This window comes from Ceratotherium simum, chromosome 10 (assembly GCF_057802395.1).
Source record: "Ceratotherium simum simum isolate JZ-2026a chromosome 10, ASM5780239v1, whole genome shotgun sequence".
Classification (NCBI taxonomy): domain Eukaryota; kingdom Metazoa; phylum Chordata; class Mammalia; order Perissodactyla; family Rhinocerotidae; genus Ceratotherium; species Ceratotherium simum.
The window spans coordinates 62,506,794-62,737,039 of NC_141909.1; the positions used below are offsets into that span (position 1 = coordinate 62,506,794).

A 230,246-nucleotide genomic window follows, 5' to 3' on the forward strand; every position below is an offset into this window, starting at 1 on the left:
AGTCTGACAACCTACTGACTTTTATTGTTTCTTTCTATGCATAGTAAAGGGACACCCTCCTCCAACACCAAAGCTGTGAAACAAGAAAAGAGAAGGAAAAAAGTCTAGAAGACACGTAATAAAGCACTTAAAGCACACTGTCATCAGACTATCTCAGAAGTGACAGAGATACTGAGATGAAAAAAGGAGTCTAGGTTCAAAGCATCACTGTCGACATCTTTTCCACAAAAACAATTACAATAAAAATCTCCAAGCAACAAAAAACAATCAACCCCAGCCAGCAGTCCATTCCTGTCAAGCAGTTTTAAATGCAATCAAGTTCAGGTGCAACCAAGACTACAAACCATCCCTGGGAGTTTGCTATGACAGCCCTTGACCCCGAACTCTATTACACTTCACTGTTGCACACTCATTTTCTAGGACTCCACAAAGGCAGCTGCCTTGGGAGACTCACTGAAGCCAGCTCACCCCTCATGTTGTCTGACTACACAGGGCCTAATTGCCGGAGGGTCTGGCCTCCTCAGCCTTCCACATGGGGATTGCTGAGACCCTGCCAGGCCCTCAATTTCTATGTTTGAGTGTTGTCCAACTCAATGTCTCTCACACTCTACCCTGAGACCCCTGAACCCTCTTCCCAGGCCTGCTTTGGCCTTTGAGTCATACTTAAGAGTTTGTATCAGCAGTTCCAAGCCACAATTATTCAGTTCAGCCAGAATGTCATCTTGGCTCATTAGACTGTACCATTATTTGACATGTACATTCTGCCTTTCATGTGCATTCTGCCTTTATCTTATACACATTACTGGAAAGTAAGAATTTAAATATTGATATTAGTGCCATAAGAATGACATTCACCAATATCGATGTCAAGGGCTTTTTCTTTAGCATCACTGCCTCCGCCCACCTAGTCATCCAGGATCCTATCTTCTGTTTAGGAGCCCTGACAAGTGTCCTGGGCCATTAGAAAAGGGCTTCCATATGTGGAAGGATCTGGATCTCAGGGCCAGAGCAGGCATCGCATCCACCACACCCCAAATATTGATGGGAAGCACATCTGTTACCTCTCCCTCAGCACAAGGGACATGCAGGGCTCCCTCAAAAGTCAGTGGAGGCTGTGCGTGTGTGGGGATGGGATATATGTGAACTCTCTGTCCTTTCTGCTCAATTTTGCTGTTAACCTAAGATGCTCTAAAGAAATAAAGTTTATTAACTTTTTAAAAAGTCAGTGGTGGGTCTACAGGCATTGGCATGGCTCCACAGGTGGCTTCCTGGTGTGCACAATGCACCAGGGCTCAGCCATCCCCCAATACTGGCCACATCCTCTCCTCTTCACATGCTTCCCTCAAGTTTGGTCCCCTCCATTCAGACACAACAGACCCTCCCTAAATTTATGCCACCTGTGGTAGGCATAAAAATGACCCCCAAAGATGTCTTAATCCCTGGGCCTTCTGAATATCTTAGGTTACATGCATAGGGGAATTAAGGTTTCAGGTGGAATTAAGGTTGCAAACCAACGAACTTAATATTTAGGTCGGCCCAATGGAGTCACAATGGTCCTTAAGAGTGGAAGGAGGAGGTAGAAGAAGAAAATCAGAGAAAAAATGGACAACGGAAGCAGGGTCAGGGATATGCTGTGTCACTGGCTTTGAAGATTGAGAAAGGGGGCCATGAGTCAAGAAATGGGGAAAGTATCTAAAAGCTGGAAAGGCAAGAAGAAAGAATCTCCCCTAGAGCCTCCAGAAAGGAATGCAGCCCTATCAACACCTTGATTTTAGCCCAGTGAGACCCATTTCAGACTTCTGAATTACAGAACTATAAGATAATAAATTTGTGCTGTTTCAAGCGTGCTAAATTTGTGGTTATTTGTTACTGCAGCAATAGGAAACTAATACACCATCATTTAACCATTTCTTTCCCTTTGTTCTCCTTTAATGGTAATCCTTCTGAGCAATGTGCATGCTTCTCATCAACTGGGTGGGAGAGGCAGTCGGGGCATAATGAGCAATACTTCAGGGGATTCTCTTGGTTCTCTAGTGATCAAGGTACAGGCATCGTAAGTTTTATACACTTGGAAGATTTGCCATCTCAAAACTGGCGAATGAAGATTCACTTCAAATCAGATGCTCAATCAAATGCTTACTCAATCACAGCTAGGCTGTGTATTTCCTCAATGCTTATTATTGATATAAAATCTTAATTACTTAAAGAAATAGATGTATACTTAATAAAATAACTCTCTCTCTCAGCCCAAAAGCCAGTTTAATGAGGAAATACTATAGGCATTCTCATGAAAGTCAGAAACAAGATGACAAGATCATCCACTACCACCTTAATTATTTATTTAACACTGTTCTGGGGTACTAGTCAGTGCAATCAACCAGTAGAAAAAAAATGGAGGTATAAAAATTGGAATGGAAATGATAAAATTATAACTATTTTCAGATTATAAAATTGTTCACATGAAAAAACTAAGAGAACTAAAACTATTATAAACAAAAAGAATTCAGAGGTTCCAGTCCCAGATGGCAACATAGGAGGCTCCCGGACTCACCTCCTCCCATGGACACCCCAAATCGATAGCTACACATTGAACAATTCCCTCTGAAAAAAATCCAGAGACTAGCTGAGTGACTCCTAGACATTAGGTGAATGAGAAAAAACCCACACTGACACGGATAGGAAGGGCTCAGACACACTCTTGTCATAAACCCGACCTCTGGCACAGTCACATACAATTGGGAGGGAACTTAAAACTCCCAGCTTCAACCCGAGTAAAGGGTTTGGACCCAACATCTAGCAACCCAACTTTTAAAACTTGTACCTGAAGGACAAGCTCCCAAAACATGTAGCTGTGAAAGCCAGCACAGCTTGCATCTACAAGACCCATAAGACTACAGCAAAGAAAGAAAGAGTTCTTAACAGGCTGTGAGGACTTGCCATGGCTACCTCCCAGGGCTCAGTGCAGAGACAGCAAACAGAAACACTCATCTCCCAGTCTTTCCCAGAAAGAGGTCTATTTGCGTACTTTAAAAACTGCTGCCTGAGGGTTAGGCACACATCCAGGCACAGACTACAATCCTTGCTGAGACTGGGAAGGCCAGCAGACACCATCTTTGTGCTCTCCCTCTGCCCTCTTCTAGGTCACCAGTGTCTTCCTGAAAGAAACTTGTAAATATATCTGCCATCCCAGCTCTTTCGGCTACTGCCCAGAAGACACACCCCTTTATAGTGTGGCTTTGGTGGCCAGCAGGACCTGAGTTCCAGGTCCAACAGAAATGTAGCAAACAAAGAAATACTTCTTAAGCAGCTATCCCTCAGTGCTCAGCTCAGAGGGAGAAGAGAGAAATGCCTAGTCTCAGTCTTTCTCTGAAAGAAGTTTATTTGCATACTTTAAAAGTTGCTGCTTGGGAGTCCAGCTTCCAATAAACCTGCATATAGGTGCTGAGATCCTCCCCTTTGGAACACTGACAAGTCTTGGCATACCCTCAACAACTGGGAGCCACTATGAACAAATATGGCAGCTTGGACAATCACAAAGATTTGAGAGAAATCTAAGAGCTAGGGCCAAGCAGAATGATAAGGTTCATCTCCTACACAAGACCACTCCATCAAGACTGGGGAAGGTGGCTGTTTTATCTAATGCATAGAAACCAACAGAGAGAATCAAGAAAAATGAAGAAACAGAGGAATACGTTATAAACAAAACAAGATAAAACTCAAGAATCAGACCTTAATGAAATAGAGATAAGTGATTTACCTGATATAGAGTTCATAATTATGGCCATAAAGATGCTCAATGAGGTCAGGAGAATAATGAATGAACAAAGTGAGAATTTCAACAAAGAGGTAGAAAAAGTAAGCAAGTACCAAACAGAAAATAAAGAGGTGAAAATACAATAACTGAACTAAAAAATTCAATAGAGAGGTTCAACATCATACTAGATCAAGTGAAAGAAAGGATTGGCAAAGTTGATGTCAGGGCGGTGGAGTCCATCCAGATGAGAAAAAAAACAAGAGTGAAGACAGGTTAAGGGACTTTCGAGACTCCATCAAAGTGGACCAATATTCTCATTATAGGGGTCCTAGAAGGAGGAGAGAAAAAGAAAGGGGAAGAAAACATTTGAAGAAATAATGGCTGAAAACATCTCTAACCTGGGGATAGAAACAGACATCCAGATCCAGGAAGGCCAGAAAGTTCTAAATAAGATGAATCCAAAGAGACTCACACAAGACACATTAAATTAAGCTGTCAAAAATTAAAGACAAGAAAAGAATCTTAAAAGCAGCAAGAGAAAAACAACTTGTTATGTACAAGGGAACCCCCACAAAACTATCAGCAGACTTTTTAGCAGAAACTTTACAGGCCAGGAGGGAGTGGCATGATATATTCAAAGTGCTGAAAGAAAAAAAACTGAAACCAAGAATATTCCACCCAGCAAAGCTGTCCATCAGAATTGAAGGAGAGAGAGAGTTTTTGAGACAAGCATAAACTGATGGAGTTCATCACCACTAGACCAGCCTTACAAGAAAAGTTAAAGGAATTTCTTAAAGCTAAATTGAAAAAATGCTGATTAGTAACAGGAAAACGTATGACAATATAAATCTTACCGGTAAAGGTAAATATATAGTTAAATTCAGAATACACTAATGTTGTAATGGTGGTGAGTAAATCACTTATAAATCTAGTATGGAGGTTAAAAGACAAGAATAGTTAAAATAAGTATAACTACAATAATTAGTTAAAGGATACAGAAGCTAAAAAGATGTAAATTGTGACATCAAAAACATAAAACATGGGGGAGGAGAGTAAATATATAGGTTTTGGTATGCATTTGAACTTAAAGTGTTATCAGCTTAAAATAGACAATTATAAATATAAGATGTTTTATATAAGCCTCATGGTAACCACAAAGCAAAAACCTATAACAGATACACAAAAGGGAAAGAGAAAGGAAGCTAAGCATACCACTACAAAAAAATCATCAAATCACAAAGGAAGAGACAAAGAGAGTAGAAAAGGAACCAAGGAATTACAAAACAGCCAGAAAACATCAACAAAAAGGCAAAAGTAAGGCCACATCTATCAATAATTACTTTAAATGTAAATATACTAAATTCTCCAGCCAAAAGACATAGAGTGGCTGACTAGATAAAATAAAAAAGAAAAGAAAAAACACAAGAACCAAATATATATGTTGCCTACAAGACACTCACTTCAGCTTTAAGGACACAGACAGACTGAAAGTGAAGGGATGCAAAAAGATATTTCATGCACGTGGAAACCAAAAGAAAGCAGAAGTGGGCACACATATCAGACAAAATAGACTTTAAGACAAAGACTGTAATAAGAGACAAAAAGTCATTATATAGTGATAAAGAGGTCAATGCAACAAGAGAATAACATTTGTAAATATTTATGCACCCAACAGAGGAGCACCTAAATACATAAAGCAAATAGTAACCGACCAGAAGGGAGAAAAAGACAACAATACAATAATAGTAGGAGACTTGATTATCCCACTTTCAACAATGGATAGATCATCCAAGCAGAAAACCAATAAGAAAACATTGGCCTTAAACAACATGTTAGACCAGATGGAATTAACAGGTATATACAGAGCATCCATCCAACAGCAACAGAATACACATTCTTTTCAAGTGCACATGGAACATTCTCCAGGATAGATCATATGTTAGGCCACAAAACAAGTCTTAACAAATTTAAGAAGATTGAAATGATATCAAGCATCTTTTCCAACCACAATGGTATGAAATTTGGAAAATTTAATATAGGGAGATCAAACAACATGCTACTGAGCAACCAATGAGTCAAAGAAGAAATCAAACAGGAAATCAAAAAATACCTTGAGACAAATGAAAATGGAAATACAACATACCAAAACCTATGGGAGACAACAAAAAACATACTGAAACTTACAGGAGGCAGCAAAAGCAGTTGTAAGAGAGAAGTTCATAGCAATAAACACCTATATTAAGGAAAAAAGGAAGAACTCAAATAAACAACCTAACTTTACACCTCAAGGAATGAGAAAAACAAGAACAAACTAACATCAAAGTTAGTAGAAGGAAGGAAACAACAAAAATCAGAGCAGAGATAAATGAAATAGAGACTAAAAAGACAACAGAAAAAAATCAATGAAACTAAGAGCTGGTTCTTAGAAAAGATAAACAAAATTGACAAACACTTTGCTAGACTCACTAAGGAAAAAAGAGAGAACTCAAATAAATAAAATCAGAAATGAAAGAGGAGACATTAAAACAGATACAATAGAAATACAAAGGATCATAAGAGACTACTAGGAAAAATTATACACCAACAAATTGGACAACCTATAGGAAATGGACAAATTCCTAGAAATGTACAACCTACCAAGAAATGTAAAACCTGAATCAGGAGGAAATAGAAAATCTGAACAGACTGATTACTAGAAAGGAGATTGAATGAGTAATCAAAAACCTCCCAACAATCAAAAGTCCAGGAACAAATGGCTTCACTGGTTAATTCTACCAAAATTTAAAGAGGAATTAATACCAATCCTTCTCAAACTCTTCCAAAAAATAGAAGAGGAGGAAACACTCCCAAACTCATTTTATGAGGTCAGAATTACCCTTATACCAAAACCAGACAAGGACAATACAAGGAAAGAAAATTACAAGCCGATATCCATGATGAACAAACATCCTCAAAAAATATTAGCAAACCAAATAAAACAATACATTAAAAGGATCATACACCATGATAAGTGGGATTTATTCCAGGGATGCAAAGATGGTTCAACACCCACAAATCAATCAATGTGATACATCACATTGTACACATACATCTTAATAGAATGAAAGATAAAAATCATATAATAATCTCAATAGATTCAGAAAAGCATTCAACAAAAGTCAACATCCATTCATGATAAAAACCCTTAACAAACTGAGTATAGAGGGAATGTACCTCAATATAATAAAGACAACATATGGCAAGCCCACAGCTAACATCATACTCAATGGTGAGAAGTGAAAAGCTTTTCCTCTAAGATCAGGGACAAGACAAGGATGCCTGCTCTCACCACTTTTATTTAACGTAGTGCTGGAAGTCTTAGCCAGAGCAACTAGGCAAGAAAAAAAAATAAAAGGCATCAGAATTGGAAAGGAAGAAATAAATTTGTCTTTATTTGCAGATGACATGATTTTATGTATAGAAAACCCTAAAAACTCCACCAAAAAACTGTTGGATCTAATCAACAAATTCAGTAAAGTTGCAGGGTACAAAATTAGCATACAAAAATTAGTAGCATTTCTATACACTAACAATGAATTATCTGAAAAAGAAACAAAGAAAATGACCCCATTTACAATAACATCAAAAACAATAAAATATTTAGGAATAAATTTAACCAAGGAAGTGAAAGATCACTGCACTAAAAACTACAAGACACTAATGACAGAAATTGAAGAAGACACAAACAAATGAAAAGATATCCCATAATAATGGATTGGAAAATTAACATTGTTGAAATGTCAATACTACCAAAAGCCATTTATAAATTCAATGTAATCTGTACCCATTTTTCAATGGAATTTTTTATAGAATTAGAAAAAATGATCCTAATATATGTATGGAACCCCAAAATACCTCGAATAGCAAAAGCAATCCTGAGAAAGAAGAACAAAGTGGGAGGCATCAGACTACCTGATTTCAAGGTATACTATTAAGCTATAGTAATCAAAACAGTATGGTACTGGCATAAAAAGACACACATAGACCAACGGAAGAAAAGTGAGAGCCCAGAAATTAATCCAAGAATATATGGTCAACTAATATTTGACAAGGGAGCCAAGAATACTAAATGGAGAGAAGATAGTCTCTTCAATAAATACTGCTGGGGAAATTGGATATCCACACATAAAAGAATAAAAATAGACCCAAATCTTACACGTCTCACAAAAATTAACTCAAAATGGATTAGAGTCTTGAATGTTAAGACCTGAAACCATAAAACTTGAGAAGAAAATAGGAAAAAAGCTCCTTGACATGGGTCTTGGCAATGAGTTTTCAGATATGACACCTAAAGAACAAGCAACAAAATAAAAAATAAAGTGGGACTATATCAAACTACAAAGCTTCTGCACAGCAAAAGAAACAATCAACAAATTGAAAAGACAACCTATGGAATGGGGAGAAATATTTGCAAACCATTTGTCTGATAAGGGGCTAATATCTAAAATATACAGGGAACTCAGACAACTCAATAGCAAAAGAACGAAAGATGCAATTAAAAAAATTGGGCCAAGGGCCTGAATAGACATTTGTCCAAAGAAGATACACAAATAGCCAATAGGTATATGAAAAGATGCTCATCATCACTAATCATCAGGGAAACGCAAATCAAAACCACAATGAGATATCACCTCACGCCTGTTAGAAAGGCTATGATCAAAAAGACAAGAGATAACAACAGCTGGTGAGGATGTGGAAAAAAAGGAACACTTGTTCACCATTAGTGGGATTGTAAATTGGTTCAGACCCTATGGAAAACAGTATGGAGCTTCCTCAAAACATTAAAAATAGAACTACCAGGGGCCGGCACAGTGGTGTGGTGGTTAAGTTCATGGGCTCCACTTCGGTGGCCCAGGTTTAGCAGGTTCGGATCCTGGGTGCGGACCTATGCACCGCTCATCAAGCCATGCTGTGGCAGTCCCACATAAAATAGAGAAATACGGTGTAGATGTTAGCTTAGGGCCAATCTTCCTCAGCAAAAAGAGGAGGATTGGCAACAGATGTTAGCTCGGGGTTAATCTTCCTCACACACACAAAAAAATAGAACTACCATAAGATACAGCAATTCCACTTATAGGAATATATCTGAAGGAAATGAAAACACTATGTCAAAGAGATATCTGTGCTTCCATGTTCATAGCAGCATTATTTACAATAGCCAAGACATGGAAACAACATAAGTCGTTGGGATCCAACTTTATCCATTGATGGATAAAGAAGTTGTGTACACACATACACATATACATATACACACACATATGTATACACACATACACAATGGAATATTATTCTGCCATAAACAAAATGAGGAAATCCTGCCATTTGCAATAACATGGATGGAACTTGAGGGCATTATGCTAAGTGAAATAAGCCAGACAAAGACAAATACTGTATGATCTCACTTATATGCAGAATATAAAATTTTTAAAAAACCAAACTCATAGACAAAGAGATCAGATTTGTGGTTCCCAGAGGCAGAGGATGTGGGGAGGGGGAATTGGAGGAAGGAGGTCAAAAGATACAAACTTCCGGTTATAAGATAAATAAGTACTAGGGATGTAAGGTACAACATGATGACTATAGTTAGCACTGCTCTATGATATATATAAAAGTTAAGAGCAAATCTTAACAGTTCTCATCAGAAGGGAAAAAAATTTTTTTCTTTTTCTTTAATTTGTATCTCTATAAGATTATGGATGTTAACTAAAATTATCGTGGTAATTGTTTCAAGATATATGTAAGTCAAATCATTATGCCGTACACTTTAAACTTATAGAGTGCTGTATGTTACTTATCTCAATAAAACTGGAAAAAACGTAATGAGATATCACCTCACACCTATTAGAATGGCTATTATCAAAAAAACAAGAGCTAAGAGGTGCTGGCGAGGATGTGAGACAAGGGGAACCCTTGTGCACTGGGTGGGAATGTAAATTGGTGTAGCCACTATGAAAACAATTTGGTGCTGCCTCAAAAAATTAAGAATAGAATTATTATATGATCCAGGAATTCCACTTTTGGGTATATATCCAAAGGAAATGGAATCACTATCTCACAGAGGTCTGTACCTTCATGTTCATTATAGCATTATTTAGACAAGACATAGAAAACAACCTCGGTTGTGTGTATACACACACACACACACACACAATGTAATATTATTCAGCTATGAGAAAAAAGGAAATCTTTCCATTTATGACAGCATGGATGGACCTTGAGGTCATTAAATGAAATAAGTCAATCAGAGAAAACAAATACTATAGTATCTCATTTATATCTGGAATCTAAAAAAAAACAAACTCATAGAAACAGAGATTAGACTGGTGGCTGCCAGAAAGGGGGGTTGCGGGGGAACTAAATGAGAGTGGTTAAAAGATACAAACATACAGTTATAAGATAAATAAGTTCTGGGGATGTAATGTACAGCATGGTGAGTAAAGTTAATAATACTGTATCGCATATTTGAAAGTTGCCAAGAGAGTAGATCTTAAAAGTTCTCATAACAAGAAAAAAAATTTGTAACTTTGAGGGGATGAATGTTAATTAAACTTATTATGGTAATCATTTTGCATCATATACATATATCAAGTCATTATGTTGTACACCTTAAAGTAATACAATGTTTTATGTCAATTATATCTCAATAAAACTGGAAAAAAATAAGTAAAGTGGCTGGCTACAATATTTATATATAGAAATCAATAGCCTTCGTGTATACAATCATTAGAAGGAAAAATGGAAGAAAGATCCTATTTCTAATAGCAACAATAAAAATTCCCTAGCAATAAGCTTAACAAAAAAATTACAAGATACATATAAAGAAAACTTTAAATCACTCCTTAGGGTCAGAAAGGAAGACTTGGAGAGATGGAAAAGCCTACCATGTTCTTGGGTAGGAAGTCCCTATATCGTGAAGATATCATCAGCTCTCCCTATGTTAGTCCATACATTTAAACATGATCCCAATTAAATAGAAATAGGACTTTTGAAATGGACAAGTTGATTCTAAAGTTCATGTGGAAAAACAAATAGACAAGAGTAACCAGGAAAATAATGAAGGGGAACCATCCCCATCAGATATTTATACATAAAGCTACCCGACATTGTGGTCCTAGTGCATAAATAACCAGACAGATCAAAGACACTGAACTGAAAGGAACCCAGATACATAGAGGAAATTATTATATAATAATAAAAAAGGAATTTCAAATCCATTTGGAAAAGATAATGGTGAATTAACTGGGTGGTCATCTGGAAAAAAAAAAGTTGGAGCCATATATTATATCTTACACCAAAATAAATTCCAGGTGGTTAAAATATTTAAATGTAAAAAATAAAATCATAAAAGCAGAAGAAATCATAGGAGAATTCTTTTATAACCTCGAGCAAGAAGGGCCCAAGTATGGCACAAAAACCCAAAGCCAGAAAGAAAAAGCAAATAAATTCGATTATACAAAATTTAAGATTTTCAAAACAAAAAACATCATAAGTAAAGTCAAATCCAAGTGACAAATTGCGGGGAGGGCCAGGAACCATGTGCAATTCATACCTAAAACAAAGGGCTAATTTTCCTAATATACAAAGAACTCCTACATAACAATAACAGAAATCACCAGAGCAAAAGAATACAATGAAACAGATGAAAAGGTGTCCAAATGCAGGTGGAATTAATGTTGCTAATCAGCTGACCTTAACCAACTAACCACAAGGGTCCTTAGAAGTGGAAGAAGGAGGCAGAAGAGAGTCAGAGAAAAAGATGTGACAACGGAAACAGGGTCAGAAAGGTGCATTCATAATAAGACATGCACACGAAAACCACACTTAGATACCATTTTTTATCTATCAGATTGAAAAAGATCAAAAGGTTTTAAGACGAACATCATTGGCAAGGATGTGAGGGAAGAGGCATCATCATATCCTGCAGGCAAGAGGGTACCATACAACCTCTATGGATGACAGTTTGGGAACATCTAATAAAAGTCACTTGTGTTTAATGCTATTAAGTAGCAATTCTAATTCAAAGAATTTATCCTATAGACTTTCCTGCACATATGAGAGAGAACGTATGCACTGAAGCATTGTTTATATTAGGAAAAATCACAAATTAACCAAATTTCTTTTAATAGGGTACAGGGTAAATGAATTCTGACAGTGGAATAGTATGCAGCTGAAAAAAGCATAAGGAATATCTTTACTGATATGGAACATTTTCTGAGATATATTATTAAATGAGAAAAGCAAGGAGGAGAATAGTGCCTGTAGTATGCTTGCATATATTTTTTAATAAGGGAAAAAAGACTATAACACATACATATATAGTAAAAAATTTAAATACAAATATGAATATGATTATATATATACATAATTGTTGGCGTGAATAGAACTGAAACAGAAGAGACCAGTACTATTGGCTGCCTCAAGAGAGCAGACCTGGGTGTTGGGGACACAGGAATAGACAGAATATTTTCAGCGTATGCTCTTTCGTGCCTCTTTAATTTTGGAACCTTATGAATATAATATCTTTTCTAAAAATACAATATAAATTAAAAATTTTGCCTAAAAAGAGAATGCATGACTTGAGATTTTACTGTTTTTGAGCCCTCTAAAATCAGAATGCCTCCTCTGCCCACAGATCTCATACATTTACTACTTAGTTTTCTCACACTCAACTTTTTAGCAAGTTTTCAGGAACACTTGTTTTTTGGCTGAGTCAGACTCGCCCTGAGATAACATCTGTGGCAATCTTCCTCTACTTTGTATGTGGGTCATCGCCACAGGGTGGCTGGTGAGTGATGTAAGTCCACACGCGGGATCCGAACCCAGGAACCCAGGCCGCCAAAGCAGAGCGCGTGGAACCCTAACCACTCGGCAACTGGGCCAGCCCAGGAACATTTTTTACGAAGAGGAAACAGCCTGCACATTAGTGTCTGAGATTTTAGTCTCACTTCAACATACAGGCATTTTCCCCTTTATAGAGAAATTTCCCCTCAGCCTTCCCAGAGAGGCGGGTTTACTGCGAAGGGCCCCTCATTTGCGCAGGCTCTGTCCTGGCAACATGTTCACGTGACGGTCATGTACTCGGGTACATTTGCAAAAGTAAGCTATTTTAACAAGTTGTTAACAAGGATGTCTCTTTCAACTGCAATTTCCCCTCCGTTCATTCCCCTCATTGGGCAACTGTAAGAAGAAGAGGCTGTAAGCATTTGGGGGATACATTTCATTGGAGTCCAACGGGATATACTTACACGTTGTTTTGCAGCCTCTTCCATGTATAGTTAAGTCAAGGCTGCTGTCACAGTGGTAAGATGGCTTCCAGGAAGGCCCCTATCAGCCCACCGGGCCAGGGGTCACATTGGCATCAGAATGCGTCCTCTTCGGCACCTGGCGCTGCAAATGCTTGCGTGGTAGGGGAGAAACAGGTTTGAAACGTCCCAGGCCAGAAGCTTGTCTGGGGAAAATCCTGCCAATGCCCGACATCTAAAATGTGAGCAGAGAATTCAGATCTCACAGACGCCTAGTCAACAGAAAAGTTCTCTTTTATCAGGAATATACTCAATAATACGATATATACAATTATAAACACGCCACACGCTTTTTTCCTCTGTGGGAATGACATGAAACAGAATTTCTTAGAATTCCTGTGTCTATAACACACAAACCTATAGCAATAACACAAGTACTTTGTACTTCAGTATATGAAGCCACATGTTTAATGCATCCCAACTATCAATTAAAATTTGTTTGATCTTATATGTCAATTATATCTAGAGAAAAATGGGAAAAAATTTTGATATTTCTAGTTTCTGTATAGAAAGATAGTATGATTTAGTATAATATTATACAAAATCATTATTACAAGAAGAGGTGGACAAACAGTATGCCACCAAAAAATGTAGAGAAAAAGTATTATACAGGTGTGTCAGGGACTTAGTACATTAAAATGTTAGGTTATTTTTCTGGATTTTGTGATTTGTGCTATTTGTCAGATATTTTCAATTTGTAATTTGTTGTGTTTCTTCCCTCATTCTAAGGAAGTATTCCTTTTCTTACCTAATTTGTTTTAAATATTTTCTATCCTTTTTCTAAAAGGGATCCCCACACATTATGTAAGCTTCAGGCCCCAGAAAACTTGGGCTCATTTCTGGTGTTTATGATCAATTTAAATTTGAATTTGCCAACGTCCCAAGGGGAGATCAGAACTGGCAGCACAGGGCAACTCCATTTTTATGCTAAAGACTCTGACACCCAGATCAACCAAGTGACTTGAACCAGCAAAAATGCTGGAATTAAGGCCCAGGTCTCTAAATCCTTCATTAACTCTCTTCTAAACCTTTGTCTCTTCGGGGCATGGAAAACAAAAATAGGTTTCCCCCCAACTCTGCTTCTGACTCAGTCTGCCCCTCCTCAAGTGCCATTGCTCTCCCAGCACACTCAAGGCCTCAGCGCATGTTTCATTTCATATATTAAAAGCAAGGAATTAATTATAAGACTTAATTCTCTCAGTGATAGAACCTCCGCCGAGTGACACACTTTGCAGTCTCATCTGTAGGACTTGACATTAACCCAGTTTGTGCCAGGCAGCCCCGAATTCCCAGGCTGCTGTACTGCTTTAAATTTTATTACACAAGAGGCTTTTTCCCCCTGCAGCTATTACATGAGATCCAATCTTTCCTAGCAGGATATTTCCCCAGTTTGTTCTGTTCAGCTAGTGAAGGTTTGGTTTTAGCTATACCACGAAATCTACAAGAAACCCTCAATAGAGGTTTTTTGGTTGGATTTTTTTTCTGTGCATTTGGGGGATCAAGTTTCCTCTGTATGGCTGACAATTATGGGAATGCACCTTGAATTCTCCCTTCCAGAGAGAAGCTGCTGTGGGCAGTGTAGTTGGCTGTCAGCTGCTGCACCTTCAGGATGCAGAGCAGCTCACAGGAAGTCATGCTCCCCCTGGGCTGCTCCCGACAGAGCCTGGGCACAGTGGGAGCACTAGAGCCAGGCCGTTCCTTCCCATTGCAGGATCCTCTACTGGGCAGTCTTTGCTCTGGGGCTCCCTGTTGCCTGGCCAAGACTTTCTTAGAGCTACACCAAACTCACAAGCTCTTCCTGCCCAACCTTCCCTCCTTCTCCCTCTCCTATCCCAGGTGTCAGACCAGCATCACAGTCGAAGCACCCCCCTCCCCACCTCCTGCTTTCTCCCTCCTTTATTCTTCACAGGTACTTCCCCCAATGAATCTCCTGCACATCTAATCTCATCTTAGCATCTGCTTCTCAAGGACTCAGACTGATACACTACCCTAGAACATTTGAATCATGTGAGTAAAAGGAAAAAAAATTAATGCCAGTTTTGTTTTCACAAAGAAAGAAGGAAAATAAGATTTACAGGGCATCTACTAAGTATCAGGTATTGCTAGATATTTTAAAATACATTGTCTCATCTAATTCATAAAGGTAAGCACGATTATTGCCAGATTTTAAAATATCTAAGTGAAATTCTGGTTAGCAAAGTGACGGCTGCTGCCCTCAGTATTTACAGAGCTTCCAGCTCTGCTTAGCTCTCTAGAGAAACTCTAGATTTGGAGTCAAGATGAAGTTCATCTTGACTAGCTTTCATGAGCCTAGGGTAAGGGATGATAAACACACTATGTTGTAGGTTGAATGGAAGACTATTACCTTCAGTGTCTCATATCCATCCTCCACCCCAGTCCCCCTCACACAATAAATCTGCCAGCAGGCCTTTCTGTCAAGGATATATCCACCCCTCTTATTCTAAGAATTCTCTACCAAAGTCTGGACTGGGCCTGAATCTACATGGGGGAGTTTCAGTCTTCAAATCTGACAGCAGAAGTCGTATCAAAGGGTAACTATAGAACATCATGGAATGATAAGAAAAGAAATTATGATACAACTCCCTACACTTTTCATTTTAAAAAGTCCAATAAAAATGGTAAAAAATATAGCTTAAAAAGTTGGAGAGCTATATTAATTATAGTAGCACCAATTGCTGGAACCTTAACACCTCACTGTCTTAACCCCAATAGAAGCTTGTTTCTTACTTGCATAAAGCCCCATGACAGTGGTGGTAAGGAGGATGGTGGGGGTCCTTGGCCACATGCAATCAAGCACTAACCCAGCTCAATAGTAGCTCTGCCATCTTCAAAGCACAGCATTTCCAAGGTTGCCCTGGGTGTCAATATCCAGGTAACATGGGAGGAGAAGTTAGAGAAGCATCTGCTTCTGCATCACTTCTGCTCACATTGAGAGAAGCAATCACATGGCCATACCTGGATGCAACGGAGGCTGGGAAAGGTGCCTCTGGCTGGGAAAAGTGTGACACTATGAAAGGAAAATGTTAATGTTTGGGGGACAGCTAACCATCTCTGCTTTAGCAGACACTGCTATCTAGGGTCACTAGCATCTCAGTTTGCCTGGGACTCTCCTAGTTTTAGCACTGAAAATCCCAGGCAAACTGGGACAACTGTCACCCTATTAACTGAAAGTGAATTAACAATTTTAAATAATAACAACTTAGAAAATGGACAAAATTGCTTTTACATGCATTCAAGAGTTTTATAGAGGTAGAAAAACCTGAGCAGTTAATTAGAAACGTTAGTTTTAAACTAATTTTTTTCCAGATGAAGACTTCACTAACAGCTAAATGCAAATTTTTAAGAATTCATGAAAACATTGACTAGCAATTAACAGTCACTAATGCCTGAAAGTAAATTGGAAATAAAATATTATAAGAACAATAAAATCCAACACTATTAAAATTCTTCAATATTCTACTCACTTCAGATGTAACAACACACACAGACTGAAAGTCAAGGGATGGAAAAAGATGTTCCATGTAAATGGAAACCAAAAGAAAGCTGTGGTAGCTACACTTATGCCAAACAAGATATACTTTAAAACAAAGACTATAATAAGAGACAAAGAAGGGCATTACATGTGATAAATGGGGTCAATTCAACAAAAGGATATAACATTTGTAAATACTTATGCACCCAGCATAGGAGCACCTAAATATATAAGCAAATATTAACATACCTAAAGGGAGAAATAGACAGCAATACAATAATCATAGAGGACTTTAATACCCCACTTTCATTGACGGATAGATCATCCAGACAGAAAATCAATAAGAAAACATTGGCCTTAAACCACACCTTAGATCAGGTGGAATTAACAGATATATACAAAACATTACATCCAACAGCAACAGAATACACATCCTTCTCAAGTGACTTGGAGCATTCTTCAGGATAGATCATATGTTAGACCACAAAACAAGTCTTAATAAATTTAAGAAGATTGAAATCATATCAAACATCTTTTCCAAAGACAATGGTATAAACCTAGAAATCAATTACAAGAAGAAAATTGGAAAATTCACAAATATGTGGAGATTACACATCATGCTACTGAACAACCAATGGGTCAATGAAGAAATCAAAATAGAAATCAAAAAAATACCTTGAGACAAATGAAAAAGGAAATACAACATACCAAAATTTATGGGATGCAGCTAAGAGGACCCTTCATAGCAAGAAAAGACTACCTCAAGAAACAAGAAAAATCTCAAATAAACAACCTAACTTTACACCTCAAGAAAGTAAAAAAATAAGAACAAATGAAACCCAGAGTTAGTAGAAGGAAGGAAATGACAAAGATCAGAGCAGAAATAAATGAAATAGAGACTAAAAAGACATTAGAAAAAAATCAATGAAACTAAGAGTTGGTTTTCTGAAAAGATAAACAAAATTGACAAACCTTTAGCTAGACCCACCAAGAAAAAAAGACAAAGGGCTCAAATAAATAAAATCAGAAATGAAAGAAGAGACATTACAACTGATACCAAAGAAATACAAAGGATCATAAGAGACTACTAGGAAAAACTATACACCAACAAATTGGACAAACTAGAGAAATCGATGAGTTCCTATAAAAATACAATCTACCAAGCCTGAATCATGAATAAATAGAAAATATGAATAGAGCAATTACTAGTAAGGAGATTGAATCAGTAATCAAAAACCTCTCAACAAACAAAAATCCAGGACTGGATGGCTTCACTGGTGAATTCTACCAAACATTCAAAGAACTATTTCCAATCCTTCTCAAACTCTTCCAAAAAATAGAAGAGGAGGGAACACTCCCAAACTCATTTTATGAGGCTGGAATTACCCTGATACCAAAACCAAACAAGGACATCACAGGAAAAGAAAATTACAGGCCAATATCCCTGATGAACATAGATGCAAAAATCCTCAACAAAATATTAGCAAGCTGAATTCAACAATACATTAAAAGGATCGTACACCACAATCAAGTGAGATTTATTCCAGGGATACAAGGATGGTTCAACATCAGCAAATCAATCAAGGTGACATACTACATTAACAAAATAAAGGATAAAAATCATATGATCATCTCAATAGACTCAGAAAAGCATTTGACAAAATTCAACATCCATTCATGATAAAAACTCTCAACATACTAGGCATAGAGAGAATGTACCTCAACATAATAAAGGCCATATATGACAAGCTCACAGGTAACATCATACTCAGCGATGAAAAGCGGAAAACGTTTCCTCTAAGCTCAGGAACAAGACAAGGATGCCCATTCTCCCCACTTTTATTCAACATAGTATTAGAAGTCCTAGCCTGAGCAATTGGGCAAGAAAAAGAAATAAAAGCCATCCAAATTGGAATAAAACTGGCACTATTTGCAGATGACATGATATTATATAGAGAAAATCCTAAAGACTCTACCAAAAAACTGTTAGAACTAATAAAGAAATTTAGTAAAGTTGCAGGATACAAAATCAATATACAAAAATCTGTTGCATTTCTACACACTAATAAAGAACTATCAGAAAGAAAAATCAAGAAAACAATCCCATTTACAATCACATCAAAAAGAATAAAATACCTATGGAATAAATTTAACAAACGAAGTGAAAGACCTGTACACTGAAAACTATAAGACATTGATGAAAGAAATCGAAGATACAAATAAATGGAAAGATCTTTCAATCTCATGGATTGGATGAATTAATATTGTTAAAACATCATAGTACCCAAGTTAATCTACAGATTCAATGCAATCCTTATCAAAATTCCAATGTCTTTTTCACATAAATAGAATAAACAATCCTAAAATTTGTATGGAATCAAAAAGACCTCGAATAGCCATAGCAATCTTGAGAAAGAAAAACAAAGCTGGAGGCATCATGTTCCCTGATTTCAAACCGTATTGCAAAGCTATAGTAATCAAAACAGTATGGTATCCACATAAAAGCAGACACAAAGGTCAATGGAACAGAATAGAGAGCCCAGGGGGAAAAAAAATGCATATATTATCAATTAATTTATGACAAAGGAGCCAAGAATATACAATGGGGAAAGGAGAGTCTCTTCAATAAACGGTGTTGAGAAAACTGGACAGCCACATACAAGAGAGTGAAACTAGACTACTGTCTTACACTATACACAAAAATTAACTCAAAATAGATTGAAGACTTCAATGCAAGACTTGAAACCATAAAACTCCTAGAAGAAAACATAGGCAGTAAGCTTCTTGACATTGGTCTTGACGATGATTTTTTTGAACCTGATTCTAAAAACAAACGCAACAAAAGCAAAAATCAACAAGTAGGACTACATCAAACTAAAAAGTTTCCTGCATAGCAAAGAAAATAATCAACAAGCAGAAAAGGCAATCCACTGAATTGGAGAAAATATTTGTAAATCGTATATATCATAAGGAGTTAATATTCAAAATATATAAAGAACTCATACAACTCAATAGCAAAAGAACAAACAATCCAATTTAAAAATGAGCAAAGGATCTGAATAGACATTTTTCCAAAGAAGACATACAGATGGCCAACAGGTACATGAAAAGATGTTCAACATAATTAATCATCAGAGAAATGCAAATCAAAACCACAATGAGGTATCACCTCACATCTGTTGGAATGGCTATTACCAAAAAGACAAGAAATAACAGGTGTTGGCGAGGATTTGGAGAAAAGGGAACCCATGTGCATTGTTGCTGGGAATGTAAATTGGTGTAGCCCCTATGAAAACAGTGTAGAGATTGTTCAAACAAAAAAAATAGATCTACCACCTGATCCAGCAGTTCCACTTTTGGTTATTTATCTGAAGAAAACGAGAACACTAATTCAAAAAGATATATGCACCCCCATGTTCACTATTTTCAATAGCCAAAATATGGAAACAACGTAAGTGTCCATTAATGGATGAATGGATAAAGAAAAGTGGTATATATATACAATGGAATACTATTCATCCATAAAAAAGAATGAAATGTTGCCATTTGTGACAACATGGATGGACCTTGAGGACATTATGCTAAGTGAAATAAGTCAGACAGAGGAGGACAAATATCATATGCTCTCACTTATATCACTAACATGTTAAAAAAAAAAACAAGCTCAAAGACACAGAGAACAGATTGGTAGTTGCCAGCGGCAGGGAGTTGGGGGCATGGGAGAAATGGTTGAAGGAGGTCAAAAGGTACAAACTTCCATTTATAAAATAATGAAGTCATAGGGATATAATGTACAGCATGGGGACTATAGTTAATAAAACTATATTGCATATTTGAAAGTTGTTGAGAGAGTAGATCTTTAAAGTCCTCATCACAAGAAAAAAAATTTTTTTTGTAACTATGTATGGTGATTACTAACTAGACCTACTGTGGTGATTATTTCACAATATAGACGAATATCGAATCATTATGTTGCATACCTGAAACTAATATAATGGTATATGTCAATTATACCTCAATAAAAAAAATCGTCAATATTCTAGAAAATGATCAGAAATGCTTAAAAACACATAAAATATTGCTTAACTGCCCCTCTGGCAAAATAAAATCAATATCTGGAAAAAAAAAAGGTGATACTCATTTTTACCAATTCACCACTTTAACCAATGTGTTATTTTAAACCATGAGTTTCGGCCAGTGTTTCCACGCATATGTCTTATACCACGTCACGATTCTCCGTAGAGAAGCCCTCCCAAACCAACCCAACCACAGGTGGTCCCTGCCTTGTCTCGTCCCCAGCTCCTTTTTGTTTTATCGTCTTTATGTAGCTTCCCCTGACTAGGTTTTGTTCTTGCCTACATTACCAGTTCTCTCAAGTACACCAGCAAAGCGTTTCCTTTTGCTGTTCTCTCCTTTCCTACCCTCCATAATCTCTCTGTCCAAAGGGCTACTCAAAGTAATGGAAGAAATAAGGTCTGAGAAGGCCCAGTTCCCTATTCTCTCAGGAAGGAAATGATGCTGCATTTATCACTCCACACACATATCAGAATTAATCTCTCCCTCCCACATGCTGACATCACACTTCATTCAGCGGCTTCTCTGCGTGCCTTTCACAGGCTGCTGGGAACATGTGGCTTCTCCTTTGTTACTCTCTGCTTTCCTTAAGGAATTCCTTAGGGATTTCACATTGCACTTTACTGCTCTTAGGAGCTCAAAAGTGCATAGCATTGAAGTTTGATTTGAAAATGTTGGATGAGAAATAGATCCACAAACTCTGTCTCACGATAAAGTGAAATTCCCTAGGGAGACTGAAATACTATAACATTTGCATTTAAACAATTTTCAATAGCAATTTCTGTGAGAAATTTGAGTTCTAGAGGGCTTCACGGATAAATCAACAAGTTCTGGCTTTCAGCTTTGGCTTTTGAGAACCACAAACTTTTCATTTTTGTCCACTGCCTTCCAGTTTTCAGAGCACTGACTCCAGCTAAATTTCCCAAGCACTGGGGTGAGTTTGCTTAGGTCATGGCTGATTTAAGGAAAGTGAGTGGGGCTGAACCAGCTTTTCACAGCTGTGAATCACAGCTGTGAATCCCCAGGGTGCTGAAATAACAGTACCGTGTGCTAATCCAATCTGTGCTCTTCCTGGGGGCTGTCATTACTGCAAAATGAGGTGAACTTGGTAGATGAAAAGCTCCAAGGCGGCTACAAGGCTACAAGGAGTTAGCAGTGATGCAAAATCATGTCTAGGGCATAATGAGGGATTGTGATCCGAGAAGAAGGTAGCCACAGAGAGCCAGTGGCCATACTGCTATAGCCACTATATATACTACTATATAAATAACAAATGTATATGTATATGTGTATATATACACACACATATAATTATATACTATAGCCACTATATGCACTGCTATATATATATATATACACTATATACAGGGTATATATGTGTGTGTATATATGTGATATTTATATACTACAGCCACTACATATAAACTACTATATATATCCTATATATAGGATATATGTGTATACAGACACACATACACTATGGCCACTGTAGGCACTACTATAGCTACTCCCTGCTCTATTGCCCATCTGTCCAATGTTCAGCCCCCCTGCTCCCACCATACACTGGCCTCTTTCTGGACTTGAGTGTGTCACGCTGTTGCCCACTGCACAGCCTTAGTACATGCCCTTCCCACGTCTGAATCTCTCTCTCATCCCACAATCATCCCTCACCTACTAACTCGTGCTAATCCTTAAGGTCTCACCTTAACCGTCACTTCCTTGGAGAAGGCTGTCCTCTCAGATTAGGTCAGGTCCCCCAACAGAAGCTATTCTTTTCCTGCACAGCAGGTGTCACTGCTTATTACATATTAGGCTATTATTTTGAAATAATATCTGTCCTCCCCAATAGGCTATGAGTTCCAGGAGGACAAGGACCTTGTCTGATTTGCTCACTTTTGTTCCGGAGCCTAGAATAATTGCTAGCCATAGTTGAGGCCCAGTTAATAATGGTTTCATGGATGAATTTGGGTCTGATAATGAACCCAGTCAAGACCCAGTATGGGTGGAGGAGGGAAGTGGACACCACAGCACAGACTTCCTCCAGGTGCCACGGAAGTGCCGTTTGTCCTAAAGTGGTGGTTCTCAAACTTGAGTGTGCATTAGAATCACCTGGAGGACTTGTTAAACCACAGATTGCTGGGTGCCATCCCCAGAGATCCTGCTTCAGTAGGTCTGGACTGGGGCTGGAAATCTGCATTTCCAACAGGTTTCCAGGTAATACTGAGGATCCTGGTCCTGGGACCCCATTTTAAGAACCACTGTTCTAAGGCCTCAGGTCATTTCCACATCCACAGCCTGCTAGAAGTGAGCCAACCACACAAGCTTTTCAATGAGGTTCCTAGAGTAACCAACACCAGGTCTTGGCAACCTCACTCTTATTTATATCACTGGTTCTCAGCCTTCAGTAGGCTGCAGAATTACCTGTAGAGATGCCAAAACCCCAGAGATTACGTTTCCATTGATTTTCGTGGGTACCCAACATCTATAGTTATAAATCCTTCTCAGGTGATTTTAAAGTACAGCCAAGATTGAGAACCATTGATTGAGATCATGGCTGGTAAATTCAACCAAAATTTACAATTGATGCAGATATCTAACCTGCAATAACTGAGCAGGTTTTTCCAAGAACCATGTCATGCCCCTTTACTGGACAAAAGTCTAGTACCATGTAGCAGCACTATGGGCGAAAGGGAAGCCTATCTCTTACTCCAAATAACCATGCTAAAGGAGACTGTGCTTAGAGTCAGAACTGGAGACCAGGGAGTAGGAGAGCATTCATTCCTTCAATTCTTTACTGGGGGACGACTCTAAGTCAGGTACTGTGTTAGGTGCTGGGGACATGATGGATGGGACACAATTTATGTATGGATGCAACTTACAGTGTCAGGCTAAGTTGCTGAAAATTTTCCAGGTGAGGATCCAGAAGGCAGAGGCTGGGGACTGTGAACATCAGAAGGACACAGAGAAGAAGGGGAACAAACCCCATTTGGTCCAGAGAAGCAGTCAGAGCTGAGAGGATCTGCCTGGAGTCCTCCAGGGCTCGGGGTATCCACTGTGGTCCCAGCAAAGCTGAGATGCCGAATGCAGGAGCAGACACATCCAAAGGCCTGTATACAGGCCTGGGAAAGGAAGAAAGCTTGATTGGGTGTGCCTGTGCAGACTGGGTGTGGAAGTCTGACATACTGCGTGTCAGGGGTTAAAGGTGAAGTTGTGATATGTTACCATTGAACTGCATCTTGGCAGGGAATCAGCTATGCCCGGAATCCCACCCTGCTGCTCCTCCTCAACTGGGGGATTCTAGACATTAGAGAAAAGGCACACACATGCACACACATTATGTTAGCAAAATTGGAACAAAAATCTCACTAATGTCTGGACAAATCCCCATACCTTCGAAATGCAGGGCCCACTAGAGGTAGCTGGTTTGGGGACCTAAGGCCAAATTGGAGACTCCTACTTCCCTGTCAAATTATATCTTTGGGCAGATCTAGACCCTGGACACTCAAAGAGTGGTGTGAGAGCCGGCCTTATTCCGTGGGAGCTCAGTCTAAATGCAGAATTATGGCCCCACCCGCATTGCTGAGTCAGAATCTGCTGTCTGACTAGTGACCCAGGGGATTCGCAAGCATGTTGAAGTTTGATCTCTGCCAATACTTCTCAAGCCTGGCCTCATCTGAGAATCACCAGAGGAACTGTTTTTACCACTAGTTTACGCCCAGGCCCCACCCCAGACCTATTAACCTTGAACCTCGGGAGTGGGGCCAGACATTGGTCTTTTTTTTGAGGCCTCAAGCCTGGGAGACCACTTTCCCAGGCCGTGTGCCTCACTCCCTGGTGGTCCACAGGGAGCCATTGCCTGGGAGTGGGGGTGCAGGAGGGTTGCCCCTTCCACAGCCGTCCTTCCCTCTAGGAAAAAGGTATGTCCTGGGCTCTCAAAATCAGCTTACTCATTTCTACTCCCATGGAGTGGAGAAAGACCAGAGTGTTCCATCCCCTATCCTTGCCTTGGGACACACAACGTCCCCTCCTCTCCTCTCGGGTAAATGCTGCCCCTTCATTTATTCATTCAGCAAACATTTGTGGAAGAAGAATTCTAACAGTTACCCAGCAGTTACCTGGGTCAGGCGGTGTTCTGGGGCTAAGGACACAGCAGGGAATAAGCAGGTGCACTCATAGAAAACTCATTCTAGAGCGAGAAACAGACACGAAAGTGTAAACAAATAGATGAACAACATTTCAGATAAGTGCTGCAGTTGCAAGAACACGGGGTGTGTTATAGTGACTGGAGTCATTTGCGGGCACGGTGTCTGTGGATTGAGTGGTCAGAAAACGCCTCTTTTCTGAGAATGGACATTTGAGAAGAAACCTGAATTATACGCAAAAACTGGCCACCGTGGGGGCACAGAGTCCCAGACAGGGGGCCAGCAACACGCGCAAAGGCACTAAGGTGGGAACAGCTGATGTCCATGGAACACAAAGGGGACAAGGTCAGGGAGCAGGCAGGTCAGGGAGCAGGCAGGGCCAGCTCATCCACGTGTAGTGAGAAGCCACAGGAGAGATGAGATACAATTTATACTTTTTAAAGATCACTCTGGCTGCTGTGCAGAGAATGGAATGTAAAGGAGCAAGGGAGGAAGGAGAGTGGCCAGCACAATTGTCCAGGCCAGAGGCAGGGTCCAGCGTCCAGCATGTGCCGGATCAATAGCACAGGCTGCCGTGCGCACCCAGTGAGGCCTTCACCGGACAGTTCTGTGGAGGGATTGGGGGCGTTGCTCCTGGCTCTGTACCCCAGCCTGGTTCTCTGGCCCTCCCAGAGATTTTGTGAGCCGTCAATATCATTTACATACACTCTATTTCTGCTCAAAGCAGCTGGAATTGGTTTCTGTTGCTTGCAACTAAGAACTCCAATAAGGCTATGCATATCTTAAGGTCAGTAACAAACAAACCAGAAGTCCTTGTGCGTTCAATGCAAGTGATGCACTGACATAACTCAATGTGGGATTTTGGAGAGCAGAGAAGTGTGGTAACATGATTTATTAATAAGAAAATCAAGTAGTCCAGTTTGCCAGACAATCTTAGTCTATATCTGTGGACCCCATATAATTATTAATAGCTCTATCTTTCACTCTCAAAAGCTTTCTGACGTGGAGGATAAGAGTCATCCTACTTATTGAGTCCTGGGGCATAACTTTGATTCTAAGTCCAAGTTTATTGAGAGGCCTCTATCTTACATCCACCCAGCCACATTGAGAAACAAGCTCCTTCTACAATACCGAATGTCTTGGGGACTGCTGGGCGTACATTTATGATAAGCCTTTTTTGGTATCCATACCAATGATCTCACTATTATGGGCTGAATCGTGCCCCTCCAAAATGCAAATGCTGAAGCCCCACCCCCAGTACCTTAGAATATGACTGTATTTGGAGATGGGGTCTTTGAAGAGGTGATGAAGTTAAAATGAGGCCATTAGGGTGGGCCCTAATCCAATGTGACTGGTGTCCTTATAAGAGGAGATTAGGACACAGACACGTTTAGAGGAAAAACCATTTGAAGACACAGGAAGAAGACAGCCATCTGCAAACCAAAGAGAGAGGCCTGAGGAGAAATCAACCCTGCCAACACCTTCATCTCAGACTTGCAGCCTCCAGAGCTGTGAGAAAAATAAATGTCTATTGTTTAAGCCACCCAGGCTGTGGTACTTTGTAATGGCATCCCGAGCAGACTAATACGCTCACATAACACAACATAGAACAGAATTGTCTCAAGACCTCTGCCTTGCACAGAATAATTCCATTCCATTGACCTACAGTTAGCTCCACTCAGCCGAGGGACACTCAGCTGCTCCAACTTGGGCCAGCTAATCTGCCCAAGATAATCCAGACCAGTTAATCTTCAGTACCTGGCAGCCCACTTCTGTGCAATGACCAACTATGAAGAGTTAGGGGTTAACTGGGGCTCCTTTAATCCATGCTGACTGCCTGTCTCTGTGCATACAGGGCATGGAAGGTTAGAAAGTATTAAGAACCTTACCCGTGAACTTGACTCATGCTCAGTTACTGGTAAAGCAGGTTTCCAGGGTTACAGACTCGATGCCCAGCCCTGTCCTCACACATAATACTTGCTTTCATCTCTGTGTCCTGGAGCCAACTCGTGGATGTGAAGTTTCTCAAAGAGAAAGGCTTGTCATAAGACTGGTCAGCTGTCTGATATCAAGGCCGTTCATGGGATCAATCAGCAATTATTTATCAGTTACTCCTGGCACTGTGGGAATTTCAAAGAAATATTACACTTGGTTCCTGCCCTCAAAACAGTGACTGTATAGCTGGGATTGATGTGGTTTAAGAGCTTCAAAAGTTTAATAAAAATAAAAGATCTGAGTAACTAAGCAAACGCCAGAACTGATTCCCGATGCTGTCTCCAGTTTGCTGAGTGACCAAAGCAAATTCTTCCACCTCTGAGTCTTGGGGGCTTCCTTCAAATGAGTGTAAGAGTACCTTCCTCACGGATTCCTGTGAGAATGAAACTGAACAGTGTATGCAAAAAGTGTTCAGCTAAGTACCCAGCACCTCTTTCTAAAAAGAAGAAATCAACAAGTCTAGGCCACATGTGCAACAGCAGCAAGTAAGGGGGTGCTCACAGGAAGCTAACGTGGTAGGACCTTGTTCTTAAATTTGTCCAGTACTTACTGAGCACCCACTATGTGCCAGAAACCCAGCTACTTGTTGGCAATGCAAGACCAGGTCACAAGATGTTCCCAGTCGGCTGGCAGCAGACAGGTGAACAAGCCATAACCAGACAGGTGCGAGGCAGGTGCGGGAGGGCACTCTCACCTGGGGGGCGCTGAGGCTGAGCTGCTGTAACACTGACTCATCAGGCCGTTCACTGATGATGTCTATCAGGCCAGGTGTCACTTCAACAGACACACAAAAGGGTTTATTGAAGTTCTCACTTTGCTTTGCAATTCAATGTTTTGCCTATAACCGCAGCAAGAGACCCACGTAGATTTGTATCCACATTCAGGTTTCTGTAATGTGATGGGTTTTTGCTTTCTATTTCCTCTTCTACAGAAAATGAGAAGATGGATGTCTACGATAATTCAAAATATAAAATAGTTACAGACATGTAGTCCATTGTTCCCCAAAGTCCTGATGTTTATTATATGCCAATGTCCTGAGCCAGGCAGTTTCGTGACATGGTCTGTTGAGGCCTCGGCAGCTGACCTGGGGGATGAGGAAGATAGGTGTGAACAAGGCTGGGCTGGAGTCTGAGCAGACACCTGCCTGCAATAACCAAAGCGGGTGGAGAATTGGGTTCCATTTGCCACTGTCATTTTTCTGGAGGGTCCAATCTGAGCAGAGGAAATACCTGAAGTGGAGGTAACATAGTTCTTGGTGGTCCACCTGAGTTCAAGGAGGAACCCAAGCAGATACAGGGTAAGGGGTCATCACTCAGACCAGGCAGAGGCGAGGCTCAGAGATGGGCACTGGTCTCCCAGGGCATGGAGCAGAAGCTGTAGGCACAGGGGGCACAAAACAGGAACAGGTAAAGGTGTTAAAGGTCACAGAAGCCACTGTTAGTCCAAGACTTACTCTGTGCCACGTGCTGTCTGTGTAGCATCTCACGTGAGCCTCACAACAACTGTAAGGGGTGGTTCTTCATTACCCTCATCCGCAGGTGAGGAATCGGAGGCCAGGAGAGCTTAAGAAGCAGCCCGAGATCTCACAGCCGGTAAGCAGAGACCAGCAACCCAGCTTACGTCTGACTCCAAGGTTCCTATCTTTAACTCTAGATCCCACTGCCTATGGGTAAAGCCCCTGGGCTTTCAGTAAATCAGGGTTCCTGCCGGCCACACCATCAGGCTCTTAGTAGCAAGATGAACTCCAGGCCTCGTCCACTCAGGAAGAGTCTCTTCCTGTATTCACCGGCCTGGTCAGCATTGGCTTAAGAGCTAGGTGGGGCTGAGTTCACAGGTGCTTGGCCTCAGTTACTCCAGTTGAGGCGGGTTTGTGGAGGCAGGGGTTAAGAGGTAACAGCAAAAACAGATAAGAAGTGAAAAATTCAGGGCCTATGTTTCTTCTATCCCAAATATATAACACAAATGTTTGGATGGCAAACTGAGTTTTCTACTGTCTACTTGGATGTTTTGACAGATTACAGATTATCTTATTTTTCTCATATTCAGGAATTTTCTAAAATGATATTCTGGTGCTTCATAGTTATTCTGGTCATTCTTAAAGAATATGGTAAGCCCTGAGTAGAAATGGCTTATGTTTCATCCAGCATGTCATCCATATAGATTTCATGAAGAGTTTTACCTGGAAAAAGTAACCAGAGGATGCACCTTGCAGTACCAGTCACTAGAAATGTTTATTTCATAAGGAAGAAGATTGTTATGTTCACATATATGAAATAAATTGAAATGGACTTTCCACCAGGGGACAGCAGGCAACACCAACAAGGCGGATTTGAGGATGTTCCGGATACCAGACCCCATCCCTACCTTTGCTACCAAAGGGAGAGCCCCAGGCATTTGCGGGGCCTGCCCAACCTCCAGCCCTTGGGAAATGAGGGCTCAACCCCTGCTGGGGTTTTAGGAACAGGCGAAGGGTGTGGGTGTAGGGTGTAGGACCAGCCCAAAGGGTTGCCTCAGTCAGAGCAGGGGGCATGGACAGACTCAAAGCCTAACTTCCTAAGGAGTGGGTGAAGGCTAAATTCAGAGGAAAACAGAAGATTGGCAGCAGAGAATGGGCAGGACTGAGTGAGCCATGTGTGCCTGAAACGATGGACAGAGGAGACATGATGCACAGATGGGCCTCTTATAGCATGCCCTCCATGCCCTCTGACGAGGCCCTGGGCTAGGGGGGTGAGGGGTCGTGAGGGATGCCACCTGGTTCAGACACATCCAAATGTGATTCTAAAGCAACTCCATGGGACTCTCAGCAGGGTTGGGCACCTCCAAACACAAGGTGATGATCCCTTGTGTTAGATTCCTGGGACTGTTGTTACAAAGTACTACAAACTGGGTGGCTTAGAACAACAGAAATTTATTGTCTCATGGTTCTAGAGGCCAGAAGTCTGAGATAAGGTGTCAGCAGGGTTGCTTCCTTTTGAGGGCTGTGAGGGAGAATCTGTTCCGTGCCTCTCTCTCAGCTTCTAGTGGTTTGCCAGCAATCCTTAGCGTTCCTTGGCTTGTAGAAGCATCACCCTGACCACTGCCTTCATCTTCACATGGCGTTCTCCTTGTGTGTGCTGTCCCTAGATTTCTCCTTTTTATAAGGACACCAGTCATATTGGATTAGGGCCCACCCTAATGACCTCACCTTTACTTGACTACATCTGCAAAGACTCTGTCTCCAAATAAGGTCACACTCTAAAGTACAAGGGGCTAGGACTTCAACATTTCTTTTTTGGGGGGACACAATTCAAACCATGTCACCCCTTTATACCAGGCCTTCGAGCAGTCAATGCTTCTCAAACCCAGCTGCCCATTAGGTATTTAAAAAATACCAACATCTGGACCCCACCCCCAGAGATTCTGATTCCCGTGGGCTGGGATGGGGCCCGGGCATCTGTATTTTCTACAAGTTCCCCATGTGGTCCAAAAGTATGGCCGGGTTTGAACACTTCTGTCCTGGGAGTAAAACAAGGCAAGGAGCCAGAGACAGTAGGGCCCTCCTGTGCAGGGGTGGGCCCCGTGGCAACCTCGCCAGCAGGAGCAGCGTGCCCACTGCTGTCATGTTGCAGAGTGGCTGAGCAGCGGAGGCGAGCACTTGGATTGAAAGCATCAGCTCTCTGGAGCAGCATTAAACGATGGCCTCCGGCCTCTTAGGATGAAGGAGTCCAGGGGTTTTCGTGCTTTTCAACAACTAAATAAAAAAGGCATAACTAATCTTTCTCTTCATGAAGATACATTTGCCTAGGCCTACCCTGAGGAGATCCTGACAATTTTTAGAGCATGTGATTGCCTGGCAGGCCAAAGAGCCAAGGGTTTTAAGTGAAACTGAATATTATAGAGAAAATTGAGGCTGACTCACCTTGCTGCAAGGGAAAGCAAGAGATCACAGCCACATCTTCATCCCAGGAAGGAGAAAAGCAATGAAAATCTAAACTACTGTGACAAACTCCTTAAACACCTACTGGCCTGATTGTATGCTAGTCAAAATAATTTTGCTCTATTTTTAAACACTGTTGAAATCAAAACTAAATTAATATGGACTCAGATTTGAAGGGAAAAAAAGGCGCCATCATCCGTAATGAACTGACAAGCTAATTAATGTATCTGAACAGAGGAAGGAAACCATAGAAACAGATTGGAAATCATGTGGATTTCATTCATATGAAGGAGAAAGCAATTGAAATATTCTCGGCCAAATTAATTAAATTTATAATGCACCCAGAATGCGTGTTGTTCCAGCTTCCTGCTGACTTCCATGATAGAGGCTTACATTGCCTTCTGACCAATATGAATTTCCAAAATGCATTCTGAAAATGTGTTTTAGAAGCAAAGCAGGAAAGACAAGCATGCAATTGGATCTTTGTTACTGGGCCTGAGCGTACAGGACATTCAAATTCAGGTCTTGGTGGCAGAGTCAGGCCACACTCGCTGAGGGATGGTCACCCTGCGGAGGATCAAGCCTATCCCTGGCTTCTTCTTTTTCCTTTATGCCCTCTGCCCACCCACTGGCTGAGCAGGCTCATATCACGCTCTGGGAATAACCAGGCCCCACTGATGCTGAAGCCAGGATGCCAGGCCCTGTCAGAGCAGGTGGGGGGCAGAGGCCTCTTTGCTCTCCTGCCATCATGTCCCAGAGGCAGCTGCCAGCCTGGCCCATGCCGAGAGATAGCCCCACGTCCAAGTGGAGGTTAGCAGGCAATCTTGTAAGAAGTGCAAATTTTATAAGACCAGGAATTTAGACATAATTTGGCTAATCCAACTCTTAGATGAAGGTATCTGAAATTGGCTTTGAAAAGTATATGTATTATTTTTGCTTTGCAAATTCACCTGGCCAGTAAGTATTAGTTAATATTATTTTGGTTGTAAATAACAAAAACTCATTTTAGAAAAAAAAGGATCATCGCAGAGAATTCTAAGGAGAGTTGAATGACTGGGGTTGAGAAAAGAGAACCATGATAGCCCAAGGCCCACAGCAGGAGGTTTGGGAACTTCACTCTGATGTCCTGCCCTAAATGGGGCTCAGCTCCCACCCCAGCCTCCAAGTCTCTCAGTCCTAATCTCAAGAGAGAGAAGCCAGTAGGCCAGCATGGTCCAGGTGTCCACCCTGCACCAGGGTTACCGTGTCACATGGTCAAGACCTGGCTACCACGGTCCCACCCATGGAGCTGGTCAGGCCATGGAGGGGTCTCTGCAGCTACCCCAATAGCTGTCTGCTGGCCAGCAGGGGTGTGGGAAGTCAAAGCTGAGTGTGCCGTATGTGTTTATGCACTTGGTCATACGTGAGCTCCCCTCTGCCTGGTGTGTGCCCGCACCTCAGACCCCCAGTCCTTCCCAACAACTCCTGAGTGAAAACTGACCCCATACCTCCAAGTCAGAACCAAGCATTCCTCCTCTGGCTCCCAGAGCGCCTCTCGCTCCTGCCCCCATTTAGCACTAAGTACAGCCCCGGATCAGCCTCCGAGGTGGTCTCCTGCAGACTCTCTTGTCCCCACAAGCCCATCCTCCACCGAGCTTCCACAGCACCCATTTCTCCTGCAGGTCGGACCAGGCCACTCTGCTGCCCAGCCACTTCAGGGACAGCATACGCTTTCACTGCAAGGAAACAGGACCCAAAGAGCACCCAGCCTTGTCTAACATTGCCTCTCCTCCCGGAACCTGCCCTGCCTGACGCTCTGCACCCCGCTCTGCGCTCCTGCAGGCCCGGGCACAGCTCCGTCAGTGCACCCACCACAGGGTGGAAATAGAACCTATGTGCCGTCTCCCTCACCTCAGACTCGAAGGGACAGACCATACCTTCATTCCTTTTTCTCTCTCCTGCACCTAGCCTAGTGTCTTAGCCCAAAGTCAAGGCTCAAGACTCAAAGGGCTGGCCCCGTGTGGTAGCGGTTAAGTACACGGGCTCTGCTGCTGGTGGCCCAGGTTCGGATCCGGCACGCACCCACGCACCGCTTCTCCGGCCATGCTGAGGCCGCGTCCCACATAAAGTGGAAGAAGATGGGCACAGATGTTAGACCAGGGCCAGTCTTCCTCAGCAAAAAGAGGAGGATTGGCATGGATGTTAGCTCAGAGCTGATTTTCCTCACAAAAAAAAGTCAAGGCTCAAAAGACAATATTTTTGGATTAATATATGAATGAGTGAGTTTTTGTTGTAATTAACTAATTGCAGGTCTCTCGTCTCCACAAAAACTCTACGTTTTTGAGATCAGAGATGGTATGCTGGTCAAGTTCATCTTCAGCTCACAGGTGCTGAGGGAGCTCCGCGCCCGTCCCTGGGCTGGCGTCTCTGCACATCCATCCCCTTGTCGTGCCCGCAGCCCTGGAGCACTCGATCACATTAGGTGGAAGGACACTTGTGCGAGCGCTGCGACGTGGCTCACGTCCTCGAGAACTGCGTCTGGGCTTGGAGCCCCACGGCTAACGCCAGTTAGAAGCAGCCTACGCTCTAGTATTAAAATTCCGCCGCTGTTCAGCTGGGGATTTTTCCTCCTCAGTCATAGGTCCAGGAAATTGTTGTCTGCCAGTGCTGATCACAACTACCCAGGAGGTGTTTAAATATCCCCTTCCTTACTGCATAGGGGGCAAGACCCAAGACTCAAGTCAGGTAACAGGGCCTTGATGCTTGCCAGCTGTGTGACCTTGGTCAACACCGCAGACTAGGGGAGAGCCCCCCAGTTAACGCTCCCAGTGTGCCCTTTCCTCTCCCTACCCTAATAGGGATTAGATTGCTCTGGTACTCTTTGTGTGCTGACTATGCCCCTGCTGCACTTATGAGGATCCCTATGCGGATGGGACTGTGTGCATGTCACTGCTCACCCCCGGCACACAGCACTTGCTTGACATAGGGGAGGTGCTCAGAAAATATTTAATGAAAGAAATCAAAAAGGGAGGAAAGAAAGAAAGGTGCAATGGGGAGGGGGGAGGAGAGAGAGACAGAGGCCGAGACAGAGACAGAGAGAAGGCAGGCAAGAAGGAAGGAAGGAAATTCCTCTGACTTCAGTTTCCTCATCTGCGAAAATGGGCCAATAATCCCTATCTCCCAAGGCTGTAGTGATGATTAAATAAAATAACTATGTGCTGCATTTGTCTTCCGGAGGGCTTTGTATACAACACTATTGCAGGACTTACCATGGATGTGTATCTGCACATCTGTCTCCCATGAACTGTGTGCTTCTCTAAGGCAGGGGCTGTTCCTTTCTTTCACTGTGTAATCCCTGCCCCCAGCCTGCCGGCCTCTGGCACACAGTGAACGTTTAACACCTGCCCATGTGCGTCCTGCCTCTCCAGGTGAGCTGAGGCACACTTACCAGAGGGGAGCCTGGCAGAGGCGGCCAGCCCAGACGTCCACCCCTGGCCGGTTCTGTGCAGTCCCAGCTGCCTTCCTTAACGAGACTGAATGAATACTCCACCCAGGGTTGCAGGCCGGAGCTCACACGGAGAAACAAACCCAAGAGACCAGTGAAGAGTCAGAACAATGCCGTTCTTGCGGTAGGAAAAAAATGCCAGGACTCATGGGCCCACGTGCTATTTTGCATAAACGTACATCCCAGACTAAGAAGGTCCTCCGTCTCAAGTGCCTTGTGTGGTCAAAGCTCCCCTATTTGGTGGGCTTGGCTGGCCTTACTCTCCTCCATGCCTTTCAGACCAGAGCTCCTGGCCACCACCTCCAGAGCTCAGCTCACTCAGCCTGGACCCCCAGAGCTGCGGCAGCGGCTGTCCCTACTGGGTGCAGAGCTTCCCAGTACCGGCACTGAGATGTTTTTCTCCAGTAGACTTACTTTCCTACTGATGGCAGATTTTGCCCTCGTTCAAAGTAGGTTGCACTCCCAGCTCTTACAATAACTAACAGCAGAGTCGTTTGGTCCCCTAGGCCTCACGGGCATGGGGAAGGATCTGGAAGTTTCAGAAATTAATATTCACCATCGGTACTATATCCTGCTGTGATGTTGTTAATTTTATGTATCAGTTTGGGCCGTGGGGTACCCAGATATTTAGTCAAACTTTATTCCGGGTGTGTCTTTGAGGGTGTTTCGGATGAGAGTAGCATTTGAATTGGTAGACTGAGTAAAACAGATTGCTCTACCTAATGTGGGTGTGCCTCACCCAATCAGTTGAAGGCCTGAATAGAACAAAAGGACTGAGTAAGAGGGAACTCCTCCTGCTTGACTGCTTGAGTTGGTACATTGGTCTTTTCTGGCCTTTAGACTAAAACTGAAACATTGGCTCTTCTTGGGTCTCGAGCCTGCTGGCCTTCGGGCTGGAACTTACCCCATCAGCTCTCCTGGTTCTCAGGCCTTCAGACTCAGAGGGAAACTACACATTGGGTCTCCTGGGTTGTGTGAGCCAATTCCTTATAATAAATCATACATATGTATTTATCCTATTGGTTCTGTTTCTCTGGGAACCCTGACTAATGGACCTGCCAAGGACAACATAGTGTGGATTGTGGACAACAGACTCAGGCCCTCCATCCCGCCTTTCTGCACCCACTCATCTCCCAGGGGCTGGCTGCCTACACCCTCCCGAATCCCGGTGTCCACATCCCCATACTTCTCCCCACGTCTGCTTTCTGGAGAGGGTCTTCTACTCTCAACATTTGCTGCCTTCCTCCTGCTGCTTCTCCCCCTCTGCCCTCCATTCCAGACGTGCACAACATCTTGCTGTTCTCTGCCATGCTGGGCACCCTGCCAGGAATGTCTTTCTCTGTTTCTGTGAGCCCTGCAGGAGTGGCCTCTCCTCAGGCCACCCTTCACTGCCCCAGCAGGGTGTGTTCCTCCCTTGGGGACCTTTGGCCTCTCTGGTCTCCTGGCTCCCTGCACAGGCCCTGCAGTATCACAATATTTAAAATCTGGTTCTTTACCTGTCTCTCTGCCACCAGGCCCAGCTGCTTGAGAGCAGGAATAGTGTCTTATTTGACTCTGTATCCCAGGACCTACCACAGTGTCTTGCACAAGTAGGACCTCAGCATTCACTTGTTGAATCAAAGACTGAACTGTTTAACACTGAAGTGAAAACCATGGATAAGACAGTGAACTCTTTCTACCTGGAACATTTCTATCTCAACTAAAGACCTGGCAGTTCAGCCAAAGAGATGAACTCCCCTGAGCTTCTGGGAGAATTAAACAACTAATTCTTAGAGGATAATGGCAAAAAAGAATAAACTGAAAATTGCAGACTTTCTAGCAAAAGTGAAGTAAGTGGGTGTCGTGGGTTGAACTGTGTCTCCCAAAAAGATACATTGAAGTTGTAATCTCCAGTACCTCTGAGTACTCCCTTATTTGGAAATAGGATCTTTGCAGATGTAATCAAGTTAAGATGAGGTCCTATTCATTTAGAGTGGGCCCTAAGTCCAATATGACTGGTGTCTTTATAAGAAGGCCATTTGATGACAGAGGCAGAGATTGGTGTGATGTATCTACAAGCTAAGGAATGCCAAGGATTGCCGCCAACCACCAGAGCTAGAGAGAGGCATGGAACAGATTCTCCTCAGAGCCTTTAGAAGGAACCAAACCTGCCAACTGCTTGATTTCTGACTTCCAGCCTCCAGGACTGTGAGACAATGAATTTCTGTTGTTCTAACACAACAAGACAGAACCACTCAATTTGTAGTACTTTGTTACACCAGTTCTAGGAAACTAATACAATATGGGTGGTAACTTTTTGTGTGTATACATGGGTGGCAGGTGAGTTGATGATTTGTCTATATCTCAAAATAATAGTAATTATTTTAACTAATCTTTTACTTTTTATTTTTATTTATTTATTTTTTGTGAGGAAGATCAGCCCTGAGCTAACATTCAATGCCAATCCTCCTCTTTTTTGCTGAGGAAGATTGGCCCTGGGCTAACATCCATGCCCATCTTCCTCTACTTTATATGGGATGCCGCCACAGCATGGCTTGACAAGCGGTGTGTCGGTGTGCGCCGGGATCCTAACCTGCGAACCCTGGGCCGCCGCAGAGGAGCACGCACACTTAACTGCTGCGCCACTGGGCCGGCCCCTATTATAACTAATCTTTATTAAGCACATTCTACGTGCTAAGCACTGGATGTACATGACCTCATATAGTCCTCCATTTAGTCTTCCTACCCCTCAGGGAGATAGATAACATTATCATCATCCCCATTTTACAGATTGAAGAAACTAAGGCTTTGCAAGGTGAGTAGTTTGTCCAAGATTGGAGTTCAGGTTTGCTGACTCCATTACCTATACCCCACACCCCCTGTCCCAAATTTCCAACATATTCATGCAGCTGTTGACTGCCTTCCCTAGCAGCCAGCCCTGGAAGGCACCCTGTGGGATTGTCTGCACTTTTTGGCTTGTGGCTTTTGGAATGAGATGGAAGGAAGAGCCACAGAGGCCGCTGGCTGCTACTGGCCACATAGCCCAGGTCCTGTGCCTGCCCTGGGGGGTTCATTCAGCCCTCAAAGAAGCTGACTTCAAAAATTCACCCCCTTGTGGACAAAAGCACCTGAAACCACACAACCCAACCAATGGCACTGCCTGGACGGGCACAGGAGGCAGATAAGCAAATGTACATTATTTATCATTTGTGTGTTCAGTGCCTCTAATTAGCTGCCCAGAGAATAGCAACCTACCAGTGGTGTTAGAGACATCTTCTTTCCTTATGTATGGGGACAATCCCCTCAACACTGGGACCTCTTTTGGAGAGGAGAAATCCCAGCAGACTGGCGGCAAAAACAGACGCTCAATGGGCCCCACTCTTCCTGGAAGACAGAGGGGCTTCAAGGGCCTGGAGCTAGTCCATCTAGGTTCAAATCTGGGCACTGATACTTCCTAGAAGTGTCTCTCTACGCCTCCACCTCTGATCTATAAAATGGGAACCCTAGCTTACATCTGCCTTCCAGGTATTGTGCAGTTTAATGTGACATGGTAAGGCTCTTAGCTCAGTGCCTGAAACACAGTGACTGCTCAATAAATGGGAATCACTGGGGTTTTTTTATACCCTCTCTACCAGGCTTGGAGGATGCCAAGTCTTTCTCGACCCTTTTCCTGTTTTGATTGCCAGGAAGCCGGCCTGACAAACCTCAGAGTAGATGGCATGATGGCTACTAGCCCCTGCCACCCCACCCCAACTGCCATGAGAGTCAGTGGCCGGGGCGCAGACTCGGGCACACCCACGCACACGCATCCCTTTCCCCAATCTCTCTTCCTCACCTTACCCAACATCAGCATTCCAGAGCTATCAAAGAAATTTGAAATAACCAACTAGGATCACTGGATCAGTGGAATCATAGGTATTTTTGGTTTTCTTCTTTATTTTTCTATTTCATTAAAATATTTCTGCCATGACCAAGAGGAGCATTTACCTAACTGACAGGATGGTTATGATGATTAAATGAGATAATGCTCATAAAAGGCTTCACACAGCACCTGTCAGTAAAAGTCTAACTAAAAGCAATAATATATTTATATAGATCTATTATTCCTGCCTTACAGATTAGGGAACTGAGGCTCAAAGCCATTAAAAAGACCAGACCCAGGCGAAATAGTGAGTGGCAGCCTGGCTGAGCCAGGATTAAGCTGTGGGACCATGATAGTTTTCCTGCTCGGGGACTCACCATGAGGGGCCGCAGTGCAAAACTCCTGCTCACAGGGCCTTGGCTCCTGTCCCTTTGGTGGCACTGTGGCTCACAGATGGCTCCCTGCTTCTCTCTGGGAACGAAGTCCAGCACCGCCTGGCCCTTATTCCTGACCCTGGGCTCCCTGTTAAATCCTGACTCTAGAAACCAGGCATCAGTTCCTGACCCCCTCAAGCCTCTCTCCCTCTGTGGAAACAGGATAAGCCACCGGCCTGACAGGTGCAGGAGGGAGGCTGGTTTCCCCCATGTGATTGGCAGGATGCAGAGCCCCAGGGCTGACGTGGGACGAGAGGCTACCTCTAGCAGGCAGTCTTCCCCACCTGGCTGCATGGACCAGCCCCCTGAAGCCTGGGATGAGGAGCCAGGAGACCCTACCTTACCATGGATCCACCTGGGAAACCAAAGGCAAAGCTTTTAAAGTATTTCTTTTTTCTTATTTGTACAATGGCTAAAATACTTGCTCTTCTTATCTCACAGGGAAGAAGTTTTTGAGTAAAAAGTCCTATGTAGTATTTTGAACTCCTTGGCATTGGTGTGCTGGGGGGGGCGGGGTTGGTGATAAGGTGTCCTTTAAGAGTCATTCTTCCTTTCATTGATTCATTCATTCTCTTTTCTCAGAATTGGGAATATAGTTGTGAAGAAGAAAAATCTTCCCCCATCGCCGTGGAGTATAGTGTCCAGAAAATCCAAACCCAAACTGCAGTATGCAGTACAATCAGATCACCATTATTCTCCTAAGAATTTTTGGTAACCTTTTTTTCAATGAAATGATCCCAAATGAAAGTGGCACTACCCTGCTTCTAGGATGAGAAGGCAAGTGTACCGGAAAATGCAAGTGAACCTAAATACATATGGAGGCAAACAATCGTTGGTAAGGGTAACCCACGGTCCAGTCTGTGATATGTGAAATGAATTTCTGTAAAGGATGCCTCATCCTACATTTTAACAGGCATGAATAAAAACCTGCTTGCTGTGCTTAAAACTGATAAACAAGATTTTCCACCAAAAATGTTCCTTTGCTTATAAACATGTTTTTCTCAAAGTAGTTAGAGTTATAAACACGTTTACTCCATTACCAATTAGCTTATGGCTACCTCCTTCAAAGAAGATACACATCTGCTGTACCTCAAAGTCCCAAACATGTTTTGGATGGTACAGAAAAATTATGGAGTATATTGGTAAGTTGAGGCAACTTACAAAGAACTTATACAGCCAATGATGTAATGGCTTATGCAATTTGGGGTACAACCAATATGGCAGATGTAACTGCAAAGCCGTAGAGCGTGAGGTGAACCCACAGTGCCCAGGATCCCCAGATGGCATATAGTCCCAGCTGCCAGACCACATGAGCACAGACAACTCCCTACATCTTCCGCATCTCCTGAGAAGATCAAGGTCCACCACATGCTAACCATAAGGGACTCCTGCCTCGGGGGAAGATGGAGACCAAGACCTCCGCCAGCAGAGACCACTGGATGAGGCGGCTAAGACTAAGTAGTGGCCAAAGCACTTAGTGAGTGAGGGCGACTGGCCAGCACCAGACAGGTGGGCATGGCCTCCAGCCTCACCCCCTGTTGCTGGCCCACAGGAAAGAAATAAAGGCATGAACACTGTTTAGGCTAAGTGGTGTTTATGCGCGATGGTTCCACTCCTTCACATCCTGAACCTAGGATCGTGTTTTGACTTGAGGTGTAATTCCTCAGAATATATCATCATCATATGCATTGCCAAGCCCAAGAAAGAGGCTGAGGAGAGGCCCCCATGCGTGAAATTCTACCATTTCTTCACAAACAATCACGTTTGTGCACTGTTGGAAGGAGGAAGCTCCAAGGGGAGATGCAGTGGGCCTCTATGGTGTGACATCTACCCCAAGGGGCATAACCTTGTAATAGGCCCTGACCTGTCCACCCAGACCTCCTCCCTCACACCCTCAGCTAAGGGGCTGGCCGATAGGCCTCCACCATCCAAGAGGCCAGCCTACCTGCCTCCCTCGGAGGCCTCCTCAGGGTCTGCCTCTGTCTGCAGCTCAGCACCCACACCCCACTTCCCAGTTGGCTTGCCTGGTTCAGAGCACTGGGGGGCTGAATTGGTGCTTTTTTGTCATTGCAATTCACACAGACATTATGTCTCTGGCTTGTGCACCCGGAAACACTCCAGAACAGTGCCAGCATTTGAGGTTTCTTTGTGCTGCCCGCTCCCCAGCACTCACAGACTCTTCCCTCCTCCACTCCACTGCCAACCAACCGTATCACTATCTCCACCACTATCACTACTGTGTTGAAAATAGAAATAATCAAGTTTCAAAATCTCGCTCCCACACACACCCACCTCCTCTCACCTCCTGATCTCCTGTAGGGGCGCGTTCACAGAATGAGTGTGCTGGGAACTCGGTCTCTGCTTTTAAAATATCCTCCTCACAATGTCACTTCGGGGCCTTGCCGCCAGGTCACTGCAGCAGGCTGGAAGATGGAGGTTCAGCCTCCTGGTACCCAGTCGGGGCTGCTCTGAGAGCTGGGCGCCTGAGTGCAGGACATGAACCCCACAAACCACAGGGCCGCTTCCAATGTTAGAGCTTTCACAAAATGCTTTAAACTTGTCTTAATTGTTGCTCTCTCCATATCCCAGCCCTTACCTCTTCTCCCTCCTCTCCCCACCAAAAAATGGTAATAATTTGCTTTAATATACAATTTGAACACAGAATGAGAATCAATTGTATTGAGGTATCCACGTGGCATCCCGCTCACAGGCTCCTCCCTGGAGTCCTCAAGGTCTGCCCAGGAACACACACCCCTCTCCCCACGCGCCAATCCCTCCCTTCAGCAGAACTCGCCTGGAGCCACCACTTAAAGATTTACCAGCATCTCCTGCACTTGCTCCCACTCACAAACTTCTGCACAGCTTCTTAGTGGCTCCTGGCTTTTTCTCAGATTGTGACCTCCATGTGACCAGCACCAGACATTTCTGATGTGGTTGGCTCAGGACACAGCTGTGCAGCCTCCACAGGAATCATGGCCAGGGCAGCAGCCAGCCTCAGCCCAGTGGCATCACCTGGGAGCTCCCTCTCCAGGCCTCAGCTCTCAAGGCCACCTTGGTGCGTGTGTGATCTGTCAGTCTCCTCAGTGTGCATTAGTTGATTCAGGCACCTTGCCCACACAGCTGTCCAGCCGTATCATCCAGCAGCCAGCAGAGTCCTGCGCTTGGTGGGCTCATCAGAGGCCATTGGAGTTTTCAGAGCTGAGCCAGAAGGTCCTTTGAGACAGTTCAAGCTACTTCAGAGACGGCAGATACACTTCATCTTACAGTCTACTGTGGACTGAATGTTTATCCCTCTCCCCAGATTCATATATTCATATATTCAAGCCTAAATCCCCACTGTGATAATATTAGGAGATGGGGCCTTTGGGAGGTAATTAGGCCATGAAGGTGGAGCCCTAATGAAAGGTATTAGTGCCCTTATAAGAAGAGACACCAGAGAGATGATCTCTCTCTCTCTGCCATGTGAGGATACAAGGAGAAGGCAGCCATCTGCAAACCAGGAAGCGGGCTCTCACCAGACACCAGATCTGCTGGTGCCTTGATCTTGGACTTCCAGCCTCGAGGACCATGAGAAATAAATTTCTGTGGTTTGAACCCCCTAGTCTGTGGTATTCTGTTATAGCAGCTTGAACTGACCGAGACATGGACTAACTATGATAAATTAGAAGTGGCTCCCTCAAGTCCTACTCTGAGAGGCCTTGTAAGTCAAGGCCAAGCTCCAGAAAAGACGTTGTAATAAGTCAGTGATGCCCACAGCTCCGTGGGTGAGGGAAAAAGGCAGGTGTCCCGGGCTTGCAGCCCCTGGGTTGATTTTTCCTACTAATTACACCTGCCAGTTCCCACAGTGATGCTGACTTAGTGAGGAACAGCCTCACCTGTCTAGTTTTCCCAGCCTGAGTGCCAGAGAGGAAAACACGGGCTAGTACTAGCTCTCCTGTTGGTTTTTCATTTGTTTAATCCAATTGTATAAAAATGGCCAAAATGACAATTATACAGAAATATATGAGAAAGTAACAACGAAAGCAACATATAAAGAATCAGAACATCCAAATAAACTTTGGTGCATTTTTTTCTATTTTCAATCTTGGTTACTCTCTGCTTAATTTGCTCTGTTTTCAGCATTATTCTCCAAGCTAAGTAGTAATTGCTTTTAGCTTATCCCAAAGCCTTATTTGGAGCTGGCTTCAAGGCAGAATTACTATTCACACTGATTCTGGTACCAAACTGGACTACAGAGCAGCTGGGCTGAGCATTAGAGCTCATCAGTGTGAGCAAACCCACGAAGTGCCCTGAGCATATGGCCCAGCCTTTGTATTGTCCCCAAGCCCTTTCCACCTCTTTGCCTTATCACTTAGTCTCTTACTTCTAATTCATGGCACGTGGCTGCTCGCACCATATCTACACTTTAAACTTCTCCCAGCCACAAATATCACTCTTCCAAATCAGAACCAAAATATGAGGGGAAAAAAATCACCATGAATCCCTCTAACATCTGCCCAACACCCTCCATTAGAACCTTCAGGACCGTGTCAACCATGTATGGGTCACATCGCCTACTTCCCTTTGACTCTTGCAAACATTTACCCATTGTGCCTTCTATAAATTTGTCATAGAAAGAAAGAAGTGAGAGTCAAAAAGACAAGTCACAAACTGGGAGAAAATATTTGAAAAACATACCTGATAAAAGACGTATACCCAAAATATATAAAGAGTGCTTTAAATTCAACAATAAGAAAACAAACAGACACAATGACAACACCAAATGCTGGTGAGGATGTGGAGCAACAGGAACTCTCATTCATTGCTGGTGGGAATCCAAAATGGTACAGCCACTGTGGAAGACAGTTTGGCAGTTTTCTTACAAAACTAAATATACTCTTACCATACGATCCAGCATTCATGCTCCTAAATATTTACTTAGTTGAGTTGAAAACTTATGTCCACACAGGAACCCGCACACAAATTCATAAGCAACTTTATTCATAATTGCCCAAAACTGGGAGCAATTAAGATGTCCTCCAATAGGTGAATGGAAAAATAAACTACGGTACATCCATACAATGGAATATTGTTCAGCAATAAGAAGAAATGAACTATCAAGCCACAAAAACACAAGGGGGAATCTTAAATGCATTTTACTAAGTGAAAGGAGCCAGTCTGAAAAGATTGTTTGATTTCAACTATATGACATTCTGGAAAAGGCAAAACTATGGAGACAGTAAAAAGGTCAGTGGCCAGGGGTTGGAGGTGGGGGTTGGGGAGGGATGAATAGGTGAAGCACAGAGGATTTTTAAGGCAATGAAACTATTCTGTATGTTACTGTAATGGTTGCTACACAACATTATACATTTGACAAAAGCCATAGAACTGTACAACACATAGCGTGAACCTTAATGTAAACCATGGACTTCAGTTAATAATAATAATGTATCAGTTGTAACAAATGTATCACACCAATGCAACATATTAATAATTGGGGAACTTGGCGGAGGGGCCATTTGATGAAGGCTTTTACGAGAACCTCTCTGTACTATCCTCTCAATTTTCCTGGAAACCTAAACCTACTCTAAAAAATAGTCTTAAAAAATGGCAATAAAATATACAACACAGGAATTTAATCCATAATACATACAAGTTCTCTATTTTTAAAACTTTAACGTTTTATTAAAATGGTCTATTATAAAGGATGATTTTAATAAATGGAAAGACATTCCATAGTCTTTGATGGGATGATTTAGTATTATTAAGATATTAATTCTTTCCAGATTAAACTATAGATTCAATGCCATCATAATGAAATTTTAGTTGGCTTTTTTGAGGTACTTAATAAACTTACTTTAATATTGACTTGAAGGAATAAAAGTCTATGGAAAGCTGAATCAATCTTTAAAAAGAATAGTAAAGAGAAGGAACTTGCCCTATCACATAATAAGATATTTTAAAGCCATAGTAATGAAAACAGTTGGATAAAGACAAATCAACCAATGGAATGGTGTAGAGAGCTCAGAGACATACTCATGTGTATACGGGGATTTAATATGAGGCACTACAAATCAATGGGAAAGGATGATTTAAATACATCAGAATTGAGGATTTCCTATCAACAAAACACATCATGATGATAGTCAATAGATAACAGACAGACAGGGAGAAGATATTTGCAATATCTACAATTGACAAAGGATTTATACTATATAGGGACTGCAAATCAACAAGAAAAAAAACCCAACCACAATATTGAAAAATGGACAAAGGATGTGAATAGATAATTTCAGAAGAGGGAACAAAAATAAAAAGCATACAATGAGATGCTCAGAATCATTACTGATCATCCACATGAAAACTAACACAATGCTATACAGTTTTACACCTATTACTGGGAAAATAAGAGAGCTGGGAAGTACCAAGTATTGGCAGGGATGGGGGTGTTGTTAAGGTATAGATGGATGTTGATATTCCAGAGCTTAGTCTGGAGCCAAGTAGCCAAATAAAGATGCGTATATCCTATGATTCCGAAATTCTCTTCCTGGGGATGTTACCCAAGAAATTCCCACACAGTCCACAACAGAGCATGTACAAGGATGTCTAAGGGCTGTTCGTTTTGGCAAGGAATTGGAAGTAACCTGGATGTTCATCGCTGGGAGAAAGGATAAAGAAAACATGGTAGCTGCACCCCATGGAGTACTACCCAGCAGTTGGAAGGGAGGAACAGGTGTATACATATTACCACATGGATGGATCTTAAAAACACAGCATTCATTGAAAAACATCAGGGTACATGAAATATAGAATATAAAACCATATATGTAAATCTAAAACGCATGTACACAAAACAACAATACACATTTTTCAAGAGCACATTCCTAAAGGAAACAAAATAACAAACAAGAGGGCATCCTTGCGTGGACCAGAGTGATGCCACAGCACGAACTGAGAAAGATTAGCTCAACCCTCTGCACCTGAGGTCACAACACTGAATGACTTACTTTTTACAAGTCTGATAAAAATTAGCTCTGAATTCAAGTCCATTGTCTCTTGTTAAAGTTTCCAACCTTTTGGTGGCCAGCCCGGTGGTGTAGTGGTTAAGTTCGCATGCTCTGCTTCGGTGGCCAGGAGTTCACGGGTTTGGATCCTGGGCGCGGACCCACACACTGCTTATCAAGCCATGCTGTGGCAGGCATCCCACATATAAAATAGAGGAAGATGGGCACAGATGTAAGCTCAGGGCCCATCTTCCTCACCAAAAAAAAAAAATTTTTCCAAGCTTTTTCTTACAAGACATCAAAAAAGATACTTTTGGATGAAACAGCACAGATTCACATCCTGGCCATTTACATGGTGATTCTCAGAGCCCCTTCCTATGTGAGCATGAAAGTGACCTCAATGGTCCTTTCTTAAGATAAAATGGGTGGGGTAGAGGCATAATCCAAAGAACAAGACGTTTTTAGCCTTTCCTACTTATCAGGTACCCCACTAGGTGCTTTATAGGAGCTGTCTCATTTAATCTTCCCAGTGAGAGGTAGATATTCTAATGCCCATTTTGCAGAAGTGGTCACTAAAGCTCAGTGCAGTTCCGTGACTTGCCCAAGGTCTGTGGTTAGTAAGAAGCAGTGATTTGAGGCCAGGCCTCCCTGCTGTCTCTACTACGTCATACTGAAAGGTGCTGAAAGGCAAGGTCTAGCTCCTCCTTTTGAGTCTGTGCACTGGGTAACTATGAAGACTTGAGGGCCAGGTTGCAGGCGTGAGCTGTGACGGCAGAAAGCCCAGAGGCAGCCCTCTCCATCTTCTCCCTCCTGGGAGGACGGGTGGGAGCCCACCTGCACGGTTTCCCCTGAAGGACTTGCCATTTTGTCGGATTCCGCAGCATCGCGTGCTGGGTTCCCTGCGCTGCTTTCCGACTTATTCTAGCAGCGCCCTGTGGCTTCTTTCTCTGGCCTCCATGTCTCTAGGGGTCAGTGTGCTCTCTTTCCATGGCCAACTCCTCAAGGGCAGAGACAGTGGACTCTCTCCACACAACCCCAGACAAGCAGCCCACACAACAAAGAGGAGATGTCTGTGTCCTAATTATGTTCCAGCTGAATTAAAATGCAATGCTTCTGTCCTTCACATCAGTTTGGTAGTCCTCTGGGTTTGAAAGCGATTTGCTTATGCCTGTAAGAAATTAGGTTGTGAAAAATTAAAAATCGTGATTAAAAAGGTGCTGTACCTCATAGCAGTCTGTCTGCAGGAGAGTCACCACAGCGTCCCTGGTGAATGTGGGCAGAGTGGACACACACTCTGAGCCAACAGAGTCTAGGCTGGCCACCAAATGTCTTAGAATGCCACAGCCAAGAAGGATTTCAAGAGCCCTGGGGCTCCTGACAGACATCACCAAGACTGTGGCAAAGAGCATGAGCCTGGGAGTCAAGGTGGCCCTAGGTTCAAATCCAGAACCTGGGCAAGTACCTTAAGCTCATCAAGCATTAGTTTTGTTCTCTGCAAAATGGGGATAATAATGCATTCCTTGTAGGATTGTTGTGAGGATTCATTGCAATTGTGAATGGAAAGTATATAACAGAGTACCTGGAACGCAGTAAGTGGTCAGTAATGTTCCCTATGTTTTTGTTATAATTATGAATAAATACCTCGAAGAATGGAGGCTCCCTTAGCAGCATAATCAATATCCCAGCAAGATAGAAACAAGCATGTTAATCTCTGTCTACATGGTCAGAGAACGCAGTGACTTACCCAGGTCCACAGCTGAGCACACAAAAGAAAAATCAGTTGCAGTTCATCTTTCACTCATTCACTCTTTGAAATGTTTAACCTATACAGGAATTTTTTTTTCCATGTTAAGTTTCTCTAGCATATTTTATCTTGAGTATGTCTTTCAAAAGCAATTTAGAATGATAAATTCTTAGAGTTAGGAAGGAATATTCATAGAAGTCACACAGCCTGAAGTTTTTCCAATTTGGGAATCTTTTTACAAGCATCTCCCCAACCCCACCACTGGCAAATAGTGAATCAGCTTCTGCTCAAATAATTGCAGCCACAGGGAACTCACAATATTGGGAGACAACTCCTGTAAGTTACCATGGTTCTTCTCAGGGTCGGCTCTTTCTTCTTAAAACCATCAGCATCAACATCAAAAGTCGGCTCTCAGTGGACAAGACTCTAGATCCCATGAGAGCTGAGCCCAGGTTGCTGGTTCATTGCCACATCCACAGGACCCAGCACAGCACCTTGGAACCTAGCAGGCAAGCAAGAGGTATTTGTTGGATGGATGGATGGATGGATGGATGGATGGATGGATGGATGGAAGGAATGTCCTCTCTAGGTGCTATAAAATAAGTTGTACATATTTATTCCCTCATCATACTGAGTCCAAGACATGCAATACTGCACTTAGATCTAAATTAAAGATTTGAGGAGATTTCATGTGAAACAGTTATAGAACTGCAACTATCCTAAGACCTATAAACTATCCCAGGCTTGAGTGTCAGCAATAAAACTCTGCTTTAAAGTGATTAAAGGGTATGAGTAGTGGTCAGGTGAAAAACATTCTCACTCATTTTTAACACTAAAAGGTGCCTGAGAGATAATTACTAAGAATTGCATTCATTCCCAAATGTCTTCTTATTCTTTTTTTAATCTTTAGCAATATATAACCTTTCATCTATTTTGAACTTAATACAATGCCTAAGACATTAATAGACATGTATGTAATTCTGAATTGGTCACAAGGACAGACCTTTGACAGAATCTGTTTATACTTTCCCAAAACATGCATTTACTCCTGAACAACATGCTCTCTTTCTCAAATTAAGTCATTGAATTTATTAACTGTTGTATCTGAGAAGAACCAGATTGTTAATAGTGCTTATATTACAAATAAATGAGTACATTCACTTTTATTAATAATAAATAAGGCAAGTCACCCTGTCCCAATCTGATTGTGCCACATCTTGCGTTGTTTTCTTTCTCTTTTGCAGAATTTCATTTGCTAAAAGTTTCAAGGGCCCAATGACTGATTTATTGTTTTCTTCACAGGAGGAGGGGAGAAGCATTAGGTACCTGGTACCCAGCAAAAGCCCTGAGGGCAGAGTTATCAGTGGAATTCCTCACAGTGACAAAGAGCTAGAAGAGGGGTTCCTTGCTGGTACAACCAGGTCACAAGCCTAAGAAGGCTTGACGGGTGTGGCTGGCTCCCTCCCCACGGCCCGCTCTGTTTCCGATCTGGGCTTTGCTGTGCCCCTTTCCTGGCTCTCTGCAGGACCTCAGGCTCCAGGAATCTGGACCGAGTGGTAGAGACATCGCCGACAGAGACGGCAATTGCCAGCTTCCTCCCTGTGCTGTCTTGTGATTCAAAGCAGATTCTGCTCCACGTTTTTAAAAGGGGAGCATGTTAATGCTGGAGACCCACAAGAACAGACAAGCAAGGAAACGCAACAGTGCCCTACGAGAGTCCGTGAGTAAGCAGCTCATCCGTGGTGAACCATGGCGAGGACGTGGTCACGGGGAGCCCAGGGTCAGGAAGATCTGATTGTTGAGGGTCCTTGTGGGAGGTTATAGTTGCTGCAAGAGCACTGGGACTTGGTCATTTCACAAATGACCCTGGGCTGGGACCTGCTACCTCCAAACACACACACAGAAAGACACCGACACACATGCACATCCCCACCCCTACGATGCCAAGTCATCCAAGCCCTGCATCTTTGCTTGGCTGCAGGAAGGAAGAGGTGAGAAAGAGAGGACGCTTTTCCATCGTGGGCCTGTATCTGAAGTAAACACTGTTGAGTCCAGTGGCTTCACTTGTAAACGTCTCATAGGCAGTGATTTTGGACTGGGCCTCTCCCACACCAATCCTGTCTGATACCAAAGTTAGAACACTTAGCAAACACTGCTGTAGGCTGCATGTGTGGCATAGTCACTGAAAACACTTTGTGCTTTGCCTTTCTCTTCTTTGCTTGAATTTCCAGCTAATGATCTCTCTTCCTTGGAGGGGTACGTTTCTGTGGCAGGAGCTATATTTGTATAATTCTGCTCCCTGTCAAAGTGTTCTTTTTTATGAGAATAATTCACATCACAAGAATGTACAATTAGCTCATGCGTCAATATTTTAATGTACATTTATATCTCGATATTTTATATACCACTCATAGAAGACCAGGACTTGAGTCACGGGCCTGTTTCTTTCCCCATGAGTTTTCTTAAATGATTCACTGAGCTCTCTAAACCTCATCATCTCTATATTTGAAATATAATAGCAGCTACCCATTAAGATTGTTGTAATATTGAGAAAATACAAAGTCCTTTTAATATATCATATAGTTTATTATTATTATTATTATTAATGACAGACATGGCATAGCTGTAAGCTGGCTAAATACCAAGAAAAATGAGTAGGACGTACTTCTTACATTTCTTTTCCAACATAATGGTTTGCTTCTGGTCGACCAGGGCCCTGCCCAAGGTCAGACATCTAATAAGTGACAGAAGCAGGCCTAAAATCCAGGTCTTCCAACTTACAGTTTGGTTTCACAGTGAGTATTTCCAATGCAGACTCAGCAGGATGCAGCAGAGCAGGCGGGTGCAGGGTGGGACTGGGGGTGGGTAACTAAGGCTGCTAACTGAACATCTTCCTCGGCCATTCCCAGCCCCTGAACACAGAGCAGGGATGGCCCAGTTCTCCGTAGGATGTGACCGTCTCTCCCCTCACCTGCATCTCTTCCCTCTGAACTGCAGGAACACTCCCTGCCTCCATGGGGCCTCTCCTGTTCGCTCTCTTGCTCCTTCACTCCTGCCTCCCTGGAGGAAACGGCGACCTCCGGGAGGACCTGATGCTGCTGAAGACCGAGCTCGCACTTCGCCTCTACCGGAGCGTGGCAGCAGCGAGAAGTGGAGCAAACGTCGTCATTTCTCCAGCTGGCGTGTCCATCCCTCTGGAGATCCTGCAATTTGGAGCCCAAGGGAACACCGGCCGGCAGCTGGTAGAGGCTCTGGGTTACACTGTCCGTGGTAAGAGGGCTGCTCACTCTCCTGCTCTCTCTGCTGCTCATGCTCATGCTCAACTCTCTCCTGCTCACTCTCTCTCTCACTCATCTGCTCACACTCATGCTCACTCTCAGGCTGCCTCAGGAGGCAGGGAGCTTCCAGCTACCAGGGCAGGCACATAGAGAAGAATGACCACTTGGCAGGAATGTAGCAGAATGCACTTGAACTTTGGATCGTGGTTACCCTTGATGATTTTTAAGGTTCCCTTTCTAAGCTCAAGTTCCACGGCAGTTTTTCCATTTTATTTCACAAGCCCTTTTATAGTGCTTACTAGGTGCCAGGCAGTGTTCAGAGCATCTTGCAAATATTGACTTAATTATTTGTCATAACAACCCTATTGAGGTAGGTAATCATATTATCTCTATTTTAGAGAACAGCATATAGGCACAGAGAGTTTAAGCAACGTGCCCAAGGTCACACAGCTAGTAAGTGGCCGAGCTGGGACTCAAGCCCAGGCTGTCTGGCTACAGAGCCTGTACTCTTAACCAACCTGCTTTCATAAATCTGTGACTTCTAGCCAGTGCCATATCTAACAACATAATTTAATGATTCTGTATTTTGGAGCAGCTCTGCCAGCAGCGCCAAGAGTCTCATGAACACCAGGTCAGCCACAGCTGGCCTAGACTCAGGGTCTCTGGCTCAATGCCCCACCTCCTACCAACCCACCAACTCCATCCTAACACAGACACTCATGCTTCCTTTCCACATAAGTTTTTCTTTTCCGTCTTAGAGTAAGACGCCAATAAAAAAGGATGGGAGTCACAACTGTGTAAATTAATATTTTTTAGAAAGTACAGGAACTAATACCAACATAGTCTTGGAGAGAGCTTCCTTTGGGCCAGAATCTTGAGTTGGCAAGTAAAGGTTACCACTCAAGATGTCAGGCCACAAGGCACCAGCTGTGCTTCCCATCTCCCTCTGTCCATATCCTGTCCCCTGCCAAGACAATTCTCCTGGTCCTGCTGGCCAACAGACAAATGTGTTTTCTCTCTGGGGATAATTGAATACAAACATAAGTTATCAAGCTTAATTTTTCTCAGCAAGTGTATCATGGAAATGCACATGTCCATGAAGTTATTCTTCAGCCACATTAGAGTCAGCGCAATGCAATTCATCAAGTGCTTTTGAGCTCCTGCTGCGAGGGCTGGTGCTGTGCCAGGAACTCAGCCTCCAGATATATAAGGAAGCAGCTCAGTCTCATAGGAATGATGTGCATGGCAATACACTCGAACGCAGTGCGGGAAGTGTATTTATTTGAAATAAGTTGGTACAGAGGAGGGAATGATTTATTCCACTGGCAGATCAGGAAGGCTCCCCAGAAGACATGACATCTGAGATGGGTTATGAAGAATAAGTAGGAATATGAAAGAGGGGCAGACGTTTCAGCCTTAAAACAGAGTCTCACAGAAGTCAGGATTAGGGGGCAATGGGAAACGCAAGTGTCGCTATCCTGCAGAGAAAGGGAACTGACCACAGTCAGTTCTCTGCTGTCAGATATAGTCATGGCACCTGGATAACCAAACATGATTGGCAGGGTTTCCACAGAGCTCATTCAAGAATCACCAACTGCCAAGAATGCTTAATGGTCTAACTCCATGGAACATTATCCCACCTTTTGTTTTCTTACTCATAAACTGCCTCATTATCTCCTGGAGCCACAGTTAATTATTATGAACAGGAATGTGGCACTTACCGAGTTCTAGTTAATAGAATATCCTGTACTTTGGTTTGCCCCAGGATAGCTCAGAGAATCATGTATGTGCTGCTTAAACCAACCTGCCAGTGCCAACCACCCGCCCTGGCCCAGTCTTTCTTTTAAAAATCAATACTAACCAAGACACATGTGTAAAAAGCAGTAGCAGCACATCCCAGGGTCTGGGGGGCATTGTTCCTGTTCACTCAACAGAAAGATCTATCCAAGTTTGCAGTGGGCACATCAGCATGGTCTTCTTCTCACTGCACATATCCAGCCAGTACATGACAACCAGGAGCTGTGCCAGGATGCGCCCCTGCTGGTCGTATGAGCACAGTGAGACTCAGAACAGACACCAGTGATGTCCCCAAAGACATCAAGGACCCTTGTTTTCACCACATGAAATGCACGGTTTCCCAATGTTCCAAGTTCTAGGGATTTCCGTTGTTTTTCCAGGTAAATGAATAGAGCTTTCTCTTAAGCACAAGATCGATGCCAGGAACAGAGGCCTCAGAGATGGAGGTGGCCTGGCCCCTGGGAAAGAATTCTCTTTGATGTTGCATGTGGATTTCACTTCTATAGTCATTATGTCATTTGATCCTCACAGAAACCGCATACAATTGCTAGGCCTCTATTAATAACCCCCATTTTACAAATGAGACAAGAGGGTAACACTTTGGCAAGACTCAGCTCACCCAACAGGCAAGTAGTGGAGCCAGGATTCGAGTTCCAGATTTTCTGACTCCAAATCCCATGTTCTTTCACAATTCCTTAGCTCCACTCTAAGCCACTGAGTAGTTGCACAAATACACAAGGACCTTGCCTTCTGTATTTTTCACCAGGGACGTTCTCATTACTGTCTCAGCACAATCAAACCTTTTGGACATCATCCTAAACTTAACCCTCTTTTAATTCTCTGGCAATTAAAACATCAGGGTCACAAAGATGTTTCTCGTAGTTTGAGGATTTTTTATATATTAACCTTGCAAAGTCAGGACCCGCCAGATTCAGCGTCACAGTCAAGAAGTTCAGTTCAGCAAATGCATTAAAAAGGAAAGTGCTCTTCACGCTGGTCTTGCAAATGAGTTAAAGGGCTGGTCTGTCTGCAGCACAACTTATGAAAACACCATTTCTCCTTCTAGCACTTTCCTCCCACTCTCCACCCATCCAGGGACCCTCTCCTCAAACCCTACACGCCTCCCCCACTATGCTCTGATCTCCTGCTGCCCCCATGGTTTTCCTTCCTTCTGTCCTCCTTCCCTGCTCAGCATTCTATTAGAGCCACCTAGCCCCTCTCCTGCAAGAAAGACGGCTTCCTAGGAAGGGGAGGCGGAGAGGAATTAAGCCAGCAGTGACAGGATGCTCTTTCATGGGCTGTGGGGGAGGCCAGTTTGTCATCACTCACATCCGTCCCTTTTGCCCCATCACGAACAGGGACCTAGGAAACTCGTAACATGACATACGGCAGAACAGCAGGCTTTGTGCTCCAAGAGGAAAAGGCTTTCCCGAGCAGAGTGCTCCCAGCCCGCCTGTCCTTCACCTGTGGGCGGGAGGGCAATGAAGCACCACCTCCCACAACCCCATGGCACTGAACAAGTTTATTAATTTGTCTGAGCCCCAGCTCCCTCATCTAGAAATGGGGATCATAATAGCACTTAACTCACATGGTTGCTGAAAGAATTAAATGTGATCATGAATATAGAGTGTTTAGCACAGAGTCTATGAACACCATCAACCTTCAGTATTTTAATGCTGGTGATGTATATTCCAGCAGCGCCTAGAACAGCTCTTCCTGTGTGCAAATGGGCAGGGACATTTCTCTGGTGGAGAAAAGATTTCTCAAGCCAATTTACTTTGTTATTTTAATGTGTGTGTCTGGCTGAAGGAATACTGGTCCCAGATCGTGTGACAGGACAGAGGGGAGAGCTCTCTGACAATACTCTAAGGTCACACTACACTGTGGACCAGAGAAATGTCTCACTTCGCCCCTGCAGACAGTCAACATTCTACAGGCACATGGTTCTATAAACACATACAACTTTCCTCAGTAGAGGAAAATCTGATCATAAGTATTTTTTTCATGTATTTCTTTTCTCGTTAAAATAAAAGGCAAGCGCTCAAGTTAGGCTGTAATTCATGAGCTATATATTCTGAGTCCTTTTTGTACAGTTGCAGATTCTAAGCAGCAGCTTTGGTAGCGAAAGTTTTGTGGTCAAGTGAAATCTGTCTGCAACTATGGTCTGCAGCCTGGTGGCTGGGGGCCCTGGCTGGGGAGTATTCTGGGTGCCCGTGCCCCACGCACCCACCCCAGAGGACTTTGGCTGGGGAAGTCAGAGGTCTGCTGCTGCCTCCTGGCCTGGCCTCTGCGACATGAAGGGTGTCAGAGTGGATGGACCCCAACCAAGTGAGAGAGTCATCTCAACAGGTGCCCTGGAAGAGCTGGATGGGGCAGGGTGGTGCAGGCAGAGGGCACAAAGCATGTGTCTCACAGGGGAGATTTGTGGAGAGCCATGGGGATGTGCCCAAGAGGAAGGAGAGGCAAGGAGGACAAGGGGAAGGCCACGTTCCACAGCAGCCTGCACAGGAAGGGCACCTGACCGCTGGAATAGCCCAGCTTGCAGGTGTCAGGAGTGGGAAGCTGGGGATACTCAGCTGTGTCCTGACTTGCTAGTGTGCGAGAGGCCTCACTGCAGCTACAGATGCCTAGAGGAGGATAAGAGCCGCAGCTTCTGAATAACAGAGTAAGAAAGAAATCCACTACTGATTATGGAGAAAAGGAAGCAATCTCCTGTGTAAGCAGTAAATAAATAGAAGTCTAGCTGCCAACCAAGAAGGGGGAAACTATTGACTCTCTCAATTGCTTATTATTTCCTCAACATTCTTGCAGGTTCTTGTTGACATTAATAACCTGAGCTGTCTGCTAGGTCTTAGGGAGATGGGGAATGGGAGGCGTTCTTACCTGTCCTCTGTGTTTCTCAAATTGAAGGCATAGTTCTAAAAGAGGCTGCATCTGAATGTCACTCAGGCTTATGACATGCAGTCATGGGGACGGATTGAAGGCCCTGCACAAGATATACTGACAATTCAACACCCCGGCCACCATCCATCATTGTTACTTGTGAGGTTGCCCAAAATCGATTGACTTTGTGAATATCTGAAGCCCCATCACTCTGCACATGAGACCTGTGGTTTTCCCAGCTCTCTCTATTCTAGCACCAGTCAACATCTCTGACTCCAAAAGTTAGGAAAGACTAGCCTCTGGAATGTTCATAGTGCTTTTCTATTTGACTTAATCACAGCCTGATTTCTTCCAGATCTAGCGTGGGTTTTTTTCCCTAACTTCTTATCTGCAGGTCCAGGCTAATTCCTGAGCGATTTAGCTATGACATTCCCAGATTGACTGTACATGGTGGGTGAACCCTATTAAACAAGAGTGGAGGTGCTGGGGCCCCATTTCAAGGCACTGTGCAAATGGAGTTGTGCTAACTCCTTACTCATACTCACCAGTGTCAATTTATCCCAACACCTTTTTCACAGACCAAAGGGTAAAAGACTTCCTGCAAGCCGTTTATGCCACACTACCCAACTCCAGCCAAGGCACCAAGATGGAGCTGGCCTGCACCCTTTTTGTGCAGGTGGGAACACCGCTCTCCCCCTGCTTTGTGGAGCAGGTCTCCCGATGGGCCAACAGCAGCCTGGAGCCAGCCAACCTCAGCAAGCCCATCAGCACCATCCAGGACAATGAAGGGGCCTCCAGGCAGACCACAGGTAAAAGAAAACCGTCCGCCTCAATGAGGCTAATGTCAGAGGGCTCTAAGGAAAGATTCCACTCATTACTTGTTAGAAGCCATGAGGATGGGTACTCAGGCCACTCTCAATTGCAGCAGAAGTTTGTCCTCTTGGGGGACCCTACATTGAATGATGTCCTCTATGAAGCAAGCAAAGCTGACTTTTGGCCCCCTACTACCTCTCTCTCCCTTACATACACACAAACCGAAGGGGCTCTTCAGAGCCTCCCACCTCCAGGGAGCCCTGCAGGCTTTGTCCCATGCAGCTGTCCCCCAGTGAGTCCCCCTGAGCCCTGCTCTCATCTACAATTAACCCCCTGTGATAGCAAAATGCAGTAGGAGCCAAAAAAGTGGTTTCTTGGGAATTTAGCTTAAGGAAATAATTCAAGAGAAGAAAAAGTTATATGTGATAAGATGCTCAGCCCAGTGTTATCAAAGAAAAAGACTTACAAACAACCTAACTGTCCAGCAAGTAGGGATGATTCAGTGAATTATAGCACCTGCATATCATGCAGCTATAATTATTATTAAAGATGATGAAAATTACTAACACTTACTGAGTGCTCAGTTTATTTATTTAGCACTCTTCTAAGTCCTCCATGTTTATTATCTCAGTTCACCCTCACAGTCATCCTAGGAGGGAAGTGCTATTATGGCCCCCATTTTAAAGATTTTATTTATTCATTTTTTTCCCCCCAAAGCCGCAGTAGATAGTTGTATGTCATAGGTTCACATCCTTCTAGTTGCTGTACGTGAGACTCGGCCTCGCGTTGGACGGAGAAGTGGTGCCTCGGGGCGCGCCCGGGATCCGAACCCGGGCCGCCAGCATCAGAGCGCGCGCACTTAACCGCTAAGCCACAGAGCCGGCCCTATGGCCCCCATTTTACAAATGGAGAAACTGAGGCACAGAGTGTTGGGTCTCCCATCCAGGTCCCACAGAGCCAGGATTCTAACCCAGGTAGTCTAGTTCCAGCACCTTTGATGATTACAGAGGTTACCAGAAATAGGGTGAACATTCAAAACCCACTGTTGTTTAAAACGCAGACTAGAAGGTGATGTGCACTTTAAGACTGAACTGAGAACAATATATGCATGGATGAGGAGGGCAGAGTTAAAATGCAAACACAAAGATTTCTATTGATGAGAAGCTACCCTCCTCTTTCTCTCTTTCACAATATCTTTTCAATTTATTTAAAAATGTTTAATTCCCCATCTCAGCTCGTTGTGCTGCCAGGGGCCCAAGGCCACAGTAGCTGCTCTCAATCCCCAGGGTGGATTGTCCTCTAAGAAAGAGAGGCAATTGGTGCGGCCGTGAAGAGCCTGGAGTCCAGGGCCAGGCTGCGTGGGTCCAAATCCAAGGTTTCTGTCTTGGGCAACTGGGCTGATAGTGGCTTTGCCACTCACAAGTGCGTGACCTTGGACAACCTCTCTGAGCCTTCGTGCCCCCATCTGTAGAACTGGGGACAACAAAAGAATTGTTGGGAGGAGTCAGTGAGGGTTTGTTAAAGCATTTAAACAGAGCCTAGCACAAAGCATGTGTTTATCAAATAAATAAAGGGCTGGGGCAAAAACTGCCCCTTGAGGGGCGATCAGCCTGCTCCTCTCTCTGGTAACTGGTGGGATCATAATGACCACGCCCTGAGAGTTGTCTAAGCAGAGGCTCTGCCAGGAATGAAGCTCTGCTGTTGGGGCGATGGGGTGAGGCGGCGACATTGTGCAGCATCTCCTATCACAGCACCTAGGCCCTCCCAGGGGTCTGCCTGAGCAGTGCTCCCTAATGCCTCCTGGACAACGGCCCCAGCCGGAACCAGCCGGAGCATCCCAACCTGTTCAGAAAAGAACAAAAGCATGGTCTTCAGCAACAGCTAGTTATAAACACTACAATTCCACAACTAATAGACACTAACAAGCAGGCTACAAACCCCACTTCAGGGATGCCTCAGCACCCCCCAGAGTGTGCACGGGTGTCAGCAACACGGTCGCTCTCCCCCTTGCAGGTGAGGGCCCAGGTGGCTTGACATGGGAGCGCAGCGACACAGCACTTGCTCAGCTGGCGCTTGTGAGCACCATGTCCTTCCAAAGCACTTGGCGACAGAGATTCTCCTCCATGGACACTCAGCTCCTGCCTTTCACCTGTGCCCAGGGCCTCATCCTCCAGGTCCCCATGATGTACCAAATGGCCGAGGTCAACTACGGTGAGCTCCTTCCCCATGGCCGGGCTGTCTAATGAAAGGAACACGAGGGTGAGAGGAGTGTGGGCAGGAGAGGAGGCCAGGTCTCTGCTCTTAAAGGATCGGGCTGAGTTTCTCTGTGGTCCCCTCTGCTGTCTGCTGGGTGTGGAGTAAGGCAAGACCAGTGAGCCAGGAGACTCAGAGAAGACAGTAAGAAGCCAGATGGGGAAGAGAAACCCAGTTTCATGCTTCACATTTCCCTCTGCACTTAGTAGATGGAGGAGTCTGTGTAAAACCAAAAATGTTTGGGCCAAACCCCTCCCTTGGCAGGCACCACCATAAAATGAAGACTCGCTTCACTGCTTGATGCTGAGAACAGATGGAAGATTGAGCGTCCAGTCTAAAAGGCTCTCAAGAGCATGCCCACACTGAAAGTGCCACTGGTCCTAAAATACTGTCATTCTTCCTGCCCACCCTGCCTAATGGTCACTCACCCCGGTCAGAGTGGGGGTACACAATGCCTGGCAGCCCCATCTCAGCAGACCGGTGTGTGATGTGGATGCTTCAGTGGGACGCCAGCATGGCAAGGGAGGAAGGGACCCTGCCAGCCTGCCCATATACACCTTCTCTCCGGTCACACCTGGCAACCCTCATTTGCAGGCTCAGCCCCCTCCAGCTGTGGGACTAACTATGTTCCTCTTCAGGGAAAAGCCAGTGAGACTGAAATCAGTGTTTTAGGAACTTTGGCATTTGGAAAACTTGCTAGTCATCCTGCTCTGATTCCATGCAGGACACATAGTGAGTGCTCAGTGAATTTATTCATTTGTTTATTCAACCAATAATTATTAATTGAGGTCAAGCAAGACGAGAACAGAAGAACATCTACTGGATAAGTAAACATCCCTTTAAGATGTATTACAGTTCTTGTTCCTAACACTTTCCTGTTGCCTCCGTGACCCGTGCTGGTTGACCTGACTGTCAGCTGCGCTATCGCAGGCAGGCTCCACGACACTCTTGTTCTTCCCTTGACACCCAGCATGCAGTGCACAGGGCTGGCACATAATGGACGCTGAACAACTATTTATTGAACAGATAAAGTAAGGAGTATGAAGCAGGCACCCGTCTTTCCCCATTGAGCCTAAGATTTTGCCTTAGTGGCCAGCCAGCTCTGCTGCCCCACAACACTAGGGCCCAGGCCTCACCGTCCTCCCCAGGAAGGGATCCGCCTGGAGCTCCGCCTGAGGCTGGGGCTGCCAGGTCTCCCCGGCACCCCTGGATTGCTCCATATTCCTTACCCTCCTTCCCCATCACTGGGTGGCGCCACTGCCTCTGCATTCACCAGCAAGCCTCGCTGGGGCTCCCTGTCTCTGGCCATCTGTGTCTGCTGCTTCTGAAATCATGCTCTGCCCAATGGGCTAGACTTGTTCTTGGCCAGCCATTGCCACTGCCCACAAGCTCCCAGCTGCCCATCCTGAGACCTAGTTGTTTAGGTCACAGGTTACAAATCATCAGTCCCCAGATCAAATCCAGCCTGGACTCCTGTTTTGTCAGGACTATGCAGTGTTTTAAAAATTGGGAAATTTCATATGACATCTGGGTTTAGAGCTTTCGTGGAAAGATAGGAAGATCTAGCACAAAGAGCCTGGGTCCCCACATGACCACAGTAAGACAGGATTGGAGTGACTGGCCCTTTAAGACAGGGTGTATGGTTCTCCCACGTGCCATTGTACCCACTGTGCCCAGCCACAACAGGCCCTGAGCCCTGTGAGGGTATCTTAGAGATTCTAGGTCTTAGGATCAGAAAAGATGACCAGAGCACCCAACAGTCTTGGCCTCAAACTGCTTCCTGAGGGTGAGGTGGACACCTTGTTAACAAAGTGCATCGTTTCCAGTTCTGTGAGCAGGCCCATCCCAGGGCCTGGCACTGTTTGGTTCCCCTGGCTCCTGGGACAGAACTAATCCTCCAACCACTGAACCCCCAGGCCAGTTCCAGGACCCTGCGGGCCATCAGGTGGGGGTGCTGGAGCTGCCCTACCTGGGAAGTGCAGCGAGTCTGCTCCTGGTGCTGCCTCGTGACAAAGGTACCCCACTGGCCCGCATTGAGCCACACCTCACAGCCAGCATCATCCACCTCTGGACCTCCAGCCTGAGGAGAGCCAGGATGGATGTGTTCCTGCCCAGGTGAGTAGCTGTGTCCTCCTTGTGGGGTGCCCTGCAGCCTAACCCAGCCGACCGGGCCTGGATTAGAACCCAGGCAGTCTGATGCGGGTCTGTTTGTGACCACCGGGCTGACTTGTCTAAGGCATCCCTAGAGGTTAGGCCAAGGCGGAGTTAGCCTAGAGTTCAGGTCCATTTCAGAGTCACTGCTGACTAGCTCATGACACAGACTGAAAGGAGCTAATTTCCTGGGGTCTATCTCAAGAGGAGACATCCTGTCTTCACTGGGCCAGACCGGAGCCCCCAGACCTCCACTCCAGCATCACGCCACGGCCAGTTCTCTGGGCAGGGAAAGAAGAGCAGTCAGTTCCTTTGGAGGAATGTTCCCTGAGTCTTATTACATCCTCAGAGTATACAACTGTCATTTTTCAAGAACCAAAGAGGCAAGATAGCTAATATAATTGAGCAAATACAGATATAATTCTGAACAGAATTAAGGCATAAGAATTGAAGACTTTAAGTCTCTGTGCTGAAAGGTCTCATTATTTCTAAACAGAGGTAAGTCCTTCTTTAAGAAAACCCAATAGGTACAAATACAAATTGCCAAAAAGTTAAATGATGATGCTAGATTTTGTTTTTCCAAAGGAAAACCTATTTGCAAAACTCATTACACTACAAAAAGATTCCTCATTGAACTTCCTTAAATGCTAAGCTTTTTGGTACATTTGAAATCAGAGTAAATTTATAATTAATTTGTAGACCAACACTGAGCTAGGAATGTTGTCCAAGCGCTCATTTTCAGCATGCTGCTTCTTCCTTCTCTTCCCTTCTGGCCACCGTGGCCTTCTCCACCCACCAGGCTCTCAGCAGTGCTGAGCCAGAGGCCTTGGCAATGCTCCTGTCAAGGAGTTAAAAATAAGTTCAGGCACTGTAATAAAAACACACAAAGAGAGCCCCAGGGAGTTAAGGGCCAAGGTCTAAAGCGGGATCTGGCATAGCAAGGGCAGAAAGCGAACTTAACTCTAAGATAAAGCCTATCTCTCCAAACCAAATATTTGGACCCCAAATCAAAGCACCAAGACTGGATATTTCAACAGATCTCTCTAGCAAAGAGGAGAAGTAACCCTAATCTTTCTGTTACATTTGAAAGAAGCTCAGAGAGGGAAGAGGAGCTTTCAATGTTAAAAGTAGAGAGAAAATGCAACCTGGTGCAGGAATTTGCCACAGTCTTTTTGGGTTTAGGAGACAGATGCTGGCCTCCTCCTGGAGCAGCCGATGTGAGGCAGAGGCCCCAGGGAGGTGCCTGCTCCACTGAGAACCCTCCATGGTCTCTGCTTCTGCCTTTAGAACTCACAACCCCCTGAGGAATGATCCTGAAAAACATTGGAGAACAGGGAAGGGACGGGAAGGCAGAGATGATAGTAAGCTAGGTATTAGTTAACACTTGACCTCATCCTGATAAATTTTTTTTATCTCCCTAAGACTATTAAACCTGCTCTCCAAGGAAAGAAGTGTTCAGGGAAATAGGGTTATTTCACAAGCCAAACTAACCAAGCAAAAAAACAAAAATGAAAAACTAGCTTTAAACCCTTTAGGGAATAAATAGAGAAAGAAGTAAAAACTATTTTAGGTCTAGATTTGGGTACAAAACTTTGGACCATAGTAGACACAAGTCAGCTTTTGGGTAAGAACTTACCTCTAGTTCCTCAAATCATTCATTCACCATTTAGTATGACCTGTTCTGTAGTCAGCTTGCATTTTTCATTTAGCAAGAGCAAAAACTTTGCATACCATGGGTAGCAATGCAAAAATTGTGTGGCAAAACATCACCAAGCAAGTAAATTCTGGATGAATTATGACATCTAGCTTCCAAAGTAAACTTTTATTTATTTACAAAGAAATAAAATAAAATGTATAAGGACTATTAGTCTTCATTACGGACATTAGCATCCCAAAAGAATAATCAAGAAAATCAACAATGAGTGGTAACAGGGGTCATTTATATCTGTAATGATGTAATGCCCTACAAGAAAGACTAATAATGTCAAATATATACTTGTTTAATGAATAAAACAGTTTTTAGGTCAACACAGTAGGAAGCAAAGCATGAGCATTTTTTTCTAATATCAGAAGTGATTAGATATATTTTTAAAGTCCACCAGGTCTCATATATCCAAAATGAGTTTTGCCGTTCCTTCAAGGAGCTGCTGATCATCATCGTGTGTGATTTATGCTTTTCTAAGGGTATTTTCTTTCCTTTTTTTTGAAATTGAGATATAATATACATACCATAAATCCATTCTTTTAAAGTGTACAATTCAGAGGTTTTTATTATATTTGCAAAGTTGTACAAACATCATCCTATCTAATTCCAGAACATTTTCATCATCTCAAAAATAAACTCCATACCCATCAGCAGTCACTGGCATTCCCCCTCCCAGCCCTAGACAACCACTTATTCTCTCTCTATGGATTTGTCTATTATGGACATTTCATATAAATTAAATCATACAATATATGGCCTTTTGTGTCTGACTTCTTTCACTTAGCATAATATTTTCAAGGTTCATCCTTGTCATAGCACATGTCATTACTTCCTATGGCTGAATAATATTCCGTTAGGTGCATTTACTACATTTAGGTGCCAAAACACTTTTTGGCTTGTTTCCACTTTTTGGCTACCACAAACATTTACATGCACATTTTTGTGTGGATATATATTTTCAATTATCTTGGATATATACCTAGGAATAGAATTATTGGGTCATGTGTTAACTCTATATTTTATATTTTGAGGAACTACCACACAGTTTTCCAAGTGGCTGCACCATTTCACATTCCCACTAGAAATGTATGAGAGTTCCAATTTCTCCATATCCTCATCAACACTTGCTATTGTCTTTTTTTTTTTTTTTTTAAGTTCCTCCTCATGTTTAATGGGTACAGAGTTTCAGTTTGGGATGATGAAAAAGTTCTGGAGTGGATAATGCTGATGGTTGGACAACAATGTGAATGTACTTAATGCCACTGAATTATACACTTAACGTGGTTAAAATGGTAAATTTTATGTTGTGTACATTTTACCACAGTTTTTTAAAAAAGCCCCTCTTCATGGAGGAAGGGAGGTTGGGAGAGGATAAAGACTGCCTTCCCAAAATATGGATTAAAAAGTAGGGATGTTACAAAGTTCGCATTCAGGAACTATATAGTTATTCTTAGTTATATTAGTTAGAATGCATTCACCTTCTCTGCCCCCCCAGCAATGTCCTCTTCTCTGCTTTGACTTCCTTCCCTGGCTGGAGGCAAGATGGCTGCAGCCTGTCTGACCTCACATTTATGTGTAACAACAACTGTAGGAGAAAGCCCCCATCCTTTTGATTATAGCCATTATAGGCAGTGCAAAGCGGTATCTCATTGTGACTTTCATTTACATTTCCCTAAAGACTAATGATGTCAAGCATCTTTGCATGTGCTTCTTGGCCATTTATCTATCTTTTTTTGGAGAAATATCTACTTGAATTCTTTGTCCATTTTTAAATTAGTTGTCTTTTTATTGTTGAGTTGTAATAGTTCTTTATATATTCTGGATACTAGTCATTTATCAGGCATATGATTTGTCAATATTTTCTCCCATTTTGTGGGTTGTCTTTTCATTTTCTTAACAGTGTCCTTTGAAGCACAAACATTTTTAATTTTGATGAAATTCAATTAATCTTTTTTTCTTTTGTTTCTTGTACTTTTTTTTTTATTTGAGGTCATATCTAAGAAACCATTGCTTAACCAAGGTCACAAAGATCTACATCTACGTTTCTTCTAAGAGTTTTATAGTTTTAGCTCTTATATTTAGGTCTTTGATCCATTTTGAATTAGTTTTGGTATATGGTGTGAGGTAGAGGTTCAACTTCATTCTTTGCATGTGGCTATTCAGTTGTTTCAGCACCATTTATTGAAGAGACTATTCTTTCTCCCATTGAATTTTCTTGGCACCCTTGTCTAAATCAATTGACCATAAATGTATGGGTTTATTTCTGGACTTTCACTTCCATTCTATAGGCATAAATGTCTATACTTTTCCCAGTATGACACAGTTTTGATTACTGTACTTTTTAGTTTGTTTAGAAATCAGGAAGTGTGAGTCTTTCAACTTCGTTCTTTTTCAAGATTGTTTTGGGTATTCTGGGTCCCATGCATTTCCATGTGAATTTTAGGATCAGCTTCTCAGTTTTTGCCAAAAAGGCAGCTGGGATTTTGATAAGGATCGTGCCGAATCTGTAGATTAATTTGGGGAATGTTTCTTTCTAACAATATTAAGTGTTCCAATCCACAAACACGAGATATCTTTCATTTTATTTAGGTTTTCTTTAGTTTCTTTCAATGATGTTTTGTAGTTTTCAGTGTACAAGTTTTACATTTCTTTTGTTAAATTTATTTCTAAGTATTTCTAAATATTTTATTCCTTCTGATACTATTGTAGATGGGATTTTATTTTCATATTGTTCATTGCTAGTATAAAGAAACACAGATGATTTTTGTATCTTGATCTTGTATCTTGCCACCTCCACGAACTCATTTATTAGCTCTAAGACTTTGTGTGTGTGTGTCTAGATTCCTTAGCATTTTCTATTTACAAAACCAAATCAGGGCCGGCCCCATGGCTTAGCGGTTAAGTGCGTGCACTCTGCTACTGGTGGCCCGGGTTCGGATCCCAGGGGCACACCGACACACTGCTTCTCCGGCCATGCTGAGGCCACGTCCCACGTACAGCAACTAGAAGGATGTGCAACTATGACATACAACTATCTACTGGGACTTTGGGGAAAAAAAGGAGGAGGATTGGCAATAGATGTTAGCTCAGAGCTGGTCTTTCTCAGCAAAAAGAGGAGGATTAGCACGGATGTTAGCTCAGGGCTGATATTCCTCACAAAAAAAAAACCAAATCATCTATGAATAGAGATAGACTTACTTCTTCTTTTCTAATCTGGATGCATTTTATTTCTTTCTCCTGCATAATTGCCCTGCACATCCTTCAGTACAATGTTAAATAAAAGTGGTGGACATCCTTGTCTTGTTCCTGATCTTAGGGGGAGAGCATTCAGTCTTGCACAGCATCATGCTAGCTGTGGGTTTTTGTAGTTGCCTTTTTTCAGGTTGAAGAAGATCCTTTCTATCCTAAGTTTGTTGAGTGGTTTTGTTTTGTTTTTATGAAAGGGTATCAAATTTTGTCAAACGCTCTTTCTGCATCTATTGAGATGATCATGTGGCCTTTGTCCTTTATTCTATTTGTATGGTGTTTTACATTGATTGATTTTCACGTGTTGCACCCACCTTGCATTCCTGGGATAAATCTTGCTTGGTCATGGTGGGATTTATTTGTTGCTGGATTCAATTTTCTAGTATTTTGTGAGGATTTTTGCATCTATATTCATAAGAGATATTGATCTGTAGTTTTCCTTTTTTAATATCTTTGTCTGGTTTTGGTAAAGGGTGCTTTTTTTACTCAAGATATTTTAGTAGCATTTCTTCTGGTCTGGCCTTCGTTGCCATACCAAAAAAATCACTCTCATCTTTTATAGTCACACCCCACTTTTACTACTGTTTTTAATTTACTAAAAATGATACTACCCTATTTTATCCCTCACCATAATCACCATACTTGGCTTCAAACATCCCTTAGCTCTTTCTCAATATCATTGAGAAACAATAAAACCACAATGGTAACAATAAAGTGCATGAGCTATGCTGGGCATTGTTTTGAGCAATTTACAAGGATTATTTTACTTAATCTTCACAACACTAAGAACCAAGCACTACTATTATGCTCATTTTACAAATGAAGAAACTGAGGCAAAGAGAGGTAAAGTAACTTGCCCCACATCCCTCAGCTAGGAAGAGGCTGGGCCAGGATTCAAACCCCGGCACTGGATTCCCAAGTTCACACTCTTCACCACTATGTTTCAGCATTAAGAGTTTTCAGGGGCTGGCCCCATGGCATAGCAGTTAAGTGCTTGCACTCTGCTGCTGGCAGCCCAGGTTTGGATCCCGGGCACACACCGATGCACCACTTGTCAGGCCATGCTGTGGCTGCCTCCCATATAAAGTGGAGGAAGATGGGCACAGATGTTAGCCCAGGGCCAGTCTTCCTCAGCAAAAAGAGGAGGATTGGCATGGATGTTAGCTTAGGGCTGATCTTCCTCACAAAAAACAAAAAACAAAACAAAAAAAAAGAGTTTTCATAATATGTGTTTTAGGTATTTAAGATCATTTCAGAAGAGGTAGTCCAAAATTTTTTGAGAAATGTCAGAATACTTGGAGAAAGCACATACCTTTTTTTGAAACTATTCTGAAGATCTACAACATACATTTAGGAGAAAATCGGATACTTTTGGTTAAAATATTGGTCACATTGTCTTGTACAGCAACAGAGACCTTTGATATTAAATGGTTTTGTCCAGTATTTTTACTCTCCTACAAGTTTTGCATGGTTTATAGAAAAAGACCACCTAAATTCCACTTTGAACTTCTTTATTTTCAAAGAAAAATAATGTCAGTAGTCCTTTTAAAGGATGCTTCCACAGTAAAATTTAAATACCTTGCCCTTGGGGAAATATTACAAAGTTGGTGTGCTGATTCTTCCTGCCCTCTGGACTTACTAGGAAAACCAAAGTTTTCACCTGCGTTTTTCCCCTGCTGGGCGTCAAAGGCACACACTGCACACAGCAGTCATGAAAATAAGTCTTATCAAATGAGACTGTCTATTAATTGTTAGTTAGTCAACAGCTTCTTTTCTGCACCTACTATGTGTGAGATGCCACACGAGATGGGAGGTAGCATAGTGTAGACAACAAGAGCGAAGGCTCTGCACTCAGCCTCGATTTGAGTTGAGCTCCACCACGCACTCATTATGTCATCTTGGGCAAGTTTCTTAAACTCTTTAAGCCTCAGTTTTCTCATCTGTAAAACATGAGATTAATAATAACAGTTATGTGAACATGAAATGAAATAATCCACATAAAATACTTATCAGAGTGCCTTATGGTAAGCACTCAGTAAATATTCATTATTATTAAGCAATAAAAAATTGACCAGGATAGCCTCTCTTCTCAAGAAGTTTCAACCTCATAAATAACAGTAATAGGAAGAAGAATGTTCTATACATCAAAAGAGTAGAACAAAGTGTTAATGGGGCTTTAAGAACCAAAGGTCACAAAAGAGCTGGAGATAAGAGGAGGAGATAAAAATTGAATTGGGCTTAGAGGAAAGGATAATAATTCAAAGGCAATCAAGGGAGATGGGGGAGACCTGGAAAGAACAGCAGGAGCAAAGGTACAGAGGTGGGAGAGAGCCTTGTGTGGTCAAATGAGTCAGTGGGTAGGGTTTATGGGAAGGCGCAATGGAAGATAAAGCTGGAAATGAGCCTGGAGATCCCTGACTTCCAAGTGAGGGAGTTTGGACGGCATGTGGTATGTATGAAAGTATATTGAGTGACAATTTTAAATGAAAGTTGATGGTTTGTTTTTGTCTTTTAGATTTAGGATCCAAAATCATTTCAACTTAAAAAGCATTTTAAATTCTTGGGGAGTCACTGATCTTTTTGATCCACTCAAAGCTAACTTGAAAGGAATTTCAGGTAACAACAGTTCTTCTTCCAAGCTTTTTGGCATTGTGTCTGGGGGAGTTTTATCATACTTTGATTAAGGAATTCTCATTGTTTCTACAGAGCCTTCAGTGGTAAACAGCCAGAGTTAACATTATTTAAAAGAATAAAGAAAGTGCTTTGCTTTGGACTTTGTAGAGGAGGGGTATTTCTTGAGACCTCTAAGCACCATTTTCAGAGACCACCTTTAGAGTGAGGTCAATGGCCATAGAACACAATACAACTCACCCTCTGTCTGCCTATCGTGATTAGGAGCACACCAGAGACATTGGGGCAATAACAGGGCACTTTTTTCTGACCTCCTGCTGTCATGCGAGCCTCACAGTCACCCTTTGCTTCTACCTCCTCTCCCTGCCCACTCCCAGTACCTCTTCTGCCTCTTCTAATGAGCTAATCTTGAAACTTTCCCTCATCCATCTAACTTACTTTCTTCAAATTACCCATGCACCTGTAACTTTGCCCTAAAATGTTCTCCTTCCCAGAGTCCATGTTAAATTTCTCTGCCCATAGCAGACTACTACCAATCAATAAGAGCTGTGTTTGCCTATGATCTGACAGGGAACTTACATCAAATATTAAAAGAGAGTGGAATGCCAGAACCTTATTTCCCAGAATCCTCTCAGGAGACCATTGGCTAAACTTTTGCCAACTCCTAAGGCTCAGGTTTGGCTTTGCTCTGGATAGTAGTAAATTATCTGTATGCAGATGTCACTGTAGCAGGCATTTTCATTGACCTTGACATTTTCCTTGCCTATGAACTTGAGAATCTCTATTTTGAATGCTAGAACCTCATAGCACAGAGAAGTTTTCTAAAGCTCTGCTCAGATTCTTCTTTCTTAGGCAATCACAGAAAAAAATGGGAGTTTGGTTCACAACAGAAGTCTTGGCTTGGGCTTTAGATGTGACCAGACAGACTAATTGGGAGGGTTAGTTATCAAATAAAACACAGGAGGAAGGATCTATTCTAGAGAATTTAAAATTCACCAACTCTGCACGCCTAAACATGCAAAGAGATAAGCAAAGTAATAGGCAAGTTTGGATGCAGTGCCCCCAACAATGCCTGGGTACCCAATAAATATTGTTGACTTGGTTGAATGACTCAACTATAAATTTTCCCTAGTGGCACAGGTATAATCTGATACTGTAGGGAAAAGAGGAAGACTAAAGTGAAAGAAACACAGGGCAAGTAAACAGAAGGGATGAAGAACTTGAGTGCACTCTATCTTTAATAATGTACAAAATCCAATCCGTGTCTTCTTGTGACACTGGAGCTCAGCCATGGCATCTCTGTGTTGATGGTGATATTATTCTTCTTTTGATCATCCTAGTTCCAAACTTTGAGGCCATTCTTAACCTTTTCTTCCTCACCACTGCATTCAATTAATCACTATGACTTACTGATTGCTGCTTTGTAGCTCTTAAATCTCTCTCCCTTTATGTCCTAGAAGTATATCTTAAAATGCCATCAATCCAGTGTCTTCAAACAGGACTGAGCTTAACCCACATCACACAGCTCCCCTATTGGTAAAGACTTCCAAGGCCCATAAACTCCTCTGACAAGATCTAACAAGCAACCTAGTTTAAAAAGTACCTTTTTGACACCTAACATCTTTTTTTATAATGCAATTCAAGTCTAGTTATATTTGTTCAAATCAGCAGAACTATAGGCTCATGGATCTGGGTTGTTAAATAATTATCAAGCAATTACCATGTGCCAAGTGTGAACCTTGCATTCACGTTTCCTACTGATAAAACATACCAGGCTTATAATCTTCTCCCATAAAGTTTTGTTCCTCTAACATGGGGGTCTCCAAACGATGGCCCACCACTTGTTTTTATAAATAAAGTTTTATTGAAAACAGCCACTCCCATTCATTTACAAATCATCTATGGCTGCTTTCCTGTTACAACAGCAGAACCGAGTAGTTGCAACTGATACCATATGGCCCACAATGCCTAAAATATTTAATATCTGGCCTTTTACAGATATGTTTGCCAACTAAAGCCCAGAATCATTTTACTCCTTCCCCATTTAAAAGTTACTCATCTCTTCCCTCATGGCATCAAATTATATTTTGCTGCCTGAAGAACTTGCTCAATATCATTTCAAGGCCCAACTTAGTGCAGTGACTGCACTGAAGAATTTAACAGAGAGCCTCAACAGCAGACTCAACCAGGAAGAGGAAAGAATCAGTGAACTAGAAGATAGGTCACTTGAAATTATCCAGTCAGAGGAGCGAAAAGAAAAAAGACTGAAAAAAAAGTGAAGAAAGCCTATGGCAGTTGGTAACATTCACCAAGAGAAACAATATATACACTATGGGAATTCCAGAAGGAGAAGAGAAAGAGAATGAGACAGAAAGTCTATTTAAAGCAATAACAGCTGAAAACTTCCCCAAATTGGGGAGAGAAATGGGCATCCAGACTCATGAGGCCCAAAGGACTCCAAATAGTCAGACAGGACTACACTGATACACATTATAATTAAATTATAAAAAGTCAAACACAAAGAGAGAATTTTGAAAGCAGCAAGAGAAAAGTGACTTGTCACATTCAAGGGAGCCACCACAAGATTATCAGCAGATTTCTCAACAGAAACCCTGCAGGCCTGGAGACGGGGGGATATATTCAAAATATTGAAAGAAAAAACCCGTCAACCAAGAATACTACAACAAGCAAAGCTGTCCTTCAGAAATGAAGGAGAGATAAAGACTTTCCTAAACAAACTGAAGGAGTTCATCACCACTAGACCTGCCTCACAAGATATGCTAAAGGACATTCTTCAAGCTGAAATAAAAGGATTCTAATTAACATTGTAAAAACATATAAATGTGTAAAAGTCACTGGTAATGGTAAATATATAGTTAAAATGAGATTTTCTAATATTATAACAGGGGTGCATAGTTAGAACTAATCAACAAATTCAGTAAAGTTGCAGGATACAAAATCAACATGCAAAACTCAGTTCTGTTTCCATACATTTATAACAAACTACCTGATAAAGTAATAAAGAAAATAATCCCATTTAAAATAGCATCAAAAACAATAAAATACTTAGGAACAAATTTAACCAAGGAGATGAAAGATCTGCACACTGAAAACTACAAGACATTGATGAAAGAAATTGAAGAAGTCACAAATAAATGGAAACATATCCTGTGTTCATGGATTAGAATAGTAAATATTGTTAAAATGTCCATGCTACCCAAGCCATCCATATATTCAATGCAATCCCTAGCAAGATTCCAATGGCATTTTTCACAGAAATGGAAAAAACAATCCTAAAATTTGTATGGAACCACAAAAGACCCCAAATAGCCAAAGTAATCCTGAGAAAGAAGAACAAACCCAGAAGCATCACACTTCCTTATTTCAAACTATATTACATGGGCCGGCCCCGTGGCTTAGCGGTTAAGTGCATGCACTCTGCTACTGGCGGCCCGGGTTCGGATCCTGGGCGCGCACCAACACAATGCTTCTCCGGCCATGCTGAGGCCGCGTCTCACATACAGCAACTAGAAGGATGTACAACTATGACATACAACTACCTACTGGGGCTTTGGGGGATAAAAAAAGGAGGAGGATTGGCAATAGATGTTAGCTCAGAGCCGGTCTTCCTCAGCAAAAAGAGGAGGATTAGTATGGATGTTAGCTCAGGGCTGATCTTCCTCACACACACAAAAAAAGACATTTCAGTACTTAATAAAGCTAAAAAAAAAAAAACTATATTACAAAGCTATAGTAATCAAAACAATATGGTACCAGCATAAAAACAGACATGTAGACCAATGGAACAGAATCGAGACCCCAGAAATAAATCCATGTATATACAGTCAACTAATATTGGACAAGAGAGCCAAGAATACTCAATGAGGAAAAGATGGTCTCTTCAATAAATGGTGTTGGGCAAACTGGATATTCACATGCAAAAGAATGAAACTGGACCCCTATCTTACACCATCCACAAAAACTAGCTTGAAATGGATTAAAGACTTAAATATAAGACCTGAAATCATAAAACTCCTGGAAGAAAACATAAGGAAAAAACTCCTTGACATTGGTTTTGACGTGAATTTTTGGATCTGACAACAAAAGCACAAGCAACAAAAGCAAAAATAAACAAGTGGAACTACATCAAACTAAAATCTTCTTCACAGCAAAAGAAACAACCAACAAAATGAAAGACAACCTATGGAATGGGAGAAAATATTTGCAAACCACATATCTGTTAAGTGGTTAATATCCAAAATATATAAGGAACTCATACAACTCAAGAGAAAATAATAATAATCCAATTAAAAAACGAGGAGAGGATCTGAACAGACATTTTTCCAAAGGAGATATTTAAATAGCCAACAGGTACATGAAAAGGTGCTCAACATCTCTAATTATCAGGGAAATGCAAATCAAAACCACAATGAGCTATCACCTCACACCTGTTAGAATGGCTGTTATCAAAAAGACAGGTGATAACAAATGCTAGTGAGGATGTGGAGAAAAGGGAACCCTTGTGCACTGTGGGAATGTAAATTGGTACAGTCACTATGGAAAACAGTATGGAGGTTCCTCAAAAAATTTAATGTGGAACTATCATATTTTCCAGCAAGTCCACTCCTGGTACATATCCAAAGGAAACGAAATCACTATCTCAAAGAGATATCTGCACCCCCATGTGCATTGCAGCACTATTTACAATAACCAAGACATGGAAAAAACCACAATATTTCATTGTGGTATATATATATATACCACAATGAAATATTATTCAGCCATAGAAAAGAAGGAAATCCTGCCATTTACAACAACACGGAAAAACCTTGAGAGTATTATGCTAAGTGAAATAAGTCAGACAGAGAAAGACATAGTGATCTCATTTATAAGCGGAATCTAAAAAAACCAAACTCATAGAAACAGAGAGTAGATTGGTGGTTGCAAGGGGTCGGGTTGCAGGGGAGGCGGGAGGAAATGAGTGAAGGTGGTCCAAGGTTACAAACTTCCAGTTACAAGTTCCGGGGATGTAATGTGCAGCACGGTGACTATAGTTAATAGTATTGTATATTTGAAAGTCACTAAGAGAGTAAATCTTAAAAGTTCTCAATACACAAAAAATTTGTAACTATGTGAAGTGATGGGTGTGTTAACTAATCTTATTGTGGTAATCATTTTGCAATATACAGTCATGAGCCGCATAACAATGTTTCAGTCAACGACGAACTGCATATATGACTGTGGTCCCATAAGGTTAGTACCATATAGCCTAGGTGCATAGTAGGCTATACCATCCAGGTTTGTGTAAGTACACTTTACGATGTTTGCACAATGATGAAATCGCCTAACAATGCATTTCTCAGAATGTAGCCCTGCCAATTAGTGACGCATGGCTGTATAGATATATCATCACATTGTACACCTTAAACTAGTACAATGTTATATGTCAACTATACCTCAATAAATCTAGGAGGGCAGGAAAAGAAAGGTGTGAGGAGTGGACTAGAGAAGAATGGAGAAAGCAACCAACCACAGCCTAGTTTCAGAGGCCATTTCAGATTCTTTTTAGCACTCTCTATATCCTGGGCTGAGTGCTATGTGACGCACACTTTCTATCTTTTAAGTGATAAGATGAGAAAGATAAACTAGAAGCAAATTCTGGCAATGAGTTTTTAAAAGCCAATAGTAAGTAATAATAATCAGAAAGACAAAAGACACAGCAAATGATGTGTTTATCCTGCCTTATGAGAAGCTGCGGATCAAATGGAGGGACATTGATTCACATTTTGCAAATCTTGTGTTACACCATGTCATGTAACTCTTAATCCTTTTGAGAGTATGACCAACCACACATAAAAAATGATGGTCTCCACTAACAAAGGGGAAGGGAGCACTGAAACTATCATTTGGATGAGACTTGCCAAAGACCCATTCTGTGCTGTGCTCCTATGATTCTACAGACACCAACCAACATTTCCTTACAAGGCAAATCAAATTAAAGAACATTAAAGCAGCTGTTTTAATGGGGAAAAGAAACAGATGTAAAGTGTGAGGAGTGTCTATTATTCATTAATCCAACATTGAATGAACACATATATGTACCGAGCATTATTAAGCTAGTTAAACAAAGTAAAAAATATTTAAAATGAATAAGACAGCTTTTGCCTTCTAGGAGCTAACAATCTAAAAAGGAAGGTTGATATGTAAACACTTGAGGAAGATGTTATGGAAAAAGAGTGGAGACTATGCCAGGAGGGAGGGTAAGAAGAATCTTACCCCTTTGCTTTGGATATTAAAATGCAATATAAAAGCAAATGGGCTTATGGGGGGCTACAGTTTCCCAAGGTATGTTCCCCAGAATGCTAGTCTGGTAAATTTGGAGACAGATGGTGCGGATAGTTCCCTGGTTAAAAACTACATGTTATAGTCCTCCTGTAGAGATTCACTACAAACATTAGCAAAATAGCAGCTCTAAGAAGTCCACTACTAAAAACAAAAGCACAAAACTGTTCAATCTGCATTTCCCATTTTAATTAATCATGGAACCCTTTATGCCGAATAGCACCTATAAACAATCTTAGGAACAAATTTTGGGAAAACAGGTTGTATGATCCTCAATGGCACTAAGCAACTACCAAGACTGCAGGAGAGGATGAGCCCAAAGCCAGGACAATCCCTTTGTGCTTGACCTCTTCTAGGTTGATTTCATTAGTTGCATAACATTTCAATAGCTTCTTTAAAAAAGCAAGTAAATGGGGATCTGTAATGCAAGATCAAGTAAGAAGAAAAACACAAACTCACAGATGACTCCTGAATTCTTATTTTGATCACAAATGTTGGTCTTCTGAAATGTTAACTCTTACCAGAGATAAAATTTAAGGGATGTGAATGCTGGGACATGACAGGCCATGGGTCTTGGCTCATGGCTGTGCAAACGAGTAAATGTCAATTATTGGACAACTCCCGCAGTCTGATGGAGAAAAATTATTTAAATGAAACTCTTCAGTTGCAGTTTCAAGAAATTGAAATAGCCAAGCCCATCTAATCAAAGACTCATTCATACCAATTGGTCCCATTTCTCACATTGTGCCAAGATGCCTAGACTCTAATACAAACACATTTACTATATTTTAGCTGATAAAGGGTTTCTTAGCGAACTTCTGCTCATTTCATCAACATTTATATAAAATGTTCAGATACCACACTAGACAGTAGTCATAGATTAGCAAAACCTTCTCAAGACCATCAAAGAACCTTTCTTTATCCACAAAATTCTTTCTAATTTTGGCACTGTACTCAATCAGCTAGTGAGCGGGGGTAATTATTAGAGAATTTTGTTTCTTTTCTACAAGATCCTGCAGAAAAGGACCAACTGCTAAAATAAATCAGATTCTTCACTGGTTTTAGGACAAGTGACACCAGGTGAATGTTTCCATTGATTTTTCCCTTCCTTTGGCCCTTGTCTGGTCCCCTTCACTGATGCTGGAAAATAACTCTTCCTTACAGTGAATACAGCCAACTCACAAGTTTCTGTGTATATGTATTTGCAAGATGGATGAAATGCTACATATTCTATACTGTGGGCTGGTTTTCTTCTCTCACGACATTCATTTGCCATCTCCCTGAATGTGCATGAAAAATGCAAAACAATTTAAACATTAGTCTAAGATGAAACAAAGAAGCTCCCTCAAAATACAAGATGTACATCAAAATGATTAAGACATGCCACGGATCCCTTTCCAGTAGCATGCTTGAGTTGACTAAAATACACTTTCTAAAAGGTGGTAGTGTTTGTGTGGAGGAGTGGGGTGGAAATTGGCACTGCACTGTCAGAAAACCTGCATATTCCTAACTCTCTTCTTATCAAATGTGTGGCCTCAGATGACTTACCAGCTCACTCTAAAATGAAAGGGTTGGACTGAATGATTTCTAAAGATTCTCTAGTTCTAAAGACTCTTACTTCCACTCTTTATTGTATTATCAAGTACCATTTCATTGTGGAGAGTTGTTTAAAAATGATTAATGGTTAAATTACAAAGATCTGTCAATTCCTCTAATTTATCACTCATATTCCTCTTTGAAACTGTTAGCACAGAACAATTATAGTTCTAACCTCTCATTTTCTTTGCAGATTCTAGTCCATGGAGCAAGTCAATTGCATAACTGATATACCACAGAATGCAGTCATGCAGCCTTGGACACATTTTTGATATTCAATTATGCCTTTTAAAGCCCAGAGTACAAACCTCTGACTTTGTCCTTTAAAAGTAGCTCTTAAAATGCAGTTCAAGAAGGCATTCAAGGGAAATCATCTCATAAGCTTGCTGAGAAAGCAGGTTCCTGGGCTCCAGAATCTAGATTTTAACACATACTCTGGCAATTCTTATGACCACTGAAGTTTTAGAAATAATATTGGCTGAAGGAAAGATTTAAATATTAACTGGAAATTATCTTTGAAAATTAACTACTGAAAAAGTGGGCGCAGCTCCGAATATTAATTTGGTAGGAACTATTTATTAGATAATTTATCAAATTTAAGGTTTTAAAAGTTGCAAGAAATATGGAACCTTAAGATTTTTCCAAACAAATCTCTCCCTAGCTACACAGTAAGCAGCATGAGACTGAAACTAAGTACATTCTTTAAAAATGTACTCAAATTCTTAAACTAAATGCATCAAAAATGCAAATAAGCAATTCACATTTTTATTTCCTGGGGTTAGGCCAAGATGGCTTTTATGTTTCTGAAGCGATCCACACAGCCAAGATTGAGGTTTCAGAGGAAGGCACCAGGACATCTGCAGCCACAGGTACGTTCACAAGGGGAAGTCAGCGATACTTGGTCACACTGCCTCCCCACATCTACCTTTGTTAGATTTATCCAGTTCAACATCCCTACTTCTAAACCTTCCCACTAAAAACCCTCAAGTCCAGATGTAGCGTACATCATTTTTCAAAAATAAATCTTAACAGAGAGCCAAGTTTTTGAAAAATGATGGGAGAAAAGAGGTATCCATTTTGAAAAGGATTTGTACCATCATCCCCATAAACAAGGAAGAGAGTCATTCTGAAAATTAGCTTCAGTAAGGAGTTTATTTCATGGAATATTTTGAAAATAGGACACAGGGTTGGCTAAGTAGTATCTTTTTAATTTTCCCATTTGCACCCCCTCATAACACTAAACAATGAAATATCATTAGGCTGCTTTTATTTCTTCAAAAATGAACAGATGTAACTGACTTCGTATCCAATTTTAATAGTGACTTTCATCAAATGAATAGAAAATGCAACGGGATTCTTCTATTCTTTCTCACTCCTGCAGCTCTGCTGTTACTGAAAAGGTCTCGGATTCCTATTTTTAAAGGAGATCGACCATTCATCTTTTTCCTGAGAGAATCCAACACAGGTATTAAGGTATTTTTTGATAGAATTCATATAAATTAAATATTTATCAGTGTCTCTCTAGCAACAAGGACTCATTTGTCCACTGGAGCCTAAAACAAGCATTCCTTCTAGCTAGTTTCTATGGTGCTTCAGAAGCTTCCCAGTTGCTGTGTCAGGAATCCTGAAAAGGGGGAATATTTCATAACTACAAAGGAAACTAATATTCTCTGTGGGTTTTTTGCCTTCTCTTTCTCTCAGCTCATTTATAGTTGATGTAGATTTCTTTTTTCAAATGTAGGTTTCTACATCTGGGGAGACTTAGAAAAATCATGAAAGTAAAATGATAATTCTTGACTTTTTTCCCAGCTGTTGCTTAGCTTTCTCATCATTGTAGGATAGAAGATGGTTCCTTCAGGCCACTAGAGTATCCAAGTAGTCCTTTCTCAGCAACCCTAGTATTCTAGTGAATGCACCTGGATTTCTACAGCTTTTCTGTTGATGTTTCTCAAGCTTTTCTCAAGCTGAAATTACACAAAAATAATATTTGCCCTAGCACTTTTAAGCCCCGCTATACAACCTCATCTTAATCCAACGATGGTATTGTACAGGCAAAGCCTTAGCACATCAGAAGGACAAGCAGAAGTCCTTTAAGCGTCAACAATATTGAACAAAGTATTCAAATTATTTCTCTTAATGTCCCCCACCCCCAACAATTATCAGCCTAGGAAGGAAAAGAGATTCTCAGTAAAGAGTTGTTGGCAAGTCTAAACAATGTGTTAAAAAGAAATAGGATGGAACAAGACTAACAAAATCAAGCAAAAGTGGATCTACTTTAACTAAACATCAGGCATTATTTTTATTTATGGAGAGAAAGTCAAAAGTCAGAATAATGAAAATTACGCATAGGTTTTACACAAATTGTTAAGAAAATACTGTCAACATCATTTTATCTGAGAATCATTTGCATACTGCTGACACTTGTGCTAGAAATCAAAGGAACACTTTTGTGACAAAAAGGATGAAGATAATCATTCACTAGGAAATAATTGATTTTGGGATTATTTGGGAAGAAAAAGTCCATCAACAGAATATATCCTTCTACTGTTTCACCATGGTCATCCCAGCTCCATATTTATTAGATGAAAATGTCACTTATCACTCAGAACAAGCAAGAGAAAACCCTCTCTTAGAAAGGATACACGTCAAAAAATGAAAGATGAAAAAAATGACAGGTTTCTACTCCTTCAAGAAACAGACAGACAGGACTAAACTTGAACAGAAAGGTCATTGCCAAAAGCTGATAGCCAATCAAGGTTGCTGACAGTTAAACGAGAATGATTTCTCTTTGGGAATTCAACTGCATAAAACATGAAATCTCTGAACTAGTAAAGGACACACCACTATTTCAATGATATGAGTTTTCAGAACTGCCTTAGAAAACAGAGTGAAAATATAAGGCTAATCCAAAGCCAGTTCCATAACCCGCCGCATGTCTAAATATAGTCCTTGTGAATTCACTGACCTGTCTTTCTGGGAGGTACCTGCCTGTACCACACAAGGCAAAGGGGCTACTCTTCTGGTGACAGGGGTATTGAAGAGATAGAAGAAGTAAGTCTCAGCCTTTTGTATACCAAATTGATAAATCTTACTGACAAGGGCAAATAATGACTCAAGTGACAAATGGGACACATACGGGAACAGAAAGACAATCGATCTTAACCTCAAGATTAACCTGTTGGAGAATATCATTTGTCCAGCCTAAAGTCATCCAGTGATCTGAAGGGCCTAAAAACATGATACTTCCCTCATATATACACCCCTCCCCTTTGCTTACAAGAAGACTTCTACATAAAAACCTGCAAGAGATGGGATATTAAGCTTGAGTTTCGATAGGTTTCAAACCTAATAACCAGGTTTGGGGATGAGGGTGTAGAGTACAGTGGCAGAGAGATTAAGGACAAAAAGAGGAGCCTGAACAAAGTGCTTCTTCCCAACTCCCTCTAGGGTTCATCCCAGAAAATGTATTCAAGTTCAAGGGTCTAAAGGACTACTACCTCACGAGCAAACTGTGGAACGGAAATAAGAACTTGCTGATAAGGAAAGCTGCTAAATATTGGAATAGGCTGAATCCTTTTCCTAAATATTCTTATTAAGTATGAACTTTTATCTAGATGACTTGTAATCCCTTCTATTAATCTCAGAATCTAAATATATATAATTTAAGACCAGACAATATATTCTCGATTTTGTGTAGCTCTTGTTGAATTTAGCAATGTGACTGCAGGTAATTACCTAAACAATTCCATCTATTAAATGGTATCCTGCTTTACTTAAAGGTATTTTGTAGAGGTAAAAAAGGTTTAAAGAATTGCATATGAAAATACTAGATAACATTACATTAATGCTTCTTTTTCTTGACAGGGTTTGTCTTCAGTATTGGGAGAGTGTCAAATCCCCTAGACTAAATTAACAGATCTCAAAAGCATGTTCTCCACTTTCATCTATGCTTTTCTTCATAAAAACTTACAATTTCATTTTGCTATACCCTTGAAATTTAAAAAATGTTCTGCTAAAGTGTAAAAAGGGTATGTGATTTTCAAATATTATGAACCTAAAAATACTTCAATTTTACTATAATTTTATAAATTTATTTTGCCCTCTCTTAATCTAAATGTATTTTAACCTTCTTTTCTATTGGTTACCCCAAAAGCACTACAAGGCACAGGAGTGATCTATGAATGGTGAGTGAGTCAGGTCATAGGGTCACTTCCTCAATAAGGACATGCAAGGCCCTTTTGGACTGAGGGTGGACCATGAGTAACGTGGGTTTTTCCTTATTCTGGGTAACTCAGAGAGAATGCGAAATGAGCAAAGCCATCTTAAATGTGTTTCCTTTCCATTTAGTTTCTAAATAAAACGGAGAGTTTAAGGGTGAGACTAGCAGAGCAGAACAAAGAGATCCCCTTTGAAGCCCCAATCTGTTGTGGGCCTTTTGTAAGCATGGCATTAAGCTGCTAAAGGCTAGACATTTCAGAGTTATGCGGTGTACTCCAAACTTACCACTCCCTAACTAAGCTTCAACTTAGCGCCATCCACAATCCTAGTGAGAAAGACAAAGGGGTTGAAGGGAAGTAAAAAAACCAATAACGTCCAAAGGTGTCTGCTTTTTAAACAGCTTTTGAAGAGTCTGCCTATCTGCCACCAGTATCGCTGTTTGCATTATCTAGGCAGAAATGAGTATGTTGGTGTGGCCAATAAAAACTAAGAACATAGAGTAAAAAGACAATGCAGATTATGTAACATGTAATTACAGTTAGGTTTAACAAATACGAACTTCAAGTGGTGTATTTTTCCAATGCTAAAAAGCAAGGCCTTTAAAATTCCATTATCTTAAGATGGTTTTAAATGATTACTTTAAATGTGATTATTTCCTAAACCACACAAGAGTAAAATAGAGCATTTATTGATGGAATAACAAAAGTGCTTTTCTTAAATATTCTTCAAAATACATTTGTACAACTTACAATAATATATCCAAAATAACTGTATATACAAAACATTACCTAGTTTTAATGTATGTGCTTTTTTCCCCAAAAATTACAAAGTAACTTCTTCTTTTTTATTTTTTTGGCAAAGTTCAACCTTAACAGAGGTGACAATTTTAAAGGTTGGTTTAAGAAAATAGAACCTGAGGGAAATTGACACGCAAGAGTCAATAACAAGCAGAAGATTTGGAGGAATATTTTTAGTTTGCTAAATAAAAATGTTTTTTAGAGTGATACTTTTCACATTACAAAAATAAACCAAAATGAAGAAAAGGTCACTGTAAAATGATGGAAAAAGGATCTGTAGACTTGCTCTTAGTATTTCAAATAGCCAACAATGCATGTCAAAAAATGAATGCAAGATCACAACAGTCTTGTATTTACTTTGTATTTGGAGAAGATAGTGAAATAAGTGGCCACATTCTGTTTTCTTTTAATTGCTATTAATATGGTTGATCTGATTGGCTCTTCGATGAATTTCATCCAAGAAGTTCTCCAGTTGTTCTATTAGCATTCGTTTTTTAAACCTGTATAAAAAAATAAGTAATAGCACTCTCAATTTCCTTTTAACAGATAGTTATATATCAGTATAATGTTCTTTTAAAAAGAGAGAAACTGCGTTGGGAAGATTTTTCAAAGAGAAATGAAAATGAAAAACGAACAACTTTATGATATATAAAATCTGTTGGGAGATTAGCAAATTATTTTATCAGTACACTATTACAGTTTGTTCCTAAAACAAACAATCCAGGCATAGGTACAATGGGAAAGAGGTTATTCCTCCCACAATCAAACAGAAAAAGAAAAAAAACCCCTATATACACACAAGGGTTACAAATATTCCAGCAAAATTTGGGATCCCAAAACAATGACTCCAACAGCTTCTCCTTATGCTCCTTGAAAGCTGAATGTTGAAAGGAATGTGAACAAAGTATGAATATAATCCCCCACAAAATGGAAGAAGAAATGAAAGTTGAGCAGTAGCATGAAACCATGGTGTTCTACTATCACAATTTGAAAGCTAGCAAATCAAGGATAATTAGACATCTGTAATACAGGATATAGCAAACAGTTCAAGTTCAAGGGGCAATTTTTGAAAATTTTCCAGTAATAAATATAGCAGACTAAAATTGCATTCGTCTACATAAGTATTCATACTCCTGATGCTTTTTACAATATCCAAAACACTGCCCAATCTATACCTACTTCCTCTCTGCCTGTAAACTAATATGAATAGCCACCATAGTATTACACAACTCTCTAAAAGGTGGCAGAAGTAGAGTGCAGGCACCAGGAATATAGCTAAATCCATAAAGAAGTTTGAGCTGACAGAATGTTACATAAAGAGCATAAATACTCAAAATAAATAATATGAAAAGTACGGCCTTATCTTGAACCTTCAAAGTGGCCAATGCACTAGTCACTTAAAAAAAAAAAAAAAAAAGAATTAACTGCGTTATCTAAAAACACTTTTATGTGTAGCATGGAAGAAACTGGGAGACTAATTAAAGGGTGGGTATATTAAACCCTAAGTTTTCTTACAATATTAAAATTCTAAAGGCCTTAAAGAAAAAATAAAATAATGCTTTCCGTACTCACTAAACTCATACAACTATGCTTTTCCAGTTCATCGCACTTCGTAGTTACCATTTATAATCTTGATCCACATTTCTTATACTAAAGTACATAATCCTAGGCTACTGAAGCAATCAGAATAAGGCCCATTTGTCCAACTCTGGTCCCCTTAATTACATGTTTTCCCATGTACAAACGAACTGCATTCAAATATTGCCTTTCAAGGTTATTTCTAATCACTGATCAATATTAACTGTAGTCCAAATATACAAGGGAGAAAAATTAAAGGCTATAAAATATAAAGACACCAAAAAGCCACAGAGCAGGATAAATGAGAATTATGCAAGTATCTAGTAATTTGTAGGGAGAAAAGATCCATAATTTCTGAAGAATTTGTGTACGGCTATTTTTTAAGTGAACTTCTTTCAATAAACTAAAAAAAAAAGAGAAGTACTTATATACACGTGTGTGTCATATACATGCATAACAACAGAAGTACAAAATAAATACTGTTAAAATACTGACTATATAAACTGGGGACTCATTTTATTATCATTTCATAATGTGAAATAGATTATTTACCTTGATGCTTCTTTAATGACATTTTGTAAAAATATTAGTCTTGTTTGTAAACTGCCTTGCACATGCTTCAGTAAAGTGAAGATTCTTTCATATTCTTAAAACAAGAGAAGCAAAAAGAAAAATTAAGTGGCTTTCCTTTGCATTCTTATTCAATATTTTTCTATTGTAGTTTACTACATGAAGATATACTAAGACAAAAATAAAAATATTCTATATAAAATTTTCACTGCTCATTAGAGATTTTATAATACATATATTCCATCATATATCAACAGAGATAAAATAACTTGTCAAACACTGCTTTTTTGGTAAAAGTTCCCATTAAGGTATCAAACACAAAGCTTAGAAGGATGAATAAATAGCTTTTTGGTAGTGCCACTGAAAAATAAGAAGTAAGTGGCCTTCATAAAAACCCATCCTTATAATTTAAGTTCTAAACTATAGCTAACATGGGGCGGGGGGAGTGGAGGAAAAAATAATAAAACAGGTTAAGAGTGTTATTCCAGTTTCAAGTTTTCACATAAAATTCTGCCAAGGACTATAAGCTCCTAAATGGCAAGGACTGAGTCTTAGCCACTTCTGGACCACCCATGGGTCACTGTACCATCACAGCAGGTGATCTGTCAACATCTTCTGAAGGAATGCCAGTAATATTGAAATTTTATCCCACAAAGTTCTTTTGTATTCATACAATAGATAGCTTTCATAACTTTAGTTTTTTGGCCTAAACATACCCCTGGTCACTATCATGGTTTAAATCTTAAACACATTGGTAGGCACTATGCCGAGAACTTTACAGACATGAAGTCATTAATATTCACTACATCTTTTGGGGGTTTGCTGCTACATTAAAATTCTAGTTGCTAGTTGGAAGAACACTCAAGACTATGGGTTCCTGTCATGGTAGGAACTATGCATAATCTATCTGTGTCTTCTTCCTCTGCTCACCATACCTAGCACAGTACTTTGGATACAGCAGATATTCAGTAAGTGTCTGTCAGCTGAATAAAGTATCAAATCTTATATAGCTCATATGTTGTTCAAGACTGATCTAGAATCAGATCTACACTTTTAGTTAATTTGACTTTTTTTTTTTTTCCTGAGCACACACACAAATCAAATCTGAGATTTGTCTCTAGTTATACATACTTCTTCCTGGCTTTCGGATCTCTTTCATTATTTGTGCTTTTAGTTCAGTGTTGACCTCTTCGTGGCTTCTACAATGCATCAATTTCTTTCCTTTGTTGAGTGAGGATGCTGGTATATTCTCTTCAGGACATTGTTCTTTATCTCTTGGCTCCTCATGATTTTCTAAATATCCACCTACAGTTAGGTCATTAGTTCCTAAATGATCATGACCAAGAGCTTCTGTATGATTGGTTGGTCGTTCCAGTAAATTGGATGGAGAAGATGTTGAAAATTCAGTATCCATAGCATTTGGTGTAATATCTGATGAAAGTTGGTCTGCAACATGATTTTCTACCACATCATCTATTGTCGAATCATTAGTGGCTTCTGAAACTAAAAAAAAAGATAAGGAAAAAAAAAATGATGAGAGCCAATTTCAAAGCACATAGTAAAGAAAGCTACAAAGAAACATCAGATAGCAAATCACAGTTGATCTCGTTGACTGAGGCAAATTAGCAAATAACGTGATATGTTTCTTAAGCTTTGCCAAAGATATGGTGGATTTCAATGTGCAACATCCACAATATTTACAAAATCTGTACAATTTTTGCCCCTGGGGGAAAGAAAAATAAAAGCCAACTTCAACAAGCTTGTAGTTCTCTGCTTTATTCTATGGCAATTTTATTGAACAAGTAGGTTTTTAATGCTTTAGAGAAATATATATGATCAAGATTATCATGGTCATCCTTTCCTTAGAGAGCCCTAGCTCATTCTAACCTACCTCTGCCTTATACATCTATTATCATTTAGGCAAAAGTAAACATAAGTAGTTTAAACTGTTCAATATTCCGCTGGGAACGTACCACCAAACAGGTCGTTTCACAGTACACCCTTTTCTTATAATCATCCATCTAGTCTTCATTACTTGAGCAATGCAGAACGATCTGTGCCCACTTCAGCTCATTAGACTACTAGACTTAAAAGCCTGCAAGCTTGCCATTTAACATTAGATTATTACACTTGCTCCCCACAGAAAGCAGCTGAATTCTAAGTTCTCTGATTGCTCACCAAACCTCTAGGACACCAGCTGAATTCATCTCTAATTCTCTCATTTACTGTCCAAAATGTAAACTCCTCCCCACAAAAATCCCTCAAACTTCTGACATCCTCCTAAATCCTATTTCATGATTTGAAAACTTTATGGAATATTCTCTACAACAACTCCTGCTCTAACTGAAACCCAGCTCTCTTGCAAAAAAACTGCTCTTTTTCAGACCTGAAGTATAAATTGCTTTCTCTCAAACACTTTCCACGGACTTAAAATAAAGCTGTGGAGTCACTGATTCCTTCACTTCCCAATGCTGCTTCAAGATCATTTCTCCAGACACTCTTTTAAAACTCGTGCTCTTTTGAGCTCAACTATGCCTCTCCACTCATCCTTTTTCTCCTCATCACTATCTTTATTGATCTCCACGGCACACCTCTGTGGTCACGGATGTCTCTGGTACCTGGCTCACAGACTTCCTCCCACCCCCACGTCCCTCAGGACATCCTTACTACTCAAAGTGTGGTCTGTGGACAAGCAGCATTAGCATCATCAGAGAGCTTGCTAAAAATGTCATCTTAAGCCCTATCCCAAACAATGAATTAGAATCTGCAGTTTAACTAGACCCTCAGGTGGTCCATATACACATTAAAGTTTGAGAAGTGCTGCAGAATGTGACTTCCATGTCTAAGCAGATCACCTGCCAAGAACCTGGACTCCTGATTCGTCGAACTTTTCCACCTACATGTTTGCCTCTCAAGTCAAATACAAATACAGGGATGGAGAATAGAGTATACTCTTATCTTTGTGTTACTCCTGCTATTATTGCTCTTTAACTCATCCCAACTTTTTACTCCAGTAACTCCTTCACTGTCTCCCTCCTATCAATCAGATCCCTTCTAGATATCCACTTTCTTATCTATCTAACTAACATCCCATAATGTATCACTTTTTACCACTGGAGAAATATGGCCCAGCTCTGCAGAGTGGTCATAATCACCATCTGCACTTGGACCTTATCACTGCCTACCAATCTTATTACAACCTTTCTCACTCTCCCACAAAACACCATTCAAACCACTCTCTTCACGTCTCTGATTTTACCAAACTCTCCTTCCCTCTTCAGCAGTATACATCACCCCCTATTTCAGAGGAAAGAAAGCAAAGACGAAAGCAAAGCCGTGGGACGAGAACTTCCTCTACTTCCCACCATTAAACTTGTACCCACATCTATTCTGCTTCACTGGAAGAAGTATTCTTTCATCTGAGCTCTGGACCATGCCCCTCTGCCCTCCCAGTGATTTTGTGCTAATTATGCTTTCCCTCATCATCATTTTCAATCTCTCCCTCTTGGCTGGCTCCATCACACCAGCAGGCACAGGTAAACATGCTTAATTCTCTGTCATCTTAAAAACAAAGCAAAATCACCATTTTTAACCCCATGCCTTCTTCCAGTTACCACTCTCTTTTCCCACCTACCCTTCACAGCTAAACTTCTTAAACTGGTTGTTTATACTCATTATCTACATTTTCTCATCTCTCATTCCTCAACCTTCTTCTTTAGTCTTCTGTCCTCTTCACTCTACCAAAATTGCTCTTGCTAAGACAGCCAAAGACTAACAGAACCTTTCCAATCCTCTCAACTGATCTGTTTAAGAAGTATTTGAGACCACCAACCACTCAATTCTCTTTCCCTTTAGCTTTCATGACACTAAATGCTGTCCTATTTTCTCCTATTTCTTGGATTCTTCCTTCTCAATCTCCTTTTCTGAACATTATTTCTCCTCTTAACTTTGGCACTTCCAAGGTCCTGTTCTAGGCTCTTTCTTTTTCCTTCTCACTGTTTCCCTTGGTGAGATTTTATTCACTCCAATGGGGGTGAATACCTACCTCTCTAGCCCAATCATCTTCTCCTGAGTTCTAAACTCAAATATCCATCTTCTAACTTAGGATGTCTACTTGGCTATCTAATAGGCACTTCTAAACTAAATTCACTCATCGTCTCTTTTCCACTCCACCCCTGACACCATCGTCTACCCAGTGTCTCTCAAGACAGTAGCCTGACTCCTCTGTTGCCTGGGTTCCAACATCTAATCAGTCATCACCAAGTCCTTTGCTGATATATCCGAGGATTTCTCAATACATAATTCTTCTCGCAACCCCACTGCCAGGTCTCCATTAGCTCTTTCCTCAGTTTCCTAACTGGTTCCTGAGCATCCATAATAATTATTTAACGACATCAAATTTATTTATTTATTTATTTATTTTTGTGTGGGGGGGTGTGTGAGGAAGATCAGCCCTGAGCTAACATCCATGCCAATCCTCCTCTTTTTGCTGAGGAAGACCAGCCCTGAGCTAACATCTATTGCCAATCCTCCTCCTTTGTTTTCCTTTTTCTCCCCAAAGCCCCAGTAGATAGTTGTATGTCATAGTTGCACATCCTTCTAGTTGCTGTATGTGGGACACCGCCTCAGCATGGCCGGACAAGCAGTGCATCTGTGCGCACCCAGGATCCTAACCCGAGCTGCCAGTAGCGGAGCGCATGCACTCAACCGCCAAGCCATGGGGCCGGCCCCCCAACGACATCAAATATAAAGTCAGTGTCCACAATCTCCAATTACCTTATATATTTTCTGTTTGTGGAACAGTTTGATCTTGTGTGATTCAGGGTCCAAATCAGGCCTGTACATTGCAATTGGTTTATATGTCTCATAACTACCTTTTAATCTATAATATCCTCCTGTACCTCTCTTTTTTCTATGCACTTTTTTTTCTGGAAACACACACCCCCTCCCCCAGATTCTTTGTCCTATAGAGTTTCCCAAAATCTGGATTTTGCTAATTTTATCCCTGTTTTGTCATTTAACATGTTTCTCTGTCCCTTATATTTCCTATAAATTGGTAGTTAGATCTAGAGGCTTAATCAGATTGATGTTCAATGTTTTTCCTTTTTTTCTTTTTCCTGCAAGACTACTTCAGAGGTACTATTGTATAATTTTATCAGGAGGTATATAATATGTGATTTCTCTCCAGGAAAGATGTTGTAAGCCATGAATGATCACTACCTACAATTAAATCCATTAATTCATTCAGGGTTCCCTACATCCATTCTTATTCTTCCCTGATAATATTTCACACACTACAGTCAGCCTGGTCTTTATAAAATGCTAATCAGATCAGGTCACTACCTCTTTAAACCTTTCAATGGATTCTCATTGTCCTTAGAATACAGTCTAGAATCTTTATAATGACTTCCAAGGCCCTCCATGATCTGGCCTCTGCCTATCTTTCAGTTGTTACCTTATCTCATTCCCAACACCTTTGTCATACTAGAATTCTTTCAGTTCCCTTAATCCCCTTCTCTTTACTGTATGCTTTTGCACATACTCTTCTTAGACTACTACTGTAGCATAGGCAAATGCACAGCCTTAGTTACTAATTCCCATTCATCTTTCAAGTGTTCGCTTAAACATAACTTCGGGAGTCAAGTCCCTTAGTCTAAGTTAAATCCTCTTATCAAATGCTTCCACAACATACTTGACTTGCCTTCTGTAACACTCAGCACACTTCTAATGAAATGTTCAATGATGTTTTTCCTCACTCATTATAAATGAAGGCAGAGATCACTATTGTCTTGTTCACTGCTATACCTCAATGCCTAACACTGTCTAAAATAGCATATGTATTTAATAACTAGTTGCTGAATTAAACCGAAATTGAAAACCAGCCTTCTGTGGGTATTGATAACACCCCTTTAAAAATTGTTATTTTCAAATACTTAAGATTTGCAAATGATATTTTAGATCATGATAGCTAATAAAGCACAATGAATATATGAAATGTTCGACAAAAGTTCATTAAAAAGACATACAAAAATGATTACATGCTAATTCAGAATAAACAGAAATCTTCTCTAGACATCCTTGGTATTTATCAATTTTTTTCTACAATCTATTATAAAAATCTCTTCCCTGAAGACGAACCAAAAAGCAGCAAATAACATTTAAAAATATCTCTTACTTTTATGAAGAGGAAGGGGTTTAATAAGATCTGGCTGTGCTTGAGTCATAGGTACAGGTGGCCCTTTTCCTCCAATATGATTGTTCACAACTGGATTCGGTTGTCTGCCTCTTAGTAGTGGAGACATACAGCGACGTCTTTTAGGGATCCCTTGCATATTTGGTTCTCCAGGTCGTTTATGTTTATTTTGAGGTCCAGCCACAAATTCATCTGCTTCATCTATCATCATACCCTATAACAAAAAGAATGCAATTTCCCTGAATTTACATACAGTTTTTAATGGCACAACTAATTCCAATTCCCATTAAAACAGCTATATTATAACTATGTTGACATTCATTAGATAGTCTACCAAGAAAATAGCTTCAGTTTACTTTAGTTAAATTAAGAACTGTTAAAGCCACAGTGCCTAGCACAAATGAATTATATAATGGAACATTTCAAATTTACCTTTTTATCCAGCTTAAAGGGGTTGCCAAATGTATGCAACCTTCGAGGCTGATCAGGATCAAGTTCTCTTAGTGGAGAAGGTACTTGCTTGAGGTATTCCTGGTAATTCCCCATTTGTGCTATAGGAACACTGTGCACTTGATCTTTTCAAACAGAATAGAGCAACAACAAAAGTTAACTTCATTAAAATGACACTCTATCTAGTTATCAAATAACATCTTCTTATATATGAATGCTATCTGGCGTTATTCTCGGCAGTCTTCCCTTACCACATATTCTAAATTAGTTTGTTGCCATTATAAATATTGTGACATAAAGTCTTTGAGATTTCTTAAATAGAATTTAAAATAATTGATTTTATCTTCTAAACAAAACAAAAATATTGCAGTTAATTTCAGTGTACAGAATAAGCAATACATATGTATAACCTTACCATGAGAAGGAATGTCTCTTCTACTCTATTCCACATAAGCAGAATTTAATTATAGCGAAATTTACAGAAAAGAGATATCACACAGATAACCCTTTTTATATAAAGCTATATAGTTGGAATGCTTACATCAGAGATGGCAAAGGGTTAAATTCTCATCTGACTTGATTTGTAGTAGGTGCCATGGATATAGCTGAAGGAAATACCAGAATATAAAATATATTGACCATCCAGAGTTAAACCATCAGATACTAGTATATCACAAGAAAAGACTGTGTGTGTGTGTGTGTCTGTGTATGTGAATGTATGAAGAAAGCCAAAAAAGGAAACTAAGCTGTTAACAAAGGTTGTTACCTCTGGGGAATAGAATTTGCAACAACAGAGATGGTAGGAAGAAATATAGACCATCAGGGATGACTCACTTTTTACTTCATTTGTTTGAATTTAAAATGAGAATGTAATACTACTGTAATAATTCTTTAAAAGTTACATTACCATACTATGTTTTTTCAATATAAAGAAAGAAATTTACAAAAGAAATACCAGCATTAAAACCATGATCTAACCTTCATCCTGTCCTTTAAGAAATCTACGAGTGCTCTTCAAAAGATTAGATCTCATTCTTGTTAAGTGATCCAAAAGATTCCGTCTTGGTATGTCATACGCATTTCTAAATGTCTGTGGCTTCAAATCCTATTGAAAAACATTCAAAGACAAAATTTGTTTTCAAACATAGAATTAGACTAAAATCTCTAGCCTGCAGCATAGGTTTGCAAATAAGTTATACAAGTTAACTAATTAGCTTAAAAAATAAAAAGTGATGATGCAATCTTAATGTACTGTTTTGGGAATCAAAAGATAAAAAACTGTTAGTGAGCTCAAGCAAATAATCTCAAATTCACATCTCTCAAGATTTTATTATATATTCTGGCTAAGAGAAGTAAATATCTTATAAAATGAATTTCCAAATTTTAAAGACTTTGATGGTTTAAAAAAAAAAAAAACAGCTTTGATGTTTAATTTATATACCATAAAATCACCCATTTAGATATACAGTTTGATGAGTGTCAGTAAATTTATAGTTGTGAAACCATCATCACAATCCAGTTTTAGCACATTTCCATCATCCTAGAAAGGTCCTTGTGCCCATTTGTAGTCGATCTCTATTCGTATCCCCAGGCAACCACTGATCTGCTTTCTGTCTCTCTATATTCCATTTTATCAATGGAATCTTGCAATATCTAATCTTTTCTATCTGGCTTTTTTCATTTAGCATGATGTTTTTGAGATTCACCCATGCTGTTCATGTATCAGTAGCCTGTTCCTTTTTACTGCGGAGTAGTATTCCATTATATGGATATACCATTTTTTTATCCATTCACCAGTTGATGAACTCTGGGATTGTTTTCAGTTTTTGGCTATTATCAATAATGCTACTATGAACATTTGCATACAAAGCCTTTAAATGGACATCTATTTTCATTTCTCTCGGTTGATACCTACTGGTAGAACTGCTGGTTATATAGCAAGTATATATTTACCTTCTTAAGAAACTGCAAACCATTTTCCATCAACAACATATGAGACTTTCAGTTGCTCTACATCATCGTCAACACCTTTTTCAGTCTTGTAAATTTTACCCATTCTAGTGGGTGTTAAGTGGGATCTCATTATGGTTTTAATTTGCATTTCCCTAATGGCCAATAAGGCTGAACATCTTTTCATGTGCCTGTTCGAGTCTGTATATCTTATTTGGTGAAATGTCTATTCAAATATTTTGCCCATTTTTTATTGGATGTTTGTTTTTTTATTATTGAGTTGTATGAGTTCTTTTTCTGTTTTGATACAAGTTCTTTATTTGATATATGCTTTTCTCCCAGACTGTAGCTTGCCTGTCATTTTTTAAAGTTTACTTTGAAGACAAAAATCTTAACTTTACTGAAATTCAATTTATCAAGTTTTGTGTGTGTGTGCTTTTAGTGTTATATTTTAGAAGTCTTCAATGACCCATAACCCAACATCATGAAGATTTTCTCCTGTTTTCTTCTAGAAGTTTATAGTTTTAGTTCTTACATTAAAGACCATGATCACTTCCATTAATAGGAGATAAAGATCAAGTTCATTATTTTGAATATGGATATCCAATTGTTCCAATACTAATTGTTGAAAAGACTGTCTTCTTACCCACTGGATTATTTTGGCACCTTTGTTAAAAATTGACTCTATGTGTGAGGGCCGACTCTAGACTCTATTCTGTTCCACTGCTCTAGGTTCATCCCTATGCCAACAACACAACATGTTGATCACTATAGCTTTACAGTAACTTTTTAAATAAGATAGTGCAAGTTTCTTCTTTTCCAAAATCGTTTTAGCTATTATAGGAACTTTTAAATATAAATTTTAGAATCAGCTTGTCTGTTTCTACAAAAAGGCTACTGAGATGAAGATCTTTTTAATAAGGAGTATTCACAAAGCATTTTAGGATCATGCTGTGTGCCCAAGGTCATTAGTATAAGTACCAAACTATAGTGAACTCTACTATTAGCTATGCAACGTTAGGCAATCTATAAGCCTCTGTTTTCTCATCTATAAAATAAATAAGTTAGTTACTCTTCATCAGTTCATCCATTCATCCACTAACCACATACAATGTTTGTTTTAATTCTAAAATTCTGATTCAATGATAGTATAGATGATCACTATTCTGCAGAGGTACAAAAGTACTTCTTAAAGTTCGAACAGACTGAATGTCAGATAATAGAAAATTTAATTTATTCAACAATACAAAAGAAAATAACTAGAGCAGTACTAAATTCATATAACTATTACCTTATTGAGCAAAGCAACTTGGAACCCAGTGTATTCTTTCATATTAAGGTCTAGCAGTCTGTGAGGAACGTCCTCTGAAATTCCTTGAAGCAGTTGTTGAAAATCTTTCCTATAAGCCATTGATAAACCATGTGATCGGCTTCGGACTTTAATTCCAGTTTCCTGTACTACTTTTTTGCCTACAGATCCAATGACTCGATCAGATTCTATTTTGGCCTAAAGCAAAAATAAACAACAGTTGTCTTACATAATCTAAATTGATAAATACTAATAGTTTTGGTCTTCTTTAAATTAAATATTTATTATACTAAAAAAGTATATAAGAAATTAAAAACTCAAGTAGTATAGTTTATGTCAAGTACTTGGTAAACTAAACATAGTTTAAACAATAACGTCTTATGATTTTAAATCATTACAATTCTAACCTTTTGGAGCAGGGCAAACAAATACAACTTCAATTTATTTTATTTGTTAATACCCACTACACACTTAAACCATTAAACGTAAATGCACCCTATATGAAAATATATTATTTCCAATTCAGAGGTGATATAAAATTAGAAAAAATAATTTCATCAATATTTACTTAAAGACCCTGTTATCAGCACATAACTCAGTGTTCATAGATATGGCATATAGTGATACAGTTTTTCACTAGAAAGCAAACAGCAGTATTCTGAGTCTTTCCTACACACATTTCAATTAGCAGTTAAAGTAGAGATGGCAGAAATACTGGAAAAATAATGTATTTTATACAATATTAATAACTTGGCAGTCAAACTGTATACTGCTGCACTACCATAGCATTTAGTAATGTGATTTATGCCCAAATGACAAAATTCAGTGTTTTTACAAACATTTCAAAAGAAATTCCCATTTTGAAAGAAAAAACTACAGGTTTTAAAACATAAAGCAAAGAAACTGATTTTTTGTCTAGGAAAAACAACTTTCTAACATAAATTTCTCAAAAGAAAACAAAGAATGTTCATATACAGGAAATCTAGGACCACATTAATGAAGCCATTTTCATAAACTGGGAATTATTTGAAATTAACATTTCAAAATATAGCATACCATGTACTTGAAATAGAATTATGTTAATGTATGATATATGTGGTTTTAAAATGTAATATTACTATAATTAATTCCATAAGGACCATCAAAAACTAACATCTGGCCTGTTAACCATCTTAGCCAAAACCATTCAAAATACTTAACGGCTCTCTCTATTTCTTAACATTACCTGTTGACTCAATTTTTTGAGGTATGAAATGACACTGTAACTAAGTCCATATTCCATACTGTCTGCTATTAGGTTGGGCGCTCCCATCATTCTTACAGCTTTCTTCAAAGGCTATGGGAAAAAAGAAAACATCACTCAATCCTCAGCTTGTCAAAAATTTATGGCTACACATATTGTCAGTTTTGAAAATTTCTCTAAAAAAAATTTCTCCTTCTTTTCTTCAATAAGAGAGTAACAGAATCATATTTATATTTCAGTAAAATGTTTGTCAGTGGTATGAAAGGCAGTTTGAAATACTTTAAAAAGATTAGAGGCTATAATAATAACACCCAGGTAGGGCCGGCCCCATGGCTTAGCGGTTAAGTGCGCGCGCTCCACTGGCGGCCCGGGTTCAGATCCCGGGCGCGCACCGATGCACCACTTCTCCGGCCATGCTGAGGCCGCGTCCCACATACAGCAACTAGAAGGATGTGCAACTACGACATACAACTATCTACTGGGGCTTTGGGGAACAAAAAGGAGGAGGATTGGCAATAGATGTTAGCTCAGAGCCAGTCTTCCTCAGGAAAAAAAGAGGAGGATTAGCACGGATGTTAGCTCAGGGCTGATCTTCCTCACACACACATACAAAAAAATAATAATAATAATAACACCCAGGGCACAAGAGGGTGAAGTCCTGGACTACTTAGTATCACTGGAGATACTAACTTTGGAATAAATGCGCAGGAGACATATTGCAGAGGTCAATTTGATAGAACTTGGGGAGTAAGTGAAAAAGAGTTAAGGAAAAGAGAAGATTTCTACCTGGGTAACTGAATGGGCTGTGGCTTGACCACTCACTAGCTTTATGACCCTGGACCAGATTATATAACCTCTCTGTGCCTTAAGTTTCTCATTTGTAAAATGATAATAGTAGTGTCTACCTCATAGGGTTGTCATGAGATTAAATGAATTAATACATGTAAAGCATGTATAAAAGCATCTGGCACACAGCAAGCATTCATCGAGTGTTTATCATTATGACTATTATCATTAGCTGAGCTGAAAAAAATAGAAACAAGCTCTGAAGGAAAACCAAGGAGGAAAAAAGTCTAACACTTACAAAGGATGTAATATAGTGAAATAATTTTCAATTGTAAGGAGAGACCAACTGAGAACCACTTTGTGCAATGAAAAATATCACTAGCAGGACTGTCTAGGATATATAAATGGGATAGAGTCAGAAAAAAGATAACTATTCATTAACATATTAGAAACTGTATAAGCACTGGTGTCAAAATGCAATCAAATACCAGCTCTGATATTTAATATCCATGTAGCTTTGGCTAAGTTCTCTGGGTTGCTATGAAACATAAATGAGTCAACATATGTAACAGTTCATATTCTAAGTATTTCTTCCTTTTCACTCTCTTACATGGCAGGCACTATGTGCTAGACACTCACACAACTTACCTTTCACAACTACAAAATATGATTTTCAAAGCCCAAGAAATTAACGTTCTTATTAGGGATCATTTAGAAAGATCAGTTACAGTCAAATGCTATAATATTCCTGTATTAAAAGCAGAAGTAATGTTTAAAAGTGCTTTTAGTGTAGATGTTTTTGTTAAGTTCCTTTTCATAAAATAAATAATGTATTTAATAGTATATACATTATTGGTCTTATCTACTATGATACACTAGATTTTAAGTAATCAGAAAACTCATGGTTCTAAACGTACATGGTTCTATGAGAATATATACTTATCTATCTAAAAACATGTTGCTGGAGATTTAGGGAATAATGCAACAAAAACCATTTTGTACCCTTAAAGAGAAATAATTATAAAACTGCAATTTAAAAAGGTAGTATAACAATTAAGGTTAAAAGTGTAAATTCTAAAGCCAGGTTGCCTGGGACTGAATTCCAGTCTCCTATATATTAGCTATGTAGCCTTGGACAAATTTCTAAATCTTTTAGTTCCTTAGTTTGCTCGTCTGTGAAATAGGAACAATGATTTCTATTTTATAGGGTTACTATATAAATGAAATGAGGTGAATACATGTAAAGTGCTTAGGATAGTACCAGGCCTAGAGAAAGCATTGATATATATATGTTCTCATAATCATCATCATCATCATTATTCTGCAAATCACTGAAACACTTCTTTCCCATTATATCTATATTGGTCATTTGTACACTCAATTTTCACGACGTTTAATCTATAACAGCAATAAATAAGAGTTTTAACACCTACAGTAAACTATAAGCATTAATAGGAAATTTTACAGCAAAATCTATTTTTAACAATAATATTCTTACCCCAAGATAGTAGGGAGGCATTGTCTTCAAATAACTTTCGAACGACTGTCTCCATTTCAATGTTGGTTTTGCTTTATGTACTTTGAACAAGTCATCTATAAATGTATAATGTGAATGAATTATCATCACTCATTGTTTTCACACATGAAAATCAAGTCAAATAAGTTTCATTTCTTATTTGTCTGAGAGAGAGTAACATCAGACATAACTTTTTAACAAAATTGAAAGCGGTAAAATTTTTGGTTCTAGTATTTTTGAGTAGTAATACCATTTCAGAAATGAACAGGTGCTAATTATGGTCGAATAATACATGTAATAATAAAGGTAGAATCAGAAAATACACAAGGAAAACCTATATCCTCTCTAGACCTAGACATGAACCAGATTTGAGGACCGAAACAAAGTATACACAATGTTTTCTATAAAATATACATACTAATATTTTAACTATAACTTTTAAATCACAATCCCATGGAGGGAAAGAAGTCTTCTCCAACAGTACTCCTCAAAACATTATAGCCAGGACCTGCCTAATGGTGCAAGCGGTTAAGTGCGCGCAGTCAGCTGCACCTGCCCGGTGTTCGCCAGTTCGGATCCCGGGCATGCACCGACGCACCGCTTGGCAAGCCATGCTGTGGCAGCATCCCATATAAAGTGGAGGAAGATGGGCATGGATGTTAGCCCACGGCCAGTCTTCCTCAGCAAAAAGAGGAGGACTGGCAGATGTTAGCTCAGGGCCGATCTTCCTCACAAAAATAAATAAATAAAACACATTATAGCAGATGGTCCCCAGAAACTAACTTTAGGCTTTTACCACAATTATTTTGGAACAAATTCATTCTTTAAAAAAATATTTGCCAAATGAAAATTAAAGTATAAATAAATTCTTAGAAAAAAATACACTTAGATCTTATAAATATAATATACTCCTACAAAATGTCTTATTTACCAAATACAAAGCCTGCACTACCAATTCTAACTATGTAAGAAACCTAACCTGCAGAAAACTTAGAATATTTAATTTAAAAACTTTAAATATAATATCTTCAGTAGTTTGTAGAATCAAAGGTGTTTTGACAGTGACTTTCAATTTACCACAAATATGCACAGGTTGCTATAAAACAACCTAAGATAGGTTCAATATTTTAGAGTATTAAAAACACTTTCATTAATTTCCAGAAGACAGAAAACTTACAAAGAGATGTTCCCAAAGTTTTTAGGAAAATTCCTATGTATGCTGAGCTACAGAGAATGTGACAAGAATGACTTACCTAAAAGGGGGAGGAGGACTGGGTAATTGTAAGGCATCACAAATAAGTTGACACAGTTCAATGCTGTACTGGCTTTTAAATAACCAAAGGGATGACCAAGTTCACTATATTTTGCACTATTGCTCACATATACCTGTTAAAAAGGAGTGATTAAAACTTCATATTTAATAACCTTTACAGAATGTTATATAAACCATTGATTCAACTTAACTTTTTAGGAAACATCTAACTTAAATTTTTAAATCACTGTAGTTGTTCAGCTCACCTGCCAACATGTTTGAGGAGATTTCCTTTCCAGGATAAATTGAGTCAGTGGTGAAGGTTCTAACTCGTACTTGTCAAAAGGCAATTTGTCAATAACCATTGGTTCACAGTCTGTACAGGAAAACTTCACTACAGGATGAGATGTACGAGGTGGCTACAGGAGAAAATCTTATTATTACTATTTACACAAAGTATCAGAAACAAACTCATTTTCAGTAGCACTCACTAGCAAAATTTACTCAGTTCCTCAGTTTTGCTAGTGAGTTTAATTTACTACTGAAAACACCATTACGCTGAAAGAAAATACTTAAAAATGTAATGCTTAAATTATGTAACATTCACAAGAAAAAGACAAAACACTTCAAAATCTATACAGAATAAAAATCCCTTTAGGTCTTAAAATGAAATAGATATGTTAAATGCAAAATTTTGGAATTTAATGAGTACTAATTAATTTTTACATCCAAGAAACAACTAACATATAGAAACCTTCATTAAGTTCTCAACTGTAGCAATTTAATTACTTGTATGGAGTAGTGGCTTCCAAACTGATCATACACCTTGATCAGTAAAAATTTTAGAATGTACAATTATTTGTAAATTATTAATTTATAGGTACATAATAAAATACATATCAAAATAATGTTAAAAGTAGGAGAAAAAAATAAACATAAATAGAAGCTCCAATGTTTTCCTTCCCTATTCCAGTAGACTTTTTTGGTTATCCCTGTGGTATACAGACCCTACTCTGGAGACCCTGTTCTAGAGGTACGCAAAACAAAACAAAACAAAAGGCATGTTACTCTATTTCCCCCCTTAACAGTCTCCTTCCTAAAAATCTCACCAACTGAAGATCACTGAAGAAAATAAGAGCTATAAGGAAATAATTCGAAATTTCATAGCTATACCTATTAGCCTCGGTTACTACCTAAGCACTGGTGGCTCCAAAATCTACTGTGTTGGGACCAGATCTCTCTTATTTCTCCTATATATCCAACTACCTACTAGACATAACTTAACTTAAATCTTCTATAGGTCCCTCAGATACATTACCCAATTCGTTATTTCTCCCCCAAACCACAAAACCTGTTCTAAAAACCTAGATGTTATCCTTAATAGCTCCCCTTTATCCTCCATGTTCGTCAAAAAGGCTGAGATAAAACGACACCACAAATTTTAAGCCAATTAGCCGAAAACATAAACATGGTAGGTGCTCAGTATTTAGTTAGTGCCCTCTGTCAATACTTAATTCTCATCTCTCTAGAAATTTATCTTCTATTTCTTACCACTCTAAATCATGCCCTCATCATTTCTCAGACTAGACTAGTACAACTGCTTATTTTTAATTAGTCTCCCTAATTAGTCAGCCCCCTCCAATCAATCACATGACCATTAAATATAAATATGATCATGTAATTTCCCTATCTGAAATTATTTGGTAAAAGTAGCAGCCAATCACCTAAAAATAGGGCCCAGACTCTTTTCTTTTAATATCCTATACAAAGATCCTTGATGGTCTCGTCCCTCTCTGCCTTTCAACCACCACACCACATACACCCTGTGCTCCAGTCACACCAAATTACTTGCAGTTGCCCAAACAGATCATCATCTTTCTTGCCCCTATATTTCATATGTTATCCCTGGCTGCTTTAGTATTTTCTCCCTTGCATATTGCAAACAAACTAAGTTTTGAAGTCTGAACTGGCAAGTACCAGCCTCTAAGAGACTTCTTCCCTGATACTTTTTCTCACACTGTACCCCAAACACATGCCAGGCAGTTAGGCAGCACCTCGTCTGGGCTCTGCTCTGCCCCTCTATTACAATTAGCACACTGGACTCCATTATGTTTACACGTCTGACCTTCCTACGGATGGTAAGGTTCCAGAGAGTAAGCACTATGTTTTACTCATCTTGTGCTCCTGTGCCTAGCATGCACCTGACACATAGCTTATTGAATCAGTCTGTGAAACACACCAATTTTTTTTTTTGTATAAAAACGTTAAGATCCCAGAGGAAAAAATGGGGGTGGGGGGGATCCTCTAGAACTTGGTAAAGAAAATTTTGCATTCATTATTTCATTTAATCCTCAAAACAATCCTATGAGATAGGAGCTATTATCTCCATTTAACAGATAGGAAGCTGCGGCTTAGAGAAGATAATTAACCAAAGATACATAGCTAATAACCGGTAGAGCCATGATTCAAATTCAGAACCAGTCTCTAATGAATCACATTTAATTTCAGTATCAATACTTCTTATTTGAAATACTATTACTTACAAAAATTTCATTTCCCTTCTAATATCCTTCAGTTACTAAATTTTGCCAGTTCTTTCCAATATTATCTCTTATGATTCTCCTTTCCATCATCTTAATTCAAACTGTTAATATCTCTTACATGAACCATAACAATAGCCCTCTAGGTAACCTGCTTACCTTCCAACTCATCTCCTTCTAATTTCGCTGCATATAACAACCACTAGATTAATTTCCCTAAAGCAGCACTCTGTTAAAAATGTCTTCAGTTGTTCTATGAACCCCACTGAAAAAAGTTCAAATTTCTTAACCTTGCATTAAAGTCATGAGCAATTGGTTTATTTAACAGTACTCTGAATGTCCTACACACATGTTATGACCCACCTTTACTCAGCTACTTTCATTCCTCTAAAGACATTTTGTTCTTTTTTACTTCAATACTTTTTTCTCATACAGTTTCCTCCTCCAACTGAAATCCTACCCACACTTCAAAACTCTCTGGCTTGTAACAATTTGCAATAGACCACTACAGCAATATTAATAGGCGATCCTTGTGATATTGGTTTTGAATTTCTTTCTATTAGTACTTAGCAAGTACCATACGTACTACTGTAGGTGTTAAATAAATACAACAGAATGAATAACAAGACAGTATTTCGTACAAATATAATATCTGTTCTGTAAGAGGTGAAAGAGCTTCAGAAGAGAAAGTAAAATGACCACAGAAATTGAGAGCTTCTCTATCAGGCCAGACTAAAAAACTATGATGGCTCAATCAGAAAAAAAGAAAAGGAATAAAGAAAATACTTCACTGAAATTTATAAAATCTTAATTTCATGTACTACTTCATTGAATCTCTAATGAATAAAAGAAGTATTACTTTATAGACTTTATCCTGAAGAGCTGATATAGGTTTTAAAGTAAAAAAGGTTTCAAAAAAGGTTCAGTTTAATTCATAAATGATAGCTGCATGAACATTATTAAAGACTGCTTAATGATCTTTGAAATACAATTCTTATCTTCTAAGGGTAATATTAAAAGAACCACTGTCATGCTCTCCCACAAAATATCCCGTGATGTCCTCAGATACTAGAAACAATACTAATCTGAAAAAAATAGTGTATTAACAAGATTGAATAGATATTAATTTGTGTAACTTTACCCTATTATTATAAGAACCATATAGTGAATACTGATAATTCACCATGATTATTCAACAAGCCTCACTGTTTCTAAAAAAATTCACGTAAACAAGACCAGAAAATGTTTTTTACCTTAACCCTCCAGACTGAAAACACTGAATATAACTAAAATCATGCAAGTCAACATGAATTTCTAAGACTAAGTCCTAAAAGACTGCAGGAAAACAATCAGAGTTGTTTTCAAGCCTTCATTTAAATTCTAAATTGTGTCTCAGAGACAAATACTCATGTTACATGATGTTTAGAGTCCAAAGAGAAACTCATTACATCTATGATTCCGCACCCAGATGCCAACGATAAAAACATAAGCATAGTATTAGATTCTAAAAGAAACAGACGGCTTTTTTTATTGCTTCATAATAAACAATACAGTATACTAAAGCAAGTAATAGCTGATCATAGAACTTTGAACATCTCACTCCTATAAATTAGTCATCCCTTTAACTGAGAGTAGAACTTTACAACTAGTATGAAAAGCAGTTAAATGGTACTATTACCAAGTCACAGTCTCTCTAGTACTTACTAGTGTTGGAGAATTCTGATCTGGCCAAAAAGATTCTGGAACAGGCCAATGACCTATAGGAACCCCCGTTTTAGGATTTGGTCTGACATAAATGAGTTTGTGACAGCTATGCCAAGGCTGAGATCCAAAAGGCCTTGATATATCTGGCTGCCCATCTATAGCAAAGAAATTAAGACAAAGAAAGCATATATCATTAAGGGAAAAGAACATAAAAAATTAAATTATATCCATTATTACTTAATAAAAATGTCCTCATACTTGTTCAATTCTGGATTTTCCTATTTTTCTCAAATGGTAGAATACTATCATGACTTCTTAACATTTAGATTAGATTAAAATTCACTAGAGAGTGAAGTCTGCAAATTCCCACTATGAGTTCAACAGTTGAAAGGAGGTCCCACAGCATGTTTGGTTGCCCAATCAGAATATGTAAAACATACTTCATGGTAAATACTTGTCTAATGAATGATATGTTTTCCCCACCAGATCATAAGAGCAAATAACCAATTTTTTGTCGTTGTGCTTAGCTTAGTAAATACTAGGTAAATATTGCCAAATGAATATTTCTTTAAAATAATTTTAACAAGAGCCAGCCCCGCTGGCCTAGTGGTTAAGTTCAGCACGTTTTGCTTTGGTGGCCCAGGTTCGGTTCCCCAGGCGCAGACCTATACTGCTCTGTTACTGGCCAAGCTGTGCTGGCAGCCCACATACTGAAAAATAGAGGAAGATGGGCACGGATGTTAGCTCAGGGCGAATCTTCCTCAGCAAAAAAAAAAAATAAATAAAAAAAATAAAAATATCATTTTAACTAAAGCCTAATAACTAAAACTTAATATGCAAATCCAGATTCAAAGCATCTGCTTTTAATCTAAAAGAATTCTAGCAAAACAGCAACTCTCTTCAACAGTTCAGTAAACGTACTTAGTGCCTAACTCTAAGCCAAGTACAAAAATAATTTTGAAATAAATACATTCCATGTCTAACAATTCAATTAAAAGAAAAAGTTTGTTTTTTTAAACCAGACACAGTGATACAATTTATATAATCTTACCATCTTCTGCTTTTTCCCTGTAATCCCCTCTGAGGGTACCCATTTTTTCATCTCTATGACCTTTCTCTCTTCCCAATTACCCACTCTAGTGGAACACCTTTGCCAAGTGTCATTATGACTTTCTAATTGTTGTTATAAGCTACGTCATACAATGCAGAGGGTCCCAGATGTAAGCTGTCCATCAGTTCTAGTTTAACTCCTATACCCTCTGGCTAATATAAATAGTTCCTGATCACAGCACATTAGAATAAAGCAAGGTGGGGCTTAGCTAGAGTTAAAAGAATCAAGCTTAATGGCAAGGACTGGTTCCTCATTGTGTAACCACACAAACTATTTGGTTCTGACCAGTTTGATCCTTAGAAAAAATATAGCTAAAGAATTAAATAAACACCTATGGTTGAACAGTCTTTTGAATTAAGGGACACAGGAGAAGAACATATACTGCAGAGAGGCATTACAATACTAGAAAGGAAACATGAGGTTGCTAATCTGTAAATGCTTAAAAAGGTTTTTGGCTCTTATAAAATTTCAGGCTATGAACAATCAATATAAAAAAATGACGCTCCTGAACCACTACCAGTTTACCTTGACTTTCCTATTTAATCTTCCCTCTCTACCAATAGTCATTTTGTCATCTTAATAATTTGGCCTAGTCCATCTTAAGGCCAAATTATAGTAATTTTCATTTCTAGTTGAATAATTGATAAAGCAAGTTTAGGACGTCTATAAGAAAAGTGCAATAATACCTTCTACAGGGGAAGGATCTGGTCCTGCTTTTTCAAAGTTTATCACCACCCCACTTTGCACTTTCTGCACCAAGGACTCCAGACACTGATTCAGCATTCTTGGAGAACATACAGAGTATGAACGGCCTGAGATAAAAAGAATAAAGAGAACTAGTTAGTTGCAGGGAGTCCTACCTTTAGCAAGAAAGAACCATAGTGGGGTTTCTGACAGTATTGATTAACGAAAGTTCAATGGTAAAATTTGACTTATTTCATTATCATATGGAAGAATGAACAAATATAGTTATTTTCAATCAATCAACAATTCTATTTGTGAGAGTATGTAAATGTTTTCTTCTAATTATAGGTATATGGAAAATAGAAATCTTGGTGTGAACAAACCACAATGAAAAAAAAATCACATTATATTATCTTATATATATACATTACATGTGATTTAAAACAGTACAATTTATCTTTAATACACATACACAACATCTAGTAACTAACTCCCCAAAATCTTACTGCTGCTACCAAAAGTATTATCACTAAGACTAATGCTAACACATAGCAGACACTCAATAATTATTTAATTGGTCTGCTGACAGTTACTGCATATTTTAAATATCTGCACTTTAATATTTAGATGGTAGCATGTGCTTTTCTCAATTTCATTTAGCTTACATACTTGGGAATTACCTATCTTAAACGAATTTCCCTTTTGTATATTTGACCTATAGGATTTTTAGTTTAGAAGCATTAAAATGCTAGTAATTAAGTGAAAAGATCTCTTAGATAGAGATTTTTAATAAATATTCTAATCTGTGTTGTCCCATACTGTAGTCAACGGCCACATATGGCTATTGAGAACTTGAAATACGGCTAGTCCAAATTGAGATGTACAGTAAATATAAAATATACACCTGATTTTATAGACTTAATATAAAAAAAATTAAAATATCTCAATAATTTTTAAATCTCAATTTCATGTTGAAATAATATTTTGTATATATTGATTTAAATAAAAGATATTATTGAAATTAATTTCACCATTTCTTTTTAATGTGACTACTATAAAATTTATAATTACATACATAACTTGTATCATGTTTCTATTACATGTGCCGATCTAGACCAATGCTGAAAACCTTGACAACTAAAACTCAATCTTTAATCAAACATCTTACAATGTTATTTGCAATAAGCTCAATATGGAAAAGTCCTACTCTTATAAATTTAACCAGTGATTTCTGAACAAGGCTATAATCATTATATTTGACATATCAAATTACTCACATCAATTTATACTTAACATGATTTGCTAAAGGCTACTCAGAAAAGAGAACATTAGGCAGTAAGTAGTGTGATTCGAATCCTCAGTCAGCTTTACTTAGAAAAACAAGTATCATATATATAACAAACAACTTACCTGTATATGATAATGATAGTCATAATCATAAAACACTGATCAACTACTGAGTGTCTATGTGCCTGGCACTATTCTTATCGCTTTATCATACTAATTTATTTAATCCTAGCAACAATCGTATGGGTTACTTTCTCCATTTTACAAATGAGAAAACTAAAGCATGTAGAGGTTAACTAGTTTATCCAAGTTAGTAAAGTAGTGCAGCCAAGAGTCAAACCCTTACAGGGTATTAGAAACTTTAACCTGAGCTTATTTTGTTAACATCATGATGTTAATTTGAAATCAATACTTAGAATGTCTATATGGAGTCAAACTTATTTGAAAGAATTGGTAAATTAAAATATTTTTTCCAACTCAATTTAAACCTATACATAAAACGGCTGACCATCTTAACACACAAAGTATTTAGAAGACTATACAAAGGTTGAATATCTTATTTCACAAAATTTAAGCATATTCCAAAGATGTCATTAAAAAACAAAATTTTAAGTGTAAAATTATGGCAATTCTCTCTACTCTCCTAACCTGTATCACCATCAATTAATTGACTAGGAAAATATAAGTAAATGAGTTATGATCTTAGTATGAAATAAAATAACAAAGATGCTTTAGGAAAATTAGAGAAAAAGTGAATAAACTTGAGTCACTTGGAAAATAATAAAAATCTATTAATTCTTTTGAAAGCTAAAGCACAAATAGCAGATTTTGCCATCTTTACAAAGTGAGCCTATATCCTATGTAATGTTTCTCTTAACCTTTATGTCAAAACTCACCCCTTGGAATGTATGATACTTTGCACTGAACCATAAAGTTTCTAGGATCACTAATTATATTTGTGAGAAAAGCACACACCTTCAAGTCAAGAAGCTGGCTCACTTGTAGTTATATCAAGTCCACAAAAAAAATCAAACTAAATATAGTGAGTCTGAAGGCAGTAAAGTGAAAAAGAAAAACTTTCCCACAGAAGTCTACTAGATTAGCATTTTAATAAAATGGAAAAGAGACAAAAAGAACATTTCTAAGTTGGACAACAGTCCTCATAGAAGCTAAGAAAGTTAAATTTATTTAATCTGGAAAACTCATATAACTTTTATAAAATGCTTTTTATCTCAATACTTCCACCATGAAACATGTCTATCGGACATTTTTTGATTTGATATCATCCCTGCACCTCCCCGAAACTTGCTTTTCCCCAGTGTAGCCATCTTGGTCCATGGACAGTCCTTCACCTCCAGTCGTTCAGGCCAATTGAATCATTTAGGAATCATCCTTGATTCTTTCTTCCCTCATTGCCCTCGTCCTTTGTTCTCCTTTGCATCAGACCACCTCTCACCACCTCCAAACCTAGCACTTTAGACCAAACTACTATCATCTCTTACTAGTCTCTCTGCTTCCATTCTTACCACTTTACAGTATATTCTTATCTAGCAGCTGAAGTGACCTTTCAGAAATAGAAATCAGACGTCACTTCCTATAAAAAAGCCCTCCCGTGTCTTCTCATCACACTTGGAAACTAAAAAATATCTGTTATGGCCTAAAAGGCTATTGCCTACCTTTCTAAACCCACCTGTTACTTTCTACTCGTCCCTCTGTAAGCTCCAGCCATGTCAGCCTTCCTGTTGCTCCCAAAAATATACAGTGTGTTCCTTCCCTTACTATTTCCTCTGCCTATATCTTCATATGGTTTACTCCATTATTCAGATTTCTGCTCAAATGTTAACTAGACTTATTGTGGTGATCATTTCATAATTTATACAAATATTGAATCATTATGTTGTATACCTGAAACTAACAAAACGTTATATGTCAACTACACCTTAATTAAAAACCAAAAAAGAGCGTCGATGAACATACTGTAACAATAATTTTAGAGGGATTAATATTTTTAAGACACAACCAGGGCTGATTTAATCCCTATTCAAACAAGGGGCTTAAACTTCAAGGGTACAGGTATGCAAATGTAATTTATAAAAGAACAATTGCTGTTTTATTTACTTCTTTAGACAACAAGTATAATAACCTCCAAGGATAAGCAATATTTTAAATTGATTCACACTGGGGTAAGCGTATCCTGTAGGTTAATGATAAAAAAAAAATGTCACCTCCTCAGACGATTTCCCAAGAATATTCATTCTCTGCCTCAAGTTACTCTCTACACCTTTACCATATTTTTTTCTTCACAGTAAGTAGCACTCCCTAAAATATTATTTATTCATTTTAACTGATTTTTGTCACAGTCCAAAAATGTAAGCTTTCTGTCTAATGTTCCTGCTGTATTCTCAGCATCAAGAACAGTTATTTGGCGTAGAGTGGGTACTCATTAATTACCTGACAATAAAAGAAAAATGCTCACAATGACAATTATACAATTTTTTTAAAAAAATACATAAGAAATGTAACAAAATATTAATCAATTATTTCGGCAACACAGGGAAATTTCTTTCTAATTTTTCCCTAGTGAACATGAATTATTCTATAATGAGGAAAATAAATGTACACATACTCCTCTTATCATTAAGTTAAAAAAATGCACAGGAATTGTTAGCAGGGATTACATATTTGGATAGTGCAATACCAGTGGATCTTAGCTTTTCTCTTCTTTCTACTTTTCTAGTGTTTTATCCTCAAAACTTTTTCAGTGAACATTCTTTTAAAATAAAGAAAACATTGTTCAGATATATGAAAAGGTGAGTGGCATTTGAGGAGCTTCCCATTATTGCTGGCAAGAGCATGAAGAGAGGCAAGCAAACCACTACATCAGGGGAGATTCGGGATGTATATTTGGGGAAAGCTTCCTAATTTCTTGACCAACTAAGGTTTCCGGGTCATTGAAAGATATTACCAAAGGTGACTTCAGAGTCTTTTCCTCTGGAGATGTTCCTTTCAAAGAATAAACAAAATAACTTTAGTATATTACTGCCCAAAGGCAAGCATATTAACTACTACATGATGTCTCAGGTTCTTTTTAGACTCTCTGTTATTATACTACTTACTTCATTTCACACTCTGAATATTTTTGATCCTAGAAGACAAACATTATAGTACATATAGTCCCATAACTTTATCATAATTCTAAGGTCAAAGTAAGTAATTCATAGTAAGTAATTTCCAATGGGAGAATGTTAACATTACAGCCTCAAAGCCCTTCTTCAATTTGTTAAATAAAAACCCTTGAGTTAAAAAAAAAAAAAAATCAGGATTTTAGCAATTGGGTTAGTTCAAGGCTGAACACTAAAACTTCCTGAATACAAATGTGCACCTACCCACAGAAACAATTAGGACTGTCACTGAAAAATATATCCATGCAGAGGGAATTGTTAGCAGTGAATTTTCAAATTTAGACAACAGGTTTTCCCTTAAAAAATTTATTCATATACCTTTTTTCTCTTATAAATTAAATTGTGAAGGTATTACAAGAGTTCGCCAAAAAGTACGTCTACAAAATGGAAACATTTAATAATGTGAATAAATAATTCCTAACTTATCTACTTCACATACCTGTGTAGGATACTCTTTTTGTTTGTGAGTTTTGTCAATTTCTAAACCGCACAGAATTTTAGAAGAAAGGCACCTAAAATATTAATTAGACCTTATATTTTCCTTTAACGTATGTAGCTGACTATGATGGAATCTCAATAGATCACTGACTGTGTCTGGAGACTATGTCACAGGCCCCGACACAAGGGAAATAGTGGTGTGTAAGACTTGGACATTTTAGTATCAAATTTCTTAGGTGAGAACTAAAATGCTCCATGAAAGCAAGAATACCATGTCTGTCATATTCACTACTGAAGTCCTAAAGCATGGGACAGTGCTTGGTACACAGTAGGCACTCAATACATATGCATACGAATTTAACCCACCTGTTAACAAATTCCACATTATAGAAGTTCTGGGTCTATTACATATTTTGTTTCAAGAGTGTCATTAATTTTCACTTAGCATAGTGACTACCTGGACAAGCTGGCTAAGACCGCACTACCTGTTTCCTTGAACCTCTAATCTAGCTTCCTGTTTGCCTCTGGGGAAAGCTCCACTTAACCAGACATTAATCATTACATGGATAATGAGATGATTCTCAAAACATTTTTCACAGAAAATAATTCTACGGTATTTGTAAATCATTGGCAGTCTTTGTAGATAAGAAAATAAATTTAACAACTTCAAATACCAGCATTTTCTATATGGGTAGAAAAAAATTACCATTCATTATCAGATCCAATAGTATTCACATCCTATTCAAATCAGACCACAGATCTTCATTAATGTAGTTTTAAAACCATACGTCTACTAATTCCTAATAGTAACTTGCTAAACAAAAACAAACATGGAGTTTTTGAAATGTACATTTTAAAACATTCAGATAACTCTATTTTAAGTCACTGAATTACTGCCAGCAAAAGAACTTACCGCCTGTCACTTCACACATTGGTGTGATTGCAGAGTCATCTAAAGGCACACCTGTCAACTGTTCTGATTCTACTGACATGGTGCCAGGCAATCGCAACACTAATGCAAAGAGTCTCTGATCCCAACGAAAAGGTTCCTTGGTCAATTCACTTCCAGGCAAAGGAGAATTAAGAGGTAAATGGAGCTGAAAGTAAGAGGGAAAAAAAAAACAATAAGATTTCTACAAGCTATTTTTCCCAAAAGGATGCATTAATCATGAGTCTCCTATCACTTAAAAAACAAGCTCAAAAACAAAAGCTTACACATATATATCTAAAATAATACATGAGATATCGTTACCTTAGTTTTCTTAACCTTTACTCTGAAGACCTCAACTGAAAAAAATCTATTGCTGTAATGCTTTTCAGATTTCAATTCAACTAACCACCAGGTGATGGACTGCTTCAAAATAAATTTCATTTAATCATTAAAACAACCCTATGATAAATATCTGATTATTCCCATTTTCTAGATTTAAAAAAATGGGTCTCAGAGAATAAATGATTTGGCCTCCTGGGTCCAAGTCAGTACTTTTTCTATTATACCAGAGCAGTCTCAAACATTTCCACAGTTAATAATTTCAACTATGCTTCATTTTATACAAAACATACATTCCCAAAGCATTTGCATAAAAGTAATTTTGTCACTCTAATTACATATTAAATATATTAAAGGTAATGATTCTTACCACATATGAGTAAAGGTAGAGGGTTCTGGGGTTTTTTCAAGTGTTTCTTAATAGATGTCTCTCCCCATCCCCATCAGACCTGCTAAATCAGAATCTAAGATTCTTAAGAATATTAAATAGCTTAAAAGTGATGCTTCTAAGGGGTACCTCTGTACCAACAGAGTAACAGAGTATACAAACAGAATCCACACATCAATCTTAGCATAACTAAATGGGGACAACCAGACAGTATGTGTCTTATGATGTGATGCAATAGAAGTACATAACATTGAAAGGAAAGAAAAAGGGAAAGAGAAAGAAAGGTTGAATCTGAATCTAATCAAGCCTTTAGTTCTAATTACCAGTTTACAGGGACTACTGGGGATACAGAATCAAGTTAAACACCACCACAAGGGACAAATCAGTCAAATCCAGAATGTGGGACGCTCTACACAACAGATGACCTAGTGTCTCCAATAAATCAATGGCATGAAAAAGCAAAGAGTGGAGAGTAGGGAGGGTTGGTGGAACTATTATAGAATAAGAGACAGAACAATCAAAAGTGAAGACTTTTGAGACAATGTGGGAAAATTTGAAATATATGTTACTAGAATTATTAATATTTTAAGTGTGATAATGACATGGTGCTCAGAAAAACAAAAATCCTTATCACTTATAAAATTTAAAAAAATAAAAAGCCCAGGATCAGCATACTCAGGGACTTATTTACACAAATATTAGAGTTTTCTTTAAAATATAAAACACACTTTAAAATTATCACTTCCAAATTTATTGCCAGTTTATACTACTCTAGTCATAAAGCAAGACATAATTGTATTGCTTACAGCCTTTCTATTTCTCACCTCAAGAAGATTTATCAACTTGATAAATCTACAGATTGAAGACATTCTACACTGACTTAAGACTCAAGTTTCTTCATTGACTACATGAAACCATTAAAAAAAAAACAGATTCTATTCTAAGAAGAGAGTTCCTATTGCAGCTCTGCTAAACTGGCACCTCTCTCCAAAAGATTCACGCCAAGAGAATGTGCTGCAAGACTCCTTTATCAAGATCAGCCAAGATTTTGTGGCCACGGCCAGGAGTCATGAGCTCTTCCTCTGGCACTAATCCTACTTAAGGCAGAAGTCAGAGGCAATAAGGAAGGAATGCTGAAGAAATCTGGGCCAGGATGTTCTCTGAGGAAGGTTCTCTAACTGCAAAGGCTCTGTGACACTTGCAAAACAGGTCAGGAACTCCAAGCCCTTGCTGCTATTACCACACCCTGTTAGAAAATAAGAAAGCACTGTTTCCATCACCTCCTTTTAGTCCAGACCAACCACCTCTGTACGGGTGCTTGGTCATTTTCTCTCTAAGATCGTAGAAACACCAAAGCACCAGTGGCACTGGTGGAAGAGGGTTTCAACGGTTAATGCAGTTGCTCTGGGAAGTAATGGATACATGGAACTGTCTCAACAATCCAGTGGATACAGCACTGCCTAGACCTCATATATATGCAGTGGATAGGACAATGATGGACCCCAAACTATATACACATATACACACAACTAATCAGATAATAATCACATACACACACAAAAATAATCAGATAACAACAAGCAACTACAAGGGAGACAATACACAATTAAATAATTGGCCTTTGGCTGTAAAATGCTAGATCTAGAATGTATTTCAAGTAAAACAAAAAAAACAAGAAGGGTCACAAGCATATCTTACACATAGCTATTATCAGTTTCATAAACTTGTCAAATTTTTATCGATTTTTCATTTTCTGATTATTTCCCCTTCCCCATATCACTACCACCTGGTCGGCATCCCCAAAGATGAGGGGAAAAAATCCCCTATAGCTGAAATGTGCTAGTAAAATAGGAAGGAGTGATGGCAGGCAAAGGGGGACAGGAAAAAGATAAAAAGCCTGAAGGAAAAAGATTCTTCCGAGAGCTGAATTATTCCAAATCTAAAGTCTATAGCTGAAATTCTAGTAATGTCTTAAAATCACAAAAGGAGGTCCTTCTGAATATATGGACTTTAAGCATCAAGGCAAATTGCACATAAATCAAGAAGAAAAATATAAAATTAACCATTAAAAATGTGAATAAATATGAATAGATAATTCCCCAAAGTGGAAAACATGCAAAAAAAATAACCCAGGAAATTCATATGGCCTATAAATAGGCAGAAAGATGCTCAAATATACTAATCATCAGATAATACAAATTAAAATATCAATGAGATACCATTTCACATCCACCACATTAGCAACATTTAAAAGTTTGACAATACCAAATGATGACAACTATATATAGCTATGGGAACTTCCCATCACTCCTACATAATAAAACCATTTTGGAGAACAATTTGATAATATCTGGTAAGCTGAAGATGAGCATACCCTAGGACCAGCAATGCCACCTCTAGTTATCCATCTTAGAGAAACTCTCATATATTTTCACAAGAAACCATGTAAAAGAATGCTGTCCACAACATTATTTGAAACAGAGGAAAACTGGAAACCACCTAGAAATCCAATAAGGGAATCAATAAACTGTGATCTGTTCATAAACCAGAGTTGAAATGAATAAACTAGATTTCTAAGATCCAACATGGACAGATCTCAAAACAATATTTTTTAGATAGCATAACATACATATATTCATGCATGCATACATAAAAGAACATAAATCATGAATGTACAGCTTAATGAATTTTCACAAGTTGAATGCCCTTGTGTAACTAATGCTCACATCAAGAACAGAACCTTTTAAATATATGTCCCCTCCAGGCACTACTCCTCTCAAATGTATTAGTTTTGCCTGATTTTGAACTTTACAGAAATGGAATTATGGAGTACGTTCTCTTTGGTCTATGGCTTCTTTCATTCAATATTATGGGGGTGAGATTCATCCATACTGTTGCATATAACTGTAGATCATTTATTCCCATTGCCATATACCGCACACATGTGTGTGAGTGTGAGAGAGAGAGAGAAAGTGAGAGAGTGAGAGAGACAGACAGACAGAGACAGAGAGAGTGAGAGAATATACTATAATTTATTTATCCATGTTTTTTGTTGATAGGCATTTGGGTTGTTTCTAGTTTGGGCATATAATGAATATGCACAACTATAAAATTACAGTACATGTCTCTATGGCAAACATATGTACGCATTTCTGTTGGGTATCCAACTAGGAGCAGAACTGCTGGGTTACAGGGTATGAACATATTTATTTTTATCAGATACTGCCAGTTTTCCCAAGTGGTTGGACCAATTTATACTCCAACCAGCAGTGCATGAGAGAACGCAGTTGCTCCATATCTCCTTCACCAACACTTAGTATTGGCTGTCTTTTTCATTTGGGTGTGTAGTAGTGTCTCAGTGGGGTTTTAATTTCCCTGATGTCTATGGAAGTTGAACACCCTTCATACATCTCTTGGCCATTTTGCTGTGCTCTTTTGTGAAGTGCCTGTTTTCTTCCCACTTTTTAAAAACTTGAGTTACTTGTCTTTTTCTTATTGATTTGAAGGATTATTAATATATTCCAGATGAGTCCCCTGTTGGATATAGGTATTACAAATATCTTCTCCCACTTTGTGATCTCCTTCATTGCTTTAGTGGCATGTTTTAATAAATAGAATTTGTTATCTTAATATATTTTTTCTTTTCATAGTTAGTACTTTTTCTGTACTCAAAAATCATGAAAATGTTCTATGTTTTCTTCTAAAAGCTTTATTATTTTACCGCTTAAACCTGAAATACATCTAGAATTGAGTTTGTTTTATGATATAAGGTGGAGAGAAGGCAGATTTTTTCCTCAAATGGATATCTAATTGACAAAGCACCATTTAATGAAAAGACCATCCTTTCTCTGCTGCTCTGGAATGTCACCCTTTTCTTATATTGGGTGACTGTACAAGCATTAGTCTACTTTTGAATCAACAACAATATTAGACGAAAAAGAAGGCAAAATGCAAAAGGATGCACTATTAAAGAATTACTTAGTGTAGTTTTACATACGTGTAACATATACATGTAGTAAAAGTAAGACAATGTGAACTGGAAGGCTTCACACCAAATTCTTGATAATTGTTGCTTCCGGGTTGGGGAAGAGGGAGGAGTAACACTGAGTAGGGGAACAAAGGAAACTACACCTTAACTATCTGCAATGTTCTGTTTCATTTACTAAATTTTTAAAAATCCACAACAAAAAAGAACAAAACTAGGCAAATATGGCAGTAGTTTTTGTATAACTTACTCTTATCCAGAAATTAGAATATATTAATAAGGAGATAACTGCCAAAAGCCAGTAAATTATTCATTCAAGTAGTGATTTATACCTCTTTTTCTAAGTGTCATTATTTTATACAAAATTGAAGACAAGAAAACTTCATACATTCATCAACTTAATAAAAGGTAGATTAAATATAATCACTAACCTCAAAGCTCAGACATTTATAAAGACTCTAACAAAGAGTTCTACTTGATCAGCTATTAAAATACACTGCAAGAGGGCAGAATACTTCCTGAAGATTATGCATGCTTTCACTTATCATTTCTTATGCACCTACCAAATATTATGCATGTTTAGATCCTGGAGATTTAAAGATGCATTATAAAATATAGTCCCACTACTCAAAGAGTTCTGAGGAAAGGGATCATATTCCTAAAGGAATCTGTTTTAGAAATGTGTTTAAGGATAAGCTAACATACAGAAAGAAGAAAATGAAAATCACAGTACTGGCTATCAATATATTTATTAGGATTTTCATTTCTGAACACTTGACAGGACTGAGACTTAACTGCAGGAAACTTTGGTATGAAAGTACTCAACTTTAAGTGTCTAAACTGATGATGCTAAAAAAAGTTAGTCATTAACAACAACAACAATATAGTAATTACTATTACATGGTAGATATTGTTCTAAACCTTTTATATATATTAATTTCATTTAATCCATAAATAAACAAATGAGACAGACACTGTTATAATTCCTGTTTACAAATGATAAAAACTGAGGCACAGAGAGCTTTAGTAACTTGCCAGAAGGTACACAGTAAATGATGAGGAGACAGAATTCAAATCCAGGTAGTCTGGCCCCTGATTCTGTGCTCTTGAACACTGCATTATACTGCCTGACCATTACTGAAACCATAATTTGCATTTTAAAAAATCAAGTGCTGAGATATTAATATAAAAAAGAAATTAATTCAATTCTATTAAATGGAAAAAAGAAAACTTTGATTATAAAAATAACCACTTTTAGAAAAAAATTTAAATCATCCATTTCTCAATCTATCTAGTGATTTTAAGCCACTAATTAGTAGTGTATCTTATAAACATTTCAGATTATTTGTTTTTATAAAGCACAGTCCTATGCTTCCCCCCAGTCACTCTTTTATCCAATGGAAAGAGGCAGCAATACACTTTTCTCCCTCTTGCTGTTTTCTTCCAATTCTCAAGTCCATGGGTAATAACAACAATAATAGCTAGTACTGAGTACTTACTATGTGCCAAGCAGCATTCCATGAGCTTTTCCTATAAAACTTATAACAAACCAACGGGGTAGGTACTATTATTATCCCTATTTTAGGGATGAGTTGTAATATAAGATTGTATGTCAGGAGACATCTGTTTGGAGAACACATACTCAAAGAACCCCTGCTATATAATCAAGTTTAGAGCCTCTAAGGAAGACTGCAAATTTTAAGAATTTGATAAATCATGTGTAATTCAACAATACAATAATATTCCAATAAGCGTGACATTATTGGTCTTTATTAGGGTCTTCATAAGATTACAGGCAAAGTTTCAGTCTAATGGACTAATAGGCAAAGAAAATTATTTATACTAACAAAGTTTTATTTTTACTTGAATACAATTGAGGTTTTATGTACTATCATTTTAAATGATTAATTTTATTAATATCACTATTCCAGATATCTTATGTAATTCTCTTGGTAGCTGACAGAAAAGTAAATGTAACTCCAACTTAAATTTAGGAAGACTGTCCTATTTTTCCTTCTTTCCTTTGGAGATCTATCTTACTGCCCTTTTACCTTTGAGTCTTTCCTGAACTTCTTATAAAAAAAGAATAGAAGTTATTTCTCCATAGGTATAAAAAACAAAGGGCAGATTAGGTAGGTGATAGTCTATCACTAGGCATGCTCAAACTTTATGGACTTATAAAAGTGCGATTTCCCCTTTATTTGATTGTTTTATGTTTGATTATGGTTCAGACCCTAATTATTTGTGACTTAGCTAACACCAGACTAAAGCTCAACTTAAATTTTAATTATTTATTTATTCTCTGAACGCCTACCATAAGCATGGCATTATTTCAAGATTTTTTAATTTTTTTTTTGTGAGGAAGATTGGCCCTGAGCTAACATCTGCCAATGTTCCTCTTTTTGCTGAGGAAGACCGGCCCTGGGCTAACATCCATGCCCATCCTCCTCCACTCTAGATGTGAGGCCTGCCACAGCATGGCCTCACAAGCGGTGCATCGGTGCGCACCCGGGATCCGAACCGGCGAACCCCGGGCCGCCGCAGCGGAGGGTGTGCACCCAACCACTTGCACCACCGGGCCGGCCCCTATTTCAAGATTTAATAAGATTATACCAAGCCAAATAAAAAAGATCTGAGATAATGTTTTAGCTAGCTCACTTTAAGAGAAACTATTTAAAACCTCAGATAACTGAGATTTTCATACACTTATTTTTTTAAAGTTGCAGAATGTAAAAATAAATAAATAAAAGTCAGCAAACAGTGAAAGAAGATAAAAGAAATTTATTTTTAAAACGTCTTTAATTCAGGAACCAAACAGATTTCCCCTGGCATACAACCTAACTGGCTCCCAGATGACGATCATGCCAGAGTCCACCATGAGAGCCAGGGTTGACTCATCTGTAGCAACACTTAGGAGGTTTCCCCTTGCACTTGATGTTCTGCCAACTGGTTCTATTACTAAAGTAATTCAAATTATATGTCCTTTAATAATCATACTTCCCACCTTAAGCTTTAATGACCTATTTACCTGGCTGCCATTAACCCACCAGTTTGAGAGAGGGCAGGGAGAGGGATCTGATTCTTTTCTGTGTTCCCCTACAGTATTTGTCAAAGGAAAGAATAAACAAGATCCCTCTTACTTCCACAGCCTAAGGAAAGTACAAGAGCAAGAGGGGCAGAGTGAGGGCTGCAATCGGAGCACAAGCACCTCTCAGTGTCCTGCCAACAAGACTTGTGCTCTCCCCACCCCAATACACATACAGCTGTGGATGCACACACACAAGCACGGCTTCCATGGTAATGTTTGCAGTGGGTCACAGACCAAGCCACAGTCTTATATCCAAGAGCCGGGAGTGTTCTCCTCTCCTTATGTGTGTAACTAGCTAATCTCTATGGCTCTTGTATGTGCCCATACATAGAGGATACAAAGACATGAGCTGAAAAACCTGCCTGACACCTAGAGCAGGGATCAAGAAACGACGATTCCATGTGTTGAAGCCATAACAACTACTCCATCTAGATCAGTGTATAATACTCATGAGAATTTACATATGGACATACTTCCACTGAGGCCCACACAGAATATAACCTCATAAACTCTTGGCTTATTCAGAGATACAAAGAACATGACCATATATTATTTCTTGCAAAAATTTTTTACCTCACACACCAAACCATGACTTTTCTTTATATTTTAATGCACTGGCTTAGTACCAATGAACCTAGCACAGTATCAAAGAAGTAATTAGGTCATTATTAATATATAATTTTTAATTGTTATCATGTGAGGCATTTTTAAAAAAAATAAGAATGGGGGGCCGGCCTGGTGGCATAGCAGTTGGGTTTGTGCATTCTGCTTCAATGGTCCAGGTCTGCCAGTCCGGATCCTGGGCGCAGACCTACACCACTCATCAAGTCATGCTGAGGCGGCATCCCATATAGAAGAGCTACAACTCTACAAGTATGATAGACAACTAGGTACTGGGGCTTTAGGGAGAAAAAAGAAGAAGAGGAAGACTGGCAACAGATGTTAGCGTAGGGCCAATCTTCCTCAAAAAATAAATAAATAAATAAGAATAGGGATCAAAAATCAAGCCATAACTCAGTAAATTATTTACTGAAAGGCAAAACATTAGACACTGTCATTTCCTACCTTCAAATAAATGTAAATAAATAACTGTAATATGTTATGATATGTACAATAGTAAAAGTACGCATGAGGTACAGAGGAATAAGTGATTATCTGGGGGATGAACAAGGGAAGGCTCACAGAGGAAACAGCATCTGAGTAAGCTTGAAGAATGAAAAGTTTACTGAGAATCTAGAACCTTCTAGATTGCAAGTTGGAGGGCATATGCAAAAACCATGATCAAAAACATAGGAGGCAAGGGCCGGCCCCATGGCTTAGCGGTTAAGTGCGCGCGCTCTGTTACTGGCGGCCCCGGTTCGGATTCCAGGCGCGCACAAACGCACCGCTTGTCCGGCCATGCTGAGGCCACATCCCACATACAGCAACTAGAAGGATGTGCAACTACGACATACAGCTATCTACTGGGGCTTTGGGGAAAAAAAGGAGGAGGATTGGCAACAGATGTTAGCTCAGAGCTGGTCTTCATCACAAAAAAAAAAAAATTTTTTTCAAAAAAAAAAACATAGGAGGCAAGAAATAACAATAAAAAAAATACTGAGATAAAAAACTAAATTAAAAGTCAGAACTGCTGGAGAGTAAAGTACAAAGAAAGAAAAAAACTGAAGATTTTAAGAAAGCCTTCAAGAATGGGTAAGATTTTAATACAGGGGAGAAAAAGGAATAATATTCAGGGAAAGGCAGCAAGCAAGGAAAGAACAAGAAGCATTCAAGAAATTAGTAGCCTATTTTGGATCAAGTTTAGAGAAAATATAGAGAAATGATAAGGAATTTTTCTTCATCTGCTAGTCATTTCCTAGTCTTTTCACTCTACTAAAACAACTCCCACACTAAGTCATCAGTGATCTTTTTTTGGTCACTGTGGTAGATGACAGTGTGGTGAAAGTGTTCCAGGCCTAAGTCTTAACAGGCCTCATAGCTTCATTGTCACCCCCTTGGGAGCCAGCAGCCATGTAAAGAAGCTTGAACTAGACTACTGATTGATGAGAGATCACACGGAGAGACAGAAGCCACAGGGACAAGAAGCAAGCTGCCCAGGCAATAGTGCACCAAAGCCCCAGACATATAAATGAGGCCAACTCGGATGTTCCAGCCCCAGCTAAGCCCCCAGTTGAATGAAGCCAACCCACAGAATCTTAAGAAATAATCAACTGTTGTTGTTTTAAGCCACTAAGGTTTAGGATGATTTGGTACACAGAAATAGATAACTAAAGGAGTCATTAAATCTAATCTAGCAGAGATTTTTCAGATTTGGCTTCCCAGCAGCATTCACTCTTTAGAAAGACACTCTTCATGTTTTTCCTCCTCTTCTCTGGCTGCTCCTCTGTCTTCCACCCCAGATTCAACTTCCAATAACCTAGCCATTAAATGCTGTAGATCCTCAAGGATCAGTCTTAAGCGTTGGCCAATTTATACTCTAAACCCTCAACCCACCTACCCAGAGCTTCAATTATTATTTATACTCAGATAATATTAAAAAATTGTATACATCTGGCCTAGATCTTTCTTCTGAGCACAAAATATTCTTTTGCTTTCTTGACACTCCCTCTTGACTGGCTCAAAAGTATCTCAAACTCAACATGTTCAAAACTGAACGCATGATTTTTCTCCACTCAAAATGGTACTCTTTCAACATTTCCTAGCTCAGTGAATAGCACCATAATTTATCCAGTTTTGCAAGAAACCATCTCCCTCTTCCTTATACCCCCAGATGCAATATATGTCAGCAAATTTGGTTGATTTAACCTTCTAATTATCTCTTGATACTGTTGCTTCTTTCTGTCTCTTCTACCATCACCAATTTCCCTGGCCAAGCTCTTGTCAGGACTAATGCAACAATGCCTAACTGCTCTTCCAAAATCCACTTGTCTTCCTCTCCCCAAACACCTACTTCCAAAGAAAACTCTTGGATGGTTTCCTATTGCTTTTACATAAATAACATTACTTAGGATGGCCTCAAAGCCCCTTGTGTGGTCAAGCCCAACTTTTTTCTCCATTTTGTTCACTGATCCCTCTTCTTTTATGCTCCAAGTCACATTAGCCTTCTTCCAGTCCCTCATTTTTAAAACACACTCCCTTTGGGAAAAGAACCTTTTACAGTCCCCTTCTGCCTGATATGATCATCTTTCCCACTTTTTGTATAGTAAATCCTACTCATCTCTTCAGATCTTAGCTTTCCATGACGACCTTGACTAGATCTAGTGTGCCCTTATTGTAGGCTCTCATAGCACATACTCCTCCCTTTCTTATTATTATATATAATAATTGCAGTTTCACTTTTATCTATGTGATATTTTTATTAATGTTTGTCTTCTCATCTAGACCCATGGGGGCAGAGTTCCTGCTTGTTTTTGCTCACCATTTGATTCTTAGAGCCTAGCAAAGTGTCTGGTTCACAGAAGAAATGCAATAAATATGGCTGAATGAATAAATGGATAGATGAATAAATAAGGTGACTGACAACTTAGTGAAGGGTACACAACTTAGTGAAGGGTACTGAGGCATCTAGTGGACAATGGAAAGCAACAAAACATTTTGAACTGTAGAATAATACACTCAAGTGGTGTGCTTTAGAATAATTATTGCCATAGTACAACAGATTAAAGGGAACCAAGAGAAGTTAGGGAGCTAACGTAACAGTTTAAGGAAAGCACTAGGGTGATTGATAGCAACAGGAATAGGAATCAAAGGAAGAAATAGATTAATGAAAGCAAAAAGCAAGGGACTGATACCAAAGACAATTACAGAGGTAAAAATATACAATGTGATATGTCCTAAGGCCCTGACGCTTTCTCTACCTCTACTATTATTGTGATGATTCATGTTCAAATATTTGAACATGTTCAAAACAGTAACAATGATTGATACTGTAATATATGAAGCATAACTTTTTTAAAAAACTACAAAACTCAGTTCCAAATACATACACACACACCAGAAATGAGTATTTTTCTCAAAAGATGTACAATAATGTTATCAACTCTAACGTATAACTACACATAATTACTACATAATATCTCAAATTATTCAGCATTTAACATAAAACATTTAAACTGGAATAAATTATAAATAGATCAGCAGGTTAATTTAAAGCACATTGATAGGGCCGGCGCCATGGCTTAGCGGTTAAGTGCGCGCACTCCACTGCTGGCGGCCCGGGTTCGGATCCTGGGCGCGCACCAATGCACCACTTCTCCAGCCATGCTGAGGCCGCGTCCCACATACAGCAACTAGAAGGATGTGCAGCTATGACGTACAACTATCTACTGGGGCTTTGGGGGAAAAAATAAATAAATAAATAAAATTATTAAAAAAAATAAAATAAAATAAAGCACATTGATAAAGAAACTTAAAATCTAATAATATAGTAAAAGCTCTGTGAATCATTTGAGGGCCATTATTTTGTAGATAACTGAAAGCACTTAATGCTTCAAGCATAAAAACTTATCAACAAACTTTCCACAGTACATTATATATGTCCCTATCTTCTGGAAACAAATTATATCTCCTAAAAATAACAATAATAACCTTTTCTTGACAATTCAAAGAAGTAGGGAGAAAAAAAACTTAAAGACCACTTGTTCACACCAAATATTGCCCCAAATCACACAGCAAGTTAACAGGCTGGCAATTCCATCACTGACTGAACTCTGTGGCAGGGTTTCAATTAGATATCCTGCTTGAATCATCTCCTTTAATCCTCTAACACACCTATTGCCTATAACTTAGATTCTAAGGTGTATCATCAATTTAATACATTTCTTTGCTTCCCCAAAATTTAACATTAAATATACATAAAAATTTTTCCAACAATAGCACATAATTATCCATACAAGAGCATATCCCTTTCTTCTTCCATATAATAGAGTTTCACCGAGTTTGAGCATCACAGAGTTTGAGTCTAAGTCTCCACACTGGGTCTAGAGGTTCTTCTGAATCCCTTTTGGCCATTAGAAGTTAAGCAGAACATCAGAGTCATATTTTATAGCCTGTGCTTATGATCTTGTACGTTAGGTGATCTATTGTATGTATCATATTTTTTTTGTCTCAATACTAACTCACCATAAGGTAATAATTTCCTTAAAAAATTTTTAAGGAACAATTAGGGATCCAAATTTAAGTTAAACCTCTACAAGACTTCTGTTTAAAAACACATAACAATCAGATATTGTATATGTGAACCATGTTTGGATTCTGATTCAAACAAAACAATTGTTGATGTTTCTGAGACAAGGAGGAAAACTGGGATATAGATTGGATATTTTATTATTTATTGGACCTCTTAAAATTTTTGTTAAGCTATAAAGATAAATTTAAATTAATTTAATTTAATTTAAATTGATTATATTTAAATTTAGTAAAATTCTGTTAGGCTATAGAACATTGCAGATATAGACACACACACACACACACACACACACACACACATATATATATATTTAGATGTCCCTATATGTTAAAGATGCATACAGAAGTATTTATGGATGAAATGATAGAATGTCTAGAATTTGCTTGAAAATATTTCCCAAAAAAGTGTGTATGGGGGTAGGGGCAGAACAGACGAAACAAGACCAGCAAAATGTGGATCATTATTGACGTTGGATAAGAGTTTTTGAGGTTTATTATTTTATTTTCCCTACTTTTGTGTATGCTTCAAAGTTCCACAGTAAAAGTTTTTAAAAACTGGACATATGTGAGTAACCAACACAACAATCAAATACACAAGCAAATAAAAGCCTCTGTGGAAAGAAATGAGAATAGGAAGGGAAGTCTTGCTTTTATTACTAGCTCTCCTGTAAATGTAATTATTAACCAAGTGTTCATGTTACTTAAACTGAAACATTTCAACTCTTTTAAATAGAATATAAAAATTTCACTCGACATGAGGTGCTAGCAAAGCAAATCATTCAGCCCCAGTGAGAGCTAAATGACCCACACCTATGCCTAAATATGCACCAACACAAGCAGTACCAGAAAAAAGTCCATCACAGGTAACTTCCCAGCTGAAAGCTAACAAATTCTCCTAATTTCAGAAATGCTTAAGAGGGTAGGGAACGGGTGGATAATATTTCTTAGCATCAAAGAAATACAGAATTATCATTTGGGGGTGGGAGAAGGATAAGGAAACCCTAACACAAAGAAACTGATAAATTTGTCCAAGTTACTGCAGGTTCTGGAAAAACCAAGATTTAAACCCACCTTCTCCCACTTTGCTACATCCTTGTTATGTATTTGGATTCCCAACTAACATTTACACTGTGCCATATACAGTCATCCTACTAAAATCTCTTTTTCTGTTGGACCTTATAGTAAATAATTTCAGATTGCTGCTGTCTGGGTTCCTATGTATGCTTACTTATATCACCACTTTTGTGTATCAGTTTCCTCATCTATAAAATATATAACAGGGAGATATACACACACACATACAAGGTTGGTTTAACATTAAAAATCAGTGTAATTCACTATATTAATGAGATTAAAAAAGAAAAATCATCTCAACATATGCATAAAAAACATTTGACAAAATTCAACACCCATTCATGATTTAACAAATAACACTCAGCAAACTGGGAACAAAGAACTTCCACAACCTGATAAAAAGAATATACAAAAACCTTACAGTTAACATCACACTTATACGGTAAAAGGTTTCACTCCCCACCCCATCCCCTGAGATCAGGAACAAGGCAAAGATGTCCATTGTCACCACTTCTACCAGTATATTAAGGCAAGAAAAAGAAACAAAAGTCAGAGAGATATTGGAAACAAAGACATGAAACTATCTATATTCACAAACAACATGATTTTGTATGCAAAAAACTCCAATCTAGAAAAAGCTACTAGATAAGAGAATTTAGGAAGGCCAAAGAATACGAAGTCAAAATACAAAAATCAACTGTATTTCTATGTACTAGTAACAAACAATCAGAAACTGAAAGTAAAAAAAAAATTTACAATAATAGCATTAAAATATATGTGCAAAACTTTTACAATGAAAACTACAAACTGCTGAGAAAAATTAAACTTAAAAAATCTGAGAGATATACCATGCTCATGGATCAGAATAACCAATAATATAAAATGTTGATTTTCCCCAAATTAAAGATTCAATTTATTTCAATCAAAATTGCAGTAGGCTTTCATGTAAAAATTAACAAGCTGATTCTAAACTTATACAGAAATTCAAAGGACCTAGATGAGACAAAGCAATTTTGAAAAAGAAAGTTGGAGACTTAAACTGACTGACTTAAGACTTATAAAGCTATAGTAGTCGAGGGTTGTATTGGCAAAAGACAGACATAGAGATCAACACAACAGAACAGAAAGCCCAGAAACAGACAAACAAATATGTGGCCAATTGATTTTCAACAAAATGCCACAGCAACTCAATGGGGAAAGGATTATCTTTTCAACAAATGGTACTGATACAATTAGTAAATGATGTGTCAAAAAAAAAAGGAACCTCAACATTTCCCTCCCATCACATATAAAAATTCTAAATGAATCATGACCCTAAAAGTAAAAATTCACACTATAAAACTCCTTGAAGAAAATACAGGGCAAAAAGCTTAGTAACACTGGGTAGGCAAAGATTTCTGAAATAGAACACAGAAAGCACAAACTATAAAATAAAAAATAAATTTAAAGCATTTGCTCTTCAAAACACACTATAAAAAATGAAAAGGAAAGCCAGACTGAGAGAAAATATTTGAAAAACATGTATCCAATAAAGGACTTGTATCCAGAAAATGTAAAAGATTCTCATAACTCAATAATAGCAAGACAAACAACCAGTAAAAAATGGGCAAGAAATCAGAACACTCACTTCATCAAAAAAGACGTAAGACGTATAGATGGTACATAAGCACATGAAAAGATGTTCGATATTCATTAGTCATTAGGGAATGCAAACTAAAACCAAAATGAGATAGCACTACACACCCACTATATCGTCTAAAATTTAAAAGACTGAAAAAAGTGTTGGAAGAGTGTAGAGCAACTAGAACTCTCATACATTCCTGGTGGAAATGCAAAAGAGTACAGCAACCTTAGTAAACAGTTTGACAGTTTCTTATCAAGTTACTTATACACTTACCATATGACCCACCAATTGTACTCTCAGGTATATACCCAAGAGAAATGAAAACACACGTCTACGAAAGGACTTGTATGCCAAGGTACACAACTGCTTTATTTATAATGGTCAAAAAATGGAAAAAACACAAATGTTCTATTTAGTGAATGGATAAACAAATTGTAGTATAGTCCAGTAATGGAATACTACTCAGCAATAAAAAGGAACAAACTACTAATATACGCAACAATGTGGATGAATTTCAAAAGCATTATGCTAAGTGAAAAAAACCAGACACAACGGGCTACATACTGTATGATTCCACTTACATGAAATTCTAGAAAAGGCAAAACTATACATATATAGTGACAGAAAGCAGATCAGTGGTTTCCAGGGGACGGTGATAGAAAGTAACTGCAAAGGGCATAAGATAACTTTTTTGGAGTGATGGATGTATTTAATATCGTTATTGTGCTATTAATAACACAATGTTTACAACTGTCAAAACGCATCAAGTTTTATACTTGAAATTGCTGTATTTTATTGTATATAAATTATAGCTAAACAGGAGACAATAACAATAACAAAGGAAATATAAGCAAATGCAAATTTTGAGTACCATATATTTAGTGGCAAAAAAAAAAAAAAGGCTCTAGAACACATATACCATTTAATTTGGAGTCTGGTATCTTTATTATACCATGCTGCCTTCTTTCTTAAGAGCACCTCTCTCAAGATCCAGGTGAGAATACTCATTCTCAGTCTTTTCCATGGACACCAAAGATATGCGTGCACATGTGCATGCACGCACACACACACTTCCATGGGAGTACTAGACTTAACTCTTGGGAGGAAAATCTAACTATGTACACTGCTCTTTTCCACCTAAGGCAACACAACAAAATGGAAGCATCAGAGTGGCTGCATTATAAAGGATACATGAAGTACTTTAAAATCTTATTAACAGTAAATTACTTGGCACACATTTCACAACATGGCTGAGAACTGAATCGAAACAGCGTAGAGCACCAGCAAATTCATTCATTAATTCACTTTTTCAATAAAAATTTGCAAAGAACTAACACTGCCAGTTAATGGATAAATGGCAAAAATCTGCGGAGTATTAAAAGTTATTGATTTTAAAGAAGTTAGGTCAATTAGTAGAGCTGGGAATAAGGTAACACTTAGGAAATAACTGCAGAATAATATATATATAATCAAATGCTAAATTTTGTGATATTTATAGATTCTGTGAAAGTTCATTCCGGGTATGCATATCAACTGAGTGACTACTCTTTGCCAGGCACTGGAGTTAAAATGGTAAGCAAAAGGAAGAGAGGGTAGTCCTTACCCTTGTGGCGCAGGAAGGCAGGCTGACATTAACCAAATAAGCACACAGATTACTATGTAATTATTTATACACTATGCTAAACGCTATAAGGGAAAAAGGTTTTTTTTTTTCTTTTTAAAGGTCAAAATAGAAACCTATGACCCAGTCTTGACTAATGATCATACCCCCCAGTGAGTCTCTTGCCCTGATATCTTTCTCACTAAACCTCTACATCCCATTACGACCCAATCTTTCCTGATAGCACCAGTGTTAACTTCATGGGCAAGTCTTCTCTGACCCCTACAAGAAGAATTAGGAGTCTCTCCTTTTTGTACTGTAATAGAGAATAATAAAAACAGTAAAATTTCTCGAGCACTTATTATCTCATTTAATCATTACAATAACCATGAGATATAGTTATTATTATCCCCATTTTAAAGATGAGGAAACTGAAGCTTATAACAAAAGAAAATTAGGTTACATCTCTAATTAGCTGCAAAGCCAAGAAGCAAACCTAGGTCTTTATGACATAAATACATTCTTTTTTTTTTTTTATTGCGGTCACATTGATTTATAGCCATTGTATAAATTTCAGGTGTACATCATTATACTTTGATTTCTGCATAGATTACATCATGTTCACCACCCAAAGACTAATTATAATCCATCACCACACACATGTAACTAATCATCCCTTTCGCCCTCCTCCCTCCCCCCTTCCCATCTGGTAACCACCAATCAATCCAATCTCTGTCTCCATGTGTTTGTTTGTTGTTGTTTTTATCTTCTACTTATGAGTGAGACACTACGGTATTTGACCTTCTCCCTCTGACTTATTTCGCTTAGCATGATACCCTCAATGTCCATCCACGTTGTCACAAATAGCTGAATTTCATTGTTTCTTATGGCTGAGTAGTATTCCATTGTGTATACATACCACATCTTCTTCATCCATTCGTCCCTTGATGGGTACTTAGGTTGCTTCCATGTCTTGGCTATTGTGAATAATGCCACAACGAACACAGGGGTACACATATCTTTACCCATTGGTGTTTTCATGTTCTTTGGATAAATACCCAGCAGTGGAATAGCTGGATTGTATGGTCGTTCTATCCTCAATTTTTTGAGAAATCTCCATACTATTTTCCATAGCAGCTGCACCAGTTTGCACTCCCACCAGCAGTGTATGAGAGTTCTCCTCTCTCTACATCCTCTCCAACATTTGTTGCTTCCTGTCTTGTTAATTACAGCCATTCTGACAGGAGTGAGGTGATATCTCACTATAGTTTTGATTTGCATTTCCCTGATAGTTAACGATGTTAAACATCTTTTCATGTGCCTGTTGGCCATCTGTATACCTTCTTTGGAGAAATGTCTGTTCAGGTCTTTTGCCCATTTTTTAACTGGGTTGTTAGTTTTTTTGTTGAGATGTATGAGTTCTTTATATATTTTGGAGATTAACACCTTATCAGATATATGGTTTGCAAATATCTTCTCCCAATTGTTAGGTTGTCTTTTTGTTTTGTTGATGGTTTCCTTTGCTGTGCAGAAGCTTTTCAGTTTGATGTAGTCCCATTTGTTTATTTTTTCTATTGTTTCTCTTGCCCAGTCAGACATGGTACTTGAAAATATGTTGCTAAGAACAACGTCAAAGAGCGTACTTCCTATGTTTTCTTCTAGAAATTTCACGGTTTCAGGTCTTACATTCAAGTCTTTAATCTATTATGAGTTGATTTTTGTATATGGTGTAAGATAACGGTCTACTTTCATTTTTTTGCAAGTGGCTGTCCAGTCTCCCCAACACCATTTGTTGAAGAGACTTTCCTGTCTCCAGTCTATGTTCTTGGCTCCTTTGTAGAAAATTAGCTGTCCATAGATGTGTGGGTTTATTTCTGGGCTCTCGATTCTATTCCATTGATCTGTGTGTCTGTTTTTGTGCCAGTACCATGCTGTTTTGGCTACTATAGCTTCGTAGTATATTTTGAAATCAGGGAGTGTGATACCTCCAGCTTTATTCTTTTTTCTCAGGATTCCTTTGGCTATTTGGGGTCTTTTGTTGTTCCATATAAATTTTAGGATTCTTTGTTCTATTTCTGTGAAAAATGTTGTTGGAACTTTGATAGGGATTGCATCGAATCGAAAGATTGCTCCAGGAAGTATGGACATCTTAACTATGTTAATTCTTCCAATCCAAGAGCACAGAATATCTTTCCACTTCTTCGTGTCTTCTTCAATTTCTTTCAACAATGTTTTACAGTTTTCAGTGTACAGATCTTTCACCTCTTTGGTTAAGTTTATTCCTAGATATTTTATTCTTTTTGTTGCAATTGTAAATGGGATTGTATTCTTAATTACTCTTTGTGCTGCATCGTTGTTAGTGTAAGACATAAACATATTCTTTAGCCAGTACATTTTAAATACCTACCTTAAATTTCAATTGGAAGTACTCGTATGAATTTATGACCTATTTTCTCTTTCAGAAAAAAAAAAATTATTTCCTAATTCTTTCCACTAAAAAGGCCTGAAAACAATGACCAACTCAGCAGCAATGATCACCACTAAAATCCAGGTTACGGTCTCCATATACCATTTCCTAAAACACAGAACCTGATATGATTCCAGGTCTGGGGCAAAAATGTACAAGATAAACTTAGAACAAGCTGTCATACTAGAAAGTAAAGAAGTTTCCAAAGCTTTTAATGCATAATTAATTTCTTTACCATCCATTTTGTTTCAGAAACTGATAAATACCCCTCAAAATCTAATTTCTCTTTCCTCTTTCTAATCAAAACTCCTAAATCTTAGGTGGACACATGGCCACCCAAAGAGAAATTACATTTTCCACTCTGCCTTGCAGTAAGTGTGGCCAAGTTCTGGTTGATGGACTCTAAGTGCAATTGCCATATACAAGTTTTAGGTCATGCTCATATCAGGAAGCTGCCTGCCCTCCACATTCTTTACTTCTTCCCACAGGCTGAAATTCAGTTATAGTGCTGAACTAGGATGTGTTGGAAAACTAGTATCAACCATTCAGACAGAAGCAAAGACAGAGCAACAAAGGTAGAAGGAATTTGGGGGCCTAGACAATAGCATGGAGCAGAACCACCCTACCTCCCAGACCACTAACCAGTTCTGTCTTTGATGTGAGAGAAAAAGAAGCTTTCTGGGCCGGCCCTGTGGCTTGGTGGTTAAGTGAGCGTGCTCCGCTGCTGGCGACCTGGGTTCGGATCCCGGGCTCGCACTGACGCGCTGCTTCTCCGGCCATGCTGAGGCCGCGTCCCACATACAGCAACTAGAGGGATGTGCAGCTATGACACACAACTATCTACTGGGGCTTTGCGGGGAAAAATAAATAAATAAAATCTTTAAAAAAAAAAAAAAAAAAAAAGAAGCTTTCTATCTTTTTAAGCCACTGTTACTTGTGTCCCTGTTACAGCAGCTGAACCAATATCCTAAAAAATATACCTTGCCACAGGTTTTTCAGAATCTTTGAAGGTTCAACTAGATGTTTGTCAGTTTGTTTTGCTTTGTTGCAGAAAGTACGCATTCAAAGAGCACTCTATGTGCATTAAAGGCAGGGAAGCACACATTCTAATCAAACTAATGCTAAATGCCTTTGTGATTTAATAAATAGAAAGCTGGCACCTCCAGGAACAAGTCCCACTCTAGTCCCAATTACTCAGATTTGCTTGGATAATGTAGATGGAAAAAAGCCTCAAATAAAATTTTAACATTTTTGGTGATACTGAGTATTTCTTAAACTCCTTCCTCAAATATAATACAGCCTTAGGTCTTACTCATAACAAATAATAACAACAACAAAAAACACCCATATAAAGGCCCTTATAGATTCATTTCATTTTCCTCCTTTCCAACAGACGTAGAAATAGTTGTGAGACTCAAGATTTAATCCTTCAACTTCCCTTCTCTCCCTAAGGTTTTTACCCTTCAACAATCATAATCTTCAGTTATTTTTCTGATTATTTCCAAGAACAACAGTTTAAAATCCAAGGAGAGGGCCGGCTCCGTGGCTTAGCGGTTAAGTGCGCGCGCTCTGATGCTGGCGGCCCGGGTTCGGATCCCGGGAGCGCCCCGAGGCACCACTTCTCTGTCCAACGCGAGGCTGGGTCCCACGTACAGCAACTAGAAGGATGTGAACCTATGACATACAACTATCTACTGGGGCTTTGGGGGGAAAAAACTGAATAAATAAAATCTTTAAAAAAAAATAAATAAATAAATAAATAAAAATAAAATCCAAGGAGACCCAAAGTGAAATTATCTGGTTGAGAAAAGGCATATGAAAGAAATTTGCCTATCCTAGAATTTGCAGCTTGGGATTAGAGAAGAACCAATGCACTCTGTTATAGCACCTTTATATTTCTGCCTAGTATTAGGAGTTTTATTAAAAAGGAAGGGATGGGGCCGGCCCGATGGCGTAGTGGTAAAGTTTGAGCTCTCCACTTCAGCAGCCCAGGGTTCGGGGGTTTGGATCCCGGGCACGGACCTACGCACCGCTCATCAAGCCATGCTGTGGCAGGCGTCCCACATATAAAATAGAAGATGGGCACAGATGTTAGCTCAGAGCCAATCTTCCTCAGCAAACAGAGAAAGATTAGCAACAGATGTTAGCTCAGGGCCAATCTTCTTCACCAAAAATAAATAGAAAGATAAAGGCAGGTGGGAGTGGGCAAATTGAGCGAAAGTGGTCAAAAGGTACAAACTTCCAGTTATAAAATAAATAAGCCACGGGGATGTCACGTATAGCATGGTGAGTATAGTTAATAATACTGTATAGTATATTTGAAATTTGCTGAGAGAACAGATCTTAAAAGCTCTCATCACAGGAAAAATATTTTTTTATGTGTGGTGATCGACGTTAACCAGACTTACTGTGGTAATCATTTTGTAATATATACAAATATCAAATCATTATGTAGTACACCCAAAACCAATATAATGTTATACGTCAATTATACCTCAATAAAAATATATATATATATATATATATAACCAAGAGCAGCATTGCTCAGTTTATACTTGGACAGTATTTGCATGCTTAAAAGTTATTGTGGACCCTAAAGAGTTTTTGTTTAAGCAGGCTTATATCTAGTGATGTTTATCATATCAAAAATAAAGAAGTTAAAAAGAAAACAGAGATAAAGCCTAGCAAAACAAATCTTGGGAATCTGTTTATAGGTGGAAATCCACATATACTGATGGATGAAGCCATGGGAATGAATGAAATTGCCCCAGAGGAGTATGCCAAATAAAAAGGAAAAAAAAATCTAAGATTAAATCAGTAACAAGTGTTAAAGGATAGGCAAATAAACTAAGATCAAGGATTAAAACAGAACAGAAAGCCAAAGAAAGGTAAAGCCAGGAGAGTGTACTCCCAGAAGCCAAGAGAAACTTTAAGAAAAGTGTTCAATAGTGCTAGCAACACATCAGGAAAGAGAAAAATTAAAAACCAATGATTGGATTTGGAAGATGACAAAGTCATTAGTGACCTTATTAAGTAAGAATGGTAGAATCAGAAGCCAGATTGTAATAGATTAAGGAGTAAAAAGGAGGTAGGGAAGTCAAGGAGATATCAAAAATGATTTCTAATTTTGCTGCCAAAGAAAATAAGGAAATTAAGAAAGTCACTAGAGAGGGAAATAGGGTGTGGTGGAGCAAAGATACGAGTTTTTCCATTTGTTTTATTTCATTTCTTTAGAATAGCTGAACCAAGGAGGCAGAGCTGTACAATCATCACCACTATCTAATTTCAGAACATTTGCATCACCCAAAAAAGAAACCCCGTACCAGTACATCAGCATCTCCTCTTACCCATAACCCCTAGCAGTCACTATTTCTGTTTCTATGGAATTTCCTATTCTGGACATTTCATATAAATGGAATCATGCAGTAAGCGGCCTTCAGTGTTTGGCTTCTTTCATTTAGCATGTTTTCAAGGTTCATCCCATAGTAGTGTCAGAATTTCATTCCTTTTTAAGGCTGAATATTCCATTGTATGGATATACCACATTTTGTTTATCTATTCATTGGTTGATGGACACTGGGTTATTTCTACTTTTTGGCTACTATAAATAATGCTGATATGACATTTTAAGTGGACATGTTTTCATTTCTCTTGGGTACATAATGAGGAGTGGAATTTGGGGGTCATATGATAACTCTGTGTTGAACTTCTTGAGGAACTGCCAAACTGTTTTCTACAGCAGATGCATCATTTTACATTACCACCGGCAATGTATGAGGGTTCCAGTTTAGCTACATTCCTGCTAACGTTTGTTATTATCCATCTTTCTTATGATAGCCATTATAGTAGGTGTGAAGTGGTATCTCATTATGGTTTTGATTTGCATTTCCCTAATGACTAACGATGTTGAACATCTTTTCACCTGCTTATTGGCCATTTGTATATCCTATTTGGGGAAATATCTTTTCAAATCTTTCGCCCATTTTATAATTGGGCTGTCTTTTCATTTTTGTGTTGTAATAGTTCTTTTTATAGTCTGCATAGTAAGCCTTTACCAGATATATGATTTGCACATATTTTCTCCTATTCTGTTACTATCTTTTCTTGATAGTACCCTTTGAAGCACGAATGTTTTTAATTTGATGAACTCAAATTTATCTAATTTTTCTATGGTTGTGCCTCTGGTGTCACATCTAAGAAACTGCTGCCTAATCCAAGATCATGAAGATTTACCTCTATGTTTTTTTCTTTCAAGAGTTTTTAGCTCTCACATTTAGGTTGCCGATCCATTTTGATTTCATTTTTGTATATGGTGTCAGGTAGGGACCCAACCTCACTCTCTTACATGTGGATATTCAGTTATCCAGTACCATTTGTTAAAAAAATTATTCTTTCCCCATTAAGCTGTCTTGGCTCTCTTGTTGAAAATCAATTGACCATAAATGTATGGGTTTGTTTCTGAACTCTCAATTTTATCCATTGATCTATGTCTATCCTTATGCAGTACTGTACTGTTTTTTGCTGTTGTTGTTTTAATCCCACACTAGAATGTAAAGAGCAATAGACATGAAGTAAAAAGAAAAAACGAATGGTCAAGTCCCAGCTCTGCCTCTAACTTGGGAATCAACTACACTAAGACTCATTTTCCTCACTCTCACAGAATTGGGAATTAAGTAAGATGTGAAGTTACCCGGTAAACAATAAAAAGTAACATGATTAAGTATTATATATATTTTCTTAATGATTATGCTCAATCTCATAAATTACTTTGGCAACCAAGAACAAAAGGAAATAACACAGTAAGAATCTTTCACAATCTGTTTCTAAGAAACAGTGCCTACCACATAGTAGGCCTTCAAATAAATATTTATTGAGTGAAATTAACCATTTTCCAATTGTTCTGTATTCTTTTTATTCGTTTTCTATGACTATTAAGTTTATAAGGAAACAATTTATAAACTTAAAATCATCATACTTCAGGTTCTTTCTTTAGCAATTATTTCCTTGAAAAAAAAAAAAAATCAAATAGATTTCCCTTAGGCTATTTCTAGCTTTTTATTAATATTATCCAATATAAGAATTTAAGATAATTTTCCTCATATTGTATTTAATAAAGAAAGGAAAACTAAAAAATTATTAAAGCCCAAGTGAATTCTATAAAATTTAGTAACAATCTGATTTATTTAGTTGGTAGTTCCTACAGTTACACTTTCTAGTTACAATGTATACCCTTTAAGTTAAAAAAAAAAACACTTTTTTTTTGGTTCTAGTAGTTGAAGATCAATTATTTGTTCAGAGGAAAGAGCAATTATTTGGCAATCAGCAATATGGAAATAACTTCTTTAACAAAGTTTTACTGCAACAAACTTCAAAGGTGAGGTCTAATTTTTTTAACAACTTCATTAAGGTATAATTATCTACCATAAAATTCACCCATCTTAAGTGTCCAATTCAATTATTTAAATTTACAGAACTGTAATAACCATCACCACAATCCAATTTTAGAACATTTCCAACACCCAAAAAGATCCCTCATACCCATTTGCAGTCAGTCCCCAGTCTACTCCAAGGCCACCACTAATCTACTTTCTGGGCACTCCACAAAAAGGGAATCTTACAATATGTGGTGTTCTGCAGCTAGCATAAAGTTTTGAAGGTTCATCCATGTAGCATGTTAGTAGTTCATTCCTTTTTATTGCTAAATAGTATTCCAAGTTTCTTAATAAATATTGTCTGGTATAAAACAACCCAAAAACAATTGTGTCCTCTTTTACACGGAGGTAAAAAAACAAAAAAAAATGAGTTACCAACAATATCTACTCCTCTATATTCCACACTACTGCCACTATCTTTCTAAAATCCAAATTTGATCACTTTCTTCTATTAAAATCTCTTCAGTGGTTACCATCAACCTATAAGGCAAAGTCCAAGTTCCCTCACAGAGCATATACGAAGGGCAATGCCAATCTGTCCAGTCTCATTTCCTGATGCTTCTTTCTTGAATACTCAGCTAACCATCAGTACTGAGGCATATATAGTTCCCCCATACTCTCTCCCATGACCTTTATGTCTCTGCATCTACTAACTTTGAAAACTTGAATTAATCTTTATAAGTCCAACTTGAGACATCATTTCCCAGCACCAGCCTCACTTTCTCAGCAGCTTGTGCTGTAATCATTTTATTTCTTATGCCATGCCATAAGAGTTTACCTATCTCTCTTACCAAACTCATGATCCCAGCACCTACACTTGTGTCTGAACACCACTGGTGTTCAATAAGTATTTGTTCAATTAAACTGAATACATTCTAACTACTAGTATTCTCCTGCTCACTTCATTAAGGAAAATCAACTGCACTCTAAAACTGATGGTGAAAAGTACCTAACAGAAGTAGTATAACACAATTTCAAGGCCTAAGGCAGTGGTCTACAAAACAGGGTATACTCCAGGGATCAGCAAACTATGGCCCACCAGCCAAATCCAGTCCACAACTTGTTTTGGTAAATAAAATTTTATTGAAGACAGCCACACTCATTCATTTAACATATTGTCAATGGCTGCTTTTGCCCTACAATAGCAAAACTGAGTAGTTCCAACACGGATCACATGGGCTAAAAAGCCTAAAATATTTACTTTCTGGCCCTTTAAAAAAAGTCGGCCAGGCTGGCCTGGCAGCGTAGTGGTTAAGCTCGCATGCTCCGCTTCAGCAGCCTGGGGTTTGCAGGTTTGGATCTTGGGTGTGGACCTATGCACTGCTTATCAAGCCATGCTGTGGCAGGCGTCTTGTATATAAAGTAGACGAAGATGGGCATGGACGTTAGCCCAAGGCCAATGTTCCTCAGCAAAAAGAGGATTGGCAACAGATGTTAGCTCAGGACTAATATTCCTCACCACAAAAAAAAATTTAAAAAAAGTTTGCCAACTCCTGGCATATATCATGATGCATGGTATGGGGAAGAAAATATCAGAACTTCCTTTGTATTAAGTTTTTTCATCTCATCTTTTTAAATTTCTATTTCTATTCTGTATATGTTTTCTAATATTAATACAGCAGTGATATATATAATTTCTAAACATAAAAATATACATACATTGGGGATGGCACATGCCCATATTATTTTTATATAATATATATTTTTAAAAATTAATAATATATTTTTTAAAATATTATAAAAATATAATATGTATATAAAATACAGGTGACTTTATAAAAAAAAATCCTAGTAAGTCTTAGGACAAGTTTTAGAATTTACTTCAAAATTCAGCAATCATGGTTATTATCAAGTTATTATATGAATATTGCTTCAAAGCATAGAAAAAGAGGCCTAGAATTAAACTTTTTCCAAACCAAAATGCTCAAAATATCTCTCAAGAATCTTTTTACGAGGCTAAAAATGTTATTCGAATGATGCAGACAATATTCTCCAAGTTGAATGCAATAAAATATGATCATAAATCCAAACTGCTTCAAAGGTGACTATATTTTTAAAAAATTATTATAACAGACAAATCAAACGAAAATTTGTCCTTCCAAATTCTGAAGCCCAATTGCCTGAAATATAATCAATATATGATAAATATATAAACTAAGAGAATACCTCACTAAATGTTTTTTAATCCATAATTAACAACATAATGCAACTTTGTAACCAAGGTGTTTCTTAGCTGTGATAGTAGGCTGTTTCCATTTAAAATAACAGACTAACCTAAGGTTCTGAAAGGCCAGAAAATACCAAATTCCTCCCTTTATAGATCTTAAACTTAGGAGGGTAATTTCTAATAACTCAAAGTTGGGGTCTGATCATCATCATCAACAAATTTATAAACTAAAGTTAATTTACCAATTGAATCTGGATTTGTCAGGTTAGGGTTGTTATTCTATGTTGAATCATATTCTCCAACAAATAGTCACAGCCCCCAGAGAGAACTACACTCTACTCTGCTCACCTTTAAGGCTTTTTCTGAGGCCTTCCAGGATGACTAGCATCAGACTTTTGAGGAAGGCTAGCCATTAGACAAGGCTTTTCCCCACGATCTGACTGCTTGAAGTGACATCCAGGATCAGGTCGATCCTGTATCCAGGAATCATGACCCTCCCTGAGGCACCAGTCATCATGAGACAGTCAGTGCACTTTGGCACTTCTTGAAAACCACTGGGCTGCTCCTTTAGCTGAAAGGAAAAAAAACATCAAAACCACAACAAACAAAACAAAGGGGGGAAAAATCAGTAATTCAACCTGAAAAGACAGAGCGTGGGGAAAAATATACCGAAATAGCCTTGTCTAGATCAAAACATAGCCTTGCCTTGATGTAAAGATCATAGTTTCAATACCATTCCAGTCACTGCACAGTGTATTCCTAATATACAAATCTAAAAAATTTAAAATATATTGTATTACATCTGAAAAGAACAATTGAAAGTAGAAGTTACATAAAATAACTATTTATAAGTATAATGAAGGTATTTATAAACAACTAGCAGCCTAATGCTTACCTAGTGTGCCTTATCAGGAGACCAAGTACTCAACTTTTTCAGGCTCTCAAATTGTAATCTGACTTGAAGAGGCATGAGATACACCTAACAGACTGACTTAACTTGAGTTTAACTAGCAGAAAACTGCCAATGCGGTTAAAGCCAATCTACTACTATTCTTAAATTACATACTAATGAACAGAAAAGAAATTAGGCTTGCATCCTCTTTAACTGACTCGACTCTAGTACAAGGTGTACACCACACACACAGCACTCTTGTCCTAGCAGTCTGAATTTCAATGTTCACACGTTTGAAATAAGCAATTTTAGATGTTCGCATCACTGTGGCCTTAAATTAAAAAACTTAAAGATCTGATAAATAAATAATAAAATGACTTAGGACTTATTTAATCTGCTTCAAAATAAAAATTGTAACTATTGGAATCCAGAGATAAAATTCTGCTTATTTCTGTTTTTAAATATAAAATACTGGGCCGGCCCTGTGGCTTGGTGGTTAAGTGCGCGCGCTGCGATGCTGGTGGCCCGGGTTCGGATCCCGGGTGCGCATCGAGGCACCACTTCTCCGTTCATCCTGAGGCCGAGTCCCACATACAGCAACTAGAAGGATGTGCAGCTATGACATACAACTATCCACTGTGGCTTTGGGGGGAAAAAATAAAATAAATAAAATCTTTAAAAAAAAATAAATAAATAAATATAAAATACTTTTCCTAAGACATAATGTTAAAAGGCAAGAAAAAAGTCCTTGAGGTTATTGTTTTAAAAGTTGGCTCATAACTCCTTTAAAACATTCATACCCTAAAGATAATACTTTATCAAACAATTATTTTATATTACTTTCTACTACTTATCCAATATCCCCATTTCAGTTAACACTACCAGCATCCACATAGATTCCCAAGTTGGAAACCTCGAAATACTACTAGTGTTTTTTTTCACTTGTTTGAGAATATAATTAAAGCTATAGACCTCTCTCCCCTAGAAAAATGTACATACACACAGATAGACAACATCTGGTTAAGATTTCAGAGAATTCACAGAACTCTGAAGCCCAAGCCTGGACCCTGAGTTCAGAACCCCTGTCAAACACTTTGCTTTGTTCTCCTACCTTACCGAAGACCTACCTAGCACACCTATCGAATCTTTCGGATTTCTGCCCTCCTATCCAGCACTGGCTTAGTTTTAGCACACTCCATCTTTTTCCTGGGTTGTTGCCTGTAGTTTGCTAATTCTTCCCAGTTTACCATCCTTCAATCAATCAATTTTCTTTCACCTTGCTGGCAGAGCAAGCTTATTAAAATGCAAATCCTGTGACTCACTTGCTTAACCTCTTCAGTACCTCCTCTGCAAATGTTAACCAATGATGTTCAATCTCCACAGGGTGGTATCATCTGGTCTCTACCTACATTTCAAGCACCCACTCCTCCTACCTACACTTTTCATACTCTACTCATATAATTTATAGTCTCCCAACACAATGTTTTCATGCCTTCATACTTCTGCACACTGCTCCCTCTTCCTGAAATGTCATGGCTCAATTCCTTACTCATCCCTCAAAACTTAGTTCCTCTCTTTATGCTCTCTCAGAACCTTCTGTTTATTTCTGCCAACAGATTTATCTCAGTGTATTACAAATGCTTATTTACTTGCCTATCTTCAAAGACAATACGTTTTCTAGGGGCAAGAGCCTTGCTTAATTCCATCTTGTGTCCCCAGTAAGTATAAGTGTATGGTGAGGCACTATTCTTATATAGAACAAAAGTTACTATGCATCACAAGAAAACTTATTGCTGAATTAATCTAAAATATACTTTAAGAATTCAAAATTGGAACAATTCATAATTGTAGGGTATTTTAGCAGCAATTCTCTAGAAAGCAAAAATTAAGTGTAACTATCACCAATTCTTTATAAATTGCCCTCATCTGGGCCAAGTATACATACATACATACAGACATACATATTTTTTTTTTTTTTTTTTAAATAATGCTACTTACAGACATCCAAACCAGGAATTAAAGCATAGTAAGGATAACAGAATACTATGTAGTCCTTTGGATAAAAAACCCTAAGCCAGGGATAGCAAGCACATGACAGATAATACGAAATAATTACTCTTCTTTTCTAATCCTCTCTTCCTCTACCCCATCTCATACTCAGGGTCTAAGCATTCTCTTCTATACAGCACAGCAAAAGCAGTAACTACAAATTGACTGTAGTCACTGTAGAAGTTAATATTTCAGGGCTATCCAACAATCAATTCTCAACTATATCAACCATTATAAAAAAGATGCACAGAAGACCTATTCCATATCCTTTGGAAACCCCTTCCCAAGTTTAACAATTCTAAAGGTCAAAAATTAATTTTTATCTTAAACAAAATATTTTGCTGGCCTTGTAAGTCAAAAAGTTTTAACTTATTTTGTTGAAGTTGTTCATTTTCACATGTATGTTGTGAAGATTTTTAAAAAATATATTTGTAGTTATATTGTGTTCTAAAACTATAGTTTCCAAATCTGATTGTGCATCAGAATCAACTAGGATGCTTTCAAAAAATACAGATTCTCAGGTCCCTGCCCAGATCAACTGAATCAAAATTTCCAGAATTAGAGCTGAGGCACGTATAGTTTATACAACAGCCTAGGTGATTTTGATACAGCCATTTGAAAACTAATGTTCTAAATATCACAAGAGTTTATATATGGAAGAGTTAGAATCAGAAGACTAATAAAAACATCTCTAAATGAAATATTCCTTACATATGTATTATCTCTTATTGCTTATTGGTTCTGACAGGCTAAGAAATGCAGAGTGAAGTTGCTTCACCCTCTGAATAAAAGTTATTTTGATATATTCTACCACAGAATTCTAGATGAGTTATTGTAGCTATATAACGTCATTAAAGAATGATCAGCCAGCATTTCTTTTTTTTTTTTTTTGTGAGGAAGATCAGCTCTGAGCTAACAGCTATTGCCAATCCTCCTCTTTTCCCCCTTTTTCTCCCCAAAGCCCCAGTAGATAGTTGTATGTCATAGGTGCACATCCTTCTAGTTGCTGTATGTGGGACGCCGCCTCAGCATGGCCAGACAAGCGGTGCGACAGTGCGCACCCGGGATCCAAACCCGGGCCACCAGTGGTGGAGCGTGTACACCTAACCACTAAGCCATGGGGCCGGCCCCAGTCAGCATTTCTTTTTCATTATTCTACTGTAGTGTTTGTCTAGAGGCAATCCTTAAGAGTTTTTCTTTCCACATGAACTTGAAAAAACGTATGAGTATTGCAAATGTGAATTGCTAAAAATTCACTTAGGTATTAAATTCACATAGGTATTTAATTGAAATATTTCATCAACTTCTTTTAATTATGCATTTTTATTATAATTACATTATTTTAAATATACTGATAATTGCAGATGTATATATTTCCATAGCACACCAGAAGTAATAAATCCAGAGGTTGAGAGAACAAGGCCAAAAAATATGGATTAAAAAAATATAAATGATCTCCATCCAAAATTCTTTTAAATGTTCTTAGAAAGTTGAATTGACAGAGACTAACAGATATAATAATGTTGTACATATGTTTAGAACATTTGAATCACAAATCAGTAAGACAGGAGCTAATCCTGATATTGCTACTGAGCCCCTAATAATATCAATATGAAGAGGTACCACTACTAAAGGACAAACATGAAAACTCAAACGCATTTACACATAGATCTATTTGATACATTCTATCATACTGCAATGACATCCCTCAAGATTCTTTTAGCAGTCTTTTTAAAAAAGAAAAAGTTCCCCAAAATTCTAAGTGTACTAGGAAAAAACTATGTTAAATACATGTTCAAAAATCTTTACTGACACAATTAAAATAGTTTTGACAGCTTTTGGCACATATTTTTAATGATTTTAGTGAAATGAAAACATTTTATGGGGGGAAGAGAGATGTAGTTTCTGAATTATTTCAGATACTAGAAACAGATTTCAAAAAGTCTGGATTGTCTTTTAATCAGTACAGATCATGAAGAATTAAATATAAACTACTATAGATCCTAATTATAGATTATCCTTGTAAAAGGTAAAACTATCTACATTGCCCAGAATGATCCAGCAAAGTCACTAATACCAGTTCACATCTCAAAGATTGATGGGATTTTTGCAACAACCTTTGAGAACTGACAAGTTGAAAGATAAGACCTCAATCTATAGCCACTTGAACACATAGCTGAGATTACTCATACATTCTCTTTCTACAAACACATGCCCTTTCTGAACATCTGCCAAGAAGTTATAAAAGTAGTTGTCCTAGTTTGTCTTCAAAAGCTGGGAAAGCTCATAAGGCAAAACTTTTAATGTCAAAAGTGAACAGGTTTTTTGACTACAAATACCTTCTCTAAAATGTTAGCCTCCAGGACAATCACAACATTGATAAAGAGAAGTAGAAAGATTCTTCAGCATACAGAAATCTCAATATTTGAAAGATAATACTACTATTAGCACTTTCAAGGAAGAGAAAAATAACTGCTACACTACCCTGGAATGTCATTCATCACCAAGAAAGTACTGGCAAGATTTCTTCTTGTTACTTTATTGAGCAATATAGTTAGCCATGTGTTCCTGGAATCACAGTACAGAATAGTTTTCCATTGCAAAACAGTACTAGAGAGGATCTTCGCAGCGAATAAAAAACAGAAAAAAATTTTTTCTATAACTCTAATCATAATTTGGTGATTCTACAAAAACATTTGATATATCAGTAATACCATATGATGAATGACACCTATGAGTATTTGGCCACAAGTGTGCTTATCAACATCAAAGATTACTACTATGGGGGTAAGCAATATAGTTTTCTTGTCTATCAGAATTCAAAGTCCCATCTAACTCACTCCTCATAACTTAAAATATTGCAAACAACCAGTTTTATCAAATAGCTACACTTAGAAAAAAAGAGGCAACAAATACACACATACTCTTCCAACACAACACTTTTGGTCATCAAAAGTCCTTGCAAGCTATCCAAAAATACAACACAAGAAACACGCTCATGACACCTCAGACAATGGCATGGACTTCTATTAAATGAGGCCAAAGAAGACAATTAAAGTCATGAATTAAGGTAAAATGATCATATATAGCTCAAGATTTTTGTCCGTAATATAAAGCTATTACTCTTCTAACTCCTAACACAATGCTAAGTGATGACCCGTCACAGAGAAAATGATATCCCTATATTATTTCGACAAATAAGTTATAAGAAATTGGGTCATTCTGGCCTGCCACACTTAGCCAGGTCAAGAGACAATATGGCACTAAGTTTTTCAATTAACTATTTTCTAGGTTCAAAACAACTTTATACCAAGCTTCTTTATAAATTTCACAGATATAAGATATGAGCAACATCCTATACCAAATCATCCACAAGATCCTTGAATTTAATCAAAATTAAAATGACTATAAAAATTCATTTTTATGAATTTTATGAGTCCAATTTTATGAATCCATTTTATGAATCCAATCACACAGGATTTGACACATGTACAAGATAGGTAATATTAACCCTCCCTCGTCCCTCTTAGTGCTCCCATACACTAAGTATGTACCTCTATTTTATCATTCATAAAACCATTTAATAGGCCATCTCCCCCATAAGACTATGAATCTAAGAACCAGAAAACTACCCTATTCATCTTTGTTATCCTCACTGCCTAGAAATGCCCTGGTCACAATAGTCATCAAGGAACACTGAGTGAATAAGAACATAATATCTACGTCACAATTGTATAGAAAGCTGAAGTAGACAAACAGGAAATCAGGTAAATAAAAGGTAAATTTTAAAAACACACAAAAACAGAAGAACAGAGAGGCAGTAGGTACATCAGGAAAAAAAGCACTGGTCTGGAGGGGCTGGGATGTCTTTGGAATTTAGATCAATTCTAATCCAGATTATGGCAATAACGAATGTTAGAACCTTCAGCTAATCACTCTGCCTCCCTGGATCTCAATTTCCTCATTTGTAAAACAAAGAGCAAGACTAGATGAGCTCTGTATTTCCCTATATGCCATAAGGATGATTTTAAAACAGCAGGAACACTTATTCCTGAAAAATAGCACGAACAAAACAGATATAATAAAGATACCAGGTGAGATAACATAATTCTTGAGTAAAGGATATTGTACACGTAGGACGCAGAACTCCATAAACAGTAACACATCGCATCAATACGGTCACAGCCAATCAAGAATTATATACACACATACCTAATGTGGAAATTTTACTGGCACATTCACTTATTCAATAAATCTAAAAAAGAATCAAGTTCTGCCAAAGGCAAAGGTTAAGAGATCTGAAGAAAAAGAGACATAAAAGCAAAATTCTGTTTGTTATTCCCTACTAGAAATTACGAAAATACACATCATATGTAGCACATATGTGCACACAGACATACAGACAAGAGCAAAACAAAACGCATCTGTATGCTTTTTATGAATTGAAAGGCTCCTTAAAATGAATCACAATTTAATTTTTCGGGCTAGAATAGATCAATATTTCACAACATTTTAGCAAAAGTTAAGCTTCAACAATACGCACATCTGGGGTACATTCACTAAGAACCAAACATGCAAAGGATCAAAGACATTCTTAAACTTGAAAACCAAAACAACTCACAGACTTATGTTCCAACTACGTAACCAAAATAAACCTTTGCCGTAAAACAAATCAATCTTGCATCTCAGATAAGAAGTAGTAGTAGTAATCAATTTTGATCTTGATGACTACCAGACTCAATACAACAACGTCTGTAGTCAATATTTTTTTAATGTAAGCTCTGTTCTCAGTACTATGCTAAATATTGTAGAAGATAGAAGAGACCTAAAGGTAAGACCCTTGCCCACAGGTTAATCTTTCCAACCTTACTAGTAAGGCAGTTTTAGGTTATTGTAAACACATAGTCCCATTTCTCCCATATCCTTCCTAAAGACGTAGGAAGAAAAGTGAGCAATTCTAATATCCACATATATTTCAAATTATTTTTAAAAGCTAGAAAAGGTCCTCCAAAACAAATATTACAAACAAAACAGATCCAGATATACGAGAATAGAATATATTGTACCCTAACAGGCATTTCTATAAAGCAGGAAGACAGAGCACCCTCAATAGATAATCTCACAAGTACGAATATTTCACAATAAAAAAACAGAAATACCTTTCCAGTCATCACAACTACAAATCAAAATCATTAAGGATCAAAACAAAACAAAACCATCAAAAGAATTCTAATTTATACAAAATAAAATTGAATAAAGAAGTAAATTATTATGGGTTCTATTAATAGTATTTCTGACCTGATTATTGATACCTCAATCTTTCTCTCACTCAAATTTTTCAAAAGAAAATAAAGTGAGAAAAATCAATTTGAGAGTTTCAAATCTGTTGCTTTCAAAGTTAAGCCACATTTCCACTGCTTGTTCATGTATATAATCAATTTCTATCTGTTCCTGATAGTGGCAGGACCTAATTGGCTATCCATGTCAACTAAATTCAAGAAAGCCCAAAAACGAATTAAATTCAGCTATGGGGCATTCCAAGGCTACTAATTATGTATAGACTATAAATTATCTAATTATGAATTTTAATCTACCTAAATTTTTCAGTTCTATCTCCATAAATTATATCCTAAACACCCTTTAATATCAATTGCTCAAACAAAATAATTCTGGCTCTCTTCCCCCTAAATTAGGGTCAGGCAATCACAATTCTTTACTGGTTCCAACTTCATGATAGAAGAATACCATGTTCTTCTCTTTACAGCCTACCAAGCACTTTCACATACATTACTTCATTTCAGTCTTCCTATGAGGTAAGGCAAGAATTAGCATCTTTTTTCATGGATAAGGATAGAGATTTAAGAAAGTTAGGTAACTGGGTCAAAGTTCACCGCTAGAAAGTAGTTGAACGAAGACTAGAATCCACATGTCCTGACTCCATGTCCAATTTGCATTCCATAATATCACACAAATGAAAGTATTTCTAAAAATTACCGAACTTAAAAATTACACTTTTGGGGCCGGCCTGGTGGTGCAAGCGGTTAAGTGCGCGTGCTCCGCTGCGGTGGCCAGGGGTTCGCCAGTTCGGATCCCCGGCGCACACCGACGCACCGCCTGGCAAGCCGCGCTGTGGTGGCATCCCATATAAAGTGGAGGAAGATGGGCACAGATGTTAGCCCAGGGCCAGTCTTCCTCAGCAAAAAAAAGAGGAGGATTGGCAGATGTTGGCACAGGGGTGATCTTCCTCACAAAAAAAAAACTACACTTTTCCTACTTAATCAAACATTTTGTAAATAATATGAGAATTAAATTAAGATTCTAAAGCAAATGCAAATAGTAAAGAGAACAGTCTAAACTATCTCCTTTCTTTATCAACATATTTTTAAAAATAAACATAATGTTCAAGAGCAGTTCAAATACTACAGTAAAAACAGCTTAAACTTAAATCTACTGTATTCACCCTATCACCCTACACACAACCAACTCTGCATAATGCATGCTAATAGAGAATAGGTGAGGTTAGCTATAAATTATTTATACTATATCTGACTTAGATAGAATAAAAATGTCCAAAACCTTCACTTTTCCTAGTCTTAACCTCCTCTTGGCTTTGCTGTACTCTAGTCTAGGAGTCTCCACCGTGGAGTACACATGACAATCTACTGAAATATGGGAAGAAATTATAGAATGCTGTCCCCATTTTTTTTTAACCTGAAAATAAGAATTTAGGTTACTAATTTTACTATATGAACTGACACTGTCACCTTCACATAAATTCAAAAATACACATATAATTTGGATAGGGGGTAGGCTCAAAAATTTTTCACAGATGGGATTTCTATTCAAAAGAATTTGGAGACCATTGCTACAAACAGAGAAGGTAGACGAGTTCTAGGAGACAGCCGACTCTAGACTGCATCAAATAATCAAAGAGAAAACCTATTTAAAGGTGTTCATATCTGACAGTGCATATACAAGTAAAGATTTTCCAACTGTATTTGCATAATCCATGCTGATATAAACATAACTTACCTCATCCTGGACTCCACTGGTAGTAGTCAACTTGCTCCCATCAGTAATTGTAATAATTATTGCTGGCTCCAAGAAAAAAGGGTTTCTTCCCTAAAGTCAAAAAACACATTGATCATATTAAGGTCTAGACACTAGCTTAATTTTTCTGAGTAAAAAGTCAATTCTCAGAATAGTGTATAAATCCCCTTTTCTTGATGTTAAATTTTATGTATAGTATATTAACTTCTGCACATTAAAAAAAGGTTTAGAAGGAAACATAACTGAATAGAGGTCAGCCTTGAAGAAGTGCGATTAGGTAGAAAAAAAGGTGGATTTTTCACTTCTTTCTACATTTTTGTATTGTTTTCATTCTTACAGTGAGCATTTATATTTACGTAACTGTAAGTATTTAATTTCTTAAAAATGATCTTAGAGTTCAATTCTAATAATCTGACATAGTTAGACATTACAAATTAAAGTAATAGAAAGACAATTATTTTCTGAGAAACTTCTTAAAGAGGAAGGCAAAATAATAGGTGAACATTACCATGTAATGTAATCTACGCCTGAAATCAAAGTGTCTAACCAAGTGACTAGGTATACGGATGGAAAGGCTCTAAGAGCTGGTTCCATGGAAACACTACGGCTCCTCAGAGCTTACCAAAATGTAACTGTAGTCCAATATGAAAAAGTAAGATTAAGAATGCTTACTTAAAGAAATTGCCCGGCGAGAAGAATACAAATCAACAGTAGAAAAGGCAATGGATCACAGTGGCACAGAGCTCTCAAATATTCTATACATACAGTGAAATAACTTCAGTAACTTCCATTCAAATCTCTGGCCAAGTCACTCTATGAGTACTATGATCAATTCCAGGTGACACATTTTGTGAGGGACTCAGATAAACATAAGCTTATCTTTTAGATATAAATGGCTCTCATTTGAGATATTAAGCACATTCTGTATAACTCTTTAAGACAAAACTATGACCAAAGCGTAGAAGTTCCAAGAGGGGAAACCTTGTATTTGAAATCAAAGGTATGAAATTCTCTGCTACTAACGGTGTTCAAGAAAGGACAAAATGAAGTTTTGTTGGATATGATGTAGAACACTATATGACAAATTTTAATGTGCATATGAATCACTGGAGATCTTGAGAAAACATAGGTTCTGATTCAGTAGGTCTGGGATGAAGACTAAGGTTCCGCATTTCTAACCAGATTGCATGCTGGGAGATGCTAATGTCCACAGACCATACTTAGAATAGCAAGGATGTAGAAAGGTTATATTCATGTAATATTCCACAATTCTAACCTTTCCCTTACATTTATATAACTCAATCACTAGCATATTACAGTACAGACTCAATATTTGTTGAATGACTTTATAAACACTTTTTACATACAGTAATTGTGATTATAACCTGTTCATCATAAAGTGGGGGGCAGGGGGGTCTGGTAGATTAAATTTCTTGATCAAGTCACATAACTTATAAGTGACATATACAAATTTTTCAAACTGGTGTCCAAGAAACAATGGTTCTGGAAGGAGAAAGCTTCCTCTGGTCAAATAAAATTAAAATATGTTGGATATAACCTCCAGAAGATGTCTAATGCACAGTAGCATTCAAACATTACTGGAGACTTGAAGGAAGAAAACATGAAATTACCTTCCCTTCCCCCTCTACAACAATCATGATAAACGGAATGCATTTTGGGAAACATTACATTACACTATATTGTCTCTCACAACATTCACTCCCAACATAAATAATAAATTCTAATAATGCAGGTCTTCTCATGGATCTAGAAACAGACAGTGTTCATTCCCACCTCCGAACTTTGATTGGTTCCCCCAAGTAGAATACTTCTCCTTTTCCCTGCCCACAACTGATCCAATCCCTAATCATTAAGTCCCAGTTTAAGTCTCCCTCTTCTTCCATGAAATCTTCCCTGATTACGCTGGTCTTGAAAAATTACCCTTCTCCCTCTACAAATTATAATAGCAGTAGTTTTCAAATTTAAATTAAATAAATAAAAATATAGATAAATAAAATAAAATTGGATTTGGAGTAGTTTCATGAAATACATTTTGAATACTACTTCCCTATAGAATATATCCTCTCCTTCTCAAATTATTTTTAATTTAAATATATAACATCTTGCACAACATGAACATACTTAACACTACTGAACTCTACATCTAAAAATAGTTAAGATGGTAAATTTTGTTACGTGTCTATACTACAATATTTTTAAAATACACTATCTTGTATTGTTTGCTATTATCTCATGTGTTCGAATACAACGAAGGCAAGGATCATGTCATATTTCTTCCTCAGCACTGAGCACAAAATATTTAAGCACTGGGCACTTAAATACTCACTGATTCACCAATTACAGCCTAATACAAAGCTGCCCAAGTTCACAGAACTATTTAGAATTATCCAAACTTCAACAAGCTTCAAAAAATACAGATATGTTACTTTTACCTCAATATAAATGAGTGCTTCCCAAACTTAACACATAACTCATGAATTTGCTAGGCCACAAGGGTATAATATCTCCCTCCTATATCTGTCCCACCGTCCACTGTCTATTCATTCATGTTTGTCATTCAAACATTTACTAAATACATTAGGCATTGTTAGGTACATGATACATAATCTCTACTCTCATAAATAATAAATGTATGTACCTATGTACATATAACAAAAACTCTCCTCTCCTTGTCTCTACAAATACCATTCATTTTAGCTCAAAAATTAGCAAAGGAAGATAAAGAAAACCAAATGTCCTAATTATCTTCAAAACTATTGTATTTTGCTTCCACCCTTAAACTGAAACTACTTTGCCTGATTTGTTGCCTTTCAAAAACAAATCAGCAAATGTCTTAAAGCCACCACGGCATGGACCAAATACCTGCAGTAGTATCTCTATATCACCTCTACATTTTAACCTAAGTCAAAGTCATATTTTCTGATCAAAAGTTTTACATCCATGCATTATCATTCCTGTAAATGTATTCTGAGAACTACCCTCCAGAGGCCAGAGAACTGGTCATAACTAAAGAACAATGATCTATGGTGTATTAAGAACCTTATGATGATGTCCATCCAAAAACTAATACATACTTTCTTAAGGACCATAATGTCTAAAAATCAGGCTAAAATGTATTAAAATTTAGCAAAAAGTTTTTGAGTCACTAAAATTTAAGCTAAATTCAAACACTAAAATCAAAGTTACTTTTTCCTTGACAACAAAACAAAGCTTTTAGTTGAAACTTTACCAGCGTAATACTACTACTAAGTACTAAGTAGTACTAACCTAATACTCTCCACAGAGGCTATGCTTGAAATTGCTATAATAACCACATACTTGATAATAACAATAAAGCACTTATATTATCTCATTTGACCCTAAAAATTTGGTGAGGTAAAATGTTCAGGGAGATTAAATGATATAACCCAAAGTCACTCAGCTGGTAAGTGGAAAAGCTAGAACCTTATTCCAACTCTAAATCACATGGTCTTTCTGCAGCATTTGAAGGTCCTGTTGGTAGCAGCTAAATTCTCTTAGATATAATTCTACACCAACCTGGATTATGCCATATTCACCCAACAATGAATGGTGTTACAATCAGTTTGGTTTTATTTAATATATTCTTTATGCACTGAAATTAACTACAATAGGACTATTCCTTTAACTTGGTTTCCTGTTGCTCTGTGATTTCTTATCCACCAATTTTTCTATCTATAAATCAATGTACCTCCTCCCAACAAAAACACACTGAAACAAAAAAACAATATATAACAATGTTTACTTTTGAAGACTATATAACTTCAACCAACTTTCAGAGACTATGTATACGAATACAAAGTAATATTAAGTTCTGTAATGGCTTTAAATTTTGGAAAATTCAGATAAAGATCAAAGGTAGAAAAACGTAAAGAAAAACATGACCATCCTCATTTCACCTATTTAATTATTTAACCCCACCGTGCCTAAGATCCCTTCCTCTCTAAGATGAAAGAGTTTTGCCAAGAATCACACTAAAAAATAGCAATAGTATTAGTTATGACAAAAATTAGAATAATGTAATGAATATAATTTATACATAAAAGGCTTTATTTCTTCAGGAAAAAATTATCCCTATCTCTATATGTAAACGTTTGAATTAACAAATTTAAGCATAAATTTCTAAATCACCTGCAGAAAGTGACCAGACCGTGTTGCTCCAATAAAGTTTTCTTATACACAGTTTTACACTGTTCCTCCCTTGCCTTTTGTAGTACATTTATTCTTGGCAGAAGCATAATAAATAACTGCCATCTTTCTTTGAGAACGCTATCTTTTATTCAAGAAATTAAAACACGGTTTGGGTTGTGTGTCACTATTACAAGTTTTTTTTTCAGGTTTTCCAAAAAATAATTGAACATTTCAAAGTCTAAATTATAAAGTCATGATTTAATCACTGCAATATCATGTTATTTGGTGCCACGCCTCTGCAGTTTAATAATCTCAAATCTATATATTTAAGAGTAACTATTTTACATTTTTATTCTCAGTAAGTATGTTTATGAAGTTACTCAATTTGGGGACAGTTCATATTAGAATTTCCCTCAAAATATATGTTGATCATAAAGTTTTAAATAGCCTTTATCTTAGTTATAATATCTCCAAAAAATATATATTAAGCTTTGCTACATCAAAGGCAGCCAGTAGAGGGACTAAAAGTTTCCTTTTGCCATTAGCAGAATTAAACTCGGATATTTTACTCTCAAAGCATGGTTCTTGGCATGAAGAAATCTAGACATGTCACTAGAAAATACAATGCAAAGTATAATATTCTACCTCTAGAGCTATTTACTAATGGAAATCCTGTCATTTAGAAAATTTGATTTTAATATTGGGCAAAAGCCTCAGGTAAGAGAGTTTTGCTAAAGATTAAAAGTAAAAATTTTCACTTAAGTTCTCTCAAAAATGTAACAGTATCATGGTTAATTAAATTAAGGCATAAAATCTCAATAAGAAAATTGAAAGAACATAATAAAGAAAGTAGATCGGGGGCCAGCCCAGTGGCGTAGTGGTTAAGTTCATGCACTCCACTTCAGCGGCCCAGGGTTCGCAGGTTTGGATCCCAGGCAGAGAGCTACACACCACTCATCAAGCCATGCTGTGGTGGCGTCCCAAGTACAAAGTGGAGGAAGATTGGCCCAGATGTTAGCTCAGCGACAATCTTCCTCAAGCAAAAAGAGGAAGACTGGCAACGGATGTTAGCTCAGGGCCAATCTCTCTCACCAAAAAAAAAAGTAAGTAGATCTTATCCACTAGAATCTATTTCCTTTTTGCAAAGAAAATGCTTTTGAAAATGTTAAAACAAGTTATTTGGCAAAGAAAATAGTTTTGAAAATATAAAAATAAGGCTAATTTCCCCCCAAATACAAACTAACTTGGTTCTCAGAATCATAATTTTTAGTTTGACCCAAGAAATTTAAAATGTAGTGGGGGAGGGGCACAGGAATTTTACTGCACCCTTAAACAGGCCTTATCTATTATCATCTGAAGCAAAAAGAAGGCAGCCCTGAGCGTTCAGTAAAACTCTTAGTGGCTACCTTTGTTGAAGGACAAAGGGCTCAAGTTTTCTTTTGGTGTCACCATGCTCCACCACGTTACCAGTCCTTTGAACAATCCTATAAGGATAGCCAAGTGCCTGTCTATGCAACACTTTTCCCATGACTTAAGGCTACTATTGAAGTGGAAATGTGTACCAAAGCTCAGCTCTGGCTCTCCTGTGACAGCATCTTCAGCTAACCTACATCTATTACTGTCTAGCTATTTTGCTATACGCCAGGAAAGCTATGGCCAATAGAAATCAACAAAAGGATGTTAAGGTATATAACATCTTACACATCTAGGCTAAAAGCATATCACCTAGTAAGAAAATCAAGAACTCCCAGAAATAGCCTGTGCTAAAACTTCCTTTTCAAGTAAATAACAGCGACAACAAGCAAAAATGTTAAAAGATGGAAAGGGCTGCCTTGAGAAATAAGTACTACGTCACTAAAGGGTCTCACGCCTATACTGGACAAGTACTAAGTAGGATTGCTGTTAAAAATTTTCTAATGGTTAAGTAGGCTGACTACATCTTTAGGTTCCCTTTATTTACAACTTTGTAGAATCTATATAAATAGTAAAAATATGAAATGAATCCTGCATTATCTATCCTACTAGTTTCCTCTATTACCATAGACAATAAAGAGGTAACAATATATGTTCCTCTAAAATACGACAAATCACCTCATAATCATTTAGAAACTTTTTCTGACACTTCCCTATATAATTTGTCAAAATTTTGATTCCATAAAGAAAATATAAAATATAGAAACATTAATATTAAACATCATAATCTTCTACTTTAAGCTTATTTCTAAAAGTATTTTAAGATGCAGTTCACATCCAAAGACTTATTAGTCATAATACTGATAGTAATAAACACTATTACAACTATACAGAACTAAGAGAAAAAGCTTTTAATACATACTTTGCGACACAAATTAACTAGAATAAAGATAACATTTTTTAATTCAGTATTGCTCAAACTTCAGACATTTGTACGCCACAACAAGAATTGCTTCAATATCTGCTTATTACCTGTGCTAATATTTATATACTTAATATTTTTCTTTAAATCAGTTCCATTTTTTTATTTTAGCCTCAAACTACAGCAATAAGATCTATGAAATCATAGTTTTGATATGCTCATTATATTTTATAATCAATAATTCATGCCATTAACACTGTTTAGCTATTTTTTTAAAGGGTGGGAAAGTTCATTATATTACAGGGATGAATATACAACTGGTTAATTACACATTCCAAATAAAATATAATAATTATTTAAGTAAACAAAAGCCTGACAGGCTTACATTTAAATCAATATTCCAAGGCCAGAATTATACGTTTTATGTTTTAGAATTCGGCAAGACTATTACTTTTATAATCTCAAGTTGTGTGGCATAAATGAGGTCTTTTGATGTAAAAACTCTAAAATATTCATCTTAAGAAATTAGTGCTTTTAAAATAATACCTTTGACTATATACAAAAGATCTCTGAAGGATACATTACAAACTGATTAACCATGGCTGCCTCTGAAGAATAGAAGTGAGCAACTGTATAACTTTCTATAATGCTTGAACTTTTTAACCATGTGCATTTATTACATATATTCAAAACAAGTACTCTTCAAAATTAAAATGTGCTTAGTATCCAAAAATAAAACTTTCACGCTAGTGAATAAAAACCTAGCATCTTAGAATACATTAAGGAATATAACTATAGAGAAACATGTTAAAATTCCACACTAAAATATATTTTTAGTTTCAAGTAATTCCATTATAGAATTGTGTACTAATGCAGTTCCATTATCTAACCATATAAGCCTTATGTTAAAAATATAACAGCATTAAAAACAGATGGAGGGCTGGCCCTGTGGCTTGGTGGTTAAGTGCGCGCGCTGCGATGCTGGCGGCCCGGGTTCGGATCCCGGGTGCGCGAGGCACCACTTCTCTGTCCAGCCTGAGGCCAAGTCCCACATACAGCAACTAGAAGGGTGTGCAGCTGTGACATACAACTATCTACTGGGGCTTTGGGGGCAAAAAATAAATAAAATCTTTAAAAAAAAAAAAAAAAAAAAAAAAACAGATGGAAGAATCCCATATATTTATTTTATTATGACTAAGGAGCAATATCTTGAAATTTGATTTAAGTAATAAACCAAATAATAATAATGTGAGAAATATTCACTATTAAGAACTAAAGACTTACTAGCTTGTCTTTGTGAAAAAAAAAAATTAATGTCAAGGAAACTCAGTAACTGACAGGGCTAAGCATTACTGCATCAAAGGACACTAAAATAAATTCAATATATCTGAAATATTAAATATTTAATATTAAATATTTAATAATTTCACAGAATTTGAGTTTTCCATTTGAACTGGAGTCTAAATTTTGAATAAGATTACTCTAACAAATAAATAACTGGTTTTGGCAATATTTAAAAAGTAGGCAAACTGTTTATACTGGCATAAAAAGAGTAATGAAGGTATCAGAAATATAACTTTACTTAAGAAATACTAACATTCTGGATAAAGAACCTAATAAATCCATTATATTAAATAGACTGCAAGATATTAATTTGGGAGAAAATTATTCCAGCAAAGCATGTTAATAATAAACATGCTAGAAACATGGCAGAAAAAGTTAAAAAATAAAAGCCAAGATGAAAACATATTTTCAAAGACAGGTAAAGTGGTGAAGTTATATAGCAATAATGCTGAAGATTAACTGGACCTCAATAAATCATAAAGATCTGCCTATTCCATCAAGATTAATCATCTCCTTGGGTTGCTGATCACCACCAAATCTACAGATACTACCCTTGCAGAAGTCTGGTTAAATCACATTATCGCTACTTCCTTCTTTTTTTTTTTTTTTTGTTTGAGGAAGATTAGCCCTGAGCTAACATCTGTACCCATCTTCCTCTATTTTTCATGTGGGATGCCTGCCACAGCATGGCTTGATGAGCGGTGCACAGGTTCGTGCCCTGGACCCAAACCTGTGAACCCCGGGCCACCGAAGTGGAGCACGCAAACTTAACCACTACACCACCAGGCCAACCCCTGGCTACTTCCTTCTAAACAGCCACAGTACAAATATGCTCTCAAAAGAATCATTCACACACACAATAGCTGTCCTACAAAAAAGATGGAATTTGACCATAGCATTCTACATAAGTATCTTCAAGACTACAATTGAAAATGAAGAGGAACTGCCTAGCAAATGTTGCGTATCAGTAGTTAGCAATGAAGCATTAAATTTAATAACGGGAAACAAATCAGGATAACCACTTGGAAAAACTGACAGTCTATTGTTTCCCATATGCTATGGCTAAAGGCCTTTAATTGGATAAATCATAATATGAGATCAGTTTTAAGGGGCCCTGCTTTGTAAAAAATACGGATTTTTCTTTTTCTATGAAAGAACTGGTGATACCCCAATTTCAGTAAGATTTTTTAGGACAAAACATTTAAATTTCTGCAAATCCATTACACAGGTCTATGTATTTGAGTAAATAGTTTCTAGAAATTCATTCTTGCTAGATTCTGATTCAAACATTTACTAATGCTGTGCTAAATACCTTCCCAAGTGTTTACAGATTTTAAATTTTCAAAATAGATGACATTTGGGGAAACAAAAGACTAACCACATAATATTCGGGTCTACTGTTTAAAAAAAATTTCTTTATAAACCTCCCTAACTATATATACAAATCCACCACGGTTTTACCTTAGAAATGAACCTCATGAAAAAGCAGATGTCACATATGGATGACTGCACAGACTGTTACATGTTTTAGATTGTTGCTATAGCTCACTACAATGGAAGCTCTAAGAATACAACAAGATAACTCTTTTTTTACATTAGGATTTACATTCAATATAATCTCGTTTGGGATTAGACATCACCCATTCTGGATTAACAATAAAATTTAGATATAAAGACCTTTTACTCTTCCTATTACCTGATTTAGGCCCAACTTTCTAGAGGCAATTTCTTGGTTTTTCTAACTAGTTTCAGAAATGGGATTGACAACTGAAATTGCACAACAAAAATTCAAAATTTTATATTAGTTATTACCTGCCAAAGCACATAAATGATCAGGAACCATCACAACTCAGGCATTACCAGAGGCCCCAAGGACATCGTTTTGCTTATTCCTGACAATCCAAAAGTACCATACCCTGTCATTTATCTTGTGGATGGAGCCTCTGTACAATCACCACTGTGGTTTGCAGCCTAACCTCTCACAGAACATTGCATACTCAATCATCTTCAATTCCCATATTATTTTTAATCCTTTCAGAATAATTGTTTGGATGCTTCCAGTGTTTAAACTCTAGAATAACCTGAAGATTTTGTTGATGTTTTCTAATATCTAACCAGGCTCACCAGCTTTAACACAAAGGGAAAGTTTTCCTTTAACATGCTAGCACCAATCGTGTCATACACTAGTTACAAATTACATCACCTAATAGCTAATGCTACAATTACTTTTTCTCACACACTCAGAAGTGTTTTCATTTCTATAACGAAGCTTTTTAGGTGATATAATTCTTCCAAGACCTTCGCCATGAGTTCCCCAGCTTATCTGGGCAAAACTAATAGATGGAAAATGTTAAAATGTCATAGTCTTTTAAGTACAGATTAAAAAAAGGCAAGAGTATGTACAGTCTGGAATAAATTTTGAGGAGCCATCACTAGGCTGATATAAATTTGTCCTTTGGTTTTAACTAATCCTCTTAATTATAAGATTTTTAAGTTAAAATACTTCTTATGTGCAACTATCTCTCAATATACCAATAATCAAATTTCAAGTCACATTTGCCCTAAAACAGAAATACCATCACATAAAAAAATCTTCCTAGGCTTATCCTATTATGTTTTTTTCCCACATAAATCTACATTACAAACAATAAAAGGGATCATACATTTTACATTTGACCTTTCTTCTGGACAATAACATCCTCCCTCCACCCCTATCCCAACCATCACCAACTTGAATTCTAAAATAAACTGTTACAAAGCCCTAGAAGAGGACTCAGACCTAAATTTCCTCAAAGAAGCTTAAAACGTTTCTTGCTTTGAAAATCAAAACTATGTTTGTTTGTTTTTTTAAGTACTCGTTGTCAAACTGTTTTTGAACAAGAAAGAGAGATTTTTGGGGAAAAGACTTTTGTAACACCAAGGGGAAAGTATTTTTGGAGCAATCTATAGAACTTTAATTCAAAGCCAAAAACCATTTATGTTCACTATGGCAAGAAATTTTACTTTAGCTGGAACTACGGGAGAGCTAATTCTAGCTTCTTGTGATGGACGTATGTTGGGTTATGGAACAATTTTTATTCTGTTTCTTCTCAAAGCTTTCAGATTAGCAAGGTTTTATCCTGTTACATGTTTACCATAATATTGGGGATGATAATAGTCATCATCATCTGAGTACCTACCATGTACCAAGCAGGCACTTTGCTAGATGATTAACAAATATTATTTCTAATCCTTACAAAAATTTTTAAGATTGGTATTATCACCATTTTGTGGATGAGAAACTTAGAGCTCAGTGACATGAAGGGACTTGTCAATACAACATAAGCTAGTAAGCAGCAGAGCCAGGCACAGCCAGTTCTAATGAAGCAGTTCTTTCCATATCACCACACTGCTTGTTCTGAAAAAAGCTGGATAAAATACTCTACGTATCCACAATTCCAATTTTTAAAATTCAAATAAAAGGAAATTCACAAAAATGGTAATAGGTGTGTTACAATAATAAATTATGTTGTATATCACTTAACGGTCACCACTATCCTCAAGATAGATCCTTTCGTCTCATTTCCCTAATAGGGCAACTGAGGCTGAGCGATTACATGACTTGCCAGCAACTCATGGGTGGAGCAGGAATTCATAGAGCCTGATTTTTCTGAATCTTTAAACACAACGCTTAGAGATATTCGAAATTATCTTACATCAAAGTAAACATGATAGTTAACTAATCACAAAACTGTCCAAGTAAAAAGTTATAATTATAGCTCTAATACTGCCTGGCATACTACATTGGAAAAGTCGACTAATTAACTGACTAGGTTAATAGCTCTATGTTAACTAAATACATCAAAAATTTAAAAAACTATGAAATAAAAACTCAAAAAGTGCCATTAAATATATACATATATTAGCATCTAGGTCTTACAATAATGGTATAAAATCCTGCCAACTATCCTCCACATTCATATTCTTATTTTTTTCCAAACAAGGGAGTGGGAAGGAAATCCAACTGAATGTAACAAACAGTATTTTAATAGGGTGTTACAAGAAAGGCTAAACCATTAACACACTAACAAAATGAAATGCCTGGTTTTCTCAGAGGAACTGAAAGAATGCATATTGCATTAGAGAACTACAGACATACCTCCCAAAAAGAGGACTCACATCTACCAGTTATACCTTTAAATAAAATTTGTTCTTAAATAATATACAAATCACTAATAAAATTTGCATAACTGTTCTATAACCGATTGCAATCTTTTAAAATATTTCATAAATGTAAGGAAATTAAACATTTTAACTTTTCTGGGCCTTACTTTCTTCACCTATAACATGAGGAAGATGGAGTAAACTTCTAACATCACTGTCAATTCTAAAGCCCATGAAACAATAACCATAATAAAATACTTATAGAAAGTCCAATGAAAAGTTCTGTCAGTAGATGCAAAAGTTGTATTCTTTTTTTCAAGAGCGTATATAAAAATTCACTAAGCTTCACGCTTAGGATCTGTGTATTTAAGTTATATCTCAGTAAAAAGGTTGGGGGCAAGAGGGATCAGGAAATAAAGACAAACTAAAACAAAACGAAAAACACTTCAGTATTCTGTTTATGGTCTGGCGCAACCATGCTTAAACAGACTAATAATAAGGCTAAAAAAAATTAAGTTTATATAAGGAAATTACTTTTTTAAAATGGAAGAAAACAGGGCTGGTGTATGTGAGCATTGATCAGTCAAAGAAAGAAAGCTAACCAAGATCATTTTATTCGTAGATTATAAATTTGAGTGAAGGATTATGATGGCTAAAAATAATTTTAAATATTTAAGAAAATTTCAAGTTATAAAATATTGCACAATCTTTCTGGAGAAATCCATGATAAGAACATGGCTAAACAATCCTTTTAGTTAATTCTGACCACAAATGATCTTAAATCAATTCAAAATACTTGAATAAGTGGAATTCTTTCATTCAAATATTAGATTTGTTCCTGGCCTTTTAATTTTCAGTTATACATAGCTTAATACATAAGTATTGACATTTTCTTTCATGAGGGGAAAATAAAATTCTCTGAAGAAGCAGAACCTATTATTTTTGCCTTTTGTACTTATAATTTCTTTTCAATAATTTCTAATTAAGAATGCAATAATGTCCTTAGGATATTCTTTTTCATTTTCTTTTGAAAGATCATGACAGGGTAGTTTTTTGATCCTTCAGAAAACAGAAATTTAGAGTGTAAAATTACAAAGAAAAATTACAGCAAGTGTTTTCAAAGAAAATAAAACCTGGGTCTTAAAATTTTGCATTGAAATTACCACATTTAAAATTAATGCAAACAGAAAATAAATCATATCCATTTTATGCTACTTTGAGCTCAAATCTAATTATCCCCTGATTCACCCAACAGATGTGCTCCTAAAAGGTTCCTTGCAAATCAAACTTGTGTAAATCTCATCTTAAACGCACTAGGGGGAGCTCCCTATTTGAAAGAATCCTAAAGCATGTGCTTTTGTCTCGCAAAGATTCCTTTTCTAACATATTCCTGCAAAAGAATGACTTGCTGACTTATCTGCTGAACTATGTATATCCAGTTTTCATTTAACATGTTTTTTTTAAACACCATCCCTGTACTTGAACCCAAGCTTATCAACTGCCATTAACACAGCTTTGGCCAAGTTACAGTATTTACTTTTCACAGTTTCACCAGGAGGCAATACAAAGCCCAAGGAAAAATAGACACTTAATATGCTACTCATATATTTCAAAGCATGTAATAAAAATCAGCTTTAAATATCACTAGATTTTTATAATTGTAATTTCAAATTTAAAACCGAAAAATAATTGATAAAAACTAGAGGTAAAAAAAACTCATCTACTGAGGAAAAATAGTATGCTTTGTGTCTAATGAGCACTTCATAATTTTTAAAGTACATTTTAATATATCATCGCATTTAAACCTCTCATCAATTCTATAATAAGGGTACAACGGCTTCATTTTTGGCAACTTAAAATATGAAGAAGCAGAGGCAAAGGGCAGTAAAGTGACTGCCCAATGTTACATAGTAATTCAATGTCAAGGTCAGGACTGGGATTCCAGTTTTCACATTCCTGGCCATTGTTGTTCTTTTACACAAAAAAGATGTAGAAGAAACATTTAAGCAAGTTTGACTGTAGAGTCCTCTATCTGCTAATAATATTTATTGAAAATAATTTTAGGAGGCTTAAAAGTTCAGGGACCTGACAGAACCTTTCAATGGGGAAAGGACAGTTTCTTCAACAAATGGTGTTGGGAACAGTGCATATCCATGCAAAAGATGAAGTTAGACCCTTACCCTACACCATATACAAAAATTAACTCAAAATGGATTAACAACTTTACAGTAAGTAAGACCTAAAACTAAAACTCCTAAAAGAAAATATAGGAGGAAACTTTCAATGTTGGATTTGGCAATGATTTCTTGGGAAGATAAACTGGAATACATCAAAAATTAAAACTTTAGTGCATCACTAAGGACACAATCAAGAGTGAAAAGGCAACCCATGGAATGGGAGAAAATATTTGCAAATCACATATCTGATAAGGGGTTAATATCCAGAATATATTTCAGCAACGCAAAAAAACATCAACTCAATTAAAAAAGAACAAAGGACCTGAATAGACATTTCTCCAAAGTCAATATACAAATGGGCAACCAGCATACGAAGAGAGGGTCAACATAAATAATAATTAGGTAAATGTAAATAAACCAATGAGATATCACCTCATACCCATAAGGATGGCTAATATCAGAAAAATAGAAAATAAGTGTTGGTGAGGATGTGGAGAAATTGGAATGCTTGTGCACTGTTAGTGGAAATGTAAAATAGTGCAACCATTATGGAAAATATGGCGTTCCTCAAAAATTTTTAAATAGAATTACCACATGATCCAGCAAATCCAGCAATTCCACTTCAGGGTGTATATCCAAAAGAAATGAACGCAGGATCTCAAAGAGACATTTGCACACCATATTCATAGCAGCATGATTCACAATAGCCAAGAGGCAGAAGCAACCCAAGTATCCAGACAGATGAATGCATAAGCAAAATGTAGTATATACATACAATGAAATATTATTCGGCCTTAAAAACGAATGAAATCCTGCTACAACCTGAATCTTGAGGACATTATGCTAAGTGAAATAAGCCAGTCACAAAAAGACAAATACTGTATGATTCCACTTATAGGAGTTATCTCCAGAGTGGTCAAATTCATAGATAGAGAAAGTAGAATGGTGGTTGCCAGGGGCTAGGGGGAGGGAAAAATGAGTTACTGTTTAATGGGTATAGAGTTTCAGTTTTGCCTGATGAAAAAGTTCTGGAAATTGGTTACGCAACCATGTGAATATACTGAACACTACTAAACTGCACACTTAAAAATGGTTTAGATGGTAAATTTGATGTTAGGTGTTTTTTACCATGAATTAAAAATTAGGAAAAAAAAACTTCAGGGACTTAAAAAAATTTACAAAATACCATTCGCCATTGCGTTTCCAGTTCATATTCAGCACAGTAGTATGTTCAAATATAATAATCTGCCTTTTTTGAAAAGATGTCTATAGGTCAATGAATACCAAACTATTGTTAATATATTTGTTGATAGTCTAAGGGAAACCAAAAACCCAAATGGGAATCAAGTTTTCAATACTTCATCTACCAACATTAAAAGAGAAGCCTGTATTTTGTACAAGCTGAGTACTAAATGGGTACTACTTGGGTAAAGGGAAAAAAGTACTATTATTAGAAGACTACCTGAATCATCTGCTAAGTGCAGTCGCTCTTTGTGCTGAAGAATAAAATTGGTTAAAATTATTCCCCCTAAGATTCATTCAATTTGATCTTGTCTAAAAGCCACCATTTTTTAATCAAGTAAACACTTGGCACTGAAAAGCCTCAAAAAATTAAACACCTATTATATCTTCTTTTAGGGTATTGGTCAAAGATTGTCTTGGTCAAGGAGGGCACAGAGCAGTAGGTCAGGTACCATCCTAAGTCCTGAAACAATCTAATCAGTACTACTACGTTGGCTAGGAGTGTGGAATTAGTCCAGTGACAAAAATGATGAATTGCAGGCCAGAATAATATTTAGCAGCTAAACCTAACTGGAATCTAACAACAACAAAAAAAGACAATGTTGAAAACACTGACAGAAAACAGAATGATTTGGAACACTATGAAAAATAAACTGATCTACATATAAAACTTGAATCAGACTTCTAAAACTTTATACATGTCCTAACTTTAGATATTAAGGCTGGTTCAGATTTTCAGTGGTTCTCAAAAGATCAGCATTATTTGAAACTCTGGTGAACACACATGAAAAAATTTATACCAAATTTAGCTGCAATGATAAGCAATGTAATAAGGTGCTGCTATAATCAAGACTGCTTAGAAGCTACATATTGTTCCATGAAATATCAGCAAATGGTACTGATTATTAAAATAAAATATTTATAAGGACTTCTATATGCAAGGAATCTTTTAGTGGCTATTCACAGTGGGAGTTTTTTAGTGGGATATTCAAAGTGCTTGAGGAAAATATTCGCCAAGAATCATTTCTTTTTCTCAGCTACTTTAACCTTACTGATGCCCTGCAAATTCTGTTACTATCCTAGCTAAGATCTCAAAGATAATTTATTTGTAGGTATGCTAAGTAAATCAACAGATATAATATAGATAATAAAAATACTCTTGGAATTGGTTATGAAAAATCACATATGTTCATGTATGTAGGGGGAACAGGTGTGGGAATATCTATACAAATATATACATATCTACATTTAGATATTTAATAAAATTATTCAGAAACCTATATGGAGGTTTTTAGATGCTCTATGAAATCAATATGCTTTGTCTTTCATCTAGCTCATCTTTTCTCATTTCCTTCAACTATGTACTGAGATTACATACAAGTATTTAGTACTGTGGGCTCCACAGATCCTAGTATAGAGCATCATAGGGGAAGTATTCATGCAAAAACACTGAGGTTACAGAATAAAGGTATTCCACAGAAAATAGGCAGATACAAAGTACTTTTACAAAGAAGAAAGTACATGAACCGTATTTAGTATTCAGTATTTGAAACAACCAAAACTCTTGATAAATTATCCTTTGTTTGAAGAGAAAATGTATATTTAAATCAGCAAGAGAAAGTCTTATGATGAAAAATATCTTCTGGAAAGATGTTTTCTTCTAATTAAACACTTAACCATTTCCATTTTCATCTGGAAATTATGACTTGCTAAATTATTTTAATGCTAGTGTCATTTTTATGTGCCAATTCAGGACACAAGCATTAATATTACCCCTTGCATCCTTGCTTATTCATCAAAATAACTGAGAATTATTATCCCTCTCCCTTGTTGAATTAATAAATCCTAACATGCACAAACATCTAATCTCCAGGCTCTTCTCTCTGTCAAAGTGGTAACAGCAGAGCAGGACTACCTTCAACCTCAAACTTTTTGTAAGCCTTATAGACAAAAACTTAAGTGTTCTCCGGTGGAAGATGGCAACTGGGAAAATGAAGATACAGGTTTAAATTACAAATGTCATCAGCCTCTCCATGACAATAAGTTTTTCTAAAGAAGCACTCTAAGAAATATTTTTAATAGGTGGTAGGATGTAAATGCATCTAAATGCCTGTCCCACTTACAAAATGTGATGCAGAAAAACAGGAAATTAATAGTTCTACTATACACTAACAACCTGACAACCAAAAAAGGATAACCAAATAACGGCAAGTTTCAAATTTGTCTTTGAACTCAAAGAAGTTTAGATCAAAATCTTAAGCACTAGAAAGACTATACAGCACTACATATAACAAAGGAATATGAAAGGGAAAGAAATACATTATTTTACAGAAACAAATTGAAAAAGTTCACAGCAAATCTGCCTAAAATTACTAAGAGTTGCAAAATAAAGCAGCACAGAGAGAGGAAACATAAAAAGGTTAATGTAGTAAGAAAATACACATTTACTTAATTAAACAATGGAAGTGCAATTTGGTAAAAATAGAAACAAAGTGACTGAATTGCAACATATACTTTAAACGCTATAGGACTATACTCAACCATTTCCAAAGATGTTTAGGTGCTGAACTGTTACCCCTAAGAAGTAAAACATAAACATTTCTAAAACAAGGGAACAATTCTGTTTCTGTCCATATAAAGCAACCAAAAGTTGTAGTCATGGGAAGAATTTCCCTGAAACTTGTGAAAGTCATGAAAATTGTGCCTCGTGCAACTTGGGAAAAGAACAAAATGTATACCTAAATGCATCATTGTGGTCATAGTGCTTTGTACAACATAAAAACTGAACTCCTTGGGTTTAATATTCCTTTGTTTTGTGTTAACAATACGCATTCTTCAGTATCTTTTATTTTCCAGGTCAGTAATCTCAAAAAAAGTTTTAATGGACCACCTTGCATTATTCTATAGTGAACCATCATGTGATTCAAAGCCCTGTCTCATAATAAATGAAAGCAAGTACTGCACTCTGGACCTGCCATTTAATTCAGGAATGAATTAAGAATTCTTCCTGTATAGTTGTTTATTGTATATGCTTCAAAAGCTGAGAAATCTTAATGTACTCAACCAGTTATTGCACTCCAGTGAAAATTTCCCACCTCTGAGTAGTTATACAATATGGTTAAATTAAACCCTGACACAACAAATAGAATAATTTCTTCTAACATTTCTCTATTTTATACTAATATAGAAATGAAGACCACTAATCAACTAGTGTATGCAAGTCACTGCAATAGTTGCACAATTGCCTGTGGGTAGAGTATCAGAGAAACTGAGTGTGGTGAGGTAGGATATTTTCCCTTTTACGTCCTGAGTGAACTTGAAGGGATTAAAACCAAATTCATGTCAACTTTATATCAAAGAATCCAGATTCTAATTCTGAATACAAATACATTTTTAAAACATGAGGGCTATAAAACCACATATAGCATGGTCAGGGTTTCACTTTTGCATTATGTGCACATTCTGTTTTAATCTGAAACGTGTTATACTTGTATTTCATGTTATATAGTTTTGGGGCCGGACTGTGTTTTTCCACAAAAAGAAAAATCAACTGTTTTTCCACCTTAATATTCAACCTACCTGCCCATAGTTGTCTATGCCAGTTACTAATCTATTTAAATTTAATAAATCAAAAGCTGTCCTTAGGGATTGGCCAAGAGTCGTAAGTCCTTCAGCCTGAAGGTTTTTCAGTTCATTCATAAACGTTGCATGGTTTTCTTTCCATCCGGCCTGAAAAGAAAAATGTAAGAATTTTTTTTTCATCTTTTAGAGTCCTGCGTACAAGGACAGGCGTTACAATCTGCCGTTCACCAGGTAGCTGCTTCACTTTACAGTATGGTTTGGTTAACGTGTCAATACCGGATCGCTGCTGAGGGAACTCTCTTCCAAAAGTGGCCAAGAATAAACCTGCTGGCTCTACAGTTTTTGGTAGCGAACAACCTTAACACTTTAGAGCTTCCCTGGGAAATTCACTCCCTAACCTAATACCCAAAATCTGGGGATGCAAAGGTACTGGTGGAAAGCAGAAGTGAGCAGGACTTCGGAAGTTAACCTACAGCTGTCCCACCGGCCCCGCGGCCCTCTCAGCACGAATCCGAAGACCAAGCCGCGCAGCCCCCCACCCCGCTCGCCGGCCCGCCAGCCTGGCGAGCGCGGCCAAGCCTCGGGCCGATGCCCCTTTAATGCAAACCGGGGCTCGGCGCGGCCGGGCCCGGCTGTCACTCGGGCTAACTTGAATAAATATCCCCCACAGTTCATTGCTGCCGCTCACGCCGCGGAGGGGAAATGTCGGCCATGTTGATCGCAGCGCCGCCGCCGCCGCCACCGCCGCCGCCGCCGGGCCGGGCTGGGGAGGGGACGGCGGTGGCCCGGCGACTCTGCGCCGCGCCAGGACGCTCCGGAGCGAGGGGAGGGAGTGGGCGCCCGCAGGGGAAAAGACCTCAGCGCCTGGAGCACAGCGGGTGGGGGAGGGGAGCATAATGAAGGGTGAATGGGGGGGCGGGGAGGGCGAGCGAGGAAGGAACAGGCAAGGGAAGGAAGGGGGAGGGCGAGGGCTGTTACCTTGATAGCATAGGGCGGCTCTTCGAAAGTGACCAGCATATACCTGTCTCCTCGGCTGGCAGGGTCCCGGGCACGGAGCTGCGGGAGAGCGGGTGGGGGACGGGAGGAGGAACAGGGCGGGCGAGAGGGAAGCAGAGAGGCGAGGTTACGAGGCGGAGAAGGGGCGCCCAGCGGCCCCACCGCCCCCCACAGTACCGCACACGCAGCGGCCACCCCTCCGCGCCGCCCCCCGCACACAGATCGGCCCCCACACACCGCCCGGGGCCGGAGCCCGGGCCCGGGCCGAGCCCGGCTCGCAGCGCCCGCCCGCCCGCCCGCGCGGTGGGGGAGGGGGTCCCCGAGCCCGGCGGCTCCCGCAGTCAGGTCCCCGACACCTCCGCCTCGCCGCCCCCGGCCTCCCTCCCCCCACCCCTGCCGCCCGCGGCTGCCGGGCCGGGGTCGCCGCCCGGGCTCGGTCAGTCGGTACCTTCATGAAGGTCTCTACCGCGCCTTTGGCCGTGTCCAGGTAGGTGGTGCCCAGATGGCTGCGCTGGTTCATAGAGGCAGACGTGTCTATCAGGAACAGTAAGATGGGCATAGTGCTGGCCGGGGACACCGGGGCCCGAGGTGGTGGAGCAAGAGGAGATGGTAGAGGTGGAGGCGCCGGTGGCGGCGGCGGCGACCGCCGCTACGCGGGGCGGGGGAGCGCGGCCCCCGGGAGGAAAACACCGTCTGGGTCTTTCCTCCGGCTGCGGGGAGTTTCTCCCCCGATAGTTGAGAGGAAACTCCCCAGACCCAGTCCTCCCCGTCGTACCCCCGCCTCCGCCTCCTCCTGCCTGCCTGCCCGCTGGGGCGGGCGCCCGGCCGTCTGTCTGTCGGTCCGTCCCCCCCGCCTCGGGGGTCCCGTCCCCGCTCCCGGCCCCTGTGTGTGTCCCAGGGGGAGACGGGCCTGGCTCCCCACCCCACCCCCGGTGTAGGGAGTGGGGACCTGGGAGCTGGCGAAGAGGGGAGTGGGCTGAGGGGAGATTGGCCCTGGGGCTGTTGGGAGAAGTTTCAGGGACTCCCTCCGCACCCCGGCGGTGTCACCACTTTCTCAGCCCCTCTCGCTACTGAAGCGCTTTTCTCTCTCACACTCCGGTTTTAACTCGGGCAGGGGCTGCAGAGGCTCCGCCCCCTGACACGTCCTTGAGCCATGTGACGTACCGCCCCGCTATTCTATTGGGCAGTCCCCAGCCTCTTATTAGCATATTCAAACAGCTCAGGGGCGGGGGAAGCTTGTGGGCCGGCTCCGGGAACAGTTATTGAGCACGCGCGGAGGCGGGGCGTCGGGTGCGCGCGAGAGCGAGAGCGAGGGGCTAGCAGGCGGGCCGGCAGACACGGAGGCGGGCTCCGGGAAGGGGCGGGGACGGACCGCGGAAGCACCGCGGGGTGGGGGCGGGGGCCGCGTCGGCGCGCGCAGGGTGGCCGTGGCTGTGAGTCTGCGCGTCAGGGCGGCCGCCCTCGCCTTGGCTGTTGGAGGTGATAGGGGTCGGTGGAAGGGAAATGGAGGGTGGCCTCAGCTCTCCTTCCGACGTCGCTGAAGCGAATCCATTCCCCGGTGGGCGACTGAGAAGGGGATGAGTGAAGTGATCAAACACCCAGTTAGGAGAAGGGGGCAGGGCCGCGGTCGCCCTCCCGGGAAGGGCTGCGAGCCCACGGCACCGGGAGGAGTTTCCTTGGGCCTCGGAGGGCCGGCCCCAGCGCGGGCGGGCCCGGGGCGGGGGAGGGGAAGTGAGAGGTTGTTTATAACCAGGGACTAATCTCCGAGAGTCACACCGCTCCCGCTGGGGAGTGGGGACCAGCGGCGTACCTCGCCCGCAGTCTTGCTTGGCCCTGGGGGAGCGACCAAGGGTAAGGCTGGACCTGGAGCAGGGCAGAAGCCCCCCTCGTTGGAGGGCAAAAAGGGTACAAACCCTCTTCCTAACAGCCCTAAAAGAGTCTGGGGGAAGCCTCAAATATCGATAAACAGTTTGTACCCTTGTTATTCTCAGGGAAAATTAACCGGTGTTACCCAAAGGAATACCTTTCTCAAGCCATGTTTACCTAGGGCCATAGAATATCAATTTCAGAGCTAAAAGGGACCTAAGCCAGTCATAATCCATTACTCTTATTTTAAAATGAAAAAACTGACTTCAGCTTGCCCAGGTAACACAGAGTGTTCCCCATAACCGTGCCGGTGCACTTTCCTTTCACTATATGATGTCTCTCGGAGTCGTTCCAAATACTGTATGAGGGAAAACGTTCTCGGTTATTGAAGCAAGCCCCTATCATCATGCCTGGGGTAATGAATCCTCTCTCCTAAATGTCAGAGAAAACGGTTTCCTCAAATATACTCTTTGAAAAACTGAAGACTGCCTGAAATGCAAGTTGAATTAAGGACATATAACCCTTATAAGACCAGGTAGATTTTTATAGGACCTCTTCTACTAGCCTTGCATTTTGATTTTTATATTCTTTATCCTGAAATTTTTATTATTTGCCTACCGATCATTTAAAGAAATTGGTCCTTTTGACGTTAACACAGAAGAGACATGGTTTGTGGCACTTTTTTAAAATCTGGAGTTTCATAACTTGGACTTTTACTAATATTTAAGACAACCCATGAAGTTTTTGTTAATTTATAGTAGGGCTATTTCAGTAATATGCTGTTTTGTATGTACCATAGAAGAAGGAGATGTTTTTAAGAGATTTGGACTAGAAATAAGATGAAATACAGGTCTTACATCCAATATTTGCTGAGGACTGGTGGAGTTAAAAAATTATCAAAATATGGTCCCTGCCTTCAAAGAGCTTATGGTTTTTCTAGAAAAATATTACACGTCAATTATTAGCTACTACAAGGCAGAAAGTGATCAGATAGTAAATAATTCAGAAAAGAGAAAAATTTATTACCCTGGGGTGACGAAAGAACAAGTTTCCAGGGTCAGTATGTTTAAGCGGTGCGTTAAAGCAGTGTTTCTCAAACTGAGATCCTAGACCTGGAGATAAGAATCAGTTCTTTGATACTCTAAAATTTTTGTTTTCATTTTAATGACAATATACAAATCACTTTACCAGTTATAAGGACAAAATTTTTCTTTCAAAGTGATAATTCACATCTGAAAGAGATTTTCATATAATTGGTCTTCAGTTTTCTGTATCAGTGCTTTTCAAATTGTGTTCTATGGACCCATGCCTGTCCGAAAATGTAATCTCTAAAATCATAAGAATTTCTTTTACATTATTCAGATTTGAGAAACACTGCTTTAAAGGATTGGTAGGATTTGAATATGTGGATAAAGAAAGAGGAAGTTGCTCATGAAAAAGTCCTAGACATTGAAAATGTAGTGAAGAATGAAAGCACAGCATTGCCGATGCTTCCTGGGGTACAGGGAAGTTCAGCTGGGCTGGCGCACCTGGTACACAAAGAATAGTATAAGATCCAGAAAGTAGGTCAAGTCTAGACAGTACAGGGCCTTTATTCCAGGCTAAGGATATTTTTCCATATAAATTAGAGTTTTAGTTGAGGTGCTGAGTACAAAGTAGTGTTTAAAGGAAATCAAACTAGACTACTGAAGTAGATGAGCATGCATTAACAATGACCTTACCTATTACAGTTATTTGAAATCATTTCCAATGGAGCCATCATGGCTTTTTCTTCCCTGACTCAGGGGAATTGGCAGATTGTCATACTAGGGTCTGGTAGAGCCAGGATTAGATGCAGAGATCAGGAGAGCCAAGTCCAATGAGCCAACCTAGAGCATATAACCACCTAAGATCAAAGGCCAGGTTTCCAGTTCAGAAGCCCAGAAGTGCTGGAAGCCAAAGCCCCGAGGCAGAACAGGAAAGAAATCAGGATGTACACAGGGGGCAAATCAAGAGGCAATCAGAAACCAGGAAGCATTGATGAGTGGTCCCTAGACAGAATTGTGAAATAGGCCAAGGTTATTCTTAGTGACTCTGGTTGACAGTTAAGCTGTTGGTTTGATGATGGGTTAAAGCAGTAGTTCTGGGCCAGGAGATGCACATCAATATTACCCACAGAACTTAAAAATAGTAATAAATGTACCAAATCCCCATACCTGGAGGAAAGTGATTCAGTAGAATTGGGATGGGCCCTGGTCATCTCATGCTTTAAAAAGCTCTTCAGGTGAATCTTATAAATAATCATTAAGAACTATATGCTTAAAGTATAAGAATAATGTATGTGCCTAGCATCTAATAGTACTCACTAAATAACTTTAAAAATTCACACCCTCTTAGAGTTATTACATTTCTTAAAAGAACTCCTAAAACAAATCTGCAAACTAAAGGAAAAAAAAACTATAAATGTGACAGCAATATAGATAACAGTAGATTTGATTCATGAGCGTATTTAAATTGCTTAAATTCTTGACCAAAAAATAAAAAGAAGTAAACAGTGCCAGAGATTCCCACTGTTCCCGTCAGTGAGCTTAGGCCTTGGAGTAAGCATAAGATGTGAAACATGAATCTCTTCTTCACTCAATCTCTGTGATTCCAGAATGTGATTCTAGAAAGATTCTGGTTATATTCAGGCTTATTTTTCTAAAACTTGCAAGCCAACTATTTCGTCAGACTCAACTGAAGAAACTGAGCTCTTGCAGTGCTCGAGGGAGACGTAGTAGGAGTATTGTGGGCTAACCCTGTCCTGTTGCAGTCTAGGGGCTTAGGAAAGATTCTCCTGGGAAGGCAGTGATCAGAAGAGGTATGCGGGGGAAAACTTGCTCTTTGCTGCTGTTTTTAAAAAAATGCTGCCCAAATGCTATGCCCCCAATTTAAAAGGGAAGGAATAAATTATAGGAAACCTGAAAGAATGGTGACTCTGGCTTAAACAATAGCCTAAATTGTTGAAATGGAGCTATTCTAACAGAATTAAGAACTGATGAATTAGATTCATTTGTAGGAGCCAACCAGAGCCCTTTTAAATTATTTTAAACCAATTAAGCAGGGCAACACGGTTTAAAAATGATTATGTGCCAGTGACTTGGCTTATGGTCTCTGCATGCGCTATCGGAACAGAATAGTCAGATCAACCTAGTGTTCCCTCATGTGTAACCTAACAAAGTTTCTTTTGACTGTCTTACCATTTTCTCAGCTCTCTGCTTTACTCTTTGAGATCACAATAGTCAATGATGTTGAGGTTGAGAACATCAAAAAAACATGAAGTAATAAGCATAAAAAGTTAGATGTGAAATTATGCAGCAGAATGTATTCAGATAATACATATATAAGGAAATTTAATTTTGGTCATCCTAATATTAAATAATGTCAATCCTCAGAAAAAAAATGCTGCTAGAGACCACTATTATAAAGAAATCTGGGCTGGCCCCATGGCTTAGCGGTTAAGTGCGCGTGCTCCACTACTGGCGGCCCGGGTTCGGATCCCGGGCGCGCACCAACGCACCGCTTCTCCGGTCATGCTGAGGCCGTGTTCCACATACAGCAACTAGAAGGATGTGCAACTATGGCATACAACTGTCTACTGGGGCTTTGGGGGGAGAAAAAAGAGAAATTAGACCTTTCCAACAAACAGTATTTCACAGAAATAGCTGAAGTCTCAGAAGATTCAAGATCAGTCCTGAAAATGGACATATCCAAGTTGAGAATTAGAATTATAGTGGAACATTTTCTCTAGTAAAAGAATATGACCATTGCAGTAATTCTTTCAATTAATATTAATTGCATACCTACTATGTAACAGGCACTATGGTAGGCCATAGAGAGTTTATAATCTAATGGAAAGGCAGAAGACAGATAAACAGATAGTGAGAATACACTAGTATTATGATAAGTCAGCAGAGCCCGGGCATGATATAATAAGACCTGTCTTAGAGGATTGTTTTGAAAATGCGAGGTAACATACCATATTTCATCAATTCTGAGACACCACGGGTTCTAAGAAATGCCATTATTTTTGGACCACTGAAAGGGAAAAAATGCTGCTAATTAAACTATGACAGTGCTTTCTTATCAGTTGGAATTTTTCCACACTATACTGAATTCTACCAACCAGGAGCATTAGTGGTGCAACATGTTTTAAGAGAATTCTCCACTATTGTCTTCGGTATTGTCTTCGAACCATTGTCTTCTATTCTATGAGTTTTGATGCTGGTGCTTTCTTGATCCAACTAGAAGGTTTTCAGACCACAGGCAGGATTTATATCCTTTCTTTAACTGGTTGGTTGCCTGAAATGTCTAGGGTTTGCAGTTGTCTAGTCGTACCACCAGGAATAACCATGAAGTTTGCACGTGTGCAGGCTATGACAACTACATCACAACTGCCTTCTGGTGACAGCATCATAAGATACCATTATTCCAAGCTGAATTCCAGTTTTAGAGATGTTAAAATAGAAAGAAATGTACATCTTAGAATGGGTAAAATAACCATTTAGTGCTGGTAGCTCTTAAAATATGCATCATTAGAATATACAAAGAGCTCCATGAGCACTGAGGATAGAACAGCTAATCTCACAAAGCAAGTGATAGTTGAGCAGACAGAAATCATATGGGGTTGGAACGTGTACGTGGAAGAATGGTAGGAGCTGACGCTGGGCCACATCATAAAGGGTTTCATATGCCCAACTAAGAAATTTTGAATTTTATCTTTGGATGATAGGGAGACAAACATTTTGGGTAAGGGAGTGATATAATCAGATTCTCATTTTAGAAAGATAATTTCAGTAACAATTGGGAAGATGGATTAGAATGGAAAGACAGTGGGCAAGGAGACCGATTAGGCAATTTCTGCGTTGATCCAGGGAACAAATTGGAATCACTGAAAGTGGCAGCAGGGAAGGTAAGGAGAGAGTTATGAGAGACACTGAGGTAATAGAATTGACAGGACTTGGTGAACTGAGTAAATGCGGGCAGAATCATGATACTGTGAGATTAAGTCTGTGTTGTGTCATGTAAATATCATCAAACTACTGGTAACTATAAATTCTAAAAAGAACCAATGGTACAAATGTTCAACAATTATTTGTTGAATCTCTACTGTGTGCAGGAGCTGGGAATTTAGCGAATTTAGTGAATAAAACAGGGAAGAAAATTCCTGTCCTTATGAAGTTTGCATTCTAGTAGGAAAGGTAGATAATAAACAAGATAAATAAGTAAATTATATGGTACGTTCACCCTAAGTGCTAAGGAGGAAAAATAAAGCAGGGAAAGGCAACGAAATGTCTCAGAGGGAGGACAGTTGGAGTTCTAGATATGGAGGACATGTCATTGAGAAACTGACGTTTGAGAGAAACCTGCAAGAAGTGAGAGACAGAGCTGTGCAGACATCTAGAGGGAGACATTTTCTCCATTTATTTTATTGAAGTTTAGTAAAACATTTTTGGTTTGAAATGCTGATACATATTAGTCTTATCTGTTGGTAAGTATTCTTTGCTGATACTTAAGTAGTCTTATTCATAACAATAATTATTAATAAGTGTTCTTTGCTGATATTTAATACATATTCTTATTAATAGCAGTGTTAATCTAACTAATAATAAGTATTCTTTGCTGATGTAGGTTCTCCCTGACAGCAGAATGCCAATTATTTATTAAATATTGTTGAGAGATTTATTTATTTTAAAGTCAACAGGTACTGTTTTACTTTCTGGGGATTCAGTCTTACATGAGATAGACCTAATCTCTACCCTCATAGAGTTGCAGGAAAAAATACAGGACTCACATTAAATTGGAATTTCAGATAATGCATAATTCTTTAGTATGAATATGTACCAAATATTACATGAAACATATGTATACTAAAAAATTATGTGTTATTTATCTGAAATTCATATTTAACTAGGCATCCTGTGATTTTATTTGCTGAATCTGGCATTTCTATGCCCTCACTGAATTTACAGCCAGACCTACTGGAGGCGGAGATTAGCAAATACAAGTCACATGCAGTGGGCATGCTGTATAACCTGGGAAGCCATAAAATGGAAGGCACTGGGAATGTGTGGAGGAAACCTGCCTGCCAACCAAAAACACCCACCCTTAAGAGCAAGAAATAAACTCGTCGTGTTTGAGCCATATGTTTTGGATCCATTTGTACCATGGTCTCTTTGTTATACCAGCCTAGCCTAACTAACTTAATGTGTCAGTCCCTGAATCTACTATCATGCCCAAATTTACTCCAGAATCAAAAGTTTTTATGTAATGTACCAACAACTAATAAAATATATGTAAATAAAGGCAACAGAGAAGTAGGCCAAACCTTAAAAATGCTTGTACTATAGCCATCATTCTAAAATAGATTTAAACCTGAGTATTTTCAAGGCAGTCATGAGGGATGTCAGATCAATATAAGAAAATTATATAATTTGATGGTTTCCCTAAGCAAGTAACACTGTGTATTATTCCTGGCTATTACCCGATTTCAGATATTTTTTTCTTTCAAATAGTTATTAAATGTAGAGATAGGTGTTGGAGGCTCTGAAGATTATAAATAAGACATGATTTCTGACTTCAGAAAGTGTAAGGCCTAGTAGAGGAAATAAAGATATGTATACTACTAGACAGAATATAATCAGTGCCAAAAGATAAGTGCAAATCGTATCTCTAATTGAAGTGAGAAACTCATTCAGACTAGAGAAGAATAGAATAAAGCAACTGATGAGGAAGCATTTTTTCCTCCAAAGCTTTACAATCTTCTATCTTTAAATTTTTTTTATTGAAAAGAATTTGTCAAAAATTTACAAAATGCAAAAATAACAGAAAAACAAAAATCACTTTTCATCACTTTCCAGACACAGCCCACTGATAACATTTTAGTATATATCCCCCTGCTTTATATTTTCAATAAAATTAGGGTCTTTTTATATATTATTTTCTATCCTGCTTTTTTTTCACTTAAAATAATGTGAGCATTTTTCATTAAGTAATTTTTAAAATATGACATTTAATAAATGCATAATATTCAATCCCATGATTTATTTTTCTCTTATTACTAGATAATTTTTTTATCTAGTAATAATTACTAGATAATTACTAGATAATTTATTTCCAGATGTGTTACTTTTATAAATAATGATGCATTGAACAGCCCTATACATAAATCTTTGTAATAATGCAGCAACTATTATTTGAACACTAGTTATTGCTCTGGATGTTGGAGATACACTAGTGAACAAACCATCCCAAATTCCTGCCTTCATTGGGGGAAGGAGAGAGAGACAATAAATATGTAAACTATATATTAGTCAGTAAACTATATATTACTATTTAGTATATAGTAAACTATATATTAAATCTAGACTATAGAAATAACTAAAACATGGAATGAAATTCAATAAATGCCAAAAAAGAAGTTCAAAATGCTACAAGGAACATTTACCTAAGAGGACAGAACAAGAAAAAGAAACCAAAAAAAATTAGCAAGAGAAGAAGACAGACAATCAGGCACTTGACTTGCCAAAGCAAAGAGAAAATAGAATTTCAGAAAGGAGGGGGCCGGCCCCATGGTGCAAGCGGTTAAGTGCGCGCGCTGCGGCAGCCCCGGGTTCACAGGTTCGGATCCCGGCGCGCACCGACACATCGCTTGTTAAGCCATGCTGTGGCAGCGTCCCATGTAAAGTAGAGGAAGATGGCCACGGTTGTTAGCTCAGGGCCCATCTTCCTCAAGAAAAAAGGGGAGGATTGGCATCAGATGTTAGCTCAGGGTTAGTCCTCCTCACAAAAAAAAAAAACAAAAAAACTAGAATTTCAGAAAGGAGAACATATTTTTTCAAAAGTTATTGAAACATCAAATAAAGTGAAGACTGAACAAAAGTCGTTAGACTTGAGAAAGCCATTGCTGACTTTTATAAGGGTCTTGGTGGAATACAGAGACAGAAGAAATAAGGTACATTAGATCACCAGGGATTTTAGTGAATGATTGAAGGCAGAGAATATAAACTTCTCTTTTTGCACAAAAAAGAGGATGGGATGGTAGCTCAAAGGACCAAAGAGAGCCTTTATTTTAAGGTAAAGGAAAAACCCGAACATGTTTTTAGGTAGAGAAAAAGCAAGGAAGAACTGAAGGTGTGGGAGAGGTATGGCGGCTCTCAGGAGCAGGAATGGACGAGGTCAAGAGCATAGGTGGGATGTGAAAGGGGCACTGTCCTCTGAGACCAGAAATAATGACAAGAATATGAACAATGCAGTGCGGTGGTTAATTTTATGTGTCAACTTGACTGGGCCGTGGGGTATGCAGATAATTGGTCAAATATTACTCTGGGTGTGTCTGTGAGGGTGTTTTTGGATGAGAGTAATATTTGAATGGTTGGACTGAATGAAGCAGATTGCCCTCCCCAAAGTGGGTGGGCCTCATGAATAGAACAAAGAGACTTACCCTCCCCCGAGTGAGAGGGAACTCCTCCTGCCTGACTGTGTTGAGCTGGGGCTTCCGTCTTCTTCTGCCTTCAGACTCAAACTGAAACACTGGCTCTTCTTGGGTCTCGAGCCTGCCAGCTTTCAGACTGGAGCTACGTCATCTGCTTTCCTGGGTCTCCAGTTTGCCAACTGCAGATCTTGGGACTTAATCAGCCTTCATAATCGTGTGAGCCAATTCCTTATAATCAGTCACTCTCTCCGTGTCTCTCTCTCTGTATATATACACACACACGTATACGTATTGCTATATATATACATATTGCTATATTCTGTGTTCTGTTTCTATTGGTTCTGTTTCTCTGGAGAACTCTGACTAATACACCAGTATTTAGTAAATGTTTAATACATGTTGACTGACAGAATCAATTATAGTGAAATTCAGAGGTGGCCAGAATGGATGCTGAAGCAGCTATAGGAAATGGATGGTCGCCCAAGCTCACCAGTGAAACCAAGGACCAAGCTAAATGCTCAAGGAAAATCCGTTTTATGGTTAATAGGGGATAGTATGCACAAGCAAGCAGATCATCTGGGCAACCTTGAGGAACTTCAACAAGCATTCCTGTAACCATTCAGAGCTCTGAGTCAGGAATGTGATGGGAAGTAACAGGCAAAGACCAAATGTTATTGGCATCAAGTAAATGGGAAGAAAATAAACATTTCATTGCCTACTTGTGCCAGGCACTCTGCTAGAGGTTCCCATGCTCATTTAATCTTCTAACAAAGCTGCAAGCTAAGGGCTGCAATCCCTGTGAAGACTATAGGAACTAGGATACCTGGCATGAGAACAAGGCAGAGACTCAGGCACAGAGGAAAATGACAGGGAGACAATCAACAAAATATCTTATAAGGGAGGAATTTGCTTCTAAGAACAAGATGGGAAGGATAAAGGGGTGAGAGCTTCTAAGATGTTAGTGAGAATATCATTTTAATACCAATTCACTAGTCTCCAAAGACCCATGTTCTAAAAGAGCAAATAAAATAACTGAGCATCTGGTGCAATATCTGTCATTGATGATGGGCACATAGGAGCTCTCATGACATCCACTTAATTTGCCAGATTAACTGATGCTCCTTGTTCCCGCTTTAAAACATGCCCACAGCATAGTACATGCTCAAAACTAGTAGAATTAATTCCCTTTAATATAACTGTGAACTTCTGCTCCCACTACAAGTTCCATGCTTGTGGAGTCAGTTGTGATTTTTCCCCAATCCCCTTTATACCAATTGAACTTGTTATTGTAATTATGTAGTTAATTAAATATTATGTAAACCAATGGAATGTGAAACAAAAGTCACTAAGGAAATTGCTGTCAAATTAGGTGTAAGCAAGAAAACTGCAAAAGCCTAGAAAAAGTAAAAATCTACAAGTATTTTGCATTGCAAAAGATTGACAAATGAAATACATGTGTAGTTCAAGTTAAAATAAGTTTAAAGTGTGTAGCATCATTTTTTTAATTTCTCTGCTTTAATTTACTTTTTCAATCCACCAATCACCTCCCAGTGTTGGATAAGAGAGCTTTTACTATCCTCTGTATTGTACTTATAGAGCACCTTTGTTCCTTCTTTCTAAAAAGGCATGATCTGTCTAGAAAAGCAAAATTCAAGACTGGAGTCCATGTTCTCTTAGTGACTCCATTCAGCACTTTTACATAAAACCTCAATACAATACAGAGTATAATACTACATGTCGGGGTAGACTATTCCTCTAAGTCTTAGGAATAGTGTGATTCCCATGTATTAAATTTTGTACTGTGAACATTTGTGGCTCACTACTGTTCACAAGATTACCAGGAATTATGCATTTGAGGGCCAGGTTGTTGTTGTTGTTTCCTTATCGGCCGATATGTACAGCATTTTAGTAGTACTCTCTGTAAGGAATCTTGGAAATAATCTAGTGCAATTCTTTTGTATTGAAGATAAGTAAACTGAGGACGAGGGTTAAAGACACTTTCCCAAGGTAAAAATTTATTGAAATAAAATTATAGGAAATGTTTAAATAGCCCCTAACATTGTATCTTTCTCATGATATATAACACTTTTAATCCAAGGATCTCAAAGCACTTTTAAATCAGATCATTAATGTTTCTGATTCCTGTGTATCAAATTATTGTCCTGTTTTCTACCAGCTGGGTTGCCTCCTCTGGGCACTGACTGAAAGGTCAACATTTTCTTTGCAGGTGAATCAGTTGAGAGTTGCATTCATCCATGAATAAGAAACCTGAAAAACAAGGGTTATTTTTATCACATATGTCAGTGGTAGGCAGTCCAGGCCTCATTTGTCCACTCTAAGTTTTATAATGTCATTAAGAACATGAGGCTTTCTCTGTTTTCTTGTTCAGCCAATCTTAATGTGTGCTTGTCAACTGGTAATTAGCTATTTCACCTCAAGTATTGTAGGTTTGCTTTGGTAGAAGTAATGAGAAGAAGAAAAGAAAGCATCAGCTGAGCTGTCCTTCCTTAAAAAAGACTTTTTGGAACCACTCCTAATAATCTTCTCTTAGAGCTGATTGTCCAACTATGTCAGATGGCCACTCTTATCTGTAAGGGAGGCTGGGAAATGTAGGTTTTTGGCTGGGCATAGTACCACCTCCAGCAAAACTGAGGCAGTTAGAAAGGAAGAAGGAGAGAGTGGGTGTTAGGAGAGCAACCAGCAGTCTTTATTCCCGCAGGACTATTGCCAAGATTAGGAGGAACATATGTGCGGTGCCTAGCATGTGCCTGGCACCTAATAGATGCTGAAAAACTGGTAGCTTTTATTTTGTTAGAAGAAAATGAAACTGGTGATGATGTCTCCAAATTTTTTCCATAGTAATTATGAAGAAGTGTTTTTATAGACATAAAGAATCGAATGTGGAAATAAAATAATTTTTAGTAGAAAAACAAATTTTTACTAAACTTCCTTTTGGCGCTAAAATATTGGTATGGCAACTTTTAAAAACTCATTTGATTAATCAAATTATTATTTTAGACAATGGTCAATAGTTTATGAATGTGCACTGTAATCTCAAAAGTTTTAAATATAAGTGACTTTTTTTCTCTATGTTCTGTGAGTTGGAAAATATTTGTTTATTGTATTTAATTATCATTAAAATTATATTTATCATAACTAAAGCATGTTCAAATTGGTGACATGTTGAGAAAATAACATCTGTTGAACCATTAAAATATTACTACAAATATTTATTTGTATTATTCATATATTGTTAAGTAAAGATTTTTACCTTCAAAAGATTTATCTGTGGGGATCATTGGGTTTCTGATTTCAGTTGCAAGAATTTCTAGTTTGCTATAGGCATTATCACTAGAATGGCAATACCAGAAATTTTATGTTAAGTACTTGATTTTGTGAAGCAACAAGAAGAAAAAAGACAAATATGTATTTTGTAAGAAAATTAACCATCTTTCACACAAAAATTTTTAAAATTAGCAGAATTTCATAGATATAAAAATACTTAGAGCTAACATCTGCCTCATACATGTGGTATGTCATGTACCAGTCAATACCATGATAAAACAAAGAGCTGAAGCACAATCCAGTATTGTGGTATCATGGACTTTTTCATAAGAGTTGTTTTGAAATGAATAGGCAAAAATAAATAGTTCATATAAAACTTCTGTCTAAATATTTTCTTTAAAATGAACTAAATATGAGTGTGTGTGTGTGTGTGTGTAATAAAAGGAAGAGAATCAAGCCATTTTAAAAGTCTTATCTAGGAATCATTATGCCTAGTGCTTTACAAATACTTACAAGCACTCTGAGTAGTTCTACGCCGATAAGGGGAATCACCTGGAGAGGAGACATTCAGAGAGACCGAGTGTCCTGAACACGGACTGCATAGCTGTGATTCCAGCATGGATCAGACTCTGCAGCCTATGTTGGTTCCTCTACTCCATGCCCTAAACATGTAATTGTCTCATGACTATGACTTAGCCTCTTAGTTTTTCATGTAGCAATTTTGTGACCTTTGATGTCAATGGATGTATTGTGGTTTTAATTTTCAGATCTGTGAAGTGTAATTTTGGTTCAGGTCTACTTTTCAAAATGCAACCCAACACAATACAAGCAATGTAATGTGAAGAAATGAATAATTAAATGATGAATGTAACCAATTTATAACGTTCGAACCCAAACTTCCCCTTGATTGCAAGATTTGTCTTTTTTTCTCTATAATTACCAAAATACCTGACTCAGTTATCCAGTTAATTTTATATATGTTTATGTATATATATCTTCAAAGTGCAGTTTTTAACTACCATAGTTCCACCAGGAAGCACGTACTTGCTTTTTGCTTTTGAACTTTTTCTTGCTTATTTTCCCTTTGCTTAGATTTATCCTATTATCTATAGTTAAGGCTGTTTTATAGAAAGTCTTTGTCTTTCTTTAAATTATTTCATCTAGTTCCATCTCTTCCAGCTCTCTGCCGCAACCCTCACCCCAACCTCAATTTAGCATATATCCTGCTCTCACCTGTTGTGTCAACATTATCATTTCATTGGCAACATTCTCACTGCTGGAAGTCAAGCCCAGTTGTGAAGAATTTGTTTAGGCATAATAATACCAATATTGAAAAGATATTTTTGATATTTTTTGAGAAGAACAGAAATAAAATGCATGTCTCTCTTTAATCCGTTGGATCTTTTGCAGATAAAAAAATTTTACTTTAAAGTGTGCTACATTTTTCTCACTAATGCATCCAACAAGACCGTTTTTTACATTAAGGAGTACCATTTTCACTCTCATAAAGAATTCTGAAACCTATTAGCTCCTTAAATCCAATAGGTTGCTCCTTTCCACAGATCAGGCTTAGCAAACTCCCCTGGCAGTAAGCCACCAGAAATTCCCGTTGCGGAAGATTGCCATATTCCCTCACAAAAAGAGCCTGGAAAGTGCCAGCAATCCCCTGTTCTTCCTAACTGTTTCTAATCTTTATTCAAGGAAAGGGCAAAGGGTAAGTAAAAATGTTTGGCATGGTAGATTTTAAAAATGAAAAAAAAAAATGAGTACTCATATTATGGATCAAGTACTTTTTCAAGTATGTTCTGCCTTATTTTTTCAGGTATAAAAATATTTCAAGGAAATTTCAATACATTGGATGTCAAGAAACTACTAAAGCATTTTTTGTGAGTCGCTTTCATTTTGTCTGAATTATAATATATTTCAGCACTTTGCTATACCAGAGTATGTAGGTATGTCTGTCATTTCACAGCTGTCAAAGGGAAATTCTTATTTTAAATCTCTACATAATCACTAAATATTTCTAATAATAAAAGACCTAAATTTCACATCCTCAGGGACATCAAGATATCTCATCTACTATGTTGTTCAAGCCCTGGCAGCATGTTGCAAAACAGATAGATAATAGGCAGCAGAGGGTGAGAACAAAACTTAACATTGTTACCTGGTTGTTGACAGTACCTAAGATATTGCGTAAGATTATAAAATATTTTTTTTAAGATTAGTAGGCTATTTTAATAAGTGAACCAAAAGGGGAGAGAGGGCTTCTAGGTGTATTTATTTCAGGATTCGTCTTATAACTGACCATTTTACCTCCTTAAGTGTATTCCTCCTCATACATAGCTCAGAGCATTGTTATAACATCCTTGGTAAAGCAGTCATTTAAAAATGGAGTTACAAGTCCACATTTCAGCCTTGGAAGGTGGTTGAATTGTGTGATGAACTTGGAGATTTAGCTCCAATTGTGCAAAGTCTAGTAGAGAGGACCTAGAATAGCTTAGAAAATACAAAACCCTAAAATTCATTTTTATTCTACTAAATCTTTTTATTTGTTATGATTTCTTTGAGGAAGCGTTGACTCTGGTAAAAGGGCAACAGGCATTTGTCTAATGGTCTGAAATCTGACAACCAAAAATAAACAGAGGGGAAAAAAATCATGACTTTCAGATGCATGACTGAGATTCAGCCCAGGCTGAATTCAAGTTTACCTTTGCACTATAAAAAAAGTTTACTGGGCAGGTGGGTAAACAGTAGAGTTTATCTTACTTAATAATGAATGTCAAACTATCCAAGATCTTTTCGGCTCAAAATTGTTTATTCACAAATAATAAAGAAGAACACTGCCAACACATCTAAAAAATTACCTCATTTTCATAACCAGATCTTTTTCTTTACCTATCAGTTGTGTTGCTGTGTTTTTAAAATTATAAAAGTTTTTAAAAGTTACAAATTTATGAAAATTTGTGAAACTTTTAGAAAAGTTGTGATACAGATAGAGAGTATTATGTATTTATTTATTTTTATGCAAACTTCTCCCCTGGTGATTCTCAACTGGAGACATTTACCTGGGAAGCATTTGGACATGTATGAGGGCACTTTTGATGTCTCAGTGATGGAGGGGGTGCCTGTCCGTGAGCTGCTGACATTCAGTGCCAGGAGCTAGGGATATGAACATCCGGCAAAGTCCGGCACAACCATGAATTATCCCACCCAAATGCCAGTGGTGCTTTCACCCTTGAGAAACACAAAGGACCTAGCTATTTCAAGTAAATGAAGTGTTCATTGTGAAGAAGTACAGAGGCAGAGGAGTGTTGGAGCTCTATGTGGACTGTGGAGCCACACAGCTTGAGTTCAAATCCAATTTCTGGCTGGCTGACCTTGGCCATGTTTTTTTTTTTTATTTTATTTTTTTTTTTTGTGAAGAGATCAGCCCTGTGCTAACATCTGCGAATCCTCCTCTTTTTTTTGCCGAGGAAGACTGGCCCTGAGTTAACATCCGTACCCATCTTCCTCCACTCTACATGGAACGTCACCACAGCATGGCTTGACAAGCAGTGCGGCGGTGCACGCCCGGGATCCGAACCGGCGAACCCTGGGCCGCCGCAGCAGAGCACACGCACTTTATCGCTTGCGCCACTGGGCTATCTCCAAACCTTGGCCATGTCAATTAAATGGTCTAAGACTCGGTTGCCCCGTTTGTAAAATGGACATACTAGTAATACTTGCCTTATAGAATTTTGTTGTAAGGATTAAACAAGTTAAAATATGTAACGTTCTTGGCATATGGTAAACTCTCAGTGTTGGCCATTGCTATTAAAGTTCACTCAAGTCCTTCATTTTACGTTAATTAGAATTGGTGAGAGGATGTACAAATATGTTTTTTGAAACCTGAAGCTTCTAAATTTAAAAATCTTTAGTCTGGCATCTATTATGTGTTAGAAGATATTTCTTGATGATGACAGTCATAATGTAAGCAGGCTCTCAGTCCCTAGATGTATTCGAACGAAGCAGTAGGAGGAGGTTCAGAGTGGTAACGGGAAGCATTCCCATGTTGAAGAAAATTTGTGTGGACTGTGAAAAAGGAAGAGTGTAAGGTAGACACTTTATAGAGTGAAGGGATGCAGAGGAGGTCTGACCAAACTATAACCGTGAGTTTGCATAGAGGTGATCATAGCTGATGAGACGCAACCAAGAAGACATTATTACTGACCTAGGACTATGAGGAAAAATCAAATTCAGACCACAGTCAAGTTGGAGGACCCTCGTGGAACACTTTGCATTTCCATGGGGTCTGTAAGCCTTGAACCTACCAGTGCAGACTTGGAACATTCTGAATAGATAAATGCTTCTGTCTGTAAAAGAGACTTCTCGCTCTGCAGCTAAATCTTGGATTTGTGGTTTGCACACAGAGAGCCTTGCTTATGTAACACTCATTTTTAACTGTAGTCCAATGAAAGTCAGTTTTATTTCTATTAAGGATTTCTAAGCCCAAAAGTGAACATTGAACTAATCCTAGTGTTTTATAAATTAAAAAAAAAAAACAAAACTGAATCCAAACAAGAAGGAGGTTAGCGCCTGTGGGAAGAGTAGAATAGCTCATCACAGGTGGATTAACACATTTTTCATAAGTACAAATTAAGCAGCCGGAAACAAAAGGAACTAAAATGATAAAAGAATACCAATTGCCCTTCCAATTTTTCAAATCAAAGTTCTGTCAGATGTTTTATGTGATGATTCAAATGATCAAGTGCTGGGGCCGGCCCCATGGCTTAGCAGTTAAGTGTGTGCGCTCTGCTACTGGCAGCCCGGGTTCCGATCCCAGGCGCGCACCTACGTACCTCTTGTCCGGCCATGTTGAGGCGCCATCCCACATACAGCAACTAGGAGGATGTGGAACTACAACATACAACTATCTACTGGGGCTTTGGGGAGAAAAAGGGAAAAAAAGGAGGAGGATTGGCAATAGACGTTACCTCAGGGCTGGTCTTCCACAGCAACAAGAGGAGGATTGGCGTGGATGTTAGCTCAGGGCTGATCTTCCTCACAAAAAAAAAAAAAGATCAAGTGCTTTAAGTACACATAGAATTGGGTAATATCACCATTAGTAGGAGACTTCCAAAAATAGCAATAATAGTACTATGTTGATTCATTCTCTTTCAAAGATTGAGTCACCAAGTACAAAATCTAGTGAATTGGAATTGATGACAGCAACTATCCTATTCCCCCATCTCTCTTGGTTCCTCTTCCTACCCCGTAAACCTTCATATTGTAAACGTTCAATATTCTCCGTTGTGTTCTGTAGCTATACACTTGCATCACACACACACGTCCACTTTTCAGAGACTCTTAAAGTCATTTTACTGCTGCCACTGTGAATGTTTCTCAAATCTCTGTCTCCAGCATTGGCCCCTCCCTTGTGCTCCAGTCTTAATGTTTCCAAGAGCTATTAGAGATTGCCACTTAAATACAAAAATTCTACCCTAAAAATCACACATTTCCCCCTTACATCAGACATCCAAACTATCAGCAAATCTGGTCTATTTTCAAAATGCATCCAGACTCGGACCACTTCTCTCTGCCTCCATCTTGGTCTAAGCCGCCATCAACTCTTCCTGGACTGATGTGGTAGCCTCCTCACTGGTCTCCATGCTTCCATCCTTACCCCACTTCATTCTTCTGAACACAGCAGCCAGAGTGTTGGTTTTAAAATGTAAGTCACATCCTGACACAACTCTGCACAAAACCCTCCAGTGGCATCCCATTCCATTCAAAACCAAGCCAAATTTCTTAATGATCTATAAGGTCTACCCAATGAGCCTCTGACCTCCTCTCTTCTCCTTCTTTTCCGCGTTCACTCTTCTTGTTCCGTCTGGCTGGAATGCTTACCCCCAGACACCTGCATGAGTTGCTCCCTCCCCTCCTTGAGGTCTTTACTTGAATGACTTCTCAGTGAGGACTCTTCTGACCACCCTGAGTGCTCCTTATTCTCCTTTCCCACTTTATCTTTCTCCACAACACTTATCATTGACATAAGTGCAATTTACTTATTTATTGTTTATTTTTGTCTCTCCACACTGGAAAGTGTGGGGACAGGGATGTTAGTCTGTTTTGTTCACTGATGGATCCCCAGTGCCTAGAACAAGGCCACACACACAATCATCATTAAATAAATATTTCTTGAATGAATCCAAAAATCTCTGACTCTTCCAAAACCAGCTTCTAATATGGACTATCCCATATTTCCTGAAAGTCCACAGTTTTCTCCTGTTAAAAATCCATGTAGACTCAAATTTTTGCAGTTATCTTTGTCTCACTAGGACATCTGATGAGTTGCCAAATTCTTTCAATTCCATGGTGTTATTGGAATCTGTCCGCCTCTTTTTTATTTCTACTGCTACCACCCTCGTTAACGACAGTATAGGTTCGAATCAGACAGACTTGAGTTCGAATCCCACCTGTACCATTTACTAGTTATAAGATTTGGGCAAGTTCATTTGGGGTGGGGTGGGGAGGAAGTCTCAGTTTTTCATTGGTCAAGTGGTAGCTACTTTATAGGGTGGTTATGAGTATTAAATGAGATAATGTATCTAAAGCATATATTCATACCTAACACATAGTAAGTGACCAATCTATTCCTTCATGCCTGATCCATGGCAAAAGACTTCTAACTCATATCTCTTTTCTTTGTCTCATTCCTTTTCAATACATTGTACCATTACTACTGAAAGTATCTTCCATAAGTATTGCTCTGATATGCTATTCAATTACTCAACAACTTTCCAACTCTTTCCTGCAGATAAAGAGAATTATAATTTGAGTGCCTACTATGTCCTAGGTGCTATTATACACATTATATAATTTAATAAAGCCAAACCATTCATCTAGCATTCAAAGCTCACCCCAAGTCTGCCTCTCCTCTTCCTAGCTGTGATGGTTAATTTTGTGTCAACTTGGCTAGCACAGTACCCAGATATTTGGTAAGCACCAGTCTAGATGTCACTGTGAAGATATTTTTTAGATGAGATTAACATTTAAATCAGCATATTTTGAGTAAAGCAGATTACCCTCCATAATGTGGATGGGCCTCATCTAATCAGTTGAAGATCTTAAGAGAAAAAGACTGAGGTCCTCCAAGGAAGAAGGAATTCTGCCTCAAGACTGCCTTCAGACTTGAGCTGCAACATCAACTCTTCTCTGGATGTCAAGCCTGCTGGCCTGGCCTGCAGAATCAGACTTGCCAGCCTCCACAATCATCTGCGTCAATTTCTTAAACTAGTCTCTCTCTCTCCACACAAATCCTATTGGTTATGTTCTCTGGAAAATCTTAATACACTAGCCATATCAAGACCTATCAGAATCTTGCCTGTCCCACCTCGTCCATCTCCTCCCTAATCTGTCACCACTCCAGCCAGAAGTAGTTTATTTTTTACTATGGATTCCTTGAACTCTTCAGACACCCTTCTTTACATTGCAGTGATTTGTAGTTGTAATAATTTCCCTACAAGGAATTATGCTATCCCACTTCCACCACTGAGTTACCTAGGGAAAGCTACTTAACATCTCTGAGTCTCTATTACCTCATGGTTAAATGAGGATAATAATTTTCTTATCGAATTGATGTATTGGGAATATACATGCTTGTCGTGAAACACGTAGCATAGTGTGAAAATTGAACTTAATTCCAGTAATCTCCAGGGAGGCTTGTGTGGCAATGAAATGAGCCATTTTATGTCCTGTCAGGCTCAGGAATGAAGACAGATCTGCAGGCTTAGGTGGTAACTGAGAATCTCATAGCATAACCAACCTGTGATTCTAAGAGTGAGCACACGAGGATGTAAGTGTGTAAGACAGACCCACAACCAAAAGAGCAGTCAGAGACAGAGAGAGCTGACTGGACTCAATACTCAGGATCCAGGGCATCCACCCACTTTGAGAAAGTGCAAGCAGTCATCAATATTCCAAGTAGAGGGAGTGCTCAGGGCAGGGAGTTCCAACTTTTTTCCTTCAGTAAGTGAACCCTAGAATTTTAGCTGGACATATGGACACTCAGAACCGATTCCATCACCCAGCCTCCCTTGCATCTGAGAGCTCTGAGGTCTTGGGATGGGAGCAGCATGATATTTGCAACTTTGGAATTATAACTTAAAAGGGAAAGAGCATGTCTTCCACCCCCTTTCTCCATTTTGCTGCTGCATATAATTAGACATCTTGGATCATGATGACAAGGACCACACCCTAAGAGAGCAGAGCAATAAGATAGCAAAAGCCTGGGTCTTGGCCATTGTAAAGCTGCTATATTGACCTTGAACTGCCTAAACTTATACTTTAATATTGTTTTGTGTTAGGACAGCCAAACTCACATATAGCAGATGACAGAAAAGTCTGTTAATTATCTAACAGTAAGCTTTTTCAGAAATAGCTTGGGTATAAAGGACAGGCTAAACCTATGGACCCAATCTGCGCTGTTCCTGGGAGGTGCCAGCTTTGGCTCCAAGTTGTGACCTCAAAATTACTCCCTTACTTTACGGCCACAATTGCTGAAGTCTGTCCCAGTACAAGCTCTCGTGACTGAGTTCCCCTCTGTCATTTGACACAGGGCTATCAGAGCCAACTCTAGACTCCTAGAGCCTTTCCTAGGCAGGCTTGATTATGTGGTGGCATGTGGTCACAGTCCTTAGCCCTGTTCCTGAGGTTCTCTCCTGGCTTCTGATGGAAAATTAGAACTGGAGACTTAGGCCGGCCCTGTGGCTTGGTGGTTAAGTGCGCGCCCTGCAATGCTGGTGGCCCGGGTTCGGATCCCGGGTGCACATCGAGGCACCACTTCTCCGTCCATCCTGGGGCTGAGTCCCACATACAGCAACTGGAAGGATGTGCAGCTATGACATGCAACTATCTACTGGGGCTTTGGGGGGAAAAAAATAAAATAAATAAAATCTTTAAAAAAAAAAAAAAGAACTGGAGACTTAGACGTCAAAAACCACTGTAGTGAACAAGGATGACCCATCTGGTCCTAAAAGCCATTGGAATGACCATTGGTTTGGTGTTGTGCAGGTCTTTTTCCAGTGAGTGTGAACTTTAACCTGAGACCAGCATTTAAGAAATTCCCTATATGAAAGTGGAGAACTCCTTTATCATTAAATATCTTGAAACTCATTCTGGTTACCATGTGCACTATGTAGATTTTCTCTATACTCCAATAATTGCAAAACTGACAAATGTATTCTATTTCTGTCTCTGATTTTTTTGGATTTTTATACTATGATAAAATATTACATAACATAAAATTTACTATTTTAACCATTTTTAAGTGTGCAAGTCAGTGACATTAAGTACATTCTCATTGCTGTGCAACTATTGTCGCTCTCCATCTCCAGAATTTTTCATCATCCCAATCTCAAATATTGTACTCATTAAACACTAATCCCTATTACTTCCTCCTCTCAGCCCTTGGTAATCGCTATTCTATTTTCTGTCTCTGTGAATTTGACTATTCTAGCTACCTCATATAAGTATGAAGTATGGGATCATACAATATTTATCCTTTGTGTCTGGCATATTTCACTTAGTATAATGTCTTCAAGGTTCATCCATGTTGCAGCACGTATCAGAATTTCATTCCTTTTTAAGGCTGAATAATATTCCATTATATGTATATACCACAATTTTTTTATCCATTCATCCATTGGTGGATATTTGAGTTACTTCCATCTTTTGGCTACATAGAACTTTTTGCTGCTATGAACATGGATGTACAAATATCTGATCAAGTCCTTACTTTCAACTCTTTTGGGTATATACCTAGAAGAGGAATTGCTGAATTATATGGTAATTCTATGTTTAATTTTTTGAGGAACTACCATACCGTTTTCCACAGTGGCTGCACCATTTTTCATTCCCATCAGCAATGCAGAAGGCTTCCAGTTTCTCCACATCCGTGACAATATTTATTGTTGTTTTTTTATGATGGCTATCCTAATGGGTATGAAGTGGTATCTGCCTCTCATTTTTAATGTCTTCAATCAATTAGAATTTTAGAAACCCCTACCAGTCAGTACTAGTTTGAATCTTCTAGCCCTCACTGTATTCTTCGATAAAGAGGTTAATGGAGGAGTTAGATGTGGAATGGACTTTCAAGGTCACTTTATCTACTGGTTTTCACACTTCATTCCTCAAAGCGCCTTCCCCAATTTTCAACCAAACTACTTCTGACTCTAATGTCATCAGTTTTCCATAGTGCATGTCTGAGTAAGATTTTGTTTGATAAAAGAGTTACTCAGCTTAACAGAAGAGTTTGAAAACTTAGACCTTGTTCATACTCACTAAGGTTCAGAGAGATTAAGTGACTTCCCTAAGGTCTTTCAGCTAGGTGGTAGCAGAAGTAGGATTTGAACAGAAATACATCCAATGAAACAGAAGGTATGCCTAGTACTTTACTTTAAAAATAGTTTATGGAATTAAAAATATTTTTGTGAAATACACTGCATTAATACTATAGGAAATATAAAGCTGAAGAAGGTGGCACAGGCCATGCTTACAAGAAGCTTATAATATAAGGGGCTAAGACAAGTATACAAATAACCATGAGCAGGATAATACAAGTACTTGAAAAACCAGTAAAATAACAGTGCTGAAAGTTTTTTAGAGATTGAAAGGAGAGAAAGACCATATTTGGTTGGGGAAAATCTAGAAAGATTTTGTAAAGGACTTTGTAAAAGAAGATTTAAAGGAAGAGTGCTAAGGCATATGCTCTGAAAGTTGGGTAGATGTTCAACAGGTAGAACTTGGGGAATCGAGGGAGAAAAGGCCAATTCAAGCAAGAGAAAGTATGTGCAAAGACACTAATGGGGACAATCACAAAGTGTATTCCAGAATGTTGACTTTAAGTAGAGAAGAGGCTGTATGTAGGGTAGTTGCAGGATAAAGGTCTGAAAAGATGTGTTGGGAACACGTTGTGGAAATAGCCCGGAATGGCAAGCTGCAGAGCTAATGCTCTACTAACTACAAAGGGAAGGTGGAGTCACCAGATGCTTTTTAGAACAGTGGGTTTTAGAGGCAGATCATATGGACAAGCAGCTTCTCTAGGCCTCAGGTTGTCCTATGCAAAATGAGGGGGCTGTGCTATATGCACTGCTACAAGCACTGCTTTAGGAGAACTTGCTTACAGATTGTTCTCTCCCTTCAAGGGTCTTATTTCAAGGAGGACAGAGGCAAAACTTATCAATACAGCAACGTGGTACAACAAACTTAAATATTTGTGCATTGGAATGGGCACAGATGGATTGGAGCTAGAATAACATTTAGGAATCTATTACAACAGTCGAGGTAAAAAGTAAAGGCCGATAATGAGGACAGTCATGAGATTGGACACACACTGGAAGGATAAGGAACAGGACTTTGCAACCAATGGAGGGGGGCAAAAAAAGAGGAAGACATAGATAAGCATGACTCAGCCTGCAATATTGAGTAATTGGGGGAATGATGGCGCTAGTAACAGAAGTAGTATAAGTTAGGAGGAGCCAGTTTGGAGCTGCAGTAATGGGAGATCATGAATTTGCCTTGGGATCTGTTGATTTTATAGTACCAGTGGCCATCAGGGTCAAGTTATCCAGCAGGCAGGTGGATTAGGTTAGAGCTAGGACTACATTCCTAGGAATCGTGCATAGTGGTGAGAGTTAAATCCACAGGTAAGAGAAAGGGAGCAGGAGCCCTGAAGGGAGCCCTTTGAGGGTGAAGCCTTGGGAGATAGCCATGTTTAAGAACAACCTAGGGAAGAAGAGACGTAGATAGGTTGATTAGAGGGGTAAAGAGAAGGAGATCCTATTGTGTTTTGAAAATCCAGGGGGCCAGATAACTTCTGTTGGCTCCTCTAGATTCCCTCTCCACCTTTCCCCATTCTGCTCCCAGCCCCAGAGGCTGCCCTAGATGGCTCTATGCCTTTGGCTTCAGGATGGGTTTAGTCAAAGGGGAATCTGGTGGGAGATCCAAAGGATGGAGGAGAAGGAAAGGTTGCCTTGGGCTGGCTGTGACCCTTATCCAAAGGTCATTCATTGCTACTCTCAAGGCACCTGCTGTGCATGATTCTCTCTCCTTACAGGCTCCATAATTTTCCCTCCCCTTGTCCCTTTGGGCCCGAGAGTGGTAACTGCTCAGCTACTACTACAGCTGATTCTTTCTATTCCTTATGGTTCCCTGCCCGCACTTTTGTAATTAGCCTCTTATAAATCTTTCTAAGTTATCCTAATTTGAGTGTTTATTAGTTTCCTGTTGGGACTCTGATTGATATACCTGCTAAACTCTAATATGAACAGTGAGTGTTAACTAGGAATATGACTGAAAACACTTAGATTGTCCCCAATCAATAGCTCCTTTTATTTATTGGAATCAACAGCAAAATTTTTTTTTTTTTTTTTTTTTTTAAAGATTTTATTTATTTTATTTTTTCCCCCCAAAGCCACAGTGGATAGTTGTATGTCATAGCTGCACATCCTTCTAGTTGAACAGCAAAATTTAGTCTCAGCCATAATTCTACCTAGTCCTTGGACTCCTACCCAGATCCTGTTGTGCAATTGATTAAAGGTACCTTTGGTAATCAAACTAAGCTGCACCTAGGCCTAAAACCAATACCACACCTTCTGATAAAGATGCTGATAGAGATCATGAAGAAAGTGAGCACACCCATAGATGAGAGGGAAGCATCCCTGATTCTTGATCCTCTCAAGATGGGCACAACTGGCAGTCTCAGCCAAATGCTCTAAGGTGCAAAAGATCCCTGCTCCTTGACCAGGTGAAACACAGTGCTATCCGGGAGGTCATTAGACCAACCATTGTTGGTCGCCCAGCTTCTCAGAAGCTTCTTGACTTTCAGGGCAATATCTTAGACTGATTTCTCTAGCTTAACGATGACTTCCAGGACAAGAATATCCAGCTCCAGATATCTAGCTGAATCAATCACGGAGACAGACTAACTCAGGATTTAGTGCTCTTTTTCAGTGAAAATATTTTAGTGATAAGAATTATAGGAGAGGGCCAGCCCCGTGGCTTAGCGGTTAAGTGCGTGCGCTCCGCTGCCGGCGGCCCGGGTTCGGATCCCGGGTGCGCACCGAGGCACCACTCCTCCGGCCATGCTGAGGCCGCGTCCCACATGCAGCAACTAGAAGGATGTGCAGCTATGACAGACAACTATGTACTGGGGCTTTGGGGGAAAAATAAATAAATAAAATCTTTAAAAAAAAAAAAAAAAAAAAAGAATTATAGGAGAGAAATGCCTGTAATTCTGGGGTAAAGAAGGGTACAGGGAGACTGGTTACATTTCTGGAACTTGGTCTGTCCCTGCAGTGTTGAAGAGCTTCTAAGGACAGGGTTTTGTGGCCATGGCAGGGATAAGCTTTAGGTTTCAGGAGAAAAAGAGGTAGTGTTTGCTAGTTGAGGAAACATGTCTAAGTGGTGAATAAGCACAGGCACTGAGGTTTCAAGAGCACTGGGTTTCAGGAATATGGAGCTGTTCCTCATCTTCTTATCACATAGAGGCTGACTTCTGAGGCCTCTGAGTATTTCTTTGGTCACTGGTCAGACTTGTAGTCAGACTCAGTATTCCCTGATCCTGAGAAAACATTGAGAATGAGCTGTCCCAGAGAAGCTTCCAAGCCCTTCAGTGCTGCGGGGCCAGGGGTGGCCGATTTCTGAGGAGTGACACGTCCTGCTGTCAGGATTCTGCAGCAGGAGTCATAAGGCTGGCAGATGCTGCTAAAAAAGCAAACACCTTCCATTCAAGGTGGTGCTTCTAGCATTTTGCAGCTGAAGTAGGGATGTATTCTGGGTGAGCCAAGGTTTAGTTTTGGAGAGTGATTTGATAGGTAAAGCTTGACCCCTCGCCTTAAAGAGGAAACTACCAGGAAGGGATTTTCAACTGTGAAATAGGTTGCTGGGGTTGCTTTTACTATCCCTAGGCTCATGCTTCCCATAATGATTGGTATTCCCAGTCCCACTTTGAGGCTTTAGAAGTAAGCATGTTATCCTGGCCATTGGAAGTTTGATCAGTATGTTGTAAGTTATTTCTTCTGTGCATTTAGTACCTCCAATAGAAATGCACACCAAGATTTGCTATAAATAATCCTGATCAGGATAATCAAAAGCTGTGGCCACATGACTTCCTATTTGTCTTTCACTTTGATTTATGTCTACTGTGTTCTCTGAGGTACAGCTACTCCTATTTATTACTGCTAATTCCTTGACATAGAACCCTCCTGAAGGGTATGTATCATTTTCCTTTTTTCCCGAATGTAAATGCATGTTAAAAATCTTTCCTGTAAGTGGGGAAATTTACAGCAAACAAAAAATGCTGCATCAGTTCGAGTTTTCAGAGAAATCCTGAAAGAATCGAAGCAAGTACATTTAGCTAAGCTGAGCAACAACATGATGATAATTCTGGGGAAGAGGAGGGGAGGCATGACTAGGAAAGCGAAGACTGCAACAAATGGACAGTCTCAAAATGATAACTCTGTGACATGAATGTGATGTAAAATTCATTTTTAATAATCAAATGTCTTGTTTGCATAAGCACTTATTAAGTATCAGACACTGTTCTGAGCACATTGCACTGTCTGATTTAATCCTCACAACACTGTGAGGTAGGTACTGTGGTTATTCACGTTGGCTAGATGGTGAAACTTTGCCCAAGTCACACCGTTTGTAAGTAGTAGATCAATTATTCAAACTTAGGTCTGTCTGACTCCAAAGCTCCTTTATTTCAGGTCTTCAACAAATATTAATTGGGCACCTACTCTGAGCCAGGCATTGGTAAACAAGGCAGACAATGTCTCTGTCCACATGACATTTACAATCTAGCAATAGAAATCGATATTAATAGTTTATTTGAATTAAGATTGTGATACACACTATGAACAAATGGAAGAAGATTTTCTCTGATATATTCCAAACTCCTAGACAATGCCTCTGTTAGATGTCCTATAAATATTGGTTGAATATTGAATAAGGTTGCTATGAAGGTAAATAATGGTGGACTTATCCTAGTCTTGGTGGAGGACAGAGAAGGCTTTTCTGAGAAGGTGACATTGATGCTAAGACTTGAAGGATAACTTGAGCTGACTGGGAAGTAGGAGAGGCTTGCAGGAAAGGAGTGTTTCAGGCTGCCTGCCTAAAATGCTTGATTCAGGGAAGAACCTTGGTAGATAGAAGGGATAGAAAGTAGACCAATGAAGTTGAAGTATGGAGGGCCAGTGAGGGTGGCCTAAGATGAACTGTGAAGGTAAGAAGTGTTACAATCATCCAGGGTCATGTGAGCCATATAAAGATTTTTACCATGATTCTAAGAGCAATAGGTTGCCAGGGAAGGGCTTTAATAAGGAGAATGTCATCAACAAATTTCCATTTATTGGAGGTCAGTTAGGAATCTTTTGCAGTAGTCCACAGTAGAGAAAGGACGAAACAAACAGATAGTTAGGAGGTGATTACTTGGATATGAAAGGTAAGAGAGAGGGAGCGAATTAATCAGGGTGCCTGTATTAGTTACCTATTGCTGCATACCAAATTACCCAAAACAACAAATATTTATTATCTCACGCAGTGTCTTGAAACGTCCGGTATCTGGGAGCAGCTTGCCTAGGTGGTTCTGTCTCAGTCTCTCATGAGGTGGCAATCAAGCTGTTGGCAGGTGTTCCAATCCTCTAACTGTTGACTGGGGCTGGAGGATCTGCTTTCAGTCTCACTCACTTGAGTGTTTGCAGGCCTCAGTTCCTCACCATGTGGGGGATGCTTGACATGGAGGTTGGCTTCCCCCAAAGTAAATGACCAAAGAAATAGAGAGAGAGGAAGCAACCAAAAAGGAAGCTGTAGTGTTTTTTATTATCTAATCTCAGAAGTGACACACCATCACTTCTGCCATATTCTACTGGTCACACAAATCAAGTCAGATATGATATGGGAGGGGATTACACAGGAAATGAACATCAGGAGGCAGAGCTCATTAGGGGCCACCTTGGAGGCTGGTTACTTCTGTGCCCATATGAAAAAGATGGCACTTTCAAATTAGGATAATTTAAGAAGGGGTGTGTGTGTGTGTGTGTGTGTGTGTGTGTGTGTGTGTGTGAATAGTTTGTTTTCTTGCAAAGGGACAATTTACAAAGATGTGTGCAGGGAGCAGGGAGACCACAAAGGAATACTGCAAGTGCCCAGAGCTAGAAGCAGTAGAGCTGTTCTCACCCTACACCCAAAAGGACAAGAGGAGGGAGAGGTCACTGGAACTCTGAAGGAGAGAGAACCATGGAGAGCAGGCCCACCCTGAGAGGAGCCAGGTTACTCTGTTGGGAAATACCGCCTGCCATGTGCTAGGTCACCTAGAAGCTGATTGTTCACATCTTCTCCCAACTCTGCATTCAGTGATGTCACATTGGTAGCCATACAGGTTGTGGTGGTAATATTAGACCACAGAAATCAGTGAATACTACAAACCAGAACTTTTTCTTTTCTTTTTATTCAGAGAGCCAGTTGTTAAACATTTACAAGCACACTGCTGGACACAGCCAGCCTGAGACAATCTCTTAATCTGGGAGCTAAAAAAACTCACACCCAGACCTCACTCTCAAGATAGAAGGAGGACCAAACTCAACCAGGAAGCCAGAGAACACAGGAGTCTCTTGATGTGTGCTGTTCAAACCAACCCCTGGGAAAGGTAGCAAGTGGAGGAGGGTGGAGAGTGGATCCAGCATAGCAAGACTTCCTATCAAGCATGATGCTCCAGTATCTTCTGTGTGCAAGTGTGTGGACAGTGATTCAGTTTACTGAAAGAAAAATAGACACAGTATTGTTTGTCACAGTATCTCTTAATGATAGTTTCCTACCCATCCTTTTCATTCTTCATTTCCCACATCAGTAGAGGTAACTTTGACAGACAATTGAAAACATTGGATTTTCTAGCAGGGTCAGTGAATGAGTTTGTTTATTTGTTTGTCTTTATTTTTTAATTTTTTTAAACAATAAAAACTGACTCTCAGTTAAGGGAGAATATATTAGAAAGATGTGAGAGAGCTCAGAGAATCCAAAGGACCTGAAGAACGAGGCTCACAAAGGGCAGAATCAGGGCAGCTCTGGATTATCCCAGTGGTAGGAAGTTATCAATGATCTCTTCAGGGAATCACTGTGAGATAAATCCTATTCCAATTTTTTTTTTAACAGTCCTGGAGTTACTTTGCTCAAGATGCACTGTCCTACAATAAGATATGATTGGCCACTTCGGTTAATGACTACTCTTGGCAAGAATAAGGCAGCGTTCCTTGACTGACAGTCCCCCTGGGACTGTCCCACTAAGGAACCAAGTAATTCCCAGCAAGGAATTCAGAGTGCTCTTAAGAACAGGAGAGTGAAGGGTGCTGGGAAGCCGAGGAGAAGCAAGTGTGCACCACATTCTAGGGCATGACCTTGCTCCAGTTGGGGGTTGGGTACCATTAATGTGGAAGAACTGGAGAATTAATTGTTATTTAAAAATCTCTAGACATGACGCCAATAGTGCAGAATGTCACACTACTTGACATTAAGAGAGTTAACATTGAGAAAAATGACAGGTATGTAAATAAATGTTGGAACTAAAATAAATAGGAAACTGAAAGAAAAGCTAAAATGTGCTGACGTTTAAAAGGAAGATCAAATGCCACTGTTTTATCAAACCTGATGAACAGATAAATATGTTCCAGTAGCATTCGGAGTAAGTAGAAAGTTTAAAGTTAAAATGGAGACAAGCTGTAAGTATTATGAATTTGTAGGAGAGTTTCTGGTATACCTCTGTTGTAAATATGAGTTAAGAGAAAATGCTTGACCTTTAAGGCCATGGGCCCCCTGACCTGCATTGTTCCCCTGCTCTCTTCTCCACTCCTCTAAACTCTGCTGTCCTGCAAGACCCAGCACACATGTCTTCTCCCAGAGCCTTTCTGGACCAGCTCAATCCAGCCCAATCCACAGTTAAATAACGCCTCTTTCCCATGCACTTGGCACTTCCCAAATGTCTCGTTAGGTTGTTCTACATCTTCTGACGTGTGTGGATCTTGATCCTCATCCAGGGTCCAAGAATATTGGAGGTAGGATCTCTGTCTGATGATGTAAGTTGGCTGTTGAAGGATTAATGTAACTTTTACAAAACTTGGTCTTTCTTCGCTTTTCTAGTTGCTCTTCTGCCTAAATTTGAAAATATGGACCTTAACATGGATTTGCCCTCTTCCCTCTTTTTTTCTACCTCGCAATGTTCTTGAGAGAATTAACAAGAGGATGCTTGTAAAAGCCCAGGCAGGAGTTATACTCACATGTTTTAATCTTATTTGATGTTCTTTCCCCTATCAGCCGAGATCACCCAAGCACAAAGGAAGATTCTTGTAACGGTTACTAATATTGATAGTATTTGTCTCATGCTACATGTTCTTCCGCAATGATCTCATCCACTTGGGCAGTTTCAACTATGATCTTTAAGGGGATGACTCTCCATCTACCTCCAGCTGACTCATCTCCCAAGCCCCAGGCACATATTTCCAACTGGATGTTTTGTAAACATCTCAGGCTCAAGACATCCTGAATTGATCTCATCCTCCCATACAAACCCAGTCCTTCTTTTTATTGAAGCACTTGATCACAAGTCATAACTGGGCTAGGTGTGACTTCTGCTTGAAATCTCAGAAACGTTTCAGCTCCAGCATCTTCCTCTCACTCTCTCCCACCTAATATCCTGGTTGAGTCTACCACTGTGTCCTGATGTTTCATTTTCTCTGCAGCCTCATGTCTGACCCCCACCTCAGCCCATGCTCTACACTGCCACTAGAGTTCTTTTCCTAAAACACTGATAAGGTCTTATCAAACCCCAGAACCCTCTGCACACACACCAAAGCTTTTAGTCTCCCTGATGTTGCATGGACACAGTTTGTAGCCCCGCCAAACTTCCTGGCCTCATCTCTTCTCCAATCCCCAAACCTGATGCCACTTCCTCATTGCACATTCTCAGAATACGCCCTCCGCTGTCACACAATTCACTTGACTGAAGTTGCTTCCTTTGTCTTGAATGGCCTTGCCACCAGGATCTTCCTAATCTTGCATCTTCCAAGACATTTTACTAATTTTAACAGTTAAAATTAATTGTTCTCAAGTAATAATTGTCCATTATAGAGAACCGAATATGTGCCAGGGGATTTACAAACATTATCATATTTAATCCTCACCGCAACTGAGCAAGTTATGTATTACAGGCCCGTGGTCCCTTATCCAAAGCCATGAGGCCAGCTGTGCTTCCAAATTCAGAATGTCTTGTTTTTTTGAAAGGTAATATAATGAGATGTGTCTCGGTTTCCCCATCTGTAAAATAGGGAGGATAAGTACTGGCAGAGTACCTCCCTCACGGAATTATTGTGAAACAGGCAATAGGTTCATTCAGAGAAGAGTCTAGTGAAATGCCCTTATTAAATGCATTTTGGGGGTCTATTTGTTTGATGGTTATAAATAATACATAATAGTTTATGAACAATACCTTACTAAGGAAATAAATGGATGTAACTTTTACAGTTACCTAATTTGTATCAGGAAAGTAATTTGGATGGTGATAATTTTGTTGGATGTTGTGCTTCTTTTTCTTTCTTTACTTTCTTTTCTCTGCTTTGCTTACTTTCACTTCCTTCTGCTACTTAACACACCCTTTACTCAGCACTTCCTATCAAAATCAGAGGCCTCTGCTACTGCAATAAAAACTCTTTCTTCAATTTTCTGGCCTATTTTACTATTAATTCATAATTTTCTCTGACATTGCCAGACAAGATTATGGGGAGTAGGGGGATGGGTGAAATAGGCAAATGGGATTAAGAGTACAAACTTCCAGTTATAAAATAAATAAGTCACGAGGATGTAAGGTACAGCATAGGAATATAGTCAATAATATTGTAATAACCTTGTGTGGTGACAGATGGTTACTAGACTTGTCGTGGTGATCATTTTGTAATGTATACAAATGTTGAATCTCTATGATGTACACCTGAAACTAATATAATGTTGTATGTCAACTACACTTCAATAAAAAAATTTTTGCTAGATCATTATTTCCTTCTTCTCTGACAAACATACTTCAAGATAATTATGCTAATTTTTAGGAATTCAATGTAAATACCACTAACAAACTCATTTCCTTTACTCTTCCCTGGACCTGGATGCAGAAGAGACCAAGAATATACTGCTGGCAGGGACGTTGAAGATCAGCTAGTACATATGACCTGGGTTTATTTAGTTATCTATCACCTTTGAAGAAACTAAAGAGCAGGAAGGTGGACCTGCTCAAACTCACACAGCTAGTTAGTGACACAACACTGACTGGATCCCAGTTGCCCTCACTCCACCCCCATATGTACCCCTCTATCCCCAGGCAACTACGGATCTACTTTCTGTCACTATAGATTGTTTTCCATGAATTTCATACAAATGGACTCATACAGTATGTATTTTTTGTATCTGGCTTCTTTCACTCAGCATAATGTTTTTGAGATTCATCCACATTGTTGCATGTGTTAGAAGAGTGTTCTTTTTTATTGTTAAGTAGTATTTCATTACAAAGACATATCACAGTTTATTTATCGATTCTTCTGCTGTTGGACATTTGGGTTATTTCCAGGTTTTTACAATTATGAATAAAACTGCTATGAACATCCTTATATATGGCTTTTTGTGAATATATATTTTCACTCTCCTTGAGTAAATACTTATGAGTAGGACTGATGGGTCCTAGGATAGGTATATATTTCATTTTATAAAAAATTGCCAGGGCCAGCCCTGTGGCTTAGCGGTTAAGTGCGTGCGCTCCGCTGCCGGCGGCCCGGGTTCGGATCCCGGGTGTGCACCGAGGCACCACTCCTTCAGCCATGCTGAGGCCGCGTCCCACATACAGCAACTAGAAGGATGTGCAGCTATGACAGACAACTATGTACTGGGGCTTTGGGGGAAAAATAAATAAATAAAATCTTTAAAAAAAAAAAAAATTGCCAGCTGCTTCACATCGTCACCCAAAATCGGGGTTGGCAGTTGTAATAGTCAGGGTTCTTCAGAGAAACCAAAATAATGAAATATAAAAGGAGATTTATTATAAGGAATTGGCTCATATGATTATGGAGGCTAAGTCCCATGATCTGCCATCTACAAGTGGGAGAGCGAGTCCTAAGGCTTGAGAACCGAGGGAGCTGATGATGTAAATCCCTGTCCAAGGCCGGAGATGATGAGATGAGATGTCCCAGCTGAAGCAATGAGGCAGAAAAAAGGGGGAAATTCCTCCTTCTTCCACCTTCCGTTCTACTCAGGCCCTTAACGGGTTAGATGATGCCCACCCACATTGGGGAAGGCAATTTACATTTAGTTCTATTAGTTTTTGCTTCATGTATTTTGAAGTTCTATACGTATAATTATTATGTATCATAAAAATATATAATATCTCATTATGAAATGTCCCTCTCTGCCTCTTATTAAACTTTTCTTGAGTTCTATTTTATCTTTTATTCATATAGTCACTCTAGTTTGCTTCTGCTTACAGTTTGCCAGATATATCTTTTTTGATACTTTTACTTTTAGCCTATTTATGTCTCTGTATTTAAAGTGTGTCTCTTGCAGACAGCAAATAATTGAGTCTTGCTTTTTTATCCAGTGTGACAGTCTGACAATCCCTGCTTTTTGACTGGAGTGCTTGGTCAATTTGAATTAAAGTAATTGTTGATTTGATTGGATTTTGGTCTACCATTTTGCTATTTGTTTTCTATTTGTCTCATCTGTTTTTTCCTCTCGGTTCCTCCTTTTTTACCTTCTTTTGTGTTAATCAATTATTTGTAGCATTTTATTTTAATTCCTTTATTGACTTTTTAGCTATATGTCTCAGCATTATTTCTTTAGTAATTGCCTCAGAGATTACAATCTTTAACTTATCATGATCTACTTAGAGTTAATGTTGAATTAACTCTAACATTGAAATACAGGAACCCTGTAACAGTATGATTTCACTTAACATTTCACCCATTTTTTGTGCTGGTGTTTTATATATATATACATATATAAATATAAAATATCTGTATTATAAATTAAATAATGCTGGGTTCCAAGTTTCTGCTCTATTATGCCCGATTCATGGTGAGATATTCCATTAAACGGCACTCTTAGTTATAATAGTTATAACCTGACCCAACAAAGTCAAAACCAATTCTCACTGGACTAAAAAATTTCCTAAAATATTTCATGCCTTTATACCATTATAAAAGCTAGTGATGGGGGAACCTGAGCAGCTCACTGAGGTTTATTACTTGCCTCTGAAATAAACATTTGAAACATTTAAATTTCAAAGTTGAAAGAGAATTAAAAATCCTCTAGTCAGCACCCTCATTTTGTACACGAAGAAGTGATATCTAGACATGTAAAGGGCTGATCTAAGATCACATGCATTCATTCATTTATTAATTCACTTAAAAATTCAACATTCCTTCTAAAGACATTTATTAAGTGCTCATCATACACCTGTCACTGAAGATATAAAATGAGAAAGAGCTAAAAATCATTGAATTGTATACTTAAAACAGGTGTGTGTTATGGTATGTAAATTATACCTCAGATAAAGCTGTTAAAAAATGAGTAAGATCCAGTCCTTTCCATCAAGGAGATGGCAGTGTAATGAAATGTAAGAAAAGCATAAACAATTACAATAAAATGTGAACATGCTCTAACAGACCCGTGTGCTTAAACACTTATCATTGGCGTACCCTGGGGCTCAGGCTTGGTCCTTTTGTACTTTCTACAACCACTCCCTTCATGATCTCATTCAGTGTCATGGCTTTAAATGTCAATGGTATGTCGATGACTCCAAAATTTTTATCTCCAGCAGATGTCTCTCCCAAACTCCAGACTCATACATCCAACTGACAACCTGACATGTCTCCTTTAAAGGCTAATTAGCATCTCAAACTCAACACATCCGAAACCAAATTCCTAATCTTCCTCTCCAAATCTACTCCTTCTACAACCTTCATCATCTCAATTCATTAACAGCTCCATCTTTCCAGTTGCTCAGGCCAAACACCTTGGAGTCATTTTCAACTTGTGTCTTTCTCTCATTTAATCCATCATGAAAGCCTATTGGCTCTACCTTCAACATATATCCAGAATCTCACCACTTCTCACCACCTCCCCTGCTGCAATCCTGGTCCAAGCCACCATTTTCTCTTGTCTGGATTTTTGCCTTGACCTCCAACAGTCCATATTCTACAAACTAGAGGAACTTTTAAAACTGTAACTCATATCAAGTCAGTTCTCTGATCAAATCCTCCGATGGCTTCCCATCTCACTACTAGTAAAAGCCAAAGGCTTCACAATGGCCTCCAAGATCCCATAAAATCTGGGACTCCCTCTCCACTCTATTACCTTTCTGATCTACTGTCTAATACTATTCTTTCTGCTCACTCTGTTCCATCCATGTAGGGTTCTTTGCTATTCCTCAATATTATTGGAAATCTCCTACTTCAGGGCCTTTGCACTTGCTGTTCCCTCTACTGGAGCTCTCTTCATCAGATATCCCCATTGCTCACTCCCTCACCTCCTTCAAGTGTTTGCTCACATGTCACCTTCCCACTGAAGTCTCTACTGATTACCCAATTTCAATTTGTAATCATCTCCCTCACCCACACATTCGCACTTCCCCCCTGGCACTTCCTTTTTGCCCCTTCCGCTCTATTTTCTCCATAAGCACTTATCACTTTATTTTTTTTTTATACTTTTATTTATTTATTTTTTTCCCTCGAAGCCCCAGCAGATAGTTGTACGTCATAGCTGCACATCCCTCTAGTTGCTGTATGTGGGACGCGGCCTTAGCATGGCTGGAGAAGCGGTGCGATGGTGCGTACCCGGGACCCGAACCCGGGCCCCGAACCCGGGCCGCCAGCAGCGGAGCGCGCGCACTCAACCACTAAGCCACGGGGCGGCCCTGCACTTATCACTTTAAATATAGTACGTAAATAATTTGCTTATTTGGTTTATTGTCTGTTTATTCTCTTTAGGTCAAAAGCCCTAAGAAGGCTTATCTGTGTTGTTCACCAGTTCCCAGCCATCTAGAAAAACAGGCGTTCAATAATACATTTGAATAAATGAATCGATGTGCCTAGTACTCTTAGAGAAGGAAATGAGTGGGTTTTCTTCTGTGAACAGGCCAGGTTTGCTTGTTTGTTTGTTTGTTTCGGTGGGGCGGGGGGGAGCTAAGATGGGGGAAAGTTTGTTGGCTGTTAGGGAAGAGTTAACTATGGAAGTGACAGTTGAACTTAGTTGTGAAGGGTGATCAAGAATTTCCCAGGGCCGGCCCCATGGCTTAGTGGTTAAGTGCTCGCGCTCCGCTACTGGCAGCCCGGGTTCGGATCCGGGGCTCGCACCGACACGCCGCTTGTCCGGCCATGCTGAGGCCGCGTCCCACATACAGCAACTGGAAGGATGTGCAGCTATGACATACAACTATCTACTGGGGCTTTGGGGGGAAAATAAATAAATAAAATTATTTAAAAAATTTAAAAAAAAAAGAAAAAGAATTTTCCAGACAGAGAAGAGAATGAAGGGCATTCTAGGTAGAAGGAACAGCATCTGCAAGAGCAGAATGTTTTGCAAAAGCATAGCATGGTCATAAAGGCCAAAGAGTTGAGTACTACTTTGGGAATAGTGCAGTGGGAAAAGTGAATTGGTGGGTCCAGAGAGGAGGTCTGGAGGGCTAGTCAGAGCCAGCCACAAAAGATGGAGGCAGATTAGACCCCAGCCTTGTCCACTGCTTCATAAAGCCTCCCTTTTCTTTCTTTTTTTTTTTTTATAATATATACACTTATCTACCATGTGGAAAATAACCATTCAAATGAATCCGTAAATTTACAGTCTTGTTTGATTAAGATGAAACAGTTGTGAGAATCCCCCAAAAGTCCTGTGGAAATCTTATCATTTCCACTGACTCGTATGTTCAACAATTGACTAAACCTTTGTTAGAAGTTGTATCTGCCTGTATTTGCCTTCAAACAGAGATATCGCCAAGATTCCTTACATTGGAGTGAACTCAGCCTCCATCCAGCACCTGGGAGCCTGATACTATTATTATAAGACCCATTTTTTATGTATAAACATATATATCCATAGTATTTTTATGTTTATTTTTTTCACATTTTTTTCTTTCAGTTTTACTGAGATATAATTGACATACGGCACTTGTAAGTTTAAGGTATATAGCATAATGACTTCGCTTACATATATTGTGAAATGATTGCCACAATAAGTTTAGTTAACATCTCATACAGGTACATCATCTCATACACATACAAAAAAAAAAAGAAAAGAAAAAAATGGTTTTTTTCTTGTGATGAGAACTCAGGATTTACTCTCTTAACAACTTTCAAATATACCATACAGCAGTGTTAGCTCTAGTCATCATGTTATACATTACATCACTAGTACTTATTTATATTGTAACTGGAGGTTTGTGCCTTTTGACCACCCTCATCCAACTCCCCCTCTCCCCATCCCCCATCTCTGGTAACCAAAAATCTGATCTCTTTTTCAATGAGTTTTTTTGGATTCTACATATAAGTGGAATCATACAGTATTTGTCTTTCTCTGACTGACTTATTTCACTTAGCATAATGCCCTCAAGGTCCATCTATGTTGTCAAAAGTGGCAGGATTTCCCTCTTTTTATGGCTAAATAATATTCCATTGTGTATATCTACTGCAACTTCTTTCTTTTGTGTGTGTGTGTGAGGAAGATCAGCCCTGAGCTAACATCCGTGCCAATCCTCCTCTTTTTGCTGAGGAAGACCGGCTCTGAGATAACGTCTATTGCCAATCCTCCTCCTTTTTTCCCCCAAAGCCCCAGTAGATAGCTGTATGTCATAGTTGCACATCCTTCTAGTTGCTGTATGTGGGACACGGTCTCAGCATGGCAGGACAAGCGGTGCATCGGTGCGTGCCCAGGATCCAAAACTGGGCCACCAATAGCGGAGCGTGCACACTTAACCGCTAAGCCACCGGCCGGTCCCCTACTACAACTTCTTTACCCATTTATCTGTCAATGGACGCTTAGGTTGCTTCCAAGTCTTGGCTATTGTAAATAATGCTGCAATGAACACAGGGGTGCAGATATCTCTTCGACGTCGTGTTTTCATTTCCTTCAGATATATTCCCAGAAGAGGAATTTCTGAATTATATGGTAGTCATATTCATAGTATTTTAAATTGCATTCTTTGCGATATGGAGCAAGAGTCAACAGATGTTCTGTCACTTGACCTAGCAATCCTACTCCTGGGAACTTATCCAAGGGAACTAATCCACAGAAGCAAAAATCTAGATGCACGGTGATTTTATTACACGGCTATCTATAACAGCCAAAATCTGGAAGCAACCTAAGTTTTTACAACAGGAAAATGATTTAGAAAAGCATAGTGCATCAACATGATGTCATATTATGTAATCTTTAAAAGTCAGACCCATGAAACTGCAGAAATGTCAAAAATATTTTTGAAAAATCTTAAAAGGCAGTATTTTCTAAATGGCATTTACATTGTGATTATAAATATGGAAAAACAGATGAGCGTGTGGAGGATCAGAAGATGAAATGGAAAAATGAAAACAATTGTATTAGTTTGGAAGAATTAGGAGTTTGTTTTACTTCCTATAAAAATGTTTCAAGTTTTGTTTTACAGCAACTTTCCAAGTGAAGATTGTGCCATGCAGAATCAACTCACACTGTAAGGATATATCCACATAGATCACAAATAAAAGCTGGGTTTTTATCAAGTTGACCCATTTGTGTTCACTGTGAGCTTTCTACTGTAGCTCTCTCTCTAGGGTCATTGTTTTTACCGTTGTTTTCAACCATGTAGAGCTGCTGCCAATGTACATACGTTGAGACCCTCCTAAAACCTACGAAATCTGAACCTCCGCAAGTTGGGCATGGGCATAGTATTGTAAATCCTCCCTCCCACCCCAGGTAATTCTGAGATGCAGCTAGATTTGGAACCACTGATGTCACCATGCAAGAGAACCAGTGGCCTTAAAGATGGCTTTTCTGAAATTAAAAAATAAATTAAAAACTTCATTTTGAAGAAAAAACAAATTAAAATCTGTTCAGGTGACTATTTTCAATTTTGATTCCCTGGGATGGAGCAACATGTGGCAAATGTGTTCACACTACTACAACCCAAGGCATGCTTTCGTGCTGTCCTCAGAACACACCAAACTAAAGAAGGAAGATCCTAGAGAAGGTAGATGAGCCCACCCCAGACCACATCCTCAAGGCAGGGCCCCTATGACCATGTGACCCTGCAGGAGGCAGCTAAAGGTTCTCTGGGATTTCCCAGAAGGCAAATATTTTTTTCTTCATTAAACTTATATATGGTGTTCAAAGGACTCTAGGGGTCCCAGAATTTTTATTTTGATTTCTAGCAATTTTCAGGCACTCAGCTGCTCCCTGCAGGCACGTAATGCTCCATTGCCTCCAGCATCCCCTACAGCAGCATCAGTGGAGGTGGGAGAGCTTGCCAGAGGCACGGGAGGAACAAAGCCCACCACAAATGGTCCTCTCAGTTCTAGCCTGACGAGACCTCTCCATCTGCTTCTTTCTCCAAAATGAGCAACTTATAATCCAGTCTCTTGTTGGCTAATGGTCTTTTCCTTTTCTCTTTAATTCATAAGTTTTATAAATGGGCCGTTGTCCCAGAATGTTAGAGTTGGAAGGAACTTGCCCCAATTCTTATATTTTTAAGTTGAGAAAACCAAGGCCCAAAGGGGATAAATGATTTGCCCAAGATCACATACTTGATAAGGCAAAGCTGCTTTTCCGTCTTAAAGTTCACTCTTCTTTTCATTGTTATTAGGAAACTTGCACGTTCAACCCACAGTCTGTAGGGCATATGCTTTAAGTTATTCTAATACTGAGGATGATTGGCAGTGATTCATCCACACGGTCTTGCCCAGCCACCCTGTGACAGGTGACACATATCTGAGACATCTGCTGTGATGTGTTGAAAGCATTCAGACTGGGTCATGCTGGGAGGGAAGCTCAGGAGAGACGGAAACTTGGAAACCAGCCTTGTTAACAACACACCTACTTAAGAGCAGGTGGTCTTTGAGTAGAGAAAGAGAAGCAAGATTTGTTCGTAACCCCAACCTACCCTAGACTGCACGTCAAACCACTCACCACAAAATGCCCAGTGGGAGTTAAATAAGTATATACAGGCTCTATCTATATGTTATCAATCATCTACGTTTCTATATTCAGACAGTTGCCAAAATACAAGTGAGATATAGTCTATATTACATAAAAGAATTTAGTATTTGGAATTCTGTATCCACTTTTGTTAAAGAAAAGATTATGGAATGTTACTACACAAAAGCCTACTTAGCCCCGTATTGCTGGATGTGGCACTGATGCTATGGACTGAATTGTGTCCTCCCCAGTTCATATGTTGAAGCCTAACCCCCATGTGACTGTGTTGGAGATAGGGCTTTGAAGAGGTGATTAAGGTTAAATGAGGTAATCAGGGTGGAGTCCTGATCCCACAGAACTGGCTTATAAGAAGAGGAAGAGACACCAGAGCTCTCTCTCGGCCATGTGAGGACACAGCGAGAAGGCAGCCGTCTGCAAGCCAGGTAGAGGGATCTCGTCAGAAACTGACCATGCTGGCACCCTGATCTTGGACTTGCAGCCTCCAGAACCGTGAGAAAATAAATGTCTGTGGTATAAGCCACCAGCCGATAGTATTTTGTTACGGCAGCTGGAGCAGACTAAGACATTAACCTCCAAGAAGCATGTGGATTCTACGGGCCTGGTGTCCCAGGCTTCAAAGCATGGGCACTAGGAACACCAGGTGCTCCCTGCCCTGGCTGCCACATGTCCAGCTTTGGCGGCAGGGCCAGAATCAGTAACAATAATGTAGGTTCCGTCAGCTTTGGTAGCTATTCATATCCAAGGTATTCAGAAATTATGTGCTTTCATATATAAACTGAAAGCACAACGGTACACCAACGTACGCACGCCCTCATCCAACAGATATTCACTGAGTACCAACTACGTGTCAGGCACATAGGTGCTGGGGCTACAGTAGTAAACTGAGCAGACAAAACTTGCTGTCCTTAGACAGCCAGTCCTCTATTGGGGAAGACAGATAATAAATGAAATAAGTAAGTAAAATATATGATATGCTAGACAGTGATAAGTGCTAAGGAATAAAATAAGACAGCAAAGGGTTCTAGGGAAGAGGCAGTGATTTTCAAGGGAGAAGTCAGGGGAAGCCTCATTAAGAAGGGGCCAGAGGAGTAAAGACCTGAAGGAGATGAGGAAGGAAGCCGTGTGTATATCAGCATAAGAACATTTCAGAATGATAGAAAGGCAAAGGGCCTGGGGCGCATTGGAAAAACACCAAGAAGGGCAGTGTGGCAAGGCAGAGATGAAACAGAGTGAGAGAGATGGGGATAGTCCAGATCATGCAGAGCTTGTGGACAATCCTATTGACCCTGCCTTCTACTCTGAGCAGAGCAGCTGCACGATCTGCTTTATATTTTAACAAAATCTCTCAGGCTGCCATGTTGGCAGTGCTGCTGTGGAGTAAAGCATGGAATACATGCTGTTTTGGTTTCCTAGGGCTGCCGTAATCAATTACCACAAGCTGGTAGCTGAAAACAAAAGAAATTTACTCTCTCACGTTTCTGAGACTAGAAGTCTGAAATCAAGATGTTAGCAGGTTGGTTTCTTCTGGAGCCTCTGAGGGAGAATCTGTTCCATGCCTCTCTCTCAGCATCTGTGCTTGTGGCAATCCTTGGCATTCCTTGGCTTATAGCTACACCACTCCAATCTCTGCTTCTGTCTTCATCGGGCCTCTTTCCCGTGTGTGTCTGTCTCTGTGTCTGAATCTCCCTCTCCTTTTTCTTATAAGCACACCAATTTTGTTGGATTTAGGGCCCACCCTAATCCAGCGTGACTTCATCTTAGCTAAATACATCTGTGAAGACCCTATTTCCAAATAATGTCACATGGACAGGATACTATACAACTCACTACACATACCTTCCACTAAAATATTGCATTTAGGTTTATAATCTGAAAAAACTAGCCTTGTTTTCTTTTTTTTTTTTTTAAAGATTTTATTTATTTATTTTTTTCCCCTTAAAGCCCCAGTGGATGGTTGTATGTCATAGCTGCACATCCTTCTAGTTGCTGTATATGGGATGCGACCTCAGCATGGCCGGAGAAGCGGCGCGACGGCGCGCGCTCGGGATCCGAACCGGGGCCGCCAGCAGCGGAGCGCGCGCACTTAACCGCTAAGCCACGGGGCCGGCCCTAGCCTTGTTTTCTTAATCAATAGTAGATTTAGGTCCATTTCTGCAGTTTATTGGAAGGAAAACAGGAGATGAAATGAGAGCTGATCCCTCAGCAAGGTGGAAGTGGCTGAAAACAAAGTATAAACAAGAAGGCCAAAGTCCACATCTGTTTTTTTCTTTTTTTTGAAGTAATAATAAACTTATATAAACAAATACATTTGAAAAGAGAACAAAAAAGGCCTTTCCACAAAATGACTTTCAGTGAGGATGGTTTTAGCCCTGGCTCTGGGAGTAAATGGCCAGGCGGTCCAGCAGGTCTGCACTCAGAGACTGTGCCCAGTAGAAAGGCAGGGTGAGTTCTGCCAATCCTTTCCTGGTGACTTTTTAAAAGAGAACATGTTTGGGCTCCATGAAACAAAAATGTAGAATAATTTCAACCTCTACAAATAATAATAATCAAATAAATACAAAATAATAACCAAACGAATTCTTAAACCACCACATCTCTTCCCTAGACTCACCCATCTGCCACTCCCCTCCACGGTGCCATCTGAGCCTGGTTGACCGAAGTCCAGGAAGAAATCCCAGGATAGGTCAACAAGGACCGCATGGTGCCCTGCCTCCTTGACAGGCCCAGTTTGCTGCGGCCAGCCATGCTCCTCAGATGGCATTGTCTTAACACATTTTTATATGGCTGCATCTACCTCAGCTTAAAGTCACAGGACGTTTCTGGAGAAGATACCGAGCACATGAGGCTGCTTTGCAACCATAAGCTAGTGCTGTCTGGTGATAACAGGGATGCTCTGCATTCTTCTCTGTTTGTATCTCTCTCATGTCTCTCTCTCTCACACACACACACACACACACACACATACACTTTAGTGCATTCCCTCTTCAAAAAGCCGCCCCTACACTTCTGATCTAGCTGTTCCTCTTTCCCATTCCCTCTCCGCACATATGCACATTTCACCCTCCAGTACTTGGCCTTACGGAGGGCCTGACCTCCAGCCCTTCTACCGGAATACCACCTACCTGATATCCAAGCGTATTCCTGCCCCTTCCTGTTCAGTGTGGTATATAGAGCTTTAGCTGGGTCACACATAAAATCAAATTGCCTGCGACACAGCTCTGTGCACAATTCAGGATGTGTTGAGAGAAAGTCACCCCACCAAAGCCTGCATGTGCAGGGCCAGTGGAGAACAGCAGCACAGACACCTTTGCCTCTTCTCTACACACATGAGCCCCCTCCCATGCCCATATTTTTGGTATTTCAATAGTAAGTTTAGACCGAAGCACAGAATAAGTGTGAAAGTCCAAATATAAAAAAAGGTAACCACTTTCATTGAAAAAAATTATTTTGCATACCGTTTCATTAAGGTTTAGCCTCTTTTGCCTTTCTCTTTGGTTTCCTGCTTTTTCATTGAAGTGGTAGCATATTAAATACACTGTTGTACACTTTGACTTTTGATAAATCTTTACTGATGTATATTTTACATATCCTATAATTCACCCATTTCAAGTGTACAATTCAATGACCCTTTTTTTAGTAAATTACCAAGTTGTGCAACTGTAACCATACATCAGTTTTTGACCAGCACCCCAGAGAAGATCCCTCATGTCCATTTACAGTTAACTCTCCCTACCCCCTCCCCAGCCCCAGGCAACCTCATTTGCCTCCTGATTAGCAACTATGATAAAATAATTCTTGGTGTTGTCATTCTAGTCTAAACAGACTTGGCCAGTTTCCTTCACATGGGAGGAACCAGGCATTTTTACAGTGGCTGTGTTTTGGTCCAAGCCCAAGGGTAGCTGTAACGGTGAAACTGCAGGCTAGGGGAGGCGAGAAGGAGGCTGTGGCACACTGAGCTGTCATCAACCCGGAGGCCCCTTTGCCCGCACACGGTACCACACTGACTGCCTTCTAAACCAGCTCCGCCGAGAACAACTTTTTTAAAGACTTGAAAACAAAATTCACTGGAAAAATGACTACATACTTCAGTCTTAAATTTCTTTCATTAACAAAATGTAATATATATTTTTAAATCCTAGATTATTACGACTTAAAATATTTTTCCTAACTAAAAACCAAAAGTTGAAATAAAATACGATGTCACCATGCTCAAGTACACAGGGAAATGCCTATCACTGACCATTTGGAGTGTTTTTTTTAAAAAAGAAAAGTCAAAGCAAACACAGGAATCAAGAACCACAGAACTCAAATGACAACTCCAACAAGGCTGTTTTGAAGAGTGATTGGGGATCACAAAATGAGAAGAAAGACAATTTGATTTAAAAAACAAACAGCTATTGCTGCCTCCACTTTCCTCTATGTTCCATAAAAGTAGGAACACAATATGTCCTCCATCAATATTTGCCTAAAGAATCAATGAATAAGTGACGGCCTTTTGTGTTCCAAGCACTATGCTAGAAATTGAGGATCAAAAATGATAATGGCCCAGATGTCAAGAAATCCAAGTACAATGGAGAAGCAGACATAAACAAATAATTTCTATATATTATGATAACCAATAGAAGTAATTTCAGGCCGGCCCTGTGGTGTAGTGGTTAAGTGCACACGCTCTACTGCTGGCGGCCCGGGGTTCCGATCCCGGGCGTGCACCGATGCACCGCTTGTCAGACCATGCTGTGGTGGTGTCCCATATAAAGTAGAGGAAGATGGGCACAGATGTTAGCCCAGGGCCAGTCTTCCTCAGCAAAAAGAGGGGGATTGGCATGGATGTTAGCTCAGGGCTGATCTTCCTCACCAAAAAAAAAAAAAAGAAGAAGTAATTTCAAGGGATAAAGATAGCCCCGAACGGGCAGTATTTAATATGGTGGGGGGTGATTAGGAAAATTTTGCATATGCTCGTATTCTCCAGGAAAGCAGTGACAAAGAAGGATTATTCTCGGCAAAGGAAATGGCATATGCAAAGGGAAGAAGTAATTCTGTGTAACTAAATCATTAAATGGACCACATAGCCATGGGGCACAGAGCAAAGGTGAATGAAGTCCTGGGTGAGGTCAGATGTGGGAGGCAAGAAACAATTTGATGGTCAAGTTCAAGGGGGCTGGTGGGAAGCAAGAACCAGGCACAAAGCACAGGACAGACTAGATGGTATGAGCAATAGTGTGCAGGATAACGGAGCAGGGTTCTTGCCCTAGTTTCTGTGCAGAAGCTCAGTGTTGAGGATGTGGGAGACAGGCAAGTAGCAGAAGCCATAGTTTTGATGGAATAAGGTGGCACATGGAATTGTATACAAATCTTGTGGTGGGGAGAGAGATGTACCAGATAGAAGCTAGGGACTGTAAATGCTCTTCAAATACATGGTCAATATTCTGAGGACAGGGGATAGTAGATGGGTAACTGTGAACTTGGATGAATTTAAGCAGCCTCCCCAAAATGAGTAGAGAAACAAATACAATGAAATAGTAGGTATCAGGATTGTTAGGGTGGGCTGGGTCGGACAAATTAGCATCCTGTCGGATGTGTACACAGTGGTCTTTGCAGATAAAACACACTTCCCTCCCTCTTGAAGAAGTCAACTATAAGGACTAGAAGGCAAAAAGAGCAAGAAAGTACTGCCTCTTGGGACACATTGGAAAATCTTTAACTAGCTCTGAGTAGGGAGACAGCAGCTTCTACTCCTAAACTTATGACACATTGTTTGGCACCATACAGAGGTCCTTTAGCTAGATGGGGTGTGGTCTATAAACTCCCATACAGGGTTCTTGAAAACCCATTTCTCAGTATTGGCCAGGATTCAATACTATAGACAGTAGTTGAGAACTGCCCAGACCAGAGCACGGTGACATATGTGAATCATTGCTTTACACTATCAAAAGTCATGTAAAATGCTGGCTATTAACACATAGCTTAAGGGAATATCTTTCTTGCAAGCGGAGAATCCAGTATGACCTGGGTTAGGGCACAGAGATTAGGAATTGGACATTGGAGTATGACCCTTAGCAGTGGGGGACCAGAAAAAGGGAAACAAAATCTCTGACACAGGCAATAGTGAGCTTGGGGAGAAAGGGACAGTCTGAGGTATCAGATTCCAAGGGGTGGAGAGAGAGCAAGAACCAGAATACAATGGACGTGGAGGCCAGGAAGATTCCCTGAGACTGTGGTGTGAAGAGAAAGCAGTCTGTCATAGAGAACTGCGGTCTGGTCCAAACACCACTCGAGGCTATTTCAGATGCTGTTGATTGAAGTCTCCCCTCACCCCCCTCTCCAAAAAAAGCCAGAAGGTTTTCACCACATATTTGAGGCTTGGAAAGCAAAAAGAGTTTTTTTAAAACCATTCTAAGAGATCTCACTAGAAAGATCTGGAGATTGATATCAGAAACCTTTTAATTTGTTTTGGGAAAAAACAGTACAAAGCAAATTATATGTTTCTATACAATATAGTTCTAATTCCAGAGAGTAACTTCATTGTCAACAAATCTTTGTGTTTTTTTGTAAAGTTTCAAGTTAATAAACCACTCTGGAATTATTACAATATATATATGCCATGGCCAAGGTGGGCAATATATTTGAGTCAAGATCTAGATTTCCAGAGTAGTCAAAGCCAAATAAACAGTCTCCTTGCAAAAAAGTTTTCTTTTTGTGGAAGATTGGCCCTGAGCTCACGTCTGTTGCCAATCTTCCTCTTTTCACTGAGGAAGATTGGTCCTGAGCTAACACATCTGCCCATCTTCCTCTATTTTGTATGTGGGATGCCGCCACAGCATGGCTTGATGAGTGGTGCATAGGTCCACCCGGGATCCGAACCTGCAAACCCCAGGCTGCTGAAGCAGAGCATGCCAATTCAACCACTACACCACCAGCCCGGCCCCCTTCTTATTTATTTTTAAAGAGTTTTTTGGGCGGGGAAGGGGCAGGATCTGGATATGCCCCTCTTCATCTACATTACACCATAATAACTTGTAGACAAGATAATCACCCGTCTTTGTGAGGTAACAAATCATGAATAGTTCTGTTTTCATGTGGACGTACTCCTGACAAAGGAAAGACATTGCGCACTAGAGTGAAGGCAACCCAATCTGGATACATTAATGTCTCATTCAAGAATAGAGAAACAGGAAAATGTGGAGTGTGACCTCATTACAAGGTTAAATTGGTTTTGGGAGATGGGGTGAGAGTATTTGCCTTATTCCAGCATTGTTAGAGTACATACTAGCAGTGGTATTCCGGATCTGGAATTCCAGCAAAGATCCCTCCAGATCATCGTGCACTCCAACCCCAGGTGCTGCATGGGAAGGCACACCGGAGACCAGGCACCGCCTTTTCTTTGCATCATAAATTGCTTACCAAACTATTCATGAAAGCAAAAAATTATAAAATTCTATGAAAATTATCTTGAGCTTTGACTTAACGTATCCAAATAAATATATATATATTTTTTGCTGTATATAATATTCTTTTTTTTTTTTAATCATTTTATTTATTTATTTTTCCCCCAAAGCCCCAGTAGATAGTTGTATGTCATAGTTGCACACCCTTCTAGTTGCTGTATGTGGGACGCGGCCTCAGCATGGCCGGAGAAGCGGTGCGTCGGTGCACAACCGGGATCCGAACCCCGGGCCGCCAGCAGCAGAGCGCACGCACTTAACCGCTAAGCCACAGGGCCGGCCCTATAATATTCTTAAAAATTAAAACTCAGCTGAAGCTTCAACTAGTTGATTCTTTGCATTTTGAGAAACCATGATTCAAACAGAAGAGAAAGCTTCTTGCTTCATACCGCTAACCCTGAGACAGCCAAGGCCCCCCCTGGGTGGGGGCTTCTACGGTCGCTCTTTAAGGCCCATAACTGAGACACGATGTCCTGCCCTTTGGAAAAGGGGCACTGCCACACTTTGGCGCATCTGCCCTTTTAGAATGTTCCCCAAACGTTAACAGCTGCAGTGGGGCCTGCCAAAGGATGCTTTAGTGACACAAAAAGCCTTTCATTACAGTTCTCAATGCCATTTGTGATGTTTGGATTCTTCTGTTGTTACTGTTATTCTCGAAGGTTGCTTCTTGTTTGAAGCACTAGTTAAAACTTGGGGATATCGTCTCCTTATATCAAAGTTATTTTGTGCACATGGACAATGGTATATAAGTACACGAAACATAGCTTTGACACAAATGGTCTTCCGGATAGGATGAGAACACCTGAGTTATTCAATACAAAGGCACATATTTAATAAATGACATACAATGTCTTATACTTTAGTGTTACATCTGATGGGGTTCAGGGCAGGCTGCCCCAAGATGTGCCACTCTGGTATGTGGATTATTTCGAGCTGACAACAATAAAGGCTCAGAAGACTCTGAAAGAAACTTTGACACCCCCCCCCATAACTAACTGCCTAAAAGTATTTAAGATAGAAGGCCTGTCCCCAGGACAAGCCATCATCATAGATAACTCTCGGTATTGATAGACTGGGAGAGTACTTGCTAAGCCCATTCTTATCAAAGTTCTGTTTACCAAACATTTACATTAGTAAGGGAAATCTCCATTTGTAAAGGTATCTCCCTCTCTGTACGGAAGAAGGGGGGATGATCTCATCTCTAGAAACTTATCAATGTGGACGGCGAGGCCTTAAATCTGCATAATAACCTTACTCTTGTTTACTGTGCTTTTCTGGTAATCTCCCATAACTGACTCCCCCCACCCCCAACATCCTCCTTTGTCTCTAGCTGAAGATAGTATTTAAGAGGAGAACTTCCACCATTTTGTTGAGTTATCCAGTCTTTCCTGGGTCTCTCCCATGTATATATGTTATAAAGCTTTGTTTGCATTTTCTCCTGTTATTCTGTTCCATGTCAATTTAATTTGTAGCCCAGCCAGAAAGGACCTAGAGTGGGTAGAGGATAGCTCTTCCTTCCCTACACATCCTTCTGACTTTGTCTTCATCCTACTTTAAATGTGAAGATTTTCTTTTGTGTGTGTGTGTGTGTACGTGTGTGAGGAAGATTAGCCCTGAACTAACACCTGTTGCCAATCCTCCTCTTTTTTGCTGAAGAAGATTGGCACTCTACTTTACGTGGGATGCCTGCCACAGTGTGGCTTGGTAAGCGGTGTGTAGGTCCCCGCCCGGGATCCAAACCTGCAAACCCTGGGCCGCCAGAAGCAGAGCGCGTGCACTCAACCACTACGCCACCGGGCCGGCCCTGTGAAGATTTTCTTTAATCCAGATAAAAAGTTTAGTGTTTTTAAGTGTACGCTTTAGGGATATTGATTTATTCACTTTGTACCCCTTGGTGATACAAATGAAAAAGGACATCAAGCTAAGCTAGAAGTTAGCAGGGTTTTTCCCTCTTTGACGTCTACGCAATTAATTAGGACAATAGGGAAGCCTGTCATGAAAGTTGTATCTGCAGGCTTACCTCATGTTCTTTTATCTTAACGTAACGTGTTGGTTTCTAATTTCTTCCCCACCTCCAATCATGTAGATTAACAGCCAATCAAAAAGCAAAGAGATTTTCTAATATTAAGATTATGATGTACTTAACATGATAAATTATATTCCTAATTTCAAATATATAGCTTTAATCCAGGGAAAAAAATATCATTATATAAGTTACCCTCTTTGAACCACAGTTAAGATTATAATTAATTTCTTTGATTTTTGTCTATCAATAAATATTATTGAGTTTCTGATAGGGTCTTAGCAGTACGCTACATGTTATGCTTCTTTTGAGCCCGATATAAATCAGGGATTTGTCAACAAGGGTCTTGTTAACTAGTAGGAGAGATCAAATGGACATATGTGAAAGCACCGTTACCAAGCTAGTGTTCAGTATTGTGGTGGAGGCTGTGACGTGCCCTTCTGCAGACTGTAGCTCTCATATCCCCAGCTGCTGGGAGTGATCGCCACCCACAGCCTTCAGCAAAGTCCTTCTTCCAAAATTGCCCTCAGCCAAAGACTGCCATCCCTACCCTGCCAAGGTCGTGCTCCCTCTCTGAAGCAGCCTGCATTCAACGACTGGTTGATTAGGGAGAGGGTCTAGGGACCCCAGGCCCTAGCCTCAAGGCAGGAAAACTCAGAAGGACGTTTTTCAGCTCCCAAGCACCCTGTGGGACCACTTGACCTTTGTTGAAATTACATCACTCCTCCCTCTGCCCAACTCTATTCAGTGCCCCACAGGGATACACCCCCAGGACACTTCCCAATATATTCTCAATATATTTCCTGCATGCAAACCTGCCTCAGAGTCTGATTTCATTATAGCAAATGCTGATATAATGAAATCAGGAGGCCCAGGTTCTGGTCTTGCTCCTGCCACCATGGGGAGTCACCTGTCAGCTTCCTTTAAAAGGAACGGTTGGGGGCCGGCCCGGTGGTGCAAGCGGTTGAGTGCGTGCGCTCCGCTGCGGCGGCCCCGGGGTTCGCCAGTTCAGATCCCGGGCGCGCACTGACGCACTGCTTGGCGGGCCATGCTGTGGCAGCGTCCCCTATAAAGTAGAGGAAGATGGGCACGGATATTAGCCCAGGGCCAGTCTTCCTCAGCAAAAAAAAAAAGGAGGATTGGCAGATGTTAGCACAGGGCTGATCTCCTCACCAAAAAAAAAAAAAAGGAAGGGTTGGACTGGATCTCTACAGTAATATGACTCTAAAAGTCTGAGATAACATTACTGAGCCTGAGATAAGTCTGAGTCACAATACTCACTTAATCTTGATTGCTCTTCTAAAAATTATAACTAATATCAACTGAAAAGAATGTGGAATCAAAAATCGTTGACTTGGAATCAGTTTCCTAATTCAATTACTAATTTGTTTGGCAAAACAAAATAGATTTCCCCCCAAATATCCATTTGAGAAAAGAAGATGCTATTGTAAATCACTCCTATTCTGAGGTTAATTCAATAACTTTCGGCTCTTTTTTTTCCTCTGCCCAGGTTTACAGAAACACAGGTAGATCCACTCAAATACCTCATCTCCATCTGAAACCAGATCAACGACTAGATAGAGTGTTGGTAGAATCCATTTGGAATCAGATATTTCAGAATCAAATAATACTGTGTTAGTATTCTTAAATGGTGACTCAAGAGGAAAAGAAGACTTCTTTAAAATAATTTAATAAAGATAATATGGACAGAATCATAACCAATTTATTAAATGAAATATATCCAAATAATCATGATATATGACTTCACTACTTAAAGTCCCAAGTCCTTTGTGTCTTGTTTTAGCCTCTTGGGTTACTTTTTTGATGTAGATACTGTTAAAGCCATAGCATACTTGCATGAGCTCTATCCTTCTTGGTAGGTGCCTTGAGAGAACTTTAGCTTCCTCTGAAAGAGGCACAGAGTCAGCTCCTGCCTCTAGCACCAGGGCATTCTTATTTATTTATTTATTTATTTTGTGTGTGTGAGGAAGATCAGCCCTGAGCTAACATCCGTGCTAATCCTCCTCTTTTTGCTGAGGAAGACTGGCTCTGAGCTAACATCTATTGCACCAGGGCATTCTTGATCCGATGATAGAGTTTTGTACAAATTCACCTTGTCTCTCTATCTTCCCCATCCTTTTTTGTCTTATACATCCTGCTTTTTGCCCCTCTGGTATACACTTTATCCTGCATCTTTTCTACAATGGCATACTTTGTGCTCATATTTGACACTGTTTACTGTGATTGCTTCAACTTCTTCCTGCCTGCTGACTCCATGGCGTGCCTGAGTGCTACTGAACTCACTCTTCCAAGTGCCCATGTCAGCATTCAGGCTACCTTCTCCCAGTGGTGTGGTAAGGTGTGGGGAGGTGTGGTAAGGTGTAGGGAGGTGTTCTGCGATGAGGTGTGGTGTGGTGAGTTAGGGTGAGGTGTGCTGAGCGGTGGTAAGGTATAGGGAGGTGTTAGAGACGAGGTGTGGTATGGTGAGTGTGGTGTGGGGAGTATGGTGAGGTGTGGTTCTATTTTTTCTAAACTGATTCCATGCACAGAGGGAAGAACTATAACCTGCTCTGGAAAACACAACACTGGCCCAAAAGGCCTACCTTTCTGCAATACTGTCTGGTTACCAGATGACCCTGGAAAGCAAACACGTTCTCTGCGTAATTTGTCTCCCTGACATAGGAAAGTGGCCTGGATTACCTACCATCTGACGTCCAGTCAGTTGTGGCAACCTGCCATCTTAGGAGCACTTTGCTTTTATTCTGCTACTACTCAGGTGGTGGGTGCAGATTTTTATCAAAAGTTTTTGGAGGAGATCTTTGGAGAAGTTTTTCTACCCTATTATCCCTTGAATAAAACTGCTACATGAAAAGAAAGTGAAGAAACACTTAAAAACTTATGTCAGTCTCTACATACTTCCCCAAGCTTATCTCCCACCCTAAGAAGTCTCCTCATTCACAGTTTACTGCCTGCTTTACTGATTTTCCACAGCCCTTGCTACCAATCCTATCCATCCTTAAGATTTGTATGTAAAGAGAACAAAATTGTTTTCAAGATGGTAGGTGACACATTTAATTTTTTAAAAGACTATTTTTTAGAGCAGTTTCACGTTCACAGCAAAATTGAAAGGAAGATACAGAGATTTCCTATATGCCCTCTCTCCCCACACATGCATAGCCTCATCCAACATCAACATCCTCCCCAGAGTATTACATTTGTTACAATTGATGAACCTATATTGACACATCATAACCAACCAAAGTCCACAGTTTACCTTAGGGGACCTTCTTGGTGTACATTATATGGGTTTGAACAAATGTATAATGAAAGATATTCATCGTTATAATATCATACAGAGTATTTTCATTGGCCTAAAAAATCCTCTGTGCTCTACCTATTCATCCTTTCCCCTTCCCCTCCCCCAGCCCTTGGCAACTACTGATCACTTTACTGTCTCCATAGTTTTGCCTTTTCCAGAATATCATGTAATTGGAATCATACAGAATGTAGCTTTCTAAGATTGGCTTCTTTCACTTAGTAATATTCACTTAAGATTCCCCCATGTTTTTTCATGGCTTGATAGCTCTCTTCTTTTTAGCACTGAATAAAAGTCTATTGTCTAGGTGTACCACAGTTTATTTATCCATTCACCTACTGAAAACATCTTGCTTGCTTCCAAGTCTTGGCAATTATAAATAAAGCTGCTATAAACATCCATGTTCAGGTTTTTTGTGGACATAAATTTTCAGCTCCTTCGGGTAAAATACCAAGAAGCTAGAGTGCTGGGTTGTATGGTAAGAGTACGTTTAATTTTGTAAGAAATTGCCAAACTGTCTTCCAAAGTAATTGTACCATTTTGCATTCCCACTAGCAATGTATAAGAGTTCCTGTTGCTCCCCATTTTTGCCAGCATTTGGTGTTGTCAGTGTTTGGATTGTGGCCATTCTATAGGTATGTAGGGGTATCTCACTGTTGTTTTAATTTGCATTACATTTAACTTTTAAATTATGTCACCTACTAGCTTCTCTATAGATAAGTTTTAATTTGAAAAACAAAAATAACACTTTAAAAGGATCTTTAACATTATTGAATAAAAGGTGATATTTGATTGTTGAAAACCTAACTCAACAGTAGATCAGTAGATATTTATTAAGTGTTTAACCATGCAACATCCATCAAGAACTTTCGCATCTGGATCTTAGGCTTTATCTTCATTTCAAGGCCTGTCATTGACCTAGCAGTTTACCTGTCAATATAGTTGACCTACTCAGCACCCTAGCCTGGCAGGTAGGAAGCGCTTAGTGAAGGCTGGCTCATACTAATGCCTCCCGAGAACATACGCACCACAAGAATAGGAACTTTTGTTTCGGCCACTACACTATTGCAGCATCTAGAAAACAGCAGTAAATATTTGTAGTTCAGTTCATTTAAGTTAAACAAATATTTACGACTACTTATGACATGCATGACAAATACCAGAGATCCAGTGATGAGCAGGAATTGGGCCCTGTCCCAGAAAGGTGAAGACAGACAGGAAGATAGTGCTCTCTCTCCACTGTCTCCTTTCACGTGCTGTTCCCTCTTCCTGGAACACTCCCCCACCACTTCTTCACCTGGTTAATTCCTACCATTATTCACATCCTTAGAACTCTCAACTCAGACGCCACATCCCCACAGAAACGCTTTCCTGATGTCCCAGTGTGGGTGAGGAACCTTCCACAACCTCTGTGTAAACGTCTATGACGCTCTTAGCAGGTGGTAATTTGTCTGTCTCCTCGCACAGACTAGACTGAGCAACCTGAGGTCGGGATGGTGGATCTCAGCTCTGTGGCCTTGGTGCCCAGCCCAGTGTCCACTACATAATCTATGCACAATATATGGTAAAGAAATTAATGATGATGAAAAAAACTGGTAATCTTTACAACAGGACTTTTTATGAACAGCAGTGCCATAGCTTTAAGAAGCAAAGACATGTACTGTACTGCAAATCATCATTTTTAAATGGCATAATATGCCAAACTTTATAAAATCTCCTTTTTACCCTTCCCAGGTACTAACTTGTTTTGAAAGTCACATAAAAGGAAATAACTAAGTTAAATGGTGAGAAATGAAAATTAAATGTCACTGTTATCTCAGTGGTAACCATGTAGCCAGAAGCACTGGTCTGAAAAGCCTGACAGACGACTGCCAGCCTGGAGTCATTTTTACACAGCAGCATCAATTTTACTCCTTTATAAAACTCTATAAAACTTTATAAAAATTAATTCCCTCACATCAGAAGTATTTTATACAATATCTTTTAAAATGATAAAGCCATTAGAATGTCTCTGGTTGTTATGGAGAAACAATAGATATTTATCAAAGTCAGCAGGTAGTTTTGGCTAACATTGAGGGATTACCTGCCGTTAAAATCCCGGCTGTGATTTGCGGTTACCTGAGACTGTGTGGGCTTTCTATGGACCACGTCACCATATCAACCTTCTGTTCCTCCAGTACGCAGGGAAGGAAGACTTTAGTAAGAATGGGTAAAGACGGTTCTTACAGAGGGAAAAGGTTTCAAATTCCCTTCCCTGGGCTTCCTCACCTTCTGGTGATCTTTGATGTGCTCCTCCAAGGTGTCTCCCACTGCCTCCCCATCACGTGCACAGCCTCATCTCCAAAGGGCCAGGATCCGCTTCCTTTCTCCCCATCTAGTTGGGAAAGCCTGTTAGACCTGGAGCCAGGGAGGCTGTTACCATTGGAGTAAAAACGGCCCAGAGAGTTTAATGTGTGATCCTGAGTAGGGCCGTTAGTATTTTAATAGACGAAATCTTAATCCAAGAAAATGAAATCCTGATTTTCAACATTTCAGGCATCAACAAGCAAGCAGTGGGAGGGGTTTTGGGGTCTTGCCCATGGCAGCTGTCTGCTCCACCAACTTAGATGGCTGATGTGTTTTAAATTTTGGTTTCTATTTTTTATAAAAATTCTCTTCCTTCTCCCATGAAAATTTGCCTGGGGTTCTGGCCAGTAAAAAAAATCACAATCACATGTAATGATTTGAGAAAAACCACAATTATGAAAACCTCAGGGTAATCTTTCATCCAAATACTTCATATTATCTGAAATTATAAAAAATTAATATGGTTACAACCTCCCACTCCCCAAATCGGAGCAGAGGGGAAAGGATTTTGAATCTAACAGTCTTTCCTCAGCTAAAGTCATTCTGGAAAAAACCCAGGATTCAATCAAGTTTAGACAAGACTTTTTTGGTTGTTGTTTAAGATTGCTGCAATGGTTTCATATTAGGCTCTCTTGCCCCTTTCCAAATTGTTTACAATCACCCCTCCCTCCCCAGGGGTTTTGGAATGAATCATCAACTTTTCTTTTTCAAGTACACTATTAAATTAGGCTGCAGCCTGGAACCAAACATTTGTTCTTACCAGCATTTCTTTCATGTCATCAGCTGTAATGGAAACCAGAAATTCAGTAGGCAGGCCTTATCTCCAGCAAGGCAGAAGCAGGGACATCCAGGCCCACACTTCTGCTGTCGTGCACCATTTGGACAAATTCAAAAATCATTTTTTAAGGGTTGGAGAATTAATGCTAAAATTAGAAAAGGCCAACTTAAATTTATATGAAAATTCATAATTTAATTCAGAAGCAATATATGTCATTCATATTGAGTAAGAAGCTAAAAACAACTTCTTCCTCTGAATCTCAGTCTTATGTAAGATGCCTTTAAAGGACATCCACACGGTAAAATAAACAGCGTTTTTCAAATTCCAGCTTCAAGAACATAAAGATGCTTTCAGTCCATTTTTAATTTCAGGAAGCAGCAATTGCTGAATATAAAAATAGGTTATTATAATAATCGCTACCATTTAATGACATATTATCATGAAAATCAGACCCTTACCAAAAGATGTAAATGAAATGACATATGTAAAAGCACCGAGCACCATTCATGAATTCATTCATCCATTCAGCGAATAGTGCCATCATTATGCTGGCAACTAGAGATGCAGCAATGAACAAAACACACAAACTCCTGTCTTGTGAAGTTTATATTGCAGGGAGGGCAGGTGAGATAGATTATACACAAAGTAAATCAATAAATACGTAGAGAAATGCTCAGAGAAAACAGAGCAGGGAAGGAGACTAGAAAGTGGTGGGGTTGGAGAAGAAGTTACAGTTTTAAATAGGAGGGTCAGGGAAAGTGGCATTTGAATAAGGTCATAAGGGAGATGTGACTTTGAAGAAGAGGACTCCAGGCAGAGGGAAGCACGAGTGCAAAGGCCCTGAGGCAGGAGTACCTGGCACCGTTAAGGGACAGCTAAGAGTCCAGTGTGGCCTGTGCAGAGCAAGAAGCAGGGAGGATGTTAAGAGATTAAGTCATAGAAGTAGGGTGAGGAGGGGTGAGCAGATTATGTAAGGCCTTGGAGGACACTGTGAAGACTTCGGCTTTTACTTTGAATGAGGTGGGGAGCCAGCCATTGGAAGATGTTGAACACTTAAGTGACATGATCTGACTTAAGTCTTTAAAAGATTATTTTGGCTGCTGTGTTGCAAATAGATTTAAGAAAGGCAAGGATGGAAGTGGGAAGACTAGCTGGTACATACTGGGGACTCCAGAAATACTTTATTGCATACTGCATTTTTACATTAAGTTCTGTCCTTTTTAATTATTCTGCCTTTTAAAATCTTACTTTATTTATTTCCTTACTCTCCATGTTATTTGGGGTTGTAATATATTCAAATTTGAAAACAATACTATTGTATTTCTTTGCAACATTGAGTACATTTCAGACTTTTCACCATCAAGTCAAACTGGTCTCTCATTTGACTTCTCTTTTTCCTTAATTTGGGCAAAGAGTTAAAAATAGCTTAGTCTCTTCCAGCAGAAACAACTACAAATCAACAGAAGTAGACAAGAGCAGCCCTAATACTAATGGCTAACATTTTTTGAGTGTTCCACATGTACTAGGCACAGTACTAAGTGTTCAACATGAATTAGCGCATTTAGTCTTCACTACGACTTGCTGAAGTAGGTACTGTTATCATTGCCATTTTCACAGGAGGAGAGAAGTTAAGTAACCACTGGAGGTTACATAACTGGCAAATGGCCAGGCCTGGAGTAGAATCAAGGCCACAGGCCTCAGAACCTGTGCAGGTGACTGCCACATTATATTGCTATTAACCCCTAGCCATCCACAGGAAGGTCCACTCCAAGAGACTGGGGAGTGAGGGAAGACCTCAGGAAGCTTCAGCCGGAGAGTGATGCTGTAAAGCAACTCTGGTGCACTCAGTTTTACTACGGTCTATCTGAAGGATGAGGTGTTAACAGAGGGACTAGAATGAAAAGACAAAAAAAATAGAGACTAAAGGATAATCCATATCAGGGTTTACCCAACACTATCCAGGGGATAGAAGGCTGTACTTACTGGCCCAGGTCTCCTGAGCACGAGCAGTAAGTGTACTCTATTGCGGAACGGGAGAGCATATTACGTCTTTCTGCAGAATGAATAAAACACTCCTCTAGGGCCGGCTCTGTGGCTTAGCGGTTAAGTGCGCGCGCTCTGATGCTGGCGGCCCGGGTTCGGATCCCGGGCGCGCCCCAAGGCACCACTTCTCCATCCAGCGCAAGGCCGAGTCCCACGTACAGCAACTAGAAGGATGTGAACCTATGACATACAACTATCTGCTGGGGCTTTGGGGGGAAAAAATTGAATAAATAAAATCTTTAAAAAAAATAAATAAATAAAAAAATAAAACACTCCTCTAACTCCCTTGTGCTGGTTAACAAACAAACGGCATTTCTGTTTATAAATCAGCCTTTTGAGTGTTTGGTTTGCTTGAATCAGCCCCTCCCCCTCCCCATTGCTTCCCATCCCCCCACCTCCTAGCCCCCACTACCGCTCCCCCATCCCCCTTCACTGCCCAGAGCGTTATCAATCCCGGGGCTGGACTACAGTGACTCTCCTAAAGGTGCCCGCCTGCACCCGACAGCCAGCTCGCCCTCTTTACACCACGGGTCCAAGTGACTGCTCAGAGTTGTTTACAACATAATCCAAATGTATTTGGGCGAAGGCTTTTAAGTTATTTTTGTGCCATCATTTTGATTTATTTGGGCTTCTCTTACCTCATTGAAGAAGCTTAGTACATTTTGGTATAGAAATTTGACTTGGTTTGCACTCGATCTGTTGCCTCTCAGGAATGCATGGTCCCTATCTTATTTGCCATCTGAGGTAGGGAAGCTGAGGCGGTGGACATTCATATTTAACGCAGTTATTGTGGCATGGATTCTAGATTTATCTCTTGCTGTAACTTGGTGAGAAAACGAATTTGGAGTTTAAATAAACTGGTAACTGACGATATTGGAAAAATACCAGTTTGCTCAGCTGCTTCTCTTCTTGTGAACAGACTCTCTATCAGATCTTTGTCTTCCATGTAACTCCTTAGGACTGCTTTGCACATTGTTTTTCTTATGTAAACATTTGATATATTTTGTAAGTATCACATACATTCTATAAATGTGTGATGTGTGTGTTTGTGTGTGTATTGTATAGGTATATATTTCTTTTATTTAAAAAAAAAATCCTGATCTCCAATAGAATACAGTAGTTTTCAGGGAGAAGAATGTGATGGCTAGGGAACGGGGTGAAAATGAGATTTTACTCCACTATATACACTATTTTCTACTTTTGAAGTTTGTGCAGTATTTGTGAATTATCTATTCAAGTTCATTAACTGATTTACTTTAAAAGTAAAACTATTTCAGATTAAAAGAAATTAATTCTCTCCTTACATAGGGTCAAAAGCATCATATTTTCGTTCATGAAGAAAACTTTATTTTTTAAAAAATAGAATAATTGAGGCCGGCCCGGTGGCGCAAGCGGTTAAGTATGCGCGTTCCACTGCTGCGGCCTGGGGTTTGCAGGTTCGGATCCCGGGCGCGCACTGACACACTGCTTGTTAAGCCATGCTGTGGCGGCGTCCCATATAAAGTAGAGGAAGATGGCCATGGTTGTTAGCTCAGGGCCCATCTTCCTCTAGAAAAAAGGAGAAGATTGGCATCAGATGTTAGCTCAGGGCTAGTCCTCCTCACACACACACAAAAAAAAGAATAATAAACTGCTCTGGATAAATATTATTTTAAGAAAATGTTCCTCAAAAGTGATTGTTAAAGGAGCCACCCCAATAAATATTAATCCATTGTCAAGTAGAAATTATAATAATATATTCTTTTTTTTTTAAAGATTTTATTTACTTATTTTTTTTCCCCCAAAGCCCCAGTAGATTGTTGTATGTCATAGCTGCACATCTTTCCAGTTGCTGTATGTGGGACACAGCCCCAGCATGGCCGGAGAAGCGGTGTGTCAGTGCACCCCCGGGATCTGAACCCGGGCCGCCAGCAGCAGAGTGGCACACTTAACTGCCAAGCCACGGGGCTGGCCCAAATAATATATTCTTAAAACATAACTTTAAAGAGGTCTTATGGCAATGCCATGTTTCCTCAGCTTATATTAGTAGCAGCAAAACACAGGTATAGCAGTAAATACTGAAAGGCATTTATTACTGAATAAGGACAAAGTATCACACTTGGTGGCAAAACCAGAAACATTCCCATTAATATGTAGAAAAATACAAAGATGATGTGATCACCACTATTTTTTTAATATCTGAGAGGACAAAATAATAAGTACAAATATTTTCAAAGAGAAGGCAAAATTATCATTTTTACATGATATTATCTACTTGAAAAATGTAGAGGAATCCATTAAGTCTATTAGAGCTAATGTTAGGTGGGTAGTTACAAAAACTTCAAAAGTCAAGAGACTAGGTACTGGGACAACTGGACATCCACATGCAAAAGAATGAAACTGGACCCCTACCTCACACCATACACAAAGATTAACTGAAAAGGGGTCACGGACCTAAAAATAAGAGCCAAAACTCCACAACTCTTAGAAGAAAATGTAGTAGTAAATCTTTGTGACCTTGAGTTAGGCAATGATACAAAAGCACAAATGACAAATTAAAAGTTAGATAAATGGGACTTCATCAAAATTTAAAAATTTTGTGCTTCAAAGGACACCATCAGGAAAGTAAAAAGACAACACACAGAATGACAGAAAATATTTGCAAATTATATATATGATTTATCTGATATATCTGATATTCAGAATATATAAAGAACTCTTACAACTCAACAATAAAATAATAAATAGCCCAATTAAAAACTGGGCAAGGAACTTGAATAGACTTTTCTCCAAAGAAGATATACAAATAGTCAAAAAGCACATGAAAAGCAGCTTGTTGTGTTTCAACCCCAGCTGGAAGTAATGGAATTTAATCCTGGCACTAACCACCTAGAGTTAGTGCAGACCCCACGAGATAAAGGGCACGACTCCCACAAGACTGCCCTTACTTCAGACGTGAGCTACACTTTGGAGGGCCCAGGCTACCCACACTTCTGACCAACTGGCTATAAATTCAGGGGTTTCTAGGACCCTTTCAGGTTCAATAATTCACTGGAATGACTCATAGAACTCAGGAAAGTTGTACTTATGATTACAGTTTTATTATAAAAAATACAGAAACAGCTAATGAAGAGACACATAGAGCCTTGGGGGGAAAAGTGCATAGGGAGTGACTGCTAATGGGTTTGGATTTCTTTTTGGGGGCGATAAAAATGTTCTAAAGTAGACGGTGCTCATAGTTGCACATCCTTGTGAACATACTAAAAACCACTAAAATGTACACTTTAAAGGGATGAATTTTGTAGTATGTGAATTATATGTCAATAAAGCTGTCATTTCAAAACAAGTCAATAGGCTCGGTAAGAGAAAGTATAATGAAAAAATATCCCATTTAACAATAGCAGCATTATAAGTAAACTTAACATGAAACATGCTAGGTCTACGTGAAGGATCTACAAATTCTGACCAAGGGTCATAATCAAAGATCTAAGTAAATGGAAAGATA

General features: G+C 39.0%; 2 protein-coding genes across 2 annotated transcripts; one reads left to right on the forward strand and one right to left on the reverse strand.

Annotated features, from left to right (window-relative positions):
- The first annotated feature begins 50,215 nt into the window (after positions 1–50,215).
- SERPINE3 (serpin family E member 3) lies at positions 50,216–79,900 on the forward strand. The gene is made up of 8 exons (XM_004433680.3): positions 50,216–50,471; positions 55,738–55,968; positions 57,986–58,183; positions 60,142–60,340; positions 67,843–67,943; positions 76,679–76,765; positions 77,278–77,361; positions 79,761–79,900. Exons 1-8 carry the CDS (start codon positions 50,216–50,218, stop codon positions 79,802–79,804), a joined length of 1,200 nt encoding a protein of 399 aa, XP_004433737.1. The 3' UTR covers positions 79,805–79,900.
- Positions 79,901–80,787: 887 nt separating this feature from the next.
- Positions 80,788–168,031, reverse strand: INTS6 (integrator complex subunit 6). Its single transcript, XM_004433678.3, has 18 exons — positions 167,415–168,031; positions 166,949–167,026; positions 165,968–166,117; positions 146,960–147,049; positions 109,618–109,801; positions 103,800–103,925; positions 102,003–102,157; positions 98,025–98,177; positions 97,760–97,892; positions 96,489–96,583; positions 94,187–94,297; positions 92,944–93,159; positions 90,681–90,807; positions 89,685–89,827; positions 89,235–89,466; positions 84,191–84,562; positions 83,042–83,135; positions 80,788–81,411 (listed from the first exon to the last, which is right to left on the reverse strand). Exons 1-18 carry the CDS (start codon positions 167,523–167,525, stop codon positions 81,318–81,320), a joined length of 2,664 nt encoding a protein of 887 aa, XP_004433735.1. The 5' UTR covers positions 167,526–168,031; the 3' UTR covers positions 80,788–81,317.
- Between the last annotated feature and the right edge of the window lie 62,215 nt (positions 168,032–230,246).

Coding starts and splice junctions, on each gene's coding strand:
- SERPINE3 (XM_004433680.3), top strand. CDS start 50,216: ATGGGGCCTCTCCTGTTCGCTCTCTTGCTCCTTCACTCCTGCCTCCCT. Junction 67,944..76,678: donor TAACTTGAAAGGAATTTCAG/GTAACAACAGTT, acceptor TCCTGGGGTTAG/GCCAAGATGGCTTTTATGTT. Junction 76,766..77,277: donor CAGGACATCTGCAGCCACAG/GTACGTTCACAA, acceptor TCACTCCTGCAG/CTCTGCTGTTACTGAAAAGG.
- INTS6 (XM_004433678.3), bottom strand. CDS start 167,525: ATGCCCATCTTACTGTTCCTGATAGACACGTCTGCCTCTATGAACCAG. Junction 166,118..166,948: donor AGCCGCCCTATGCTATCAAG/GTAACAGCCCTC, acceptor TTTTCTTTTCAG/GCCGGATGGAAAGAAAACCA. Junction 94,298..96,488: donor TGCCTCCCTACTATCTTGGG/GTAAGAATATTA, acceptor TTTTTCCCATAG/CCTTTGAAGAAAGCTGTAAG.